General features: G+C 40.4%; 1 protein-coding gene across 3 annotated transcripts; it reads left to right on the top strand.

Annotated features, from left to right (window-relative positions):
- The first annotated feature begins 124,060 nt into the window (after positions 1 to 124,060).
- LOC124619191 (glutathione synthetase-like) lies at positions 124,061 to 275,404 on the top strand. Of its 3 annotated transcripts, none has more exons than XM_047145410.1 (11): positions 124,061 to 124,265; positions 142,608 to 142,723; positions 146,156 to 146,339; positions 157,373 to 157,448; positions 223,889 to 224,022; positions 245,177 to 245,219; positions 246,685 to 246,758; positions 246,853 to 247,017; positions 251,914 to 252,175; positions 262,429 to 262,706; positions 274,906 to 275,404. In XM_047145410.1, exons 2-11 carry the CDS (start codon positions 142,624 to 142,626, stop codon positions 275,033 to 275,035), a joined length of 1,446 nt encoding a protein of 481 aa, XP_047001366.1. In that variant the 5' UTR covers positions 124,061 to 124,265; positions 142,608 to 142,623; the 3' UTR covers positions 275,036 to 275,404. The 3 variants fall into 3 exon arrangements, with proteins under 3 accessions (XP_047001366.1, XP_047001365.1, XP_047001364.1); XM_047145409.1 differs by having other exon boundaries at positions 223,886 to 224,022; XM_047145408.1 differs by lacking the exon at positions 223,889 to 224,022 and adding an exon at positions 181,909 to 182,084.
- Positions 275,405 to 288,358: the final 12,954 nt, after the last annotated feature.

Genomic DNA, 288,358 nt, shown 5'->3' with positions numbered 1-288,358 from the left:
CGCAGAACATTCCCGCACAGACATGTAATGATTGAAGGACTAGACGACTTAAGGCGGGCAGATCTTGTGGATATGGGTCTCTCCTCCCGTGAGAATAAAGGTTTCAAGTATATTTTCATGGTAATTGATACATACTCTAAATTCGCACGGGCATTACCTGTGAAAACTAAAACGGGTAGAGATGTTGCTGCGGTGTTTGACCATTTGCTTCAGACAGGAATGAATCGATGCACGGACAATCTTCAAACCGATCATGGTGGCGAGTTTTACAATGAACATTTCAAGACTATGATGGAGCGGTATGGGATACATTACTCCATGTTTATCCACCTGAAAGCTAGCATCGTGGAGCGTTTGAACAGAATGGTCAAAGCTCAAATGTGGATGCGGTTTAATCTTCGCGGTTTGTACAAGTGGACAGATATCCTCTCACTGATAATTGCACGGTATAATCGAAGCAAACATAGTACAATAAAAATGAGACCGATCGATATTCGCGATAATTCACTCATGGACACAGCATATTTACGCATTAAAATGCTGGACCCACGCAAACAGAAGTTCAATGTAGGCGACTTAGTACGTATTACAAAACACAAGACTGTGTTCGAGAAATCGTACTTATCAAACTGGTCACAGTGGAGATATTCACAGTATACAAAGTGCAGAAACGAACCCTAGGATATATATCTTAAAGGATGGCAAGGGTGAAGAAATTGAAGGATGCTTATACACAGAGGAATTGCAGAACAGTTCTGGTTCTGAACCAGATGTATTTCTCACTGAATGCGTGATAAGACGTCGCGGGAATAGAGTGCTAGTTAAATAGTTGGGATTTCATCATCAGATAACAGTTGGATTGACGCTGACGAGTTAGTATATAACAGTATATAACAGTAGCGTACCATGCATGATAGGAAGCACACCATAATAAGAGGTGGAGGTGATATTCTCGACAAATTGCCTATTGAATTGCACATTCCGGGATATAACTTCTGTGGACCTGGAACAAAGCTTCAGAAACGCCTGACACGTGGTGATAAAGGTATTAACCTACTAGACGAAGCCTGCCTTGAGCACGGCCTCGCATACGCTGCAAATAAGGATCTTTCAGCACGCCACGTCGCCGACCGAATATTAGCGGACAAAGCCAAGGAAATAAGACGAAGGAAAGATCTCAGAATAAGTCAGCGTGTTGCTGCATTGGTAGTTGATAAAACCATGCGTGGAAAAATTAAGTTAGGCTTGGGGTGATGAATTTCAAACGAATTATGAATGCAGCGTGAACAGCATTGGGGCTAAGAACAAGAAACCAGGTTGTTTGAAAACCTGTATTCTAACTTCGATGTGTGCAGCTAAACGTGTGTTGAAGGGTGAGAAAGAGAAGAAGAAGTAGACTGCAATTAAACCACCTAGGGTCCTACCACTACTTTCGTTCCTCGTTCCAGCCCTTGCAGCTCTGTCGGCGGTAGGTTCACTTAACAGGCGGGGCTGCAGCTGTTGCCAAAACGGTCAAAACCGCACAGAATGCACAAGCGCAACTAGAGGAAGCTAGAAGACATAATCGGGCTACGGAAGCAGCAGCTATTGGAAAGGGTCTCTACTTGAAACCATACAGGAAAGGACTAGGTCTCTTCATAAATAAAAAAAAGTCGTTCAGCTATCCTACCTGATCGAGCGCTCACGAATAAAGATCTGGTTAAGATTGTTAAAGAAAAACTTCACATTCCTGGATTCCGCAGCGTGTTTATGCGGGATACATTACCGACGACCATGTGGCGGACTAAGGGGTGAAGAATTGTATATTTAGATGTTGCTGAGGACTCACGGACCCACTGGGTGGCATATGTTAAGAAAAGTGCAAATACAGTCCAGTATTTCGATTCATTTGGAGATTTACAGCCGCCTGAAGAATTACAACGCTACTTCACCAGCAAAAGACGTGTCTTCTACAATTTGCGATATCAGCACTTTAACGCATACCTGGGTGGGCATCTCTGCGTTATGTTTCTCATCACAGCCATGACAAATTAGCGTGCGCCCGCATCAGCGAACCTCTGGAATGCACGCTATATTTCGACCGAGTGGTGGTATCTCTGGAATGCGCGCTTTCTCCTCGTCAGAGCAGGTGTGCAAACATCCACACATATAAAACAGCCATCATAGAAAGCACGCCCATCATTTGAGGTTTAGATGCAATGTCATACACTCTGACTTTAAAAGAGCGAGGATCAGTATTACGTGCAAATTACTATCCACTGATTGATTTAAGTGCAGAGGACTGGAGTATTGCGCTGATTGGTCTGGAGATGTATAACAGCATTCCAAATATCACAAAGAGCAACAATAAACTGCATCTGGAAATTGACGCTCAGAAGGAGATTCTACAAATACAACCTGGTGCCTATGATATTGGTAATTTAAACGAAGTCTTAAAACACTGTGGAAAAGATATTGAACTACGGGCAAACATTAATATGCACAAATCTGAAATATGGACAGAGAGTGCTACGATCGACTTTAGGCATAGAGATTCAATAGATCCACTGCTAGGTTTTGCAAAGGATCACGTTTTGGTGAAGGAGCCCAGTAAATTTTACGCATCAGATCAGGCTGTGGATATACTTCCGGTCAGCACAATCCACTTTGAGTGCAATATTGCTACAAACTCATACCTCAACGATAAGTTGATTCACTCAATTTACAGATTCTTCCGTACAGTCAGTACTGGGTACAAAATAGTTCAAGCCCCCACAATCGCTATATATCTCCCGGTGACAGTTCAGACATTGGACTACGTAGAACTGCATATTGTGGAGCAGAATAATCAACTTGTTAACTTTTGAGGAGAAGAAATCACTGTATGCTTGCATCTAAGGCGAGATGGGAGTAAGGTGTAAAGCTAGCACTGCTAGCTCACAACCTGTCAGTGCATCGCAGAAGCGCAAAGTGATAACACGCCTTAATTACGAATTCCTTATTTCAGCAGGTTTCAAACCGCAAAATGACGTCGCTCAAAGTAACTCAGTCAGCAGAGTATGATGATCGAATTATACATCATGAATACCATTCACACAAACCATATGCTTCAAGCAAATTTAACAAAAATGATGAAATTAGAATTGTTATTCAGCATCAGAACGCCGTAACACCACCTTACAAGAGTTTCCTGTATCTGGACTGCACATTTAAGAATGCTGACGTCACTGAAGTAACGCTCTCGATGCTGACGCGTAATGCTCTAGCATTCCTGTTCCAGGAGATACGATATGAACTTATCTGTATCGAAATCGACCGTACACGCAATTTCCGCATAACGTCAAGCCTTAGGATGTACGTTTCAGCCTCACCCTCAGATTCAAACAGCTTCGAAAATGCGGGATGGTTCATAGATGTGCCAGATGGTGAAAGGGGATACGACCGATTTACCGCGTGCGTGTCACTAAAAATGCTTATGGAGTACTTTGAGGACATGCAGCGAATAATTATGAACGCTAAACAGGAACTTATTTTGGTGCGGAGTGCAAGTGATGCGAATTCATTCTTTCAAACAGTTGCAGAGAATGTTCAAATCAAGATTAATAGTATAGTATGGAAAATGCCTCACATAAGTGTTGCTGATGAGGAACGCTTGAAGCTCTTAAAAGTTCTGAATGCCGGCACCTACCTACCACTAACCTTCTGCTCATGGGAGCTTTTTGAATAACTGGCCCTACGTACAGCATCCACACATATGTGGGCTATTGAAACATCAGTGCAGTTGGAAGCACCTCGATTCATCATAGTCGCATTTCAAACTCAACAGTGTGGGAATGTATAAAAGGCCTCAACTGAATTTGACCCTGCAAGTTAACTAACGCCAGAGTATACTTGAATTCTGAATACTACCTATACGAGAATCTACATCTACAGTGGGACAGCAATGTATACAGTCTGGCAGTTGACATACATGCGAGATTCCGAGCATCTTACTACGAAGGCACTGAAAATGAAGGATGCCTACTCAGTCCACAGAATTTCAAGAAGCTAGCACCAATAATCGTGATTGACTGTTCAAAACAGAATGAGATAATTAAATCAGGGTCTTTAGATGTGCGGATTGAATTTGAATCTTCAACAAATTTCCCAGATCACACTGCAGCGTATGCTCTAGTTCTGCATGATCATGTTGTTAACTACTGCTCGCTCACTGGTGTAGTGCAACGAGTTGTATAAATTAGTGGGCGCTCTGCTAGCTCTAAGGCAGATCACAATGTTACCCTAAGGTGTGAGGATCATAGCTGACGTTCAAGGATTTTACTATGATGAACACAGGTGATTCATAATTAAAGACTGTGCATTAATGGCATTCACACAAAGTGATGGAATAATAGGAACATTTGCATCAAGCATTGCATTGCCGAAAGCATTCAAGGATGTGAAGGGCATTAAAACATGTAGAAGTGCACTTGTCTATGTCTTGTCTTGCGGATGTAACTGCCCATTGTGGTTAACACACTTCTATCACGGAATTCACTGGGATGACCCTGGCGTCTCTTATAAAGATTTACATACTGACTTTTTTTCTTGACAGTTTCTTACAGACTTTTTTCCTTGACAGTTTCTTAGTTTTCAAATTTTTTATTTTTATCATTTTTTCATTCTCATATTCATTTCTACTAAAGAAGATATATATTTACACAGACGTACACTTATTTCCTACACACAGGCTCCCACGCTCATTTGCACACTCACACACACATCGAAGAACACTGATACACACCACACAACACACTCACCCACTATTCACACTATGATAAAAGAGCCATCCTATTCGATACATAAACCCTCTCACCCTATCCACACACTCATTCTCTCTCTCTATCTCTCAATCAGAGTCCCCCACCCCTACTTTTGCTTCAAGTAAATAGTGTGAGTATGGGAGGGTTTCCACCTCATCCTCACAAATGAATCTTTTATCGTCATGAGGAGACAATCCGTCTTTAGATTGCAGTACAGTGTACAGATCGTGACCTCACGATCGAATACTAGTTTTCTGAATGATGTGTGCAGGAGCGCCGAGAACGCTGCGACCATACAGACACTGCAAACAGTCTTCAACCATAAGAGCTCGAGATGCCACACGTCTAACACCCTTTGCCCTCTGGCTGCCCCCGTCTGTTATACGATATGCATACATTTCCACAAACTCTACAATCGGTAAACCATTCGCCTCGTCTTTCGTGAGACCGATAACCTTCTTGTTCTTAGAAACAATACCATAAGGATTATCGACCTCATAAGAAGACGTGTCGAACTCTTTACCATTGCACCTAATTACTTCATATGGATTGCAGTTCTTGATCCAGTAGATAAAGCTGTCTGTATCCATATAAAGCAACTTTGGTTCTATGAAATGAGGTTTCGCAAAGTCGTAGTGGAAGCGGCACATGTAGAATTTGGAGATATCCAGTATGCACATCCCCATATAAATAGGCTTCATAAACTCTACTGCAGTCTTTGACATCTCCAAAGCAACAAAGTTTTCATTGAATATGGTGGCACTCTTAAAATTTGACCTGACGAATGACTTTCTCATGCCCTTCCCATGCGGTTCTAATCAAAATATCGCGTTCATTTCTTACATTCTGCATAGTTTTCTCGAAAATGAGTTCTTCATTAATTTATAAAAATCTTTTTTAAAATCATTACTCACGAGTGCCCTCCTTTTGGTATTTAGTTCAATATACTCCTTCAACCAGGGGGATTGCTTGAAGGAGATGGCTCAGGTGATTCTAACAAGCTTCAGCCCTAATCTAAGGCACTGCTTGAGGTTACGATAATGAATAATATACCTCTGCTTATCTCCAACAGTAACTAACAGTTTAGGGATGGTGCTTCCTAGCGGAATTTGTTGCTCTGGACATAATGGCGAGTCGCTTGTCTCTCCGTGCAAATTATTAGGATATGTGATATCTGCCTCAAGCAAATACCCTACATCAGAATCGGCTGCAAGACCCATTATTTTTCCACCTAATCCCTTCAATTCGTTGTTGGGCACCCATCGAAACCCACCAAGCAGCAGTGGCTCCATCATGGCGTGCCCTTGCAAGTTGTTCACATCTAGGTACGTAATGTAACATGAATCAAGGGATGGGTTCAACATGACACCCATCTGCGGCTTATTTGCCTTGGCATGACTGTGAAAGCATTGACAAAGTCCCCCACGGATCCCGCGCTCAAAAAATAGAAGCATTGCAGCATCAGTCAAACATTCGATGCTGCGCCCCGTTTTCTTTAACGTAGTGTCCCAGGACAACCCATGTGCTGTGTAATAAAAGGCGGGGTCCAGAATGTACGTGGCCATAGATACACTCTGGAACTTTTCGAAAACATCTGCATGCAAACGCATGTCTGTGCCCATTTATGGTCTTGCATATTCTCCCAAATCGGAGATGTTGAATTCCCACCAGACATTCACAGCATGTTCATAATCTGCTGTAGTTACGGCATCGCCTGTGAGAGTACTGGTAAATGCAAATATCTTGGGAAGCCTGATTTCATTGAGTTTTGCCATACTATCAACATACTCGTATGGGAAAACTCCTTTCCTAGTCGCAAGTTGGAACTTTTCCTCATCAAGAAATGCAGATCGAGTGATATGCGTATCATACGGAAGTAAAGTTTCAACGAGTTTCTGGAGTGAAGTCTGCAGAAAGCGTAAGGAGTCAAGGAAGTGGAGTGTAATTTTTGGTGTTATTCGTTTTGAGAAAGAAATGTACTTCTCAACACTTTCAGGGAGGACACTCACCTGATCTTTCTTTATACCGAAATTAGCCAAGTGTTCAACGAGAAAATGCGTCATACCCACTCAAATTATGAGAAAAGACAGATACGTTTCGTGGTAACTTATAATTCAAATTGTATGCGTTATGAGCTGCACCGCAGAACTTTCCCGTAAGATTGCAATGATCTCTACAGGAAGGGTGGTGGGGGGGGGGGGGGGGGGGCAGGGGCTGCTGCCGCCTCTTGTGAAGCTGTGATGATCGGAGCTATACATGGCGCAGAGTGTCCCTGTGGTGGTATGGGGCCGATTCCCGCTGCCACAACCACCGCTCTAGGTACACGGTGTACTTCGTGTGATATGCCTGTAACATGAATAAGATAAAAAAAACGAGTTTAACGATCTAGATTTAAAAGAATAAATAATAAGACTCAATAATGGTAATTATTTGCTGTAATGATAAAGTTCAAAAATATTCACCTTCTCCACTCTGGCTCCATGGCTTGAGCAACTCATCGGCACATTCACTGAGGTCTTCCCACGATTTTCTTAGCTCAGTAGAGATAACCATGGTGTGGTGAATTATCCTGTCAGAATTTGAACTTCCGGCCATTTTTCTGGGGGTGAGGGGGTTAGGTTAGTGGAGGTAGCCCAGTTGACCTTCTTCCATCAAAATTCAAACTTCCCACCAAAAGCCGCCATCTTGAATAACTTCATGGCAGCCATCTTGGATGACGTCATGCGCTGTTGCCAAGTCTACACGCCGCCTCTTGGATGATGTCATCACCGCCATCTTGGATAACTCTGGCAACAATGCAGAGTTGGGCAGTATTGCTTTGTCCCAATACTTATGACGATGACACTGACATCTGCTAAGAGTTATTTAATAAGGTGGATGGTAACATTGAAGGTCCCTCAGAGAATGTGCAAGTTGCTGTTCAAGCAGTTGTGTAAGGTATTCCCACGACATTGATATTAGATACCAGTGCAAGTGTAAACGTGATAGAATCTAATTTCATTAAGAAAATAGCGCAATCTGTAAAGATTCCGGCTTTGCCAGTTTAAAACTGCACTGTATCTGGTGGTATTGGTGCCAGAGGTCAGACTGTTACGTTGCAGGCATGGATAGGTATAGAATTCGAGAACAGAGTGGGACGTAAAGATCCACCTCCCGTATGGGAAATGCCATATAAGGTTAGGAGGTGAGGAATTTGTTTTGAACCTGATAAAGACAAAAGCGAAACACGGCAGAGTGTGCCAAGGATAACAAGTTAAGATTATTAAGAATAGAGTGCTGTGGGTGCAATACCATTCACAGTATACAAAGCAAGCACCTGAACTAAAGATTAGTGGGGAAACGAAATAGATTCTTCGCTCATACAATGCAAATTCGATGAAGCAAAAACCTTATCCGATGAACAGAAAATGGAATTATGTATGTTACTCGGGAAAGAGGCCGAGGTATTTTCATTAAAGCCTGGCGTGATTAAGGATTATGTTTACCAGATGGAAGTCATACTGCATAAAACACTGCCACGCAGCCTACTCTGTCCCATGGTCCAAAAGGGAGGCTGTCAAACAGGAGCTCCAGAAGATGATACAGCGCCGCCTTATAGAGCCTTCCATTTCACCATACAGCAGCCCATTATTAGCTGTGGGCCATACAGGAGGAGGGGTGCGCCCTGTTCTTGATGCACGATCTGTCAACAAAATAATTGTTCCGGTAAGAGCCAGGCCGGAAGTTTTAGAGGAGCAGCTACAGAAATTTCATGGAGTTCGGTGTGTCATCGACAGACCTCCACTATTCCTTTTGGCGTGTCTGATTTAGCTTTCTGGCAGATTTTACTTGACGCTAAAACTCGTCGAATACGTTTCTCCATGTTGCCAAAATAACAGTTCTATCTCAGTATAAGAAAACATTTTCTGGCTCCATAATGTGCGTAACCTAAATGAGTATACCAAATTAATTTGTTAACAAGTTCGTCAGGAATGCATAATAACCAATTGTTGCTGTCAGGGTGAGAGGAGCGAAACAGAATGTTCTTGCGTACAGTATGATGGTTTCTAATGGTAACGTTATTCCTATCTTGCCAAACGTGTTTAGTTTCTTTCCATACGTTGTCTTTGCTCTGCTCTTGAGCTATGTCTCGTAATGAAGACGAAATGAAATTTTCAAACGCAACTCGTTGAATATTCATGACGCGAGAATTTGCTTGGCAGGCGTTGGTTGTGATGTCTTGCTGATTGTTGCTGAGAGAACGGGATAGTGCGTCTGCTACAATACTTTGTGTACGGATATTCGGAATAGGATAATGTTTGGCTGTAAGTGTGTCATGCTGTTTAACTTGAAATTCACACATAAAACCGGACATAGTACCAGGGACGTTGTCAAAAACTGGAGCTGGCGGTAAAAGAATATTGCTTAGTTGAGGACGTTCATCATCTGTATTTGCACTGCTTTGTTTTACTTTATCACAAATAATCTGCATAACGTTATAGGCAGCTTCGTCTGGTGTATTATAATTGTGTACGTACGTATTTGTGAACAATGTGGAATGACAGCCTATGTTACGTGATGTAGAAATGACCTCTGTTCGATTAATTGCCTGTACATCTGCAGATAAAGCGTGCTGAAATTCTAATGCCAGTTGTACATTCTCATCCTTTAACATTAAATAGGAATTTTGAAAGTCAATAATTGCGTCGTGTTGTACCAAAAAACTCGTACCTAAAATAACGTCTGTTGTCAATAGGGGAACAATCCAAAAATTTGAGTGGAATATATGACCTGCAATACAAAATGATAAGTGTGTCTGTAATTTTATATCTACTCCCTTACCAGATACAGCTCCTTTTACTTTAGTTTTGCCTAATGGTAACGTAGGAAAGGTGTTCTCTTTGTTACATTCGTTGAATGTTTCTTCATTTATAACTGACATAGGTGATCCAGAATCGATTAGTGCTGAAAATGTGCATGATCCAATCTTTACTTCAATGACAGGGTGCGAAACGGTTTTTTGTACAACTGGTTTTTCATGTAAAAGCGTGTCTCGGATGCCGTCAAAAGTAATAACATTTTCGTTAACAAGATTCTGTGTGTCAAAAATATGGCTTACGTTGCTGGAAGGTGCAACCTGTACTGTACCTAGTCAAATTCTTTCTGACGTGCTGTTATTTGCAGGAGGATGCTGTTGCATTTCAACTATTTGTACTGTTCTGTTATTTCTTCCTGACGTATTATGTTCGGGATGATACCGACTGTCTGGTTCATTCATGATAATCTGTTGTTGCGGATGATTCTGCTGCTGGTAAGACCGACTGTTACGCTGAAAACTGTCTTCATTACTATTACGTCTGTCATAATAATCATTGCTATACGGCGCGTTGCGATACGAGTTGAAATATTGTGTCTTCTGTACGTAATTTCCTTGTTGCTGTGCGTTACTATTTGGTGTGGCCGACGCTATACGTGTAGGCGGCGAAACATTAAAGCTTGGTTGACCTTGCAAACCACATTGTTGGTTAGGTATGCTAACTGGCTGGTTTTGTTGCTGTTGTGGGGAAAAGCCTCTATTGTTACCAAAATGCGTTTGCTGTTCGTGATAATTTTGACGGTACTGATAATTAAAATTTTGTCTGTTATTAAAATTCTGGTGGTTGTCGTTCCTAGATCGTCTATAATCTTTGCTATTAAAATAGCGTGGCTGGTCGTAATTACTGTATACTTGTTGGCCTTGGTTATAACGTGAAAAATTTTTGTTTATGAAAGAATAGTCTGATTGCTGAACTTCCAAAATCTGTAGCAGATCTCTAAATGCCGAAATATTTTCTTTTCGCTGTCCTGTTAAAAGTGATACTCTTAACGATCGTGGTAATTTAGAAATACATAATTGGATAAGTTCTGATTCACTGTATGGCTCACTTAAGCATTGGTTTTGTTGGACCATGTGTTCAAAAAATTGCGAGACAGTGGAAAAATTTGAGTTCTCATAATTTGGTAAGCTAATTAATTGATCCTTGATTCCGCGCTGTGTCGTCTTCGACCAATACGCTGACAGAAAAGCATTCTGAAATTCTTCTACCGAATAGCATTGTCTCGCGATCGGTCTCATACGAGTTGCCGGTTCGCCTTCCAAAAAACTGCAAATAAATTTCAGTTTCTGTGTTACGGGCCAAGTTGGTGGAAAAGCATAGCTAAATTGTTGTTTCCAGTCCAAGGGGTGAATCTGTATTCTGTCATTCTTAAATACCTTAAATTTTCTCACGGATAGAAAGTGCTTATAATCAAAATTATCGTCTCTGTATGTCTGAGCAAGTTCAGGATTGTATGATAATCTGTTTGTCTGTGACTGTTCGGAATCTAACTCACGTACACTCTGTAAAATACTTAAATTACACTGGCTGTGTGAATGTGATAAATGTTCACAATGCGGCGTTGCTGTGACGTGTTAGAGGCTGAAACATTTCTCATTTCTGTCACTTCTTGCTGTAAAGACGACACTTTTCTACGCAATGTATTATTGGACGAACTTATCTCACTGATTGTCTGCTGTAAATTTTGGAATTCGGGTGTTTGATTGAATGAAATTGGTGACGTATCGTCTGATTTGGTATCATTGTTATTTCCGATAACGTCAATACGACTGGCCAATTCATCAATTTTTTCAGGCATTTTTAATGCCACAAACATTAATTTGTTTTTTTGGATTTAACGGGTGGTTTTGTTCAATTTCTTAACGTCTGCTTTAATGGCATCGGGATCCTGTATTAATTCCAATTGTTCAAATCTGCTGGTCACTGTCTGAAAGTCTACTGTGTGTGTGTCTGTTTTTGTTTTAAGATCAGAGATTTCATCATGCAATTCGGTGTTCAACTGTTTGATAGTATTGATTTCGTCTGATACTGCAACAATGTTGTTGTCTACGTATGTTTTTGCTTTCGTAAACAATTTACGCTTATCCTCCCGTCGCTGTGCAGTAATTGTTTCCATGACTTGTTTCTTTACTTTGTTCTGTTCCTGTATGAATTTACGGTAACACGTTTCACTGTTTTGTAAGTAGTAATTAAAACGTTCGTCAATTTGGCTGTTTTGTTGTTCAAATTTCATATCTACTTTCGCATCCAGTGTGCGTGAAAGTTCTGATAACATTAATTTAAACTCGTCGCGTAACTGTGTTGCGTTTTCAGAACATTGTTTAGCGACTGCACTAATTTCATCTCTAAGTAATTTCGTTGTGGCTGCATGTGTATTACTTAATTCTTGTGCAACAGATGTAATTTCTTCACTACTGTTCCTAGCACAAGCCTTAATTTCCTCACGTAATTGTTCTTTAGTATCATGACGTTGCACGGTAACGGCTGTAATCTGTTCACTAAGTTGTTTGTTCTGTTCATTAAGGTTGTCGTGTTTTTCATTCGACTGTTTGAAACTTTTATTAAGTTGTTTGCACGATTCAGTAAGTTGTTTGAAATGATTGTTGTAATTTTCGCAATAATGCCATAACTTGATCCATGCCAAAATTAGCTGCTGTATTCTCTGTGCTGTGTGATGGTGTATCTGCGTTTGTCACGTTTTGTGTAACCGTTTGGTCATTCTCTGATTCTTGAAAAGGTTTGCCAATTGGATATGCACTATTGGTCACTACACCGCAATCAAATAAATCTAACGTACTTTGCGTACATTGTTCACCTTCATCAGAAATATTTATATGTTCCCTATGTAAATTTTGGAAATCAGGCGTGTCAAACTGGACAGTGTTGACTGTAACGGAACGTGTCGCGTCATCAATTGTTAAATTTACTGTGGGTATAATCGAATCTGTTTGCTCATCATTAGGATTAAAATCATTACTAGTGATCAGCACGCACTGATTATCTGCAATTAGAGGATTATCACTATTACACTGAGTGTCGCTTGTATTATCGGTCAAATTATTCGATTCGGCTTTTTCACTCATTGCACATCGCGATGTACTGTTAGCAGTTTTTTGCGGCATTTTCACAAATCAAAGTTAAGCACAAAATCAAACAAAGACGAAGCAAAAATGGAACAAATACAATAACAACAAAGAGCAATAAATTGCCAATGACCTGTGAAAGAAAGAGTGACAAATTAGTAAATGATTTGCGCCAGATGCTAATTACATTTAACATTAAGTAAATAAGACCAGATATATAACTGATTACTTCTCAGAAATTCACAAAATACGATCCTGGCCGGTTGTTGACAAGTGTAACCTCCCCACAATAAAATTATATAAATAATATTCACATTTAGCGTAACCTACCAATAATACAATGTGACTAACCTCTCAATAAAAAATTGTGGCTCACTTATAACCTTTCAATAATTGACTGAATTTAAACTGGTAAATATTGACTACAGCATTGCTGCGTCATGGCCCTGAAAGATCATACTGAATAAATTGAAAATTCTTACCTCAATGAAGTCGCCAGATAACGCATATATATCTGCTCTTATAATAATTTTTTCTGGCACAGCCCAATGCAATGCTAGCCGATAGATTTGTCATGTGTAAAAGGAAACAAACTGATTTTTCTTTACAATAATCAGGATGACCATGGATTGGAGAAATTAGTAAATTCTTTAAATTGAGATGAATGATTGTCAAAAGTTAATTTTTATAAAAAGATTACTATTGTGAGATTTTTTAAACATTTACATGGGACTTGATATAACAGTACTACATATGCGCGAGGCTGCTTTTACCTTATACTACAGCGCTCAGGATCCGCCATCGCTCCCCATGACCTGCCCAGCCAACTCGATACACATGACTGCTAGCAACTACTTACTTCTACTGCTACACAGTTCCTACTGCAGTCAACACTGCTCTCTGGTCTGAGATTCTCTTATAGCTTACATATCGCAGGCAGTGCATGAGCAATCCATCGAAATTACATCTGCTCAAGTGCGCTAGCAACAAATTCTTTAATCATGGACCTCTTACAATTCAAACTTGGAGATAAAATCTTGTTGAGAACACACCCCAAATCTTCTCTTTTATTAAGGAAAAACAAGAAATGGCAACTAATGTATACTGGTCCGCATAAGATTATCTATCTACCTCGTGAAGGAAGTTACCTATTGGCCTATCCTGAATCGTTGGAAGTTAAAAGACTTCATAACCAAAAGGATCTGAAGAAATATGTTCAGTAAATATGTTTGCACAGATGCCAAAGTATTTTTTCTTTTATATTTTATCTACCGCTCTGTATGGTGAATATATACACTCCTTGAAGTTTTATGCTGAACCTGTTGTTGGAATTTAGAATTGATGCCTTTGCCGCAGTTGCTACGGATGCTTTCTTAGACGTTCCTATTAACATGGTTGTGTTTTGCCTACCCTTATGTTACATTCGTTCTGTGCGTGTTAATAAAAGCATTTATGTTCACTTTCAAACCGTAACCGCGTGTTTATTTTAAGTTCAGTAAGAACAGGTTATGGGCCCAGGCACAGTCACCTAGTGGGTTATTTGAAGAGTATAAAAACTATGTTTTTTCGTCACATCGAGACGCAGATACAGAACGCCGATGTCATGAGTTCAGTCAATGCTAATTCGTTGCCGTTAATTGAAAAACTGAAAGGAAGAGAAAATTGCAATACATGGCAATTTGCAATGAAAACTTATTTACAGCACGAACAATTGTGACAGTGTATAACGTGCGAGATAAAAAATGAAGTTAACATATGCACTGCAAGGACCAAAGTAATCTTATCAGTTGATCCAGCTATTTATGTGCATCTGCAGAGCACGTCATCTGAAAAAGAAGCATGGGATACATTAAAACAAACTTACAAGGATTCACGACTTTATCAAAGAATAGGCTTGTTGAGAACGCTTCTAACAACACAATTAGAGAAGTTTTTCTGTGGAACAATATGTGTCGATAATAATGTCAATGACAAATAAATTGAATGATTTTAACTTTGAAGTGAAAGACGAGTGGGTAGGAAGTATCTTGTTAGCTGGGCTGCCTACTGAGTACAAACCAGTGATAAAGGTTTTAAGAGAACTCCAACACGCCAATAAGGGGCGATAGAAAAGACAAGCGAATCAGCTCACACAACAATCCCAGAGGTCCGAGATGTTACAACTGCAACGAATATGGACACACAGCGAAAAACTGTTGCAGTAAAAACAAGGCAAGCGAAAAATCAGTAATTAAAAAACCAGTTACAAGACATTCTTCATGATGCCACCGCCAACTAAAGCTATACACAAAGACTGGTTTGTGGATTCTGGTGCGTCAGCTCACATGTCAAACCATCCATGTGATTTAAATTTCGTAGCGTCAGTTCCCAGTTCACAAGTGGTCGTGGCCAACAACGAAAATTTACCCATTAAAGGGACAGGTTGCACGCATATTAAAGCTTTGACAGGCCGAGAGAAAATAAATATTAAGGTGATGGATGTACTTTATGTTCCTCAGCTCAGTACAAATTTACTTTACGCAAGCAAAATAGTGCAACAGGGTCACACAGCCATTTTTTACAATAGAGGCTGTCACGTTCAAGATGCAGAGAAGAAATTGATAGCTACAGCATCGTTAATCAACGGAATGTATAGGCTGGACCAACCAAGTGATCGCAGTGCAGAAACAAAGTATGCATCCTTTTCTATTGATGCGAATCTATGGCACAGAAGATTAGGCCACCTACACTCAGATGCGACGGAAGAATTACAAAACGGTTTGGCTGATGGCATCATATATAAAGGGGCCGACGACACTCCATGCGATACGTGCCTAGAAGGTAAGCAAACTAGATTTTCCTTTCCTCACTCCACTTCTAGACCTAAAAGAATTTTGGAGTTAGTGCATTCAGATTTGTATGGTCCAAATCGATTGGTGAAGTTAAATCTTTTCTAACTCTGATTGATGATTTTTCTAGAAAGATTTTTTTGTATACCGTCAGCAATAAATACCGAGTACCTGACATTCTACGCAATTTTTAACAAGTTCATAGAGAATCAGACAGGCGAAAGGCTTTGTATGTTGCTAACTGATGATGGAAAAGAATATGTAAACGAAAGACTGAAGAAATTTTTAAGGTAAAAGGAGTTAAACATGAAACCATTGTTCCCTACACTCCAGAACAAAAAGCTGTTGCAGAAAGATACAATAGAAAAATCGTGGAAAAGGCAAGTGTATGTTATTTGAAGCGAAATTACCTACGAATTTTTGAGGAGAAGCAGTCTCCACCACAGTTAACCTCATTAACAGATCACTGACAAAAGCTTTGAACAACATAAGGCCAGAGAAAGCTTTCTCAGGAAAGAAACCCGACCTCCGACATCTCAGATTACTCTGCAGCAAGGCATATGTCCACATACCAAAAACCATTAGGTGCAAATGGGACAAGAAATGTGTTCAGTGCATACTCATCGGATACTGCGAAGAGAGCAAGGCATATCGTTTGTTCCATCTGGTTCAACAAAGAATCATTAAATCCAGAGATGTGATATTTAAAGAAGAAATAATTCAAGAGAATAATAACAAGCCAGGAACATGTGATCATTTGCTGGAACCAAATCATATATCTATTCCATTCGCCAATAAGGAGGACAACATTACGATTCAAGATGACTCAAGGGACAACAGATCATATAACACTATTTCAGGAGAAACAGGCTCAGTCGAAATAGAGGAAGAATCAGAACCACCTCAACAAGTGCTCAGAAGATCTTCCAGAATACCCATACCGAAAAAGATGGATGATTATGTGACCTGTTGTACTAAAGAAGATTCACAAGAATCAGAGCCATCAACTTTAAAAGAAACTTTGCAATCCAAGGATTCAGAGCAATGGTTTCAAACAGTAGAAGAAGAATTGAAGTCACATGCGGAAAATTCAGCTTAGGAATTAGCTATCCTGCCTCAAGGCAAAAAAGCGATTGATGGTTGGTGTGTTTTTAAGATAAAAATATACTTACAAGAACAGATAATTCGCCATAAAGCTCGACTTGAAGTTAAGGGGTGTTCACAAGTTAAAGGTTTAGACTATGTAGAAACATACTCACCAGTGATATGATACAATTCACTCAGATATTTGTTTAGTCTAGCTGCTTAAAACGACTTGGACATTGATCATTGTGATGTGGTGACAGCTTTTTGCAAGGTGATTTGAAAGAAGAAATTTATGTTAAAATTCCCACAGTTGACTACATGACAGAAAAAGTCAGATATGAAAGTGTGAACAGACTCAAGAAAGCAGAGTATGGATTTAAATCGGGAAGTCGCTGTTGGAATATCAAACTGGACAAACTTCTACTAAGTTTAAATTTCTGCAGCTCCACTGCTGATCCATGTGTTTATCGCAGAAACCAAGGAAGTGATATTTTAATTGTAGCTCTTTACCTAGATGACACGCTGATATTTTGTAAAAATATGCAACAGAAAATTGCATTTAAAGAACAACTAAAGGAACAACTTAAATTAAAGGACCTTGGAGAAGTATCCAGTTGTGTAGGGACCCAAGTGAGAAGAGATCGAAAGCTGGGACTTTTATGGTTGGATCAGACCCATTATATAAATCGGATTTTACGAAAGTATAACATGGAAGACTGTAATCCACTATCCACTCCACTTGACAGTAACCAAGTACTAACTCATGAAATGAGCCCAAAAACAGAGAGAGAAAGAGATGCCATGAAGAAAGTCCCATATAAAGAAGCCATAGGTAGGTTAATGCACAACTAGGTACTAGACCAGATCTAGCTTATCCAACTGGAGTTGTGTGTCAGTTTAATAATAAACCTGGAATAACCCACTGGCAAACTGTAAAGCGAATCATTAGGTATATAAAGGGAACTAAAGACTTCAAGCTACAATTTTTCAATGAAGATGATCATGACATCACAGGTTACACTAATGCTGACTGGGCTGGGGACATAAGAGATAGAAAATCAACCACTGGTTTTTTTATTTGCGTTACAAGGTGCAGTAATTTCTTGGAATAGTAAAAAAACAACCAACAGTAGCTCTCTCGACGACAGAAGCAGAATATATGGCTTTAAGTTCAGCACGCAGGAAGCACTTTGGATGCAACGTTTGCTAAGAGAGATATCCCCTTTACCAAAAGAGGGCCCAATAAGATTGTTTTGTGACAACAAAGGTACAATTGATCTGTCAAAGACCAGTGCATACAAAGGTCGCACTAAACGCATTGACACCATGCATCATTTCATTAGGGAAAAATATATAAGGAGAAATCACAGTGGAGCAAATTTCCACAAATGGAATGCTTCCAGATGTGTTGACAAAGCCACTGCCAAGAACCAGGCATCAGCAACTAAGACAAGAATTTGGACACCGAGAATGAGGTACTGAGAGACATCACTTCTAGTGGGGGTGTTGAAATTTAGAATTGATGCCTCTGCCACATATTTATCTTTGCTGCAGTTGCTATGGACGTTATCTTTGCTGCAGTTGCAATGGATGTTATCTTTGCTGCAGTTGCTATGGACGCTTTTATAGACATTCACATTAACAGGGTTGTGTTTTGCCTACCCTTGTGTTACATTTGTTCAGTGCGTGTTAATAAAAGCATTTATGTTCACTTTCAAACCGTAACCACATGTTTATTTCAAGTTCAATAAAAACATCTGTCATACTATTAAAATCTATTGCACAAGGAAGAAACTAATGGACACAAATATCACCAATGATATATATATACTAAGCTGATCATTCATTAAAAGAAAGACGTACAGGCCATGTAATTACTACACTCAAACTGTAGATATTAGTATGTAAGCAGCATGAATGATAGCATTTCTAGTCTGTAAGTCAAGCAGAAGCTAGTACAAGGTGCTACTGGACTGATATTTTATTTTGTATGTGAATATTTATATGCATGCTATATCTTGCTTGTATTTTTCATGTGACGTGACATGAAAACTATTTTGAGTTACAGAATTGCTATGCAAAGGTGTACTGTCACAATTTCATCAGCATGATCCGTTATGTAATAAATGATGTGAGACAATGAGTTATGTGAGTTTATGTGGAACAGGAGTTTAGATTTTTGCCACATATGCATTTTGGAGCATGTGTTAATTTCGTGATTGTGCTCTCTGTTGTTTGGATTTGGTTTGTGCTCTGCTCATTGCTGATCATTATCTAGAATGGAATTATTTCATGGGTACACGGTAACTTGACAATAACCTAGGTAAGGATACTCAATCTACCAAATATAAAAAGAGGGAAGTAAAGAATTTTGTGAACATCAGACTGTGAGCAATGCATTGCACCAAACATGTCTAACATAAACAAAACACACGAGTGACATGTTATTCACGTAAATCATGTCACTTGTAAGAAAGAGAAATGTAAAAACTGTGTCACTTAATTTCTACAAGAAGTAAATGCAATCAAGGGAACGAACAGACTGGCGTAGATGAGAAAAAGGGACTCATTTATATGTGATTGTTTTTATAAATGAAGATTGCGATGTGAACTGGTGGACAATGGTCGCAGTAGGACACTCAAGCAAGCGACTTTGGGAATCCAAGATGTATAAAGTAAATAAAAGTTACATGAAGTGAACAATTTATATGCCAAACTCACCATTGTGAACTGTGCACCAGCCAGCGCAGTGAGAAGTTCTGTGCACATGATGTGTCTTCGGTGTGTACACACACATTGACACATGTATCCGCACACAAAAGTGACTTAGTGAACTTATAGAAGATATTATTGCATTGACTAGGTAATGGACAAGTTAAAAACCACTTGGATCGTAAGCAGTGACTCTGCAGAAACGTTCTTGAATTGCCTGTTTGTTAAATCAGCAGCCAAGGACTCGACCCACTTAATTTGAAAATACACCATGATCTGTAGACAGTGGTGCCAACTACAAACTAGTCATAAATAAAGTTCCCTAAAGATAGATATGGATTGCAAGAACAATACATTCAGAAGACAATAATGAAAGTGAAATCTATTGTACTAATCAAATTTTGCTCTAGGGCAGCTCTGAGATATTGAACTAATTTTTGTTGATCTGATATTGCTTTGCTTTGATTTTCATGTATCAACGGCCACAGCCGGTAGTCACGTGTATTGAGCAAGCAAGAGTGGGGGCGTTCACACGTGTTCCAGCTACATTGAGTATCTACCTGGGCAGCAAGTTTTCCTGGGCTTGCCGTCAGAGGTCACCAAACGAGCCGACGGTTCCGTCTACTCAACAGAGCGCGCCAAATCGAGAAAGTGTTGAGATGTGTCAATCGGATGAGCAGCACATGTTTCGTAGTTACAGACAATTGCGTCAAGATTCTTATTTAAAAAAAGAGTAAAAAAGAAAAAAGAAATGACAGACTCAGAAAGAGCATGTCTGTAGCACTGTATTCATATATATTTGCTAACAGTTTATGAACATTTTCTAAAAGACAAATGTATTTTAACAAACTTTAAAAAACAGGTATACAAAGGCAGTAAAGTATTTGCACCTAACATTTTCTCTAAAAGAACTGTCAAATGGACATTCTATTTTGTTAGAGATTCTGTTGGAATATCATATTTAATTAATCCTCTGTAATACAATGCATACTAAGCGTACCACAGTTGAACCCTTGTTTTGTATTTCTAGAGGCAAAATAAGACACAAGTGTTCGAGGGGGCAATGAAATGTTAATTTTTTGAATAATAAATAGAATAAGCTCCAATCGTTTACTTACGGCTAAAATACATAAGAATAAATTTTCTCTGTGTAAATAAATCTGTAAAGTAAAGAGAAAATGTCATAATTTAATGTAAGGAATGCATTTTTGTTTGCTGTTCCGGTAAAGAATGCTCCAGAGAAATGTTTATGTATCGAAATTGTAAAGCAAGTTGAAAGCAGTCGCCATAATTTGTTTTTGGGTTATATAAAAGCAGAAGCTGTCAGCTCTCTCTCTCTCTCTCTCTCTATCTCTCTCTCTCTCTCCCGTTTGTTTCACGAAATGTAAAAGTCGCTCTCGTATTTATAACTTTTGATTAAAAAATTACGCTAATATAATTACAAGAGCTGTGTTTAAATTAAGATTCTGTTTTCCTTTTTCATTAATTCCACATATCAAATTATTATGCTGCATTTTAGAACTTTTCAGGCTGCAGCAAAGGAGAGTTGCCAACGAATTGTTTGGTGTCCACATCTGAACGCTACTAGTGTTCAATTGGCTATTATACCACCAAACATTTATTTCAGTGTACCTGAGACCCCTCTCACCAGTCTTTTCTGTCAGTACCCGGGCAATGTAATTATGCAAACTGCGTAAATTTGAGATCGGTCACTGGCCTCTAAATAATGCTGTCAGTCAACGTCCTTGTCAGTCTGAGTGGAATCTAATGGTGATTGGCGGAATATATAATTTCATTATTCACATTTAAAAATTTTCTAGGAACCATTTTATCAGATCAGAAACTTTGCCACCAGCAAAAGTGATAAATATAATATTACATTATTTTTTAAATGTTATATATATTAGTAACAATGGCTAGTGAAAGTGAGAATAGTGATATAATAATTAATGAAGAGGGCAGTTTTAATCAGGACAGTGTTGCTGTGGATCTCATTAATGAATCTAAACTAATTAACAGAATTAAAAGTGTACATGTAGCACAAAATGAAGATACAAATTTGAACAAAAATGCTGAATCAAGTGAGTAAGTGAGGGATAAAAATAAAGTTGATTAATCCAGATGAATGCAGATTTATTCAAAAACAAAAGAAATGAACACATATTTATACAAAAAACTTGACAATCATTATCAAAGACTGAGTGAAGATATCAGTAAAAGAGTTGATGACACAAACAAAAAACTTGATGATCATGAGCAAGCTTTGAACAAACAATTCAATGAACATAGTGAAAAATGTGTTGTATCAAAAGGCAGCAGATATTTGTAATGACCTGCAGAAATTGTTTACAGATTCGAAAAACATGATTGTAGGGCCAAAGAATACTGAGCCTTCTGATTACACTATGTAGTATGATGTAGAGAACGAAATTGAAGTGGGTGAAGGACAGTGTCGGTTAATCTTAAAGCAGCAAGACTTACAACAGACTATCGAACCGAGTGCAGTAGTTTATGCTAATGTTGGCATGAGAAGGCCATGGAACTGAAGTAATACAGAAGCTAAGTCAATTTCTCAAGTAAGACATTTTCTGATTTAGAAATTAATCTTAATGAGCGGGATACATTCGTGAAGGCCTAATCTGACAGCAAAGGAGAAAGTGGCCGAAAACTGTCACGAGAAGATGCTGATATGTCACCGCAACGAAGCGACAATGGGGCCTGTTGTGTATTTCAAGGTAATGAACTATTATTACGCTGCTGGCGGAAAATTTAAAGTTTCTGCTGACGACATCGGAATGAGACAGATAAGGTTGTTATTTGTGCACTGCTAATTTATTTTGGGGGCGACATAGCGGGAAAGTTCAGCGTGAAAAATGTTACAGCATCCTCAAAATTCAAAGCATCATGACGTGTACGACAAAAATCATGGTCGAAGCTTCATTACAGGTGTTGTTGTTGTGGTCTTCAGTTCTGAGACTGGTTTGATGCAGCTCTCCATGCTACTCTATCCTGTGCAAGCTGCTTCATCTCCCAGTACTTACTGCAACCTACATCCTTCTGAATCTGCTTAGTATACTCATCTCTTGGTCTCCCTCTACGATTTTTACCCTCCACGGTGCCCTCCAGTGATAAATTTGTGATCCCTTGATGCCTCAGGACATGTCCTACCAACCGATCCCTTCTTCTAGTCAAGTTGTGCCACAAACTCCTCTTCTCCCCAATTCTCTTCAATACCTCCTCATTAGTTATGTGATCTACCCATCTAATCTTCAGCATTCTTCTGTAGCACCACATTTCGAAAGCTTCTTTCTCATCTTGTCTAAACTATTTATCGTCCATATTTCACTACCATAAATGGCTACACTCCATACAAATACTTTCAGAAACGACTTCCTGACACTTAAATCTATACTTGATATTAACAAATTTCTCTTCTTCAAAAACGCTTTCCTTGCCATTGCCAGTCTACATTTTATATTCTCTCTACTTCGACCATCATCAGTTGTTTTGCTCCCCAAATAGCAAAACTCCTTTACTACTTTAACCGTCTTATTTCCTAATCTTATGCCCTCAGCATCACCCGACTGAATTCGAGTACATTCCATTATCCTCGTTTTGCTTTTGTTGATGTTCATCTTATATCCTCCTTTCAAGACACTGTCCATTCCATTCAACTGCTCTTCCAAGTCCTTTGCTGTCTCTGACAGAATTACAATGTCATCGGCGAACCTCAAAGTTTTTATTTCTTCTCCATGGCTTTTAATACCTACTCCGAATTTTTCTTTTGTTTCCTTTACTGCTGGCTCAATATACAGATTGAATAACATCGGGGAGAGGCTACAACCCTGTCTCACTCCCTTCCCAACCACTGCTTCTCTTTCATGTCCCTCAACTCTTACAACTGCCATCTGGTTTCTATACAAATTGTAAATAGCCTTTCGCTCCCTGTATTTTACTCCTGCCACCTTTAGAATTTGAAAGACAATATTCCAGTCAACATTGTCAAAAGCTTTTTCTAAGTCTACAAATGCTGGAAACGTAAGTTTGCCTTTCCTTGATCTTTCTTCTAAGATAAGTCGTAAGGTCAGTATTTCCTCACATGTTCCAACATGTCGGTGTTGTGTTGTCCTAATCATCATCATTTCATCCCCATCGACGCGCAGGTCGCCGAAGTGGCGTCAAATCGAAAGACCTGCACCAGGCGAACGGTCTACCCGACGGGAGGCGTTAGCCACACGACATTTCATTTCTTTTTCTATGGAATCCAAACTGATCTTCCCCGAGTTCGGCTTCTATCAGTTTTTCCATTCGTCTACAAAGAAGTATTTTGCAGCTGTGACTTATTAAACTGATAGTTCGGTAATTTTCACATCTGTCAACACCTGCTTTCTTTGGGATTGGAATTATTATATTCTTCTTGAAGTCTGCGGGTATTTCGCCTGGGTCATACATCTTGCTCACCAGATGGTAGAGGTATGTCATGACAGGGTCTCCCAAGGCCGTCAGTAGTTCTACTGGAATGTTTTCTACTCCCTGGGCCTTGATTCGACTCAGGTCTTTCAGTGCTCTGTCAAACTCTTCACGCAGTATCGTATCTCCCATTTCATCTTCACCTACATCCTCTTCCATTTCCATAATATTGTCCTCAAGTACATCGCCCTTGTATAGACCCTCTATATACTCCATCCATCTTTCTGCTTTCCCTTCTTTGCTTACAACTGGGTTTCCATCAAATCTCTTGATATTCATACAAGTGGCTCTCTTTTCTCCAAAGGTCTCTTTAATTTTCCTGTAGGCAGTATCTATCTTACCCCTAGTGGGATAAGCCTCTACATCCTTACATTTGTGCTCTAGCCATCCCTGCTTAGCCATTCTGCACTTTGTGTCGATCTCATTTTTGAGACGTTTGTATTCCTTTCTGCCTGCTTCATTTATTGCATTTTTATATTTTCTCCTTTCATCAATTAAATTCAATATTTCTTCTGTTACCCAAGGATTTTTGCTAGCCCTCGTTTTTTTACCTACTTGATCCTCTGCTGCCTTCACTATTTCATCCCTCAGAGCTACCCATTCGTCTTCTACTGTATTTCTTTCCCCCATTCCTGTTAATTGTTCCCTTATGCTCTTCCTGAAACTCTGTACAATCTCTGGTTTAGTCAGTTTATCCAGATCCCATCTCCTTAAATTCCCACCTTTTTGCAGTTTCTTCAGTTTTAATCTACAGTTCATAACCAATAGATTGTGGTCAGAGTCCACATCTACCCCAGGAAATGTCTTACAATTTAAAACCTGGTGCCTAAATCTCTGTCTTACCATTATATAATCTATCTGATACCTTCTAGTATCTCCAGGATTCTTCCATTTATACAACCTTCTCTTATGATTCTTGAACCAAGTGTTAGCTATGATTAAGTTATGCTCTGTGCAAAATTCCGCCAGGCAGCTTGCTCTCTTATTTCTTAGCCCCAATTCATATTCACATACTATGTTTCCTTCTCTCCCTTTTCCTACTCTCGAGTTCCAGTCACCCATGACTATTAAATTTTCGTCTCCTTTCACTACCTGAATAATTTCTTTTATCTCACCATACATTTCATAAATGTCTTCATCATCTGCAGAGGTAGTTGGCATATAAACTTGTACTACTGTAATAGGCATGGGCTTCGTGTCTATTTTGGCCGCAATAATGCGTTCACTATGCTGTTTGTAGTAGCTTACCCACACACCTATTTTTTATTCATTATTAAACCTACTCCTGCATTACCCCTATTTGATTTTGTATTTATAACCCTGTATTCACCTGATCAAAAGTGTTGTTCCTCCTGCCACCGAACGTCACTAATTCCCACTATTCTAACTTTAACCTATCCATTTCCCTTTTTAAATTTTCTAACCTACCTGCCCGTTTAAGGGATCTGACATTGGAAGTAATTTCGTGTTTACTTTCAGTGGTAATTAACTAATGATAACTTTCAAAACTTTGACCTGTGTGGTGATTTATTTGTGTTTTCGTACATTCAAGTGTACTTAACATCGTTGCACTGGTTTAAACGAATTTTTTGCACATCACAGTTATTTTTACAAATGGAATACACTGGCATTAGTTTTGTTTTGAAGTGGTGCTGCTGTATGTTCTATCTCTGTATTTACCACTCAGCATGCTAAGCATCTTCACCATGACATCATGAGTGCAGACAACTGATTATCGGAGGAATATTGTGTGACAAAACACAAGACTAACAGTTGGCCTGTCATCCACCGAGTGGCGCTCTAGTCTACAGTGCTTGAACCAGGCAACAGAAGACCATGCTGTGCAAATCATATCCCCACAGCAGACACCATGGGATCTGTGTGTTTTTCAACAGTCACATAGAGCATGATAACGATACGAGTCTCAAATTTTGTGTGACTTGTTTAACATTCTTTACAAATAAGAATACCTACAATTATAATACACTACCTGCTACTGCATTGAGCAACTACGACAAAATAGTGCAGTGCAAAATGTGTATATCTGGATATTTCAGATTTTAAGGTATGTAATTAGATGAGTAAACTGCATGCTACAAACCTAGTTCACACCCTTCTATTTTCTTTTTTTCATCTCTTAATCTATTACTTATTAACATTTGTGTATTTAACTCAGAAAATTAATATATATATTAATTACTGTTAATGTAATAATATTAATTAATTAATATTAGTTATTATTAACAATACTATTATGATAAACAGCACAAAAGTAATCACATTGTAAATTTTATATATATATATATATATATATATATATATATATATATAGGGTGTTACAAAAAGGTACGGCCAAACTTTCAGGAAACATTCCTCACACACAAAGAAGGAAAATATGTTATGTGGGCATGTGTCCGGAAACGCTTACTTTCCATGTTAGAGTTCATTTTATTACTTCTCTTCAAATCACATTAATCATGGAATGGAAACACACAGCAACAGAACATACCAGCATGACTTCAAACACTTTGTTACAGGAAATGTTCAAAATGTCCTCTGTTAGCGAGGATACATGCATCCACCCTCCGTCGCATGGAATCCCTGATGTGCTGATGCAGCCCTAGACAATGGCGTATTGTATCACAGCCGTCCAAAATACGAGCACAAAGAGTCTCTACATTTGGTACTGGGTTTGCGTAGACAAGAGCTTTCAAATGCCCCCATAAATGAAAGTCACGAGAGTTGAGGTCAGGAGAGCGTGGAGGAGATGGAATTGGTCCACCTCTACCAATCCATCGGTTACTGAATCTGTTGTTGAGAAGTGTACGAACACTTCAACTGAGATTGTAGGAGCTCCATCGCGCATGAACCACATGTTGTGTCGTACTTGTCAAGGCACATCTTCTAGCAGCACAGGTAGAGTATCCCGTATGAAATCATGATAACGTGCTCCACTGAGCGTAGGTGGACGAAACTAAAATGAGCTCTAACATGGAAATTAAGCGTTTCCGGACACATGTCCACATAATATCTTTTCTTTATTTGTGTGTGAGGAATGTTTCCTGAAAGTTTGGCCATACCTTTTTGTAACACCCTATATATACATACATACACACACACACACACACACACACACACACACACACACACACACATATATATATATATATATATATATATATATATATATATATATATATATATAAACAAAGATGATGTGACTTACCAAATGAAAGCGCTGGCATGTGAATAGACACACAAACAATCACAAACATACACACAAAATTCAAGCTTTCAAAACCAACGGTTGCTTCGTCAGGAAAGAGGGAAGGAGAGAAAAAGACGAAAGGATGTGGGTTTTAAGGAAGAGGGTAAGGAGTCATTCCAATCTCGGGAGTGGAAAGACTTACCTCAGGGGGAAAAAAGGACAGGTATACACTCGCACACACACACACACACACACACACACACACACACACATATCCATCTGCACATACACAGACACAAGCAGACATTTGTAAAGGCAAAGAGTTTGGACAGAGATGTCAGTCAAGACAGAAGTACAGAGGCAAAGATGTTATTGAATGACAGGTGAGGTATGAGTGGCGGCAACTTGAAATTGGTGGAGCTCTCCATTCGAGTAGGGCAGAATTCAAATGATGTGACAACATTCCTTAGTTGTATTTGCAAATTTGCTTTTGATCTGTTTATTCTCACCATGTTCTGTTTGTTCTAAGATGCGAACCATCGCATGGTGACATGTGGGATATTGCTAAATTGAGTGTCTTTAAAAGTGTTTGGAATGAGTAACATTTATAGTAATAAATTGAACAGTTCATTAACAGTTAACAATCATTATTCTTAATCAAGCTTGCTATTATCTACTTCCTCAAACCATCAGTAATTGAAATGAAAATCTCATAGATTCCAGGAGTGAAGAGAGGCAGCATCATCATAATGCAGCACACCAGGTGATCATGCTATACGTTCTTCCTGCTCTATGGTCATGAGACCAAAATGACATTGGATACCATGAGATGAGGTAATATTTGACAGAATTTTAATATTCTGCAAGGCAGCTTCACAAAAATATTAAATTCATTCAACAAAAAATGTCAAATATTTTGGATGACATTGGAGAATAAAATGATTAAATAATGTGTACGAAAAAAATTATTTAAGCAACCAGATCCTTACAAACTAAACTGTCTCATGTTACCTCAAATGATGGTCCTTATTGAATTGCCATTCAAAGTTCCGTATGTCCTTATAATGTGGTAATTATTGACGCAAACTACCTTCTCAAAAACACACATACTTAGATATTCATTTTACATATATAAAAATATTTTACACATGCTTAAAAAATAATTTAGATGTGTTCAGAAAACATCTGACATAAGTTTAGAAAAACATTACCACACATCTTCAGAAAATATTGATGAATAATGACAATCTACTTATAGCATACACCATAAATCTGCAATATGTTCTCAGTGAATGAAAACTTTCTCTTTCCTTCTCTGTGAGCTGGCAACACTCTGACAATTTGGTGTTCATCTACAGTTCATCATATGGAATCTCAGGAACAATAGATTTGCTGCCTTGATATGGGTGCAGAAATCCTATTTCCACTTCTTCTGCATCCATTTCTGATACAATTCCAACAAATTGTCTGTTTAGCTGTTTCCTTCTGATGATGTGTTTATTCTCATTTGTTCAACATGGTATGTTAAATCTGCTTGGTACCTTTCTATATAACAGTTTTCCTGATTTTACAGCTGCAACAACGTTTTCAAGATTTTGGGGGCTATAATCGTACCTTGGAAGAGCACCAAACCTCCTTCTATAAGTCTGCAGCACTGTCTAATATTCCTCAATGTAAGTAAATATCTGTAAATAGTTTCTAGACATTAATGCAAGCGAGATATGAGGACGAACTACATTCACAGTTCCTTCTTAAAATTCAAATAAGAAAATTATAAGAAAATATGAAAATATTTGCATTAAGATAATTAATAATAATTGTAAACTAATAATAAATGTAGCTTCCAATTGTAACAATGTATGTTCGAATCTTCTTGACAATGTGGAAAGCATAAACATCAAAATGCATGCACAAAATAATAGCTTCACATTCAGAGATACCAATATATGAGGAGAAATATGTTCCTGACTGAATTTATCCTAGCACCTGATATTTCCCCATCTCACAGTACTCTGTACTGACTTGATCTGGATGATACTAATGGTGAATATGTGGTACATCTCAGAACTAGAAACTGAAAACAAGACAGCTGGCTCACATACTTTCCCTGGATGCTCAGGAGCACAACTGAGTGTGCTATAATGCCAAGCAGTGGATGGTGAGATACAACCTGGGAGGCAAGTATGGAATTCAACACCTGCGTAGAAAGTGGAGTTATTGGAAAAGTAACTTAAATACTACTTTGGGAAATAGCATATCCTTTGTCGTTAACTGGATGTCACATAGGAAGCTGAAAGTTATAACCATTCAACAAGAAGGTGAAAATGTTGAGATGCTGTCCATGCCCTTCAATATTAAAACCAATTACAGACCTTAGGCGCAGATCGACGATAGGGACTTCTTGTTATGGGAACTGACGTCCTCCTCAAATTATGATGTAGCTTCAGTATAGAGAAGATGATGTACAGTACAATCCATACTCAAAGGTGCTCCAGCACTGCCATACAGACGACCATTGACAAGTTCTAGAGCTAGCATTCTGTAGTTGACTACAATGACAACTTCTGAAACAGCAGGTCACAGTTTCTTCAGGAGAGGAAGCAACACCATGAGCTGTTGTGCATGCAAAGTGGAATAGCGATTAGCATTGCTGGCTGGCATGCCTGCTGGTCGCCATTTTAAACCCAATCACCAGCAAATATTTATTATTTAGTATTTATCATCTCTCAGACTTTCTTTAAATTTATTATGTTTGTAATCTTTGCACATTCTGGAATATTAGAATTTGTATAAATAGCAGCACTCTTTGTCAGGGAAGTATTCTGTTCTCTCTGTATGTTTCTGTCTGTAATAAATATGCTTCCATTGCTAAGAGTTGAACTTTATTGATGACTTTGCTTTTGGATTTGGACTCGATTTCAGTTATTACTGCATAACAATTTAGACAGTTGAGTCGGACCAGTTGCCAGACAGACTAAAGTGTCGTGTAAGTCCGCCAGTTGTCTTCATCATCGACCAGCTGACACTATCGACGTCATCATCTGTAGAGGAGAGGGGTGTGGGTAAGAGGAGAGGAAAAAATCTAAAAAACTTGTAATGACAAACCTACCCCAATTGTGCTAAGTATAAAATCCTAGACAGCATCTAAATTGAGCGAACTTAGGACAGCTTTGAGACCATCTACATCAGTGTCACTTAAACTCAAGTTGTTTCAGGCCTTAGATGGCCCAAACAAAGATGGTGAGGCAAGATGGCGACCTGGGCATACTAAGACAGTCCAAGATGAGGCATTGTCCTACCGTTGTGCAATTTAAGAACTCAAGATGGCTGTCTCAGAATACTAGGACAGCCTCCATGACATCAGAATCCAACATGGAGGACCCTGTGATACAGGTGCATTTGTTCTAAGTTTAGAATCCAGTTCTAAGTGGAAACTAGTGGGAAACAAAACCTAAGATTAAAAGTCACAAGTTTACATGTTTAAGCAATTTACCCTCTCCTGTTGCACATACCACCTAAATTTGAAGCTGATGTGTTCAAACTTTTGAAATAGTGGGATATTAAAAAATCATACTGTTTTAAGTTTAGAGTGGTTAGAAAATCAAAAATTCACTTATCCCAGTTTTGAAATGGTGACCAATTTAAGACCCCCATTAAACCTAAGGTTAACAATTCAGAAGCTCTCTAACTGTTATAACTAGAACACTTGTCCTAACTTTAAAGCTGTATACCCACTGGTGCAACCTCTATGGTTGTCGAGCACTTGTCACTTTCATATGTAAGAATGGGTGAGGTATGCAGCTGCTTTTTATTCATTTAAACACACTCTGCCAGTCTGCTCACAGATTCATGCTACTGCCGCAGAGTCCCGTGAAATTTCTCAATCAACAGTGGTCCATTCACAGCTGTGACTGTAGACTGCCATTTCCAACTGGTTTGAACCTTGTCTGAAGCTGTAGCAGCAACCTTGCCCAATCCCCACAGACTACATGATGTCAGACAGCATGCCCCTCAGGATTTGTGCACCCTATCAGATGCATTATCCCAGTGTGTGTCGATGACCACAAGATGTTTGTGTCGCCACTCCACGTCACACAGTTTGGAATGCAGGTAGATGCAGGGCGACTATTGTTCAGTACAGGCTGGACACCCCACGACAGCTGACTACATGGATTTACACTTAGCCATACCCTAATTTTAGAACTTGATGGCTTCTGGGCTTTCAGTCGTTTGGAATGCGACTCTATTAACATTGAAAATGTGGGAAATCTATTTCCAACAACTGATATACACTCACATAACAAGGTTTTTTTGTGTATATAGCTCCTCATACAATAAACACAGACTTAAAGTATGAAACTCATTTATAGTTATCGCACAGAAACTGCAACAGTTACTCATTTCTCGATACATCAGAGTGTTACATTTTCAATAGCATCAGTTTTTCTTGTAGTAAACCAAAAGCAAAGATTCGCTTAATGGAGCATTGGTTCACCTTTTACACCTATTACAGGGTCAGTTCTGCATGACACAAACTCTTGACAGGTTTCTGAAGTTATATGGCGTCAAATGTTTAGGAAAATCACGTCCATTTATGGTTAGCAGTTGCGGTTTTCCATCGTTCCAAAAGAATGCATGCTAACCTCGAAGAGATTGATTCTGAGTCAGATGATATGCGAGGTAAGAAACCGTTTGCTAATGGAAATGAACCCATGTAAGAACTCGTTATGTGAATGAAACGATGACTTAACGCAATCCTACAGTCCTTAGGTACATTTTTAAAATAAACTGAACTGGATAGTGCTACACTGATCTATTAGAGATGCACATTTAAGAGGTGCATGTACACCAGACGTTTTCCTCACAATATGGACGTATCTACTTGGTCAGTAACACTTAATGTAACTCCACTGCGTTCTGCAGTATAAAGATTCAGGAAGTTGTGGCTGTAACAAGTTGTCAGCAATATCAGGTTCGCTTCATATTCCAAGTACAGAGTTCTCTCTAGATACCACAGTGAACCGCCATCATCAGAATAGTTACCTGTGAGAGTCAGTGAAATTATGTCCTTTCGTGTGGAAATAATCCCACTCAGAGTGTAAACTTAATGCTGTTACAACTTACACTGCACTCCATATGGTAACATAGGATTTTCAGCAGATCAAGCATGTTACAGTAAACTCTTGCAGGTTTCTACAGTTTATTGACAGTGTATGTTTTATGCAAAGTCTAACATCAGAACGCAATCAGACGATGACTGTGCTAGGAGGGATGAGGTCTAAGACTATCGGTCAGAGCACTTTACCATTTGTACTGAAATCTGGACACATATGACATTTACTGCCACGAACATACATATTATGTAAGATCAAATACCAACACTCTGTGGAGGTGGTGTTGGTAAGAACCACGAAGAAAGGCGAAATTGAAGCTCATATGGATGCACATAATCGTTGAGTATGTAGATGCGATTTGAAATGAGATGTAGTAGAAACCTGTAGTGAGACTAGGACAACACACGTAAAACCACTTTGATGCTTACAAAGACCACACAGCATTTGGAAAATTCATGCTTGATGTAACAAAGAGTGAGGTCCAAAGATCTGGGCTGAAGGTATACACTCATGAAGATGAAGATGAACTGAAACAGATAGAAACTACTATCCAAAACAACAGAATAGGTAACGGAAATAGACACTATAATATATACATACATAAAACAAATGAGTCGATTCTGCATCGAAATCAGTGAATTTCATGTCAAATTCAGCTCTTAGCTGTAAGTAAGTGCAAGGGAGAAGTGCTCCGATAAAAAGGGGTAGTTGCTTTGGTCTGCAAGATATGCATCTGTAAGTGCAGAATAAACATTTGATGTTTCCACAGGATCTTTAAATGATTTCAGCAGAATATAGGTGTATTTCCTTCAACAAGGGTGTTCATGCAGTAAGTCTATCGCTGACCAGAGCTGCTATGGTTGTCATAGTGAGGGTTGGCTATTACGACTTACACTGCACTCCACATGACGTCTTAGTATTGTTGGCAGATCACACATGCAGCATCTTCAAGCAGTCCTTTGGAGACTTCCCATATCTATACCAAGATTATAGATATATATCATACAGACCACTTCAACTATCCCATTCTATCTGAACACTTATCTCTTGGAATCATTTACAGTGAAATGACTCTGTAGAGTCGCTTCATAAGACTGTTCCTTCATTTTATTCTGTTAAGGCTCATGTGGTTCACCGCATATGGTGGTTGGCTTGTTCACCTTCCCAGGAGGAGTGAGCAATGGAATTCTAGGCCAATGCGACGTAAAATGCATGGATTTTGTGGCATTGCATTAATATTTTAATATATTACCTTCAGTTTCATATTTCTTGATGCACATGTATCATATTTCTCCCTCACTTTAACTTGTGTGTGAGTGAATGTGAATGAATGAATGTTTTTTCATATCGTTTTGGGATTATTTTGTGGTGGGAGCGGCGTTGGTTGTTGTCTGCTGAGAGCAGATGTGTGCTTTTCGTTAGGAGGGGAACACAGGATGACCAACGTAGAATCCCAGTACCTGGACAGAGAAGTTTCTCTTTTTGGTGCGAGTTTTGTTTGTCTGCCAGGTTAGTAGAGGAAGCAAACCGCTCTGGCAGCTTACATTTCACTGGGAGTTACGAGAAGCTTGGTGGAGAACGGACACTCTTCGTCTGGTTCCCGGTAAGTATGGATGTAGTCCCTAATTTAGGGCAGAGATAGAATGTACATAGAGTTGCGTTTTGCCTATGTTAAGTTTCGTTGAAATATTTAAGTTCTTCAGCTTAACTAAAGCGTCATGATTTCACAGTCAGTTTGTGCTACTAGTTTTCATTATCAGATAATGAATGTGTTCGATAATAATATTGGTCATATCTTGCTTTGTTCCTTTGGTACCACGTGGTGGGCAGGATCCACCACAGACATGATAGGACTGATCTAGTGCACCTATCTCTAGTGTGAATATGAGTGTATTTGAATCTTCGTATGTGTGTGATTTTATTTTTCTGTTCTTCCATGACTTTTCGAATCTATCATTCGTGTACGTTTATTTTCAGATTGTAACCTGTACTTGCTATTCAAGAGCCTCCTCTTCTGGCCTTGCACTGTAATGCATCTTATCTCTTGCTGATTTACTTTGTTTTGTGTGTGTTATATTTGTAGAATTATCTGATCTTCGTGGTTTAAAGGGCACCTTTTGTAATGGTTTAGTTTGGTGGGTACCACATGTGCTTTGGATGGTTGAAGGCCCTCAGCCTGGGTGGTCTTATTCTAAAGTGTTGTGTTTAATTTCATACTGCGGTTTTGACTAGGAATTTCACCTACTTTGTCAGTTGAGAAATCTTTCTATTCTTTCACTGGACTCATGTGTGAGCGATTTCACTATGTGGTCACTCAGTTTGTTTGCATGTTGGGTGCATGATTGGCCATTGTGGGTATTTACTGCTCAGAATTCCGTAAACGGCATAAATCTTTCTGAGTAGTAGTCCTTGTCAGGAATGGTAGTGTTTTGTTCTTCTCATCCTTTATTTTTCTGTGATATGAATCCAGTGTGTACGCTTTCCCCGTTCCTTCGTAATTTTCTTTTTTGGTCATTCTATATTAAGTGGTCTTACGTGAGCTCACTGGCGCAAGATGCAGTAATTTAATATGTTGATCAGGCACTATGTACTTGTAGTCAAATGATTTCCTCCATTAATATAATGTTGTTCAGCAAGTAAAAATTGCTTCATAAATTGTAACATTGTGCATCTTGTACATTATTTATCACATGCTAAATTATTACCTTGCTCTTTGTATTTGTAAATAAAGTAATATTTGACGCCCTGGTCCATTAAAAAGTTACCTGGTTCTGAGATTCTCCTTAATGGCAGTGAAGTCGCTAACTTATGCATTCATAAATAATTGGCCGGCCGAAGTGGCCGCGCGGTTCTGGCGCTGCAGTCTGGAGCCGCGAGACCGCTACGGTCGCAGGTTCGAATCCTGCCTCGGGCATGGATGTGTGTGATGTCCTTAGGTTAGTTAGGTTTAACTAGTTCTAAGTTCTAGGGGACTAATGACCTCAGCAGTTGAGTCCCATAGTGCTCAGAGCCATTTGAACCATTTTGAACCATAAATAATTATTTTTCCTAAACTGGACATATCATTTATTCTTAAAAAAACTTAATTTCCAAAATTTCCCAGTTCAATTTTCTTAAACTTTAAGAAGGACTTGGGCTGATGGCGACCATGAAATTAATATCAATATTGGCTCCAGAAGCTTTCCAGCTCTCAGTTAGGACATCTTACAATAGCAACAAGCTGAATTTAACATGAAATTCACTGGTTTCGATGCAGAATCAACTGATTTGTTGCATGTATATGCTATACTGTCTACTTCTATTTCCTTTCCTGTTGTCTTGGACAGTTGTTTTCCCTAATTTTGGTTGATCTCCATCTGGATGCTTAATTTTTTTGACCTCACTTCTCCTGTGCTAAGCATGCCTTTTCTGAATACTGTACAGTCGATGTAAGCACCAAGGTTGTCTTAGGTGTACTTATCTTAGTTTCACCATAAGTTTCTGTTCCAGTCCATTTCATATCATATCTGAACACATATGACACTTACTGCCATGACTGTACATATCACGTAAGAACACAAATGTATCGTTATGCATGGTGTAAGGTTCAAATCCTGCTACTTTGGTTTGGAGGCACTCACATGTCTTAGGTATCAAATTCGTCTAACGTGAACGCATCTGGGAAGTCAGCTCTGTGCAGCAATTTAATGGAATTGTATTAACAAGTGGTTTCAGATACTTCTGGAAACCTGGAAGCCGGCCGAAGTGGCCATGCGGTTAAAGGCGCTGCAGTCTGGAACCGCAAGACCGCTACGGTCGCAGGTTCGAATCCTGCCTCGGGCATGGATGTTTTTTATGTCCTTAGGTTAGTTAGGTTTAACTAGTTCTAAGTTCTAGGGGACTAATGACCTCAGCAGTTGAGTCCCATAGTGCGCAGAGTCATTTGAACCATTTTTTTAAAACCTGGAATGTTTTGATACAAATGGTAAAATCTTCTGACCAATGGTCTTAGGGCTCACTCCTCCCAGCACATTCATTATCTGACGCCATTATGCCATTAGACTTCGCAAATTCAGTAAAGCGGTATTACTAGTAGATTCATGTAATAGATTCTCAACCATCTATACCACAACGACCACACGTTTTTCACAAATAACAGCATCATTCATTAATTAACATTGATTTTCATTCTAGATAGGCCTTGGTGGGATAGAAATTTGATGTCCTGTAGATGGTACATTAAACTATTAAACTCCAATCATGCTTCCTATAAACAGAAAGGCATCGATTATTCAGGCACGTATTGTATTTTAAAGAGTTCTTGACAGATTCCTCAAATAAATTTTAAGTATTTTATGTTGTACATAGGGCATCCAACATTTCCAATGGATTTTTAAATGGTGATAGTTGAGGAATCTAATGGTGTAAGCTATATGTGAAGGGTATTGTTGTCATAATCGATTGGGGTAGTGGGACATGTAGTTGAGAATTAACACATGTACATAGATTTTCTTAACCATTTCGGACAAATGCTGGTTTGGTTCGGATGCTTGAGTGGGAAGTTTTCTGATGGTCTAGGTTGCATGTGTCAAGAGCAGAGCAGCGAAACAACCATATGTGCGAACTTATGGACTGTCAGCTGGTTTGTGGCACACTGAAATATATTAAACTGCAGATAAATATTTCGGACAATCGTCAAACTCAAGTTATTCAAGGTCCTGGAGAGTTTGTTTATGAAGACTACTCTCAAATATTTTGGATGAAATTCAGACTTATTAGATTTCACATGAGCGGGAATATCACAGGATATTAAGCAATTTGTGCATTGATTAGTGGAGACTACAGGACACTTCACTCTGTACATCAACATGCTACAGTGAAATTTTAATAAAGTGCCCCATGTTGCAGTAAAACTTATAACAAAATCCTTCATATTAAAATGGAATCTTAGCAAAAGTCTCCATGCTACATTGAAATTGTGACAAAATGCCCCATGTTACTGTAAAACTATAACAAATTACACAATACACAACTGTGTTAGTGTAAGATTCATTAAGTGCCTGCAAGCTGTAGAGTTCCTTGAGAGCTTTAAGGCCGACTAGAGGCCCAGCATACAAGTTTGGTACAAGTTCTGCGTCATCCACATACCTACTGTGCTGATGTGGGTTGTTAATAGTTGCAGTGTCATAGATTTTGCAAGTGTTTGGTGCTATTACTAAGGATCTTTTATCTCTAACACAGTCATATCCTGCTGGGTTTTTCCATGTTGTTGCAGGGAAAATGGTTATTTTTGCACAGTTTAAAATCCAAGATATCAATTCGAGATGATGGACCTGTGACATCACAGCCTAAGATTGTAATCCAAGATAACTGATTGGGAGATACATGTTGCAGCCTGCAACATTAACAATCCAAACTAGTTGTTCCAATTTCTGTGTCACTGCAGTCATCTACCACCACTGCTCGTCCTTGGTGTCCCAGTTTACAACCCATCAAGTGGACTCACCAAACCTGTACATCATAGTGAACGGCTGATCACTGCCATGAAGCGTTATCAGAGCTCTACCACATACAGACAGAAAAAATGTAAGTAATAATCCATTCCTCTCTCTCTCAGTGTTTATTGCTAATATCTGTTATGTGTGTACATGGATGTGCGTTTTCATGGTTTTATTTTATTTCTCTTTCAGCATAGCAGCTTCTCAACATAGATGATGAAGCGACTGATACATCTGAATAGCAGCAGAAACCAAGTCAGTGTGCAGACAAGCTCCATGTGGCAGCTCCTGATGCATTGGGGTGTAAATCAATTCAGCATGCGCAACTGTTTCTAGACTTTGAGTTTGCACTACATCCATCATCTGCACCACTAATTCGGCATCCAGAAAAGCTCTCTGATGTAGCATCTGATGTACCAGAGAAGCACATAAAATTGTCTCCAGGTTGAATTTCCATTACAATCAACACTTGCACTTGCACCAGGCCAAATATCTCACAAAATAAGCGTCAAACGAAAAAACTACAAAGAACGAAACTTGTCTAGCTTGAAGGGGGAAACCAGATGGCGCTATGGTTCTACATCTGTATCTACGTGATTACTCTGCTATTCACAATTAAGTGCCTGGCAGAGGATTCAATGAACCACCTTCATGCTGTCTCTCTAACGTTCCACTCTCGAACGGTACGCGGGAAAAACGAGCACTTAAATTTTTCTGTGCGAGCCCTGATATCTCTTATTTTATCATGATGATCATTTCTCCCTATGTAGGTGGGTGCCAACAGAATGTGTTCACAGTCGGAAGAGAAAACTGGTGATTGAAATTTCATGAGAAGATCCCGTCGCAACGAAAAACGCCTTTGTTTTAATGATTGCCACTCCAGTTCACGTATCATGTCTGTGACATTATCTCTCCTATTTCGCGATAACACAAAACGAGCTGCCCTTCTTTGTACTTTTTCGGAGTCATCTGTCAGTCCCACCTGATGCGGATCCCACACTGCACAGCAGTACTCCAGAATAGGACGGACAAGTGCAGTGTAAGCAGTCTCTTTGGTAGACCTGTTGCACCTTCTAAGTCTTCTGCCAATGAATCGAGGTCTTTGGTTTGCTCAGCCCACAATATTATCTATGTGATCGTTCAATTTAGGTTATTTGTAATTGTAATCCCTAAGTATTTAGTTGAATTTACAGCCTTCAGATTTGTGACTTATCACGTAATCGAAATTTAGCTGGTTTCTTTTAATAGTCATGTGAATAACTTCGCAGTTTTCTTCATTCAGGGTCAATTGCTACTTTTCGCACCATACAGATATCTTATCTAAATCATTTTGCAAGTAGTTTTGATCATCTGATGACGGTTAATGACAGCATCATCTGCAAACCATCTAAGGCGGCTACTCAGATTGTCTCCCATGTCGTTAATATAGATCAGGAACAATAGAGGGCCTATAACACTTACTTGGGGAACGCCGGATATTACTTCTGTTTTGCTCGATGACTCTCCGTCTATTACTACGAACTGTGACCTTTCTGACAGGAAATCACAAATACAGTCGCACAACTGAGGCGAAACTCCATAGGCACACAGTTTGATTAGAAGACGATTGTGCGGAACGGTGTCGAAAGCCTTCTGGAAATCCAAAATTATGGAATCAATTTGACATCCCCTGTCGATAGCACTTATTACTTCATGAGTATAAAGAGCTAGTCGTGTTTCACAAGAACGATATTTTCTGAGTACGTGCTGACTACATGTCAATAAATCGTTTTATTGGCCCGCTCGATGGCGCTGCCATAGGTCAAACGGATATCAACTGCGTTTTTTAAACAGGAACCCCCATTTTTTATTACATATTCGTATAGTACGTAAAGAAATATGAATGTTTTAGCTGGACCACTTTTTTCACTTTGTGATAGATGGCGCTGTAATAGTCACAAACGTATGGCACACAATTTTAGACGAACAGTTGGTAACAGGTAGGTTTTTTAAATTAAAGTACAGAACGTAGGTACGTTTGAACATTATATTTCGGTTGTTCCAATGTGATACATGTTCCTTTGTGAACTTATCATTTCTGAGAATGCATGCTGTTAATTAATGCAATAAATGCTCAAAATGATATCCATCAACCTCAATGCATTTGGCAATACGTGCAACAACATTCCTCTCAACAGCGAGTAGTTCGCCTTCCGTAATGTTCGCACATGCATTGACAATGCGCTGACGCATGTTGTCAGGCGTTGTCGGTGGATCACGATGGCAAATATCCGTCAACCTTCCCCACAGAAAGAAACCCAGGGACGTCAGATACGGTGAAAGTGCGGGCCATGGTATAGTGCTTCGAAGACCAATGCACCTGTCATGAAATATGCTATTCAATACCGCTTCAACCGCACGCGAGCTATGTACCAGACATCCATCATTTTGGAAGTACATCGCCATTCTGTCATGCAGTGAAACATCTTGTATTAACATCGGTAGAACGTTACGTAGGAAATCAGCATACATTGCACCATTTAGATTGCCATGGATAAAGTGGGGGCAATTTATCCTTCCTCCCATAGTGCCGCACCATACATTAACACACCAAGGTCGCCGATGTTCCACCTGTCGCAGCCATCGTGGATTTTCCGTTGCCCAATAGTGCACATTATGCCGGTTTACGTTACCGCTGTTGGTGAATGACGCTTCGTCGCTAAATAGAACGCGTGCAAAAAATCTGTCATTGTCACGTAATTTCTCTTGTGCCCAGTGGCAGAACTGTACACGACATTCAAAGTCGTCTCCTTGCAATTCCTGGTGCATAGGAATATGGTACGGGTGCAATCGATGTTGATGTAGCATTCTCAACACCGACGTTTTTGAGATTCCCGATTCTCGCGCAATTTGTCTGCTACTGATGTACAGATTAGCCACGACAGCAGTTAAAACACCTACTTGGGCATCATCATTTGTTGGAGGTCGTGGTTGACGTTTCACATGTGGCTGAACACTTCCTGTTTCCTTAAATAACACCAAGATTTGAACTGATTCGGTGAATTTGGAGGAATCATTGGGGTTTCTGGAGTATAGGGTAGAGAAGAGGAAAGTAGTGACATCAGCATACTGAAGCAGGTGGACTGGTAGAGATGATTTGAGCATACATCAATGTAGAGAAGATAAAAGAGAGGACAGAGCCTTGGAGCACTCCTGCAGTGAGATGGGAGGTACAAGAATTTGTACTGTTAATTGGGGCAAATGATGGGTGATTATATAGGAAGGATGCAATAAGATGTACATAGTTGACTGGAAGTGCATAGTCTGGAGTTTTAAAAGAAGATCATAATTCGATACCCAGTCGCATGCTTTCTCTGTGTGGGAGGGAGAAAAATAATAGTGGATTTATGGGAGTTCAGCTGTTGTGGTAGGTTATCAGTGAGGTGTAGGACCTGGTCATCATAGGAGTAATTCGACCAGATGCCACACTGATTAACAGGAAGTTTGTTTCATTGGTTCAAGTGTTCATGGATGCATCGAGAGAAGGTGGATTCGAAGACCTTGCTGAACACAGGTGAGGTAGATGGGGCAGCAGGGAAAGTTATCAATAGGAAGTTTGTGCAGTTTGAGAAAAGTAGGTTTTGGAGGTTTTACATAGCTGTGGTTAGTAACTTGTGTAGAGGATAGTGGTGTACAGGGCTACGAGGTTGACTAAAAAGGAGAGAGGAAAATCTTTGAGGTGTCTATAGGTAATACAGTTGTGACCTGGAAAGTGTTGCATTTATTGTGGAGTACTTGTTTTATGTCATGTGCTATGAATCATGTATTTCATTATGTTTGTGTTAAGTTTTCTAAGTATTGGAAGCTGGGAGCAAGTGGTGGAACAGTGGAGCTTGTGCATTCATGAATAATGGTAAACAGGGAATAATAAAAATGTTGGTCTTCAGGGATGGAGAGGATGTTGGAGAGATAGGATGCAAAGTGGTCATTTTTGTTCAGGTTGTAAGGTAAGGGACGGTTGTTCTGGAGGAGTGGGTAATGAGGAATGGTTTTATTGCCAGTGAGTCAATGGAATGCTTTCTGATACTTGTAAGAGTTAATGGGGTATGTAGTGTTGAGTCTGGTACATGTCTGGCTCCAGTCCTGACTTTTTGCATTTAATAAATTTCTGGTATGTCCCTGAAGTGCTGTTTGGCATCTGAGTGCATCCCACTCTGAAGTCACCAACAAGGAGTGGCGCAAGCGATGGGATTCTTGGAGAAGGAATAAGGCTTGTGGAGAGGAGGTGCGTCAATGAGGATATATGGTGTTGTTGGGAACATGGTCAGATATAGTGTCTGAAAAGGTCTGCTGCAGGAAGGAGGTGGTATGAGAATACCGTCTCATTGCTGGAAGATCAGGGAGTGGCATTCAATCTGGGCTTCTATGGCATCCTGGTAGGCTTTCCAATTGACAGGAGCGGTCTTGGAGATCTCTTGGAGGAGATTGGGATGGGGTGCATGGGGATGCAGTAGTATGTAGGGGGTAGTGAGGAGAACAGGTATGTGGTCAATTCCAGATGGAACAAAGACTTCTACAGTGAGTTGTCCAAGGAGATTGAGAGATGCTAGGACTACATCTGGTGTAGTGTTGCTTTCAGGATTTATGTGGTGTGTGATGGATGCCATGTCACCTTCTAGGGAGTCTGTAAACTGATAATACTGCTGGATTTCTGTGTGGAATCTACTATGGATGTTGAGGCCAGCAGCAATAATACAGATCGAAATGGTGCAGTCGAAGTAAGTAAGGATGTCATAGCTGATGACACAATTAGGTCAGATGTAGACAGTGGCACAGATGACAGTTAGGGTGCTGAAGAATAGGGTTAGGCTAAGGTGTTCAGCAGGAGTTTTGTATAAGGGTTGTAGCTAAATAAGAATGCTCCTGTGGTGGCCAATTCCAGCTCCATCTCTGGCCTGGACAATGGGGTTATCTGTATGGCAGAGGATATAGGGAGAGGTTTGAACGGTGTGGTAGGGTTGGAGAGACGTTTTATTGAGATATGGAAGTATGGACGTTGTGTTGGGACAGGTATTCATTAAAAGATTCTTGTTGGTGGGTGGGGAGCACATGCCATCACACAGGACATTGCAGTGCTATCGCATCATTATGAGGAATAAGAATATTGGGGGTGGTGAGGACTAGAAGGGCTTTAGACTAGAGTTGAAGAGGCGGTGGACCTAGTTGTGGGAGTAAATGGTTTGGGTGTTGAGCTGGAAGATGGAATGGGTACAAGTAAGATTTGTTAGAAGGTGTGTGGATGTTGGACTGGATGAATATTTGGGAGGACTATTGTAATGAATTTTATGATGTCCTCAGCAGTAGGGTTGGTAGAGGGAACTTTTGGGATGAATGAGGGTATCAGTGGTACAGATTGTGACAGTGAGTTCAGGGTTGGGTGGTTGAAGCTTGGCTTTGCATTTGGCATAACAGGTAGGCTGGGAGTCATTGCGGGTGCAGGGGAAACAAGGTTAGGGCATTGTAAGAAAATCACAGTCTTCGCAGCAGGAATAAGAGGATGGGTTTTTACAATCTGTCATCAGATAATCATTCTTTGAACACACTTTTGACAGCAGTAGGACTCAGGTTGAGATTTGGATGGTTTGACCATGTGACAATGGTTGTATATCAGGGCCCCCATATTAGGGGAGAGATCTATGGTGGAGGAGGATTCAGTAAAAACACAGATGAGGCGAGTGAGACCTGGATCATTGATAATCTGATGGGTTTTGAGAACTTCTAAGTCCTGGGTGTTCAGTTCAGATTCCGCTTCCTCGTCTGTGATCTCAGGGTCGAGTTTGGTGATCACTGTGGTGAGGGTGGGTGGGTGTTGGGGAAGTTGGGGTTGTGTAGCATAGAATATTGTGGTAATAGGTGTGAAGGAGGCTTTTGGACCAAACACAACACAAATAATTTTGGAGAGGAGATCAATGTGAATATTGGGATTCGGAGACTTTAGTAATATGGAGTGTTTTCTTCGGAAGATTTGTTGGATGTGAAGGCCTGGTAGGTATTTTTGACTTTGAGGATGAGGGATTTGGGTTTTAGGAAATTTGGGTCTGCATTGGAGAGGGTCAGGTGTGGTTGGTAAGGCAAGATGTTGGAGGAGGAGGAGTTGTGTCTGTATGCAGAGTGTTGTTGGTTTCAGTTTGCAGTTATTTTGGTGTGGGAGTCAGACAGATGTCAATGTCTTGACTTTTTTAACAGCTATTGGAGGGAAGGATGGTTGTGCTGTGAGGGTAGTGGGATGTGACATTGTTGAGGGTTACCTGGGAACTGTGCAAGTCTTTCAGCACAGTATACATTGGTTGGTGCGTTGATACTTGAGAAAGTGATGCTTGTGATGTTATCTGTGGCAACTGATGCTCCACAGGCTCTTCTGCATGTGACTTAGGTGTCTGTGGTGGTTGGTGAGTCGCAGATGAATGTGGAAAGGTAGGGGAAGTTGGAGATACACAGAAATACTTGTATTACTGCTGTGGTGGGAGATGATACTATAGGTTAGGGGGGATAGATGTATGAGTGTAGATGAGAAAATACAATCCATGTGGTCACAGAGGGAGTAAACGAAGGAGAGCTATAGATGATAGACGCTTTGTGGGATGATTCCTGGTGGTGAGCAGCGATGATGGGATTGACTGGAATAAGTGGCCATGGAAGCGGCGCTGGGACAACAGTGACGAGCTGTGGTGAAACTGTGGAAGCTGATAATGTTTCTGATGTGTCACTGATGGAAGGGTGATTCCATGGCGGCGAAAAACAGATGGAGGTGGTGGCAGAGATGACAGAGGAGGCTAGACTGAGACGGCGGCAGCGACAATGACCCACAAAATATGGCGACCACAAACAAACACACACACACACACACACACACACACACACACACACACACACACACACACAGCGGAAAACTGGACGACACAAAGAATACACAGAAGACAGGCTCGTGACGCACATAACACACAGATGAAAGTCTCGACAACATAAAAAAACTACACAGACGAACAGATACACACTCATAGCATAGGAGATCACCCCTGCCAGTCTATGCAACAAAGAGAGCAGTAACATGCGAACTATGCAGCACAACAGAATCACAGAATCATTTTTTCGAAACCTCGACATTGTGTCCCATTCCAACGCATCAGTTTGAAATTTTGCTCAAAGCTGCCTACAAACTTCCTCTGTAATGGTACAAGAGAATGGCGTTCTGCGACGTCACCCTTGGTCTCGGCGCGGTTCAAACAGCAAAAAGGCCACAACTGAGATCTTCATGTGACGTGTGAAGTGGGTTACTGATGTCACATTGGCACCAAATTTCACCACAGTTCCGCTCAACAGCACTGTTCATGTTTCACCCTATAGGAAGGGCGTCACAGCCCCTTTTATCCACATTTCACCCCTTCTTTTGACACCTTTGCTATGGAGGCCAGAACCACGACGCCCAGCGTTGAAATCGCTCGATTTTCTTATGACTGGCCCGGGGAAAACATCTCAGATACACCTCTGCTCAGAATCGAAATGAAAAGGCCCCAAGAGACGGCATAAAGGGCGTAATAAAAACCATCCCCTTCCTCGGGAAGCTGATTCCCACACATTTCACGGCCGAAAACGACAGTTCGCAGTGCGATGAGCAAAAGGACGACGTTCTGGACAGCCTTTGGCACTGTTGACACCTCTTTTGCGATTCAACACTTCTCGACGGACATCATGGGGTTGTGACGCCGTTGAACGTTATTCGCCTCTTTTGGGTCCAGTGTGAGAGCAATTTTTGCTCTGGTGTATATGGAGGAATCACTATCGACCGTTCAAACCGTTCGACAAAATTTGAATGTTATCTGAAGTAGCAAAAGCCCTTAAACTTTTTCAATGCACCTTTTTCACACCCTCCTGTGACATGATCACGGAGGGATGCGACATTGTCTCAAGTGTGAATAAAACGACAAAGGGTGCCTTGAAGACCCTCAGTCTGGCAAAAGCCCTAGGTGGCACCTGCCCACATTTATTATATTCAAAATTTGCCTGTACTGAGAAAACCTGCGAAATACTCCTAGGCGGGTGATGGCAGATAACTGGCCTCAGTGATGTGTCAAGTGCTAGGCTATCTGCTGGTACCTCGTGCTAGTCTGTATATTTTCTCTGTGAAGGTGCATTTTTCAAATTTTCACCAAATTTGGGCGTGTGTCACCGAGGGTTTTCCCGAACTGGGTGTCTTAAAGGGACCCTTTGCCATTTTATTTGCGCATGTGTCAATGTCGCACCCTCCATGATTACGCCACAGGAGATCGTGAAGCAAGTGCACTGAAAAAGCATAAGGACCCTTTGCTGCTTAGGAGCACGTTCTACTTTAGTCGAATAGTTTTGATCGGTCCCTAGCGGTTCCACCATGGACAGCAGAGCAAAAATTGCGATCGTACAGCACTCCAAAGGGGTGTGATAATGTTCAGTGGAGATATAGCCCCACAACATCGATAGCGAAGGATTGAAACGCCCAAGGTTGTCAAGGAGGTCTTCCCGTTGCTCAGCGCACTGCGAACTGTCGTTTTCGGCCATGAAACGTATGGGAATCGACGTCCCAACGATGGAGCTAGCTTCATTGAAGCCCTTTACGCCACCCTGTAAAGCCTTCTCATTTTGATTCTGAACGGCCTTGTGTCTGGGATGTTTCATTGGCCAGCCATAAAAAACTGCCTGATTTCAGTTTTGGCCGTCGCGGTTCTGACCTCTATCGCAAAAGAAGGGGTGTAACGTAGACAAGAGGCTGTGTGACGACCTTTCTCTCACGTGAAATGTCCGCGATGGTGTTAGGTAAAACTGCAGTGAAATTTGGTGCCAATGTGACATCATTAACCCAATTTACACGTCAGAAGAAACTCTAAACTCTGGCCTTTTATTCCGCATGTTTCGACACCTCGTTGTTTGAAGCCCATCGAGCCTGAGGATATCGTCACAGTACGCCACACCTTTGCACCATTACAGAGGAAGTTTGTAGGTAGCTTTGAGCCAAATTTCAAATTTATGCTTCGGAATGGGAGACAATTACACCGTTTCGAAAAAGTGGACCAGTGTGTCTAGCACATAGACAGGTTCCCTGCAAGTCCTCAACAGGCCTACGACACAGCCATCACTGGCACTGAGCCAGAACCAGCTTTCATCAGAAAGCACAACCGACCTTCATCCTGCCCTCCAATCAGGTCCACTGAAGTCGCAAATGACAGTGTTTTGGCACCAGTGGAATACACGCTACATGGTGTCTGGATCGGAGCTGTCCTTAACTAACAGATTTGTAACAGGTCGTTGTGTCACTGTGGAGCCAACTATTGTACAAATTCCTTCTGCAAATACAGTATGATGCTCCAGAGCCATATGCTGATCCCGATGGTCTTCCCTTTCGGTAGTGGCATGTGGCCATCCGGAGCCCAGTCTTCTTGCGACTGTACGTTCTCGTGACCAACGCTGACAGCAAGCATATACAGTGACTACATTCCTGCCAAGTCTTTCTGCATTATAGCAGAAGGTATATCCAGCTTCTCGTAGCTCTATTACACGACCTCGTTCAAACTCAGTGCCTCTTTGTTGCCTAAAGACATTGTTGACTAATATCGTCCAACCAAGTCCAATCTCAAAGGTAGCTAACGCTGACGACCGTTACAGCGTGTACTTAAAGCAAACCTGATTTGTGTCCTCCAAGTGTTGCTATTAGCACCACTCTTATGAGGCTGGCTCGAAATTCGAACAGAGATTACCTTTCACATGCAGAAACATGCCCACCAACTTTCGTTTATGTCACTGAACTCCTTTATGGTATTCAGATTTTTTCTGGCAGTGTATGTATATCATGAAGAAAGCATTACTTTTCATGATAGCAGTGGTCTGTACCCCAGCTGTACGAGATGTTTGACGACGAAAAATATCAGCTATTATTACTAAGAGAGCACATCAGTAGGGGGACAAGGGGGGCGTCAACCCACCCTCCATTGTTGGCAAATTTTTTCAAGATGGCGGCGATGACGTCATCCAAGATGGCGGCATGTAGACTTGGCAACAGCACATGATGTCATCCAAGATGGGGGCTTTTGGTGGAAGAATAGTCCAATTGTGCTACATCCACTAACCTAACCTCAAGAAAAAATGGCGGGAAGTTTGAATTTTGGCGGGAAAATAGTCCAATTGTGCTACGTCCACTAACCCAACCCTCCAGAAGAATAAGAATGGCGGGAAGCTTGAATTCTAACACAATAATGCATGCAAAAACCGTACTTGTCTTTATTATTATTGATTACCATTAATTAACATTCATTATCATTTATTATTATTTATTATCATTTATTATTATTATTGACCTGCCTTCACTAGAAAATTCCATCCAAATTCAAATTCCAACACGATAATGGCTGCAAAACCTTACTTTTGTTTATTATTATTCATTATTATTTATTAACATTCATTGTCATTTATTATCATTCATTATCATTTATTATCATTCATTATCATTTATTATTATAGGCCTACCTCCTCTAGAAAATTGCGCCAAATTCAAATTCCAACACGATAATATCTCGAAAACTGCACTTCTATGTATTATTATAATTTATTATTTATTCACGATGTCCAATTTTCTTGGTGAGAAAGCCATTTTCCTTACATCCATAACTAAAATCTATCACAAGTTCAAATCCCCAACACCATAATTGATCACATATACGAGCTTTCTCCGTCACTTATCTTTTTTTTCACTGGTAGCCTATCATAATCGCGTCAAATAATAAACTGCACTTATAGTAACATAATTCATGTCCTTTGATTTTGCAGGGGGGAAGGGACTGAAGACTTTATTTCAAGCAGTACGGTCATCACTTGTTCTCCAACACAGTCAGCACACAAATCTTTGATATTGCAGTGCAGTCACCACGACGTCCGCGCTCCAACTGAATTAGTTCAAATCCTCGCCACCCCCTGGCCAGCACGCGGTGACACTGCCTACACCTGTCACGTGAGCGGCCGGCCACTAGCGCGGGGGGCGAGTCCAGCGATCGCTCCCACATCATAAACATGTTTTCGCTGGACATGCTGGAACTTGTCGAGTTTGACGTCACAGCGGCCCCTTGTCCGCTCACCATGTGTATTCGTCGCCTCCGCACATTTCCCGCCAAAATTGTCTGCCTCAGAGCTGAATCACACAACGGTCGGCCGTTTCCATGGAACACTTTCGGCACCACGTTCAAACCTGTCGATGCCGACGGCACAGCACCCCCACGGCCAGCGCGCCAGGTAGGCGGCGAGCGGCGCATCAGGGTCCCACCACAAACGGTCCCGCTACGTAAACATCCTCACCCGCCCGCGAGAACTTAACGCTGGACAGGATGGAACCTGTCGACGACATGCTGGACAAAGGACACGTTCCACCCCAATTTCTTTTTTTTTCTGAACAGGTTCCAACCTGCCGATACCTCCTAAAGTTCGCAAATTCCCAGCACCGATGGACAGTAACCGACACGCTTGGTTTGTCCAAACCACCCTCACGCCACATGCCCGTGACTCCACGGCGCCACCAGCACGTGTGATGATCGAGCACAAACTACGCTCTCGCCCCATAAACTCTGCAATTCTCTCACTGATAGACAGGAACCGACATGCTCGAACTAGAATGTTTGCTACCGAGTTGGAAACTTCCTTGACGTCACAACGGGCGATCGACCATGTGGCTCTGTGGGACAAAGAACGCTCTCACTAATTTAACTGATCACCCGATTTTCATTATTCACCCCACATACCCCGATTACCTAATCCAGGATCCTCGCGAAAACACACACATATGCGTGAACCGTCGCTCCTGTCAAGATACGTACCTCTGCAAGTCAATTTAACACGAAGCTCTCAGCTTAAATAAAAAAAATTAACAAGTCAATACCACGCGCAAGTGCGGGAGCCGTCGCACGCTCCTAGCAAACTTCTCAACTCACATACCTATCAACTCACTCAAATTCTATATGGTCCCAAAATACTTAACCTCCCCTTTATTCATTCAAAATATATTCGCTCCCTACCATAAACTCCCCCCCAATAAAATAATAGCTAACAATATTCATCTCCAAACACATTACCTTCAACGCCATTCTTAATACCAACAACCTCCAATTACGCCTATATAACATACTTTTAAATAATATTAATAATAATAATAACAATAATAATAATAATCATTCATCCTAATACACACATAATGATCTCACTATCATCCTCTCTCTAATCACTGTTACTATGAATTATTTGTGTATAATTTTATAAATTATAAAATGCTCAGCCCTCCACCATGTCCAGAAACCATCTGACTAGTTCATCTTTCAGCTACTAGGGGCGCTAGTGAACTCATTCACCACCCCCACAGAATTCTCAACAGCCATTCGTTCATCCTAAGATCGTGTGATACTACGTCATCACACTTATATAAGGAGCCACCCCCTGGTCATCTTTCTCACTCTTCAGTTGTCCGCCGCATCGTGTGTTTGTTCTCGTGTGTGTGTGTGCTGTATCTGTTTTATTAAGATGAAGCGAATTAACAACACCCAGGAGTCTGCTGCGAAGAGACTTAGACTCCACGATTCGCCATTATCGAGTAAGTAAATAATTTTTATTTTTAATTATCATTTTTCCTTAATATCTTATATATTCTCCTTATTAATTATATATCTCATTGTTATAGCTGAACTTGCGGACTTTATCATCGAGTCTGAGGAGCCAGCAGGTGGCGTCAATCAGCCTTGTCCTGAACAAGTTCCATTACCTGGTAAGTACATTTTTTCAATGTTTTGATATCTCTACCCTTTAACTCCGTGTACGAGCGCTACATCTGTTTTGGGTAGCTCTATATAACGATCCGCTTTTCAGTTGGTGTGTGTGTGTGTGTGTGTGTGTGTGTGTGTGTGTCTGTTATACTCGATCTCTATAAAGATTTCATTTTTTTTTATATATATCTGCCTTCGTCCTCTCATTTCTATATCACCAAACTTCTTCTACAAACATCTTTTACTTTATATTATACTCATTGTATTCCATCTTTCTAGATTACATCGGCCCAGCGCTAGAAGAGCTTGATCGCCAACTCGAAATGGAGAGAGCTCGTCGTGAATGTAAGTACAGGGCTATTACAAATGATTGAAGCGATTTCATAAATTGACTGTAGCTCCATTCATTGACATATGGTCACGACACACTACAGATACGTAGAAAAACTCATATAGTTTTGTTCGGCTGAAGCCGCACTTCAGGTTTCTGCCGCCAGAGCGCTCGAGAGCGCAGTGAGACAAAATGGCGACAGGAGCCGAGAAAGCGTATGTCGTGCTTGAAATGCACTCACATCAGTCAGTCATAACAGTGCAACGACACTTCAGGACGAAGTTCAACAAAGATCCACCAACTGCTAACTCCATTCGGCGATGGTATGCGCAGTTTAAAGCTTCTGGATGCCTCTGTAAGGGGAAATCAACGGGCCGGCCTGCAGTGAGCGAAGAAACGGTTGAACGCGTGCGGGCGTCTCACGCGTAGCCCGCGGAAGTCGACGAATAAAGCAAGCAGGGAGCTAAACGTACCACAGCCGACGGTTTGGAAAATCTTACGGAAAAGGCTAAAGCAGAAGCCTTACCGTTTACAATTGCTACAAGCCCTGACACCCGATGACAAAGTCAAACGCTTTGAATTTTCGGCGCAGTTGCAACAGCTAATGGAAGACGATGCGTTCAGTGCGAAACTTGTTTTCAGTGATGAAGCAACATTTTTTCTTAATGGTGAAGTGAACAGACACAATGTGCGAATCTGGGCGGTAGAGAATCCTCACGCATTCGTGCAGCAAATTCGCAATTCACCAAAAGTTAACGTGTTTTGTGCAATCTCACGGTTTAAAGTCTACGGCCCCTTTTTCTTCTGCGAAAAAAACGTTACAGGACACGTGTATCTGGACATGCTGGAAAATTGGCTCATGCCACAACTGGAGACCGACAGCGCCGTCTTCATCTTTCAACAGGATGGTGCTCCACCACACTTCCATCATGATGTTCGGGATTTCTTAAACAGGAGATTGGAAAACCGATGGATCGGTCGTGGTGGAGATCATGATCAGCAATTCATGTCATGGCCTCCACGCTCTCCCGACTTAACCCCATGCGATTTCTTTCTGTGGGGTTATGTGAAAGATTCAGTGTTTAAACCTCCTCTACCAAGAAACGTGCCAGAACTGCGAGCTCGCATGAACGATGCTTTCGAACTCATTGATGGGGACATGCTGCGCCGAGTGTGGGAGGAACTTGATTATCGGCTTGATGTCTGCCGAATCACTAAAGGGGCACATATCGAACATTTGTGAATGCCTAAAAAGCTTTTTGAGTTTTTGTATGTGTGTGCAAAGCATTGTGAAAATATCTCAAATAATAAAGTTATTGTAGAGCTGTGAAATCGCTTCAATCATTTGTAATAACCCTGTACATCTCAAATAATAATAATAAAAATCATACTCGCTAAAAAATTAAATATTTTTTTCTTCTTGTTCTATTAATATATACCCTTCTTCCTGGTGTATTGATCTAGCCTTAACATAGATTTTGTTTCTAGATCATCCTAATTCCACGCAGAGCGAGGGAGCCGAACACAGTAATAACTTTTTAGATGAGGACGAACTGGACATGCCTGACTGGCTTGAGGGGCTTGTGGAATGCAGCAATGAACTGCTGAAGCCGTGGAATGAGATCGGAGAAGGTGAATAGTTTTCATCATTGGTCCAAAATAATTACCATTATTTACTGTTATAATAATAATAATTATTATTTATCCCTCTTTTAAATCCAGATCATTAAACTTATATTTATGGTATATCACACGGCATTGCCCGTGTTCCGCGAGCGGCGGTTGCAGGCGCGGGGCTCGAGGGTGGGCGAGGACATGCCCCACCTTGCATCGCACCGATCACCGCAGCTGGACAGGCCGGGGCCGCGGCGGCGGCGGCGGTCCAATCTATCTGGCGTCCACGGGCGTCCCAACAAGAGGGTAGCAGCACTGCCAGGGGTCCCTCGCAGCGACCAGCATGTGTGTGCGAAGCTGCAGCTGGCAAGATCGCCGAATCTCTGCCTGGCTGCACGCACTGGCCGCCTACAGCCGCCGCAAGGGGAGGGGAGCGGTCGCCACCGCCGCTACCCCTCCCGAAACTGACTGCCCACGACAGGGTTCGTGTACCAACACGCATACCCCTCCCATTAAATGATGATGACGCACCATCGCCAACACCGTCATCCACCGGCTGGACCCCCACTATCATTAGCAGTAATAGTATTAGTGATCATCCTGTGGCCAGTGGCAGTTCTCTAATCCGCCCTTTTAGTGAAGTAGATCAGGTCGGTGACACCATATCTCAGTTGGAGTACTCGGCGATTGCCGACGCCTTGAGGAGCGAATCTCGGGCACTCGCATCGGAAACCCGGCAGGGGGGTAACGCGATCCTGTTGGATTTTTAAACGCATGCCTCCCTGTCCTGGAAACCGAGCTCCTCAGGGTAGTCGATAATCCACGTTATCCCGCCGTTAAGTGCAGTGCAGTGCTCTGCATTGAGTTATCACAACCCCCCAAAGTTCAGTCTGGTCAGGAAGAGACCAGCATTCATTATCTTTGGGGGGATAATGGCGTGATAACGCGGAGCACATCAATCGCCGGGTGGTTTCGTAAATCCACCTCGAGTTTCATATTGGGCCGCTTTTGCGAAATGGAGGTCAACGGCTCAGCTAAGGCACTCAGCAGAATTCTACACCTGGACATCCATATACATGTTCACGATCCATTAAACGGAGGGTCTAGCTATATCAAGTTCCCTAAGGATATGGCTAACAAGAGGGCATGCATTAATGTCGAAAATACAAAAGATCACGCTTGTTTTGCATGGTCAATCCTGGAAATTACAATTATAGAGCTCATCCTGAACATCCCAGTACATACAATGTAGGTGATAATATTTATTCATCTTATAACTTTGATGGTATTGACTTCCCCATCAAAATCCAGGACATACCTAAATTTGAGGCGCAGAATACCGGAATATCGGTACACGTTTATGGCCTGGAAAAGAAGAAAAGAAAGTCAGACGAGCAAGACAAGCATGTCGTAGTCGGCCCCCTCCATTTCTCAAAACTTGCCGGTGAGCGTGAGCTGCATGTAAATATGCTTCTATTTTCTGAGGGTGACAATTATCACTATGTCTGGATCAAGGAAATGTCGCGCCTCCTTTATTCCCAACTATCAGCTCATCATAATGTAAAACATTTGTTTACGGTGTCTCAATTATTTCTCCTCTGAACAGTTATTAGCTACGCATCTAGTAGACTGTACTTCCAGGGATGCGGAACGTGTTATTATGCGCACGGAGGAAAACAAATTCATAAAGTTTAGGAATGCTCACCACCAGGAGCGGTGTCCGATTGTTGTGTACGCCGACTTTGAGTGCCTCCTCGCTCCTGTGACCCGCTGTGAAAAGGCGATTCTACGAGCTCCCACACCACCTTTACAGAAAAACACGTACCTTATGCCGCAGCGTCCCAAATTGTATCGTCATATGACACCAACCTTATCCGGTACAAATCTTACGTCGGCGATAATCCATCGATTTGGTTGCTCTCTGAGCTTGAAACATTTTCACTGCAAGTTGATAAGCTGTACAGCGGCAACGTTCCAATGACCAAATCGAAGGAGAATGAAGATTTGTATAATAAATCCACCAAGTGTCATATTTGTGGGCTGCCGTTGGACAGAAAAGCGGAAACTCCTCGTAGGAACCACTGTCATCTTACAGGGAAATTCCGTGGTGTTGCTCACAATGCGTGCAATTTGAAGTACCAATTACCTAGGCACATACCAGTTTTCTTTCATAATTTAAGTGGGTATGACGCTCATTTTCTAGTTGAGCACTTGGCCGATTTCGGTTTGGAGAAAGATCAGGTGAGTGTCCTACCTGAGAGCGTCGAGAAGTATATTTCATTCTCCAAACGAATGACGTCAAGAATTACGCTGCGCTTCTTCGATACACTACGTTTTATGCAGGCACCACTATAGAAACTTGTTGAAACTCTACCTACAGCGGATATGCATATCACTCGAGCTGCATTTTCCGACGAGGAAAAGTTTCAACTTGTGACTAGGAAAGGGATTTTTCCATACGAATATGTGAATAGTATGGCCAAACTCGACGAAACCAGGCTACCCGACATAACTGCATTCTCCAGCAACCTCACAGGCGACACGATAACGAATGCAGAGTATGAACATGCCGTGAATGTCTGGCGGGAATTCGACATTTCTAATTTAGGATAGTACGCAGTCTTCACATGGACACAAACGTGCGTTTGCTTGCGGACGTTTTCGAGAAGTTCCGGAGTCTATATATGACCACATATTCTCTGGTCCCTGCCTTTTGTTACACGGCACCTGGGTTGTCTTGGGACGCGATGCTCAAGAAAACGAAGTGCAGTATCGAATTATTGACCGATCCTGACACGCTTCTTTTCTTTGAGCGGGGTATCCTTGGGGGGCTCTGCCAGTGTATTCATAGACACGCGAAAGCAAATAACCCACGGATGGGTGACAGGTTTAACGCATCCCTTGATTCAAGTTATATAATGTATGTAGATGCGAATAATTTATACGGGCATGCCATGCAGAAATCACTGCCGATTGGGGGGTTTCGCTGGCTGTCCGAAGACAGGGATGGAGGTTTCTGTTTAAACTGTTTGGAATCCGGCTCTCTCCCTTGTCAAAAAACAGACGGACAGAGTCAATGCTACCTCACCTGCGAATTCATAGTCTCATTATCGAGAGCTCTGACTTTGGTCATCTTTGGTGGCACTAATGTTCAGTGTGTGTGTTATCTTTCCTGCTTATGTCCGAGAACCGAGGTATTAAATTTGCATGTACGCCGCCTGTCCGTTGCAGTTTGCCTTGAAAATGGCGGGGTGTTCTCCCGCCGAAATATCGGCGGTCGCTGAAAGTGTTACCTGGCTGAATTCCCGGAAGTTATTTGAAAGTTGTATACGCCAGGAGAAACTCAGGTCTCACATTGTTTACCTCTACGGGGAGGAAATGTATCGGTGTTTACGTAAGTTGGACAAACTTCGTAGTTGTCGAGTTAGACTGCAATGTGCTTTGTCGTTTTTATTGAGGTGTCGTGATGAAAATCATGTCCCAACATTTGCTAAGGTTGTGCACCATATTAATTCTCCTGCCGCCAATCGTATCAAGCAACGTGCTGGCTTGGCTCTTGTTCGCGAAAGGATTCGTTTTACTCGTCGACGTTTGGATTCTGTTTCCAAAGAATTGTATCCTTTTCATTTAATGGTTGCATCTGAAGTGTCTGATTTCACTTGGGATTGGTTGGACGGTGCCTCATGGACCCAAGCTGACTGGGAATACAACTCCGTCATTGCCCGGCATTTGGCTAAGTTTGAACGTTTTCATCGCGCGCAGTCGGATGTTATATCCCGTCGTTCTGTGATAAGTCTCACAGAGAAATCTTTTGACGACGCAACCTTATCCGTGCTAGGGAAGGGTTTAAATTTTGCACCCACTCCGAAGAATTTGCCGGTAGTTGATTTTATTAGTTCAACTGAACAGGCAGTTTGCAAACTACCTCCTGACGCTGCAGAGGAGGTTAGGGGGAGGCATGCCGTGTTTTGACTAGGGCTCGTCCACCCAAGAGTAATGTAACAGCAGCAGAGAGGGCTGCGTTACGCTCTCTCAAAGTTAATCCTAGTATTGTTATTTTACCTGCTGACAAGGGCAGTGCCACCGTTATTTTAAATAAATATGATTATGTACAAAAGATGCAACGTTTACTATCTGATTCAGCGTATCGCAGAATCGATGCTGACCCCACAAAAAGTGTTGAGAGAAAGACCAACAGCCTCCTGAAGAAAAGTGGTTTGTCGCAGGACACTATCAAGAGTCTTAACACCTATAGTGCGGTTCCCTCTAGGTTATATGGCCTTCCAAAGGTTCACAAGGAAGGGGTTCCTTTCCGTCCTATAGTGAGTAACATCGGCGCTCCGATATATCGTGTATCCAAGCATCTGCTTCTCTGTTGAGTCCATAAGTAGGTCGGTGTGAACATCATATCAGGAACTCAGCTGATTTTTTACGTCGTTTGGAGGGACTGAGGTTGAATGACTCTGATATTTTAGTGAGTTTCGATGTGGTCTCTCTCTTCACTCGTGTTCCTCTGTCTGATTCGTTGCGGTTAATTGAGGCCAGGTTTGGTGCTGAATTAACTAATCTCTTTAGGCATGTGTTGACATCTACTTACTTTCTATTTAATGACCAGTATTACGAGCAGACAGATGGAGTTGCGATGGGTAGTCCGTTGTCTCCTGTGATCTCAAATTTTTTCATGGAAGACTTCGAGGAACGTGCATTGGAGTCGGCGCCTTTGAAACCCGCCTGTTTCTTTAGATACGTTGACGACACCTTCGTTGTTTGGCCTCATGGTAGGGAGAATTTGAATGTCTTTTTAGAACATCTGAACTCGATCCACCCGAACATTCGTTTTACGATGGAGGTGGAAGAGGATGGTTGCCTTCCCTTTCTTGACGTGTTGGTTAGGAGGAAGGATGATGGACCATTGGGACATGCAGTCTACAGGAAACGTACTCACACCGACTCGTACTTACAGGCTAATAGTTGTCACCATCCGGCTCAGCGTGAAGGGGTACTTCGTACCTTGGTACACAGGGCACATGTCGTTTCTGACGCTGAGACTTTGGCAACTGAGCTGTCCCATCTTGAAGTTACATTTCGTCAAAATGTTTGTAGAGATAGACAGATTGAACGTGTGTTGCGCTATTGACCTACTGTACATCGGTTAATTGATGATAATTCTGAGTCAACACCTAAGTCTACTGCCTTTTTGCCTTACGTAGGAAACACGTCCAACAAGATTGGTCGTATTTTACGGAAATACGATGTGAAATGTGTTTTCCGACCTCCATCTAAAATTAGAGCACTTTTGCGTTCCGTTAAGGATGATCTTGGACTGCGTAAGGCGGGTGTATATCGTATTCCTTGTAGCTGCGGCATGGCATATATTGGTCAAACTATCAGGACTGTGGAGGACCGATGTAATGAGCATAAACGGCACACACGATTACAGCAGCCAAATAGATCTGCTATTGCCGAACATTGCTTGGACACTGGTCACCCCATGTTATATAATAACACCGAGATATTGGCATGCACGTCCAGCTATTGGAATAGTGTTATTAGGGAGGCAGTTGAGATTAAATTAGCGAGCAACCTCGTTAACAGGGATGGAGGTTTCTGTTTAAACTCTGTTTGGAATCCGGCTCTCTCCCTTGTCAAAAAACAGAGGGACAGTCAATGCTGCCTCACCTGCGAATTCATAGTCTCACTATCGAGAGCTCTGACTTTGGTCATCTTTGGTGGCACTAGTGTTCAGTGTGTGCTTCTGTCCGAGAACCGAGGTATTAAATTTGTATGTACGCCGCCTGTCCGTTGCAATTTGCCTTGAAAATGGCGGGGTGTTCTCCCGCCGAAATATCGGCGGTCGCTGAAAGTGTTACCTGGCTGAATTCCCGGAAGTTATTTGAAAAATGATCCATATACGTTGCACTGGCACAGAGAGAGACCTAAAAGATTTTTACTGATTTAAAGACAGAGATGAAATCTGAATGACGCGAGCTGGACTTCGTCCGCCGGTCACAAACAAACCCCGCCACTCTCTTTGTGGTCCCGTCACTTTAAACGGCGGGCATCTGGCGAAGCCGACCCTAGCGCTCTCTCTTTCAGGTCCTGTCACTTTCAACGGTTGACTCATCGCCGCGCCGGCGAGGTGGAAGCAGGTAAACTGTCTCAGACAGCTCCAGTGGAATGCGCTTCACGAACAGTATCACCAATAAACTTACTTCTATGGAAGTAGGTGTCACAGAAAGAAAACAACAAGAATTCTTACGGAGAAAAAAATTATTTATTTATTTGTGAGCCATTTTAAAAGTAATTTTACATTTTCAGATGCTGACACAAAACTATTTTTTTCTTCTTCACACGTTCGCTGTGTAAGTTGATGGATAGGTGGACAATCGTAGTATTCCAGGTTCTGGATAGCTGCATATTTGAAGATTCGACGCAGCCAGCTACTCTTCTCATCGCCTTTAACGTAGATTACTGTCTCCTTGTGATCAAATACTCTCAGCAGTTGCAGCAAATGTTTATAAGAGATGCCAGGGACGTCCCACTTAGTCCCATGATAGAATCTTGTTAGCCACATCGCGCTTCTGACTGTCTTATTGCACATGAGGTCTTTAAATGCTTTCGGCGATTCAACTCTTGACACAAATGTTGCTATTACTCCATCACTTTGCGTGAATGCTATTAATGCACAGTCTTTAATTATGAAACGCCTGCACTCATCATACTAAAATCCTTGAACGTCAGCTACGATCCTCACACCTTCAGGTATCATCGTGATCTACGCTAGAGCTAGCAGAGTGCGTATCAATTTATACAACTCGTTGCACTACACCAGTGAGCGAACAGTAGTTAACAAGACGATCATGCAAAACGAGAGCACATGCCGAAGTCTGATCAGGGAAGTTTGATGAAGATTCAAATTCAATCCGTACATCTATAGGTCCTGATTTAATTATCTCATTCTGTTTTGAACAGTCAATCACGATTATTGGCGCTAGCTTCTTGAAACTCTGTGGGCTGAGTAGGCATTCTTCATTTTCAACACCTTCGTAGTAAGATGCTCGGAATCTCACATACATGTCAAATGCCAGACTGTATACATTGCTGTCCCACTGTAGATGTAGATTCTCATATGGGTAGTATTCTGAATTCAAGTAGACTCTGGCGTTAGTTAACTTGCAGTGGTCAAATTCAGTTGAGTCCTTTGATACATTAGCAAGGAGGAGGAGGAGGAGATTAGTGTTTAACGTCCCGTCGACAACGGGGTCATTAGAGACGGAGCGCAAGCTCGGGTAAGGGAAGGATGAGGAAGGAAATCGGCCGTGCCCTTTCAAAGGAACCATCCCGGCATTTGCCTGAAGTGATTTTAGGGAAATCACGGAAAACCTAAATCAGGATGGCCGGAGACGGGATTGAACCGTCGTCCTCCCGAATGCGAGTCCAGTGTGCTAACCACTGCGCCACCTCGCTCGGTCATTAGCAAGCCTTTGAGTTTGAAATGCTAGTATGATGAATCGAGGTGCTTCCAACTGCACTGATGTTTTAATAGCCCAAGTATGTGTGGACGCCGTAGGTAGGACTGGGTATTCAAAAAGCTTCCATGATCGGAAAGTTAGTGGTAGGTAGGTGCCAGCATTCAGAACTTTTAAGAGCTTCAAGTGCTCCTCATCGGCAATGGTGATGTGAGGCATTTTCCCTGATATGCTATTAATCTTGATTTGAACATTCTCTGCAGCTGTTTGAGAGAATGAATTCGCGTCACTTGCACTTCTCACCAAAATAAGTTCCTGTTTAGCGTTGATAATTATTCGTTGCATATCCTCAAAATAACCCATAAGCATTTTTAGTGGCACGCACGCGGTAAATCGGCTTTGCCCACCCTCCCCATCCGCTGCATCTATGAACCATCCAGCATTTTCCCAACTGTTTGAATCAGAGAGTGAGGCTGAAACGTACGTCTTAAGGGCTGATGTAATGCCAACATTTCTAGTTTGGTCTATTTCAATTCCGTTGAGTTCATAGTGTATCTCTTGAAACAGGAATGCTATGGCATTTCGAGTGAGCTTCGAGAGCGCTACGGCAGCCCCGTCAGCTTTCTTAAACGTGTAGTCCAGATAGAGGAAGCTCTTGCTAGGCAGTGTACCGCGTCCTGATGCTGGATAACAATCCTAATTTCATCATATTTGTTAAATGTACTTGAAGCGTAGGGTTTGTGTGAGTGGTATTCATGACGAATAATTCGGTCATCATACTCTGCTGACTGAGTTACGTTGAGCGACGTCATTCTGCGGCTTTAAACCTGCTGAAATGAGGAATTCGTAATTAAGGCGTGTTATCACCTTGCCCTTCTGCGTTGCACTAATGGGTTGTGTGCCTGGTGTGCTAGCTTTATACCTTATTCCCATCTCGCCTTAGACGCAGGCGTACAATGATCTCTTCTTCTCTAAAGTTAACAAGCTGATTATTCTGATCCACAATACGCAGTTCAAGGTAGTCCAGTGTCTGAACAGTCACCGGGAGATATATAGCGTTTGTGGGGGCTTGAACTATTTTATACGCTGTGCCGACTGTAGGAAAGAATCCGTAAATTGAATGAATCAATTTATCGTTCGGGTATGAGTTTGTCGTAATATTACACTCAACGTGGATTGTACTCACTGGGAGTATATCTACAGCATGATCTGATGCGTAAAATTTACTTCCGTCCTTCACCAAAACACGATCCTTCGCAAAACCTAGCAGTGGACCAATTGAATGTCTCTGCGTAAAGTCGATCGTAGCACTCTCTGTCCGTATTTCAGATTGAAGGGTATTAATGTTTGCCCGTAGTTCAATACCTTTTTCTGACTGTTTTAAGAGTTCGTTTATATCATCAATATCATAGGCACCATGTTGTGTTTGTAGAATCTCCTTCCGGCCGTCAGTTTCAAGATGTATTTTATTGTTGCTCTGTGTAATATTTGGAATGCTGTTTTACGTCTCTAGACCAATCAGTGCAATACTCCAGTCCCCTGCACTTAAATCAATCGTTGGAAAGCAATTTGCGCGTAATACTGATCCTCGCTCTTTTAAAGTCAGAGTGTACGACATTGCATCTAAACATCAAATGATGGTCATGTGTTCAATGATAGCTCTTTTATATATCGCGCACATGATCTGACGATGACGCATTCTAGAGGGGGTTCGCCGTCGCTGTGATGAGGAACATAGCGCAGAGATGACCACAGAGATATGTGTTAAAGTCCTGATATCGCCGGACATTGTAGAAGACGCGTCTTTTGCTGGTGAAGTAGCGTTGTAATTCTTCAGGCGGCTGTAAATCTCCGAATGAATTGAAATATTGAACTGTTTTTGGACTTTTCTTAACATACGCAACCCAATGGGTCCCTGGACCCCCAGCAACATCTAAATTTACAAGTCCGCACTCATTAGTCCGCCACATGGTCTTCGGTAATGTATTCCGCATAAAGACGCCGCGGAATCCACGAATGTGAAGTTTTTGTTTAATAATTTTAACTAGATCTTTATTCGTGAGCGCTCGGTCAGGTAGGATAAATAACGGACTTTTTTTTATTTATGAAGAGACCTAGCCCTTTCCTGTATGGTTTCAAGTAGAGACCTTTTCCGATAGCTGCTGCCTCCAGAGAGCGATAATGTCTTCTGGCTTCCTCTAGTTGTGCTTGTGCATTCTGTGCGTTTTTGACCGTTTTGGCTACATCTGCGGCACCGCCTGTGAGTGAACCTATAGCGGACAGGGCTGCAAGGGCTGGGACGAGGAACGGGATAATTCTGCCCGAAGTCTTTGGTAGCGGTAGGACCCTAGGTGGTTTAATTGAAGTCGTGTTTTTCTTCTTGTTCCCACCATTGAACACACATTTAGCTGCAGACATCGAGGTGAGAATACAGTTTTTCAAACAACCGGGTTTGTTGTTCTTCTTCCTGTTCTTCGCTCGCAAAGCTGTTTTCATAATTCGTTTGAAATTCATCACACCCAAGTCCAACTTAATTTTCCCACGCATGGTTTTATCATCCACGAATGTAGCAATGCGCTGAGGTATTCCGAGATCTTTTCTTCGCCTTATTTGCTTGGCTTTATATGATAATATCCGGTCGGCGACGTGGCGTGCTGGGAGATCCTTATTTGCTGCGTATGCGAGGTCGTGCTCAAGGCAGGCTTCGTCTAGTAGGTTAATACCTTTATAACCTCGTGCCAGGCGCTTCTGAAGCTTTGTTCCAGGCCCACAGAAGTTATATCCGGGAATGCACAATTCAATAGGCAACTTGTCGAGAACACCACCTCCACCTCTTATTATGATGTGCCTCCTATCGTGCATGGTACGCTACTGAGGAGATAGAGGTCTACTCTCCCCGTTATATACTAACATGTCAGCTTCGATCCAACTGTTTTCTGATGATGGAAATCCTAGCCATTTAACCAGTGCTCTATTCCCACGACGTCTTATCACGCGCTCGATGAGAAATACATCTGGTTCAGAACTCTTCTGCAATTCCTCCGTGTAAAAGCATCCTGCAATTTCTTCGCCCTTGCCGTCTTTTAAGATATATGTCATAGGGTTGGTTCGCTGCACTTTGGACACTGTGAATATCTCAGCCGACCAATTTGGTTAAGTACGATTTCTCGAACGCTGTCTTATGTTTTGAAATACGCACTAAGTCACCTATATTGAACCTCTGTTTGCGAGGGTCGAGCATTTTAATCCCGAAATATACTGTGTCCATGAGTGAATTATCACGTACATCGATCGATCTCATTTTTATTGTACTATGTTTGGTTCGATTATATCTTGCAATTATCTGTGAGAGGATATCTACCCACTTGTACGAACCGCGAAGATTAAACTGCATCCACATTTGAGCTTTGATTGTTCTGTTCAACCGCTCGACGATACTAGCTTTAAGGTGGGTAAACGTGGAGTAGTGGTGTATGCCATACCGCGCCATCACAGTCTTGAAATGGTCATTGTAAAACTCGGTTTGAAGATTGGTCGGTCATCGATTCGTTCCTGTCTGCAACAGACGCTCAAACACCACAGCAATATCTCTACCGGTTTTCGTTTTCACAGGTAATGCCCAGGCGAATTTAGAGTATGTATCAATAACCATTAAAATGTATTTCAATCCATTATTATGAGGTGAATATCGATTCATATCTACAAGATCAGCTTGCCAGAGGTCATCCAGCCCTTTAATCATGACATGTCTACGAGGGTATGTTTTGCGTGCTGGCTTGTGCAGTTCTCGAACCACGGTTTCCATACTTATTCGATGATACCTCTCTCTCGAAGCTCTGAGATTATGGATACAACCTCATTTGAATGAGCTTTATTGCCCGCAGCAGCCAAAGCCATCAACAGTCGAAGTCTGTCTATTAGTTCATCTGGGTCATCGTAATATATATACTGCGGGACTTGATTGCTCACTCTTTTATGCTGAAAGTCTACACCCTCACCGACACTTTTAGTTTGCTCATTGAGTGAAGGTTGTATAATGGTAGTGTATTTAGAGTTTCTAGGCTTTTTCAGTGTTCCGTCGGGATTTTTTTACAGATCAGTCAACTTAATTATTTCCCGATAGTCTTTGCGATCATCGGTTGAGTATTTTAAGTTTTTTGATGGCCTTAGGAAGATTAGGTTCATTAAGCCAGGTGTTCTTTTAAACTCTGTATCCCCGATGCGTATTGTGCTATCGGATAAAGTTATAGTTTGAGAGCCCAGCATGTACGGTCTCGCCCTGCTGAAACCAAATGTTCTATCTATAACGGTCGGATACTGGTTGGTGAATTCTGCGATTGGGTCATTATTATGCAAAGCTATTTTGGTGATAGATTCGGTAACAGGTTTAAAAGTTTCATTTAGTGTTTGCTCGCGATCTATATGCCCCAACTTCAGCAAACGTAATTTCTCTCACCTACAGCTGCTATGCGCGCCTGAATGACTTTATGCTTTGTCGACATCTCGAAGGATACTAATCAGAGCTCCGAATATCACGCGGTTTTATATATGCTTTGTTGTACTTCTTCTTCTCCTTTTTTCCTACACCACTTTCTTCAATAATAACGGCCTCGGCTTCTATCACGCCCTCAATTGCACTAATTCTGTTCTCTGTCCGGTTTTGGTTAATGACAACAAGTTTCTGGGTGTCCTTCAATTCCCTTGCAACTAAACTAGTCTGGACTCAAGATTTTTAAATTTGATATCGGTGTACGTTCGGGCACTCTGTCTTTGCACACCTAATCTCTCAGACAGAGCGTCCGCCATGCGTACGAATTTGTCCATGGTGAAGTGTTAACTGATGGGATAAGGTATTTTCGTACGTTTATATATGGAGAAAGTCTTGGAAGTTCCGGCTATACCTACCGTCATTTAGTTTACGGACTTTATCAATAACGAGAAAGCCGTATTGTGAGTGGTTCCAGCAATCAGCACATATCTTTACAAATTCATTGTACGACATGTCGATCCCTACGTGAGCATGGTAAATGTGCTTTAAATTGAGATTGTCTTGTTTGAATGCTATAATGAGATTTGCGTTGTCCCTCACCAGCTGTTTTGGGATCCTGGAATACGTTTGACTCAGGTAAAATACATCAACACCCATATGACGGCCAAAGCAGAAATATTTACGGATTTGATCTTGCTTTTCAACTGCGACATCGTCAAACATGAAGGCAGTGTTAGGCTTTACCTCTTCAGGTAGGGGGACGTCGTCGCTTTCACTGAAGGCTCTGTACGTTACACTGTCTACTCCATCTAATATTTTCTTCAGTAACTGGTACTTGGGCTGAAAGAGTGTTTTGGAGAAGACGAAAAGGTGCTCGAAGCGGACTCCGTCTATGTGCGTTAACAGAGCCATGAGGACATTTGCCTTACCACAGCTAGGTGGACCTACAATTATAGCTCGTATGCTGTCGGGAATGAGTGGTCCATTCTTGTTGGTCTTCTGATCTTGGTCATCATCACAGGACCAGTCACCTACAACAGAGCCCTTGAGGCGTGGGTGTTTCACCCAGCCCGCCATGATACCTACTGTGGCAGGTCAAAGTGTGGAATACGCTTTTATATGATTAAAAATATGTGTTTGTGTGTAGTCACTATAGCGCAGTCACCTTACCAACTGAGCTACAGCCGCTACACAATAGAATGAACTCGAGGTGGTATATTTAAAGAGAAGGCATTCATATAGATTAACGTAGGTGACATTTTGAGTTGACAAATAAAAAAAACACGCAATGACAAATTTAATACTATAAAATAATATATTTATTTATTAAAATATTTACAAATATGATCAGCAAGAGAAAAAATTAATTTTTAGTGTAGCATCATCATACATTGATAGAATACTCACAGTTAGACTGCCACAGTACATATCCTGGTAGGAGTGGGATGGAAATATTCGGTAGTCATATGACTCTTGATTTGTGTTTTTAAACGACACAGTTCATCCCACTCATAGTCAGAAAATTTCACTTTAATATTTTTGAGCACTTTTCCAGCACTAACACAGTTGAGAGGCTACCGTATTGTGAAACTTCAAGTCCTACATGGATACATTTTGAACCACTAACTGTTAACACATAGCTTGAGGCGAATAGTAAAGGATGAGGTGAAGCGGCGGTCGGTATCTTCTCATCCACGACATCCACACTAGCGCTGTTAGCCTGCTGTTCTTGCACTGATGGCGGGATGTCCCTTGTGAGATTATGATCAGTGGACAGCGCGTATGAAGGAGCCCAGTACTGTGAAGCCCCGTCAAGCACAGCCTCTGGTACCGACATTAACACCTGGCTATCCTGCTCCAGCATGCTGAGAAGCTGAGCTACAGGATCCTGCGTGGACGAGTCCGATGCCTTCACGTGCGTGGACCGGGACATGCTGGGACCTGCTTATGCTGGCGTCACGGGTGGAGCTGCTAGAGGACCAAGACGAATATCCATAAGAAATGATGTGATGTTCGTAGAGAAATAATAATAATAGCAATAATAATAATAATAATAATAATAATAATAATTTGAGGACTTACTTTTCTGGTGCTGCTTGCTCCTCCTCCTATTCTGCTGTGGTTGTGACTGACACTTCATCTTGACCGACTGGAACAGAGATGGAGGAGCTGCTGAGTCCTCCTTATATAGAAGCCAACTACGTCATCATGATGCTGTGCTGCTATTGGTTGAATAAGGAGAACACGTGACCTATCGAATTGCCCTCTAGCGGAGAACTCGTGAACTAGATCAGTTTGTCGCTCTGCTGGATCAGAGGCAGTCGTCTCTTGTGAGCTGGGAGCTTATATGTGGGCTTTAGAAAAGGTAGACAGTTCCAATAGTAGCAGATGTTTCCATGAGATGGGTAATGCATTTTTAAAGCATTTCGTTGGAGGGAATTTATTTGGAGGACTGTGTTCTTGTTCTTCTTCATATGTTCAAGGATTAATGCACGTTTCCATTCAGCATGTAGGAGGTTATGGGGGCAATCCTTGGCTGTATGCTTGCAAGCTGCACTGCTGTTAAACTCATCGCGGTCGAACACCAATAACTCATCGATTGAACACATTCTGCAGCATGGGCTTCAATGGTATATACGTTGTATACGAATATGCTTACGCTGAAGCGAATTGGCGTCAACTGAATGTCTCTTGCGTTTTGGAAGAGTGAATGTTTAATGGTAAGTAAGCCTGCAGTTTGTGCATGCACATGAGCATATGCTGGTTACGGGATGCATCCTGGCTCCATCCCTCTGCATTGCCGAAATCTGCTGAACAGAATTCTTGTACTTATTGCTCCGACACTCCTCCATTATCATACGCTTCCACACCTCATCTAGTGAACTGTGGCTACAGTCGTCCCTCGAATGTCTACATGAAATGCAGTTATTGAAGGCTGCTCTATCACCCACATCCATCTCTATGATCGAACACATGGCAACGACAGCTCGGCAAAGACTGAATGTGCAGAAGAACGGTAATGGTAGTTCAGTGGAGGTAGCGCAATTGGCTTTCTTCCCACCAAAATCAACCATCTTTAATGATGTCACGGTGGCGCTCTCTGGTGGCAAGGGTATGAACTAACACAGTTGGATTACATACACATTTGCCTGATATAAATAATAATAAATGATAATGAATGTTAATAAATGGTAATCAATAATAATAAAGACATGTACGGTTTTTGCATGCATTATCGTGTTGGAATTCAAACTTTCCGCCATTTCTTCTTCTGGAGGGTTGGGTTAGTGGACATAGCACAATTGGACTATTTTCCCGCCAAAATTCAAACTTACCGCCATTTTTTCTTGAGGTTAGGTTAGTGGACATAGCACAATTGGACTATTCTCCCTCCAAAAACAGCCATCTTGGATGATGTCATGCTCTGTTGCCAAGTCTACATTCCGCCATCTTGGATGACATCATAGCCACCATCTTGAATAAATTTGGCAACAATGGAGAGTGGGATGACGCCCCCCTTGTCCCACCACTCACATCACCATCTAGTGAAGAGACGTTGAACATAGTGCCACCACAACAGAGCAAGGTCCATTCCATTGCCAGCGCTCCTGGTGAGAGTAACGGCACCCTTCATAAACTGAATTTAATGAATACTGTACCGAAATCAATGAAATTTGTACATAAATCAATGAATTTTGCTTCAAACCTGCTTCCAGCTATTGTATTTTTACGGTATATTGATAATTTGTTGAAGGTATTGTATTTTTGTCTACACTATATGTCCCTTTTATGATCCCAGCACGACGCTTGTTATAATAACTGGTGTCATGCTTACGTCTTAAGCACTACAAAAAATCTCAGGAAATTCAACAGACAGTCCATAACAAATGGAACACTACTCCTGGCCGTGACTGTCTAACCTACAGACACCTGAAAGAACGCCCTCTCTGTTTCCTGGAGTTCCTGGCCATCCTTTACAATTTATTCCAACACACAAGTTTCTGTCGTGAGCTGTGGCAATCCTCTCGAATCCTCCTCTTCCTCAAACTTAATAAACGTGCCACTGACACTTCCTCCTTCCATTCATCAGCCTCACCTCAGTGTTTAGTGAGGTATTTGAGTACAGCCTATCCCAGCAAGACCATAAACACTACGATACCTACCCTTTCCTCTTCGTCAGTGTGACTTCTGTTCCAATTTCTCCTGCAACGACCGACTCCTATGCATTACTCATCTCCTGTCTCACAAAATCAACAATCGCAACTCCACCATTTTTGTCTACCTTGATCTCGAAAAAGCATATGATGATATGTGGCATTCCAGCCGCCTCTGTAAGCTGCTGACCCATCCGAATCCCATAAATTATGTCCACCTTGTAAGAGGTCCATGATTAAAGAATTTGTTGCTAGCGCACTCGAGCAGATGCAATTTCGATGGATTGCTCACGCGCTGCCTGCGATATGTAAGCTATAAGAGAACCTCAGAACAGAGAGCAGTATTGTGAGCAGTAGGAACTGTGTGTCAGTTGGAGTAAGTAGTTGCTAGCAGTCATGTGTATCGAGTTGGCTGGGTCGGTCGTGGGGAGCGATGGCGGAGCCTGAGCGTTGTAGTATAAGGTAAAAGCAGCCTCACGCATATGTAGTAATGTTATATCAAGTCACATTTAGATTCTTTTATAAAGAAATCTCTTAATAATAATCTTTCTTATAAAAAGTAACTTCGACAATCATTCATCTCAATTTAAAGAATTTACTAATTTCTCCAATCGACGGTCATTCCGATTGTTGTAAAGAAAAATCAGTTTTTTTCATTTATACATGACAAATCTATCGGCCAGCATTGCACTGGGCTGTGCCAGAAAAATTTGTTATAGGAGCAGATATATATATATATATATATATATATATATATATATGCGTTATCCGGCGACCTTATTGAGGTAAGAATTTTTAATTTATTCAGTCTGATCTTTCAGGGCCATGACGCAGCATTGCTGACGCGCAAAATATACCAGTTTAAATGCACAGTCAATTATTGAAAGGTTATAGGTGAGCCACAATTTAATTAGGAGGTTTGTCACATTTTTATTATTGGTAGATTACGGAATTTATCTGTTGGGTAGTTACACTGAACGTGAATTATATAATCATATTTTTTTTACTGTTGGGAGGTTACACTTGGCGACGAGCGACCAGGATCGTATTTCTTTGTGAATTTCTGAGTAGAAGTCAGTTATATATCTGCTCTTATTTACCTAACGCTAAATGTAGCTTGCATTTGGCGCAACGCATTTACTAATTTGTCACTTCTTCTTTCACATATCATCGGCAATTTATTACTCTTTGTTGATATTGTGTTTGTTCCATTTTTGCTTTGTCTTTGTTTGATTTTGTGCTTAACTTTGATTTATGAAAATGCCGCGAGAAACTGCTAACAGTACATCGCGATGTGCAATGAGTGAAAAAGCCAACTCGAATAATTTGACTGATAATACTAGCGACACTCAGTGTAATAGTGATAATCCTCTAATTACAGATAATCAGTGCGTGCCGATCACTAGTATTGATTTAAATCCTAATGATGAGCAAACAAATTCAATTATGTCCACAGTAAATTTAACAACTGATGACGCGGCACGTTCCGATACAACGAACGCTGCCCAGTTTGACACACTTGATTTGCAAAATTTGCATAGTGAACAGATAAATTTTTCTCACGAAGATGAACAACGTACTCAAAATACGTCAGATTTATTTGATTCCGATGTAGTGACCCATAGCGCACATCCAATTAGCAAACCTTTTCGTGAATTAGACAATGACCAAATGGTTTCACAAAATGTGACAAATGCAGATACACTATCACACGGTACAGGGAATAGAGTCGGTAATTTTGGCATGGATCAAGTTGTAACATTATTTCTACAATTCAGTGAAAACCACAACAATTACAAACAACTTTGTGAAAAACTAGACAACAATCTCAAACAGTCGAATGAAAAACAAGACAACAATTTCAAACAACTTAATGAAAAGAACAAACAACTTAGTGAACAGATTACAGCCGTTGCCGTGCAATGTCATGATACTAAAGAACAATTACGTGGGGAAATTAAGGCTTGTGCTAGGAACAGTAGTGAAGAAATTAGATCTGTTGCACAAGAATTAAGTAAAACACATGCAGCCACAACGAAATTACTTAGAGATGGAATTAGTGCAGTCGCTAAACAATGTTCTGAAAACGCAGCACAGTTACGCGACGAGTTTAAATTAATGTCAGCAGAACTTTCACGCACACTGGATGCGAAAGTCGACAAGAAATTTGAACAACAAAACAGCCAAATTGACGAACGTTTCAATCATCACCTAAAAAACAGTGAAACGCATTACCGTAAATTTATACAGGAACAGAATAAAGTAAAGAAACAAGTCATGGAAACAATTACTGCACAGAGACAGGAAGATAAGCGAAAGTTGTTTATGAAAGCAAAAACATATGTAGACAACAACATTGCTACAGTATCAGACGAAATCAAACAGTTGAACACCGAACTGCATGATGAAATCTCCGATCTTAAAACAAAAACAGACACACACACACACAGTAGACTTTCAGACAGTGACCAGCAGACTTGAACAATTAGAATTAATACAGGATCCCGATGCCATTAAAGCAGACGTTAAGAAATTGAACAAAACCACACGTAAAATGTAAAAACAAGTTAATGCTTGTGACACTAAAATTGGCGATCAGGTTAAAGCACTGATTGAAAAATTTGATGAATTGGCCAGTCGTATTGACGTTATCGAAAATAACAATGACACTAAATCAGACGATACATCACAAATTTCGTTCAATCAAACACCCGAATTCCAAAGCTTACAGCAGACAATCAGTGAGATAGGTTCGTCCAGTAATACATTACGTAGAAAATTGTCATCTTTACAGCAAGAAGTGACAGAGATGAAAAATGTTTCAGCCTCTAACACGATATAGCATACGCCACATTCTGAACATTTCTCACACTCACACAGCCAGTATGATTTAGGTAATTTACAGAGAGTACGTGACTTAGATTCCGAACAGTCACAGACAAACAGATTATCGTACAATCCTGATCCTGTTCAGACATACAGAGACGATAATTTTGATTATAAGCATTTTCTACCCGTGAGAAAATTTAAGGTATTTAAGAATGACAGAACACAGATTCACCCCTTGGATTGAATACAACAATTTAGCTTTGCTTTTCCACCAACTTGGCCCGTAACACACAAACTTGAATTTATTTTCAGTATTTTGGAAGGCGAACCGGCAACTCGTGTGAGACCGATTGCGATACAATGCTACTCGGTAGAAGAATTTCAGAATGCTTTTCTGTCAGCGTATTGGTCGAAAACGACACAGCGCGGAATCAAGGATCAATTAATTAGCTTACCGAACTATGAGAACTCAAATTTTCCTACTGTCACGCAATTTTTTGAGCACATCGTCCAACTAAACCAGTACAGTGAATCAGCACTTATCCAACTACGTATTTCTAAATTACCATGATGGTTAAGAGTATCACTTTTAGCAGGACAGCAGAAAGAAAATATTTCGTCATTTAGAGATCTGTTACAGCTTTTGGAAGTTCAGCAATCAGACTATTCCTTCATAAACAAAAATTTTTCACATCATAACCAAGGCCAACAAGCATACGGCAATTTCGATCAGCGACGCTATTTTAATAGCAAAGGTGATAGACGGTCCAGGAATGGCAACCACCAGAACTTTAATAACAGACAAAATTTTAAATACCAGTATCCTCATAATTATCAGCAACAGCAAAGACAGTTTGGCAACAATAGAGGCTTTTCCCCACACCATCAACAAAACCAGTCGGTTAACATACCTAACCAACAATGCAATGTGCAAGGTCAACCAAGCTTTAATGTTTCGCTGCCTACACATGTAGCGTCGGCTCCGCCAAATAGTTATTTATTTATTATTTAGCGCATGGCAAGTACAAATCACGTATGAAAAATCTAAAAGTACATAACACACAAAACAGTTACAATATCACAAACAAACATCTAGGTTAGAAATATAATCGATTGCACTGTTAGTCGCATCCATGAAGTCCCTTGTTGGCCCAGGGTAGGCCCTCAGAGGGCATTCTACCACGATATGGTGAATTGTCTGCCTGTCAGCGCCGCAGTCGCACTGTGGTGATGGCACATAGTAACGCACAGCAACAAGGAAATCACCACGTACAGAAGACACATCATTTCAATTCCTATCGCAACGCGCCGTGTAGCAATGATTATCATGACAGACGTAAAAGTAATTAGTACAGTTTTCAGCGTAACAGTCGGTCTTACCAGCAGCAGAATCATCCGCAACAACAGATTATCATGAATGAACCAGACAGTCGGTATCATCCCGAACCTAATACGTCAGGAAGAAATAACAGAACAGTATAAATAGTGGAAATGACGCAGCATCCTCCTGCAAATAACAGTACGTCAGTAAGAATTTGACTAGATACAGTACAGATTGCATCTTCTAGCAACGTAAGCAATATCTTTGACACACAGAATGTTGTTCACGAAAATGTTATTACTTTTGACGACATCCGAGACACACTTTTGCATGAAAAACGAGTCATTCAAAAAACCATTTCCCATCCTGTTATTGAAGTAAAGATTGGATCATCCACATTTTCAGCACTAATCGATTCTGGATCACCTATGTCAGTTATAAATGAAGAAACTTTAAACGAATGTGACAAAGAGAACACCTATCCTACGTTACCATTAGGCAAAACTAGAGTAAAAGGAGCAGTATCTTGTAAAGGAGTAGATGTAAAATTACAGGCACACTTATCATTTTGCATTGCAGGTCATACGTTCCACTCAAATTTTTGGATTGTTCCCATATTGACAACAGACGTTATTTTAGGTACGAATTTTTTGGTACAACACGACGCAATTATTGACTGTGAAAATTCCTATTTAATGTTAAAGAATGAAAATGTACAACTGGCATTAGAATTTCAGCACGCTTTATCTGCAGACGAACAGGCAATTAATCGAACAGAGGTCATTTCTACATCGCACGTACGTAGGGGCATGAGGTGGGTTCTGGCCCACTTTCGATATCAAATTAATAAACAAATTAATTAAATTGATCAATAACATCATCAAACCCCTCCCCCACCCCTCCGCGAAATCCTCAGCCCCTGTCCTCCTGAGAAATTCCCATCCATCCCCACCCATCCACTCCTTCCTCCTCCAGACGAAGCTGACTATGACGTTATGCAGATGATTTGTGATAAAGTAAAACAAAGCAGTGCAAGTACAGACGTCGAACGTACTCAACTACGCAATATTCTTTTACAGCAAGCTCCAGTTTTTGACAACATCCCTGGTACTATATCCGGTTTTATGTATGAATTTCAAGTTAAACAGCACGACACGTTTTAAGTTAAAATTATCCAATTCCTTATATCCATAGAGAACAGGTTAAGAAAGAATTGCAAGCCATGCTTGACCAAGGAATTATTGAACCTGCAGTTAGTCCTTACATAAACCCACTCCATATTGTTAAGAAAAAGGATGGTTCACTTCAGCCCGTGCTTGATTCGCGTCATGTCAACCACATTACTATTAATGAAACAGATCGCCCACAGACACTAGAAGAACTTCTACAGAAATTTCATGCTACTACTATTTATTCCACAATAGATTTGAAATCGGGATTTTGACAAATTCAGCTCCATCCGAACTGCAGAAAATACACAGCATTTCTCTGTTTTGGTGGCTGTTACCAGTTATGCAAATTACCGTTCGGTTTAACAGTTTCTTCAGCAGCATTTATTCGCGGTTTGAATAGAATACTTGCGACAGAACTTAAAGACAGAATCACAACGTATGTAGACGACATCCTTATTGCAGAAGCTAATTGGCCTGAACACAATTTGATTCTTGAACAACTTTTCGTGCACAAGGGCTCACAGTTAATCTTGGCAAATCACATTTTGGCAAGACTTCTATAAAATTTCTTGGACATGTAATTTCAGCAGAAAGCATTACTCCTGATCCGGAAAGACTTCAAGCTTTACATGACATTACTGCTCCAACGATGAAGAAACAATTACGCAGCTTTCTGGGATTAATTAACTTTCTCCGTAAATTTCTTCATTACTCTGCTTTAGACACCCCTAGATTATGCCAATTGACGGGTAAAAACACTATTTGGTCCTGGGATAGCCAAGCACAGTCTGAATTTGTCAATCTGAAACAAGCTTTGTTAAATGCACCACTTTTATGACACCCAGATCCTACTAGAAATTTTTCCATTGCCACCGACAGTTCTAACACCGCTTTGGGCGTAAACATTTTTCAGGAAATTGAAGAAGACGGTAATACAGTAATTAAAAACATCGCCTTTGCAAGTCGCATTCTGTCACCTGCTGAACGCAATTATTCTGTTATAGAGCTTGAAACATTATGTGTTGTGTGGGCATTTACGAGATTTAGGCATTTTCTTTATGGAAGACATAGTACTGTTTACACAGACCATAGAGCTATACAGTTTTTACTTTCCTCTAAATTTACACATGACAGATTAAGCAGATGAAAACTTTATTTACAGGAATTTAATTTTACAATTGTTCACATTCCCGATACGCAAAATAGTGTAACAGATGCACTATCCCGTTCTCTCAGCAACAATCAGCAAGACATCGCAACCAACTTCTGCCAAGCAAATTTTAGCGTCATGTATATTCAACAAGTTGTATTTGAAAATTTCATTTCGTCGTCATTACGAGACACAGCACAAGAGCAGAACAAAGACAACGTATGGAAAGAAATGAAACACCTTTAGCAAGATAGGAATAACGTTACCATTAGAAACCGTTATACTGTACGCAAGAACATTCTGTTTCGCCGCTCTCACCCTAACAGCAACAACTGGTTATTATGTATTCCTGACGAACTTGTTAACAAATTTATTTGGTGTACTCATTTAAGTTACGCACATCACGGAGCCAGAAAATGTTTTCTTACACTGGGACAGAACTGTTATTTTGTCACCATGGAGAAACGTAGTCGACGAGTTTTAGCGTCATGTAAAATCTGCCAGAAAGCTAAATCAGACACGACTTCACATATTCCTCCGTTACATCCCATTGTACCGATTAAATTGAGACATACGGCCGCTGTAGATATTTTTGGTCCGATTCCCAGATCTAATGGAGGTTTTTGTTACATCTTTGTCGCTGTTGAACTCACTTCGAAATTTGTTACCTTCACTCCGTCACGCAAAGCTACAGCTAAATCTATTTCGAATGCATTTGTAAAACATTTTTTATTTCATGTAGGGCATGTATTGAAAGTAATTTCTGACAATGGACCGCAATTTTGATCTGCGATATGGACACGTATGTTACGAGCTAGAAACATTTCTCCGATCTATATATCCAGGTATCACACTTCTTCGAACCCTTCTGAAAGACTGATGAAAGAAATTCGTTAACTATGTAGAATATACTGCCATAAAAAACGTATTGATTGGGATACACACATACTCTCATTCCAGGATGTAATTAACTCCATACCAAATGAATCTACTATGCTATCTCCAACTGTTTTATTGAAAAATGTTGAACCACCTAACAAAATTAAAGAATTAGTATCTTTTCCTACATCTCGTCGACTACGCCACCATGAAATAATTGACATTGCGCTCAACAACATCATATGTGCCGCAGAGCGCCGGAGAAGACAGCAAAAACAGGTTTGTACACGCCGTGACTTTCACATTGGACAGAAGATATTAGTATGCACACATTATTTATCCAACAGAGGAAAGAGTAGATGCAGTAAATTTGAGCTTCTATACGCAGATCCATATAGAATTCGCGGCGTTCCTGACCCCAATGTAGTACATATCGAAACTTTGAGAACCAGAAAAACCAAAGGCAATCACCATATTTCCATTATTAAACCCTTTATTAAATGAATATACTTTATGATTTATCACACTGTAATGCCATTTCCAGATATTTACATGACCACTTACTGATGATGATTATATTTTTCCTTGGTAAGTGCCCAGTAAGGTAAGGTTAGCAGGTCGTTTTCTTGTCGTTGTATATCAGACCGTGCACATTTTCCATTTTTTTTTGGTGTATGTATGATTGTTTTCCTATCGAAAGTAGAATTTTTGTCTGTGTGCACTATGAAATCTTTAAGATATAACAAACACCAGTTGACTCTGACATTTTACCTCATGATATCTCGATATCTTGACTATTCTACATTTTTTGCTACTACATAATGATACTGTGTGTGCATTTTTTGCACTTGAAAACTGTCTATGTTTTTGACATAATACGTTTTCAGTCATGCTATGCTGTATGCTTAGTTATATCGCTAGAAACAAGTTTTTAGTTAATGGGTATATGATTTAAATGCAAGATATTAATCCATATTCATCATTTTCAGAAAGCAATAACGTGTAAAAGAAATAAATTAAACAAATCACAGTGGTTTACTATGAAATGGAAATTTCACCATCGGAATGAACGAAAGAAAATGCAATACCTTGTCATGAAGAGTAAATGGATCAGAATTAACAAGCATTAACAAGAATATACTACACACATCGTATAATAGGAGTCTTAACTAATTAATTTTCTTTCAGAATACGAGGTGATTGATGCAAGCTGTCAGACAGAACTACACATCTTAATTTTAGTGATGAAATACGCTAGAAGTAAGAAACTCTATACTATGAATAGTTGTATGATGTAAATGGTGATACGAATAACAAATAATGAAGTGTTTACTTTTGCAGATGATAATAAATGATAATGAATAGTTGTATGAGGAATATGGTAATATGAATAATCAAGTTTTTCTTTGCAGATGATGATAATGATGAAGCGATGGTAATATGAATAATGAAGTTTTTCTTTGCAGATAATGATAATGATGAAGTTTATATATTTTCTGTTAGTTAATAAATGCTATGTAGTTATAAGTATTTGTTGCAGTTCCTTTTAACAGTATGTCATATGTCGCATAGTATAATGTCTGACTGTTTCGGGAAAGACAGCTAGAGTAGATACATATTGAGTACATGTTTCATTACCTGTTAATTCGAAGTTTACTACTTTTCAGCATAATATACATTTTTTTCTTTCAGCTCAATAATCCACTTTGTATTTTTTCCAGGAGAAGTTTTTCATGATATTAATATGCTATAAGCACTTACTTATTAAACCTGTTCTAATACTTGCATTTTTTATCCAGTTATGTATCATTTATGAATGTGATCACATATACTCTACTTATTTCATAACCTTGCTACAGCTGACTCATGACGAATCACATTATTAATCCTTATTTTCATCAATAAGTCAAAAGCAAATATTTTCATGCCCCAGCAGTTAATTATCGATCCCAACGCAATGCATTGCTAGCAAAAAAAAAACTTTTTATTACCAGTCCCAACTATTAGCAGTATACAACTAAATAATGCTACCAGTTTAAGATATATTTCTAGTCCTAAAAATAATGCAAATTTTTCTGATGTATTGATTCCATTATGTCTATGTATTATTGGACTAAACACCTTGAGTAATATTCACAGTGTCTTACATTTTAAATATGTCTTATGGCACTTACATAATATCATATATAAACACTAGCAGTTTGATGCTACACCCAATAACTCCTGTTTTGGAATGATGACTTCTGAATAATGCATAATAAATGTCTTGTAACTGGCCAATGAATGCCAATGATTAATGTAATGAGATGACTTATACATAAATGAATGCCAATGATTACTGTTATAAGATGATTTATGCATAAATGCAATGCCAATGATTACTATAATGAGATGACTTATGCATAAATGCTATGCCAAAAATTAGTGTAATGAGATGACTTATGCATAAATGCTATGCCAATAATTATTGCAATGACATGACTTCTTAATAATGTTTTGTTATGCTCTATAAATGCTATGACAATAATTAATGTAATGGGATGACTTATGACATGAGTTCTTAATAATATTTTGTTATACTCTATAAATGAATAGTAATAATTACTGGAACTAGATGACTTATGAATAGTGTTTTGTAATACTCAATACTTACTACATGTTTAGTAAGTGGCCAATGAGTGCCAATAATTATTCAAATCGGCTGATACACTAGTGTAATTCTGAATGATGATACATTAGATTTAATGTCCTTCACCTTCTGACCTAATTACCAGCAATTACTGCAATATTCGTATGTCCTATCCATCCTCATGATCTTGGAGCACTATATTTGTTTTTTGCACTAATTCTACGTTGGTGAAAGAGTATGCATTCTACAAGAATGTGATGTCGACATGTCAAGCTGTCCACCACCTTGAACGATGGAGATGTTATTATGGTCCTACTGTTTGGTGTACCTAATGTACTACCAAAATGCTAACATACAATATTAATACAACATTTCAGTGTCTTGGCTACAATGATAAATACTTCAGGGAAGAGCACTTCAGATTGTCTCACTTGGTGTTGTGCTTCTGTAGAAAGATATGGACTTTCAGTGCAGCTATGTGCAACCCACTGTGATACAATCATGATGCTATCCTTCCCAACTCTTTCCTAGTTCTTGTGTGTGCACTTCATTTCATTTAGTGATGTGTCCAGTTCTTGTAAAAAAATTCTAAAGACTTAAACAGTGCGTGTGCACTCCATTTCATTTGTTAATATGATCAGTTGTCCTAAATATGCTAAAGACTTTTACAGTGCGTGTGCACTTTATTTCATTTCTTAATGTATTCAGTTCTTGTAAAACGCAAAAGACTTTTACAGTGCATGTGCACTTTATTTCATTTCTTAATGTACTCAGATCTTGTAAAACGCTAAAGACTATTTCAGTGCGTGTGCACTTTATTTCATTTCTTAATGCATTCAGTTCTTGTAAAATGCTAAAGACTTTTACAGCATGTGTGGACTTTATTTCATTTCTTAATGTATTCAGTTCTTGTAAAATAATGCTAAAGACTTATACAGTGCTTGTGCACTCCATTTCATTCGTTAATATGATCAGTTGTCCTAAATATGCTAAAGACTTTTACAGTGCGTGTGCACTTTATTTCATTTCTTAATGTACTCAGTTCTTGTAAAATGATAAAGACTTTAACAGTGCGTGTGCACTTTATTTCATTTCTTAATGTATTCAGTCCTTGTAAAAAAATGCTAAAGACTTATACAGTGCATGTGCACTCCATTTCATTTGTTAATATGATCAGTTCTCCTAAATATGCTAAATACTTTTACAGTGTATGTGCACTATTATCTCATTTCTCAGTATGTTTAAATTCTTATAAAATAGTAAAGACTTATACACTGTGTATGCACTTTCTGTCATTTCTTAATATGTGCTGTACTCATTGCGTATGCACTTTATGTCATCTCTTAATATATTTTGTACTCATTGCGTATACACTTTGTCATTTCTTAATATGTTCTGTACTTATATTATTTATCAATAATGTTGTATATATGTATATACCCTGTGACTGTAGCCTTACTAATAGAAAAATTTGTTGCTCATGGCAAGTGCAATTGACTCACCATCGCTGCCAAATTTCCCCCCCCCCCCCCAGTGGAGGGTTATGTAAGAAGTCCATGATTAAAGAATTTGTTGCTAGCGCACTCGAGCAGATGTAATTTCAATGGATTGCTCATTCGGTACCTGCAATATGTAATCTATAAGAGAATCTCAGACCAGAGAGCAGTATTGTCAGCAGTAGGAACTTTGTGTCAGTTGGAGTAAGTAGTTGCTAGCAGTCATGTGTATCAAGTTGGCTGGGCCGGTCGTGGGGAGCGATGGCGGAGCCTGAGCGTTGTAGTGTAAGGTAAAAGCAGCCTCACGCATATGTAGTATTGTTATATCAAGTCCTATGTAAATGCTTTTATAAAGAAATCTCTTAATAATAATCTTTCTTATAAAAAGTAACTTCGACAATCATTCATCTCAATTTAAAGAATTTACTAATTTCTCCAATCGGTCATCCCAATTGTTGTAAAGAAAAATCAGTTTTTTCCTTTTATACATGACAAATCTATCGGCAAGCATTGCACTTGGCTGTTCCAGAAAAATTTGTTATAGGAACAGATATATATGCGTTATCCGGCGACCTTATTGAGGTAAGAATTTTTAATTTATTCAGTATGATCTTTCAGGCCTATGACGCAGCATTGCTGACGTCCAAAATTTACCAGTTTAAATTCACAGTCAATTATTGATAGGTTATAGGTGAGCCACAATTTAATTAGGAGGTTTGTCACATTTTTATAATTGGTAGGTTACGGAATTTACCTGTTGGGTAGTTACACTGAATGTGAATTATATAATTATATTTTAATACTGTTGGGAGGTTACAACTTTATTGCATTCTTTCTCTCTAACTGCCCATCTTGTGTCACCATCACCAACACCAACTCCTGAACCTTCCATCCCACTGCAGGCATTCCCCTAAGGATCCATCCTCTTTCCTCTCCTGGATTTCCCTTTAGACTGCCGACATGCCAGACCATCTTCTCTTGTTCATCTCCTTCAGTGTGCTGATGATATTGCCTGTCTCGCCCTTTATCCTTCCCTCCAGAAACCCCAAAGATCCCTCCAGCTCCATCTCAATCAGATCACATCCTGGCGCAAACTGTGGCTTCTCAAAATTGAGCTTATTAAAACTTAGCTAATACTTATATGATGAACCACCCACATCTTCTGCCCGCACAACTTTTACCTTAGCATTTACACCCATCTTGTCCAGCTAACTAACACACTAAAATACCTTGGACTAATATTTGATCAACGACTAACATGGAAACCCCATCCTCTAACCATTCAACAGAAAGCCCAAAATAGACTAAAAACACTAAAACTATTAACTGGGCGAATGAGGGGATTGCAACCTTCCAAGATCCTTCACATCTATAAATCCCTGGTCTGAGCCATCCTCTGCAATGAAAATGTGGCTTGGACTTCAGCTCCTCCCTCCTTTTATCACACCCTCCATATGCCAAGCACTCCACCTAGTCTTTCAGATCCCTTGCCCTCCTCTTCCTGAATCCTCCACCAACTTATAAAATTCTGCAGCCTATTCTTCCATCTTGGACCACCTCTGAGTCTCCTATACTGCCACATTTCTACCACCACATTCCCCCGACACTGGACCTCCACATTCTTCACATTCTGTCCCAGTGAAACTATTATTGCTGTCCTCTGCCCGACCATGAAATCTGCCCTGATATATACCTGTCTCACCAGATCTAAAAGAATTCATCCCTCTTTCCCTGCTCAAGACTTCCTTCCTCTCCACTCTTCTCCACCCACATATTAAGGCTTGGTCTGGAACATCAGCCCTCTTCAATCTCCCAGACCCCTCTTTCAAACATCTGCCTGTACAAACACCTTCTTACAGACTACCCCGACGGCTATGTTCCCATGATACCCATATCCCTCACAGTCTTCGTTAACTCATCGCTTCAGTTAGCAATGTTTCTATCTGAATCAGTCAACACAACTGCTTTTTACCTTTTAACTTATACAACTTTGCATGTATCTTTTATATTTTGTGAAACATTCATTTGCCGTTTCATTTGTGTTAGCGTTTTAATTACTCAATAAATGGCCCAAATGGCTCTGAACACTATGGGACTTAACATCAGAGGTCATCAGTCCCCTAGACTTAGAACTACTTAAACCTAACTAACCTAAGGACGTCACACACATCCATCCCCGAGGCAGGATTCGAACCTGCGACCATAGCGGTCCCGCGGTTCCAGGCTGAAGCGCCTACAACCCCTCAGCCACACTGGCTGGCTACTCAGTAAATCTGCCTTTCACGTTTGCATTTAGGCAACTGACAATTTGTTCTTTTATTGTGTCAAACAATCATTTTTGTAAGCTTCCATATCCAATTTTATAACATTTTTTAAAATTTTTACTGTTATATTGCTGAAGAGCAGCGACTTGTATCAGCTGACAGCAAAACATCCCAACCCCCCACCCTGCCCATATAGGGTGAGGGAATGAAATAACAATAAACGGAAGAAAACAACCATGGAACTGACCACAGTTGCGTGTTTATGCTTTTTCCTTTATGGTAGAGAACTTCTTTCAGTATAGCGTTCCAATTCTGTGTTACATTGTTTATATAAGCACCTAATAGGTCGAAATGGAGTAAAGCATATAATTTTTGAAGTGATAGATCATTCTTCGCCTTTTTTCAGTGAAATATGTTCAGATGCAAACGTACCCTGTTGATGATAATTTAACACCATCCTACAGTCCTTAACTCAATGTTGTTGTTGTGATCTTCAGTTCAGAGACTGGTTTGATGCAGCTCTCCATGCTACTCTATACTGCACAAGCCTCATCATCTCCGAATAACTGCTGCAACCTACATCCCTCTCAATCTGCTTACTATATTCATTTCTGGTCTCCCTCTACGATTTCTACTCTCCACACTTCCCTCCAGTACTAAATTGGTGATTCCTTGACGTCTCATAATGTGTCCTATCAACTGATCCCTTTTATCAGTCAGGTTGTGCAACATATTTCTTTTTTTCCCCAGTTCTGTTGAGTATCTCCTCATTAGTTATATGATCTACCCTCTAATCTTCAGCATTCTTCTGTAACACCACATTACCAAAGTTCTATTCTATTCTTTTCTTTTCTAAACTGTCTGTTGTCCATATTTCACTTTCCTACATGGCTACACTCGAAACAAACACCTTCAGAAAAGATTTCCTAACACCTAAGTCTGTATTTGATGTCAACAAATTTATCTTCTGCAGTTGTCAGTCTACATTTTATATCCTCTCTATTTTGGCCATCATCAGTTATTTTGCTACCAAAACAGAAAAAATAATCTACCACTTTAAGTATCTCATTTTCTAATCTAATCTCCTCACCATAAACTGATTTATTTCGATTACAATCGGTTGTTCTCGTTTCGCTTTCGGTGATGTTCATCTGATCTCCTCCTTTCCAGACACTATCCATTCCATTCAACTTCTCTTCCAAGTCCTTAGCTGTCCCTGACAGAATTACAGTGTCACCTTAAGTCCATATAATAAAATAATATAACCAGGGTATTAGTTTACTAGTCCACCGTATAGTTAAGAGGTCAATAATATGGTGATTGTGTGTTAGTTTGGGCAGAGTAATTTGAACCTGTTTTTTGTGTAATGAAGATATAATGTCTCACAGCAGTATAGGGTATAGAGATTTTGCTTGTCAAGATCAGGGAAAGGTTTTAGGGTTTCCTTTAGACTTCCTTCTTAAGCATGATCAATAGTCATTGAAAGACATAATAACGTAGCTACCTAGATGCAGCTAAGCTATTCCAAAAGGCTGTACACCACTGAGCCATCCTACTCCCTGAAAAAAGCCTGGAGCATTGTATAAAAAACGACATTTGTGGCAGTAATCAAACGAACACAGTAACGAAAATTGTTTATTGGCAATTAAATATGTATCACTTTTGCATATGAAACTAACATGTTTAACGTTTAAATTATTGTTTAGAAATGATAAATACTACTACTGCAAAAGAATAATTTTACTATCCAAAAACTAACAATTTTGATAACAGATGATATAGGGGAGATACCGAAACTGTGAATGTTGAAAACAATTTATTGCAACACTCTCAGATGTGAACATTCACAATAAATATTTTCCCAGGAAGTAGCATTTTGAATTAATTATAATGGCTGAAATAAATAAATCTCAATCAAAGAGTTAAACGAAATGGAGCAGGTTGGTGAAATATTGTGGTTAATAAATTACTAGTTATCAAGGGACAATGGAATCTCTCTTCAGTGTAAAGTGGAGCCTGTACAGTCTTGTATATTGCCGCAAGAGGGCAGTTCGGGTAACAAAAAGCTCAAATACTCTGAAATTTTGTGACTAGTTACTTCCTGTTCCATCTTTATCATTAAAACCACAGCTTCCTCAGACAAAAGCATTCAGGATTTCATGGCAGATTTTCCCTCAGGTTCTTTCCTTAGAAATAGGCTACTGACCACTGTTTTCTAGCATTTTGCTGACATCTATTGAAAGTAATGTCAAAATTTGTGAAGGGAAATATTATTGGAACTGTCGACACTGTCAAAAGTGTGAAAGAAAATACTAGACAGTGCAGTGCACGTATGTTCATAACAAGTCAGGAAGAAACTGTGTTGTCGACCGTGGCCAATATGACAGAATACCCAACTTGTGGGGGTATTGCACTTCTTCATTCAACAAAACCCAGTCAGATTCATATTTTCTAACCTCTTAATACAGGGCAATACTTTTTGAACTGCAGTGTACGTTTTAAAATTTATTGCAAAAAAACCAATGTAAGCATAAAAGTATGATTTAAGGTAAATATTACAATGTTTAACTTAATTATACAAAATATGAAGTTATGCACATGGTACAAAAAGGAACCCTCCATTGTCGTATGCAACAGATTCCCACACATGTAGGGGACTGAACAGCTTCTGGAACAATATGTATTGCTGTCAGATTTGGCCCTTCTCTTCCCCCTATGACGTCATTGATGAGTCATTTATTGTTGTTACATTTCTCCATCCGTTCACTTCTTGATGTCACAAGCCAACTGCACTATGTATTAAATGGTGGGAAAATAAAAAGATTGTTGGAAGTTCAAATTACTGCAATTATGTTAAGTGTAAGAATGTGGGAAATTAAAAAATTCAAGATTACCCAGTTTAGTTATTCTATGTAAAACATTCAAAATGGCTGACCTTAGGATAGCCTCTGTGACATCACAATCCAAGATGGCAGACCTGAAGGTACCAGGACAGCCTGCATGGTTGTCAGATTGCTTGCTTTTTCCCCTTACCCTTTGTCATTAGAAACCAAAATGACAGAAATGGATCACTTGTAAAAATCCACGATAACAAAAATGTGGGAGGATCATTTGCACACTGCTGTCATCATACCACTTCCACCTTTGCACCACTGCCCTTTTGCTGCTGTAGATGCACTAGCAGCCATTACATCACTGTGGAGCCATTGGCTGGCTCCACGTAACCAAAGACAGCAGCCACTGAGTTCAAAGTTAGAATTGGGCAGCTTATGTATCCTAAGTCGAAAATGATGGGAAAATAAAAATCCAAGATGGCAGAATTAGCACAGCTGCTTTTTTCCTCTGCACTGCCTCCTGCGCTGCCTCTATCTCCCTGTGTACCACTGGCACCAGGTCTTAAGTTTTGAACCTAACAGCCCACTCATCCTAAGTAAAAAATCGTGGGAAGTTAAAAAATCGAAGACAGTTGTGGGTTATATGTGGTGTAGAACTGTAATAACACACTTTTAGAGTCAGAATGAACATTTACTTCAGCACTGAACAGAGCGAATACAGAAATGGATGTTGAACATGGCACAGGAGCACAATGACAGAACGCAAAGCCAAAGACACTGATCAAAGAAGTGTCAGTTCGCGTCAGAGACGTCACAGACGCGGGATGTGGCGCCTAAATGTGCCCACCGAAGTCATTTGGGTATGCACAAGGCTTGTGGCAGTTGCAAGTGGCGTACTTGTAGGCTGCATGGTGCCAGCAAGTCGGCCGATTCGGCCGACTGGTTCTAGGCGCTTCAGTCTGGAACCGTGCGCCCGCTACGGTCGCAGCTTCGAATCCTGCCTTGGGCATGGATGTGTGTGATGTCCTTAGATTAGTTAGGTTTAAGTAGTTCTAAGTTCTAGGGGACTGATGACCTCAGATGTTAAGTCCCATAGTGCTCAGAGCCATTTGAACCATTTTGGTACCAGCAAAGCAGGTAAGTTTGGAGGCGAGGCATTGTGGGGCGAGCAGGGGACACAGCTGGCTGCAATGTAGCTCGGCAACGCTCGGGCTGCTGCTCGGGTGAGGTCGGCTGCTATTGGGATTGCGCAGGTAGTACCTCCTGCAGGCCACCAGCTAGCAGCTCCTAGCAGGTTGCCGAGCTGCTGAGGCTCGCATGCTGACCTCATCCCACGGCATGTGGAACCAGCGAAGCAGGGGTGCCAACGTAAGGCGAAGGCAATGTCGTCCTTGACAGGCGGTGTCAGTGATGAATGATTGCCTAGGTCCGCTCGGCCATACGTAGGCTACTCTTGAGAGGGTCAGTGACATATGATAGCAGGTGAAGCTGCAGGTCTGACAGTAGTTTGATCATCCACAGAGTCCACAGCACAGCATCGGGTAAGGCTTGATCATCAATCAATGTACAAAGGCGCCGCCAAAGCTGCGAAGGCGTGCAGTCGTCAAGATGCTCGGCATGGATGAAATGGAAGGCCTTGGCTGGAAGGCGAGAAAGGCTTTGAATAAGCAAAGTTTTTGCCATCGCGTACTTGGGCGAGGCGGGCGGTGAGGGCGGCAGATCACTGATTAGGTCAGGGTGATCGTGGCGGTGGCTCACCAGGCAGATAAAACGTGATTTGTCACCCAAGATCCCATGGTCCAATCTTAGGGTTGTCCTTATGCAACACAGGGAGCTTAGGAAACCTGTTGGGTACCATCTGTTGATGTAGCACAGGTAGGCGCAGGTCTGTGTCGGTGGTTGAGGGAGCCCCCGACGCCAGGAGCGCAGTAGTGGTGGGTGATATGTCGCCCAAGGTGTTCGTGGGGGTGTGGCCGCAAGCAGCAAGAGGCATAGGCCGGCGCATCTGACAGCACAATGTGTCCCAGCTTCAAGCCCGGGGGCAGGTGCAGCGTGGTCATAAGGGCCGGTGCCGGTATAACAGCAGGCAGAAGACGGTTGCGAAACAGCCAAGGGGGGGGGGGGGGGGTTGATCCTGAAACCGGCGCAGAAAAAACGGCTGATGCCGTTATGGGAGTGGGCGGAAAGCGATCTTGATGTGAACAGGTAGTGATGGTCGCAGCAACCGGAGCAGCTGAGGCGACCGGTGTCGCTGAGATACAATGACGTCAGGCAAGTAAGAATGTGCGACCCCACACATATGAGGTTTCGGAGTACAGCTCTCGAACTGCATCTGCACATCGAACCAGCTGGAAGGCGACTGCTTAACTGAAAGGTGAATCACAACATTCTTCACATGATTATCGTTCACTTTGTTGGTGAGCGGTGTGCACCGACCTGGCGGTAGGCCCTGCTACGTAGTAGCATTTGACGGTGGTGGCAATGCTCAAGTGGCTTCTGGGGTGGCAGGGGCCAGAAAATTGTTCACTTTTAACCAACTGTACATTAGGGACACTATTAAAAACAGAAGCACAATTACTAGGGTGCGACGCACTTGCACAAAACGACACTGGTAGAGCCATTGTTTTCAAAACAATGTGGGCTATACACGGAGTCTGTTACTGAAGAAGGTACACACAAAATGAGTTCCGAACGCACGACGTTGAAGTCGGGGTCACCACTGTGGGTTATACATGGCATAGAACCGTAATAACACACTTTTAGAGTCAGAATGAACATTTATTTTGGCACTGAACAGAACTAATACAGAAATGGATGTCGCGCATGGCGCAAGAGCCCAAAGACAGAAGGCAAAGCCTAAGTCACTTCACGTCAGAGACGCCACACAGTTGTTCCGATTTCCACCACTGGTATGTTATTTCTGATGATGCTACAATCACCCCCAAACCTCTCTTTCATCTCAATTCATGTGACCTAAGTTAAAATGGTGTGGAAATTTAAAAATGCAAGAAGCACACATGTACTTTCGCTCCTATTGAAAAAAAAGACGGTAAATTCCAACTTGTCCTACGTTTAAAAGGTTGTCAGCTGTGCAACAGCCCACACAAAAGCACAGCAATACCGTATTATGTCAAGTGTTGTGGAGTGTAATTAAAAATATCACAGACACTCATTTGTGCTATGGTAAGAACTTGTGCAATTGCTCAGGAGCCGAATGGTTCTGGTTATGGGTTTTAAAATTCACCACCAAAATATTAATGCGTAGGCGGAGTGTCAGCTATTAACTAGACAAGTCTCGTCAGTAACCAACTCCCATTTCCATCAGAAAAACGTGTTAAGTAATATGCATCAGGTATGTATCAACCGCACCTGAGAGCTAAATACGTTTACAGAAAGTGACGCGCTGAATCAAAATCGTCAAAAATAGTGTTTATACAGTTGCTGAAATAGACCGAAATTCTACGAGAGTGGCGCTTGATAGCCTACTTGGATCCAGCATCTCGAGACTAAAAAATGCCATCAGTGGTAGACGCCAGACGTTCACTGAAGTGTTGGCAGAAGAGCCAACACCGTGTTGCTAGAGGGGGGCGAAATGCACGCTTTTAGCTCACGCAGATTGGCGTGAGGTCTGGAACAGTTAAGGGAATTAATAGTAGCAAATAAAGTACGTAGTTGATGTAATACTTAACTTTAATCCATAATTGGTGAACATTGGTCTGACGGTACAGGCATCACAAGTTAAATATCTATTGATAATGGCGCCTTGCTAGGTCATAGCAAATGACGTAGCTGAAGGCTATGCTAACCATCGTCTCGGCAAATGAGAGCGTATTTGTCAGTGAACCTTTCCTAGCAAAGTCGGCTGTACAACTGGGGCGAGTGCTAGTACGTCTCTCTAGACCTGCCGTGTGGCGGCGCTCGGTCTGTAATCACTGACAGTGGCGACACGCGGGTCCGACGTATACTAACGGACCGCGGCCGATTTAAAGGCTACCACCTAGCAAGTGTGGTGTCTGGCGGTGACACCACACCCACTGTCCACACTTAAACAAACAGTAAATGCATGTGTCACTAAGACTCGGCTAGACCCAGTGCGGGACTCTTCATACCAACAGCAATGCGAATCATGGTCTCAAGAGACACACACCACGTGTTATTACCAACGCAAATGTATCCATCACTTCAGACACTTCGACATGCTACAGCTCTTTATAGCTATCTAAGAAAGTGTAGTAGCTATGATTATGGTAAAATGCGAAAAGGAGTTCAGTGATAGAACGGCTAGTTAATATTTTCGCAATGAAAGCTCTCGGAAGAAAAGACGAAAAATGTATCTACTATCATTTAAATATAGCACAATGTTTACTTTACTACCTCAACAGGTTGAGTCAATAAATGTAACACATTTCTGTTTATTTTCGTGAAAAATAATGGGTACAAAATGTTTGATAAACACATGATAAACACTGTATGGTTCAAATGGCTCTAGCACTATGGGACTCAACTGCTGAGGTCATAAGTCCCCTAGAACTTAGAACTACTTAAACCTAACTAACCTAAGGACAACACACACATCCATGCCCGAGGCAGGATTCGAACCTGCGACCGTAGCGGTCGCGCGGTTCCAGACTGTAGCGCCAGAACCGCTCGGCCACCAGCGGCCGGCCATAAACACTGTATGAACTAACAAGGTAATGACTTCCAAGTCTGCACGACACTTGCTGGCAAACCTTACTTAGCACCCCACTCGTGTGACTTTCGAGGCAGTTGAGAATCCAAATATGTGGCTGTTTTGCCAAACGTTTTCATGGCCATAATCGAAATGTGTGAATCAGATTTCTGTTTGTTGGCAAGTATATAAAATGGCAAGTATATAATTCTGTAAAACACGTTCGACTGCTGATACATCATATTTATCACAATATATAGAATCCATCCTGTAATGTACAGTATTTTACAATAACAGCTGTGCTTTGTCAAAGACCAATTCCATGGAAGTACACACAGCCTTCGGAAAATGCTCAGCTAACACAATGAAAAGTCATGCAGAAGGATTTAGGATTAAGGGTGTGATCATCAGAATGGAGATGCCAAAACGACAAAACGGAAATGCAACACATACACATCAAAAAAAGTTTTCCATCACCTCGGTTCCGAGAGTTCCGGAATCTGTACAGAAAATTGGAATAGAGATCAAAATAAACATTATTTCCGCCCTTTTTATTGCTCATGAAAATCACGTATTGCATGTTGTACCACCATACAGCGAGATCTTCAGAGGTGGTGGTCAGATTGCTGTACACACCGGTACCTCTAATACCCAGTAGAACGTCCTCTTGCATTGATGCATTCCTGTATTCGTCGTGGCATACTATCCACAAGTTCATCAAGACACTATTGGTCCAGATTGTCCTACTCCTCAATGGCGATTCTGCGTAGATCCCTCAGAGTGGTTGGTGGATCACATCGTTCATAAACAGCCCTTTTCAATATAACCCTGGCATGGCCGATAGGGTTCATGTCTGGAGACATGCTGGCCACTCTAGTCGAGCATTGTCATTATCCTGAAGGAAGTCATTCACAAGATGTGCATGATAGGGGCGCAAGCTGTCATCCATGAAGACAAATGCCACGCCAATATGCTGCCAATATGGTTGCACTATCGGTCGGAGGATGGCATTCACGTATCGTACAGCCGTTATGGCGCCTTCCATGACCACCAACGGCGTACGTCGGCCCCACATAATGCCACCCCAAAATAGAAGGGAACCTTCACCTCGCTGCACTTGTTGGGCAATGTGTCTAATGCGCTCAGCTTGACCGGGTTGCCTCCAAACACGTCTCCGACGATTATCTGGTTGAAGGCAAATGTGACACTTATCAGTGAAGAGAGTGTGATGCCAATCCTGAGTGGTCCATTCGGCATGTGTTTTGCCCATCTGTACCGCACTGCATGGTGTCGTGGTTGCAAAGATGGAGCTCACAATGGACGTCAGGAATGAAGTTGCACATCATGCAGCCTATTGTACACAGTTTGAGTCGCAACACGACGTCCTGTGGCTACACGAAAAGCATTATCCAACATGGTGGTGTTGCTGCCGCCAGGGTTCCTCCGAGCCATAATTCGTAGGTAGCGGTCATCGACTGCAGTAGTAGCCCTTGGGCGGCCTGAGCGAGGCATGTCATCGACAGTTCCTGTCTCTCTGTATCTTCTCCATGTCCGAACACCATCACTTCAGTTCACTCCGAGATGCCTGGACACTTCCCTTGTTGAGAGCCCTTCCTGGCGCAAAGTGACAATGCGGACGTGATCGAACTGCGGTAATAACCGTCTAGGCATGATTGAACTACAGACAACACGAGCCATGTACCTCGTTCCTGGCGCAATGACTGGAACTGATCGGCTGTCAGAGCCCCTCCGTCTAATAGGCGCTGCTCATGCATGCTTGTTTACATCTTTGGGCTGATTCAGTGACATCTCTGAACCGTCACAGTGACTGTGTCTGTGATACAATATCCACAGTCAACGTCTGTCTTCAGTAGTTTCTAGAACTGGGGTGATGCAAATTTTTTTTTTTGATGTGTCTAGTATATACGAGGCCTGTTCAGAAAGTAAGCTCCGATTGATTGCCAAATTGAAACCACAGTGAACATCAGAAATGTTTTACTTGTAACAATTAGCTACACCTTTCAGCTACTTCTCTACGTAGTCGCCGTTCTGACTTAGACTTTTGTCATAGCGTTGTACCAACTTTTCAATAGCCTCATCATAGAAGGCAGCCGCCAGTGCTTTCCGCCAATTCTCCACGCTGGGTTACACCTCGTTGTCTGTGTCAAAATGTTGTCTTCAAAGACAGCAGTTCATGTGACCAGAGATGAAACTCAGGGGGAGACAATTGCGAACTGTATTGTGGGTAATCTAACATTTCCATTTGAAAACGATGCAGGAGCATCTTCATTGCCCCTGCAGAATGCGGCTGAGAATTGTCTTGAAGAAGAAACAGCACGACAGTTATGTAATGTTAGCTGCATAGCTTCAGGCGAAATTTCTCACCAGGCCCTCGTACTTGGCGGCAGACACTATTTTCTAGACATCTTTACACACTCACTGCGAGCTCAGAAATGATAAGAGCGACGTGATGCTAACTGGGGTTATACTAGAGACACTACCCAACACATCTGTGCAAAGCTTTATCGGATTTTCATAGTCGTTTCCATTTCGCGATCGATCGGAGCTTACTTTCTGAACGCCCCTCGTACATACAGAACATTAGTCAATTTTGCTTCGAAATTAACGAATTTCGTGTCAAAATGGCGAAATAAGACATTTCAAGGGAGAAATGCTCTGACTGAAAAAGGCTAGTTGCATTGGTCTAAAGGATACGCTTGTGTAAGCTCAATATAGACATTAGATACTTCCACACGATTTCGAAGTCATTTCTGATGCATACTGGCGTCATTCCTTCAAAGAGGTCACTATTGAGAGGTGCATCTCATTGAAAGGCTACTGCGACCAGCAACGTATGGTATTAGAAGGCAAAGTTTCATTTCTTGTGGGTGAAAACGGTTGATGGAGATGTCATCTGTCTCTGGAAGGACACAGCTAGTTAGCAGGTAATGGTAATCATATGTTATCGTTATAGACGTTATAGCGATTTTTGTAAATGTCAGTAGAATGAAAATTTGAGCGTTTAAACCTTAGAAAAGTCTGAAAACACTTACGAAGTCGTCTGAAATACGCAAATACTACTGTCCTTTTGTACGCAGCATACAGAATTAGACTGAGGGCAATCGAGGTATATTTCACTAATACAACACAGTATGTTACACTGGACTGTGAATGTCACACATTTCAGACTAGCTTATCCAAGGCAACGTCGAAACAATGTGCCAACTTTGAGCGCCTGGATCACGGAAGAACTTTTGTGAAACCCCATAAGGTCCATAGAACGGTTGTTAATCTTTCTAACCAAGAACTGGACGACAGCTCTATATCAGCGGTGAATAAAGGCCTCAACATTTTTCCAGCTCTACGACGTTTGCAGTATTAGATATAATTAGTGGAATGGAGCAGTTCGTTAGGAATATTTCGCACGATGCAGCCGAGGACGTCAGGCTAACTACCAGCCATATACTGGAGAAAGCTAACCCACCGAAATCTAATATTAGCCAGGAGGAACGACGTTGCTTACGGTTATTACGTGAGAATTAAGACTTGGTTGTCTTGCCAGCCGACAAAGGGAATACCACAGTGGTTCTGAATTCTGCAGACTGCAAGTCTGAAGATGCTACATTTATTAGAAGACCCCCCGTACCACAAGCTTAGTCGTGATCCCACACAGGCCATTGTCAGAAAGACAGGGAAGTTATTGAAGGATTCTGGCTTGCCAGATGAAGTGATGAAGAAATTATCGCCTCGTGCCGCCAGACCTCCAAGGCTTTATGGATTACCAAAGATACACAAGGAAAGTGTTCCCCTGAGGCCCATTGTTAGTGCAATCAGTTTGCCCACCTACATGCTTGCTAAACATCTGGCAGGATTATTAGCACCAAAATTGGGACATTGCGAACACCATGTTGTCAACTCGCAGAAATTTGTTGAGACACTCAAGAGAATGAAGGTAGGCCCAAACGACGTACTGGTTAGCCTGGATGTTGTGTCACTTTTTACTAGGGTGCCAATACAAGATACGCTGGATCTTTTGGCCCAACATTTTCCATCTAGAATCGTTGAGTTGTTCCGTCACGTCCTAACGACATTGTACTCGTACTTTTTGTACTGTGATGAATGAGATGACTGACGGCACAGCCATGGGATCACCACTGTCTCCAGCAGTCGGAAATTTCTTCATGGAGCACTTTGAGGAGTAGGCTTTGCAAACTGTGACATTACAGCCATCTTGCTTTCTACAATACGTTGATGACACCTTCCTGATATGGCCTCATGGTGAAGATGCACTGCAGCAGTTCGTCGATCATATGAATGGTGTCCATCCCAACATTAAATTTACTGTTGAGATGGAGAAACACGGCAAGCTACCATTCTTGGAAGTTTTGGTTGAGCGGAATGCAGGAGGCCAGCTTGGTCATTCAGTGTACCAGAAACCAACACACACTGATCGGTACTTGAACGCGAATAGTTTCCACCACACTGTACACAAGAAAGCTGTCCTGAACACGTTGGTTCATAGAGCCAAGATTATATCTGACGACGACCACCTACAGTTTGAATTGCAGAACTTAAAACGTGTTTTCGGGGAAAATGGATACAGCAAAAGAGACATCGCAAACGCTTTCAAGGGCCGCCGACGAAAGACCCCTGGTGAATCAGTAGAAGAGGCCAAACGGACTGTATTCCTGCCATACTGTGGAGCAACAAGCAGTAAGTTAGGACGTCTGCTGCAGAAACATGGGCTAAGACCAGTGTTCCGGCCCGCCCCCAAGATACGAGATATGTTGCGCCCTGTTAAAGACGACATTGCTCTTCGAGTGTCCGGTATGTATGGTGTACCCTGTGAATGTGGCAGCATGTACATTGGACAGACAATTCGCACGGTTGCGGAGCGTTGTACTGAGCACAAGCGCCATATAAAACAAAGGGAGCTTGACAAGTCGGCCACAGCGGAGCATTGCCTCGAAAACGGACATAAAATACAGTTCGAAAATACAAAAGTGTTGGCTCATGCGTCTACATATTGGGACTCCGTTATAAAGGAAGTGGCCGAGATTCGCTTAAACAACAATAATTTCAACAGAGACCAGGGATACACACTCAGCAGGGCACGGGGACGGGCGTTGGACATCGAAAGAAAGCAGAGACAGATGCGCGACGCGGGAGCGGCAGTTTCAAACGTGGTGCCCGCCCCTGGCGCCACCTGACGTCACCGGTGCTGCCACGTACAATAGATCCGCTAGCTGCCCGGGTCGACTTACCCGCGCGCTCCACATTGGGTCGATCTGATTGGCTGCTGTTGATGTCATCATCCCTATATAAGCGAGAGACTGTGACAACCTCGGCTCCACCCTCACCGCCCTACGCTTCCTCCACAGGCCGTCCTTCTTCTGCGTGAATCCCGCAGGCTCTACCGCTCCTTCCTCCGCACTCGTGACCGGGATACTCTCACCCGCCACCGGGAATTACAGCGACATATCCGGAACCTCCTTACAGCAAAGAAACGCCGGGACTGGCGTCAGACATGCACACGCCTCAACTCCACCCTCCCTGTCAACTCCTCCAAGTACTGGTCAGCCTTCCACCGCCTTACTGGTAGCCATCCCACCCCGCATTACCCCATCCTCCATGACGATCGACCCTTTCCTGACAACCTCAGTAAGGCTAATCATTTTGCTTCCCACCTGTCCGAGGTCTTCTCCATTCCTGACCGCTCCCCATTTTGATTACTCCCTCTTCCCCACTGTCCTTGACCGCACTGACACCTCTGTCCCCCCGCTCGCCCCTAGCTTCCAGTACTTGGATCGGGTACCCCCCTCCGACATCAACACTCCCATCACCATGCAAGACATCACACTCGTCCTCCGCTCCAAACGCAACACCGCCCCTGGTCATGATGGCGTCACCTACCGTCACCTCAAGGAATCCCTTCCATCCTTCCTGTCTGTCCTTGTTACCCTGTACAATGTCCTCCTCTCCACTGGATTTTACCCTGACCTGTGGAAGACTTCCCGTGTCCTGCTGTTCCCTAAGCCTAACAAACCAACCTCTGCTACCTCTTCCTATCGTCCCATCTGCCTCACGTCCGTGTTCAGTAAGGTCTTTGAGGCCATCCTCTCTCGCCGTATCCACCGCCACCTTAACCAGCACCGCCTCCTTCCTCTTACCCAATGTGGCTTCCGGCCTTCCTTCTCTGCTGACGACCAGCTCCTTAACCTTACCCATCTTCTTTCCCTCCAACTTAACTCCTGTCGCTCTGCTATCTTTGTTTCCCTTGATCTCCAGAACGCCTATGACCGTGTCTGGCATCCCAGGCTCCTTTTCAAACTCCAGACCTATGCTCTCCCCATCAACTTCGTCCGTCTCGTTGCTTCCTTCCTCTCCCATCGTCCCTCCTATGTGACTATCCACAATTCCAACTCCCGTACTTTCTACCCCTCTGCCGGCGTGCCCCAAGGTTCTGTCCTTTCCCCTCTCCTCTATCTCCTGTACACTGCTGATATGCCCAAACCTCCCCCTCCTGTTCATCTTCTCCAGTTCGCTGATGACACCGCCTTCCTAGCCCTTTATGCTACCCTTCAACGGTCCCAACGTACCCTCCAAACCCACCTTGACCAATTCACCACTTGGTGCAACCAGTGGTTCCTCCGTGTTAATCCCTCCAAGACCCAGGCGATCATCATAGGCCGCACCACCTGCTCCTTCCGCCTCCATGATTTCTACCTCACCATTTACGGCCGTCCTATCCACCTCACTCCTACCCTCAAATACCTTGGCCTCACACTCGACCGCCACCTCACCTGGACTCCCCATCTCCTTACCATCCACAACAAAGCTCACAACCGCCTCCGCCTCCTGAAACTCCTGTCCAGCCGGACATGGGGTCTGCATCCTTCCACCATCCTTCACACCTACAAATCCATGATCCGCCCCATCCTTTGTTATGCCAGCATCGCTTGGATTTCCGCCCCTCCCCGGTTCTATAAAGCCCTCCAAATCCTCGAACGCCATGCACTCCGCCTCGCCTTCCGCATCCGCCTTCCGTCCCCCACGCGCATCCTCTATGACCTCATCCCCTTCCCCCACCTTCTCCTTTTTCTTGAACACATCTGCACACTATATATTGTCCTCCGCCTTGATCCCCCTCACCCCCTGGTGTCTCCCTTCCTCTCCACTCCCAACCAGTTGCCGTGCCTTTACCGTTGTGTCCCTCCCTCTCTCCATCTCCACACCCTCCATCTCCTTTCCCAACACAACTTCCACCGTCTACCACTCCCGGATGATGAGCTTCGCCCTGACATCTACCCTTCCTACCAACTCTAACCCCCTCTTCTTGCCTCCTCCTCAGGGCTCCCTCTCCTCCCCCTCCCTCCTACTGAGCGGATTTCCCCTCCTACTCCCCGTCCATCTCTTGTGCCTTCTTTCAGTGTCTCTGTGCTCCCTCCTGCCCTGTCTTCCCTTTTCCTCTCCCACCCCATGTGTCTCCTGCCTCTTCGTGAACCCACGGTTGCCCCTCCTCTCTTCATCCTGCCGCTTCCCCATCTGCCCCATGCTCTCCCCTCCTTTTCCATCCTCTCTGACCTTTCCCTCGGCAGGTCCCGCCTGGTAGTTTTATTCTTCATAGTGTGTGCTCCAAGTGGGTTTTAAGTGTGTTGTTTCGGAGTGTTTTTAATACTGTGGCCAACTTTTAACCTGTGCATGCGCATCCAGTGTCTTCTCTGTGTTTTACGAATCGCCAACTGTGTTTTTTTTAACTTTCTGGTGACTTTTTTAACTGTCCCCAATGAACGTCTACATGTCAGTGTATTTTTACCTCCATTTTCTCCCCTTACTCTGTTTTGTGTTCCCCTTTTTTTCCTCTTTATGTATGTATTATTTTATTCTTGTTTTAGTTGTCATGTCACTCTGCTGAAGAGCGGCGGATTGTGCTGCTGACAGCCCTCCCCTGCCCATATGGGGCAGGGGCATGAAATCACAATAAAGAAAAAAAAAAAAAAACAACCTCGGCAGTCAGTGAACTCCTGACGACGATGGCGGAGATGGCCATCGAAAGCTCGAGGATTTTATTCGGATTGACGCGGCTGGAAAACCGAAAACGTTTTATTCATATAATGAAAGATGCTAACTTTAAATTTCTGATAATGGCTAAGGGTCTCACGGTTTTTGTCACACACTAAACATCCCCACAACCAGGAAGCTGAAAGTTCCAAGAATAAAGTGAATAATATCTCTTCTCTGCTGTGTGCTGTGTAATTTCTGATTACCTGGTATGCACAGTCGTGTTCATGAAGCTGTCAGTCCATCTGGTACCTTTATATTAGATCTAACAGACTCTGAACATGGGCAAATAGAGGGCAATCATATATCTGGTAGAGGCGTACAGAGATACTCTATCTAGTGTTACATCTGAATACGTAGTTCATGGGTAAACTTCATCTGGTAAATGTAGATTAAAACTGTGTGCCCGACCGAGACTCGAACTCGGGACCTTTGCCTTTCGTGGGCAGTGCTCTACCATCTGAGCTACCGAAGCACGACTCACGCCCGGTCCTCACAGCTTTACTTCTGCCAGTATCTCGTCTCCTACCTTCCAAACTTTACAGAAGTTCTCCTGCGAACCTTGCGGAACTAGCACTCCTGAAAGAAAGGATACTGCGGAAACATGGCTTAGCCACAGCCTGGGGGATGTTTCCAGAATGAGATTTTCACTCTGCAGCGGAGTGTGCGCTGATATGAAACTTCCTGGCAGATTAAAACTGTGTGCCCGCGAAAGGCAAAGGTCCCGAGTTCGAGTCTCAACCACAGGCGTCACTGAATGCAGATATGGAGGGGCATGTGGTCAGCACACTGCTCTTATAGCTGTATGTCAGTTTACGAGACCATCTGCTTTTTCATTGTGTTTATTATTTCTTCTTAGAAACAATGGGTCTCTGATATAGATGATGCAGTGACTGATACATTTGAGCAGCAGCAGAAATCAAGTCACCACACAGAACGCTCCCTGTGGCAGCTCCCGACACACGGGAATAGAAGTCAAGCCTGCAGGCAGTGTTGTTTCCAGACTTTGAGTTTTCATTATCTCCAACATATGTACCACTCATCAGACCTCATCTGAGACATTTCTGAATGTGCAGTTCACCACTATTTATCAACTGACTGTCACTGGACCAAAACATGTTAATGTAGGTATAGCACCTGACATAGACTTTGAAGTTATAGTACATGTACAGAATGTCTGGTAGAGTGTAACAGTGCAGTTCACTGTTATGTAGTGGAATCAGCTGTGTAGAAAGCTGAAATATATCGAGGATTACAGGACAACAACTACGACCCATTCTATAGAGATATCGATGTTCTCAGCAATAGCAGCAGTGCTTCCACCACCAATATTTTTAAATGTGCTATGTTAAAGTTAACATCTGATAATCCATCACAGTGCATATGTGTTAAATGTCTGACTGTCATGAAAATGTGTGACTTATACAAAGCGTGAATCACCATGGACAGACTCAGTCTATGGGGAACACATGGAAGAGCACATTTCGAGAATTTTATCTGTTACGTGTTGGAACATTAAGTTCACGCGGAGGAGAAGTTAGACAAGTGTATAAGACGAGCATGTGTGTGTGTATGTGTTACAACTACACCTGCTAGTATTACTCCTATAAACAGAAATTAAAAAACAGTAAAGTATCATGGGGAGATGGAGCCACACAAGAAATCCTAAAATAAACAAACTAAAACAACATAAAAGAAATCACTAAAATAATGCAATGCATTTGATAAACAGAACAAATTCCAAAGAATTGGAAAACTTTATTCATCCATTAAACAAGAAGAAAGACAGAACAAACGTTAATAACTACAGGAGAATCTTACTAATATCAGTTGCATATAAAAGTACAACCCAGTATCTTCTTGATAGAACACAGAAACAGCTTAAAACAAAAATTTGAGAATATCGGGCATAGTTCAAGTCATCTGTGTCCAGAATTAACCCTGAACCTAAAGCTAATCCAAAGAGATCATAGCATTTGTATCAAATTTAGTGTACACATTGGATGCTTTGAAAAAAAGGCTATGACTGAGTTGACTGTGAATTACTAAATATTAAAAGAACAAAGTCTGTGTCTGAGAGCACTTGCGACCATAAAATAGACACTGACAGACACAAATTGCAAGGTTAAATCTATGGGGAAAACCTAGATCACTTTAAAATCAAAATAGGAGTAAGACAAGCTGATGGGCTGCCACCATTACTTTTCAATTATGCCCCTGGGAAAGTGATACAACAATCGTAAAGTCAATTCTCAAAATTAAACACCCAAGCCCTTCAAGCAGAGGGAAATTATCTAGACTGTCTAGTATTTGCAGGTGATTTAGCCACATTTCACTAGCTCAGAATCAGACTGAAGCCTTGAAAGAAACTGCAGAACAAGTTGGTCTCCAGATATCTTTTGAAAAGACAGAATATGTGGCCTGAAACAAACGCCAAAGTTCATGGAGACAAAGTATGACAAATTTAAAAGTGTTCTTCGAATTAAATGTTTCTATGAAACCATACAGGAAAGCTGAATCGAAAGAAAAGCAAAGGAATGCAAATGTTAAAAGATGGAAAATGCATACCGACTTGCTCAAAATATATACAACAAGAAATGTATCTCCAAACACAAAAACTAAGGATTTATAAATTTAATAATTAAACCAAGATGTCACTATGGATAAGAAACACTAATTTTAAACAGGAAAAAGACATTAAAAAGTGAGAAAAAATGCAAAATCTTGAGAAAAATTCTAGGCCAAAGACTTGTAGATGAACAACATCAATTCAGAAGCAATCAGAAAATCAAGCAATAAACAAATATCCATAGTGACTTTAGTAAATACGGATTAAGGTGCTATGGACATATTAGTAGAATGAATTCACACAAATTTACAACGTATATAGTCGATATCTTTGACAACAGGAGTAATGTGAAAATAGACTTGACTAAATAGATTGTCGAGTTCGAAAATGATCTGTAAATGGCTGGAATTATAACAGAACATCTCCAAAATTTCAGGTCCAAACTTCACAAATGAAAAGTTTACCAGAATGAAAAATCAAAGGAGACGACTGGAGCAACAGGTTCTGAAGAAAGAAAGGAAGCCCACAGGAAGAGAACGAAAGAAATATGAGCACAGAGGAAGGAAAATCGTCATCTCTAAGTATTTAAACGTAAATAATAATAATAATAATAATAATAATAATAATAATAATAATAATAAGTTAATGTTTATTTAACTGAAGTTTATACATATGAGAATCTTGCACTCACATGGATGGCAGATTCAAATAAAAACAATTAATCAATAATTAATTATTTAGAGCAATACATGTTTTATGTATGTGGTGTCAGGATATTATTGAATCCACACACACAAATGTATATATTTGTGTGTGTGAGCAAAGTTCAATTAATTGCACTGTAACTCGCAAAAAATCAACATGACCATCAGAGTCCAAATGTGCATTTCTCACTTTCAGATTCACCATAAAGTTCGTTATTCTGAATAACCACTGCAATAAACATGAAATAAATTAATGACACACAAATATAAATAACAACTGGTGCAAATAATAGAATTTCACAGCCACCTCCACTCATATAAACAGAATAACATTTCACAGCCACCCCAACTCACATAAACAGAATAAAGGTTGGGTAATCACACAAAATCATTCACTCGAAAACACAGTCAAATATTCTAAGTCTCTTAAAAAGCTTGAGTGCATAACTCATGCTCATAAAGTTACTCGGTCTCTCAAATAAACGCCTATATCGACCACTGAAGAAAGATACTGCAAACAAACAGTCATTCAAGCAAAAAGATCACGTGCACCTTTCTGGTCATGCTTAAATGCTCTATGACATAATGCACTACAGAATTCATGGTGTGGACTTAAACAACGACCACCATTCAAATTCGCAGGCACATGATACTGGAAGATATGGAACGTTATTACAGGCACTTTTATGATCTCTCATTAAAATATCACCACAGTATTTATCAAGTTATTAACAAAGTTCATGAATGCATACCTACAGCTTATCTTTACAGTATGACAAAGCCTACCAAACATTACAAGTGTATATGAAATAATAAATTGTGGTTACTCATCTCCTAGGAATATTAAGTATTGATCTGGCAAACTCATTCTGCCTTCATATTATGTGTGACTGTGTAGTATTACTTCATAAATTATTTGTAATTCTTTATATAATTGCCTGATTTGAGGTGTTGTTGATGTGGTGATTACTGACATTGTCAGCTTTCATATGATGCATCATATGAACATACTACTTGGGTGGCTCATTTTTTATTACTTTTATGCACGATTGTACTCAAAAACAAGTATAACTTTCATAATTTTACATCTAGAATCATGTTTAAAGCTGCAATAAGCACATCTCATTGTCAGAGCTTCATGTCTGAACCAGGAAAATCGACCAGGTTTAACTGTAGGCTGGATGATGCATCATTCAATTGTTTCTGGAGTTCCTGATCAGATTCTTGTGCCTTTGCATGTTGGACAAACTCAGTAACGCTTTTTTACATTGCTAATGTTCTCAATACCTGAAATATGGCGGATGTCGGTCTGAACTGGACAGTGAACTCCAAATGGTTATAATGTCATGATGAACAATTGCTTGTATCCTCTCTGAAGAGGGATAAGTAGCTCATGATCTGTAAATATTCAGAGCTCTATGGCTTCCAACTACAGCGAAAGTACTCGAATGATTCGTAAACAGCAAGAAGCTTATGATCATAAGCGCTAAATATTTGTTGCGAAGGGGAGAGCTTGTGTGAGACGGAAGCGAGTGGTTGCCACGCATCATCGACTTGGTGTTGTCATGCTGCACCAATAGTAGTCTGGCTAGCATCAACCACCAATACAATGCTTAATTTGCTATGATCTGCTTTGCTACCTCAAAAGCAGAGATCTTTTTATATCCATTGGTTTGGGGAGTTCCCCTTAGTTTTTGGTCCAAAAAATGGTGCAGTAAGCAGTTCTTACAACTCAGTTGTGTGGTGGAGATGACACTGGTAATATTTCTGCATTTACACAGTATAGTTCTTTGATGGTTTCTGGGCATGGGCTCTTCACAATAGCTTCTACTTCCTTTGATAGCTTCAAGGACCCTGCTGACGAATTTACGCGACCTAAAAAGGTAACCTGTGGTTTACAGAAACACACTTGGCAATATTTAACAAAATGCCATACTGTTCTAAGCATTTGAAAACTTCCACCAAGTGTTGCTGGTGTTGTTCTTCAGCGGTGAAAAAGACATGGATGTCATCTAGGTATGCAAAACAGAATGATAACCTTTGCAACATGGAGTCAATGGACGAGTGCCAAGATTGGGCAGTGTTGCATAAACCAGATATTATGAAGACATCTCAAACAAGCCAAATGGCATGATTATGGCTTTTTTTATGTCTTCTTCTGCTACAGAAATCTGTGCACACTAAACACAGCCCTGCCACGCAGAGCTGCTCAGGGATATTGGGTTTCTGTCTGGAAATGTTCTTGAATTAAGAGCATGATAATCACTACATGGGCAGCACATGCCAAACTTCTTGGGTGTTGGATGTAGAGGTGATGAGCACAGATTATTATAAGGTCTTCCCTGAGCATTGAGTGAAATTCTATTTTTGCGATGTCTTGGGTACTGTGACGGCTTCCCGTCTCTAATATCTTCCTGTTTTAGAACTTGATGCATACGATCTTCTTCAGACGCAGAATCAATCTTGAGTTTGTGATAGGAATCTTGTGCAGGAGGAGCAGTAATTGTGCCTTCTATTTCAGCTGCATAATGCTGGTCGAACTGATTGACCACCTGAACAAATTTGGCGGATTGGTAGTTATAACTGCATAATGGAAGCTTGCTTCTATGTGTGCAAACCAGAGCGCTAGATTGTGAGGTCAGAATGGAGGTACTCTCATGGCAATTTGCGGTACTGACGATCTTTCAGCATGCGCTTAGTCTTGCATTTTCGTGAAGAATTGAAAGTTCGTACTGCTTCTTCTGGTCTTTGTAGGTTCTTCACGTAGAGTTAAATCATGCCAGCTGAAAGCACGCTGGGAGAAATCGCGTCGGAGTCATCAACGTAGGAGCGGATAAGTGTTAACCGTCCGAACTAATTACGTTTTCGTGTTCGAGCAACTCAAAGTAGTATAGGGAATACGAAAACTCGTGTACCAGGAATAATATCGTTTATTAACGTAAGCAGAAGACAGAAAAATACATTATGTAAGAACTTAAGACTTGTTTGCTGCATTACATTAGCGCTAGTCGAAACCTGTCTCTATTTGCAAGTAAGTTCTCACACGATGTGTTTTCACAGAGCATTGCAAAGAATACTAACAATAAATTAACTACCGATGCCAAACAACAGCACGTCTCTTTGACACCTGTGACGAACACTGTAGTCGACGATCTTGATCGCTACTAGAGCAGCAATAACAGGCTGAATCATCCGCGAAGTTTTCCCCAACTACGAGTATTCAACAAGGTTTGTCTTGTGGGTGATTAACCTAGTCACGAAATTTTTGCAATATTTCGTATAAAACATTTGATATTGTACGTATGACGTGCACGGAACAGTAATTAATGTTTGTAGAGATATTCAGAATGCCATTTTCTTATAATAGAAAAATTGAAATGTAATATTACTCGGTTATAGAAACATAGGCACGGAACTCGGGTGATGTTTGTAAATATTAAATGTAATGAGTTAAGAACTCGGTAACAGTGCCTTCAAGTAGGGGTGTTATGCAGTAACAAGCTATCGCTATTCATTAGCTTTTACTGGTACGTACACACTTGTGTAGCTGGTGTTTATTTTTTAATCGTAGGTAGGTACTTTAAGAATGCGACATTTTTATTGTACAGAGGGTGGGGAGAATATAGTTTCATTTTACAGGGAAAAGAATTTTTATTAATGGTTTTATCTATCATTTAATCAGTACTCATTTTGTGTACTTCGTGATAACTTTGTTGCTTTTGAGGTATAGTGAAAACTTTATGTTACTTGTACAGGATCTCTCAGAATGATCGATCCACTATAAAAGTATCTTCATTATCACTCGTCCTAGTGTACCTATTTAAGAAATGGTTTTCAGTTTGTGTAGGTTTATTTATGATAAAGACATATGAACACATCACAAATATTCTACTCCACTTTGCCAAATACGAAAATGTCTCAGGAACTGATAAATTTTGAGAAGAACTGCTTCAATACAGTTTCCGACTTTGGGAAGATACACAGTTCCATATAGTAGTTCATGTTTATAACTAGTTTTGCTAATGTATAGTCGACCGTTGTGGCCGAGCGGTTCTAGGCGCTTCAGCCTGGAACCGCGCTGCTGCTATGGTCGCAGGTTCGAATCCTACCTCGGGCACTGATGTGTGTGATGTCCTTAGGTTAACTAGCGAAATTCAGTGATGCTATTGCGCATGTGCAAAGACTACGTGCTGCCAGAGATGCATTGGGAAACCAACACTGGAAGCACACAATATTAACTGCGCTGGCGAGCAGCTTGCTCAAACAAACTTTATGTAAATATATTTATATTAATTTTGTAAAAAGGATCAAAACTGTAACAATTGTATTTAGCATATGAACCATGGACCTTGCCGTTGGTGGGGAGGCTTGCATGCCTCAACGATACAGATGGCCGTACCGTGGGTGCAACCACAACGGAGGGGTATCTGTTGAGAGACCAGACAAACGTGTGGTTCCTGAGGAGAAACAGCAGCCTTTTCAGTAGTTGCAGGGGCAACAGTCTGGATGATTGACTGATCCGGCCTTGTAACACTAATCAAAATGGCCTTGCTGTGCTGGTACTGCGAACGGCTGAAAGCAAGGGGAAATTACAGCCGTAATTTTTCCCGAGGGCATGCACCTTTACTGTATGGTTAAATGATGATGGCGTCCTCTTGGGTAAAATATTCTGTAGGTAAAACAGTCCCCCATTCGGATCTCCAAGCGGGGACTACTCAAGAGGACGTCGTTAGCAGGAGAAAGAAAACTGGCGTTCTACGGATTGGAGCGTGGAATGTCAGATCCCTTAATCAGGCAGTTAGGTTAGAATATTTAAAAAGGGAAATGGATAGGTTAAAGTTAGATACAGTGGGAATTAGTGAAGTTCGGTGGCAGGAGGAACAAGACTTTTGGTCAGGTGAATACAGGGTTATAAATACAAAATCAAATAGGGGTAACGCAGGAGTAGGTTTAATAATGAATAAAAAAATAGGAATGCGGGTAAGCTACTACAAACAGCATAGTGAACGCATTAGTGTGGCCCAAGATAGACACGAAGCCCATGCCTACGACAGTAGGCCAACTAGCTCTGCAGATGATAAAGAAATTGATGAAATGTATGATGAGATAAAAGAAAGTATTCAGGTAGTGAAAGGAGACGAAAATTTAATAGTCATGGGTGACTGGAATTACAGAGTAGGAAAAGGGAGAGAAGGAAACATATTAGGTGAATATGGATTGGGGCTAAGAAATCAAAGAGGAAGCCGTCTGGTAGAATTTTGCACAGACCATAACTTAATCATAGCTAACACTTGGTTCAAGAATCATAAAAGAATGTTGTATACATGGAAGAATCCTGGAGATACTAAAAGGTATCAGATAGATTATATAATGGTAAGACAGAGATTTAGGAACGAGGTTTTAAATTGTAAGACATTTCCAGGGGCAGATGTGGACTCTGACCACAATCTATTGGTTATGAACTGTAGATTAAAACTCAAGAAACTGCAAAATGTTGGGAATTTAAGGAGATGGGATCTGGATAAACTGACTAATCCAGAGGTTGTACAGAGTTTCAGGGAGAGCATAAGGGAACAATTGCCAGGAATGGGGAATGAAATACAGTGGAAGAGGAATGAGTAGCTCTGAGGGCTGAAGTAGTGAAGGCAGCAGAGGATCAAGTAGGTAAAAAGACGAGGGCTTGTAGAAATCCTTGGGTAACAGAAGAAATATTGAATTTAATTGATGAAAGGAAAAAGGAAAAAATATAAAAATGCAGTAAATGAAGCAGGCAAAAAGGAATACAAACGCCTCAAAAATGAGATCGACAGGAAGTGCAAAATGGCTAAGCAGGGATGGCTAGAGGACGAATGTAAGGATATAGAGGCTTATCTCACTAGGGTTAAGATAGATACAGCTTACAGGAAAATTAATGAGACCTTTCGAGAAAAGAGAGCCGCTTGTATGAATATCAAGAGCTCAGATTGAAACCCAGTTCTAGGCAAAGAAGGGAAAGCAGAAAGGTGGAAGGAGTATACAGAGGGTCTATACAAGGGCGATGAACTTGAGGACAAAATTATGGAAATGGAAGAGGATGTAGATGAAGATGAAATGGGAGATACGATACTGCGTGAAGAGTTTGACAGAGCACTGAAAGACCTGAGTCGAAACAAGGCCCCGGGAGTAGACAACAGTCCATTAGAATTACTGATGGCCATGAGAGACCCAGTCATAACAAAACTCTACCATCTGGTGAGCAAGATGTATGAGACAGGCGAAATACCCTCAGACTTCAAGAAGAATATAATAATTCCAATCCCAAAGAAAGCAGGTGTTGACAGATGTGAAAATTACCGAACTATCAGTTTAATAAGTCACAGCTGCAAAATACTAACACGAATTCTTTACAGACGAATGGAAAAACTGGTAGAAGCAATGGACTTGGAAGAGCAGTTGAACGAAATATGCAGTGTCTTGAAAGGAGGATATAAGATGAACATCAACAAAAGCAGAACGAGGATAATGGAATGTAGTCGAATTAATTCAGGTGATACTGAGGGAATTAAATTAGGAAATGAGACATTTAAAGTAGTAAAGGAGTTTTGCTATTTGGGGAGCAAAATAACTGATGATGGTCGAAGTAGAGAGGATATAAAATGTAGACTGGCAATGGCAAGGAAATTGTTTCTGAAGAAGAGAAATTTGTTAACATCGAGTATAGATTTAAGTGTCAGGAAGTCATTTCTGAAAGTATTTGTATGGAGTGTAGCCATGTGTGGAAGTGAAACATGGACGATAAATAGTTTGGACAAGAAGAGAATAGAAGCTTTCGAAATCTGGTGCTACAGAAGAATGCTGAAGATTAGATGGTTAGATCATATAACTAATGAGGAGGTATTGAATAGAATTGGGGAGAAGAGGAGTTTGTGGCACAAGTTGATAAGAAGAAGGGACTGGTTGGTAGGACATGTTCTGAGGCATCAAAGGATCACCAATTTACCATTGGAGGGCAGTGTGGAGGGTAAAAATCATAGAGGGAGGCCATGGGATGAATACACTAAGCAGATTCAGAAGGATGTAGGTTGCAGTAAGTTCTGGGAGATGAAGAAACTGGCACAGGATAGGGTAGCATGGAGAGCTGTATCAAACCAGTCTCAGGACTGAACATCACAACAACAACAACAAGTCTAGGGGACTGATGACCTCAGATGTTAACCCCATAGTACTTAGAGCCATTTGAACTAATGTATATTTACAGTACACAACTGAGCATCAGATCCAGATTTCCAGTTGTCCGTCTGGCCATTTATGGGTCATCTTTTTCTTTGTTCGGGTGACTCGGAAATCTAGACATGCAAAAACCGTTTTTGCAATAGTTAGTGCAGTGCACAGCTGTGTCATCACCCCAAGGACGTAGCTGAAGGGGGTAGGCTATCCATGGGGTGCAGACCCTCTGTCATCTACGCGAGATTACACACGACCTGGCTGTCGTGTAGTGAAATGAAAGGATATATTAATTTCAATCATATGACGAAAACGGGATACACACTGTCGATAGTCAAGAAAGCCATCGAATACATTTAAATTATAGATATAACGATAGCACCACCAACTGTGGCCTATCCATGCTTCAGCGAAGACCAACTACTGTACATTGTTGGCCTTACTTGAGCTCAGTTGTTGTTTTGTTAATCTGTTCACTTTTAGTTGCAGTTGAATGTAATGTAAGTACTCCCATTCATTATTTTTGTTCTGTGTGCTATTGTGATAATTTCTAATCACAGGCAAGACTGTAACAAGAAAGAAGAGGAAAACTAACTATTATTTGTCCACTGGCGTTAGGGTAAGTTAAAAAAGTATGTGCTACTATAATAACCTAATTTCTTATCTACAGCAGTCTGATATTGGGATTGATGTTGTTATTTGAAGACTGCTAGAACTTTGAAGTTGCAATATTTCAGTATTTCCCAAGTCAGTGGAGAAGTCAATATACCTATAAATAACATTAAATAAAAATCAATGCTTAAAAATACCCTTGGATTTGTCTCTGTTGCCGAAAAATCCCGTTGATAAAAAAATCCCCAAACGGCGATGGTTGCATTTATTTATAAAATTTTCTCAAAATTCTAACATTAGTAGCCCAAATGGCAAAATATCGCCCAGTTCTGGTCACGTGTGTGGTACTCAGTTATGAAAACCAGTTCCAACATGGAACAACAGAGACGGGTGTGTGGAGAGCAGAAAGACTATGTGATAACAGCACCCTCTAAATGATTTTTTTCAGCAGACCGCTTGAATTCGCCCAAGCCGACTGCGCCCTACATCCCCACCACCACCACCCCTCCCCTTTCGTAGATAATCTAGTTACACTCTTGTAACACTATAATAACTGAAGTGTTTTCACATGTTCTGTTATTATCTTTAAAATGTAATGTTTTATAAGTTATAGAAACAATTGTATAAAAATACTTATTTCATTATCTTGGTAACAGTATTTCTCTTGATTTGGGAAATGTTATTTATATCATGGGTGTACAGTATTTAAAAGTACTGACAGTTTGAAGAAGAGTTGAACAATATGTGTAGTTCAGCGAAATTTACATTGGAAGGCAGCAGCAATCGTCGTATTTTACTACGTATCTGTGCATAAAGATATCTCACTTTTGGAATGGCGATATATGATGTCGCTTTACTGCAAGAAAGATGTTCTAATGTCTTGTTTGTAATGTTGTTCAAACAGTGAATCAAACTGTCACAGTTCTAACATATTTGTAAGTAAACATCTTATAAGCGATAACGTATGTTGTTCATCACAGAACAACTTATTAGCTTCGGAGACCGTATAACCATAGTCTACCATAACAGTCGCGACACCTCACCTCAACTTTGTTGCCTATTGCGCCAGCAGCACGCCAAGCGGCTGGTAAGTAAAACTGTTGAGGTCGGGCCATCGTGAAAGCGAAAGTGAAATGTAGTTGTTTAGTTTGGTTTGTACAATTGCTTTTACAAACTGGAGCGTCTGTAACACAATAAATTGTGGAAGCAACAAGAAGAAGATACCACATCTGTAATTTTTTAGGTTTCCTATGGACCCTGAGAGGTATATACCATCATGTTTCTAAACTGTATCGCCAGGATTCGCTTGTAAACTACATGCGTATGAATGATTAATATTTTGTTTTAGGAGCAAAATACAACTAGTGAATAGCAGACAAGAGAATCTTATGAAAAAAAGACCCTGTTTACCTTTATAATAACGTTATGTTTTGTTCGCTACACTACCAGCCAAACCAGTTCATGAATGCAGACAATAAAAAACTCGTGTGGTATGCTTAACCCACACTGTTTGACAATCTGAATAAGCCACCTCAGCTGACTATGAAGAGAAAACTTCCATAGAGTTTCGATAATCTATATAAAGCAGTAAAACAGTCCTGTGACACAGAAGCAGAAAGTTCAACTCTCCATATCTCAGCCCCAGATTCATCTGAATCGTCAACACGGACTTGCTTTGATGATGAGGTGGTTAGATTAAGTGCAGTTATTCGTGTCTTGGAATAGCGTGTGAAATGTCAGAATGTGCACATCCTACACTTTGTGCAAAACTGTTACAGGAAAAGGAAAGTACCTATTATTTTTAAGTAGAGACAGCAACAGAAACTGTATCAGAAGGATCAAGTGAAGAAGGCCAAAAAAAAATTAGAAGACTGTACAATCCGATATTCAAAAAACGGTGCCCCTGACATGTTGTTAATACAGATTAGAATGCCTTTGAAGAAGAAATGTGATGAAAGATGGAAAGATGAAAATAAGCTGCTCTAAATTTATTATATTATGGCACTCAGACATTCAGGTTTTGTGAAATAAAATGTGGGGTAAGTGACAATGTATTCCACCTTTTGAAGCAGAAGGTATAGCATTTCTCTCACACTGATAAACTAGTCAATGTGTCATTGGATGAAACGTCACTAATAGCTAATTTAACAAATGACAGCAATTCTGACAGTTTTATTGGGTTTGAGAACTTGGGGTTTACACACACGCAATATTTCTCCCACTATTTGGCAGCTGCTTGTCCCACTTAGAATAATATAATGTGGCAACAAGCGACAATGAGTAAAACACAGTAGGCCTACAGAAGTGTGTCTATTCCTTTTGCAAATAGAGGTACATGTCTGTGCTTCTTATGTGTGAACCTGTGTGTTTGTATTCTTCTGATATCAATGTGGTAAGCTGCAGTTCTGTCCAAAGTCACAAGTGTTTCTTCACGAATTTGTTGTATATTGCCACTGGATTCATGATTTTTCATCGCTACTTGCACTTAGTTTACAACTATTTTTAGAGACATCTATGTTTTCTTTTATTACACAAACTCTTGGAGACAAAAAGTACTTCAAATATTCTGTAATTCATCTAAGAAAGGGACGATATTGGAACAAAGCTAGATCTACCCCAAAGTACCGTTATCCAAGGTGGCGATGATGATGTCATCCAAGATGGCGGCGATGACGCCAATCAAGATAGCGGATTTTGGAGGGAAGTTTGAATTTTGGCGGGAAAGTACAATGATTCCCTCCTTCCCATAAAAATGAGGTAAAGTTCAAATTCCAACAGGATAATGCACGACACCCCGGTTATCTCTACTAAGCAAAGATAATGGCGGGAAAAAAGCACTTGTCTTTATTATTTAACTAATACAAGCAGGTGTGTTCTCCACTGGGTCTGGACTCCAACTGGTTTAGTTCATATCCTCGCCACCAGAGAACGCCAACGTGACGTCAGGTGATGACACAAGTGACATTATTCAAGATGGCGGTACCCAATGTGTTCACCACGAGCTCCAGAGTCCAACTGGCTTAGTTCATATCGGTGACACCAGAGGGCGCTGTTCTGATGTCAGATCATGATGCAAGTATCGGTATTCAAGATGGCGGCACCACAAGCTCCTGAGCCCAACTGACTTAGTTCATATCAAGGCCACCAGAAGTCGGGTGATGACACAAGATCATCTGCTCTCTCTCTCACGTGCTTTATAACCGGACATGGGACATGCGCCGTGTCAGCAACCCACGAGTGAGTGACTACTTACGTGACAGCCTCACGCCCGCACCTTTATACTCGCGCTGGACATAGTCTTCTATAAATATGCTAACAGATTTAACTGAACACAAGAGGCACCAACATCGCTCATCTAACCTATCAATTACCTAAGTACTTAATTCCATTTCAATTTTAATCGTATTCAATAAGTCAATTTACAGTTTCAATATTCAATGATCTAATGAGAAGTTCCACATTTTCCCACTATCAGCAAGGTGCTCATTCACGTCCTAGCACCCCAACCCCTAGAACGCTGCACTCCTATTGGCTACTGCATTAGTCACATGATTAGACTTCATAGAACCCAGGACTTGGAATCAATTTTCACCAATGCCACACCCACCTGGACGTGGAATCAAATAGTTAAAGTCTCCACCACGAACCTCAACCCAGCACCATGCCCCCTTACTGACTCATGTTGGCGGGCTAACGTGTACTAACGTGCACTAAAATGTACTAACGTGGACAGCACATGATGTCATCCAAGATGGTGGGGCGAAATGGTGTGAAAACAGATCTGAACACAAGTCTTTATTTTGCAGGCGGTGTCTCCACCACAAGATTTACTGTCCAACTGACCTAGTACACATTACTGCCACCAGATCATACTGTCAACTCTCTTATGACCTAATCCCAGATGGTAGTCTGTAGGGGCGAGAATTATGTCAAAATTACTCAGGCTCCGCTAGGCTGCTGGGGAGAGTAAGGAAGGAGAACACTCTATTTACTTTCGAACATTTTATTTAGAGATCGAATGTATTTATCACACTGAGGCAAAACACTTGCCATCTTATGCTTTGGCTCACAATACACAGTCTGCAGACATACAGACAACTCCTAATTTATGCAAATAATTTAAGTACAGACATCCACACTCCTACTAAATAATTCAGCACACTTATGTCTAGACACGCTCAGTACTCGTAAACTGTCCAAATAACTCATAGTACACCCTACATACCTGCTCGCAAAATAATTCAATCAATACGCGCAACCACCCTCCGCCAACCCCTCCCCAGTAGAGCGCACAAACAACCCCAACGATGTGGCATGGCTGTCAGCTGTCAAACCACGGACAGGCCCCGCCCGGGTCCCTCAAACATGAGGCGGCTACACCTCATTCATACTTCATTTCTGAGAAATTCCTATCCAAATACGTGTTCACCTAGACACACATGCTGACGTGATCGGGCGGGAGCGCAGCCACGAGCTAACCACAAACGCAAGCGAAAGTTGCGTCTATACAGTTTCCCTTATACCGACGTCACAGAACTCCAAGGCACAGCCCCATACTTGAGACACCTCAGGTCAGCATTGTCTTTACCGCTGATGGCAGAATATCACAGGCTGCTTCCATCTAACGGAACATACATGACGTGTTCAGTTGTGCGTACCCGCCCCAGAATGGCTTAGGCCGCGTCTCCTGGCGAAACGAATGCTTGGCGGCTCGCCATCTAACAACGTTCCCAATGTTATTCTTACGTCACATGGCTTTGTAAAAAAAAGTAATAGGCAACTCGACCTCGCTGGAATTGTATATTGTCCCAGAAGTAGTTAACGCTAGCTTTCTAGATGTGTCAGCTTGTATGCACGGAAATTCCTACTCTAACAGAACCTCCTTACGAAAATAACTTCGAATGCACTCATCCCAGCGCTCCTAACGTCTTTCCCCATCCAGATTTGAACATACGCAAACGTTCCCTCCACTATGTACAGACCCCTATATCCCAGCACAAACGATGTCAATGAATCGAGCATTCTGATCGGCTCTTATCGAATTTACACGCAGAATTACTTATGCCGCCGGTATCAAAGCACCATCCACCTGTTCTTTTTGGTGCTTTCAACCGTTATATTACACATATCGCTAAATTGCATTCACAGTTAAACCAACAAAATTGTCTCCGCATTATCAAATACATACCAGATTTACAAGAATATTGCAAGCCAGGAAGATATTTACCTCTGTAACTACAATCAAATATTACTATTGTTGCTACAGTCGCCAGCCGGGGTGGCCGAGCGGTTCTAGGCGCTACAGTCTGGAACTGCGCACCGCTACGGTCGCAGGTTCGAATCCTGCCTCGGGCATGGATGTGTGTGATGTCCTTAGGTTAGTTAGGTTTAAGTAGTTCTAAGTTCTAGGGGACTGATGACCTCAGAAGTTAAGTCCCATAGTGCTCAGAGCCATTTTTTTGCTACAGTCTGACACCAATCAATGCACAGGTAATCTCACTGCTTGACAACTGTGCTTCAGTATTTATAGCGCATATAATTTTCCACTTAAAAACTCTCACTCATACCCTCGTCGATATCAGTCTGCTCAATCTATATGTCGCAATGTGGTACGTCCCCAAACTAGATACAAGTACTACAGATCCCTCTCAGTTCAAATCATTGAGCCCAACATGTTACCATCGTTATTCTCTACCCTCCCAACATAGAAAAAGTATCCACTATAAAAGCTCATACGATTTACAACTCACCTAGGCATCAATGCGGGTGCAATGACGCATAACTGTTGCAGACCTCCAGTTCGGAGAAACAGATTTATGCCAACATGGTGTTTACTTATGGAAAGGCAAATGGCAACGAGCAGCAGGCAGCAAGATTGTATCAAGAGAGCTGTCCTTGCTGACAACAACCACAGCATTCAATGTTTGCAACACTGTTTCGCTGTTCGTCTGAGATAGGGTCGTTTCAGGAAGCAGGAAATCATGAAGGACGTACCTGAAATGTATGGACACCAGACTGGGAGGAAAATGTGGATAACACTGTGGAAGGCAACCCCCATGTCAGTAACAGGCAGTTGGCCCTCCAGTACAGAGTAAGCCTGACGTCCGTGTGGAAAATTCTCCATGACAATTGTTACTACCCTTATAACTTACAGCTTACTAGCGACAGACTTTCCACATCAGGAGCAGTTTTGTCACTGGTTTCTTCACCAGGCAACCATTATTCTGGGATTCATGACTTCCATCCTATTCACAGATAAGGCCAACTTTATGCAGAGTGGTATCTTCAACTTTAATAACCGTCATCTGTGGAATAGTATACAGAACCCCTATGGTATGGTGAAAGCGAATCAACAGCACTAGTGCAGCTGGAATATGTTGGCCGGGATAATTGATGACCGTATTTTGGGAGCAGTCTTCTTTCTATGTTGCCTAACAGGCTGGAACTATCGGTGTTTCTTGTAGGCGACTTTGCCTCCCGTGCTAGAAGACGTTTCATCGATTATTCTAAGGGTTATTTGGCTGCTACATGATGGTGATCCAGCCCACTTCGCCATTAATGTCTGGACGCATTTGAATCGTGTCTTCCCTGGTCGATGGATCGAATGAGGGCATCCAGTTGCATGGCCTGCGTGTTCACTGGATCTCAATCCTTGTGATTTCTGGGTATGAGGCCATCTCAAAAGTATCGTGTATGCAGAGCCCATTTCAGATGTGGAGACACTGGAGCAGTCTATCTGTGCTGCCTTTGACACTGTTTGGATGCGACCTGGGGGATGTGAACGCGTTAGAGAGAATATGCTACAGTACATACACGCATGCATTGAGGCACATGGAAACCATTTTCAGCACATACTGTAACTGTGGCTGCATGGTACAGTGTGTATTAGACTGCAGACTCTGTAAAAATGTATGATTGATGAATGGCCTCTAGCATGGAAAACATACATTTCCAGACAAGATTTCATTGGACCTCTTTTGTTCTGTACCCCTCATCAGTCGATCCCTAGAGTTTGTACAAGGTGGAAAGAGTCTGAGAGGTTGCATGAGCACCCTCTCATATTTCTATCTTACTCTGAGTAATTCGATTTGGGGAAGTATACCCGAGTATGGTCATTACAAGGCTAGTATTGAGAACTCAGAAGATATGAATATTTTCCTCTCTAATTGCAAGCGGTGAAAAGTTACTATTCCTTCACATGCAGACTTCCCACGCAGCGTCTCTCGTAACCCAGGTGGTCCGATGACAGGCGGATCCTGCTGATCTTGAAAGGGTTATGCTGACGGGTGTGAGGGAGTCGAGTGGATGCTGTACAGACGCCGACATTGTCATAAGAGCCGGGGCAACACGCCCACAGGGGCCTGAAGGAGCGGCTGGGGCTAGTGATTCCGTTATTTCACAGAAACACTTTATGACGGGCTACCAGCGAGGCGTGGGAACGACTTGTGTTCCCAGGCAGTCTTGGCGGGCAAATTCCCGCGTTTTCTGCAAAATCATAACTGTGATTGGCTTGCTCAGGGGATAGCTCCGTGACGTAGCAAAATCGGCGCAGAAATTGGCGGCAAGTATCTCCATTGGTGGAATAGTAGTGCTTCGGCAATGGAGTGGAAATTTCCGCCGGTTTTCGATTTGCTGATTGGTGCGTTTAACCACGGCCACTGTCGTGGGGGCAGAAATGTTCTGTGTTCAGTTTGTACGGCGGCTCTTGAAGGGTTCGGCTCTCGCCTTTCGGTCGGAGTAGGTTACAAGATTGAGCTCTCACTGTTCCGGACAGCCTACCTTCCGTTGGCTGTCTAATATACTTACGTTTAGTTGTAACTGTTTGACGAAGTTGCTGAAGTTTCGACTTCAACGTAACTTTACGAGTACAGTTGGCAATTGAGCGTTCTGCGTACAAGCGGCCTATGTCATCTGTCTTGGGCAGTTTCGGCTAAAGTTGACTGTATCGGAGTTACTGGGTGACTTCGCTTGTTAAAATCAATCACTGTACCGTCAGTGATTGTGTAGCGAGCCTTCTTCATCTCCCTCAGAGGCGCATTTGTGTTGCTAGGAAGTCTTTAGTCTGGAACAACCAGACCAGGATAATTTGTTTTGGGCTATACTCGCGACATTATCATCACGACGATGGGACGTCGAAGCAACCAGCCATCGCCTCGGGTGTGCCAGATCATGTCCTTGCAGTTAAGAAGACAGCTTGGTAATGTATGTCTGCAGCACCGGCAGATTAGGGAATTTTGCTATGTGACAATCAGAGCTCATCAGAGCTCGCCTGTTCCCGTCTTTCTTAACGTGGTTCTGTCTTGGGTGTTCACTGTCTGAGTTCTCACTACTGCAGCAGCAATTAATGATGGGTTGGCTGGGTGTTTCTCTTAAGATTTGAGTTGCAAGGAATTGGCTCCACATACCACTTGGTCATAAATGTCACAATCTAGTTTATGGACAACTTCACTTTCACAGCATTTATTTGAGTGTCCAATGTGATGTATTGTAAATGTTTCATGTGTTTTGTTTATTATTTTGAGTTTAGTCATGTTGTTGTTGTGGTCTTCAGTCCTGAGACTGGTTTGATGCAGCTCTCCATGCTACTCTATCCTGTGCAAGCTTCTTTATCTCCCAGTACTTACTGCAACCTACATCCTTCTGAATCTGCTTAGTGAATTCATCTCTTGATCTCCTTCTACAATTTTTACCCTCCACACTGCCCTCCAATGCTAAATTTGTGATCCCTTGATGCCTCAGAACATGTCCTACCAACCGGTCCCTTCTTCTTGTCAAGTTGTGCCACAAACTCCTCTTCTCACTAATTCTATTTAATACCTCCTCATTTTGGACTGAACTCTCATTCTGTTGATCAGTAGAGAAACACTTTCATTTCTCACTATGTTAATGAAACTTTCCTTCATCAAATTAATTTCTATCAAATTAAATTATTGCAGGTGCCAAACTCTTTTTCTACTCCACTTGCAGGGTCGATTACAGTCAGTTCACGTTTCATCTTAATCCACGTGCACCAGCAAAAGTCGGGGTTAGAAAAGGGGGGCTTAGAGCATCATTTCCATATGAAGATTCTAGAAGAATTTAGTGTTAAATACACTGCTAGCCCCTGCATCTCGCAAGTCATCATATATATATATATATATATATATATATATATATATATATATATATATATATATATATGTGTGTGTGTGTGTGTGTGTGTGTGTGGGGGGGGGGGGGGGGGGACCCTGTTTTTCCTTGTGTTGTATATATATAAAACACCCTGTTTTTCCTTTATACATACATATATACATATACATATATATATATATATATATATATATATATATATATATATATATATGCAGGGTGAGTCACCTAACATTACCACTGGATATATTTCGTAAACCACATCAAATACTGACGAATCGATTCCACAGACCGAACGTGAGGAGAGGGGCTAGTGTAATTGGTTAATAACCTACCTGCACATTCCGTAATTAACTCTAGGCTGACCCTTGACTGGATGTTCGGCGGGCGTTTCATTGGACGTGGAGGACGCATAAATTGGCCAGCCCGTTCTCCTGATCTTACACCTCTGGACTTCTTTCTGTGGGGTACATTAAAGGAGAATGTGTACCGTGATGTGCCACCACCCCAGAGAATATGAAACAACGTATTGTGGCAGCCTGCGGCGACATTACACCAGATGTACTGCGGCATGTACGACATTCATTACGCCAGAGATTGCAATTGTGTGCAGCAAATGATGGCCACCACATTGAACATCTATTGGCCTGACATGTCAGGACACACTCTATTCCACTCCGTAATTGAAAACGGAAACCACGTGTGTACGTGTACCTCACCCCTCATGGTAATGTACATGTGCGTCAGTGAAAAAGACCAATAAAAAGGTGTTAGCATGTGGACGTAATGTGCTGTTCCAGTCTCTTCCGTACCTAAGGTCCATCATCGTTCCCTTTGGATCCCTACGTAATTCGGTGCTCTCTGATACACACGATCGAACAGCGGAGGAGTGGTACTCAAGTGTCAACTTTAGGTTGCAATATCTCCGGATGTAATTAACATTTTACAATGCAACAAACGGCACTGATTACGTATTTGTTTATATGTTCAGATGTGATAACAAAATTAACGAGGTTCCATTTTAAAAAACGTAGGTTTGTGTTAAAAAACATACTTCCGTGCATTTTTTTATGGTTTGTATTAACCAATTACACTAGCCCCTCTCCTCACGTTCGGTCTGTGGAATAGATTCGTCAGTATTTGATGTGGTTTACGAAATATATCCAGCGATAACATTAGGTGACTCACCCTGTATATATAACACAAGGAAAAACAGGGTCGCCACAATATCAAATACACTTGAGATAGAGAGATAGATTCAACTTTCTAGTGTAACAAATTACACAGCATCAGTAGTGAATAAGATTTAACCCAACATCCGTGGAGGAAAAATAGAGGCAGGTATGGTTAAGGAACTGGGTGCAATTATCTTTTTCATGGCTCAGCGACATGTATTCCATCGAGTTTAACTATTAATATGAGTGATCAGTTAGCTCAACCAAAACAAAAGGAAAAGCCAAACGATCATTTTTGGTTAACGTAAACTCATTTTACTGCTGATCTACACATACATTGTCTTACCTGAAATATAATGATCCAGCCCTTTGTGTGGGCCCATAACCTTGCATTGCACGCTGCTATCACCTCAGCTGGCTCGAATATTACGGCTGCAGACGACACAATATTGCTGCAAGTCGCACTCTTGCTTCAGATGCAAGTAGCATATGCAGATGGGCTGATACCCCATGTGCCTCCACAAACCACTGGTGCTGATATCCGAAGTCCACTTCACTGCCCAGTGCAGGATGCTACACTGCATTTATAAACCAAAAGGAACTACTTCCCTCCACAGAAACCAGGATCAGAATGACACTGTTGCACTGTGCATTGAAGTAATAATCCCAAAAACGAATGATTCTTGTTACAGAGTCCCGAATCAGAATGATTATCCTCACTCTCTGTGGCTCATCATCTGACCTTGGAGGAGTGGAAGACCCAATAGAACACTTTCCTGCCTGAAGCATATGTGTGCTCAAAACTCCTTCCTCCAGCTTATTACACAAGCGTTGAGTCCTTCTCCCACAGGAATGCAAGTCAATGTAACTCTAAGTGCCCTACGCTTTGACAAGGCTTTGGATAAGATTTTATCTGTCCTTAGTGGCTCTGCTGCCGCGTTCCTAAGGATTTTTATCCTGCAGAGTTTTCTGGCATCCCTTCGGTTGGTTGATTGTCACTAACGGCTCGGTTATATTAACCAGAGTGTCACTGAGCATTGTTCACTGCCTTAAGCCCGGTCCACACGCAACGATCTGTCTGCGCAGACATCGGCGCAGATGTCTGTACATGCAAAAGATCGCTGCAAATGTGGTGTGTTCACACGACACAAACCCCAATCTACTACTCGCCCGCCATCTGTCGGTGTAGAAAAGAAATATCAGTGGCAAGCGACTACGCTCCCCGAAAACGTCAAAATTTAATTCAGTTATTTTGAAAAATAGAAATGGAGGAAGTTCTGTTGTGGTCTGTGTTCGCAACTTGTGTTGCAAAAAACATTCAGACCAACCGCAGGAAACAGAGAAAGCGGTCAAAATGGTGCAGACAGTGGCTGCTAAAGCGAAAGCAGTTTTGTCACGTAAATTTACTGCGAGAGTTGCAGGGCGAACCTGTTTTGTTTTACATAACCTCGTGTTCCATTCCCTCGCACATTGGCACTCCAATTTCATCTTCAATTGTACTCCTGCTTGGTCTTGGCGTTTCTTGATCACTAAGAAAGCCAAGTAGATCAAAATACCATAACGTTGGCTGGTATACTTGATCTACTCCTACACCAGATCTTCTAGATTTCTGAACTTTGGATAACTCTTTTCGGTAAACAGTTCGCTGACAGACTAATTTACTTGACTTGCCTTCATGAACTCATCTATCAGGAAAGCGTAAATAGCTTCACATGTGTTGGGTATTATTTCACTCAATGCTTGTTTCGATATTGCAGATGAAAATTCCAAATCATTGTAGCTCCTTCCTGTTGCTAGGAATCTTAATATTACTGCCAGGCGTTCATGAGGAGAAATTTCCCTTCTCATACAAGCATTTTTCTCATAATATGAGGGGTTACATGCCTTAAGAGATAATTATAAGTTTCGACATCCATCCGCAAATAATTTCGCCAGTTCGCAACGAAATTATTTTTTTATTACCGTTTCTCTGTTTGCCGAGGCGCCAACTGCCCGCAATTTTTCAATTAGAACATTGTATGCTGCTGTCTTTTTGTCTCGGTCACTATATTCTTTACTTCTAATCTTCCACAAACATGGGTGGTTTCTGTATATTTCAATGAATTCACTTACAAACTCTCGAGAACACTGACGAGTATCAGCCATTTTAATGCCCTGTGCACACAAATACAAACACTAGACTGAGCAAACAGCTGTTTCGTGCCAGATTTGCGACGATCTCCTGTCCACACGCTCCAACTTGTCTGCGCAGATGTGGTTTGAACCGACAGATTTGAGAGGTTTCGCTCAAACCTCCAACTCCAACTTCCAGGTTTGCACACACCTCAGGTTGGTGCAAATCTTCTGTTCACACGCAACGATCTGTCTGCGCAGATGTGATGTGCGCAGACATTTGCGCAGACAGATCGTTGCGTGTGGACCGGCCTTTAGCTTTACAGTGTACAATAATTTCGAAAGTAATGATACAATGTGTTACTGGTTTGACGAAATGCAAGGTGAATTGGTTGCATCCAGTTTTCCACCGTGTATCATGGACTCACAGTCCAAAACGATCAAGGAAAAATCCTGCCCCAGTCATTTTGTATTAATACGGCCGCACATATCGGAATAGAAACGTGATGTTAACAAACTCTCTTTTAAGTTTAGTAATTACTTCAGGAGTACTGATTACACAAAAGGTTTTGGAGAAAGGTCATACTCAGATCGAACTTGACTCAGTTCACAGTTCCATTGAGTGTAGCCAATATGTCTTGATATCTAAACAGTAGAGAAGAAAGTCACAACGCTATGAAGTCCTTTACCTAGATTACTCCTTTTTCACTAACCATGCAGAGAAAAGCTTGTGGCTGTGTGAATCAATTAGACCTGGAAGTGCTACAAAGAATGAGCCAACAGTTACGGACCTGAGGACGATACAGTACCGTCCAAATGGTATTATTTACTACCTGTGCACTTCCAAAGAAGTGTGGGAAGAAATACCAAGTATTCCAAGAAGAATTTCTGGAAAAGTTTACTTCTCGAAACTATACAAAGAAAGACTGAAAATCAAGAAATCAGATGCTATCATTTACAACAACTTAAAGCCGTTCTTCATAAGAATAGTAACTGCTATTATGCCAGCATTTCTTATGAATGATCGTCATCTTCGACGTTACTGTCTTAGGAGCGACAGTGTCGTGTAGTTCTTTGTTCGACAGTTCTTTCTTGAAGAAAACTACAGAATAATATCACATTCATCTGAACTGTGTATGTATTAAATTGTTTCTGTGAAGTCTTTCAATAAAGTCTTTTCAAAACCATGTTGTTACTGTTTTTCAGCACCAAAAACAACGTAAAAGCGATATTTCATACAGGAGACTGACAAACAAATACCACATAAATAACATTTCTCTCCCAAAAATACCGCGCCAATTAAGCGTATCAAACCTACGTTTATCCAGGAGAATATTGAGACTCATGCAGTCAAATGGGTGAGATAGGTAACAGAATGTATCAGTTGGTGCTATTTTGCTATGTAATGCTTGTGAAATTTGATGAGTGAATGAATAAATGGCGTTATCATTTGAGCTATTGTTCTGAAATCCAAACTGTGATTTGCTTAGGATATTATTGTTGCTCAGGTGGGATACTGTTCTAGAATACATGACCTTCCCAAAAATTTTGGAAAATGATGTCAGTAGGCAAACAGGTCGCAATTTTTTGACATATGTCTCATCATTTATCTTAAGGACGTGTTTGACTATGGCGTATTTCAGTCTCTTGGAAAAATGCCCTTAGTGATGCATTACATAGCTCCAAAACGACAGTGCTTATTATGAGGGAATAACTCTTTAGTAGCCTGTTGAAATCGCTATCAAATCCCGATGAGCTTTTAGTTTTGAGAGATTATATAATTTCCTTAACTTCGGAAGGAAAAGTGGGTGAGACATGCATATGGTAGCATTTTATGTATGTTGCTTGTTCACTATACTCTTTTGATTTTTTCCTTGAGCTGTTTGCCCTTATATTTCCTACTACATTTGAGAAATGATTATTAAACGTATATGGTAGGGAAATTACCGTTTCGCGATCATTACCGACTGAGAAAGAAGAAAATATGTCATTTCGTCATAGAGGCGTGACCATCATTTGGCAATGTATTAAATTTTGTTTGCATTCAGAAGAGATCGCTTATTCTAAAACTATGTATTTGTAAAAAATGGGAGCATTTTCTTTTCTTTTCTTTTTGGGAATAGAACACTGAGGGATCTCACCAAACGACATATATATTTAATCTGATTTTTATTTGGTCTTATAAAATTATATTTTTTACTATAATGTAGGATAAGTCAATGAATACAGCATTATGTCGGCAAAAAGAGAAGGAAAATCAAACAACACTGTAAACAATATGGTTACAAGTATATATTACATTCAAGGTTTAGAAAGGTACTGCAAACTGTATACATACAAGTTATAGAAGATTACATACACTGGCATACAAATTACATCATTTATAATACAACGTATACTAATCTTGATTACAAACATCATCAACGAGTAGATTTACTGACTTGTGAGTGTCAGTATCCCAAGTGTCTTGAATAGGTGGCTACAGGATGTTCTATTTGAAACTCCACAGACCAACGTTATAGTTCGCGTTTGTATTTTGAAAACTTTTTCTTCTTTTGCAGTATGTTGCTATACTGCACGATATCGGAAAGTGAGTATTACTATCACCATTATTTTTTAATGCAGAAAACAGGAATGTTTCATTTCTAACGTTGCATTACCTCTACCTCTTAAATCGTCTTTCACGTCCAGCTGGTCGCCAATGTGCAACACTTTCTAAAAGGGGGATGTCAGTCTCATCATTACTTCGCAACTTGCATAATCTTTGCATCGTCATAGGTACAAGCTGTTTTTTGTTTACATTTATGCTTAGTGTCAGCCTGTCAGGGAAGTGTGCTGGCAAGTTGCTTCGGAAGCGAGGCTTGATAAGCAATTAAATCTGTAATCCGAAATTGATAACACAGATCTCTCGTTGATATAATAGCTGTACTGCAGTTAAAACTGTATATGCGGTTTGCAGACGACACTGGCGGGTCAACATCTGTGAGTGTAACATTAATTTGGCTGTAACATTAGTGTTAAGTGATGCGTAGTACTTTATACACTTACAGAAACACAGACGAATGCCCGCTGTGTTTAGTATGTAGTGCCTCGCCTTGATGTTAAGTAACTTTGCTATCTCTTGCTTAAACAAGTTAGGTGTCGGTGTTCAAATCAGCTATCACACGCTGAGCAGATCCAGAATGATGCGGAGTGGCTAGCAAACAAAAGTGATAATCTGTTGGTTATAAACACTTTTAGCAGATCTATGTAACTGATACACCGAGAGTTGTCAAATACTTCAGCGAAGTTTTTTTAAATATGTAATAACACGAAACAAATGATTATTCATGCTGGTCTTTGGGACTGAATACATGAAATATAAAATTTTTCTCTTTTTTTTTTTTTGACTTGATGTCATTTAGGAGAATGTCTTGTGAACGGCGTACATTGGATTTGAAAACAATAAAAGATGCAATACAGGAAAAAGAGCGTTTCTACGATCTGCCTTGCTATGGGGAAATGGGGGGGGGTGGGGGGTGGCTAGTTATAGTTTCACAATGAATGAAATATATAATTTTTCAGATTTCGAGACGTATGTACACTTACTTTCATTCAATATACGTTGTTTTTTCTGACATTCTTCGAACTTATTTTCATATTCCGTTGATCATTTGCACGATAATATGGAACGAATCATTTTACTTTCACATTGCAATTCAGTTTGTAAATATGGCTGCATTATGAACATTTGCGTTGTTTTACAACCACAAGTTTAGTAGCTTGTTTATCATCTTTGGAATGACATACATCACTGATACAACAGTGTGTTGGTAGGTTTGTGGAGGTATGTGGCTTTAGATGTCTACACGTACGTAATGGGCTGCTGATTTGCGTAGGTGGTGATCTGATAGTGACCCAGGTTGGTTCCATAGGATTATGTCAGACAAATTTCATTGTTGAAACATCGACATGAGTTCACTATAATGCTCCTCAAACCACTGTAGCACGGTTCTTGCTCTGAGACATGGACAGTTATACTGCTGAAACATGACAGCCCTCTGGGAAGACATCACGCATGAAGGGATGCAGGTGGTTCACAGCTGTCAACTTGTCTCCGATTACTATCACAGGTCCCATGTGGGCATAGGAGAATGTCTCCGATAGCATAATACTGCTCCCACCAGCATGAGTCTGGTGTGCTGCATGCTATGAACTGCCATTCACTTTGATAACAGTGTTTGTGGAGACAGCCATTGACCTACCGTAGCAAAAATGTTTCACATGAAAAGCTGTCACATTTACATTGATCAATGGTTGAATCCCAATAGTCGCACGCCTACTGCAATCATAATTGAAGATGATGTTGGGTCAACATGAGAATACGTAGGGGTGGTTCGCTGCGGAGCTCCATGTTCAACAATGCATGTTGAACGGAATGCTTCGAAGCACTTGTGTGTGCACCAGTATTGTACTCTTTTTGCAGAGATGCCACAGATTACCGCCTATCCTACTTTACAGAGTAGACAGGCCTCCAAACCCCATATTCTGTGATTTCTCATGCACGTCCGACTATTTAGTGCATAGTGGGGGTTTCATTGTCCTTCTACCTCTCTTCCTAGGTGCTCATGGCACTAGTATGTGAACATTACACCAGTTTTGCCATTTTCAAGATGCTTGTTCCCAGGCTCCGCATAATAATAACCTGTCCTTTGTCAAAGTCACTTATCTCAGTGGATTTCTCCATTTGCACTCCATATCTTCTGTAAGGTGACCCCCCCCCCCTCCACCCCCCCTCTTTGTCTGCTCCACTTACATACTTCCGTCGCCGTGTCGTGTGCCTGCAACACTACGAGGCAACACCCAATGTCGTGGTGGGCGGTTATTGTATTATTTGGCTTATCAGTGTATGTTGTGTTTTGTGTATGAAGAGGTATGTTATATCCTTCCTAGAAAGAAATGTGAAGAAGAGAAAAGTATTGTTATTTTTTTGAAGCCCCACCTTCCATGTAGCCTTCTTAGTTTATTTGTTAGCTGTAAGGTCAATTGACGCAGAACAGAAGCTCAGCTGTTGAAGTCATCAATAGTTGTAGTTGTGTTAACAAGGGCTGTCCATGCATTTGTCCAGTCTTATGTAGGAGAACTACAGGACAGCTGAATATTAATGGCAGAATTGTAACTTGAAGCTAATTCTTCTCAAATAAGTGTGTTGCCTACTGTGCTGCATCAGTCACAAAAAGGTGGAGCCGAATAGACAGAATGAAAATGTGTTACAGTTTTCAGTCATCAGCCACTGCTGCATCACTGGACTAAAATGTAAAATTCATGTTGACTGTTGTATAGCATTGGCCACAAGTGTGAAGAACAAAATGGTTGTGGTGCCCTGTGATTGAGAACAAAAGCATCACATTTAGTGTGTTATTAACATGGTTGAAACATCGTTTTAGCAGTTTTGTCAATACCATTTTTGTGTAAAAAGCCGGCACTCTCGGTAAGTTTCTTTCTACGCACCATTAATATGCAACTTGAAATGCACTTGGCATGTCTAATCTCTGTAGATTGGTGGCTTTATATGACAGTTCAAGCAATAATTTGGTCCATAACTAAACTTCATGCCTTAGCAAGGGATTTAGTGTGTATGTTCTCAAGGCAGAGTTCTTTTTACATTTGTTAAGTGCTAGGATCTCTATTATGGTTGATTTTTTTTTTTTCCCCCCCTGGTCTACTATATTTAAACCTTTTGATTATGGCCAATAGTTGAGGAGAGGAAGCTTGTTCACAAATCACATGCACTTAGAGTGCTATGGTAGAAACAATGTAGGGAGCACAAGTTCTGCCTTCCTTATTCAATATAGCCACTCCACTTATTCTTAAGTACTTAAATGTTGAGTATCGTTGTAATTTAAAAGCGCCATGTTTATATATATGATAATGCTACATGTTGGAATAAACAGTGACCATGTCTTCATTAATTATGAGTACTACTCTTTCGCTAATGCAAAAAGTATTGTTTGATTGGTATTTCTTAGGCACTGAATCAGACTGCTCACTTTGGTTTCTATTACCCTTAATCTAATCACCACTTTCTGGTTTGACTCAATTTTTCTTTTTTCAATATTTTTACGGTAGTGCTTGTCATTTGGGAAAGGAGAAACGTACCTTAGATGGCACCCTGTCTTTGGCATGTGACAGCCATCTATGCATCCTCAGTACATGGGCAATTGCAGCTGCTGGAGAGCCAATCCGGTAGCCAATCCGATGTTGTGGGGTCATCACATACACCTTCAACTGTAGCCCCTTACAATGCAGGGCTTGCATGCATTGTATGAGGGTTGACTGAAAAGTAATACCGCCACCTTTGTAACTCTTCAACAGTTAGCAGTATTTGTATGTGCTAGGTACTGACTTGTTCCATAGCCTCTTCTCTACAGCTCCAGTTGATGGAACGGTTGTGTTGTTACAGTGGAACCCTCCACAGATGGTCGATCAGTGCAATGTAAGCAATGTACAGTCATTGAATTATTGACAACAGAAGGTGTCACCACAAAGGAGATTCATCAGAGAATGAGAGCAGTTAATGGTGATTGTGTTGATGTGATACTATACATCGTTGGGCAAGTAAGTTTAAAGATGCTGAGGCAGGAACATCTGACCTGCGGGACAAGCAGGGTTGGACGGCATGTGACAGGAACCACCAAGTTTCACAAGCAAAATGTTGACACATTGATTCAGGACGATCTTTGTACCACTCAGAGAGAAATTGCAAGCACAATTGGCATTTTACAAGAACATATGGGTCACATTATTGCTTTGTTTGACTATCGGGAAATCTGTGCACAATGGGTACCCCGGATGCTGACTCCTGAAATGAAAGTGCACAGACTTGAAATTTGCCAGGAACTCCTCTTGCGTTACGAGAATGAAAGTGACGCCTTTCTCCATTCCATTGTGACAGGAGATGAAACATGGGTACACCATTATGACCTGAGATGAAGCATCAGTCTGTGGAATATCAACACAAAGACTCACCCCAGAAAAAGAAATTCAAGATGCAACCCTCAGCTGGAAAAATCATGACTACAGTGTTCTGGGAATGCAGATGGTGTAATCCATGTTGATTTCCTTGATCGTGGAACAACAATGGATTCAGAGTGTTACATCCCAATGCTGAAAACTCTGAAACAATGGCTAACAAGGGTCCGAAAACAAAAGGGAAATGTTTTCCTGCAGCATGACAATGCCAAACCACACACTTCACATGCCACCACAGCAGAACTTCAGAGACTGAATCTCACCACCATACGGCATCCTCCATACAGTCTAGATTTAGCACCGTCTGACTTCCGTCTGTCCTCAATAATGAAAGAAGATCTGCGGGGACATCATTATGCTTTTGATGAAGACGTTGAGAGAACTGTGAGACTGTGGTTGCAGAAACAGTGTTGACTTCTTCCGTGACAGCTTCAGAAAACTTGTTCATCGTTGGCAGGAATGTATCCAATTGGCTGGTGATTATGTGGAAAAGTGAATGTTTGTAATTAAACATTACATTCTAAGGATTATTTCTGTGTTTGATTTATTAAAATATTCCTATCCAAACCCAATTAACGAAGGTGGAAGCAATACTTTTCACTCAACCCTCGTATCTGAGCTGTTACCTCCCTACTTAAGACAAAGATTAAATTTCAATCCTTTAGGGGTACCGAGACATTGAGCAATGCCTGTTCAGCCAGGTGGACATTGCTGTAGGTTGATGACATCCGTGGACACTTTGACAGGAGTAAGCAACATCACAGTGGGCACTTCGCAGATGAAAGAATCAAAGTTAGACCAGTGGCTGTGAAGAATTGGTTGTTTGACAAGAAGAAGAAAAAAATTAATGTAGAAACTTGTAATTATTCAGTCTTCCTGCCATAGTCACTTCTTGGCCTGCGGAACAAGGAAGCAAACAATTTGCTCAATATTTAATCTGCGTTGGGACAGATGGTGATTACTACACAAAAATAAAATCCAGGTTTTTTTTTGTGGAGAATTTTGAAGATGAGTTCGGTGAAATAGCTACCCTGGAAAAATGTGGACTGGATCCTTATTCATTAAAACAGCTACTGAAATGCTATCTCAAACACATTGAGCCTACCTAGCTAAGAAATGGCCTGCCACTATTACTCCACACAAGAGTCTTAAGATGACCTGGGACATTATCTTTCATAGAGATCTAATGCTTCAACCTGATGAAGAACTCTAAATAACTGGGAAGTTGCAGGACTGATTTTGTATGATGGATACAGAGAATGCCAAAGGAAAACAGAGTTGACATAAGCAGCTTCATTTCGGAGTTTGAAGGACATGTCTTATTGGGAACAGTATGTCCTGGTATGTAGATGTATTGTTAAATGGCATGTCCTACCAACCATGAGGTGCCTCCAATGTTTCCATTTTGCTCACATATCTCAAATTATGTACTATAGAATCCATCTGTGAAAACTGGAGTAATATCTCACGATGACCACTCTTGTGAACAGCCTCCACTAGGAACAAATTTCCCAGACTATCACTCTCCCTGGTCACAGGGTTGCCAAGATTTTATAAGGGAAAAGAAAATGCAGGAATATAATACATTCAGTCACCTGTAATACTTCGAAGATAAGGAAATATGAATGAATTCATCCACTGGATTTGCACTTAAATTTTACAGAAGTTACAGCTAGCGTTTCAACCATTCAGAGTTGTGAACAACTTCCTAAATCAGGAAAATGTCCAAGGATGTCCGCCACCTGTACCACATCAGTGGGTATTCCTTTGCTGTCACAGCTGGAGGAGTTCCATCCTTCTATGTTGTCGCTGTCCGTGGACATTGTCGTGATATATTTTAACTGACCCACACACAGATAACAACCATTGGGAGAAAGGACCAATGAACAGTTATATCATCCTCTTATTGGGATGTACAACCCAAAAAACCATCACAAGAATTAAAAACATAGAAAGAAAAGGAAAAGAAAAGATGTGTATCAAAATCCGCTTTGATTGTACCCTGACCTTGAATCCTTCTCTACAGAAATGTTACCTTTAGGTCTGGATATTATACTAATTGTACAGGATTTTTGGAAAGGAACAGCAACTTACACAACCTGCTGTTCACTTTATTTGTCCCTACACTGCCTTTTTTAACAATGGTACCATTGAACTGTAATGGCTATTACTGCCACATGCCTGAACATCTGTCCCTCTTCTCCACCACGTGTGTTGCTCTGCAGGTATCACAGTTATTAGAAGACTACATGCCTACGCACAGAAACTGCAGTATTGTTAGTAATAATTGACTTTACTTGATAAGGCCTTCAGGAGGCATTTGAACATTGGTACAGTTTTTTACTTTTTATCAAGCAGATACTACTGAATACAACACTCAAGGCTACAGCCATTAGGCTACAACTGTCTACCATGGTAATGATATGCAACTTTAATTTCCTGACAAGTCAAGGCATATGCTGTCAAGAGACAGAACTATTGCATCCATTACCCCTCCCGTTTTTCCTGTCCTGGGCATTGAGAATAAAAACAATAGAGGGCAATGGATTTTAATCTGTGTATAATGAATACTGGTAATCCAATACGTTTTATTGTCACTCTGGAGCTTTTCGTGCAATTATCAATCTACAGTCCGAGTCTCACATCTGTGACACAATGTCATGCCCAAAGCAATGTGTGTAACAGTGATGATTATCCTATCATTTTATTATCGATCCCACAGTCAGGATCCACTGACGAACTACCAAGGCAGTATCCCATGAAAATCTGTTAGGGAAGCATGCTTCCCTGAAGTGTTTGTTGCAACATCCCAAGAGAAAGACACCCAAAAGATAGTACAAGATTACCCATGTAGCGCAGTATACAATATTATACTCTTCCACATCATCTTGATGCAAATCTGTACCATGGGGATCTTAAGAAATAGCAAAAGCCATCAGAAACAAAGGGCATTAAAATGACAGAGGAGCCTTTCATCCCCTAATTGTTTAATTTTCTATAAACAACTACAAGATAAAGCACATCATTTAATCAAATGACAGAAGTGGGAATGATGGGAACAAAGTGTTGCATCAGTGAATACCCAAAAAACCAAGGCCCAGGTGTGAGCAAAACTATAACATATCAATGGGATTTCTTTACCATCTGAAATATGTGGAGTTGGATTGAGGAGTACTTCATAACAACCAGATACCTAAATTTCTAGTGACATACTACACTAAAGTGATAGCTTCAGAAAAAAAATTCACTCATATTTTAATAGAACATAATACAGTGGAACCTCGCTTAACAAGCACCTCCCATAACATGCAGTTTCCATAACAGGCAAAACAAATTGTAAAAAAATGACTTGCGTAACGAGTGACGACGTTTTAGTGTGATGTCACTAGCTGTTTGCGCACGGTGGTGGGAAATGTTCAATGATATGAACACTTTTCATTGTCGGTAGTGGCATATGAACAGTGTCTTTAGTATGTGCTTGCTGCAGTCTGGGTTTAGCAGTCTTCCTGCTACCATCTTAGTGCAGCTTGTGAACACACATTTTTCTAAACTTGTGTTCACACAGTGTTTTTTGTGTGCAAATTTTAATAACCTTCATCAAAATGTCCCCAAAGATAAAGCCTCAAGATGATGACCATAAGAGAAAGATAATGACCTAAGAAATGAAACGTAAAATAAGTGAAAAAATCGAATGTGGTGTGAGCATTGCTGATTTAGCATGCGCAAGCAGTCAGCCTACATCAACTATTTGCACTATCTTCAAGAGGAAGGTCAAGATTAAGGAGATAGATGCTTCAAAGGGAGTCTCAAGAGTATCGAAACAACAGTTTTGTATTCTGAACAATGTTGAAAGGTAGCTCCTTATATGTATAAATGAAAACCAATTGCAGAGTGACTCTATTAACAAGACCTTCATTTATGTGAAGTCAAGAACGATTTTCGCCAACCTCGTTAAGACAACACCAGGATCATCAGCAGCCGAAGAAGTGTTTAAGGGAAGGTTCGAGAAGTTTAAGAGAAGAACCAGACTCCACAGCATTGTGAGGCACAGTGAAGCAGCCAGCTCCGACACAAAGGCAGCAGAGAACTTCATCAGCAACTTTAAGATGGCCGTAGATTCTGAGGTTTAGCTGCCACAAAAGGTTTTTAATTGTAATGAGACTGGTCTCTTCTGGAAAAAGATGCCAAAGGGTACCTTTATAATGGCAGATGAGATTGCATTGCCTGGTCACAAGCCAATGAAGAACTGTCTCGCACTGCTATTCTGTGCCAATGCAAACTGTGATTTGTAAATGAAACCACTGCTTGTTTACCATTCATAAACTCCATGAGCCTTCAAGAAGTATAAAGCCCAGAAGAGCAGGTTAAATATGATGTGGAGGTCCAACAACAAGGCTTGGGTGACTTGATCTTTTTGTGATTGGGTCAATGCAATGTTTGGCCCTTCGGTGAAAAAATATTTGCTTGAGATGAATCAATTAATCAAGATCCAATTTCTGCCTCCAACACCACTCCTTTACTTCAGCCTAAGGACCAGCAGATTATTTCTATCTTTAGGAAACTCTACACTAAAGCACTCTTCAAGCATTGCTTTAAGTCGACTGAAGCTATCAATCTCACTCTCAGAGAGTTTTGAAAATATTGCTTCCACATCTTTACCTGTGTCAAGGTGATCAAAAAAGCATGGGAAGAGGAATGAGATTGTGTCTTTTGCCGAGAGGATAGTACTAGAGGTGGATAAGAATGATATCGATGAGCTTGTGGAAGATCTCAGCCAAGAAATAAACACTGAAGAGTTTTTGGAGTTGTAGTGTGTTTCACAGCAGTTCGTTGAGGAGGAGGAGGCACTTACAGTAAAGTGCAATCTTCTGGTGCAATAAGAGGACTGCTGAAAGCATGGGAATTGGTTGCATCGTATATTGAAAATAATCACCCCAATAAAGCAGTGACTACAGAGGCTACAAATTTATTTGTCTATAATGCTGTGTCTCATTTTTGCCAGGTGTTGAAGTATCGGCAGAAACAAATGACTTCCTAGTAAAAAAGAATTAGTTATGTAGCATGAATAATAAAGTACATAATAGTGTATGTATAATTTTCTTTAAATAAATGGCATGAATAAGATAAAACTTCTAGTACTTTCTCTGCAGGGAATGCATGGTCATATTTTAATTAATTTATACGGGATAAATACTTTTACTTAGCAAGTGTTTCACACCACGAGTCAGATTCTGGAATAAATTATGCTTGTTATTCGAGGTTCCACGGTTTTTTTTTTTTTTTAACACCCCTGTTACAGACTGGGAATTCACTAGCACAATGCAAGAATACCGCTTCAGGCTTAAATACCATATGCAATCAAATACATAACCACTTTAGTGACTATAAAAAAAGTAACCAAATACTGGATAAAGTTTGGCAAGGAGGAGTTTTTCTCACCCAGTGGATAGGAAGCATCATTTTTTCAGTATTGAAACCTCATAAACAAATACAGACAACTACAGACTAATCAGTTTAACAGTGATCCTATCGAACTCAAGGAAGGGATGGTAAGCCAGACTTTGCTATTGCGTGGAAACAAAATCACTGTCATAATTTCAGTATGGATTTTGTGAAGATTCAGATCCAGAACTGACCACCTTTTACGAATGTCATCTCCCGTCGGCAAGACCTTCATACTTCGATGACACTTGATAGTGGTCTTCCTTGACTACTAAAGGCTTATGATACAATTTGGCAACAAAACATCAAAGCAACATTACTTGGATGGGGATTCAGAGGCAGCCTACCAAGTTTTATTAAAAAAATTATTATCCATTTGAGTTAGTTGGTACAACCCTTAGTAATCAACCTGTACAGGAAGATGGGGTTCTACATGGGTTGGTCTTCAGGACTACCTTCTTCACAGTTGCCATACCCCCCAGGGGATCCACAACTCTTTTGTGGATACGTGCGTAGCGAGCACGGGACCCCAAGCTAATGTGGCCTTCCTTCCTTCCCGGGCTGCATACCTTCCCTTTCCGCATCCTTCCCCATCCGCCATCTTTGCCCCCCCCCCCCCCCCCCCTCACCTCTGGCTCTTTCCTTCCCTTTCTCCCCCTCTGGGAGTATGGTTTGTGCCTTCCTTGCTTGTATGTCTTCATCCTTCCTTTGTCCTTCTCTTTTCCTTACCTCTTCTCTTTACCCTTACCTCTTCTCTTTACCCTTTTCTCCACTGTGGCGTTTGAGACCTCTCTTCTTTCCTTTCCCTTTCTCTTTCTTCCTCCCTGTGCATGTCTGATGGCCGACCCACGCACTTCCATGCGTAGCCGGTGACGGGGTAACGCGTAATTCCCCACCTCGGGTAGACAGGTAGGACACGTACGTACCCCCTGGTAACGGCCAGGCCCAGGGAGGGGTGATTACCCGAGCTGATACCTTCCGAAAGTGCCGATTGGTCCCTCCGTCCGTTTGTCAGGAGGTGTGACCTGAGGTGTGAACAATCACCTAAGGCGGGAGTGCCCTCAGAGAGGGCCCCCACAAGGGAGGAGCACGCCATCGGAGACGCCGGTAATCATGGGGGATTCTTCCGCAATGGTTTCCTCACCTTCCACTATGTCTGCTCACAAACGTAAGTTCACTGAGTCTCAGCCACAGTCAGTTCTTCCATCGTTGCCACAGTTCCTTGTTGTTTCTCGGTCTGACGAAGGTCACGACTTCTCCACGGTCAACCCTTTCATTATTCAGAAAGGTGTCGACGCAATTGCAGGTCCTGTAAAGTCTTGTTCCAGATTACGGAATGGCACCCTGTTGTTAGAAACAGTCAGTGCCCTCCAGGCACAAAAATTGCTGCGTACCTCACTACTACACACCTTCCCTGTCCGGGTGGAACCGCACCGTACTTTAAATTCCTCGCGTGGAGTCGTTTATACACGCTCCCTCGATGGATTGTCTGACGAAGAAATTCAGCACTACCTGTCTGACCAGGGTGAAACGGCTGTTCATAGGGTTATGAAAAGTGTTGACACGAACATCATTCCAACCCACACTGTCTTCTTGACATTTGACAAAGTTCAACTCCCATTGAAAATCAAAGCAGGCTATGAGATAATTTCCGTTCGCCCTTACGTCCCAAACCCAACGCTTTGCTATCGGTGTCAGCGGTTCAATCACACCAGCCAGTCCTGTTCCAATCCGGCCAAATGTGTTACGTGTGGCAAGGATGCCCATGAGGGTGCTTGTCCACCTCCATCCTCTCGCTGCATCAACTGTATGGGTGACCACGCTGCTTCCTCTCGAGATTGTCCCGTTTTTAAGGATGAAAAGCTCATCCAGGAAATTAGAGTAAAGGAAAAGGTGTCGACCTTTGCTGCTCAAAAATTATTCGCCAGTCGACAGCCCACCGTGCCTCAGAAAGGAGAATACAGCACTGTCCTTGCTTCTCCTCGGCCAACAAAGGAGGCGGCCATGCAGACTTGCGACCTCACCTTTAGTGACACGGTCGTCAGATCGGCCAGCGCAAAGATCGCCCGTTCAACCTCACCACTTTCGCCTGCCCACTCTCTGGCTCACCCTTCATCGAGTTCTGCTAAATCTCGAGCCCAAAAGTCAGACACCAAGACTTCTAAAAAAGAGCTTACTCGTGAAGAGTTTTTACGTACGGCAACTTCCCAACCATCGGTTCCTCCTTCCTCTAAACATCATACTTCCAAGAAGGCTACAAAGAAACCCAGTTCCTCTCCTTCTCCGCCAAGGCGTGTCCCATCTACAGCACCACCTGGCGGAAATCGCCCTCGGCCGTCTTCTGTGTCGCCGAGGCACACTGCTGGTGGCCGGTCAACCGGCCGATCGCTGGTGGCAGGAGCTGCTCCTGACCAACCTATGGATCAGGATCTTCTGCCTTCGGCTGAATGCCATTCCATGCTGTCGGTCGCAAGCTCAGAGCAGTCGTTGAGTTGACAGCGACCTTGGTCACATTCCTCCATTTTCTGTTCACCCTATGGCCATTATCCACTGGAATATTCGCGGTGTTCGAGCCAATCGGGATGAATTGTCGATCCTCTTACGATCCTACTCACCGGTCATCTTCTGTCTTCAGGAAACAAAGCTGCGTCCCCATGACCGCTTTGTTCTCCCTCATTTTCAGTCCGTCCGATATGATCTCCCCTCTGTTGAAGGCACTCCAGCACATGGAGGACTCATGATTCTTCTCCATGAAACTCTCCATTATCACCCAATCCATTTAAACACTTCCTCCCAAGCTGTCGCCGTCCGTCTTTCCCTTTCCGGATACACGTTCTCTCTTTGTACTGTATACATTCCATCGTCCACGCTAATGGCACGAGCTGATCTCCTTCATCTTCTTGGTCAGCTTCCACCCCCATATTTGCTGGTTGGGGACTTCAATGCCCACCACCCACTTTGGGGATCTCCACATCCTTGTCCACGTGGCTCACTATTGCTCGACGTCTTTCACCAAGCAGATCTAGTTTGCCTCAACACTGGGGTCCCTACATTTTTGTCTGCCTCCACGACAAATTTATCTCATTTGGACCTTGCGGTCGGTACTGTTCCGCTACCTCAACGCTTCGAATGGTTCGCACCTCCGAATTGCCCCGGCGCCCCCCAGTTCCTTGGTGGAACGAGGCATGCCGTACTGCAATACGTGAGCGGCGACGTGCTCTCCGCGTTTTCCGCCACCATCCTACTTTGGCCAACTGTATCCGCTATAAGCAGTTCCGAGCGCGATGCCGTCGTGTCATCCGCGATAGCAGGAAGGCAAGCTGGAAATTCTTTATTAGCTCATTTAACACCTTCACTCCCTCCTCGGAAGTTTGGAGTCGGCTTCGACGGTTCTCAGGCGCGCCTAGTTTCTCCCCGGTCTCTGGGCTCACTGTCGCGCATGGCACATTAGTGGACCCCGTCGCAATTTCTAACTCGTTGGGTCAGCACTTTGCTGAGATTTCGAGCTCTTCAAATTACCCGCCAGCGTTTCTCCCGAAGAAACGTGCAGCGGAAGTGCGACCTCTTGCTTTCTCCTCTCAATACCGCGAAAGCTACAATACTGTTTTCTCCTTGCGGGAACTTCAACATGCACTCTCTTCTTGTCGCTCCTCCGCCCCAGGACCAGATGGTATCCATGTCCAAATGTTGCTGCATTTATCAACCCATAGTCTGCGTTACCTCCTTCACCTTTATAATCGAATTTGGACCGACAGTAATTTTCCCAGACAATGGCAGGAAGCTATCATCGTTCCTGTTCCGAAACCTGGAAACGACAAACATCTCCCCTCTGGCTATCGCCCCATTTCTCTCATGAGTAGTGTCTGTAAGGTTTTGGAGCATATGGTGAATTACCGTTTAGCGTGGTGGCTGGAATCCCGCAGTCTTTTAACACCTGCCCAATGCGGATTCCGAAAGCATCGTTCTGCAGTTGACCATCTTGTTGCTCTCTCCACTTATATCATGAACAATTTTCTCCGGAAACGCCAAACAGTAGCAATATTTTTTGATCTGGAGAGAGCATACGATACCTGTTGGAGGACAGGCATCCTCCGCACACTGTTCTCTTGGGGCTTTCGAGGTCGGCTGCCCCTTTTTCTTCGGGAATTTATGGCAGAGCGCACATTTAGGGTGCGGGTGAACACTACTCTCTCCCGTACTTTCTCCCAAGAAAACGGGGTACCCCAGGGCTCCGTGCTGAGTGTTGTACTGTTTGCCATTGCCATAAATCCAATTATGGATTGTCTCCTTCCTGATGTCTCGGGCTCCCTCTTTGTGGACGATTTTGCGATCTACTACAGCTCTCAACGGAGCAGCTTTCTTGAACGACGTCTTCAAGGATGTCTTGATCGCCTCCACTCTTGGAGCATCGAAACCGGCTTCCGTTTTTCTCCCAGTAAGACCGTTTGTGTTAATTTTTGGCGACGTAAGGAGTTTCTTCCGCCCTCCTTACATCTAGGTCCTGTCAGCCTTCCGTTTTCAAATGTCGCTAAATTCTTGGGTCTTATGTTTGACAGAAAACTGTGCTGGTCCTCCCACCTTTCCTATCTTTCGGCTCGCTGTCTGCGATCCCTTGACACCCTCCGTGTCCTGAATGGTACCTCCTGGGGAGCGGACCGAGTGGTCCTTCTCCGCCTCTATCGCGCCTTAGTGCGCTCGAAATTGGACTATGGAAGCATAGTCTACTGCTCTGCTCGGCCGTCTATTCTTCGGCGTCTCGACTCTATCCACCACCGTGGATTATGTTTAGTGTCTGGAGCTTTTTACACCAGCCCTGTGGAAAGCCTTTATGCTGCGACTGCTGAACCTCCGCTGTCCAATCGGCGAGCAGTCCTTCTGAGTCGTTATGCTAGCCATCTGTCTTCCATGCCTGCTAATCCAGCCCATGACCTTTTTTTCGACGCCTCCTTTGATGTAGGGTATGCAGGCCGCCCCTCCTCCCTACTACCACAGGGAGTCCACTTCCGTCAACTGCTCCATTCTCTTTCCTTCTGCTTTCCTAAAACCTTCTTGACAACTTAAGGTACAGCACCGCCTTGGCTCCGTCCCCGGATCTGCCTGCTCCGTGACCTTTGTCGATTTCCCAAGGATGGTACCACTTCACTTGTTTATCGTCGGGCATTTGCTGCTCTATGTGCACAAATGACGGACGCCACATTTATTTACACCGACAGCTCGAAAACATCGTTAGGTGTAGGGAGTGCCTATATTGTTGGAGACACCCCAAATCACTTTCGGCTTCCCGACCAGTGTTCGGTTTATACTGCGGAGCTTTATGCTGTTCTCCAGGCTGTCCACTACATCCGCCGCCATCAGCGAATACAGTACATTATCTGCTCAGATTCTCCCAGCTCTCTCCTCAGTCTCCACGCTCTTTATCCTGTGCACCCTCTGGTCCACCGGATTCAGGACTGTCTGCGCTTGCTCCACCGGGGGGGCGTCTCGGTGGCGTTCCTCTGGCTCCCGGGACACGGTGGTATCTGTGGAAATGAGGCGGCCGATATTGCAGCCAAGGCTGCAGTCTCTCTTCCTCGGCCAGCTATTCAATCGATTCCCTTCGCCGATCTACGGAGCATTCTATGTCAACGTGTTGTTCATTTATGGCACACGCATTGGTCGACACTTACCCATAATAAATTGCGGGACGTGAAAGCTCTTCCTTGTGCTTGGACCTCTTCCTTCCAAACGCGTCGTCGGGAGGAGGTAATTTTAACTAGACTCCGGATAGGGCACTGTCTTTTTAGCCATCAACATCTTTTAAGCGGCGATCCTCCCCCACTCTGTCCCCACTGCTCTCAGCTGTGGACGGTAAGACACCTTTTAATTGAGTGCCCCTATTTTAATCCGTTACGCTCCCATCTACAGCTATCGCCTGATATATCATCGATTTTAGCAGATGACACGCGCTCAGCCGACCGCGTTCTCAAGTTCATTAGTGCCAGTGAAATGACGTCAGTCATTTGAAACTTTTTTTTGGGACAACCAACCCCTTTATGTAGTGGATTTTTAAGCCTTCCTTCTGCTTTTAGTTTCTCCAATTTTATGACTTTCGTTCTCATTGCTGCTGGTTTTCAATTTCGATTTTTTACTGTTTCCTAAGTCACGGACCGGGCACTAATGACCATAGAAGTTTTGCGCCCTAAAAAAAAAAAAAAAAAAACCAGTTGCCATAAATGTTGGTTTTGTAAGTCAACAACTTCTGTTTGTACCACAGTTCTGATCCATTATGCTCAGCAGAACCCCATCTTATAAAAGCCCTTCATAAGACATGAATATGGGACCAAAGTCATGGTTGTATTTCTCACATACAGAATCATGGGTCATTCACGTCAACAGAATTCATCATGCACTTCTTCAGAATTTGATGCTCCCACTTACGCCCTAAATTGTGTTTGGATGAATAACAGATGGAAATTGTAGACTTTCACTTTAAAGGAATGCTGTTCACCCACAAATTCACATCATTACCCCACTTAAAGCAGCACAAGACAACTTGTATGCGGAAGTTAAATTCCCTGTGCTTCCTTGGAAAGACTGTGTTGGGAGCAGATCGGGAGACTCTAGTCAAGTTTTACTTATCATTGATTTTTACACGAGTAGGCTATGAATGTGTTGCTTACAGGTCAGTAGCACCTTCTGTTCTGATTCTTATAGACCCCATACACTACAGTGGAGTCTGCCCTGCAGCTTTCTGCATGAGCCCTGTCAGTAGTCCCCTTGTTGAAGCAGGTACTCCACCTTTAAAGGTACACGGGCAGTAACACTTAATTATCATGCTCCACCCACATTTCAGATACAAAACTCAAATCTTGTCTTCCCGTACTTGAAATATAAGCTGTATTAATTTTCCTTGGCACCCGTAACACATTGAATGACCTTAACTTTTACTTGGAGGACCTTTGTCTGCAAACTCCCTTCTGTTGCTCAACTTTCATTGGTGTGTGTACTACATTGTCTTTTATCGATACTATCTGTTCACATTTCTTGTGACAGTGTCACAGCTCTTGATCCGACTCTATCCATATTACCCACAAAGTTCTTCTATTGGCTCATTAATTATGATAATAAAGGGAGTAATAACCACACCATTGAGTCCCTCATAATCCTATCATCATCATCATCATCGTCGTCACAATCGTACCACCACAACCACCACCTCCATAGCGTAGCAGTAGTATTACTGCCTACCACACAGGAGGCCCGGCTTTGATTCCCGTCAGGAGACTGGGTGTTGTGTGTTCTTCATCATAATTTTTATCATCATTGACACGCAAGTCGCCGAAGCGGCGTCAACTAAAAAGGACTTGCAATATGGCGGCCAAACTCCCCCGAACGCCATACGATCATTTCCATTTTACCACCACCACTACCATTAATGTTTATGAATAGCATGTATGTTACCAATGTGGTATTATTCTTTCCTTATAACTATTGCTGTAGGCCAGGTTTTTTATCTTTCTGTCTCTCTACTATTGTATAATTGTGTTGTTCCATGGTGCTGTCTTTATAAAGTGTTGTATCTAGTATAAAGAATTTTTAATTGATGGCTATTCTATGTTACTCATTCATGACCATGTATATACTAACAACACTGTGACTATTTTTAACCAATGAACAATTAATCAAACTAGTCATTGTCAGCTATTTAACATCCACTGCTGGATAAAGGCTTCCTCCAGACTTCTCTATGGATTACAGTGTATGCGTAGCTTTTGCTGGTTTTCTGATTTAGTGTACTGAGTAGTTTGGCACCTGTCTTTTCTTACATCTTGAAACCTAGCAAAGAACTTCCATCTATTTGTCTGCATCCTTGCTGTGCCCACCCTTCATTTCTTTTTCATTACAACCATAATTACATCTTCTACTCCAGTGTCTCTCTCTCTCTCTCTCTCTCTCTCTCTCTCTCTCTCTCTCTCTCTCTCTCTCTCTCTCTCTCTCTGCATCTCTCCATTGCTATTTGAGTTCCTGCCCATGTACACAGTACATCATCTACATATCAGAACCAGTATGTAATGTTTGCACTCAAAGGTTCTTTATTAAAAATATGTTGTTCTGTTTTTGTTTCCTGTGAGGACTGGGTTATGGCCATTGGTTGAGGTAACAAAATTTTATTATGTATAACATTTACATCAGTACACACACACACACACACACACACACACACACACACACACACACACACACACACACACACAGAGAGAGAGAGAGAGAGAGAGAGAGAGAGAGAGAGAGAGAGAGAGAGAGAGATAGTTTCAAAATTATAACCCTCCTCTGTGTTCCATCCATCTACTATTCCTTTGTGTTTGCAGGAAGTGGTGTACAATACCATACCTAGGACAGATACCACAGAGTGTAGCCAAAACACTGAAATCCTGCAATAATGGATTTCTTACTGTGTGAGGAATATCACTGTCTGCCATGTTTTCAGTAGTAAGATAAGACCAAATTATTAGCCAATAGTGGGGTATACAGAATTACTTGCCTTGATGGCAGAGACATAGCAACTACATTTGCTGAGCGTGTATTGAAGGAAGGCCACAGCTGCCAGCCACAGTCTTTGTATTTATTTACTGCTTAGCTTTGATATTTTTAATTGCATTACCATTGCACTGTCAAGGTGAAATTTACTCTGTATTCATAACTCACTCTTGACAGTAACATTTTTGCAATGTTGTTCACAATACTGCACCTTCTTTGATTACAATACTCAGTCTGATGATGGCCTTGTAAGCTGAAAACCACCTAAGTAAAATAACACTATAGAACACACACAATATGTGCTTTTCACTTAGATCATTTCATTAGTTAACATACTAAGACATAAATTTTTAGTTTCAGAGGCTGAACAATGGCTGTCAGAAGATTGGAACCCTGTGTGCAGTTGCCTCTTGATGAGAAGACTTTAAAAGAAGTAGTGACATCTGCACGGGACTGGGCTCTGATGCATGGTAAAACAGAATACAAGATAGAACAAAATCTACCTCTGTGCAGAACATAGAATAAGCAATCCTATGATCCTTTTTGTGCTCCCATTTGCAATTCCTCTTAGATCCCACGTAGGGAGATTCAGGTACTAATTGCTGTATGCCGTTCGTATGTTGGCTGTGTACAGATTTAACACACCTAAGTGGAAGGAGGTGATGAATAATAGCATTGGCTACTTTCTTGCTTTGCAGTTTATTATTCCCTGATAGTTCTAAGTAGTCATGGACAGAAAAAAGGGGCTTGTTCATAAAAATGGCAAGAAATTCCTCTCTGGTTAGAAACACACACAATTAAGTGCTCCACAAGGTTCAGTATTATTGCCACTACTATTGAATATTATATTGTATTAATGATGTGCCAGGAAAGGTGCAGTCTAAAACCATTCTCAATGCAGATGACTCAACAATAATTTTCTGCCCTAAAGTTGAGCAAACTGTTACTCTACCATACTGAGCAGAAACTTGGGGAATTAGACATGGATGAAAAATAGTAGTTTGAAACTAAACTGTGCAAAAACATAAATTGGTTTTTGCCACAAAACAATCATCAGCACAATGTAGAAGTGAAATAAATTATATGAGCAAAAAACTGGACACCAGAAACAGTGTCAAACCAATAAACCTCCAATTCCTTAAAAAATTGAACTTGCATAGGGCAAATGAAAATGGCCTGAATGAGTGGATACAATTTGTGGGAGCATTATTGGAGGATGAAAAGACTTCGGCTACTTCCAACAGAATGGAGCAACTGCCCATACAGCAGGCTGAATCTCGGAGCACATTTACACAATCTTCAATCCTGACAGAGGTGTTAGCAGAGATCAGTCTTGTTGCGGTCCTAGCTGGCCATCCAAGTCACCTGATCTGTCAGTGTGTGATTACTTTATGGTGGGGGAGCCTCAACTCTAAGGTGTATCACAACAACCCTAATAGTCTTCAAGAATGGCAATGGAACATTTCAGATGAAATTACAGCAATTCCAGCAGTCCAGCCTCGATCTGCCTTCAGCAGCTTCCTGACCAGAGTCCAAAAGTGCCAGGAGATGAATGGTGGTAACTTTCAACATCTGCTATAGCCAGGTTAGCACTATATTTCCTACCCTTTGCTGTGTTTCTTTGTACCCTGGAACTGTGTTCTCCGGGTCACTTTTATTTGCCCCACTCTGGATAAAGCAGCTTCAAAACTATGATTACTTTATAAATGAGTCAGTGTGTGAAGTGTTTGATGTTAAGCATGCAAGTGAGGAAAGTTTAGAAAAGGTTTGAAATTATGTATTAAGTTTGTTGGAAGCCACTAATTGTTCTCATTTTCAAATATCAAAAGAATATAGTTTGGGTAGTTGCTCATGATGAGTTACAGTGCCTCAAGGTGTGCGCAGTCGGTTTCTAACAGTAGTAATTGTCTTACTATCTTAAACCTTGAACATAATACCCACTTAGAGTAATCATGAGGGGATTGTAAATGTTTATTTTCAGTCAGTAGGGTCAAGAGAAATGTTCGATATCTGCTGTTGGCCTTGGTCAGTGATGTAATGTTAGTGGCTACTGTCATTATGCCTTTTGGTGCATATATTCAGTTACATTGTTTGTTGGCAAAGCCAATGAATTTGAAAGCAATTAGGTTGGAATGTGACAATTTGGTTGTGGAGAAGCCAGCAACTCTGATACTAAAAAAAAAAAGAAGAAGAAGACCTAGCTGTTGTGACAGACTGATCTGTACATTAGCCCATATGAAAAAGTCGGCAGTGCCATATTGTTTACAGCATTTGTCTCATGTTTCCTATGTCAGTGGTCAAAGCCGATGAGTTGTATTGAACATTTCTCTACACCTGAAGTCAGTAATTATATAAAATATTGAAAACGATATTTTTCCCACTGGAAGCTGTTAGAGAGGCAACCAGCAACTGGTATGATGCACCATGAACTATGAACTGTGTTTACCATTTAGTAATAGAGGTTTCTTGGTGTATTAGTAAATAGCAAATATCACATGATGTTATCCTAAACTTGTCAGACTTTGCCATTACATGTTGCTTGATGATATTGAAATGCAGCATACAGTGTCCTTTGAAAACTGTATTACCTTCTCTTTTCTTTGCCACATAGTCCAGCACTCTTTTATTGTTCAGTTTAGGGTATCTTTTCAAGAGCTTGTCATATGTGTTGAAATCTCTGATGTGATAATCATAATAAACATTGTCTGGTGTGTTGCCATCATACATTGTGATGACGCTTTAGGTTTTAGAATTCGCTTTCACTGCTTCTGACGCCTCTTCTCGAACTTACAGGGTGGTGTTCCTCATTAACATCATAATTATGTGGTAGTGTTACAGCCGTGTCTGTTTCTAACTGGTGATAATATTTTTGATCTACATATTCTACACCAGGACCATCTTCATGAAGAAGAGTTTGTTGTAACTTCATGTCAACTAGTTGCAATACATTTGCAAAGTTGATTACCAATTGCCGACCCATCTGACGCTTCACTACACAAATAACTTCACAACATGCAACATCGCACAAACACTTCACTGTCTCTATTGGTATTGACTGGCATATTGCCGGGCAAAGGCCAAATTCAGTATGGAATACTCAGCGGCCACTGTTGGACGACTGCAGGGGTTTTCAGATAAACGAATATCAGTTGTGCAATAAGAGACCTTTAAAGTGTCCCGCACAGGAATTTGTTGTAAGTGTGTTTGTTTGTTCGAGCCCAAATACTTTCCTTGCGAGTGATAAATGGCTAATTTATGAATTGTGGATATTAGAAGTCCCAGGAAAGATTTTTATAACTGTGATCACTTGTAGTTTTCACATCATCTTCAGTTGTCTACCAAACTAAAGTCTGTGACAATATTATGAAAAGGATGGGTTGCTACTCACTATGTTGTGGAAAAGGTGAGTTGCAGACATGCACAACAAAAAGACTACTAAACAAGTAAGCTTTTGTTGTCTACTTTCAGAGGTGGTCATTTGGCCGAAAGCTTACTTGTTCAGTTGTCTTTCTGTTGTGTCTATCTGCGTCTCAGTTTCTCCACTATATGGTGAGTATCAATCTATCCTTTCTATAATATTGTCATTATTCCATCCTGGATTTTTCATTATTTGTTTTAAACTAATGTCTGTTTTTTATAGTGTGTTAACAGTAATCAGTATGGGATACCATAACATCTCTGGATGCAATACTGCAAGCACAATATGTAATAACAATTAGTTTTTAGTCATGCTACAAGAAAATGATAAATTTAATTGCTAAATTTGTGCCCATCAGTGAACATTTCAGATATTTCGTAAAAACCTCCATAGCCAAATATGTATTTTCAGTTGAATGTTTGGCTGGTTTATTAATGCACTTTCTTTTAATTCGTGTTTGCACATGAAATTATTGTGTTTACAGGTGCATGTATGCGTTCAAAGACAAACTATAATGAGGATATTTTACAATTTGCTCCATTTGCTCTCCTACCGTCAGTGTTTCCTAGAAAAGAATTTGAGAGAGCTGTCAATATTCAGCCAATTCTGAATGAATTAATGCATAAAGTAGCTCATGATCATGAGTTCCTTACATCAAGTCTAAAAAGGTGAGCTTTAAATTGTATCCAAACTGTGATTGTGTGATAAACCATATATTTGATGATCTTTAATATTTCAGCACATGAAAGTGACTCTCATATTCTAAATGAAGGAAATCATAAAATGAGTGGGAAGATTAATGCTACAATCATAGAAATGAAGTACAATGAATATGCATTGTAATGAGTGCTTAAAATGAACATCAGTAAAAGCATATGATAAACGTAGTCGTAGTCATGTTAAAGTTTGGAATGAGAGTAGTAAGCAAACTGATGGACATATATTTCAGTTTTTGAGCTACTATAAGTTTACAGAAGAGCAGTAAAACAAGTAAAAAATGTATATTTATTAAGAGAATCATGGAAGACTTATAAATATTGTGTTGGTGTAGATTAGTCAACTGCACTTCTAGTCATAGTATTGGTCTGATAACCTGTAGAATATTATTTACTTTTCAGCGAGAATTAGATGCATAAATATTTGAGTCAGGCTTAACAAGCAAATAAAAATGAGATTTAAATGAGCAGTGTTCTATGATTTGGCAAGGCCAACTGGTTACCTGGGTGTAGCAGGAACTAATTTGGTCATGTAGCTAGTTACAGTCACTTTCCAATTCAGAGTGGTGTGCACTGTCACCTGCAGTGTGAGCGTGAAAGGTGATTGTGGAAAAATACTTTTGCAAGGCAGCCACATCAACTTGCAGTTAACATAATTAATTTACAGACAATTAGAACAAAAAAGGTGATTAGTGCTTATGAAGGTGATTGAGCATGCAGGCAACCATTGACAAGCGAAATTTACGTCTATTTGTGCACATTATGGAAGGAGGGTCACAGTGCCTCAAGATGCTAAGAATGAATATTTTATTGATGATACAGATAACTGCATTATTGGACAGAAATTTATGTGACATTAGGAACAATACAAAGGAATTCTAAATTTGAAAACACTTCTCAGTTCTTGTAGCAAAAAACTGGACTTTCAGGCTAGCAAAATAATTCTGGGAAAAACTGGCTTATTTAGACAAACTGCGGATTTATACAAACTACGCTGTGAATGAAGTTTGCAAAGTAACAGTTTACAAAGAGTATAGTCAGGCAATGTTTCATTGTCGGAGTGCAGAGTTTCAGTTCGTGACTTCTCTGTTACTGTAAGAGGAAAGCTTTGGACTAACATGTAGAACTGGGCAGAAAAAAAATAAAAGTACAGAGAGACAAAGAAAGCCAAACTTTCAGCATTAATTAAGGAGCACTAATCTTTTCCTCTATAGTCCATTGACAAAATTTTGCTAGAAAATGGTAAATCCTAAAGAACTGGACTGAAATCTTGCAAAGAATAAGATTTGTAGTCATGATATATCAAACTGTGTCGCTGATGGTTTTGTTGGTATTAATGTATGTCATGTCTCGCATAGCCTTGGTACAAGCCTTTTTTGCATAGTGGCAACTTAAGTATCAGTGTCACACCTTTTATATTCAAGAAGCTTTTTACTCATCCTCACAAGGCTGAACGTACCTCCTGCAGACCTTGCTATTGGAGAAAAAAATTGATGGGGTCACAGGGAATTGATTTACCAGTAGACCATGCAATCAGTTTGCTTACACTGTTGTGGTATTAGTGTGCACCGTTGTAACATTGAAGTCCTTAAAGTTTGTGTATCAGGCCCAAAAAAAGTGAATGTAAACTACTGGAGGAGAGAAGTTTTGACAGATAAAGAAACTGAAAATCAGTAGGCATAAATCTGAATGAAGGTTTGGGATTATCGTCCAGAACTGAAACGTGTACTACAGACCACCAGAGACAGCCGTGGAAAATATCATCACCCAGGAAAGTAGTTTAACATTTACTGCCAGCTGAGTGTCCTGAGTAGAAAAAGTGAGATGTACTGTAGCCCAGTTTCTGTTACTGTTATTGACAGGCACTTCACTCAGTGATGCGTACAGACTTACAATGCACAATACAGTTCCACTTGTAAGAATAGTAGAATGTATGCTGTTGCTGCCTCCTCTCCCTGCTTTTCAGGCTTAAACGTGGTGGTGTTGTCACCCTGGTCAGGTAACCAGTTCGCCTTGCTGAACAATAACTGTTAATACTGTATTTACATTTGTTTAATAACATGCTAGAACAGTTACCAAGAACCATGATCATGTGCACATTTGAGATGACCCTACCCTCCTCCTCCTCCTCCTCCTCCTCCTCTTCCTCATAACAACAGATAATAATAATAATAATAATAATAATAACAAAATAATGTGCAATCAGAAGAAGAAGAAAATACAGTAATGGACTCAAACATCCCAGAGCAAACAAACAAAGAACAACACGCATCAATTAAACAGTCAGAGGAAAACAAAGTCTTAAGACAGCCACCAGAACAAGCACAAATAGAACACGAAGTGACACACATGTTAGATATAGAAGAAAAATTTCAGCTGACATATATAGAATACAAAGACACAAATACAGACATTAGACCATTCTTGCATAGACCGCCAAATAACCCACAAGTCGAAACAACAATAAAAACTATCAACACAATCATACACAACAAAATAAATGAAAACACAACTATGGAAGAGTTACAACTACTGGTTTATATCGGAGCACTCACTACACTAATTATACACACTACGCAGAGATGAGAACCAACCAACACACAGAAGAAATCCACAAAACCAGCATGGAAGCACAGGCTACAGATCAGAATAGAAAAACTGAGAAAAGACATCGGACAGCTAACACAATTTATAAGAAATGAAATGTCAGAAAATAAACGAAAAAGGTTAGGTAAAATCTCACAACAAGAAGTGATAGAGCAATTAGATGAAATGAAGCAGAAGGAGATACAAAAAAAGTGAAAATACAAGGAAACAAAACCAAACATTCAACACAAACCAAAAGAAATTTTACCAAACAATATATAACACACACATTAAAATAGACAATCCACCAAACATAACAGACATGGAACACTTCTGGAGCAACATATGGTCAAACCCGGTACAACATAACAGGCATGCACGGTGGATACAAGCAGAAACAGATACGTACAAGATGATACCACAAATGCCTGAAGTGATAATTTTGCAACATGAAGTCACCCAAGCAATTAATTCTACTCACAATTGGAAAGGCCCTGGAAAAGATAAAATAGCAAATTTCTGGCTAAAGAAATTCACCTCAACACATTCACATCTAACTAAATTATTTAACAGTTACATTGCAGACCCATACACATTCCCTGATACACTTACACATAGAATAACTTATCTGAAACCTAAAGATCAAGCAGACACAGCAAACCCAGCTAAATATCGCCCCATAACATGCCTACCAACAATATACAAAATATTAACTTCAGTCATTACACAGAAATTAATGACACATACAACACAGAACAAATTATAAATGAAGAACAAAAAGGCTGTTGCAAAGGAGCACGAGGATGTAAAGAGCAACTGATAATAGATGCAGAGGTAACATATCAAGCTAAAACTAAACAAAGGTCGCTACACTATGCATACATTGATTACCAAAAAGCCTTTGATAGTGTACCCCACTCATGGTTACTACAAATATTGGAAATATACAAAGTAGATCCTAAATTGATACAGTTCCTAAACATAGTAATGAAAAATTGGAGAACCACACTTAATATCCAAACAAATTCAAACAATATCACATCACAGCCAATTCAGATTAAGCGTGGAATATACCAAGGAGACCCATTAAGTCCTTTCTGGTTCTGCCTTGCTCTGAACCCACTATCCAACATGCTAAATAATACAAATTATGGATACAATATTACTGGAACATACCCACACAAAATCACACATCTGCTATACATGGATGATCTAAAACTACTGGCAGCAACAAATCAACAACTCAACCAATTACTAAAGATAACAGAAGTATTCAGCAGTGGTATAAATATGGCTTTTGGAACATACAAATGTAAGAAAAATAGCAGAGTCAAGGGAAAACACACTAAACAAGAAGATTACATATTGGATAACCACAGCGACTGCATAGAAGCGATGGAAAAAACAGATGCCTATAAATATCTAGGATACAGACAAAAAATAGGAATAGATAATACAAATATTAAAGAAGAACTAAAAGAAAAATATAGACAAAGACTAACAAAAATACTGAAAACAGAATTGACAGCAAGAAACAAGACAAAAGCTATAAATACCTATGCTATACCAATATTGACCTACTCATTTGGAGTAGTGAAATGGAGTAACACAGACCTAGAAGCACTCAATACACTTACATGATCACAATGCCACAAATATAGAATACATCACATACATTCAGCAACAGAAAGATTCACATTAAGCAGAAAGGAAGGAGGAAGGGGATTTATCAACATAAAAAACCTACATTATGGACAGGTAGACAATTTAAGAAAATTCTTTCTAGAACGAGCAGAAACTAGCAAAATACACAAAGCAATCACTCATATAAATACATCGGCTACACCACTGCAATTTCATAACCACTTCTACAACCCTTTAGATCACATAACATCAACAGATACGAAGAAAGTAAATTGGAAAAAGAAAACACTACATGGCAAGCACCCGTATCATCTAACACAGCCACACATCGATCAAGACGCATCCAACACATGGCTAAGAAAAGGCAATATATACAGTGAGACGGAAGGATTCATGATTGCAATACAGGATCAAACAATAAACACCAGATATTACAGCAAGCATATTATTAAAGATCCCAATACCACAACAGATAAATGCAGATTTGCAAACAACAAATAGAAACAGTAGATCACATCACAAGTGGATGTACAATACTAGCAAATACAGAATACCCCAGAAGACATGACAATGTAGCAAAAATAATACATCAACAACTTGCCATACAACATAAACTAATAAAACAAAACGTTCCCACATACAAGTATGCACCACAAAATGTACTGGAGAATGATGAATACAAATTATACAGGAACAGAACCATTGTAACAGATAAAACACCACCACATATAAAACCTGACATCATACTCACTAATAAAAAGAAGAAATTAACACAACTAATCAAAATATCCATACCCAATACAACAAATATACAGAAGAAAACAGGAGAAAAAATTGAAAAATACATCCAACTGGCTGAGGAAGTCATAGACATGTGGCATCAGGATAAAGTTGACATCATACCAATTATACTATCAACTACAGGAGTCATACCACACAGTATCCACCAGTACATCAACGCAATAAAGCTACATCCAAACGTATACATACAATTACAGAAATCTGTAATTATTGATACATGTTCAATTACCCGAAAGTTCCTAAATGCAATGTAACATATACCGTACAGTTAAAAGGAAGTCACGCTTGATCAAGGTCCGTGTCACTTTCCATTTTTAACCAGACATAACGTGTGAGACAGGAAAGAGAAATAATAATAATGTTCATGCTCCTGCTCTGTTTATTTCTGCTGCTTGTTTTCTCCTCTATCAGGTGTCTCCCCAAGTATTATGTAATGGAATGCCTCCTAGATATGGGTGGTTCTGAGAAAATGAAATATTCAGGCAGGCCTTAAATAAATTAGCCCACCAGTAGACAACAGCACTTTCAGTATCGAATACATATGGGGATAAACCCGATACAGTTACAAGCAGACACAGGTAAAGATGGCAATCATTGATTTGGCTATCTCACAGCATTGTGGAAAGCAAGGAAAAGTTAGCACATAAATCATCTCACTACAGCAAACTATTTGCATCAATGATGTATCCTCCTGGAACTAAATTTTCCAGAGTTAAAATAATCCCCCATTCTGATCACCAGGTGAGACATCGCAGATGTGTTTGATAATAGAAACCAAGCAAAAATAAAGTTACAGCAAAAAAAAAAAAAAAAAAAAAAAAAAACCACACTATAAAAGGTGGTAACATGAGATGTTAGATCATTGAGTTTTTGGTAAATTGGAGAACACAAAATAGGAGGTGACAAGACTACAAATAGGTTAGAAATGAATGGAATTGATGGGAAGATAAAGGGGATTTCTGGGGTGGCAATTTCTGTGCATCAGGCAGTTAAAACAAAAGAACTGAAATTGGTATAGTATTGTCCAAGTACTTGGGTAAGAGTCAAAAGTGACTTACTATATAGTGGCAGGGTAATGCTAATTAAATTCAAAGCAGAACAGTAGATTTAGCTGCCATCAAAGTATATATGCCAATATCTGAACATAGTGGCAACGAAATGAGAGTTTATGAACAACTTCAAGAGGTTCAGCAATATTTGCACGATGGAGATAATATTATTATGGACTACTGAAACGCTGTGGTAGGACATGCACAAGAAACTGGAGTAATGGGTTATGGATTAAGAATTAGAAATCAGAGGACAGACTTTTTGAATTTGCATAAAAAATACTTTATGATCATTAATGTGTTATTTCAGAACCACCCAAGATGATATACATTTAAAAAAAAAAAAAAAAAAAAAAAAAAAAAAGAAGGTACAGGATGCTATCAATTTGACTACATTATTGTTAGAAATGAATTACAGAAACCAAATCGGACGAAGAAAGATTATAGAAATTCTGTGAAGTTCAAACCCAAGACAACGTTTGTTAAACAACAAACCACTATTCGGAAAATCAAATGGCAATAATAACTCCATCAAAGGACACAATTTGCTTCACAAAATGAATCCATGAAGCTATGGGAAATGATCACTTAATAATGTTAACAGCACAAAGAAGAAAGTGCAAAGAAAAAGTGAACTGGAACACAGGAGACTGAGAAACAAAGTTAAGAGAGAAGGCAAAAAAAAAAAAACTAAAAATGGTTGGAAATGGTGTGTGATAATTAGTGAAAACTACAAAGCAGGAAAGGCGCACACGCCCATATAAAAAAAGCATTATGTAAAACAAAAACACAATAATTAGTCCATTCCAACAAGCGAAGGATTCCTACAGAACATGAGCATATAGCTTAAAAATGCAAAAAGTGTATTGAAGAATTGTTTTACAAGCTAGAATAGTTCAGTGGATTAAAATAAGAAGAAAAAGTAAAACAAATGGAATGATACTGGAAATTACAGAAAATTAATTTTTTAAAAAGCGTTAAATTACTGGAAAGAAAAAGCTAGTGATATTGATAACATCCCTCCAGAAGACTTAAGAAAAGTATCATGATTATGGTTTTTAAGCACAACAGAGCAGCTACATGTGAAGATCACAAGACTTTGAATATACCCATTGATAATATTAAGAAGAATAATATGGTCAACAGAAAACTTTACATAGCTTTTGTAGACCTAAGTAAAGCATTAAACACTACAACTGGAGCAGAATTGTGGAAATTCTAATAATGACTAAAGTAGACTACAGGGACAGAAAAATAATTAAAGAACTATACAAAGAATAAGAAACAGTTGTGGGAAATTCACAAAAAGAAACTAGAATTCTTAAAGGTGTCAGGCAGGGATGCGGTCTGTCTCCATCCCTATTCAACATCAACATAGAACATGCAATAAATGAGCATGCAATAAGAGTGCAACAAATACTGTATAGGTATCAAAACAAATTGAGATAGAAAACAAATAACTATGTTTATGAGTGGCATAGTTTGATAGCTCCAGATGAAGGAATTCTCCACAGAATCTGGTTTTGGTTACAGTACTGAGGGATGAGTACAAAATGGAAATAAATAAAAGAAATAGTACTGTTGTATGTATTGTGTAGTGTCTGTTCTTTTGGAAATGTCCAAAAGAACAGACCACACACATTCTTGATTCTATGGCTGTGTATGTGAAGATGAAAATGAATTACTGGTGTCAGTCACATGAGGGCATTGACATAATTCAATTATAAATGAAAATATGTGCTGGACAGGGACTCAAACCCAGATTTCCTGGTTGATGATATTGGCTATCTGAGCACAACTCCCATGCTACCTAAATTCTCAACATGTCGCACACTACTTCCATAGTGCCTGCTTCTCCACCACACCCATCACTCACAGCATTTTAGCTGGATTCCCACAAGAGGGCAACCATAGGTTGCATCCACACTGAAAATTTATCGTGAATTGCCATCATAACATAGATAGTAGATCAATTTCACTTTTATTTTGTATGTAGATGGTGTAGGCAAAAGGTAACGGGGAATTTTTTTTAATTTCGTGGGCTTTATAATTCAGTTTTCAATTTTTTTTTTTATCTTGTTGGTACATGTGTTCCTGAGGTATGATTGCATTTTCACCTTGTTTTGCATATTTGTTTATTGCTGACAGTTGAAAATTTTATATATGTTTTTGAGTGCTTGCCAAATTTTTACTTTCAAAAAAGGATCAAAGAATTTGCATTAAATTTTGCTTGAAAAATGGAATAAATTGTGGCATCACATTTGAAATGGTTACTGGCTTTTGGCAAAACTGCTATGATTAAGACAAGAGTGTGAGTGGTGTAAATGTTTCAAAGGGGGTCAAGAAGACGTTGAAGGTGACAACCCTGGACACCCGCAATGATCACAGTGTGGAAGAAGTAAAGAAAATAGTTCTGGAAAATTGCCAAATCCCCATCAGAGATTCTGCTGATAATGTCGGCATATCTTTTGGCTCATGCCAAGAAATTTTCTGGATGTTTTGGGCATGAAACCTGTAGCAGCAAAGTTTGTTCTGAAATTGTTGAATTTTGTCCAAAAATGTCATTGCATAGGCGCCACTCAGAAATTGCTGAATGAAGTGTACAATCATCCAGACCTTTGAAAGAAAGTTATAACAGGTATTGAAACATGGATAAATGGGTATGACATCGAAACCAAGACCCAGTCACGCCTTTGAAAACTGCCTGATGAGCAAAAATGGAAAAAAATTCAACAAGTTCGATTACATGTGAAGATTACAATGGGTTAGTGCATCTTGAGTTCTTGCCTTATGGTCATGTAAGGAATATGTGAAGCAATCCGAAGAAAACAACAAATGTTGTGGAAAAAACCACTCATGGAAATTGCATCACAATAGTCCTTTTGCTCACACCTCATTGCTTCTTGGTAATTTTTTTTTTTTTTTTTTTCGGGGTGGGGGGGGGGGGGGGGAAGGGGGTGGCTGTTTGTTTCACCAGCCACTGTATTCAATGGACATGGCCCCACTGTGGCTTCTTTCCATTCCTAGGGCTGAAGAGAACCATGAAAGGATTTTGTTTTGGCATCATTGCTGAGATAAAAACAGAATTGTTAGAGAAGGTGAACACCATAACGAAAAGTGTATTCTAGAAGTGCTTCCAAGATTAGAAAAAGTGCTGGCACAACTGTATTATACCTGAGGGGAATTACGTTAAGGGACAAAGTTGATGTTGATGAATAAATAAAGATTATTTAAGAAAAACAAAAATTCCTGTTACTTTTTGAACACACCTCTTAATCCGCATGGGATTGTGTACGTGTGGGGTCTGTTCTTTCAGACAAGTCCAAAAGAACAGACACCACATATATAATAGTAGTATCTCCCCTATGCCAGATGATTCATGATAAATCTTCATTGTGGATGCACCCCAAATCCATCCTCTTGTGGGAGTTCAGCTAAAATTCGTTGACCTTTGGGAATGATGAACGGGGGGCACTACGGAAGTAGTGTGTGCAAGTTGAGAATTCAAATCGGATGGGAATTGTGCTTGGATAGCTGAGGCCATCAAGGCATCTGATCGCATCAGGCAGGAAATCAGAGTTCAGGTCCCAGTCTGGCACAAACTTTCACTCGTCGCCCTTCAATTATTTCAATGCGCTCATGCAGCTGAGGTTGGTAATTCACTTTCATAAATATTAGTGTCCTCAAAGAAATCAAAGCAACTTAATGCTAGAGGAAATAAATAAAACAAATAAGATACATGAGTATTTAAGAAGTGAGATAACTGAAGATTGAAGAAACAGACAAGACATAAAACAAAAAATTAGAGAAGAAAAATCAAAGTTTATGAATGAAACAAAAATGCTTTGTTTCAACAACAATATTGAAGTTAGGTAAATGATAGTAAAATTCCTGTTAAAGATAAAGTGTACAGTTAATCAAGATGTCTTGCAAAGATTTGGCCATTTACGAGAACAATAATGGAAAGATTGTGTGGGTGTATATTGGTCACACAATACGAGGTAACCAGTTCCTTGTAAAAGTCCAAGAAGGAACATTACAAGGAAATGTAGCCTGAGGAAGACTACAACTGGCAGTATAAAAGGAAGCTACATAAACTTCTGTAGACTCCAGTTATGCAGAAATGAAGAAGTTAGCTTCTATTAGATCCAGATGGAGAATCCCAAACAATTAAAAGATAGAAGAAGAAGAAGAAAAAAAAGCCAAAAGTTTAATACATTTGTGTTTTGTCATTTCTTTTGTTGTTCAACTTCCACTCCCTTTTCTCTCCAAACCAACTTTTTTTTATTTATATTGTCTTTATAAGATTACACTCTTTTGATAATATCACTGTTCCATTTATACAGTTATTTACTTATGACTACATGAGCTATTTAGATCCTCCCACTCTACTATTTTCCCTGAACTCTGAAGGTGGGAGCTTGGACTCCAAACACATCATTGCACCTCTGTACCCTCCTAGACTCAATCTCTGTTAACATATCTTCCTACAGTTATAGTTTTATTTAGTTGGATAGGTAAAAAATCTACTCACCAAGCGGCAGCAGAACACACACATAAGACTGTTGTGACTGGCAAGCTTTTGGAGCCAGTTGCTCCTCCTTCAGGCAGAAGGGTTGAAGGGGAAGGAAGAAGGATGAAGGAAGAAGGATGAAGGAAAAGGACTGGAGAAGTCTAGGAAAAGGGGTAGATTTCACAAAGTCACCCCAGAACCGCAGGTCACGGGAGATGTACCGTACAGGATGAGAAGGAAGAAGGAGCCACTGGCTCCAAAAGATTGCTAATCACAACAGTCTTTTATGTGTGTGTTCTGCCGACTATCCAATTAAATAATTTTATCGATAATTGATTGTTTTCACAGTTATAGTGTATAGCTCTTCATTACAATCTTCTTCTCACTTACAGCACTATAGAAGTAGATGAATTCACAGGAAATATGTTCAAGATTTATGAAACTGTTTATAATGAAGGTTTTGCTCAGGTATGTTACACCCTTGTATGACATCAGCTTTTATAAGAAATTGCATTTGTATATATACTTTTTATAAATTGCTTTATTGTGCACATTTTATTTGAATGGCACTTATAATATGCCCTGGAAGCAAGTGGACTTTACCTTTTGTAAAATATTTTAGTCTTGTGGTGCTGTTCAGTAAGTAGTAACTAATCATGTAAGTGGCATTCTTCCCATGTAATGGTCTGTATTTGCTGGTGACTGATGAAGTTTGCTTCCTTTCTCTTCAATTCTATGGTTTGTGTGTTTTGCATTACCTTGTCTTACTTTGTACGGTGACTTTATTGTGGATATGATCAGTGTTTTTGTAATCACTTTATTACAGTAACTTACTACACTGAGACTAACGCAGACAGATGATATGTGCACAATGGGGTTTATTTTTCTTTTTAAAGTAAAATGTGTTTGCTATACCAATGGGTAATGGCTTTGCACATACACAGGGATGAAATGACACATTAATTGCACACCTGGGGGAGCTAGTGCTTATGACAGCTAAGTTTGGGTATGTAGCATATTGCAGTTTGGCATCATTGATGATACTTTGTAAATATGTTATATACCTTTGTTGAAATCCAAGGTAGTAATATTTTGACAGAAGAAAACATTATATGGAAGGTAGACTATATGTATAACTTATAACTATATGTATAATTGTATTATGTATAAAAACAGAGATGAGGTGACTTACCGAACAAAAGCGCTGGCAGGTCAATAGACACACAAACAAACACATCATTAATTTGAATCCAACAATTACGTATAATTGTATTTATTGACATCAGGAGGAGTCAGATTTTTGAAAAATCTAAATATTTACTTGTGTGTGGATCTGATACCCTGATAAGGCCCAATAGGCAATAGTAACAGATGAGGTGAAAGTAAAGTAAACTTTTAAATATCAAGTAGAAAATGCTATACATAAATAATGTATATGTTGGCATAAACACATGCATGTTAGTCAAGAAGTTCAGACAGGTTGTTTAGCAACAAATATTTGAGATCTTTACCTAAGAATGTGTTATTGGGATCCTACACTTCTGAGTAGTAATCGTTCTAAACATTTTATTGTTCCTTGCAATTAGTGACTGTTCCTCCACATAGAAATTATTGCAACTGACTTATTCCTTGAGAGACAGCTTGCGTTCATGTTTCCACAACTTCTCAGAGTGAAAGAGTGAACATATGACTATTCAGTTGTGTAATACTTGCACTGAAAAATTCATTTGTCCTTAAACTGCAGTAGCAGATATATTAATGACACTATAGTAACTGGCATGATTGGATTCCGATGCTTCACTCCTATCATATCTTCTTTCATTAAAACCACACAGGTCTGGCATTCAGTTTTCAGGCAGTCCAAAGATTTTTTTTTCCTGTCACATCACTTTTTTTTACTTCTGCCAGTGATTTTTTAATGTGAAATGTGTGAATCTGCACTATGGTTCAGTGTGTAATAAACACAAACCCACTTGACAGTTTAAAGATTGGTGAAAGATAACTCAAAGACGACCATGCCTAGTAAATTTATGTGGTGTTCAAATGTGCATTCAAGTTGAGGATAGATTTACTTTAAAATTCTTAACTTCATTTCCAGTTTCAAATATACAATAAAATTTAGATTTTTTACAGCTTTGCTCGTCTTAAATTATTTCATTAAATCTATCTTTGCTTGTGGTTGATCATTTGTAATTTGAAGCCAGTTCTGCTGCCTGGAAAAGATATTTAACTGCAGTAGCATTCTTTCTGTTTACAGTTGTTTGTGAATTATTATTTTAAGTTCATTTCCAAGCAGCAGGTTCATTTTGACTATAAATTGCTCCACTGCCACATAAAAATTTTCTTTTGCACCTTCTTTCCCAGACATTCGCCTGTAACAAGGGTACGCATTATTGCATAGCTTCCATTGCCCTATTCCAGATACAGAACATTTCTTGGCCTAATATGTGATAATTACTCTCCCCTTCTTTTTGTTAAAAAGAAATTGAATACAAGGCATTTGCTCCATTATAAAATTGACGGATACATACATAGTCTTTTGCACAATTGGACACTTCAGAAAAAAATAAAATTAAAAAAAAAAACACCCCTCCATGACTGTGCCCATAGGTACTAGGAATAGTATGCGCATACTGAAGGATTGCAGTATTAGTGATTCCTTTGTAGTGGTCATTGGTGGTCACATGGTGCTCAGGAGGCCTGTTTTGACTCTACATGCAATAAATATGCTGGTTTAGTGGTGAACAATGTTTGAAACAGTCACTCTAGGATACAAGCATGCCCCACTGCCCAGTAAGTACTATTGTCAAACACATTCAGACATTTGAAAGGGATAACGTTGTGGGCCTACGGGAAAAATACTTGCTGTGTTTCCATTTCCCAAAAAAGATAAGTTTCATGGAAAATCACTGCAAACACATAGCGAGACACTGTTCGCAGCTGTTGAGACTGTTAAAAATTGTTGGGAAACAGGTACACTAAGGGCACACTATAGGGGATTTAAAACAGCTGCCAGAGCCATGTGCCCTGAACACACAAAAGAGAGCAAAGAAAAAGGAGAGAGTGGGGATATGATGATAGTGGGATGTTGCTTTTGAAGGGCAGTTGAAACACAAATAGTCGGAAATGTATCATTTACAGTAGTTACTGTTTAAATGTACTAATTAATGAAATTTAAGTAAACATAACTAAATTGAATATATTACTTTCACACTTATGAATTCAACTGATAAATATATATAAATATTATAATTAATAGTTTAACTTGGTGAAGAATAAAGAAAGAAGGAAATTATGGTAGAGCAAAAATCGAACTCAAGACAGCAAATTGATACTCAGTGCAGTAGACTACTGCGCTATGCCACTTACTTGATCCTTGTTGCTCAGAAATACTTCACATTGTACTTGAAAATCTTTAGAGTGTGGTTTTTCTTCCTCCTATGGCCCACTCAGATGAGAAATTCCAGGTATTTGAAAGGGCTCTCTGCTTCTACTCAAGCAGTTTGAACAAAATTGACGAGCAACGCTACAATCCAGTCCCACTGTAAACAATGTTCTTGAACGTGAGATGAAGTGCACAAAGCTAGGATGCCAGTGTTCTTTAGCCATATAAATTTGTGAATATCTTCCATGCTTCTAATGAATTGAATCACCATTCAGATCCTGGCCATCAGGTCAGCCTTTTGGTAGTAGCAGTTGTGGAATTGGTGACAGTGTGTGCAGTAAGCAACCTAATATACTAGGATGAGAGCTTCCATTCTAATAATCCAGGGAGACCTAAAAAAATTGTCTCCGAGGACAATGTTTGATGGATTGCAAAAAAACATAGTAAAGTGAAGTGTGCATAAATAAAGATGATACAACAGTAGAGATCACATTTGAGATATTATTCTACTGTAATATTACACAGAGGAATGATTAAAAAACCTACTACAGTAACTCAGAACAATATGTGGCCTGGTACGAAAGTGAGGGGTTTGTTGCTAGACACAGATTACTCACAGACGATATTATTACTAAGTAGTGACGCTGAAATTGCCTTATATAACACCAGTTTGTGGGGGCAGAGTATTCCAAGTGCGAATTGAATATAATCTACCTAAACATTATATACCATGGTACTAGTAGCACGACAGGATGGCCTCATTGGGAGATACTTTGCAAAAATGGGTTACCTTGATACTGTTGTTGGTGTGGTCTTTAATCCAGAGACTGGTTTGATGCAGCTCTCCGTACTACTCTATCCTGTGCAAGCCTCTTCATCTTTGAATAACTCCTGCGACCTTCTGAATCTGCTTAGTGTATTCATCTCTTGGTCTCCATGTACAATTTTTATCCACCACACTTCCCTCCAATACTAAACTGGTGAGCCCTTGACTCCTCAGAATGTGTCCTACCAGCTGATCTCTTCTTTCAGTCAAGTTGTGCCACAAATTCCTCTTCTCCCCAGTTCTATTCAGTATCTCCTCATTAGTTACATGATCTACCCATCTAATATTCAGCATTCTTCGGTAGCATTTTGAAAGCTTCTATTCTCTTCTTGTCTAAACTATTTATCGTTCGTGTTTCACCTCCATACATGGCTACACTCCATACAAATACTTTCAGAAACATCTTCCTGACATTTAAATCTATACTCGATGTTAACAAATTTCTCTTCTTCAGAAACGCTTTACTTGCCATAGCCAGTCTACATTTTATATCCTCCCTACTTAGACCATCATCAGTTATTTTGCTTTCCAAATAGCAAAACTCATTTACTACTTTAAGTGTCTCATTCCTAATCTGGTTCCCTCAACATCACCTGATTTAATTCAACTACATTCCATTATCCTTGTTTTGCTCTTGTTGATGTTCGTCTTATGTCCTCCTTTCAAGACACTGCCCATTCTGTTCAGCTGCTCTTCCAGGTCCTTTGCTGTTTCTGACAAAATTACAATGTCACCAGCAAACCTCAAAGTTTTTATTTCTTCTCCATGGATTTTAATTCCTACTCTGAATTTTTCTTTTGTTTCCTTTACTGCTTGATCGATATACAGATTGAAGAACTTAGGAGATAGGCTACAACGGTGTCTCATTCCCTTCTCAATCACTGCTTCCCTTTTCATGCCCTCCAACTCTTATAACTGCCATCTAGTTTCTGTACAAATTGTAAATAGCCTTTTGCCCCCTGTATTTTACCCCTGCCACCTTCAGAATTTGAAAGAGAGTATTCCAGTCAACATTGTCAAAAGCTCTCTCTAAGTCTACAAATGCTAGAAACATAGGTTTGCCTTTCCTTAACCTATTGTGTAAGATAAGTTGTAGGGTCAGTACTGCCTTGCATGTTCCAACATTTCTACAGACTCCAAACTGATCTTCTCTGAGGTCGGCTTCTACCAGTTTTTACATTCTTCTGCAAAGATTTTGTGTTAGTATTTTGCAGCCATGACTTTAAACTGATAGTTCAGTAATTTTCACACCTGTCAACACCTGCTTTCTTTGGGATTGGAATTATTATATTCTTCTTGAAGTATGAGGGTATTTTGCCTGTCTCGTACATCTTGCTCATGAGATGGAAGAGTTTTGTCATGGCAGGCTCTCCCAAAGCAATCAGTAGTTCTATTGAAATGTTGTCTACTCCCCGGGGCCTTGTTTCAATGTAGGTCTTTCAGTGCTCTGTCAGATTCTTCATGCAGTATCATATCTCCCATTTCATCTTCATCTACGTCCTTTTCCATTTCCATAATATTGCCTCAAGTACATCGCCCACGTCTGGATGCTCTATATTCTCCTTCCACCTTTCTGCTTTCCCTTGTTTGCTTAGGACTGGTTTTCCATCTGCGCTCTTGATATTCGTACAGGTGGTTCTCTTTTCTGTAAAGGTCTCTTTAATTTTCGTATAGGCAGTATTTCTTAGCCATGCTTCTACATCCATACATTTGTCCTCTAGCCATCCCTGCTTAGCCATTTTGCACTTCCGGTTGATCTCATTTTTGAGACGTTTGTGTTCCTTTTTGCCTGCTTCATTTACTGCATTTTTATACTTCCTCCTTTCATCAGTTACATTCAGTATCTCTTCTGTTACCCAAGGATTTCTACTAGCCCTCATCTTTTTATCTACTTAACCCTCTGTTTCCTTCACTATTTCATCTCTCAAAGCTACCCATTCTTCTTCTACTATATTTCTTTCCCCTGTTCTTGTCAGTTGTTCTCTAACGCGCTCTCTGAAACTCTCTATAGCCTCTGGTTCTTTCAGTTTATCCAGGTCTCATCTCCTTAAATTCCTACCTTTTTGCAGTTTCTTCATTTTTAGTCTATAGTTCGTAACCAAGAAATTGTGGTCAGAGTTCACAGCTGCCCCTGGAAATGTCTTAAAATTATAACCTGGTTCCTAAATCTGTCTTACTGTGGGGGGTGGGATGGGATGGGATGGGGTGGTGTGGTTTGGTGTTACCTTAATAACTGACTGTAAACAAAGGGTATCTAATACAATACATAAGATTTGGTTGAGGCACCCAATAGTTTCCCTGTGCTGTTAGGTTGCAGTAAATAAGTATTGTAATTGTAAACAACAATGGAAATTGGTGGAAAGAATAATACATAAAATAAGGGAAAGGCACCCAAGCATGTATAACAAAAAGGACACCTACCCATATACACAACCACACAGACACCCAAATGCACACTCCCGCTCTGAGACAGACTATTGATTATCAATTATGGAAAGCAGTACATGGGCAGATGAGGTTGTGGGGGGGGGGGGGGGGTAAGAGAATTATGTACGAAGCAAGGAATGGGTAGCAGGATAGTGTGAGGTAGGTATTTTGGCAGGTGATTTGCGGGTACAAAACAAGAAGAAAGGAGTTTAGGGGGTAGAACATGAGAGAGAGACAGAGAGAGAGAGAGAGAGAGAGAGAGAGAGAGAGAGAGAGAGAGAGAGAGAGAGAGAGAGAGAGAGAGAGAGCATCCACATGCAGGGGGGATGGAAGGAAGAGTGGTGGGAGAAGGCAGTGCACAGTCTGGATGGAGGAGGAATGGTGTGGGCAGAAGAGAGAAGACAAAGGTAAGGCAGTGAAAAATAGGTTAGCAGAGGTTTAGGCCAAGGGATTACGAGAGTGGTGTAGCGGAGAGAGACTTCCCACCTGCATAGCTCAGAGAAACTAGTGTTGGAAGGGAGTATCCAAATGAATCACATTGCGAAGCAGCTGTAGAAGTCGTTTTTGTGTCAAATAATCTCTTCCTTACAACCTTGCCACTCATGAATACTGCATTACAATGGAAAAGAGGAATTGTTGAAATGTCGTTATTAATAGACAGTGTCATATCCATGCACAGGTCAGCAATGCCATGCCAATGCCTCTAACACTAGTAAACCTGTCAACCAACAACTGTCCAGCACTTCTCTGATCGTCTAGTATCACCCTGGCCTAAAAAAACTCAACTACGCCTTTCTTTAGGGCTCGTCATGCCCTGAGATGAGGTATATTCTACCCAAAATCCTACTATAACCCAATAACCCAAACTAGTGTTCCACCAACCAAACCAACCTACAGAATATCATTTTTCATCCCTATTTCAATTTTGCACCGCATGGGTAATGTCCTTGTGGCAAAGCCAGGTGCAAGGCATGTTTCACATCCCACCTGCCACCTCCTACCACCACAAACCAGTGACAGGCATTTCTTACCCAATAAAAGGCTATACCCAGGCCGGTGGAACATGTCACTTGACAGCTTGCGTGTTGTTGGCTACACTGCGATTGCAAGGTTGCAATAGCTGCCACCGCACACGCCCACAACTCCGAAGTATGTTTTGTACATGTAAGCTACAATCGACATTTATACGTAAGTGCAACAAAGTACGTTTTTCTAACAATGGAGAGGACGATGACGGAGACTAAGCGTTTGATAGTATATTAAACCGGAAAAAAAAAACACCCGAAGTTAATGACAATATCTACGAAAAGTAATTCATTCCAAATTGTTACAGTAATAGCTGCATGTAAAAGGTTGTATAATAATGTAATCTAAGCATACCAAATAACACACTATCCACACTCATAGAAAGAAATAAAGCAAAGCATGCATAGCTTACCTGATTGCAGAGAGAAAAAGAATTAATTCTGTATACATTTACACTCACCAATTTACGATATCAGTGGCGCAATTCCATCCAGTTCTCCTTCACTGTCATCGGAATTGGCGCCAAAACTGTTGTCTTAGTCATCATAATCATTAAGAGAAATCATTAATTGTTCATTTTCATTTATAATGCCATCTATAGTCTGTGCTTCTCTTATTAGTTTAGCAGCATGGTCTACTTTTTTCCTCCATGAGGTAGCATCTACAGTAGCAAGATCTTCAAGTAGCAGTCTTTCCACTTCTGTTATAGTAAAAGTATTGTTATTACTTCTAATGTATGCCTTAACTTCACTCCAAACCAATGCAATTGGATTAAAATGACAGTGATAAGGTGGTAGCCTAGTTACCAAGTGACCCTGTTTGCTTGCAATTTCGTCTACAATCTATTTAGGCGTCACAGACGTATTTTGTTATACGAGCAAGTATAATAGCAGCTTTGTCATGCTCATGTCCGCAGCAATGTCTCTCGCCTGCAACCACTGCACCATAATTTCTTTATGGTCACTAGTGGTTGGAGTTTTATCTAAAATCATGGAGTGGTACGGTGCATTGTCCATCACAAAAAATGTCGGAACACTATACTGGAGCAACAAATTCTTAAACCACTGTAAGAACCGTGGGTGGTCCATATCCTCATGATAGTCACCGGTTTTTTTCGATCGAAAATCTAGAAGTCCTTCAGGCACAAAGCCGTTTGAAGATCCTGTGTGGGCCGCAATTAATCGGGATCCTCTTCCTGTTGGCTGATGACCGCTGCTATTCGGAATATCGTCTGTCCAGCATTTCTCCAGCGTTGACCCAGGTTTCATCTAACCATATGACTGAGTGTATGTCCTTTCCTACAATTTTGTGTAAGAAAATGGTACGAGCTGCAACAACATGAGCTTTTTCTAGTAACAGTTTTCATCCATCTAACTTTTTAAAACAGAAGCCCATACTTTTTAATATCATCTTAAGTGACGTTTTCTGCCCTGAGAAAAGTTCACTTTCTTTTAAAGAAATTAGCAACTTCGCTATTGTGGGGTAATCTTTCCTTTTATTGTATCTGTATATGTGCCGACGAATTGCATCGGATTGGAAAGAATCAATATCTGTAACAGGATGAGGCTGCTTTTTTTCCTTGCCTGGAGTACTTAAAAACACACTGTTTCTTCCACAGGGGCTTTCTTCCACACTGTTTACTTCACTGCCTTGTAAGTCTTGAAGTAGCACCCCTTTCCTTATAACTGTTCTTTCACTGAGTCCTAGAGTTTTCGAGATATGCTCTAAAACTTTATTGGCAGGAATCGACGCATGCCCATGAACAGAAACAAATTCTTTTTCTTGCTCGTAAAACTCATACGCCCTCCATAGCAATTCCAAAGCCTGACTATTTAATGGCACTCCACGGCGCAACGTATTGTCGTTTGGTGAACGACATCATTTTGGTGACATTGTTTAACAAACAAAAACTGTAGAGTCGAGGCGGTAACAAAACGCAACAACAGGCGTTCGGGCACTAACATACAATGTTTACATGGAAGCCGGCAACGTGGTAGCATCAACGCCGGAACCGGCTTTTGTTCGGTGCTGTTATTGGTTCAGAAGACGCGGTGCCTTCCATTCCTCACTTGTTTGTTAGTTATACTACAAACTGTACGGTGCTTGGGGAATGGCCTTGAAGTGACATATTTCAGCAGCCCGTGTATAGGCCACATGGAAAAGCGGCCATCTGATATATCAGCTATGCTGCAATTACTGTACAGAATTCTGTGTGGGCTTGACTATTAACCAACTGTGCACTTGCATGAATGGCCACCGCTGAACTGTGGAAAACCACAAACTTGACCATCCAGTTGCCAGACATGCTGCACACCACTATACAGATGACTTCAACAGCTGCCTCGCTATGGCAGCCACTTGGATACTCCTTTCCAGTACTAATATCTCTGAAATATGCAGGTGGGAATTGTCTCTCCGGCATTATACCCTGACTCTCACAATTCCGCTGGCCTAAACCTCCACTAACCTGTCTCCCATTGCCTCACCTTAACTTTTCCCTTCGCTCTTCTGTCCACACCACTCCTTCATCTAAATATATACCACAAGTCCTCTGTCAAGACCTATCTCAGGCTACCCTGGTACCTTTTCCTTGACCTGTGCATTCTTCGCTGCCCCCTTCCCACCTCATCTGCCCAAGCAACTGCTCTTAATCATTGACAATTAGTTGAAAGTCTTGCCGCAGCCATGGGGTTTGCATTCGGTTGTCTGTGTGGTTGTGCCTGCGTGTGTACTTTTGCTAGAAAAAGAGAAAGAGCTAGAAAATTAGTATGAATAGGCCTACTGTTTTGTGTTGTATGTTTCTCTGCACCATTATCGGTCCACTAAATGTTAGACGTTGCCTTTCCCTTATTTTACATACTGTAACATTAGTAGACAAACCAATTTATTGGAGGAAACCTTGTACAGGAGTTCTTAATTTTACTAAAGTTGATGTCTTTTTTATTGTGATAGCTGTTGTTGAATTTTGTCATAAAAATGGTGGATTAGCTGCTGGCTTTTTCTCTTATTATAAGGAGTTGGGACAGAATGTACCTTGTGTTTTCTATTAGTTTTTCCAGTAACTGCTAATTAGCAAAGGATATCCAGGATGTATCTGTACTGTCATTAATGTATAGCCAGTGGTTGTGTGAATAACAAAGATTTTGCAGATCATTCATCGTAAAATAATATAAATACCTAGCTTTACAGTTTCTGATGATTTGTTGCCGGAGGAGATCTAGCATTGGGAAGAAATTTTTACCAAAGACCCAAAAATGGTATGTTATCAAGGAAAAAGGTGATGTGATAGCCAGTTCTCACAGCAGACAACTTTGTTTGAAAAATAAGTTTTAGTGTTGTTTTAAATCTAGTTGTTGTCATTCGAAGTTTCTCATCCAGCATATTGCTTTATTGTAGAAACCAGTGTAAATAACTTGTACAAGGTCTAGAATGTTTGTGACCGATGCAACACTTGCCTTCAAAATATTGTAATAGGCTCTTTAGTGGCATTTAATGAAACTGAGCAATTTTATGAGGTGGGATGACGCCACTTGTCTGCATTTTTATCTTGGTGTGTTTCGTGTTGGACACCGTATGTAGCTGTATTCTGAAGGCAGGAGTCACAAAATCAGTAAAAAAGCTATACTGTTTCTGTTCAAATACAGAAACTGAAATTGATATTTTTATTGTACTGGCTTCCATGGAATGCTGTCATTGTTTTTCCAAGTGTGTTATAGTTGTAAACCCACAGTTTGTTCCTGTAGCAATATAGATAGGAACTGGAGTGCCTGCATGTACACAAATATGTGAGCAAGTTGTGTGTGAAATATGATTCTTTCTGTTTGTATTATTTACACATATTTTACCAGACCCACATGCACATGGCCCTTACATTTCAGTTATAGATGCATCAGTTGTTATTTTAAACAAGTGTGAGATGAAAATATACAGTTCACAAGGTGGATTGCATATATGGAAATTACTCTGTTGTTTACAGAAACACTCCTCTGAATTACTTGACCACCTCATAGGTTGCTAGTAATTCACAGTTGAAGGCAGATGGCTTTGACTGTGAAGCCATGAGCTTTTTTCAAAAAGTTGCATAGTGGCTGAGTCTCACTTCCCACAACTTGTTGCTGTGCCGCACCGATTGTGTTGTCACTGGCATCTGTGGTGATAGTGACCTGCACATCCAGTGTAGGATGACCTGATGTAATTGCGTGTCCTGGACAGCCCTTAGCAATTCATATGTGTCCTTCATTTTACTAGTCCAAACTCTCGTCTTTCCCTGAGTTGTTTCCACCTGGTGAAGGCATTGGTTAGGGGTGTTTGTATCACCACTGCTTGCAGTAGGTGATGCAGGTAGAAGTTCTTGGACCCTAAGAAGTGTCAAAGCTCACGGTAATTCAGAGGAAGAAGGGGTTGTTTGGTGAGATCAGTTGGGTCGGTTGCAGGTTTGATTCGTGCAGTATTTACTTTTTACACTCGGTCACACTGAAGATAGTGGCACTTGTGAGTGAGTGAGTGCATGAAGTGCATATTTGGTATTGGGTAGCTATCGGACACTGTTCGGGAGTTGAGAGCGTTTTAGTTCACACAGTGTGTGATGTTCTAATCTTTCTTTTGCACGAGTTTTATCAGTGATGCCCGTGAGCTGCCCAAAGCGTGGGCTGTCCCTGCATTCAACAGTTTTTCAAATGCTGCCTTCATGGCGCTCATGTTTGCTGGGTCTAGATGACGCACTTTGTGTCAAATTGGTGAGCCAGCAGTCTTTAGAATGCAGTGCACTGTGCCATTTTGGACTGTGCACAGCTGCATCTTGGACTGCGGGAAATTTGCTATGGAAGGGTGCCTTCTTGGACATGTTGCTTGGAGGGGCGGAGTGCGCCATACTAATCAGTGTTGCATGACGCCATCCAGGACGATTGACCACATGGGTGTCGGGAGTGCTGACAGTGTAGCGGGGTTGGGCGGGGTGAGAGTGGCTGCACTCACTCCCTCTATCCTTAGCTAGTGGCAGGGACATACAAGGTTCTGATACTGCTCACACACCAGTGCAAGAGCAGTGCGTGTGTTGTTTATGCACTATCAGTGTGTCGTATTTTCGGTGCAGATTGCATCCGAAGTTGGGCAGCTATGGGTTTTCTGCCATCTTCAGTTCCTTCTCTAAATCCTCGCACAAACGAAAAAATGGCTGACATCGAAATAAGTGTCCAAGGAATAGAAAAGCAACTGGAATCACTCAATAGAGGGAAGTCCACTGGACCTGACGGGATACCAATTCGATTCTACACAGAGTACGCGAAAGAATTTGCCCCCCTTCTAACAGCCGTGTACCGCAAGTCTCTAGAGGAACGGAGGGTTCCAAATGATTGGAAAAGAGCACAGGTAGTCCCAGTCTTCAAGAAGGGTCGTCGAGCAGATGCGCAAAACTATAGACCTATATCTGTGACGTCGATCTGTTGTAGAATTTTAGAACATGTTTTTTGCTCGAGTATCATGTCGTTTTTGGAAACCCAGAATCTACTATGTAGGAATCAACATGGATTCCGGAAACAGCGATCGTGTGAGACCCAACTGGCTTTATTTGTTCATGAGACCCAGAAAATATTAGATACAGGCTCCCAGGTAGATGCTATTTTTCTTGACTTCCGGAAGGTGTTCGATACAGTTCCGCACTGTCGCCTGATAAACAAAGTAAGAGCCTACGGAATATCAGACCAGCTGTGTGGCTGGATTGAAGAGTTTTTAGCAAACAGAACACAGCATATTGTTATCAATGGAGAGACGTCTACAGACGTTAAAGTAACCTCTGGCCTGCCACAGGGGAGTGTTATGGGACCATTGCTTTTCACAATATATATAAATGACCTAGTAGATAGTGTCAGAAGTTCCATGCGGCTTTTCGCGGATGATGCTGTAGTATACAGAGAAGTTGCAGCATTAGAAAATTGTACCGAAATGCAGGAAGATCTGCAGCGGATAGGCACTTGGTGCAGGAAGTGGCAACTATCCCTTAACATAGACAAATGTAATGTATTGCGAATACATAGAAAGAAGGATCCTTTATTGTATGATTATATGATAGCGGAACAAACACTGGTAGCAGTTACTTCTGTAAAATATCTGGGAGTATGCGTGCGGAACGATTTGAAGTGGAATGATCATATAAAATTAATTGTTGGTAAGGTGGGTACCAGGTTGAGATTCATTGGGAGAGTGCTTAGAAAATGTAGTCCATCAACAAAGGAGGTGGCTTACAAAACACTCGTTCGACCTATACTTGAGTATTGCTCATCAGTGTGGGATCCGTACCAGATCGGTTTGACGAAGGAGATAGAGAAGATCCAAAGAAGAGCGGCGCGTTTCGTCACAGGGTTATTTGGTAACCGTGATAGCGCTACGGAGATGTTTAATAAACTCAAGCGGCAGACTCTGCAAGAGAGGCGCTCTGCATCGCGGTGTAGCTTGCTCGCCAGGTTTCGAGAGGGTGCGTTTCTGGATGAGGTATCGAATATATTGCTTCCCCCTACTTATACCTCCCAAGGAGATCACGAATGTAAAATTAGAGAGATTAGAGCGCGCACGGAGGCTTTCAGACAGTCGTTCTTCCCGTGAACCATACGCGACTGGAACAGGAAAGGGAGGTAATGACAGTGGCACGCAAAGTGCCCTCCGCCACACACCGTTGGGTGGCTTGCGGGGTATAAATGTAGATGTAGATGTAGATCTTGACACACTGCTTGAATATGCTGGAGTACATTACTTTGTTGACCTCGGGCACAGTGTGGCATGGAGTTGTTCCACGGATAAAGATGTCATCGAGGTGAAGAGTCCCATGATGCGGTGGTTGGTGTCTTAGTGCACATTCTGTAGGTCAGGTGGGAGATGGTAATGTGGCAGAAATAGATCACCACTACGGGTTCCTTGACTTTGGTCATGTAAAAAATCGCTGTGAAGCAATGCTTTGCGGATGGATACAGGGTTCGCTCGGTAGTTCGATGAACTATACTCTGATTCATTAGCATTGTGGAGTTGCAGCACTGTCATAATGGTGAATGATGAAGTAGTTTCTTTCAGTATCATGCTGATGTCCCGACTTGCGTCCACTAGGTTTGTGACTGTAGTCTAGCCGCCTGAGGCTGGGGCAGTGAAGAGTGTGTTTCACATACTCCTGGCAGTTTATTGATTTGGTGTGGGTGGATGTATCTAATGCAATACGCATATGGAGTTTGGGAAGTCACAGAGCTGATGGTAGTTTCTTGTGACATCGCCAAACTGACAATGATATCAACAGAACAACAGCCTTGAAGTGGTGGCAGCACTTGACCCATTGTTGCTAGCTAGTGTTGCTAGCTAGTGCTTGTGTGTCAGTGGTTTGCCAGGTTTCCTTCTGAGGGCAGGCGGTATCTCGTGCTTGTGTGTTGTCACAGCAGGTTGTGGCGAGTCGGTGATCTCAGCGTTCAGCTGTGGCTGCTTGTTGTGTGGTGTGAAATTTCCTCTAGTGTTTGTTCATTGATGTTGTTGCTACATGGTAAACATCCTATCAGCCAGAACACCTCCCCCCCCCCCTTTTTTATATTTTTATCGCTATGCTTCATGGGTGATCATTGCCATTTCCATTTGTAAGTGCAGTGGCAGTTTCCCTATCCACAGCATCCATAGAATTGCATCTGACAAGAGTCTTGGATCATGTGTTGTCTGCGGCCAGTGCTAAAGCTGGAAGGGCATCTTGACAGCACATTGCTTCTTGTATATTGCTTGTTTTAACAGCTGTTCCGGTGTGTGTGACTGGCACTGCAGAAGGCTCAATTTTACCATATCATACTTGTTTTGAGTGGGCAGTGCGAGTTTTACATCACTGATGAGGTCATTTTGTTCTGCCAGATGGCAAATTAAATTCACAAATCGGGTGTCATCATTCAGAATGCCAAGGGTATTTAGGAGACAATCCACAGTTGCAAACCGATGGGCAGATTGTTGTATATGAAATGGCGAGAGGCCAGGTGGTGCACATCATGATGTGTGTATGGTAACAGCATAATTGAGGCTGAGTAACCTGCTTCACTTGTGGCACAGTTGTGAACCTGGTTGTGGAGACACATGCAAAGCAATTGTATGGCCAACCAATGTTCGCATGAAAATCATCACAGTTTGAAAGTAGTTCTGTTAGCCGCACTGGTTCCCACACTGGTGCAGTTGGAAGGAGTTAGTGGCTGAAGTCTAGCAGAAGATTTTTCAGCTGTTGCCATTGTTGAGAGGGCAGTTTGGGTTGGGCACAGTATGTAACCAAGAACCAGTAGCCATCGTGTACCCATATTTTACTACTGGTTGGTGACTGTCAGACTGATAGCCCTCAGGGGCTGGTGAGGAGGTATGTCCAACAAAGATGGCCACATGGTTAATGTGCATTAACTGAAACAAAATGAGCACTTCCTTGTCATGGTATGTCTTTGACACAGAGTCACCAAGATGGAAGATTTCCTTAACAGGTGTAAGGAAAGTTTCCAATAACGGAGACAAGACAGCTGTGAGCGAACAATACATTATTGCAATCTAACAGCACAAAAGTGTGACTGCCCTGTTGCATATCTCACAGCACACTGAAGTCTTTGTTTATTGTACAGGTATTCCTGTTGGGCATCCCTACTTTCACCGCCCAGCGATGCTTACACCTCTGAGTAGCACTTTCGATGTTTCTATCCTCACAAGTCCTTAATGACCTTGTCTTTACATTTGGTAGGAATCGTAATTGGAACAGCAAGTGTATCCTAGCCACATCAGTCAGTGCAGCATTGCTAATGGCTACAAGAGGAAAGGAGTGTGAAGGCCAACCTTAGTGTTGGCTGTTTATGCATTACAAACTTTGATGTTGGTAGTGTATGCACTTGGACATTGCTTTTTTCACCTGCTTGTAAGGTATATTTACTTTGCAGCCAATGTCAGTATTGGATAAGTCCAAGTCATAATGTGATTTAATGAATAGCTATTTTCACGCACGTTATTCCAGATTGCTGCCTGACTACAACATTATTAATTGTGTAAAGCTTAGAAATTCACAAAATATAATGTTGTCATTGTCTTGTGAGATTTACTTGATAAGATAAGTTCAAAGTGTAAGAAGTGTCTTCTGATTTTTCTCTTCTCCACACACTACAGTCAACATAATCCCCAAGTTATGAATAGTATTAGTTGTTGACACAATCTTTCACAAACCATTCGTCTGCATAGACTTCCAAGGTTTGCTTATGTGACAACTTGGGAGCCTTTCTTTTTCTCCCTTCTGAACTCTTTCTTTTTATCTTAAATTGTCCATATGTATTGTACTTCTTTGTATCTGGTTCACTTTATTCTTCATTGAATGATAAGTCTTCTTTTGCCTCCCAATCTATTTTCAGTGCATCAACCCCTGTCCCTCCCCACCTCCATTTTCCGTTCTCTCAAATTTATTTTCCTTTGCACTCAGCTGCTTAAAATCCAGTTCTCATCTTTGACTTACCAACACCAAAAACTCAGTATTAATATTACTTTGGGGCTGCAAACTGAGATAGACCGGTGTTACATGTCAATCCATTTTTGTACCCTGTCTCTTTGCAGGTACATATGGTGACCCATACCTCTTCACATTTCTCTCTCTCTCTCTCTCTCTCTCTCTCTCTCTCTTTCTCTTTCTCTTTCTCTTTCTCTTTCTCTTTTTCCCGATCCTTTCCCTCCTAATCTACATAGATATACCTGTAACAGCGATAGTTACAGTTGTAAAAAATGTTATTGTGCTTTCTTGTATCATAAATTTCATGGCTTTGGCAGTTGAGTAGTATGGCTTGTGGTGGAGCACATGTATGTATGTAACACTGAGTAGATTGAGAAAAGGGAGTGTTAACTAAGAAATAGATGGTTGCAATATGTGAAATATAAAATTGGTAAATCACTGTTTTGATTAGCTGTAACTTTCTCGATCCTTTTCCTCACGTATTGCATATAATAATTTTTGGAAGTTGGGTCTGAAAACCTCTTATCACTGCTAGTTTATTACCTGTGAGTATTTTTTATATTAATTCTGAAATTGATACTCAAATTTGTTGGTACTATTGCACACTGTTTTTACTTTTAGACAGTTTTCTAATTGTTCGTGTCATTGTCACAATCTTAAGTTATATAGATTCATAGTGTGTTCACCATGCCATACAGTATGTAATAGTATTAAGAAATATTGACATTTTCAGAATAAATAATAAAAATAACCGTTAACAGTGCCAGGGTCATTCCATGTTAAATCAACACACCTATTTTACCTCACCATTTTAGATTTTTCTAAAGTTTAGTATGCTTATAGTGGGTGCTGAGACTAAGAAAAATTCCAAATTTCAATTTTTTTTATCTCAAACCATTCCTGAAATATGGCTATGTAAACGTTTCAAAAACCAGCCAAAAACGTGTGAATGGACTTTTTTAAAATTTCCCTAGGAGCTGCTCTAATTGAGCTAGAGAGCTGGGAAAGGTGTCATTTTGCATGCTCTTTCCAGAGATATACAACAAAACATAGCTTCTAATTAATAACCTTTTTCAAAATACTATTTAATATTTTGATTTAATGTTTTTTACAAAAAGTAAATAATTGAAAATTTTCAAAATATTTCCACAACTACTTCATACTGTTGTAAATCACATGGCAAAATATAAATGTGGGATAATAATGGGTTTATTGTTAAAAAAAATTATTCCGGACTCTTGTTTTTCACTAACAGCCGTGGTTTGACCACACTGACCTTTAACAAACAGGAATTTCATTAAAATATACTGAAAGTTAAGTAAAAAAAGTATTGGAAGTATCAAAACTAATCAGCATATTTTATAATTGATTGCTTATTTTAATTTCATACAGCTTAACTAACAGTATATTAACTGATAAAACAAAAAAGTTTGAGCATTTAACTACAAACTGAAATAAAGTATGAAAAAGTACAAGTATTTACATAATAGTTCTGGTCCATGATGTTTGGAATTAAACTATTAAAAAAATTAAATACATAATGCTTGTTTTTGAGTAACAGGTATCTATACATAGCTAAATTTAACACAATAGATACTAACAGTAATTTTGAAACAACTTTCTATCAAATATACATTAACACTAACCTGAGACAAAAATTAAGTTTTGAGTTGAAAGCAGTTTCCCAATAAATTGTCTGGGAACTTCACAGATTACATTTTAATAAAGCCGACTGGGTTTAGTTTACATCACTTTCATTAAGAATGTATGTTCTCCCTGTTGGAGCAAATGGATTTGCTTTTGTAAGAACATCCACTATTGACACCCACAGGACATCTCCATGTGCAGGATACGAGAATGACTTAGCTGGTCTACATGGATGAAGAAAAGTTATTTTCACTTCATCAAGTTCTTTGTTTTTTCTAAAATGTACCCAAGCCACCATTTTCTGCCATATACAGTGGTGACATAGCCTGATACATATTGTAACTTCAGTTTGTCTGGTGAGGTAATTACTTCCCTCTCCTAACTCTGCACATAACCTGAAAAGTATTTGACTGTTACTTTTGATGTTGTGTTGGGAATGAAAGAATGAAATTGCTGTGTTCCTTTGATTGTCAATGCCTCTCCAAGCTGGCTTTTTAATAATATTTCTGAAGCAGCATAGTCTTCTTGAGTGGAATACGCAAAATCAATGTTTGTGATATTATCTACTGCTCACTCACATAGATCTCGTGGGGTTTGGATCTGATTTTGGTATGGCCTTGGCAAACTTACTCGAGCTGCCAGTCTGTTAACTGAACCCCCTACTCCATCACAAGGCCCTTTCCCATGTGCTGTGGCTGAAAAGTGCCACTCAGCTTTTATGTTGAAGTCTTCCTCATGAAGGCAAAGGTTCAGGAAGTTTTTCTTATTTTTGTACTGAGCAGCAGAACAATCAGAATAATAGTACTGGTATACATGGAAGAAGCCTGGAGATACTGACAGATTTCAGGTAGATTATATAATGGTAAGACAGAGGTTTAGGAACCAGGTTTTAAATTGTAAGACATTTCCAGCGGCAGATGCGGACTCTGACCGCAATCTATTGGTTGTGAACTATAGATTAAAACTGAAGAAACTGAAAAAAGGTGGGAATTTAAGGAGATGGGATCTGGATAAACTGACTAAACCAGGGGTTGTACAGAGTTTCAGGGAGAGCATAAGGGAACAATTGACAGAAATGGGGGAAAGAAGTACAGTAGAAGAAGAATGGGTAGCTCTGAGGGATGAAATAGTGAAGGCAGCAGAGGATCAAGTAGGTAAAAAGACAAGGGCTAGTAGAAATCCTTGGGTAACTGAAGAAATATTGAATTTAATTGATGAAAGGAGAAAATGTAAAAATGCAATAAATGAAGCAGGCAAAAAGGAATACAAACGTCTCAAAAATGAGATCAACAGCAAGTGCAAAATGGCTAAGCAGAGATGGCTAGAGGACAAATGTAAGTATGTAGAGGCTTATCTCACTAGGGGTAAGATAGATACTGTCTACAGGAAAATTAAAGAGACCTTTGGAGAAAGGAGAACCACTTGCATGAATATCAAGAGCTCAGATGGAAACCTAGTTCTAAGCAAAGAAGGGAAGCAGAAAGGTGGAAGGAGCATATATAGGGTCTATACAAGGGCGATATTCCTGAGGGCAATATTATGGAAATGGAAGAGGATGTAGATGAAGATGAAATGGGAGATATGATACTGCATGAAGAGATTGACAGAGCACTGAAAGACCTGAGTCGAAACAAGGCCCCGGGAGTAGACATCATTCCATTAGAACTACTGATGGCCTTGGGAGAGCCAGTCCTGACAAAACTCTACCATCTGGTGAGCAAGATGTATGAGACAGGCGAAATACCCTCAGACTTCAAGAAGAATATAATAATTCCAATCCCAAAGAAAGCAGGTGTTGACAGATGTGAAAATTACCGAACTATCAGTTTAATAAGTCACGGATGCAAAATACTAATGCAAATTATTTACAGACGAATGGAAAAAGTAGTAGAAGCCGACCTTGGGGAAGATCAGTTTGGATTCGGTAGAAATGTTGGAACACGTGAGGCAATACTGACCCTACGACTTCTCTTAGAAGATAGATTAAGGAAAGGCAAACCTACATTTCTAGCATTTGTAGACTTAGAGAAAGCTTTTGAAAGTGTTGACTGGAATACTCTCCTTGAAATTCTGAAGGTGGCAGGGGTAAAATATAGGGAGTGAAAGGCTATTTACAATTTGTATAGAAACCAAATGGCAGTTATAGGAGTTGAGGGGCATGAAAGGGAAGCAGTGGTTGGGAAGGGAGTGAGACAGGGTTGTAGCCTCTCCCCGATGTTATTCAATCTGTATATTGAGCAAGCAGTGAAGGAAACAAAAGAAAAATTTGGAGTAGGTATTAAAATCCATGGAGAAGAAATAAAAACTTTGAGGTTCGCCGATGACATTGTAATTCTGTCAGAGACAGCAAAGGACTTGGAAGAGCAGTTGAACGGAATGGATAGTATCTCGAAGGGAGGATATAAGATGAACATCAACAAAAGCAAAACAAGGATAATGGAATGTAGTCGAATTAGGTCAGGTGATGCTGAGGGTATTAGATTAGGAAATGAGACACTTAAAGTAGTAAAGGAGTTTTGCTATTTGGGGAGCAAAATAACTGATGACGGTCGAAGTAGAGAGGATATAAAATGTAGACTGGCAATGGCAAGGAAAGTGTTTCTGAAGGAGAGAAATTTGTTAACCTGAGTATAGATTTAATTGTCAGGAAGTCGTTTCTGAAAGTATTTGCATAGAGTGTAGCCATGTATGGAAGTGAAACATGGACGATAAATAGTTTAGACAAGAAGACAATAGAAGCTTTTGGAATGTGGTGCTACAGAAGTATGCTGAAGATTAGATGGGCAGATCACATAACTAATGAGGAGGTATTGAATAGAATTGGGGAGAAGAGGAGTTTGTGGCACAACTTGACTAGAAGAAGGGATCGGTTGGTAGGACATGTGCTGAGGCTTCAAGGGATCACCAATTTAGTATTGGAGGGCAGCGGGGAGGGTAAAAATCGTAGAGGGAGACCAAGAGATGAATACACCAAGCAGATTCAGAAGGATGTAGGTTGCAGTAGGTACTGGGAGATGAAGAAGCTTGCACAGGATAGAGTAGCATGAAGAGCTGGATCAAACCAGTCTCAGGACTGAAGACCACATCATCAACAACAACAACAACAATAACAATATCTTTTTTTGAAGCTTTTGAAATTTATTTGTTCGATAAGAAATAAGCTTCTTTTGAAAGGCATAAACTGCAACTGTATTGTGCTGCGGGCAATTGGAAACAATGACAAAGCTCGGATGCTCAATTTTGTCTTCCTGTTTGTAATATATAACCAAAGGATGAATGGTAATCTGTTGACTTGTCCAGTGGCAACTCTAAGCTTCATCCTGTAGAACTATACTATAATTTTCCAAAAAATCACATATGACAACAATTTCAGATTCCATAGGGTTTTCTCTTGTGGAGTTGAGGAATGTTCTTTGTTGCTTGGCAATGAAGTCATGCTGAATCAAAGTAGACATCTTGCTACAAAATAAATCTATGAATTCTTCAGAAGTTTTCTGAACAATTTCCAGATTACAGCGGTCAACTGACATCCACTGTCGGAACTGAAATTGTTCAGTTAAGTTTTCATCAAAAGAGTCTTGTAAAATTTTACGTATGACAGTTTCTCCTGGACAATATTCACAGTTTCCCATGTTGCAATCAACTGTTGATGGGTTACAACGCATTTTTGCAATGCACTGCTTTATAATTGTTTAAGCTGCTGTTTGTTACTGTATTTAGTTTGGCATTACCTATCATTAATTGAATGTATTGGTGAGTTGTGCACACACAGTGTGTGTGCCACTCCAGCCGGCAAATACACAATGTTTCAGTCTGAACCCAGCAAATTTAGAGAAACCCATTTTTATGTTAGGAAACTTGTCTTCAAAATGTTTGTAAGCTTCTTTAAGGTTGCACAAAAAAGTCTTTTTGATATTTTTGTTTTACTTCCACTTGTTTCTGTAGTTGTCACACAATCTTTAATACATGGCATTGCCCGGCTAACTTCATCATTTTCATAAAAAGAATGTACAGTTTTGACAGTTTCTGTTGGTAAACACTTCCCTGGTTTTGGGTTTGGGCCTTCCATGAATCCTTTCTCTTTCAAAATTTTTTTGGACTGCCGAACAATGTAATTAGGAGCATTAAATTCTCTCATTATTTTCCTGACCCTCCACTTTTCAGGTATACTTGTAAGAATCATTAGTTTTTTTGCTCTACTTATAGAATTATTAAAGTTTGTTTTGAGATTTTGAAGGACAGATGTATCAGTATCTGAAGAAGTAGTTTCAGCAGCAACAAAAAGTTTAAGTGTCACTGGTGAGCTTTTTTTCACTTTTGATTTGGCGTAACACCTAGATGTTACTTTTTTCTTATCAATTGGGGACTCGCCTAGTTGTTGAAGTGATGTGTTAAGTGTTTTAACAACCACTGAAGTTGCAGTGAAGTCAGGGTCTTGGTCTGGGATGATTATCCCTGATCCAGAAGAATCTTCTTCAACACTTTTATCAATGATGGACTCTGGTGTGTTTTTCAATGTGGTTACATCTTTCCTACATTTATCACAAATCTTGCCATCACTAGGTATTTGTGAAAATAATTTGGGCATCCCTGCTGTGACATTTCTCAATTTTTTTCTGTCTGTAATAAAATTATTTGAATTCTTCAGTGGATTACAACACTGCACTTTTACAGCACTGCACTTTTTACTTGGTTCCATATTGCTACAAAAACCACTTATCTCCTTCAATTTATAGATTTACTTGTAAATGAACTATTAAATATACTAGATACAAACTGGTCAACACAGAGGTAACAATTGATTTGCTCTAAAACCCCAATGCACAATAACGCTGTAGGCACACTAAGCCATAGAAGGTGACAGTTTTATATCCTCTCAACAATGGCTCCAGTCACTGATTGATTGTACAGACATCAAGTGCTGTGCTTGTTTCAACTTGTTCACAGCATGCTGCATACATAGACAGGAATACAAGCAAGCTCAGCCTTCATACATGGCTAAAGTCTGTGCTAATGAAATGTGCAGTTTTGGGCCAGAAGTTTTTCACACCTTATTTAAATCTTAGCTGTAGGTCCCACACTCAACATTTCGTTTTGCCAGTAAATAGACTAATAGTTTAAACTGTAGGAAACTAAAGAAATAAGCATCAATTATAGAGAATATTGTTTAATTTTGTTTCAAGAAGGTGATATTTTGATATTTGTAGTACTTTTTTACTTACCTTTCAGTATATTTTAATGAAATTCGTGTTTGTTAAAGGTCAGTTTGGTCAAACTATGGCTGTTAGTGAAAAACAAGAGTCCGGAATAATTTTTTTAAACAATGAACCCATCATCATCCCACATTTATATTTTGCCATGTGATTTATATCAGTATGAAGTAGTTATAGAAATATTTTAAATTTTGAATTATGTACTTTTTGGAAAAAAATTAAATCAAAATATTAATTAGTATTTTGAAAAAACATCGTTAATTAGAAGCTATGTTTTGTTGTATATCACTGGAAAGAGCATGAAAAATGCTGTAAAATGACACCTTTACCAGCTCTCTAGCTCAATTAGGGAAGATCGTAGGGCACTTTAACAAAAGTCCATTCACACATTTTTGGCCACTTTTTGAGAAGTTTACATGACCATATTTCTGGTATGGTTTGAGGTAAAAAAATTGAAATTTGGTATTTTCCTTAGTTTCAGCATCCACTATAAGTATACCAACTTTCAGCAAAATCTAAGAGGGTGAGCTCAAATTTTTATTTAAAGTGTGTTGTTTGTCATGGAATGACCCGCCACAACTGTGGTAAAACATCTTAGAATAAACATAAGCAGAATTGTTTGTACATAAAGTGTACATCACCTTCTAAAAATTTAGTAAATTGTGGTGTGCTACTAAAAGATAATTCACATTTTAATTAAAAGTCCTGATACAGTACAAATAATGAAAGGAGCAAAGGTAACAACTCAATATTTAGTTGAGGCATTAAAAAGTCTACCTTTACACCTTCCATTATTTAAAATATAATCCAGATGGACTAATATCCATAATACGTAATTATAATGCAAAAATAGTTGTTACATATCCACAGCAAGTTTTCTGTGAAAAAGAATTGTAATTATAAATAGTGACCACAGTTCCCATTGTGGGGTGCAGCGATTGTCGCTGGGACTCCTCAGGTCTGACGTAATGCTGGAGAGTTGCTGCTGTCTGGACGAAGGCCATGGTGACGATATCAAATTGGCGCCTTATTGCTGCTGGAAACAGGTCGAAATCAACACCATCGCTTCTGGATTTGGCTGGCTGGGGCCTGCCTCTTCTCATATCCAAAGGTGTGATCCCAGAGGCGTGGCACAATGTTAAACGTATCGGTAGTAGTCGCAACATTTCTCTCGGCTGTGTGATTGGTAGATCTTTTGACTATCTGAAAGTTTAGTAGACACACTGTAGTTAATACAGGTTGATTGGTATAAAACTGAATCATTTTTGGTGGTATGAGTACTAAAAAAAGAAGATTCTACCATAATTTTTGTTTAATTGGACTTACAAAAGTTGTACCAACTCAGAAAGTACCCGCTTTTGTGTTGAGTGCAGCCATGAGATTGGGACTTCCTTGATGTGTGAAATGGTGTTCTGCTAGCTTTCATATACATAATTACTGGAGGTGTTCTGCATGCTTATTCGTCTGTTAACTGATATGTGCCTAATATGCTCATCTGGTACTACTATCTAGCATGGTAATTCACATTAATTTTCTGCCCTATCACCTTCACTCAATATTTTTATTGCATAGAAAAATTGAAAGTGCATGGTATGATGTTTTATACGAATCATCCTGTGATTCTTTATGTTTTAAATACAAAGACAGTGTGAAATACTACCAGTCATCTAACAGAAGTAGTTTTGTATTTGGTATAATTTTTTGCTGTAAAAAGTACAGTATTTATATATTGTAAGCATTGTATTTGTGAGAAATTTTGCTAGTTAGCAAGACTGTAATCTAGTGATATGAAATTGTGTATTATGCTCATCTGAGGGGAATATCAGATGACTGGAAGAGTACCGCATTGTCTCACTGCTACGCTGAATGTTGGTGTTGGGTCATTTTCTTATGCGTATGTCAATTAATTTGCTTTACTGTTTCCTGTGTTAGCTTATATCTGTTTATTGTGACTGAGTATTGCCTTAAAACCTCATCTCAAAACAATAACAATGGCATTTAGCAAAGACTCTTATTACAAACATGAATTAAGTGCTTGCTTATCACCAGTGTGATGTGTAGTGCAGATAGCAGACAGGCTGAAACATATAAAAGTTACAAATACTTCATTTAACAGCAATAGATGGGAGAAACATATCTGCTCTGCTGATTTGGGATACTACCAAAAGACAGAAATTTGAAATTCTATGTGGCATTAGTTTGTAAAGTGCAGTAGGTGCATTGATGGCATGAATGTTTCTGCATGTTGAAAGTTCAAGTTCTCACTTTACTTATCACTCAAGTTAACAGTGAAATTAAGTCATATACAAGTGCTTTGCCGAAAGTTTTTAGCAGCCCGTAAACCGTAAGGCGGAGGACAATGGGGCTGTTTTCATTCGAAAGAGCAATGTTTTTCGATCTTGGGACGTGCGCACGCAGCCCCTGGCTAGCAGTGATCCCCCCATAGCGCGGTAAGAAAGCACAGGCAGTGCTGAGTCAGAGACGGTGCAGGATAGAGCTGTCGCACCGCGACTTTCGCACCATGATGTTTTACGATTATAAAAAGGGTTTAAGTGGCAAAGAATGCCATTCTTCTTTGCTGCATGTTTTTGGCGTAGCTTCCCCTTTTAGGGCCACAGTTGGAAATTGGTTTCGCGAGTTTTCGAGGGGTCGGCAGTCAATTGAAGATGAACCTGTGCCCATTGGTTGCCACATTCCCTGACAGAAAGCCAAAAGGAGGTGAGAGTGGACTGGTGTCGTTTCATGCTCAAAAAATTCAATGGAGGGAAGTCCTAAGACACCTAAAATATTGTCACAGGTGATGAAACGTGGGTCTACCATTATGACCCTGAAACGAAGAGACAGTCTTCTGTGTGGTGCTTTCCAGGGTAGGAACCACCCACAAAAGTTCGACAAAGTCGGAGCTCTGTAAAAAAGATGGTGGCAACTTTTTTCACAAAGATCGGGCATCTCACCTCTGTGAGCTTTGGCACATGTCGTACAGTCAATGCTGAATGGTACGTGAACGATTGTCTTCCAAAAGTCATCACCACATGGAAGTCACAGCATCCAAAGTCCAAGAGTGGGCACCATCCACTGCATCACGACAATGCATCTGCGCACAGGGCTGCCAGAATGATGGACTTTCTGGAGAAGGAAAAAGTGCAAGTGTTACCCCCATCCCCCCTATTCGCCTGACCTGGCCCCCTGTGACTTCTTTCTGTTCCCGAAGACCAAGGAAAAACTTCGAGGGCAGCGGTTTTCATTAGATGAAGAGGCCATTGCAGCGTACAAGAGTGCACTAAGTGAAATCCGAAAAGAAGCTTGGGCTGACACATTATCTAAATGGTTTCAGAGAATGGAAAAATGTATACATGCTAATGGAGAGTATTTTGAAAAGTTGTAAACCTTTTTTTTTGCAAATAAATTTTTTTCACATGTTCTGCTAAAAACTTTCAGCATAGCCCTCGTACCCTGCCTAATAGAGATATGAAGCACCAGAAAGGGACAATGAAATGAAACTTAATGGGTTGAGAGGGTATGTGACGTTGTTGTAGGGAGTGCAAAATTGCACCAATTTTACAAAGAAATGGGCAGTACTTGCTAGCAAGATGTTGTAGTCTGTCTGGCTTGGATGCGTGCACTAATTTGGTGGGGAAGGGTGTCATAAAGCCATTCTACCCTCTCGTAATACAAGCTGGCCCACAACTGTTCTACCAGGTCATAGGTATCCTGGATATTGGCACAGGGACAGTTTTGACATTCGAGCTGGTCCAACACTTTCTATTGAGGAGAGACCTGGGGATCTTGCTGTCCACTGAAGCACCTAAGCATCACGCAGAAAGTTCATAGAGACATGGGCCGTGTGTCGACGAGCAGTGTCTTGGTGAAAAAGGATGCCCCAACACTGTCGTATGTGAGATAGCACTTGAGGACACAGGATGTGCAGGACATACCATTGTGCCATCAGAATTCCGTCAGTCAATACCATCTATGTCCTGAAGCCATACCTGATGCCTCCCCACATTGTCACACCAGGAGTAACACTGCTTTACCTCTTCAAAACATTGGAAGAATGAGACCTCCCACAAGGTCGCCACCGTATTTATCAGTCATGGTCATCTGGATTAGTGCAGAACCAGGATTCATCACTGAACACAATCTGACACCATTCATCAGCTGTCCATGCTTTCTGGTCCCAGCAGCACTCCAAGCACAGCTGTTTCTCTTGTGTTAACTGCAGCCTTTGTATGGGATGATAATTCCCATGTCCTGCTGCTGTTAGTCTCCAACCAATAGTGTGGGATGACACAGAATGTTGCAGGGAGTTCATTACTTGTTCTCAGATATGAAGAAGTTATGATGAGCTTGATGCACAATACAGTGTTGCTCCATTATCATGCTCAGAGGTGATTGGCCAGGACATGGACAACGATTATGCCTGCACTCACATTCCCATGCCATCAAACACTGAGTCACTGTCATATCCAAGTACCTCACAAATACAGACATTCCATAATTTGACCAGCCAACTACATGAATACCCAGAATGAGGCCCCTTTCAATCTCATTAGGTGCTGACATCACTGTTTCACTTGAGTATGCAGCATCTGTGTCCTTCAGTGATCACTCAGCATCTCACATGGTTGACACCCCTCATATACTCTACCGGTCCTGCTAACAACACTAAACATGAACAGCACTAAAATACTGTTGTGACCTTTCTGCCTGTCAGAGAATTGTGACTTTAATCATTTACATTTGTGACTTTGGTGGATGTGTGCACTAAGCTTCATTAACATCTGGCCATTTCTTCTGGGTGCTTCATTCTGTTGTCAGGCAAGATAGTTGAATATCTATCACCAGTGGTTATCTTGAAAACACAAGTTCATGGTGTACTTAAAATAACATTACAGTCAAAATGTTAACTGCAAATACTTCACAATATTCAGTGAGTAATTTTTTTAAGTAATTGTACAGGGCATATGTCACTGGCAAACAGACATGTTTTCTACCAAGAAATGTTTATGACCTCACAGTCTAAGTAAGGTAGCAATCGTGTATGCAATAACAGTATAAATTTCAGTCCTTGGATGGTGTAATTGACTGAAATGCTTTCACTTTTATTGTTTTCAAGTTGTGTGAACTATTATCATTGGAAGCATCTGTTCTGGCTTTGGCTCTTGGTTTTGGCCATTTACATCTTCCTCTTTGGACTTTGTTGGGTGCAAAAAAAAAAAAAAAAAAAAAAAAAAAAAAAAAAAAAAAAAAAAAAAAAAAAAAACTACCTCTTAGCCTTTTTTATTGCTGTTTCTGTGTGTCATTAGTTTCAAATCTTGTGAGTCAGTGTTCTGGTATATACAAAAACAGGACGTTTCCTTAACAAGAACTCGGTGCCAATAACTTTTGTGCTACAACTGTTGAAGTCTCTAAGAAAATGGGAAAAATGCTGGTGACAGCATTCCTGTAAATTATTATTTTATTTTAATTTACTTATACAGTTTTTAAAAATTGCACTATACTAAGTAGACATTTGCTGTAACTTTTGCATACATTTTTCTTTAATGTATGCATAAGTATTTAAAATATGAATAAGCTGTACCTACCTTGTTTGGACACTTCAGTTAACCACCCTGAAAAAGGATAGATGAGAAGAGAGTCAAGTGACTTTGGTAAACAACAGTGCCACACTTGATCCAACACCTAGGGGTAGATTTCATTGACATAATGCATTATTGCCAAGGATCCATCCTGTCCAAAAAATATTCCACTCCTTATTACCAAAGGCACATTCTGCAAATAAATTCGACAATTCAGTAGGTCCTACATTAAATACATACACTTTGATCTCATAAGTCACTTGTTTATAATAACTGTACTAATAAACTGATTAACAATTATAGTAGACCAAAGCAGTGTTGAAATTTTGAGCTATCAATGTGTGCAAGTTGCAACTGTTGTTATTTCTGCCACAGGTAAATTCACCAGTGACTGGAACTTGTGAAATAAATTTATCGTTGCCCATTCAAAATATTTTTAATGCTTGGCATATATCCTTCGTCAAGGTAGTCTGCATGCTTATGGATAGGAGTAAAAGCCCTGATCATGTAGTATGATGAGGCTAAGAAAGCCTTAAAGGTAATACAACCTCCAGTATGGTGCACATTCTTTGCAAATAACTCTTCAAAAACCGATCGCCAAGAGTTTTTAAACACTAACACTGATATCAGTCGGATGTAAACACATGTACTTGCAGCTACACCTGCAAAGGGACAACTTCCCCTGAATCCCAAAATGCTCTGAAACCAATGTGTCTTACAGATGAAAATATTCATCATCAAGAAGGAAAAAGGTCAGCATCCTTGACCATACAAACACCATCACCTCTAAATAAAGAACAAGTTTTACCAAAACTGAAGAAAATAAGATTGAAACCATTGGATGACAGACCAGAGACACTATTCAGCCGCGAAGATAGTGCCACAGATGTTGATGTCCTCATATAGGAACCCAATAGCCCAACTAATTTTCTCCTCCTGACATTTGCACAACTCCATGGCAAATAGGGAAAGAATGGGGGTGGGGTAGGGAGGGGGGAGAACCTTCACTGAAAGATGGCTGCCATAATTCCATTCTAACCTACTGACTACAGACAGGCAAATCTATGTATTCATTGCAGCTGGTACTGGCAGCCAGTCTTGTGAAGCACTTTTAAACAAAGTTTTCTGAAAACTGTCTTGAGCAGCTTAGTTCAACTGCCCACATGCAATGGAAATATTTAAGACCTTGTAGCTACAAACAGGCCCGATATTATCATCACACTCATTGTAGGGACAGGGATCAGAGATCATGATGTCATCATAGTGACAATGGTTATTAAAGTCAATAAATCCATCAAGATGGCTAGGAGAGTATTTTTGCTAGTTTAAACAGGTTGTAATTCACACTCTGGGATAATATGTGCTGAGTAAGTGGGTTAGGGTTAGAAAAAATTCACCATGCTTTTATATCAAAATTCGGAAAATGCTGAGGAAACAGAGACTCTTGCACTCTCGGTTCAAGAAAGAAAGCAGAAATGACAGGCAAAAGTTGTTAGGAATTTGTGCATCTGTAAAAGATTGATGCACATAAAATACATTATCTATCACCGTCATACCGTCACTAAAGATCTGGCTGATAACTGGAGAAAATTCTGCTCCTCCATAAATTCGCTAAGTAGGTCGAAGGTTTCTATCCAGTCTGGTGTGACAATAGAAGACAGTAAAAGGAAAGCTGATGTATTAAATTTCACATTAAAGAAATCATTCACATAGGAAGATTGTACAAATATAATGTCACTTGACTGTTGCGCAGACGCCTGTATGGAGGACATAATAATAGCTCTTTGGTGTAGAGAAGGAACTGAAAGAATTGAAAACAAATAAGTCACCATGTCTGAATGGAATCCCACTTCAGTTTTACAGAGAGTACTCTACGGCACTGGTCCCTTAATTAGCTTGTTTTTATTGTGAATCTTTCACCCAGTGCAAAGTCATAAGCAGCTGGGAAAAAGCACCTTGACTAACATATATACGAAGGGTAAAAGAACGTACCTGCAAACTTAGACTAGTATCCTTAATGTTGACTTACTGCAGAATCCTTGAACATATTTTGAGTTGAAATGTAATTAATTTCCTTGAGACAGAAGAGCTGCTGTCCAAAAATTGACATGGATTTGGAAAGTGTTGCTCATGGGAAACACGGCTTGCTCTTTTCTCACATGATATCCTACTACATGTGGATGAAGGGCACAGGCAAATTCCATATTGGGAGATTTCTGGAAAGAGATTGAAATAGTATACCACTGCAGACTGTTAATGAAGGTACAAGCATAAAGAATAGGTTTCCAGATATACGAGTGGCTCAAAACATTACTTAGTAATAGAGCCCAGTACATTGTCCTTGGTGGTGAGTGCTCATCAGAGACAAGGGTATCGTAAGGACTGCCAATGGAATTGTCGAATAAAGCATGTAGTCTGCTGCTTGACAATCATGTCGGTTAGATACTTAGGCATAACATTGCAAAACAGTTTGAAATGGAATGAGCATGTAAGGGAAGGCAATGGTAGACTTTGCTTTCTTGGGAGAATTTTAGGAAAAGTAGATTCATCTGTATAGGAGACCCCGTGTAGAACATTAATGGGAGCCATTCTTGAGTACTGTTAGTCTTTGTGATCCCTATCAGCTTGGGTTAAAGGAAGATGTTGAAGCAATTCAGAGGTGGGCAGCTAGATCTGTTAATGGGGGAATCACTAGAAGGAAGACGATGTTCTTTGCTCAGAGCACTATTGAGAAAATGTAGAGAAAAATGCATGTGAAGCTGATTGCAGAATGATTCTACTGCTGCCAGTGTATAATTTGCATAAGGACCACAAAGTAAGAGAAATTGGGACCAAGCGAGGTGGCGCATTGGTTAGCACACTGGACTTGCTTTTGGAACAATGGTTCAAACCCGTGTCTGGCATCCCTTCTTCTTTCTCTCTCTCTCTCTCTCTCTCTCTCTCTCTCTCTCTCTCTCTCTCCAAGATTTCCCCTGAATCGCATCAGGCAAATGCCAGGATGGCTCCTTTGAAATGGCGTGGCCGACTTCCTTTTCCATCCTTCCCTAATCCAATGGGACTGATGTCCATGCTGTTTGGAACCCTCTCCCAAATCAGTTAACCAACCTAAGAGGAATTGGGGCTAGTACAGAGGCATATAGTTACTGGTTTTCTCATGCTATACTTGCAAGTGCAGCGAGAAAGGGAATGACTAGTAGTGGTACATGGTACTCTGTTATGTGGTGGCTTGGGGAGTATGTACACATATATTTACAATTCAATGGACTGATAACTCATATAAAGCAACTTAAACTCCAGCACAGTGCCTGTTTCTGAACTAGGTTCCTGCAGAACTCACTTAAAAACCACTGTTCTGTTACGTAGTCTCTACCCAGGACAGGTGACCTTAGTTGCAACAGAGTTAAGGGTGGGCTGACATTATTCGTTTGTAACATGTCCCACTCACCCCTTGCTTGCAGTTTATAAGATCCTGAAAAATCACTATTTGCTCAAAATACTTTTCACATTGTAATGAGCCTCTTTATTTTGTCCTGTTTTATTGTAGTAATAAGTTAAATGGAAATATATTAAACTAATCTTTCAAAGTTCTCTCTCCCCACAGCCATGTTATCCTGATTTTAATTTATATTACTGTTGCCAAAAATATGATACACACAGACACTTATGTATAGTGTCTGCACACAGTTTCATGTATTGTTGTCGGTTAATAATCACTTAATAATCCACTAGCCATGTAAAATGAGACAGTAGTTAACATTCGATGACAGCCTTATGTAATATAAAGTTAGAAGAATATTACATGTACATTTGCCAAATATGGCAATACATTAAGTCCCCCATTTAGGATCAAAGAAATGTAGCTCCAAAAACATTTTTTTTGAGATAATTTGATTTAAGGGTTTTGTCCCAAAAACTGAGTACTTTCTAATAGTTTTTCACAAACCTTTGTACAGTAAATAAAAAGCATACTTAGTTGACTGTTGTTTTCTACTAAGTGTTACATATTCTAGTCACTTGGTGGACACTAATTAAATATTTAATGAAATTATGCACGTAGTTACATTTGTCCAATCCTTAACTTAATGGCTGCTGCTGTATAACATCTACATCTATATGATTACTCCGCAATTCATATTTAAGTACTTGGCAGAGGGTTCATCAAACCACAATTGTACTATCTCTCTACCATTCCACTCACGAACAGCGCGCGGGAAAAACGAACACCTAAACCTTTCTGTTCGAGCTCTGATTTCTCTTATTTTATTTTGATGATCATTCCTACCTATGTAGGTTGGGCTCAACAAAATATTTTCGCATTCGGAAGAGAAAGTTGGTGACTGAAATTTCGTAAATAGATCTCGCCGCGACGAAAAACGTCTTTGCTTTAATGACTTCTATCCCAACTCACGTATCATATCTGCCACACACTTCCCCTATTACGTGATAATACAAAAAGAGCTGCCCTTTTTTTGCACCCTTTTGATGTCCTCCGTTAATACCACCTGGTAAGGATCCCACACCGCGCAGCAATAGTCTAACAGAGGATGAACAAGTGTAGTGTAATCTGTCTCTTTAGTGGACTCTTTCATCTTCTAAGTGTCCTGCCAATGAAACGCAACATTTGGCTCGCCTTGCCCACAACATTATCTATATGGTCTTTCCAACTGAAGTTGTTCGTAATTTTAACACCCAGGTACTTAGTTGAATTGACAGCCTTGAGAATTGTACTATTTATCGAGTAATCGAATTCCAACGGATTTATTTTGGAACTCATGTGGATCACCTCACACTTTTCATTATTTAGCGTCAACTGCCACCTGCCACACCATACAGCAATCTTTTCTAAATTGCTTTGCAACTGATACTGGTCTTCGGATGACCTTACTAGATGGTAAATTACAGCATCATCTGCGAACAACCTAAGAGAACTGCTCAGATTGTCACCCAGGTCATTTATATAGATCAGGAACAGCAGAGGTCCCAGGACACTTCCCTGGGGAACATCTGATATCAATTCAGTTTTACTTGATGATTTGCCGTCTATTACTACGAACTGCGACCTTCCTGACAGGAAATCACGAATCCAGTCGCACATGAACATCAAACAAATAATATGCAGCTTTAAGTGGTAGCATATTAAGGATTGCTGCAGTTGTGTTAATAATGTCTTTATAAATACAGATTACATGAAACAAGCTATGGGAATGTGTGTCAGTGCTTTCAGTGAGTACTATAAGCAAGAGAACTGTTTTTCAGGAAGTTTATCATCAGTCTGTGATGGAGAATTCATAAAAGCCATTATTATTTTCACTTTGCATTATTTGTCTGCAGTAACATTGAATAAACAATTTACAGGTAACAGAAATAATGTTCTCGTTTTTTATTCTTCATGTAACAAACATAAAAAAAATCATTTTAATGAAACACAGCCAAAATTAGTGGTTTACATGAAATAGCTGAAGTGATGAACTAGCAACAATAATAATGGAGACAAAAACAGAGACTAAACATGAAATCTATTCCTGTGATTCTTCCATGTTTTCCACATTTTCTAAATCATTAGCAGCATTGAGTCCTTCATATAATGTGTGATACCTGGGAGGTATAATACCCTTATTACATAAATCTATAACATCTTTTTTTCTTTTCTTTGATTATGCAGAGAGGACTGTCATATGCTGGGCACAGAGTATTGTCTTCAGGTCCTGAATTCAAAGAATTTCCTAGGCCAAGTATTTTCATGGTGTGCAAAACTTGAAAGTCGCAATCATCGTAGGAATACTTGATAAGCATCATGTCAGTCTGATCTTTCCTATATTGCATCCAAACAATCTTAAGCCATTTCACAGTTACCCCAGTCGCAGCAGTTTTCCTAGTCTGAATTATTTTCTTCTGAAGCCGGTTAAAATCTAAAATTTTAGTGTTATCCATTTCTGTCACTCTGTACTTGTTGGAGGTCATTCTTAAAATTGTATACCAGCCAATGGGATCAGAAACATTCACATGTTTACTTTTTCTTTTGATGATCGCATGCGCTGAGTCTACTTCCATTTGTGATTGTCCAGGCTCAAAAAAGCATTGGTCAATAGTTTGAATGTCCAGTGTATTCACTGTATGCAAATGCATAGTGCTCATGTTGGACATTATCTGCTGTTGTGGCCCCCACGTGTATCAGAAAACGAGGTTCTTGGTTTTCCTTGTGCATGATTTTTCAAAAAAATCCCTCAGACATGAAGCCACCCCTGTGGACCCTCTTTCTGCTGTTGTCTCGTCCTACATGTAGCAATCGGTTTTGTTTTCTCCTAAACTAAGAACTGTGAGATTGTACATGGAGAGCCTTCTTTTATAGAATACTGCCTTTGCAGTCACTTTAGGGCAGTAAAACACAGCTTGTAAGTCAAATTCAGCTAACGAAGTTTCGCCTTTTCTTGCACTTTCTTTCTTAATGTTCTTAAATTCTTTTGCCATTTCTTTCCTTTTCAAATGCTCTTCCTGTTCCATTTAAAATCTTTGTCTTCCTTTTCCCCAACCAAAAGGTGTGAAGACTTTAAAAATTTATCACACACATCTTTTCGTGACATGTGGAATTTCAGATTAAATTCCTTTGTGAATATCTACCTATACAGTCACAATTTCTTGACTGTCTTTCCTTCCTCATAGTGCTGTTCCCAATATAACTCATACATTATCTTAATACTCATATCAGCAGTAAATAATCTGCTGGACATTCTTTCCTCTTGTAATGAGAAGGAAGGGTAGGAAAACTATTAATGTCTTTCCTTATAGCCTCTTTACTTTCTTCGGCTCTCTTTATATCTGGCTCATGACGTAATCTTCGCTCTTTCTCAATTACATGATGTTCTTCTTTCTTTCTTTCTCTTTTTTTTTTATTTTTTTTATTTTTATTTTTATTTTTTTAATTGTATTCCTTACATAGGTTTCAGAAATGTCAAATGTCTTGTGAAAAACTGCATACACACTTGAATCTCATCAGATCCCTTTATTACGTAAAATTTCTTGATCCTCTTCCTTCGTGAGTTATCCAATTTTGACCCCACACTCCGTTTCTCTCCTCCTTCCACTATCTTATTTAGGTACTCCCTTTGTGGCTCAACTGATCCAAGATCCCAGTAGGCTCTATGGATATTTTGTCTGTCTTGCTCAGTAAACTTACTGGTGCACTGTCATGGACATTAGAGAAAGCTTTTGGCTTCACATTTCTTGCAGGAATTTCAGAATTCTTCGTAGAAATATATGCCGTACCATGCTATCGATTGATTTTTCTTTGATTTCTTTTCCATTCCTCTTTAACTGCTACCCTTTTTCGTTTTCTTGTTTTGTTACTATTGTCATACCAGCATTGCCATGTGCAATTTCTGTGTCCTGATTGTGATGATTTACTTATGCACTAGTTGTATCCTCAGCAGTTTTTGTGACATTCTGTACAAGGGACGTTCCATGTTCAACACTGCTGTCTGTAACAGTAACATGACAGGTATTCAAAGGAAGGGAAAATAAAATTAACTGCAACTACTATAGTGTCTAGTAAATGTTTGGCTACTCAACAGAATCTGTAGTGTTGCCCGGTTCATAGGAAGGATCATCTGTATCTGAACCAATGAATGTCCTGTGCATCTCCACATCACCTTCTTCCTCAACTATGAATATAAATAATAATAATAATAATAATAATAATAATACAAGTATACACCACAAAATGTACTGGAGAATGATGAATACAAATTATACTGGAACAGAACCATTATAACAGATAAAACAACGCCACATAACAAACCTGACATCATACTCACCAATAAAAAGAAGAAATTAACGCAACTAATTGAAATATCCATACCCAATACAGCAAATATACAGAAGAAAACAGGAGAAAAAATTGAAAAATACATCCAACTGGCTGAGGAAGTCAAGGACATGTGGCATCAGGATAAAGTTGACATTATACCAATTATACTTTCAACTACAGGAGTCATACCACGCAATATCCACCAGTACATCAATGCAATACAGCTACATCCAAACTTATATATACAACTTCAGAAATCCGTAATTATTGATACATGTTCAATTACCCGAAAGTTCCTAAACGCAATGTAACATATACCGTACAGTTAAAAGGAAGTGACGCTTGATCAAGGTCCGCGTCACTTTCATTCCGAACCAGACCTAAGGTCTGAGAAAGGAAAGATAATAATGATTATTATTATTATTATTATTATTATTATTATTATCATCATCATCATCATCATCATTATTATAGTACTTACTACTGAAATATATACACTAAGAAACAGGTTCTAATACAAGTTACCATTAAATTCTGTTCCTTCTGCAGGCACATTTTCACCATCCTTCTTCCCCTGGACTCCATAGCACTCCTACTTGCTCGTAAACCCATTCATAACTGAAACAGTATTTATCTTCCTTGCCAGGAAGTTGCATTTCATTGTTGTCACAGAGCGATGGTGACAACGCTTCTAAAGAGAAGTAGTGGGAAAAGCAACTTCTAACAGTTCTGCTAGGATCAGAGAAACCTAAGAGCTGTTCCATTTCATAAATTAACACTGTGTCCAATAGTCTAAAAACTGATCAGCTCTTCTGTCTGTCTGATCCTTACTATTTTTCGTAAAATGTAGGTATGTTGACAACTAAAAAGGAAACCACATAAGATAGATTTACGCTTGTTTGATTGTAATGTAGGTCTTGATTCTGTGTACCTTACGGTACTAACAACTCAAAAGTGGCAAAAATGTAGTTACATCTGTCTGATTCTAAATGGGCGAAGTATTCTCTAGATATGGTTTAAGCTGACACTAATACATTTACAAACCGTTTTGTGCTTCCTGTTGTGAAGTGTCAATATGCCCTAATCATGTTCTATCAGAAACTAATACGCATGAATGGAAGGACTACCATTTTCTGAAGGAATACTACTCATTGCTTTATTGAGTGTTATTGAAGTCCTTTCACTTCACTTCTCAATTGCATGCTCATTTAGCCATACATTCTACATTTACATCCATACTCTATAGCCACCTGACGGTGTGTGGCGGAGGGTACCTTGAGTACCTCTATCGGTTCTCCTTTCTATTCCAGTCTCGTATTGTTCATGGAAAGAAGGATTGTCGGTATGCTTCTGTGTGGGCTCTAATCTCTCTGATTTTATCCTCATGGTCTCTTCGTGAGATATACGTAGGAGGGAGCAATATACTGCTTGACTCCTCGGTGAAGGTATGTTCTCGAAACTTCAACAAAAGCCCGTACAGAGCGTCTCACCTGCAGAGTCTTCCACTGCAGTTTATCTATCATCTCCGCTGCTCTCCGTTGGATCTTCTCTATCAACCCTATCTGGTACGGATCTCACACTGCTGAGCAGTATTCAAGCGGGCGAACAAGTGTACTGTAACCTACTTCCTTTGTTTACGGATTGCATTTCCTTAGGATTCTTCCAATGAATCTCAGTCTGGCATCTGCTTTACCAACGATTAACTTTATATGATCATTCCATTTTAAATCACTCCTAATGCATACTCCCAGATAATTTATGGAATTAACTGCTTCCAGTTGCTGACGAGCTATTTTGTAGCTAAATGATAAGGGATCTTTCTTTCTATGTATTCGCAGCACATTACACTTGTCTACATTGAGATTCAATTGCCATTCCCTGCACCATGCGTCAATTCGCTGCAGATCCTCTGGCATTTCAGTGCAATTTTCCATTGTTACAACCTCTCGATATACCACAGCATCATCCGCAAAAAGCCTCAGTGAACTTCCGATGTCATCCACAAGGTCATTTATGTATATTGTGAATAGCAACGGTCCTACGACACTCCCCTGCGGCACACCTGAAATCACTCTTACTTCGGAAGACTTCTCTCCATTGAGGATGACATGCTGCATTCTGTTATCTAGGAACTCTTCAATCCAATCACACAATTGGTCTGATAGTCCATATGCTCTTACTTTGTTCATTAAAAGACTGTGGGGAACTGTATCGAACGCCTTGCGGAAGTCAAGAAACATGGGATCTACCTGTGAACCCATGTCTATGGCCCTCTGAGTCTCATGGACGAATAGCGCGAGGTGGGTTTCACACGACCGTCTTTTTCGAAACCCATGCTGATTCCTACAGAGTAGATTTCTATTCTCCAGAAAAGTCATTATACTTGAACATAATACGTGTTCCAAAATTCTACAACTGATCGACGTTAGAGATATAGGTCTATAGTTCTGCACATCTGTTCGACGTCCCTTCTTGAAAATGGGGATGACGTGTGCCCTTTTTCAATCCTTTGGAACGCTACGCTCTAGAAGAGCGTACCTATGGTACACCGCTGCAAGAAGGGGGGCAAGTTGCTTCGCGTACTCTGTGTAAAATCAGACTGGTATCTCATCAGGTCCAGTGGCCTTTCCTCTTTCGAGTGATTTTAATTGTTTCTCTATCCCTCTGTCATCTATTTCGATATCTACCATTTTGTCATCTGTGCGACAATCTAGAGAAGGAACTACAGTGCAATCTTCCTCTGTGAAACAGCTTTGGAAAAAGACATTTAGTATTTCAGCCTTTAGTCTGTCATCCTCTGTTTCAGTACCATTTTGGTCACAGAGTGTCTGGACATTTTGTTTTGATCCACCTACCGCTTTGACATAAGACTAAAATTTCTTAGGATTTTCTGCTAAGTCAGTACATAGAACTTTACTTTCGAATTCATTGAACGCCTCTTGCATAGCCCTCCTCACACTACATTTCGCTTCGCATAATTTTTGTTTGTCTGCAAGGCTTTGGCTATGTTTATGTTTGCTGTGAAGTTCCCTTTGCTTCCGCAGCAGTTTTTTAACTCGGTTGTTGTACCACGGTGGCTCTTTTCCATCTCTTATGATCTTGCTTGGCACATACTCATCTAACCCATGTTGTACGATGGTTTTGAACTTTGCCCACTGATCCTCAACACTATTTGTACTTGAGACAAAACTTTCATGTTGAGCCATCAGGTACTCTGTAATCTGCTTTTTGTCACTTTTGCTAAACAGAAAAATCTTCCTACCTTTTTTAATATTTCTAATTACGGCTGAAATCATCGATGCAGTAACCGCTTTATGATCGCTGATTCCCTGCTCTGCATTAACTGTTTCAAATAGTTCGGGTCTGTTTGTCACCAGAAGGTCTAATATGTTATCGCCACGAGTCGGTTCTCTGTTTAACTGCTAGAGTTAGTTTTCAGATAAAGCAGTTTAAAAAATTTCACTGGATTCTTCGTCCCTGCCACCCATTATGAACGTTTGAGTATCCCAGTCTATATCCGGCAAATTAAAATCTCCACCCAGAACTATAACATGGTGTGGAAATCTACTCGAAATATTTTCCAAATTATCCCTCAGGTGCTCAGCCACAACAGCTGCTGAGCCAGGGGGCCTATAGAGACATCCAATTACCATGTCTGAGCCTGCTTTAACCATGACCTTCACCCAAATTATTTCACATTTTGGATCTCCGTCAATTTCCTTCGATATTATTGCACTTCTTATCACTATAAACACGCCTCCCCCTTCACTGTCCAGCCTGTCTCTGCGGTATACATTCCAATCTGAGTTTAGGATTTCATTACTGTTTACGTCTGGTTTCAGCCAACTTTCTGTCCCTAGTACTATATGGCCATTGTGACCATTTATTAATGAGAGCAGTTCTGGGACATTTCTATGGACACTCCTGCAGTTTATTATTAGCGCATTAATATTGTTACTCCCTGTTGCATTTTGCCTACTCCTACCTTGCCACGTCTCAGGAGGCATTTTGTCGGGCCTAGGGAGGGAATTCTCTAACCTAAAAAAACCCACATGTGCACTCCACACGTACTCCTCTACCCTTGTAGCCGCTTCCGGCGTGTAGTGCACACCTGACTTATTCAGGGGGACCCTACATTTCTCCACCCGATAGCAGAGGTCGAGAAATTTGCACCCCAGATCTCCGCAGAATCGTCTGAGCCTCTGGTTTAAGCCTTCTACTCGGCTCCAAACCAGAGGACCGCGTTCGGTTCTGGGAACGATACTACAAATAGTTAGCTCAGATTCCACCCTGCGAGCGAGGCTTTCCGCCTTCACCAATTCCGCCAACCGCCTGTACGAACTGAGGATGACCTCTGAACCCAGACAGCAGGAGTCATTGGTGCCGACATGAGCAACAATTTGCAGTCGGGTGCACCCAGTGCTCTCTGTCGCCGCTGGCAGGGCCTCCTCCACATCTCGGATGAAACCCCCCGGCAAGCAGACAGAGTGAACACTGGCCTTCTTCCCCGACCTTTCCGCTATTTCCCTAAGGGGCTCCATCACCCGCCTAACATTGGAGCTCCCAGTAACTAATAATCCCCTCCCCCCGTGTGCCTGCTCGGACCTGACCTTGCTGAAGGAGCGGCCACATGTCCACTCACAGGCAGAGCGAGTGATGCCACACAGCCAGCTTCCACATTGACCCTCCGCCTCATGCGCCGCGAACGCCGCCTAACCCGCCACTCCCCTTGGGGAGAGGGTGGCCCAACCGCATCCGGTATCCGCGAAGATGTCTCGACAGCAGGCACAGTGGGTGAAGCATGTAACACCTGGGGCGTACTATGCGACGCACCAGACTCCCCACTGCCGCTACCCTCCAAGGCAGCAGCCTGAAGACAGCTGACCACGGTCATCAACACGTTCAGCTGTTCGCGAACAGTGACCAGCTCCTCCTGCGTCCGTACACGGCAGTCACACATTATACGGTTTCACTGTAGTGCAGCACACATACTGAGATCAAAGCATGTACATATTGTCAGAATTTCCCATTGTAATACCTACCTTTGCAAACTAGTATTTGAAAACTTTCAATTTGGAGATTCCTTTGTTTTTAGAAAATAACTGCATTTACTGTAGTATAATGGATACTAGGTTACAACTTTCATGAAGCAGAAGCACTGCAGATGAGCCTTGATAGGGCTTTGCAAATATTAAATATGCACACTGAAGTAAAATTACTCTTAAAGAGCAGACTTTTAGCATTTCGAAAGACCAGATATAACAGGTGGCCTTAAACACGTTAAAGTAATTGCAAAACAATTAAATGAATTGAGTTTATAATCATTTTGTATTTATTTACTTGACATCTGAAACATTCTTGTTAAAGACATACAAACAATGTTGGAGAAGTCATAGCATGATGTGATGATTGACTGATGTGATGAGAATTTACAAACATGATTTCTCATATTAGTTATTAAATGTTATTTAGTTTCTTGCCGCACTTACACATACCGTGTCACTTTTTACAAACATACACATTTATACAATGTAGATTTTTCCAAGAGGTAAAATGAGTCATTTTTGGAAGAGAGGCTGTTTCTGTCAGTTGGCTTTGCACTATTCGTCACTCTTGCACCTCTCTCCTGAGCAAGGAGAATGTCTGAGGTATGTGCAAAATCTCACTGTAATATGATGCCATACTGTTTTACACTATGAAACTGTGTGTGAACAGTCTCTGGGCCTGTGCAGTGTGAAAGAGTGTGGAAGGCATAGCAAATTTTATTCAGATTATTATTAGTTTCATGAATGCATGTTCACCATTTAAATAAGTTGTCCTCGATCCACGTGCTTAAAAATCTTGTATTTGATAGAGCGGATGCTTCAGAGCCTTGTATTTTAGTCTGGGGCATACATTTTTGGGGTCTCAAATGAAATTTCAGGAAGGTGGTTTTCTTTGTGTTGCTATTTTCAAATCAATCACCAAACTCACCTGTACCTTCAGTTATGACCTCATGGTCATTTCTCCAAAGAGTGTACTTGGTAGTGGCACAGATGTTCAACAGTAAGTCTTTTATGTAAAGGAGGACAGAATTAATCCAAGTAACAAAGACTGGGACACGGCTTGTGCAATATCTCTGTAATCAGAGTAGTAAGTTTCATTATGTCCATCAGTGTGTTTTGTTGCTACTTTGTTCACTGTGAGCTGAAACAAAGTGATGCATCTGATACCAGGACTGCAGTTTGCCTAGTGGAATTTTGTGATCTATGACAACAATAGCTTTAGACAAATCTAAGATCACAACTGCTTTTCATTTTTTGTGCAGAGCATCTTGAGTGGAGTGTACACATTCATATATGGCAGTTGTTGAGGATTTATTCTTTCTGAAGTGTTGCTGAGCACCAGATGGTTTTGGTTCCTTCACAGAAAATTTCTTAGGTATAACTCTCTCCGGAAAGTACCAAAACACAGGTAACATTGGTATGGGTCTGTAATTTTTCAAATTATTTTTCTCTTCTTTCTTAAAGATTGAGACAACTTTTGCTACTTCCACACAATCATCAGAGAAGGTCAACAATTCCTGATGATAGGTTATTTTTAAGGCTCTTTGTGCCTAATGTAATTTCATCAATATTAGTTTCCCAGGAGAATGTAGAGGCTGCTGGAGTTTTTATTTTATTTTGTGTGTTGGGCAAGGGTTTATTAATTCTCTCTAGTAGTTGCTTTACAGTATTTCCTCAGTAGTTGCTAAATATATTCACTAGTTGTAATGGATTAACGACTCTGGAGTTGTGCTTCAGAATTGTGTTTTCAAGTTCAGGCAGGCAGTTTTATTTCGTATCATACTCCACATTGCTTTTGCTTTGTTTGAGGTGGTTGTCACATAGTTGTCATTAGCCATTCCAGTGTTACAATGGGGAATTGGTTAATGTTGGTTAATGTCTGTCACTTCACGTACAATTTTTCACCCTTGTGCACATCTGTCAACTTTTTGTGGCATTTAATTTATGTTCTCTACATCTACATCTACATAATTACTCTGCAATTCACATTTAAGTGCTTGGCAGAGGGTTCATCGAACTACAATCATACTATCGTTCTACCATCCCACTCCCGAACAGCGCGCGGGAAAAACGAGCACCTAAACCTTTCTGTTCGAGCTCTGATTTCTCTTATTTTATTTTGATGATCATTCCTACCTATGTAGGTTGGGCTCAACAAAATATTTTCGTATTCGGAAGAGAAAGTTGGTGACTGAAATTTCGTAAATAGATCTCGCTGCGACGAAAAACGTCTTTGCTTTAATGACTTCCATCCCAACTTGCGTATCATATCTGCCACACTCTTCCCCTATTACGTGATAATACAAAACGAGCTGCCCTTTTTTGCACCCTTTCGATGTCCTCTGTCAATCCCACCTGGTAAGGATCCCACACCGTGCAGCAATATTCTAACAGAGGACGAACGAGTGTAGTGTAAGCTGTCTCTTTAGTGGACTTGTTGCATCTTCTAAGTGTCCTGCCAATGAAACGCAACCTTTGGCTCGCCTTCCCCACAATATTATCTATGTGGTCTTTCCAACTGAAGTTGTTTGTAATTTTCAACACCCAGGTACTTAGTTGAATTGACAACCTTGAGAATTGTACTATTTATCGAGTAATCGAATTCCAACGGATTTCTTTTGGAACTCATGTGGATCACCTCACACTTTTTGTTATTTAGCGTCAACTGCTACCTGCCACACCATACATCAATCTTTTTCTAAATCGCTTTGCAACTGATAGTGGTCTTCGGATGACCTTACTAGACGGTAAATTGCAGCGTCATCTGTGAACAACCTAAGAGAACTGCTCAGATTGTCACCCAGGATATTTATATAGATCAGGAACAGCAGAGGTCCCAGGACGCTTCCCTGGGGAACACCTGATATCACTTCAGTTTTACTCGATGATTTGCCATCTATTACTATGATCTGTGACCTTCCTGACAGGAAATCACGAATCCTGTCGCTCAACTGAGACGATACCCTATAGGCCCGCAGCTTGATTAGAAGTCGCTTGTGAGGAATGGTGTCAAAAGCTTTCCGAAAATCTAGAAATACAGAATCAACTTGAGATCCCCTGTCGATAGCGGCCATTCTTGAAGTTAATTCCTTTTGTGGTCCTTGCTGTGCAGTGGCATGGAACCGTACGGTCTGAGTTCTTCACCTTCCACGTGCTGGAAAAGAGCTCCAAACTTTCCAAGCTACTAAATGATGTACATAGTTTTGCATCAACTCTTCTGTATTTTACGTACAATGTATCTCTTGTACAGCTTCAGTTAGAATAACTGATGAACAGATCTATCTTATTTCATAGCTCATGACAGATTACAGCTTGCAAGTGTATTGATTTGACATTAGCAATTGAGAGAATGACAGTTCTTATAATGATTATTTATTTATTTAAGATTGTTTTCATTCTTGCATGCTCCCTCTTTGTTCGTTGGTCTCAAAGGCACCACCAAGCTGCGATACCCAAAGAGCAAGCACTCTTGTCACAGCAGATGGAGAGGTTTATTCGCAGTCATGCCTTGCCAATGTCCTGAGAAAACATGACTTCCGCTTCACCTACACGTATATAAAACAAGAGCACACACTGCACTTAACCGTTATACCACAGATCCCCCCCGCTTAGATGAAAGATGTCTTGTAACTCAACTTACTTAACTAATTGCAACATCACTTAAAATTAATAAAAAAAACCTACTTTAAATAACTAGTTAATTCACTTTTATTTAGTTATCTGTACCATTTTCATCACTTAGTCTCTGAAGACAAAATCCAATTTTTAGTTTTCAAAAAATTGTCTCTATTTAAGTGATCCAACTTGCCTATACGAAGGTTCAAGTGATATGTGGCATAGTTTGCCCATAATATTTGCGTAGATCCAACCGATCATTCTTTTCTGTTGAGAAAAGTACTGGCAACATCTAAACTGTTTGATTTGGGCTCTATTTTCTGTACTCATACGCAACGTCATTTTCTTTACTTTATCCCATGAACAAAGTTTCTCAAATTTATTGAGATATCAAAATGATTAATTTCATCTTTACCTGAAGGAGCTACGTGCTTACATTTTGAACTACAACCCTTTTTACAACTTCAAATCTCAGATTTGTGGTAAGTCAACATGTGCGGAAACGTGAATACAAAAAATCGTCAGAGCCTAGGAACACCTATTATACTTTAACTATTTTGGAGAACACTTTGATAGCGTGACTAACCATCACCGTACAGCTTCCTCCCTCTGTAAGAGCCGCACTCTCACTGTTATCTTATGGACAGATACTGTGTAAGCACTTTTTTATCTCTTTGATGTGAGTGTCCCTCTCCTCACCCTTCTACGTAAAAAAAGTGGTACAGGTCAATCATTCCATGGATTCATCTGACTTAGGCATATGTCATCCCTTCTCTGGGTCCACCTACCTTTACTTTCCACTACCCGAATAAAATCGAGCATATTCCATCTCAAATGTTTAACTGCATGCACAGTCTCTTAACCTTATTTTTATGTTTCCCAAAGGTGAACAAAAAGACTCCGATCAGTTAATACAACATATTTTTTTGTGGCTGATTCTTTTATAACTTTTACCTAGGCTTCTTGCACTGTTATACAATAACTTCCCATAAGTTCTGCTTGTTACTTACTATTTGCCAGGGATTTACTCACTACTACCTGATTACATAATTTTTTACTTTATTTTCAAAGCAGTCACATTCTACCCACACTTAAATAATGCGAAGTGCAATTTTCGATGCCAGATAATGTAGTCTATTCTTCACTTCTTGAGACACATACACACATTAGACCTTAAAAGCCTCTTCTCAGATTCTGTTAAGAATAATTCTAAATTTGCTCTTTAGTTTTATTTACTCTTCTCTGTAATTATAAGGTATGACACATCTTGTTAATATCTCATCAGTTCCTCAATTCTGTGTTAAGAATCATAATATATAAATAACTGTAGCCTTTTTTTTTTTTTTTTTTTTTTTTTTTTTTTTTTTTCTTTTTTTTTTTTTTTTTTTTTTTTTTTTTTGTTGGATTTTCAAATCATTTATCCACTAGCACTCTCTCCTCAGAGATAACCCTTCTCCTGTATTACTTTTGCTGCTCATTTGTTAATCAGTTTGTTAGTGCTCTTTCTCCAGAGATTATTACATGCTCAGATATGACCACCAGACAATTTTCTGTCTGGACTACAGCTTTATCTTTTTTTATATGTAGGGATCGGAAAATATAACATCTATTTTTGGCAAAATTTGCGTCTATTTTATGCAAACTTAGTGCATATTTTTGTTGATATTTCCATAAATTTTCTGTGTTTGTAAATTATTAGATGCACACATTTGAAAGGTTGTCATGCTACATGAGTGAAGACAAACAAATTAATAGTTCTTTGAAATTGACTGTTGAAAAAGTGCTAATTGTGAATTTTTTGGCTAGAATGTTTGCTTTTGCAAATAGGCTTTTGTTTTCTTCATTTGGTTGTATTTAAGCTTTCAAAAATGATTGTTCTGTTGAAAAGCAGCAGTGTTTTCCCATCAGTTAAATGAATGCATCTACAATATAAAATGTTTCTGGACATTATTTTCTTTTCCCATCCAATTTGAAGAAGAAGGAAAAAATCTGCAGAGTACTGATTTGACCTTTTGAGGGCGTTCATAGCCCCGCGACCCATGCTTGACAATGCGACAGGCCCTTAGCATAGAAGTAGAACTGAACACATGGCAACTCGATTTTAACTGTATGGGAAGAATTTCAGTGCTGTCGATTTTGTTTTCCAGTTGTTGTAGCGCAGAAGTCAAGTATTATAAGCTGTAATTACAGATGGCCACAAGCATAAACAGACTATAATTTTGACCACCGCAGGGGAAGGAACAGCATGGGAAAACAAACCCCACCTCCATTTCGCTGGGCAACAGCCTACAGCAGAAATGACACATTGTCACAGGGATCGCCGATGTCTTCTGGTGTTGTAATGGTTGTAATTGAAATCTGTGATGGACCAAGATTAGTTGCTTCACTTATTTCAGAATAAGAAAACAATGAGCAATGCACAATATGAAGCATTCGGGGACAGCTATTGGGCCATTGCATGTTGAAGTTACCACAGTATTGTTAACGACATAGTTCAGGCCCGACCTCTAGCATTATTCAATGCAACTCCAGTTCAAAACATCTGCCACCTAATTTTCCACGTTAAAACTGTCAACATTATACTATATCGTGAGCTTTAGCTAACAAACAAATGTATGCATTTCTTTCTTGTAAAATGTAAGGTTCCTTAACTGAGTACTACATTGCATTACGCGATGTGTGTCTTAAATGGACCATTTGACTGTCCACAATTGGCATCATACCAGATCGTCGAGTGCATTGATACAACATTGCTTTTGTACGCTTTATTTTGCAAGAGGGTTCTTGCACACATTATCTTTCCAAATTGGGCTTCGCCAGATGAGCCACATTGCCAGCAACTGCATAAATTTTTGTTAGTGTATGCAGAAAATAAAGCTATTTCAAACTAGCTGTGATAAATAGCTCATCTGGATACAAACAATGGAAAATCCAGGATGGAATGTCACAATGTAATGAAAAGGATAGTTGCTACTCACCATATAGTGGAGATTCTGAGCTGCAGAAAGGCACAACAAAAAGACTATTTGAAAGTTAGCTGTCGGCCAACGAGGCCTTTGTCAAAAATAGACCACACACACACACACACACACACACACACACACACACACACACCTACCTACCTACCTGCACGTTCGCACACACACACACACACACACACACACACACACACACACACACACACACACAAACACGACAACAGTCTCTGGTAGCTGGAGCAGTACTGGCTCCAGATGCCAGAAGCTGTCGATGGCAGTAGCTGAGTGTGTGTGAGGTGTGCTTGCCTCTCTCTCTCTCTCTCTCTCTCTCTCTCTCTGTCTCTCCATTGTGCCTGTCTGCAGCTCAGCAGGTCGTCCTTAATTGTTGTTATTCCATCCTGAAGTTTCCATTGATTATGTTGTAGATGGCTGTTATCATCTTTAACTTTCTGGCATACTTCACAGGAGCACAGTAGCTTTACTATTTTGCTACTTAAATTCTGAAGGTTATAACATCTACTAATGTTGCTAATGCGCTTATGAATACCGCTATGTCCATATCGCTAATGGATCAACCATGTTAAATCTTCTCATGCATTTTGAAGAATGCATAATTTCCAACTAAATGCGGTGGTGTTTAATTTCCAGGACAAAATACCATTAATAATCACCCACAATTCGTCTTCAGCTGGTAATAATATTGCCTGTATGTGTTGCTGAAATTGAATGCTATAATACTCATCTGCCTGATTCTCTGCTTTATCTTTAAGGCTTGGGTCCTTACCTCATTATTGGGATGACAAGGTTAAAAAGCTAATCACAAAAATGACACCTTTTGTGTAGATAATTATTTCTGATCCCGATATTAATGTCTGGAATTTTTGTATACTCCAAACAAAAGCTAACACCTCTTTCTCTGTAGCTGTGTGATTAAATTCATGCTTCTTAAAGTTTCTACTTTCAAAACCGATAGTCATGTTCACCAATTGCAGGAATCCATGCTCCCTGAAGTAACTCTGAGGCGATAGAGTTCTCCAACACTTTGGTTTATAACTTAAAACTGCTCATATGTCACAGGGTGAGTCAGTATAGGCACATTCAGTAGTGCTTCTTTAATATTCTAAAAAGCTTCTGATGCCCCTTCATCTCATATCCATCTAGATCTTTGTTTTAATAATGATAACAGTCACAGATCATCAAGTACCTGACCCTGCATGTACTGATGATAAAATCGGACTCTTCCAAGGAATGAGTGTTATTGTTTTATGTTCCGGAGTTCTGGACAATGTTTTATAGCTCTCATCCTTTCAGGATTTGGTTTGATACCATGTACCCCTACCTCCATTCCTCCTTGAAAAAATGAGATTTTGAATTTTAAAGGTACAATGCTCTTACCTTGTTATGGATACTAATAAGATGTGATCTACATAAGCAATCAGTTCTTGCAATAGTTCTTTCCCCAAGGCTTCATTTAAGGCATGAATAGATACTGCAACTGAAATATTGAGGCCAAGATGTAACACTTTGAATTGATATGATTTTCCATCAAACCAGAAAGTCATATTGTGTTTTGAATTTTCGTGTAACTTTTCTTGCCAATATCCAGATGTCAGATGCATTCAACTGAAATATTTGGTTTGTTTAAACCTAGCAAGCAATTCATTGTTGCACATATCTCTTTTGGTTTCTATATGCTTATTTATAGTAAGTGCATCTAGGACTAGGTGCACCGCACCTGTGGCTTCCTTAACAGCTAACAATGGATTGTTGTTCAACAACTTGGTTTTCTATCATTTTATTTATTTCTATGTTTATCACATATTGTAAGCTGAAAGGTACAAGATAAGATCTACAAAAGAAATGTCTTTGATCTTTTATTCTAAACTGACAAATGTAATCACCTGTTACTCCCGGTTTATCAGAGCATACTGATATATACTTCCATAGACTATTCTATCCTGTACAAGGATAGATTCATAAGCTTTACTATGTATTTGATTGTTATCAATCTTCAATTAATTGTAAGTTTTCCCTTGCTTACCAATTTCTCATTGCAATTAAACATATATTGTTCACCAATATGTCTTGTTGACCTGTAGTTGGAGGCACCTTAAAAGATACTACTGTCAGACAGTCATCATTTTTACAAAACTATAATTCTGCATCAAAATCGGAAGTCATTTAATACTTCAATAATCAATCTACAACATATAATATTTGTAAATTAGCTGTAAATTAGCATTTGATATTATTAATAAACTTTGCATAAATTGAAAATTTCCTATTCTTACAGATGCCTAGATTAGATTAGTTTTTCGTTCCATAGATCCGTGCTAAGGAGATCCTCGTGGATGTGGAACATGTCAATTTTTTTTTAATCTGAAATATACTAATAGTATGAATATATACAATACATCATTTGTCTCTCTTAAAAAATTCGTGAATGGAGTAGGCTCCTTTTAAACTGATCTTTATTTGTAACTAAATTGTTTATGTTTACTGGCAAATTATTGAAGATGAGTGTTCCTCAGTAGTGGACCCCTTTTTGAACTAAAGTAAGTGCTTTTAAGTCCTTGTGCAGATCATTTTTGTTCCTGGTATTGTATGTATGAACTGAGCTGTTTGTTGGAAAAAGAGATATATTATTTAGGACAAATTTCATTAATGAGTAAATATACTGAGAGGCAGTAGTTAGTATACCCAGTTCTTTGAAGAGGTTTCTACAGGACGTCCGCGAATTTACTCCACAAATAATACGTTTTACACGCTTTTGGACTCTGAAAACTTTTGTTTGACTTGAAGAGTTACCGCAAAATATTATACCATATGACATTATGGAATGAAAGTAGGCAAAGTAGGCAAGCTTTTTCATTTTTATGTCGCCTATGTCTGCTAACACTCGAATTGCAAATACAGATTTGTTAAGGCGTTTCTGCAGTTCTGTGGTGTGCTCTTCCCAACTGAATTTATTATCAAGTTGTAATCCCAGGAATTTAAGACTGTCAACCTCTTCTATCTGCTCTTCTTCGTATTTTATGCATATGCTGGGTGGAAACCTCATACAGGTTCTGAATTGCATATAGTGAGTCTTATCGAAGTTTAATGTCAGTGAGTTGGCTTTAAACCATTTATTAATATCCATGAAAATATCATTAGCAGATCTTTCTAGAACTACACTTGACATACTATTTATTGCAATACTTGTGTCATCTGCAAACAAAACGAGCTCTGCTTCTGGCTGTGTAGCTGATGAGAGATCATAAATGTACACAAGAAAAAGCAATGGCCCTAAGATGGATCCTTGTGGGACACCACATGTAATTTCTTCCCATTCTGATGATGACTGATGACTTAATTCACTAGTCCCTTGCACTGACACCCTTTGTTTCCTATTAGTGAGGTATGACTTGAACCATTTTGCAGCACTGCCCGTGACACCATAGAATTCTAATTTACTTAAAAGGATGTTGTGGTTCACACAATCAAATGCCTTTGACAAATCACAGAAAATACCTGCTGCTTGTAATTTGTTATTTAATGAATTAAGTTCATTTTCACTATAGGTGTAAATAGCCTTCTCGATATCAGAACCCTTCAGAAATCCAAACTGTGTTCTTGATAATATGTTATTTGTGGTCAGATGGTTGAGCAGCTGCCTGTACATTACTTTTTCTAAAATTTTTGAGAATGCTGGCAAAAGTTAAATCGGTCTGTAGTTTGATGGTATCTCTTTATCCCCTTTCTTGAATGGAGGCTTAACATCTGCATATTTTAGCCAGTCAGGAAATGTCCCAGTTATAATTGACTGGTTACACAAGTAACTTAGAATTGTACTAAACTCACAAGAACATGCCTTAATTAACTTTGTTGATATTTCATCATACCCACTAGAATGCTTTGTTTTTAAAGATTTTATTATGGAAGTTATTTCTTTTGGTGAAGTGAGTGATATATTCATGTACTTGAAGCTATTTGTGAAGGCTAGTTTAAGTAACTTACATTTACTTTCAGTAATCCCTATGATACACTGATAGCAAATAATATATGTACACACACACACACACACACACACACACACACACACACACCCTATCATTATGTTGTTACATCCTGGATACTGGCAACGGTTCCATTCTCCGTTCTCATGAATGACTTTGTTACCTCTGCCTCTTTATTGCTTTATTGCAGAGTTGTTGGGAAAACATTTATCTTCCATGTTGGTATTGCTCTGATTCTATCCTTGGACATCTTCATTACATTTTTTATTTAATGTGTGTGACACATCAATACAAGTCATCAAATCACTAACTGTTGTCCATCCTCTACATCAAATTTCCTTTCTTGCATAATGAGGTCATCTGTGTGCCTATATATTCGCAAGGCGTGTTTCTTCTGTGGGATTATTTAAGAACTGAGGTTGTTAAATGCCATTCAGTGTACTTCTTATAACTACCCCAAGAAATATTGTAGTATTTTGGCTCTAATAATTCTGAAGTCAGTTTCTCCTGTGTTCTGGGTGACCAATATTTTCTTTTGGTTTTTATCCTGGAAATTGCCCTAAGATTTGATTTCTTCTGCATGGGCAGGTTCCCATTTTGTGGTATCAACCACCAGGTAACTGACTGTAAAATCTATTTTCTTTATGTCCTCCCATTTCTCAGATAAAGGAGAATACTCTCAAAAAAAAAGGGGGGGGGGGGGGGTTGGGATGTACTTTGCCATTGGGTTTGAATTTAGGAAATTGTTTTGATAAATTCACTCCTGTTTGGAGCTGGGAGGGGGGAATATGACTTTGGCGCGAATTGTGCCCTCCGCCACACACCACTTGGTGGCTGGCGGAGTATATATGTAGGTGTGGAATTTTGTAGGTCATTGCAGTTTACAGCACATATGTGTAGTGCTTTGACATTAATAATCGAGAGAATGACAGTTCTTGTAATGATTCTTCAGTTGTTTAAGATCGTTTACATTCTTGCATGCACTCATTTTGCTCCTTGATATCCAAGGCACCGCCAAGCCATGAAACCCAAAGAACAAATGCTCCACCACAACAGGCAGAGAGGTTTATTTGTAGTTGCAGCTTGCTGATGTCTGTGAAAAACGTGACTTACTTCATCTGCACATATATATGAAATGAAAATGAGCACAGTGGAATGTTCTACACTGAACAAATATATAAACTACGTTCTCAGTTCTCACGAACATATTTCATCGGTGTAAGAGGATAAAGGTGCAACATGTTATTCTGGAGAATCCCGTGTAACATCATCACACCATGCACTTGACTTGAGCTATAACTGTCTTTAGGATTTTGACATATTGCATACTGTATCTCTCTTGAGAGGGGATGAGATTCTTATTTTGTAAGTACATCAACAGATCTCTCTTCCTTTTGCAGGAAATATCTAAGAAAGTTATTCCTGGCTTCCTTTCAGTCTTTTGATTTAATATGGTTCATTTTGAGAGGAAAAGCAATATTGAACAAGTGAAGAAACACATTTAAGGAAGATTCAAGTTTTTTGTTTGTTGTCATCTGCTCATATATTTCATTACATTTATCTGGTGCTAGGAAATCGTTTAAGGTTTTCATTTTTTCGTGCTATAAACTCTTTTTTTAGTTGTGTATTTGTTGTGCCAGCTTGAGGGGAGGACATTTATAAGCTAGAGGACTTGGGCATACTGGTCACCATAGCCTGTATCCACAGGTTCTACAGACGTGTAGAGATAATTTGTAAATATCTGGTCTAGAGTTCTTTTGGTATGCTTTTTGTATCATGTGGGTAAACTTACAGTAGCTTTCAGAATGAAAAACCTTGAGTCAATAGAGATTCTTTCATCTGTCCTGGAGTTTGAAAATCAACATTAAAGTCACCACAGAAAACTAGTACTATTTGTTTTGATGAAGTTGGTTTTGGAGTAATTAGAGTTTTAAGAAACATATTTACTTTACCTGTAAGGAACTATAAAAACATACAATAATTATTTGTTTCTAAAATTTTGATAGCAGCTTGTCAAGAATCGTAATCTTAATTCCTTTCTGACTTTCTGCAGCAATGCGATGCTAATATCAAACCAGGTATGCTAACTGAGCCGATTTGGTCCAACTTCAGCCAGTGTTCTGTAATGCATAGAACATTCACATATTTCAATCCTGTTGTGAATAAGAAATCAGTATCTGCAAACTTATTAGTGACTGACTGCACATTCTTGTGGTGTGATGATGATGATGATGATGATGTTGATGACGACACAACAACACCCAGTCATCTCGAGACAGGAAAAATCCCTGACTCCGCTGGGAATTGAACCTGGGACCCCCGTGCTTGGGAAGCGAGAACGCTACCGCGAGACCGTCTCGTGGTATAATCAAAAGTTATTCCTCTTATGTTTTTGTCAGGAGGGGCAGACTATTGTTGCAAAGGGTACCTGGTATACTGGTTGCTTGTGCGATCTTGCTCTTTCTCCTGAGATGGGCCTGTCAATAAAATATTGTCGGATTTGGAAACTAGGGATTGCTTTCTTATTATGGAGTATCAAATCGTCATCTGGTGCAGGCCTGCTTGTATTTGCCAGTGTGTTTTATTCTACATTGTACTACACTGTGCTGGTTGTAAATGCTGATATTCTTCTTATATTTTGTCTAAGCTGTTTGTTGGTTGATGAGGATACTGGTTGTCAGAAATACTTTATGGTTTTGTGAGCTGTGGTTGCCACTGGTACTGATCTGTCACACATGTTGGTTTCCCTTTTTCTTTTGTTAAAGCAGTTATAGCATTTATTATGTATCTTGCCATTTATACTGTTCAGTGCATTCTGCATTCTTCTCTTCTAACAGTCTATAGGTATGAAATTCGGTTTCTGAAAGTTATGCTTTTTTTTTCCTAGCTCTGTGTGTGTTGTTATTTCTGCATTAATGTGTGATGACTCCATGAGGTCTCATTGTTTTGGGATCCTGGTTACACATAGTTGACATCTTGTTTCATTTCCACCCCTTCTCTTAATTTTTGTGTTGCATTCATCACTTCATTGTGGTGGACATTGTTTGTTCCACCACTGTTAAGCTGTTGCGATCAGGAGATAAATTACAATCACTCAGAACATCACGAAGACAAGTGTTCACTTTCACAACTGGTAAAGTATTGTTTATTCATGTGTGATATTACTTGCAAGCCCTCTTCTGTCATTATCAGCAAGACTACATAGTCTTCATAACCTTTTATGCGAGTTGTTGCACTTCAGATTTTGCTGATTTGGATTTCTGATCATTTGTTTACTGTGTTCCATGTAATTCCAGATTCAGTTAACCTTCAGAATCAATAACTGAAATTGGGCATAAGGAGTTTTTGGGCACAAAATTTACATCACGTTCAATGTTTGTATGCTCATGCACTTTCTGCACATTGCACTTGTACACAACTTTTGTCCACTTTTCAGAAACAGATGAATGTTTTGCGGAACTTCTAGCAAATTCAGCTCACTTTTCTCAATCTGAAGTTTAGATATATCCATTTTCTGTGCACTGATTATAAATTGTAAACTTGTTACCCAATCATGTAGCTTTGATTGTGTATTACCCGTTGCCTGCGATGTGGAAGTCATAGGATACTCTTAGCAGTGCCAGTTGTGTTGATAGTTGTAAAGGCGCGGTCTATTGCCTGACGAATTTGTTGCAGTTCTGAAGCGAATACTGTGAAGTGTTTCCTTCAGTTTCGAAATCGAGTTGAACTTACGAGGACTTAAGTCAGGGGAGTGCAGTAGGTGGTATAGCACTTAGCAGCCCCATCAGTCAAACAAATCAGTAACAGCTTGCACTGTACGTGCTTGAGCATTGTCCTGCAAAATGATGGTCAGGTCGTGCAGAAAGTGTCATCACTTCTCTCTCTAAGCTGTTCGTTGGTTGTGTTCCAAAAATGAACAGCGTAGAGACAGAAGTGATGACACTTCTGCAGGACCTGACCATCATTTTGCAGGATGCCCAGTCCAGCACAAATTTTCATTGTCGTCATTCCATTATACAGCTGATGGTTGTCAACATTCACAACTGTTAATACATTTCACATACACATTTTTCATAAGATCAACTTGTCCAGGACACTCTCTGTGTTCAGATCTCACCAACTGGCTGTATGTTGTCCAATTTGCTCTGGTAGCACCATTCTAGCAGCTTCCTTTCAAGATAGGTTCTATCTGAAGTGTGTCCTGATAGGGAAGTTGTCACTTGTGTGAAGATCAGTGCTCACTACCCACTCTCCAGTATCTGTGATGGCAGGCAAAGTGAAGAAAACTTCATATTGAAGAACAACCCCAACATTTGTTGTATGACCAAAACCACTGATACAGTGAGGCTTTAAAGAACATGACTATTGAGCCAGATGATTCAGCAGTCTCAAACCACACGATGTCCATTAAAGTACTCAATAATAGGGAGTTGCCTAATGAGGTCCAGAAGAGCCTCTTCATTAAGTAGGTCATGCAGTTTTAATTTAACACCCCCCTCCCTGCCGCTGCCCCCCCCCCCCCCCCCCCCCACCCACACACACACACACACACACACACACACACAGCAGAGAGAGAGAGAGAGAGAGAGAGAGAGAGAGAGAGAGAGAGAGAGAGAGAGAGAGAATATTTATATTTGTAAAGTGTCATCTACGTATTTGATCATATAATACATCTTCTGACTACATTTGAGGTGGTTTACGTTTACTCTGCTATTGTTTATCGTATTTCAATGTGTAAATCTGAAAGTGTGAGAGTCTAAAATATTTAACAAAGATTGTAAAGTTTGTAAGATTTATGACCTTATCTTATTTATGCAGATGTCTTGTGAATGTTGAACCAAATTGGTGAACGCATTCTCAAAAAGCTGCACTAATGTTGGCACATGCTTGTAGCAGGTAATTCAGAACAAGCAGTGCATTGTACTTTTGAACAATATAGGCAGTGCAGTGTCATACTTAGCCACTTGTGACTCTACATAGAGATAAAACATTTACTACCAGCTCCTCAACTGAGACTTTTGTGGAAGGTTGTCAATTATATTGAAATCTTTTCTTGCAGAATGATCATTCTGTTACTAAATTATGGGTGACGCAGTCAAGTGATTTTTTATGAGAGATTTCTTTCTCTGTTGGAAGGATGACTTCTTTCCCAGTACTATAAACAGCTTAAACAACAGACTCAATAGTATAGTGAACACTTCCTTGTTTGTAGATGATTTTATGATTTCTCCTCCTCCTCCTCTGTTCAGACTCACTTAGTGCCTTTTAAAGTCTATGTATGTGTGCCGTATGCAGCCCATCCCTTAGTGCAACGAGCCCAGGAAAACTGTCACTTGCTCACTCTTGGTGGAGCCACTGTGATGTTTATGTGGGTTCCTGGTCATGTCTCTCTGCCAGTAAACAAGGCTGCTGACAAGGCTGCAGTCCTCATACCTCAGTCCACTAGTTCCTATATTCCCTCCAGTGATCTCTGTGTTGCCATCTGTTACGAGGTGGTGCCCCTTTGGCATCGCCATTGCTTCTCCCTTCATGGGAATAAGCTCCGGCTCATTAAGCCTCTCGCAGCAGCTTGGATGACCTCCTCTCGGCCCTCCCGCCGGGAGGAGGTCATTTTAACAAAGTTACACATTGGGCACTGCCTTTTTAGCCGTTGTCATTTGATAAGTGGCACTTCCACACCACTTTGTACACATTGCACCCAAGTTTTAACTATCCACCACTTCCTGACAGAATGCCCATCTTTTAACCATTTACATTCCAAGTTGGGTTTGCTGTCTGAGTTTTAGCAATGACGCGCAGGCTATTGACTGCGTTTTACTTTTTATCTGTCAAAGCAATGTGGTGGAGGCCATTTAATTTTTGGTTTTGGACCTCCGTTTCTGTATGATGTCTTTTGCAGCCCTTTCTCCACGTCCCTGTTTTTATCTGTCTTCTCTTATGTCAATTGGAATTGACGTCTTGTCGTTTTTTAACTCCTCCTTGTCTTCGTGTTCTATAGTTTTGACTTGGGTGTGTAAGTCCCCAGTTATTTTTGCGCCCTAAAACAAAACAAAAGCAAAATCCTCCCCCTCCCCCTCCCCCTCCCTGTCTTCCACCGAAAACTCATCATTTACAGTTGACGCTCCAGAGACTGGAGGATTCAGTTCAAAAGACAGGTTGTGAGTTTTCAACGGCTAAACTACTGAGAGTTCAATTTAATTGTATCAGCCACATTTTAATGAGCCAGAGCTACATTTTAATGGCACCATTCTAATCAAGCAGTTACATTCCTGAGTTGATCACATGGCTGTCACACTTGCGGGACTATGAAGTAAAACAAATACTAACAAAGAGATAGAGGGGCTGGCCAGTACTTACCTCAGCTCAGTACAGCCGATAGATCTGAAAATTTACATTCCTAGCTTTCGGAACTTTGTTCCTTCATCAGGGAGGAGAGAGGGGAAAAAAGGGAAGAAGGGAAAGTGGATTCAGTTACTCACAACCCAGGTTATGAAGCCATTCACGCATCTTTTCATCCTACATAGTGGTGTTTATCTTTATACTATATACCTCTTTACTTCTGTATGCATCCTCTTTGGTTTGAAGCTGGCACAGTACTTACAGTAGAATATCTTTGGCTTCCCTCTTGACAACCATGCCTCCATCCTTGCTACCCTCCCTGTACCTTTCCCTGTTGCTTCATAACCTGGGTTGTGAGTAACTGAATCCACTTTCCCTTCTTCCCTTTTTTCCCCTCTCTCCTCCCTGATGAAGGAACAAAGTTCCGAAAGCTAGGAATGTAAATTTTCAGTTCTGTTTTATGTGATCTATCGGCTGTACTGAGCTGAGGTAAGTACTGGCCAGCCCCTCTATCTCTTTGTTAGTATTTGTTTCACATCTTATATGAGATTTTCCATAATCATTTGGACTATGAAGTAAGTGCACTTAGCGTTAGGCATTTTAAAGTATTTCTCTGTAAATGTCAGGAGTGCAGAGAGAGCAAATCTACAATAATTTTATAAAGCATTCCTCCAGCCCCATTTAGACTGGTTGTATATAATTCAGCCTGAACTTCATATCTAAAAATGCTGAATGCAGTGCACTATACCAGTATCAGACTCACATCAGGAGCTTACAGCCAGCTTCCTAGCCTCTGTGTTGTAGCTAGTGAGCCATCTCTTTCTACCCAGTGGCAACTTCTGAGTGTGTACCATGCTTTTAAAGCTAAGTTTGTCAAAGAGACTCTGGTGTCCACAGGTGTTTCTGACCCTGCAGCAGAATGACTATTCCTGAACCACCCATGGGCCACAAAGCCATTAGGGGTCTGGAAGAAACAGGTTGTAATGTAGGACAACAAGGCAGATATCAAGGCCCTTTCAGTGTGCTGGTGCTGTCAGTCACCTTGGCTCATAGAGACCAAGGATAGATTTTAAAGTCTTATGTACAGGGAGTTGGATACACTAGATTATATCCATCAGCATACATATCTTTGTGTTTCCGATGAGCACTATAGTGATATGGTGGTTTACATGGACAGTTTCAAGCAAAGGACCCTAGTTGACTAGTCTTTAGTTGAAACTTCCTGGCAGATTAAAACTGTGTGCCCGACCGAGACTCGAACTCGGGACCTTTGCCTTTCGCGGGCAAGTGCTCTACCAACTGAGCTACCGAAGCACGACTCACGCCCGGTACTCACAGCTTTACTTCTGCCAGTATCTCGTCTCCTACCTTCCAAACTTTACAGAAGCTCTTCTGCGAACCTTGCAGAACTAACACTCCTGAAAGAAAGGATATAGCGGAGACATGGCTTAGCCACAGCCTGGGGGATGTTTCCAGAATGAGATTTTCACTCTGCAGCAGTTTCATATCAGCGCACACTCCGCTGCAGAGTGAAAATCTCATTCTGGAAACATCCCCCAGGCTGTGGCTAAGCCATGTCTCCGCTATATCCTTTCTTTCAGGAGTGCTAGTTCTGCAAGGTTCGCAGAAGAGCTTCTGTAAATTTTGGAAGGTAGGAGACGAGATACTGGCAGAAGTAAAGCTGTGAGTACCGGGCGTGAGTCGTGCTTCGGTAGCTCAGTTGGTAGAGCACTTGCCCGCGAAAGGCAAAGGTCCCGAGTTCGAGTCTCGGTCGGGCACACAGTTTTAATCTGCCAGGAAGTTTCATATCAGTGCACACTCCGCTGCAGAGTGAAAATCTCATTCTGGTAGTCTTTAGTTTTTACAAACAACAGCCTAAGTATTCTGCCACTAGCAGAAATCAGCATCTGTGATGCTGAGTTGTATGTGATTCATATAGTTGTTAAGTAGGTGGGATGTTCCCATATGAGGACCTGACTTCTTTGTTCAGACTGAATGCTCTGCAAACCATTTAAAAATGCATCTAGCAGAGAATCTTGATCAGAAAGTTTAGCTTTGCTTTGTACGGCACACAAAGCAAACATTGAATTTATTTATGATTATGTGTTAATGATATTTTACACTCCCTTCCTCTCTCGAGCAAATCTTTGAAAAATAGGTTAGTAACAGATAATCTTTGTTGAAATTTTAATAAAAATCACCACAGTGCTATGTCGGGTACCTTTAGTATGCCACAACTGATTTTGTTTTAAATGAACGTTTTCAAGTGACACTGAAAGTTCAGCAAAAGTTTTGATAACTAATTCTCACAAAGTGGCAGAAATGGCTGGTGTTATGACCCAACTGTCTTATCTCTCCATATACAGTGTATTTCAAAATTACTTTTACAAACTTTTGAGAGGCAGGTTCTTTACTCCAAAAGAAGACACAAATTCATTTACTTTTCCATCTCTTTCACACTGCCACTGTCATAAATTTTTGGGAAAATTTTTAAAGATGCAGAGAAAGTTAGAAAGATGAACCTGGTACCCCACCTTTCCATCTTTTAAAAAGGAGCATGTTCACCATTTTTGTACTCATACAGAAGCATCTCCTGCTGGTTCCCACTTTTTTCTTGCTACAGCAGGCATGTCACTCGTGTGTGTGTGTGTGTGTGTGTGTGTGTGTGTGTGTGTGTGTGTGTGTGTGTGGGGGGGGGGGGGGGGGGGGGGGATGACTTTTTATGAGGCAGTAAAATTTTGATAGTTTACTTATGTGAAGTATTTCAGATGCAAAAATAATTTTACACTGCAGACTGTATTTTGTGTGCACAAAAATTTTGCATGTGCTTCAATACAACATTGGATTCACAGAACCCTTCTCATGATAATGGTGAGACTTCTTGCTGCGCATAGCGTCTTGGAATCTGCAGCTTTGTTTTGTTACCCAAAAATGATGTTTTTGGGGTTTTCTCAATAATGGATAAAGATGTCTGAAAACAGGAAGCTGGCACTTCCAGATAAATGTGTAGAGAATATACTGTTAAAATGTGAGCAATTTGCAGTGGTTAGTTATTCAGGTATCCTCTGCTGACGGCGAAATATGCTTTTTTTGGGTTTTCTCACGAACTGCCCATGAACTAAATGGTTCCTCCATAAGCCCCTTAAGACACATCACAGACTACATCTGATGCTAAAGAACCAAACGATTTCCTCCATCTAAGCTGAAGGAAGTGTGTAATACTCAAACTTTCAACCTGTACTGTAGGATAGTTACAGTAAGATGATCATTATGTTGAGTATACGACACTAGCCCAAGGGCTATCCAAAACACTTGATTCTACCTTTCTACCACCAATAGAAGGTATGAGCCCCAGAAAAGTCCCATTTTTATGCGTGGCATTTTGGAACATATCAGTAGCACACACTGTCTCATGTGTACCTATACTGAAACACTTAACTGACTGCGTAGCACAAGCATGGCCATCACTTAATGCAGAAAATATAAACACTATGTTGTGTTCCACGTGTGTACTGATGGCTGTGCTTGTATCAGGCAATTGACGAAGTGTTTCAGTGTGCTTGCTATGTAACCGAATGTGCTTTTTAGCATTGTGTGTGGCAGTTTGACATTTTTGAGCCATGACATCGGCATATTTATGTCACTTTGTGAAAATTAGATACAAAGATTGGCTTAAGAAACAGACCAGGAATACAGTTTTGTTAAGCAATAATTAATCTCTCTCTCTGACTAATTCAGCGCAGCCCTTTTCAACACCCTGTTTTTTTATTTATGGTATTATTTTTGTTGTTACAATACACAATTAACATGTTTAAGGTTACAATGAAGGAAATGTCTTTTGCATGTATACATCATGTTAATTGAAACCTCTAGTGCATACATTTTAAGATATCCTGGGGCAGTTCTCAGAATATGACCTTTAGTTATTTTTATTAATTATATAAAATTATGTAAAATAACTTCATTAATTATTTATTATCTTAAAGTATAGCCCATGATGTTAGTATCATGAGATCACTCCACATGTTGGTGAGTTCTATATATTTAATTCAGAGACTCCACATGAGCTGTGATAAGTAAAACAGCCTGGTTAATGATGCTGTTATACATCATTTCACTCCTGTCGTACATCATTCATCACTGACTTGCAATGTCTTCTGCATTATTTCCTTGTAATTTGTTTCTCAAAATTAATGTGGCACTTCTCTGAAGTTGCATTAAGTGTATTATAATTTTGTTACAAAGGGCGTATTGTGTGCAATTTATAAGAATTATTAATAGATGCTCTTTTTTAAGATTACACAAAATTATGTATAACTAGGCAGACAGTTTCTCCATTGACAAATTTGTTGCATTGTAAAGAAATAAATGACTATTTTCATGCCAGGTTCTTGTGCTTTGATGCCATTTTTATTGTAGTAATGACATTGTTGTGGATGTAGTAAAGCTTCAATGTCTGTTACACATTCTTAATGTATGTTTCTCTTGTAAATATATGTTTTTACTGGAAGTTGTATTTGTGATACAATGATGTGCATAAGGCATGTTTTTGCTGTTCATATGTACACATACTTTTTAAATCAGAATAATTTGGTGTCAGTTGCATTTAACTTTCAGTTTGCTTTATTTCTTACATATTATTTAGCCAGCAGTCAAATGCTTATGAAGTAATGTCAATTCTTGAAGAAGAAAGGTTGCAAACAAGTCAGATCACAGTCCACTCAGTCACCGTTGTTTTATAATGAACAGTTCAGAATGAAGACATGATTTAATTCTTTTTTCCCTTTGCAGTTATAGTTCAACAAAGCTGTTTAAAGTGTCATTAATAATGTAGTTAGAAGTTTTTCCTTCCGTATAATAGTTATTAATTGCACACAACATTGTAACTAGGTTTTTTTGTCTGCCTTCTTCGACTAAAGTGTACAGACATTGTGATATTAACACACTGTGATAGTTATCTCATGAGAAAAATGACTATTTCCTTGACAAATTCCGAGTTAGTTAACACTGGTTACCAAATTAGGAAATAAACCATTACTATAAAAATATTTCTTGGTGATGGGAAAATGACAATCTTATAATTTTCTACATTGTCTTTTGCAATAGTTTAAGTGTACAAAGTTAAGTACAGTTCTCATTCTAAGTCTCATTTGCCTTTAATCAGTTAATGTAGTTGCTTGCTGTGGGTAATTATATTGGAAAGATTATACACTGCCATCCATGCAGTGAGCAAATACACCAGTGACGCATAGGAAAAACTAAATGTAAAGGGGGGAGGTGTGGGAGGGGGATATCTATTGTGTAGTTTCCTTCTGAGAGAAAGGGTTTTATCTTGCATTTAACTGGAGATCTTCTGGAGCAGCAATACTTATGACTGGTGACATACACAGTGCACATGTAATCTTCTTGGACTGCATTCTTTACATTATAATTAAAAACACTGTTGTATAGTTCAGTACCTTTATCATTATGGTCCGAAGTACCTGTGGTAAAGATCCAGTGCCTCAGAACTCAACTTGTGCATGTTGCCTGTATTACTGTGATGACAGACATGGGGAAAGATTAAATTGTAATGATTAAATTTTGTTGTGAATGAATTGATAAACCTGATAAATTTCTAAGAAATAGCAGGAAAATGTGATTATCTGGAATGATTGTTGTTGTGATTCTTGTATTTTTATTCAGACTTTCAAAGAGATAAAGTTCATTTGTTTATTGGAAGCAGTCTCAAGTGACGGGCATCACACATTCCACAGAAATGATTAAATATCTTAAAAAGAGAGCTAAACACTGTGTCAGAGCCAGAGGATCATTTGATGCTGACTAGCCACGGAGTCATCCTCTGCCAATGATGTCAGTGGATGCAGTGTGGAAGGACATGTTGTCATATACCAGTGTCCCAGCTGTTTTCAGTTTTACAAACCTCAGACTCACTGCTTCTAATTCAGATAGCCACTCAGTTGGTCTAATGAGGCTGAATGCACAATGTTTGTTTTCCTCCTAAGGAAAATTCCCTGTCTGCATAAGGAATTGAACGTGGAACCTCTGCATGGCTGTCGGCTATAATTGATCTCTCTGCTGTGAAGGTGCTGCAATACAACATGTTTGTTTAAAAAAATGATCCAAATACAATCTAATTTGGAGAAGTTCATGGGGCCTCTTTACCTACACTCTAGACCAACTGTTTCTGGTAAATAAATTTAAACTGCATACTGATTCAGTTGTCTTAAGCAGAAGACAATCAAAAATTTAGTTAAAATTGTTGGTTGATGGTGTGTGAATGTGCACATATGCTGTGCATTTGTGTGTGTGCAAAAAATATTCTGTTTTTGTCAATGGGGAAAGCTACAGTGTCTTTTTTATAGGATGGCAGAGTATCATTGTTTGGGATACGTGTGTGGACCATTTACGAATTTGAAGCAGTTGCTACTAGGCAAATACAGGACAGTATGGCGGTTCATATATCCCATGGCAAGGCAAAAATCCATGAGGTGTTGCTTTGAAATATCCCCCCCCAAATAAAAAAAAAAAACTATTCCACAGATGTGGCAACACTGCTAACTTAGTTCTGTTTCCTAACTTCGATAATTCTTTTGTGCATCCCAAATTGGTAAACACACACTCGTAGTACCTCGGCAACAATGTTTTATGTACGTTAAGAGAATATTTGGAAAATTAAACAGTGTATGCTTGTTTCCTTGCATGGACTCTAGGCCATTGCGACTATCTAGTCTCATGTAACAACAAATGAGTGTTGTGATAAGCTTTTTTAAGAATGATAAAGAACAGTATGAATGTTTTCTTTCCTGTGATCTATTTAAAAATGTCAGATCAGAATGGATAAGTGTGGGATCTCCATGTCAGGAAATATTAGGTCATTCTGAAAATAAAAACTGAAGACTATGTTCAGGTTTCGTGGCATTTGTGCGGGTTTTTCACATGCTACTTCGTAAGGAATTTTATGATCCATGAAAAAATCAGCTGTCAACTAAACTGTAAATTGTCTATGCCAGGAAAATGTACTCTAACTAAAAAGTGTAATAAAGATTTTTTGGAATGCTTACTTACTTAAGTTTACTTCATGGTTTACTGCTCTTGTATTACTTTTCCTTCCTACATGATGACAGTGTTGCATTATTTTCATGCCTTTCTTTTGATGTTCGCTTCTGTTGTATTTCATCTTCTGAAAAGCACTTGCAGGGTAGTTTTGTACATCCAAAAAGAGTTCAGAAACATTAATCAGCATACTGTGTCTGATCTATCTTTTTTATTTATTTCAAACTCTGTTGTAGCAGTCTAGGAACTTATTGTGTGCACTGTGTATTTATTACTTAGAGAATTGTATGCAAGGCTCGGTGTCTGACATAATAATGCACAGCATCTCGCTTTTAACACTGAATGTCCCACAGTCAGGTGGGCAGCATTTATTTGGCATTATTTTTGAGAAATATCATCTCATATTAGAAAAAGATTACTTTTAGAGCTTATATTTTACTACACATTGCATTAATAATGAGTTTTGATCATTTGTAAAATTTTTGTTTCTTGTTCCAGCAGGAGGTGTCTCTGGGCCTCTTGCGTTCCGACTACATGGTTCATAGTTACAGTGACAGTGTTGTAAAACAAGTTGAAATAAACACTATAGCTTCTAGCTTTGGTGCAATAAGTTCAAAATTGACAGCTTTTAATAGGTATGACTTGAACTACAGACACAACTCTCAACTATTATTTTATGTTTTCATATACTTTCACAAGTCAGATTTTATCTCCCATAATTTTTATATATGTATAAAAATAGAACAAAAGTGCATGCAGATTCACTCTGTTACATCTCTGGACATGTCAGTTTTTCAGTCATTTGAAGGCATTTTCTCTCAATTAGATGGTCAGAAACTCTCAAAATTGCATTCCAATTGTTTTGGTAATTCTGCTTTTTTCTTGTTCCCATTTCATAGGCACAAGCTAATATTTTGAAACTGTACCTATATTCTTCACACATCTTGCTACAGCAGTCACTTAGTGGCATATGCATACATAAAAGCATTAGGTTTTGACTATTTACATCATTTTCACTGTATTTCCACGTAAAAACGTTGTTTTTACTAGCTTTTTTTCCCCTTTTAAGAATTACCGTTGAATCGTTGATTAAATTTTATGCATATAACATTAGAGTTTACTGTCTTTGATTGCATGTTCTACAGACCTAATTGCAAATTAATACTTTGTGTTATATGTATCACAATACTGACTTGCTTGCTTGAGGCTAGTGATTCTAATAAATATGTTGTGATTTATTTTGTGTTGTCACCATTGTCATTTAGGCATTCAGTAAATAACAGTACTGTTATTTCTGAGATCACTCATTGGTATCCAAGAATCTTTGAACGAAGTTACTATCTTGTGGAAATAAAACATATTGCACTGCGGGCAATGGCAAGCATTAAATTACACTGATGAAAGCAACTGAAAGACTGAGTCCATAATGACAAATAGAATGTTCAAAAAGAACCAGAAGTAACACCGGAGTGTAATTTAAAGATAGAGATTTCAAATCTCAGAATACTTAATAATGTTCTGAAAACAGTCTATTGGCCAAATATACTTGTTATTATCAATATGCAATAGGTTATAACCTGTTGACTGAAAAGTGGGTACAACTGCAGTCTCACATGAAGAGTGTGAATTTAGCTTTCAGTACCAGATTTTTCTCCTTAAGAATGGTGAGATAATGACAAAGAAAACATAAATGAAAGATTTTAAGGGGTTAAATTGGTTATATGTATAGGTAGACATAGGGGTGGTGCTTTGGGGGGGAGGGGGGGAGGGAGAGGGAAAGAAGTAACAGGACTGGAGTACTCAAACAAAATATGTTGTCACATATTTAGCAAACACTGTCTGACAGAAATGTCCAAAATAGATAACAATAAAAATAGTAAGGGGAGAGATGATGATCCTTGACTTGTCATGATCTTCTGGAAAAGGTAATCATAAAAAGTGAAACAATTACACCTACTGCAAGGTATTTTTTTGTTTTGTTTTTTCTACTAAAAATTGTTTCATTAGTATGCAGGATATTTTTGTGGTACTCACGTTCAGGAATGAATGTGTGTATCAAGTAGTTGCACGCATGGTGGGGAGGGGAGTCATCAAATACCTGCATGGTGGCAGCCCCGTGACAATGAGCTGGAAAGTTCGCAGACAAGCCAAGGAGTATGTGCCCATCATGGTTGGGGCACGGAAACTCCAAGGAATGGTTTACTGGTCAGGTGACTGGATGGTGCCTATGGGGAGAGCCCCTGTTTGGAGTGGGTGGTACCATTGCAGAAAATTCGTACATGAAGTGACCTAACTTTCTTCTGGTGATGGCCATACAGCTCTTCTGAAGCTAAGACACATTGCAGTGTAGAGAGGAATGATGCCAAAATTTTACCTTCCCCAACTATGCAATAGGAGGATATAGGGCTTAAAGAGAATGTGAAGCATACTGCCCCCACTACTTGCTTTGTTGTAGGGTGAACAGGGATTCCTTTTTGCCTGCAAAGCCATTGTTCTTCATTGACCACCTCAAGGACAGGCTTGATGAAACAAAGCAATTTCAAAAATGAAAAGCGGTTCCATTCTGCTTAAAACAGCCCTCCCCCATGCTCAGTCACAGGCACTGCTTACCTGCGACAAGCTGAGTGACATTCCTGATGATATAATCCCCCATAAAAAGTCCGAAAATGGTACAAGGTATAATTTTCACCCGAGATCTCCTTTTTCAGACTAATGACGAGATGTGTGCTAATTTGGAGCATTGAGCTGTGTATTTTGTCCATTGTGTCCAGCATGGACCAAAAGACAAGAAAGTGGATACTGGAGCCCTCATTTTGCCCTTTAAAGGTGACTCATTGCCTAAGAAGGCCCAGGTGAGGATGTCAAGCCATATATTCCTCCTTCCATGCTGTGCTACAAATGCTTGTGATTTGGACTGACATCTTTGTGATGCAATGCCAACACCATCTGTAGTGATTGTGCCTGTCAATTGCAGGCGAACGCTCCTTGTGCTCCCCCCCCCCCCTCCTCCCTCCCCCTTCCCCCTTCCAATCTCTGTCCACTGCGGTGAGTGTCTTTTCTCCTTTTCACCAAAGTGTAGCATTTTCAAATGAGAAAAGAAAATCCGGGAATATAAGACCCCTTGCTGCCTTCAAGAGATGAAGAAGGAATATGATCACCTACATCCTATACATATGACGATGATGTGTGCTACTGCTGTAATGATGTCGTCACCTTTAGTGACTGTGCCATCACCGTCCATGTCTCATCAGCTGCACCTGCTCCCCTATTGGTTGGGCTCTCCCAGCAACTGCTTCCCCCACATCCCCTTTGGGAGCGTTGACTCCCTAAATAGTAGAGATGTCAGTCCCCAAACCCCCAGCCAGAGAAGCAGTACTCTCCTCTGGCACCTTTTACAAGGAAGGGATCATTCGGGATGCTCTCTTCCCAGGACTCTGCTGACCTGCAACTGGATGCCTGTCAGTGGCTGAAGGAGCCACAGGTTGCAGATTGTATGACTTCGTGTTCCTCCTCTGTCTCAGAATCTGGGACAGACAAGTCCTTGCAGAAGGACAAGTAATAGTCCTCCAAATAGAAAGAAATTGTGGTGGCCACCAGACCTTGCACGTTATGCCTCTGTATCCAAGGCAGCATATGTGGTGGCCCCCTATGCACCCTGGTCTGGAACAAATGCGTCTTGATGATATCTCAGTACTATAAGTGACAGCAGATGGCACAACCTGCATCCTTGGGCCCTTCATATCTCCACAGGATACCGATAGTGTGATCCTCCTGGGAAATGTAGCAGATTTTTCTGTCACTTGACTGACAACATCTTTTGTGCATTACCCTTATTTTTTGCATTGCCCTCAAGTAGTGCAGACCGCTACCCTTCACAGCTTTTGGGGCTATTTTAAGAATTGTGAAGAATTATGAAAGAGTCAAGTGATGTTTGCAGGTACCTTCTGGACTCTGTATACAGCAAACACTTGCCACTCAGTATGACTTTGGAGGCTGTAGCTGTTTGTGTGATGACATCTCTGGAATTTACCATCTGTATTCTGTATCTCCTCCCCGATGTTAAAGCGTCCCAGAATGCATAGTCTGCATTGTTTTCTCAGCTTGCCCCTTCCTTCATAATAATGTGTGACTCCAATGCATGCAACACTTGGTGAGGTGTAATTATGACCACTGGCTGTGATAAAGCCGTTGGAAACTTGCTCGCAGAGCTTGATCTTTGCCTCTTGAATACTTGTGTTCCCACACACTTTAGTGTGACTTATGGATCTTATTCAGCCATTGATCGTTTCATTTGTAGCCCAGGTCGTCCTCCAAAAATCCATTGGCAAGTCCATGATGAACTGTGTAACAGTGATCATTTTCCAGTCGTTTTGACCCTCCGTCGAAGCCATTCGCCATGGCATTCATTGCCCTTCACACCCCACCACATGGAGGTACTGACACTGTTTTCCAGAACACAATTGCAGCCATTCTGTTGGCAGCTGACGCAGCAATCCCTTCTTCCTCAGGATCCACCCTCATCGGTAAACAGTACCTTGATGGAAACCCAAAATCGCCACGGCCATTACAGATTGCAAGCAAGCTCTCCAATGCCTTAAGGGACACCCATGGATAGACCACCTCTTTGCCTTTAAATGGCTTCATGTCCAGCTCCATCACCTCACAAAATGACAAACAAGAACGCTGAGGGTGATACATTGCTATCATTGGAACATGTACCCCTCCTTCACAGATATAGATAAGATTCAGCACCTCCGTGGACACCAATACTCCCTGAGTGTACCTGGCATCTCTGTGAATGGTTTCATCTGTACACTGATCCAGTCCCTGTTGCTGAATGTTTTGCTTTTAATTTTGCTTGAGCTTCTGTGTCTGAGAATGATCAGTTTGCATTTCGTGTCCTCAGATAGCAGCTAGAGTGACTTCCTTTACCATTTACTACAAGTCGCCTGGAACCTTATAATTCTCCATTCAGTGAGTGGGAATGCCTGAGCTCTCTAGCCTTTTGCCCTGACAGCTCCAGGCCCAGACCGCATCCACAGCCAAATGCCCACTTATCAGTGGAATGCCAATATCACTTCCTTGCCATTTTCAACCATATCTGTAGTAAGCGTGAGTTCCCGTGTCAGTGGTGAGAAAGCGTGATTGTCCCAGTACTGAAACCAGGTAAACACCACCTTGTGAGGGACAGCTATCCTGCCCAATAAGCCTCGCTAATGTTCTCTGCAAGTTGCTCAGCTATATGGTGAGCTGACTATGGTGTTGGTAGCGTGAGTCTTGGAGTCTTTTGGCTAAATCCCAAGGCGGTTTCTTTCAAGGCTGTTCTACCGCTAACAATTTGATCTGCCTGGAGTCTGCTGTTCGGTCAGCTATTGCCCAGCATCAACGTCTTATGACTGTATGCTTCGACTTGTGTAGGGCAAGGCATCACCATATCCTCATTACCCTCCATGTGTGGGGACTCTGTGGTGTAAACTCCCCCCGCCTTCTTGATTCCATCTATTGTCCACTTAAACAATGCCCAGTCCAAGTAATTAATAAACAAAGTCTTTTATGAAGATTTGAGACAAGCAAAGATTACAACTTTCTAGTTTACTGTTTGTCATGTTGAGATGGCTCCAGTTCTTGTCTAGGGGCCTGATTCTTGAAGCTGGAAAATCGTACATCAGGTCCTCACAGTTATTTTGAAATAATAAATCTGAAGATTGTTGTTGCAGCTTTTTTCTTTTTTTACATAAATGTATTTTCTTACATTTCAGTATATCATACAGTATTTTGATTTTTCACATTAACAAAGACGAAATTACATTGTTCGCACAAAAATACGTCCGGTCACATCAGAGGCAAGCTTACCACTCCCACACTATGTGGAAATAACGATATTCCAAAGGGTTTACAATTTTTCTTAACAAATGAATTTCTACTAATTTCTGTTACATTATTAATTTCGATTATTATTTCATAAATGAATCCAGAAATAAACATAGTAAATAGTAGAGGATTGCACAATTAATAATAGAAATTTTAAGTGTGAATATCATTCGTAATTTCATGTTTCTTGAAAACAAATAATTAAAATAATTAACTGTGCATTCAGAACTATTACTTATCAATTATAACATTGAAACTAAAATATTTTATAAAGTAATTCCTTTTTAAAATTTTAGCTTGAAATATAACATACTGGCTATAAAATTATATGAAAGTTTTCAGAACAGAAACTGAGATAATATTGACCTGTCCAAAATTCAAAAAATAATACTGGTATTGATAACTACCATTGAGCAAAAGTAGTGCTAGAGGAGGATGTCTCACTACAGGGGCCAACTGCCGAATATTGCCCCCCCCTCCCCGGAACCTTGTCATCATGCCATGTTTTCCATGTGAAGTTGGTGCTTCCCACAGTGCTCCCTATATACGAGATGTGTTCAAAAAATTCCAGAACTTGTGTTACACTTATTGTGCATGGTGTCCTTCAAAATACTCTCCTCCCCTGCTGTTTCCACTTCCGGAAGCAGCCTCTAGCTGGATTGTGTGTAGCACTGTCTGCGAATTTCCTTTCATCTCGTCTATCTTTGCAAATCTTCATCTTTCCAACAGGGTTTTCAACTTTGGAAATAAAAACAAAGTCCTCAGGGGCAAGGTCTGGAGAGTACGGAGGATGAGGCAGCACAGTGATTTCATTTTTTGTGCAATAGTCATGCACCAACAGGTATGAATGTGCAGGTTCATTATCGTGATGCAAGAGCTGTGAATTGTCTCACCACATTTCAGGCCGTTTCCTTTTCACATTTTCTCTCAGGCGTCGCAACATGTCCCGATAGTGCTGTCGATTATAAGTTTGTCCCTGTGGCACAAAATCATGATGTACTAATCCTTCACATCAAAGATAACTATCAACATGGCTTTGACATTGGAGCTTTTTTTTTTTTTTGCTCTTGGAGAACCTTGAAACTTGGCCTCTACTTCATAACCATAGACCCATATCTCATCACCAGTTATAATTCTTTTGAGGAAAATCTCTTTTCTGAGAGTTTATCTTGTCCATGTAGCTAGTTTTTTGTGGTAATGGAGAGTGTGGAAGCACCAGTCAGATGCAGAGTGTGTGTCTCCAGTTGCATAACGTGTCCCGGGGCCTCCAGCTGATTTCTGGGAGGGGCAGCTCTCCCATCTTCACCCATTTAACCCTCTGTCACTTCCACTTACTTCCATCTATTCGTTTTCATCATCCTCATACACATTTGAGTGTATTGTGATTTGTATTTTGTGTCCTTCCTCTCTGCAGAATATTCCCAGCTTGTCACATGAAGGATTAAGGGACTGATGACCTTGTAGTTTGGTCCTTTTAAACCCATCAGTCTATCCATCCATCCATCCATCCATCCACCCATCACACCAACCATCCATCACTTCTAGCCTCCATTTTTCTTATTCTGTAAAGGTAATATAAATTCACTCCATTACCAGTGTGCAGGGACGAGGTTGGGGAGAGAGAGAGAGAGAGAGAGAGAGAGAGAGAGGAGAGTGTGTGTGTGTGTGTGTGTGTGTGTGTGTGTGTGTGTGTGTGTGTCGTCTATTTCTGACAAAGGCCTTGCTAGCCAAAAGCTTAGAGCTTATTTGTGACAGTCTTTTTGTTGTGCCTATCTGCGGCTCAGCATCTCCACTATATGGTGCGTGCACACTTTCCTTTTCGTGATATTGTTACATTCCATTCTGGATTTTCCATTGTTTAATAATCTGATAAGTGTAATGAAAACAATTTTACATAGTAACATCTGCAGTCTGTTTTCCATTTGCATTGAGCTTCTTCCACAAACAAATTGAATAAAGTAGGTGACAGACTGCTGTCTTTTGCTGTGGTTAACAAGGGTTGATAATTTTGAACGTCTTTTAAACTGTGCAGTACTGTGTCCAGATACTTCCATAATCATCTGCAATAAATAATAGTCCATATCTAGATTTTCCAGAGCTTCCCACAGTTTTGTTCTAGGAATTATATGATAAGCATTTGCCTGGTCTACAAAAGTGATGTATAATTCATTAGCTCCTTTTGTTTTTTGTCTTCAGTCTGAAAACTGATACAGCTCTCCACACTACTGTATCCTGTGCAAACCCCTTCATCTCTGCAATCCAAATCCATTTGAACCTGTTTACTGCATTCATGCTGTGGTCTCTCTCTATAATTCACAGCGCCTGCACCTCGCTCCGTTACCAAACTGATGATTCCTTGATGAATCAGAATGTGTCCTATCAACCATTCCCTTTCTTAGTCAAGTGGAGCATTTCCTTTTTTAAAATTAGTTACGCAGTCTACTCATCTAATCTCCAGCATTCTTCTGTAGCACTACATTTCAAAAGTTTTTATTCTCTTCTTGCCTAAACTACTTATTGTCCACATTTCACTGATATACAAGGCTCTAACACAAATACTTTCAGAAAATACTTCCTAACACCTGAGTTTGTGATCTGTGTGAACAAATAATTCTTCTTTTCAGAATGCTTTACTTGGTATTTCCAGACTGCAAATTATATCTTCTCTACTCTGGCCATTGTCATTTGCTGTGTTGGCCAAACTGAAAAATTCATTTACTATTAGGGTCTCATTTCATAATCTAATTCCCTCAGCATTGCTTGATTTTACTACATTCCATTACCCTTCTTTCACTCTTGTTGATGTTAATCTAACAACCTCTTTTGTACCCATTCTGTTCAATGGCTCTTCCAACTCCTTTGCTGTAACTTTTAGGTTTCCTTTACTGCTTGCTCAAAATATAGATTAAACAAGATCTGGAATACACTACAACCCTGTTCCACATTCTTCTCCATTACTGCTTGTTGAACATGTTCATTGACTGTTACAGCTGCAATCTAATTTCTTTACAAGTTGTAAAAAACCTTTCATTCCCTGTGTTTTATCCATGCTATCTTCAGAATTTTGAAGAGAATATTCCAGTCAGCATTGTCAAAAGCTTTTTGTAAATCTACAATTACTTTAAACGTAGATTTGTTTGTCTTATAAAAAGAGTCATAGGGTCATTATTGCATTATGTGTTCCTACATTTCTCTGGAATCCAAACTGATCTTCCCTGATATTGGCTTAAGAAAAGTCATATGGTCGTTATTACTTTGTGTGTTCCTATTTTCAATTTCTTGCCAAATTCTTTGTAACATCTCCTCTGTTATTGTTGCAAGCGCATTAGGATATGATGTCGCAATGTAGGAATATTGTCCAGTTTGGTTGCATACAAGCCATCCTTCACAAGTCCCCACATGAAGTAATCCCCCCAGGGGGCTCACAGTCCTTTCGTGCATATGTGCGTGGCAAGCACGGGGCCCCGAGCTATTGCAGCCATGAGGAGAATTCCTGTGTTCCCCCTCCTGTGTTTGTTAACTGTCATGGCAGTCATTCTCCAAGTTCACCAGATTGCCCGGGTTACAAGAAGGAAAAGAAGATACAGGAGTCCCTTGATCGTCTAACCTACACTGAGGGTTGTAAGAAGTAAGCATGTCTTCATCCTGTGTCAATGACATCTAGCTATGCTTTGTTACATCTTCACCCCTTCCTTACCCCAGTCCTGAACACCTCTCTCCCCCCCCCCCCCCCCCCCCTGATGTTCCCACAGCCTCCCGTCCAGGTGCCGCTCCCCCTCCCCAGCCGGAGAAATGTCCCACTTCTTTGGTGTCTGCCAGTCAAGGGCACCCCTCCCTGGACCCCCCTTCCCAGCACCTTCCAGGCCAACCAGGCCAAAGGTCTGCTGCCACATGACGACCATGAGGATCATGGTCTGTGGGCCCCCAGGTCGCCCGCTCTATTTCTGTTCCAGATCTTGCTACAGCTGGCTCCTTTTTGCAGCACAGCCCTCCTCGATCTCAAACAGAAAAGAAGAAGAAACATAATTCCCAGGACAAGAAGCTTCTGGTGTCGCCAGGGTCCTGTCCCCACCTTTGCAACCTGACTCTGACCTGCTGTTCTTGGAAGTTGCCCCCCTCCTTGTCGGTGACCCGGCAGCATGACTGGCATTAGCCTGTTCACCCCCCATTTGAATCATCGTTCTGTGGTTATCCAATGGAATTGTAATGGATATTACCATCACCTTCTGGAGTTGAAATCCCTTATCTTGTTTTTTTCTGCAGCTTGTGTGGTTCTACAGGAATCTCATTTTGCTGATGATCACTCACCAACCCTTGGTGGTTTTTGTGGAAATTGGGTCAGCCCCCTGCAGGCCTCTGGTGGTGTTTGTATGTTGGTCTGTACGGACATTGCTAGCATGTGGATTCCTCTCCAAACTGCATTGGAAGTGGTTGCTGTTAGGATCCACCTGGACTCTGGGGTCACAGTTTGCAATCTTTATCTCCCTCCTGACAGGACACTTACACCTCCTGCCTTAAGTGCCCTTCTTCAGCAACTTCCTCCTCCCTTCCTCCTTCTCGGGGATTTTAATGCTCATCATCCCTTGTGGGGCAGTGCATTTCCATCTAGTTAGGGTCTTCTCATAGACCAGTTTCTTGCAGACGATGACTTGTGCCTTCTTAATGATGGCTCCCATACCCATTTCATTGCCAGTCATGGTACCTTTTCTGTCATTGATCTTTCTCTTTCTTCTCCCTCCCTCCTCCCTTCACTACACTGGTCGCCACACGATGATCTTTGCGATAGTGACCACTTCCCGTTGATTCTCTCGCTCCCTTCCCCCTCCCCAATGAACAGGTTACCTCATTGGTCTTTCCAACATGCCGATTGGCCTCTATATACTGCACAGGTTGTTTTTTCTCCCTCTTTGTCGGATTGTATTGATGGCGCCCTACGTGACGTGTCTGATGTGATTGTTCGTGCTGCTAGCTTGCTATCCCACGCTCATCTGGACCATTTCACCGCCGGCAAGTTCTGTGGTGGAGTATGGCCATTGCCATTGCCATCCGTGATCGCCGTCAAGCTTTCCAACACCTTAAGAGGCACCCATCCGCTGCCAATCTTATTACCTTTAAACGCCTTCACACCAAAACTCGTTACTTAATCAAACAGAGCAAACAGGTATGTTTGGAATGCTTTGTTTCTTTCCTCATTGTACTGTCCCTCTGCCACGGGTATGGGCTACACTTCACTCTCTCCAAGGTTGCCATCGGCAGTCTAACCTCCTGAGACTTGCCCTTTCGGATGGCCTTTGCACGGACCCATTGATTCTCACGGAACATCTTGCGACCCATTTTGCTACAGCATCAGCATCAACATCAACCTTCTATCCAGCTGCTTTCCTTCACCATAAACAATGGGCCTAAGCTTCCGCCTTATGTTTTACCCCTTGTCAGTGAGAATCTTACAATGAACCTTTTACTGAATAGGAACTTCTTTCCGAACTTTCTTCTTCTCATGATACGGCCCTGGCCCAGACCCCATTCATAACCAATTGCTTCAACATCTCAGTGCTCCACAACAACGACAATGACAGCTCCGGGGTCTTAACCGTATTTGGTTTCAGGGTGACTTCCCTTCTCAATGGAGGGATAGCATCGTGGTTTCTGCCTTAAGCCTGGTAAGAACCCCCTGTGTGTCGAAAGCTGTCGGCCAATTAGTCTCACAAACATTGTTTGCAAGTTACTTGAACGGATGGTAGCCCATCGGCTCAATTGGGTCCTCGAATCTCGGGATCTATTGTCCCCTTACCAGTGTGACTTCCGAGAGGGACGGTCTCCACTCAATCATTTACTTCAATTGGAATCCACAGTTCGACAGGCTTTTCCCCAGCGCCGCCATTTGGTTACAGTATTTTTTGACCTTCGCAAGGCCTATGATACGGCTTGGCGCCATCATATCTTTCTTACACTTCATGAGTGGGGTCTTTGGGGCCCACTCCCAATTTTTATCTGCCATTTGCTGTTCCATAGGTCTTTCAGGGTTCAGGTTGGTACTGTTTTTAGTTCTCCATGGACCCAGGAGAATGGCATCTCACAGGGTTCCAAATTGAGTGTACTTCTTTTCCTCATTGCTATAGATGGTCTTATGGCCTCCGTCGGTCCTTTGGTCACCCCTGCTTTGTATGTGGATGATTTCTGCATTTGGGTTAGTTCCTCTTCAGTGGACTCTGCAGAGCGGCAGCTCCAGGGTGCTATACGGCGTGCCTCTGCATGGACCCTCTCACATGGGTTTCAATTCTCTTCTTTAAAATAGTGGGTGGTCCACCTCGATGCACAGCGCTTACCTGTGGTCCCACGGTTTTGTTTCCTGGGTCTTCTTTTCGACAACAAGATCTCTTGGCTGCCTCATATCAGACTTCTGAAGATAGGATGTTTCTGTAAACTCTATATCCTTCGCTTTCTTGCCCACACTTCTTGGGGTGCAGATCGTCCCACTCTTCTCCACCTTTATCGGGGCTTAGTGCTGTCTTGCGTGGACTATGGTTGTCAAGTTTATGGTTCGGCTGCTCCTTCCACACTGCGCCTCCTGGATCTGGTCCACCATCGTGGTATCTGTTTGGCCCCTGGTGCCTTCCCTACTAGCCCTGTTGATAGTCTCCTGATTGAAGCTGCAATCTCCCCCCCCCCCCCCCCCTTTCTGCTCGGCGGTCCCAGCTTCTGGTTTCTACGCAATCATTGTCCGTTCCTCTCCCACTCATCTTTCCTATTCTATCCTGATTCCAGCCCTTGGGAGGGTTTACTGGTTGGGCTCCGCCTTGCGTCTCTTCACTGTGATTTTCAGCTTCCTTCTTTGTCCTGTCTCCCACGTTCCCTCCTCAACCGCCCTGTCTCCCCCCCCTTGGTTAGTTCCTCGGCCCCGGATTCGGATGGATCTCCGCCGAGGTCTGAAAGATTCCATTCCCCCGATGGAGTTCCATTGTTTTTTCTGCCAAATTTTATGGGAGTTTCGGGATGCTGTTACATTTTACACCAATAGCTCTAAATCTGCTGATCATGTGGGATATGCCTTCATGTCCTCTGTTGGCCTGGAAAATCATCTTCTGCCAACTGCATGTGGGGTGTTTACTGCGGAATTGATGGCAATTTTCGAGGCCCTTACCTTTATTCAACAGTCCCAACTCAACCGCATTTTGTTATGTAGGGACTCAATGAGTGGCCTTCAGGCTATTGACCAGTGTTTTTCCCACCATCCCTTGATCTTGGCCATCCATGACCATCTCACTGATCTTCATCATCCTGCTTGTTCCATTGGCTTCCTTCGGGTCCCTGGCCATCTGGGTATCCCAGGTAATGAGCTTGCTGATTGTTTGGCTGGGGGAGCAATCACTTACCCCTCTTCTCTGTACCCCTCCTGCGGCAGATTTACGGCTTCATATCAAATACCACTTCGCACAATCATGGACCAACTCTTGGGAGGCTACCTCCCTCTCTAATACACTTCGTGTGATTAAGGTGACACCTGTCCCACGGCATTCTTCCTTCCGCCTCTTCCGAATGGACTTGACCACCCTGGGTCGCCTCCACATCAGCCATACCAGGCTGACCCACGGTTTTCGTTTCCCTAATGAGCCACCCCCACTTTGTGGTTGTCGAGCCCTCTAGTCAGTACCCCACATTTTGGTGGAATGCCCCCTTCTTTTGGCTCCACGTACTAAGTACAGACTTCCCCACCCTTTACCTTTAATATTGGCAGATGAGTCCCAGATGGCTTACCTGGTCCTCAGTTTCCTCCGTGAAAGTGGTTTTTATTTTCAGTTCTAAGGTTTTTAATCTCCCTCTGGAGTAGGGGCGGGGCAGTGAGGGTTGGGGTGTCTCCCGCTGTAAGCTGTGTTTGGAAATTCCTGACTCCCTTCCCTGACCAGTATCCTCTTTTGTCTCTCTTTTACTCTGTTTTTATCGCATTTTAGATTTGGTTAGTCTCCTTTTACAATAAGCACCTTTACATTCTAGCGGTTGAACACTTTCAAAAAGCAGGTGGTCTTGCCTGTACTGCGTCAGAGGTGGGATATTTTCTGCCTCTAGCATAGCCTTGGGGTTGCCCACTTGCTGACTTCCCTCCTTTTGTTTTCACCATTGACAACACCACTGCACTTTTACATTTTTTAGCCTTTTTCTTTTATCATTATGACTCTTCTGAGATGTAAATCCGTCCAAATGGACCACCTTTGACACAAGGGACTGATGACCTCACTGTTTGGTCCCTTAAACCCCAATCAACCACATGAAGAAATCAGGCGGCATAATGTTGGGTGAATGTGGTGGCCAGGCAGTGGGTCCTCCACGTCCAATCCAACGATTGGGATATTTCCTATCCAGTGACTTCCAAACAGCTGTTGACCATTGCGGTGGAGCTCCATCTTGTTGAAATATGGTGTTGGGTTGCAAGTCTTGTATGTGAGGGTACACAAACTGCTCCAACATGTCCAGATACAGTGACCCATTCACTAAACAGTCCAACAATCCTGTCATGCATTAGCCCACACCAGACATTTAGTTTAGGGCTATCACGAACATGTTCAGTGACAAAGTGCATATTTTGCGAACCCCAAATCTGAACATTATGTCTATTAACTCTTCCTGATAGATGAAAGGTTGCCTCATCTGAGAATAAACATCTTTCCAGGAAGCTGGCATCCTTATCAATATACTGCAGCATATCCTAAGCAAATTGTTGTCGGCATGGTTTTTCGTTCGGTACCAGATGTTGCAGAATTTGCATTTTGTAAGCACACATATGAAGACGCTGGTGAACTACACACTGCAATGTTGATTGAGATACATCAAGTTGCCTAGATGCTTGACAAATTGACTTATGTGGGCTTCTGAGAAACATTTGTCTGATGTCCTCCACTGTCTCCACTGAAACTCCATAACGAGCACCTCCAGAATATTTCAGAACACTTCCTGTTGCCAGAAACTTCCTATACCATTCCTTAATTGTTTTCATATCAGGTGGATCACATTCATACACACAACAATAATTTCTTTGCACAGTAATCAGCGATTTTGTTTCTGCAAACCACACTACTGCTTGCGCTCGCTGCTGTGGAGTTGCCATTTTCACTTCATGCGACCATGCCGCACTCTGGTGATGATACTTGGCACTTCTGATGCGGTACCATAAATTCTCTGAGATGCTCTACAATGTGGTGCATTTTTCATTGTCATATCTACTGTGGTTTTTCTCTCCTGGATCCTTGAAATCATGGAGGTTTGAGTGGGACATCCTGTATCTTTCATGAAAACTGATCACATAGTTGACTTTGCCATTAGATTGTCAATATTTGGTGTTGCTTGCAGTAGCAGTCACCAAGTTTACACAAGATTTTGTGTGAGGGAGCTTCCAGATTGGCAGTTCAGGGAAAATCTATTTAATACCTCCTGTGTCACCTATGGTTAGCTTAGTGTCTTCATGAATAGGTCCATGCATCTCAAAAGTGAGTGACCGAGTGAGGTGGTGCAGTGCTTAGCATGTTGGACTCACATTCAGCCATTCAGATTTAGATTTATGAGGGTGGTTTGAAAAGTTCTCAGAACAGAATAGAAAAAAGTACTTACATCACTGAAACTTTTTTTATTTTTCAATGTAGTCTCCTTGTAGATTAATGCACTTGGTCCAGCGATGTTCCAGTGCCTTGATCCCATCTCGAAATTGAGTTTCCTCCAGGCCTGCAAAATAGTTGTCAACTCTAGCTATCAGTTCTTCGTTTGAAGTGAATCTTCATTCACCAAGAAAAATTTTCAGTTTTGGGAAGAGATGGAAGTCTGACAGAGCCATATAAGATGAATAATGTGGGTGTGGCAACAATTCACACCTTCACTCATGTTATTTTGCTATGGTGATGGCACATGTGTGCAGGCGTGCATTGTCTTGTTGGAAGATGACTTTCTTCCTTGCTAAACCTGGCCTTTTTTTTTGCATATCTTTTGTTGCAATTTGTCCAGGAGGTTAGCATAATATTCTCCAGTAATTGTTTGCCTGGTGTGGAGATGATCTACAAACAGAATCCCTTTCGCATCCCAGAACACTGGTGCCATGACCTTTCCTGCCAAAGGAATTGTCTTTGCTTTCTTTGGTGGTGGAGAATCAGCATGTTTCCAGTGTTTTGACTGTTTATTTGTCTCTGGGATATAGTAGTGCACCCAAGTTTCATCTCTGGTCACAAACAAGTGCAAAAAATCTTGTTTGTTTTGCCTAAAATGGGCCAAACATTGTTCCTATATGTCCATTCTCATATTGTTATTTTTCTAAATTGCTGCAGACAAAATGACTGGATGGTTCCTTTGAAAGGCCATAGCTGATTTCCTTCTACATCCTTGAAACATTCTGAACTTGTGCTCTGTCTCTAATAACCATGACGTCGACAGGACAATAAACCCTAATTTTCCTTACTCTTTTTCAATAGTGAAGGGTGTGTTCTTGTTTTTATCAAGCATGCTCTGCTTGGGCTTCACTCTGTTTATGGTAGGCATTGTCATGAAAAAGCCCAGTAATAAATCACTTTAACCACACCAGACTGATGAGCAGAGGCAGCTGCTTCGGATAGGACGTTGTTGCTGCAAAGTGAAGAGAACATGCACATCACTTGAGGTCCCATAGAGATTTGGTAAATGATGTTTTCAAGGGCATCCAGCCACGTAAGACCTCCGTTGTTTGCATGTTTTTGAATGGAACTGTCTTTACTAGTGTGTCAAAGTGAAATAAATTATGAATGTACTTTGATCGAGCACATACCTTCAGCCAACATATGAAAAATGTTATGAAAACATCACACCAGACAAAAAAATTGTGGCCCCCTTCCCCCAGGAGACAGGCTAATAAATGTAACACTGGGTCAAGTCTTGATAATGACCTCTATCCAGTAAGGAAGAGGGTCCACACATTCCTTAAAGTACACCACATCCAGCTAATGATTAGATTCTGTACACTTACCAAGTTGCAGATATTTTGATTACTATGTTTCACTTTCTGTTCCAAGTAGTCCTATACATTTTCTGTGGAAGTAAGGTTGAGTGATTTGGTGGGCTAGTCAAGGTGGAAGATGGTGCCCAAGTGCGTACCAGGATGTGTGCATGCACCTCTGTGAACATTGCTGTTATCATCTTGGAATGGGAGCGCCCACAGTGTACCCATCATAAAGATGTAGAAGAAAGGGTAAAACATGGTCATCAAGAATACTGTGTTGTGAGTAACTAAATCCACTTCCCCTTTTTTCCCCTCTCTCCTCCCTGACGAAGGAACAAAGTTCCGAAAGCTAGGATACGTAAATTTTCTGTTGTTTTGTGTATCTATCGGCTGTACTGAGCTGAGGTAAGTACTGACCAGCCCCTCTATCTCTTTGTTAGTATTTGTTTCACATCTTTATATGAGATTTTCCATTAATCATTTAGATCTCTGGACAAAATATTAGTCACCCCCCCCCCCCCCTTAAAAATGACACTGGTCATTTTCGAGAGATGTCGATAGTGTAACAAATGCTGTTAGTCTCATTTACAATTTCAAGGTTAGTAGAGATATTATCAGCTTACACTCCACTGCGGAGTGAAAATTTCATTCTGGAAACAGAAATAGTATTTTTTAACTGACAGAAATCTTGCTTTCAATTGCGGAGATGGTCAAGTTTTTCAGAAAGTTGTGTATAAATTAGTGTCCCAAATATTTTTTAGAAACAGACATTGGTCTCTAATTCTGGGGTAGATGGTTCTCACCCTTTGAGCACAGGTACAACCTCTGAAATTTTGAGTCGATTTAGAAAAATTCCAAATTCTAAGCATTTGTTAATAACGAAAGCAAGTGGTGCGCAAAAACAGTATGTATTGTTCTTTCTGTTAATTAGCCAGCCAGTAGTGGCAGGAATGGTAAAACTGATAACTTGGAAACTGTGGTGACATTTTCTTCTTTGAGGTCAGTGATATGGGACAGCTCAGATTTAGTTCTAAAAGCATTTGAAAAATATAGGAAAAATAAATGATTGAAGATATTGATTACAACACTGTAGTGCAAAAGACTCATTGTCAGACTACTACCTTCAAAAATTGCGAAAGAGGTCTGTGGACAAATGCAGACGCACAAATGTGCTAAGATTCCTTACTGGGGCACCTCACCCGAACTGTGAAATTGTTCTCAATGGCATTCTTGTGGAGTAATATGGCATGGGAAAATAAATCTTGCATGTGCTGGCCATATTCTGTCAGTCTTATGAAGTAAATCACATATGTCTAAGGTTATCATATGTTCTTTAGTAGCCATTGAAAGTATGGCATTCAAAGTCTTATTCACGAACTGTTTTGTTCTGAGTCCAGCCACTTTATTCATGAGCTACACCTCATTGTTAACAGGCTATTAGTGGCTGTTGTTGTGAAGGAAGGAAATTTATCAGTTGGATGCCAGGGCATGCTATGGTAAAGTGTATATAGTGGATAAAATGGTATCAGAAAACTGTAGAATCTAATAAGTGTACAGGAACTGGACTTTGGCATGTTTCAACATCACCCGATATAGTTTACCAGTGAACACATCATGACTTTTTTTCCTAATGCAGTTAACTTGAAATGGATACTGTTTCCTTGTCATGATATATCTGTCCCAGCAACAGCTGTGAGAGGCCAGGCAAAGAAAATGTAATGCAGTCAGTGAACTCGACCTTAGTAGCTAGTATTTGCTGAGGAAAATGTCAGTCATAACTGGTGAAAGATTAAACTCAGTCATAGTGTACATGCCACAACCTGTTCTTTTCGGTCCTCAATATACTCTCAAGTCATCTTGATGTGCATGTGTGTGCATGAACAAGCTCTTATGTGTGCATGGCAGTGGTGTTTGCGATAGTGTGTTGAGCGGGGAGGGGGGGGTGGGGGGAGATTTGCAGTGGCGTTTGTGATAGTGTGTGGGGCTGGAGCTTTCTCCATGGACTGGGAATGCTTCGCATGGTAGATGGTTGGCTTATTGTGCCCATTACATTCTGTATTACAAGCGATATTATGTTCCCTGTCAGTGTGACAATTACGTCCTGAGAGAGTAATGTTATCAGAAAGGCCAGTTTCTGTGCACAAAATAGCGGAGAAGTTTTGTCAAATAGGTAGATTGTTCTTCTCAGCTGACCACCTGCAACCCTGTTGAAAACATATTGGTGGAAATAAAATAGCCAATGTGAAAAAAAGTGACATGATTCTTTGCTAAGAATCCATGATGACCATCAGAATATCAACCTAGCTTCCTGGGAGGAGGTGACAAAAACTGCAAAACATCATGAACTCAGTTTCACGGACTGTAGACTGTCTTTGGAGATGAAGATCTTTCACACAAAGTTTGAATGATGATGACATCACATGGTCTACACTATCCATGGCTCAAAATATCTGAATAAGATTGACAACCTCTTCAGCCTGTTAATTTCATGTTCTTTGCCAAAGATGGCAGCTTGTGCTGTTGTAGTTAGCATGGCTGCCTCCAGATCAATGTCCCAGGTATGATTCCTGGCTGGGGTGGAGATGTTTTTCACTCCGGGACTGGGTGTGTTTTTTTTTTTTTTTTTTTTTTTGTTGTCCTAATCATTTCATCCCACCTTTATCACAGAGATGCAAAAGGTGCTAAAGTGGCATGAAATAGAGAGGTGTGTATGATGCATCTCAACATCTTGTCTTGTAATCAATAATGCCACACAACTATTTTTTTTAATCAAAACACGATATTAAAACAGTACCAAATTAAACAATGGAAAATCCAGGATGGAATGTAACAACAAAAATTTTCACTTGGGGAAGTGGAAGATTCAAAGCAGATACAGCAGCACACATGTAGAAAAACTTTCAAGTTACTTAATCCTTGTTGGTGTCACCATAATTGATGTGTATTGCTTGCCACTGTTCAGTCACTGACTTCATCTCACCAGAGTAATTGCTTTTTGTGGGTCTGTAAACTGGAAATTAGTGCCCAAAGGATTTCTTGTGTGTGTGTGTGTGTGTGTGTGTGTGTGTGTGTGTGTGTGTGTGTGTGTGTGTGTGTGTGTGTGTGTGTGTTTCTGCTGATTGTCACAAATGTGTGTAACTCTTTCGGTCAGATTCTGAGTTACAACTGTTCTGTAATTTAATGAACACTACAGGTATCTTATTACATGGCTTTTCTCCTGCTTTATTTGCCAAGAAGATCACATTTCAGCTCTGGACATTTGCTGCACTGCCAAGTGTATGTGTCATGAAATATTTGCAATGTTTGAAGCAAACAAATATTGTTGAGCAAGTTAGCATTAAGGGTAATGTCTTCATAGCTACTTGTTTGCAGAATCAAAATATTGTTCATTATTGGTGTAGAAAGTATACTCCTAAATATTTATTCAAGTTAGTTGGCAAAGTTTTTCCGTTTGCAATTGTGGGAATCGACCAAATGATATTTGACATTCACAAGCTAGCTCCAGCAGCACAGTTGAATGAGCTCTGTATTATTAGTATTTGGATAAGGATGTCACAATACATTGCTAGAATGTGCAAACGTTTTGCGAATGAAAGGCTATGCTGCATTGAGGTGTTGTATAAAGAAGAGAGAGATGGGGAAAAATAAAATTGGAGATATAGGGATTGTCAAATTTGAAACAATAGTGCTCATTGTTAAATGAAAACAGGTTTGTAGAATAGTGTTAATGTGAAACTGGATGCTGCAGGTTTTAAATGAAGAATACTACACACAGTAATCCAGAGGGGGAAAAACAAAAGTAAGCTCTCAAAAGAACGTAAGTAGTTTAAAATCCCAGAAGCCCAGATGTGCTACAGAATTGTTTATTGGAGTAGAACATCTACTTATTTCTGAAATTGGAGCCATAGACACACATTACAGAACAATTAAGTTTTTTTTATTCAGTCCCTCCTCCCATTAAACATTTTTCTAGTTGGCTGATGACTTAAATTGTAAGTACATGTTCCTTCACTTTTGTGCCTCTTGGCAGTTTGTTGTTCAGAGATTTGTATCTGGTATAGCTTTACTACACATAGTAACTAGGATAGTTGTCACCCTGGTGGCTAGGGAACATAATGCTTGTAGAATTTGATATAACCTCTTTCCAGTATCTAGTACAATATGTAGGTGCATGCTGTTTGTAAAGTTATTCTAAGTGCTTTTTGAAGTCGATATTTTGGTATTGCTCTTCCAGAAACTGTGGAAAGGCTTAAGTTGATTGTACTGATTTTGTATATTTTTGTGATACATATTCAGCAGAGCAAAATGCACACCTTCATTCTGTGTAGAAATGAGTAGAATGTGAGATTTAATATTGCAAATTATCCACTTTTGTCTAGAGCTGACTGAATAAATTAATCCAACAACAGATTTGATGCTGTAATGAATTTGTAAAAATGAAAATAGTAAATCATTTTATTGCATTTCTTGAATGTTTAAATTTTACACTGTAAAATTTTGAGACAGAACTGCTGCCCAGTATTTATCTTCACAAGGAAGAATTGTTAGTACTGGTGACAAAATAGTACATGAAATTATTGTAGCTCTTGGAGCTGTTAGTTCCATTCTTGGGAAAGATTAAGAAGCCTGGACAGGTCACTCAGACTCCAGTATTAGAGGGACCCAACAGTTGTGAAAACAGAAGGCTCCCTCTCATCCTGGGGTTTGAGTGACCTGCTCTTTTTTTAAAAAAAAAATCCTCACCAACCAGTCCTTATCTCCTCTTCCTGTGAAGAAGGAACTCACAGATAGTTCCAAAAGCTAGTATAGTTTCGAAAGTTTTGCCTACAGAATGTAAATACTGGTCTGCAAAATAAAATCTCATAAATGTAAGGACTCCATCCTTTCTTTATTGAGAGACACTACATAATATATTAAAGCCACTGTCTTGTTTATTGAATTTTGCATTGAATTTTGCATTGAATTTTCAGATATGTTTTGCGTGAATTGGGCCATGAAGAGAAGCTAGAAAATGTAAGTGTTGTATTTTTTTATGATCTGTATATTTTTATTTTATGTTTCATTCATTAAATCTAATGGTAATAAGCAACTGCAGTTGTATAACAAGGTCATAACAGTTTACTATTAATAACAACAATATGAAATGGAAAGATTGCTATTTACTACAGAGATGAGGTGTTCAGTAGTAGGCAAGCACACTGAAAAAGCCTGCTAGGTGTTATCAGTCAAGCTGTTCCAACTTGTGGGGCAGGAGTACATTTGAGCAGGGGTGCACAACTGGCTGATACGTAGCAGTCTTACAGCCAAGTTGTAGCATACCTGAACATATTCTACAGGCCAATCTCAAGCTGCCAGGATTGGCCAGGCAGGCTGCACATGCACGGGACACATGAAACTGGGCCACTTGCCTACTCTTTCCACCTGCCCACAGGTGAGCCGAGTAACACACACAGGTGCCCATTCCCAATGGACCAACACTGGAACTGCCTGTATTATATTAGATATCAGAATAAGCCCTTTTTCAAGTGTACAAAATACACAGACACGAACACACACTGTCATCTTCAGATGATAGGACCTGTGAATAACAGACATATTTCTGTTTGTCAGCTTCTATTCTTCAGACCTGCCCAAAGACCACTTTTTTCCCATCTCTCTAGGGGTACCAAAGTACAGCTACTGCCTTTACAAAATTTAAGTTGTCATAATTGCAACTTCACCATTTACCTGATGGCAAAGGTGAGAACTTCAGAATTAAGGTTTATATAGGTGTCTTTTGATTGATAGTTACAGAAACGAAGCTGCTAACCACATAACATTAATGCTGCATAGGACAAGGAATATGAATGAGGCAGTAAATTGTCACAATCATGAGGGAAGGTATACACCTTCATCATAACAGTGTTGTGTGCCTTAATGTGGGAGTAGTAGTTGTCACCATCCAGATCAAGATTCTTCTTTGATCACTCTAATTTAATTAAGGTGAGTGTTTAGATGGTTCCTTTGCAAGGATAGAGCTGATTATCTCCTGGTCCTTTGCCAATCCATGCTTATGTTCCATCTTTAATTAACCCACAGTGGATGGGCCTCATTTCCTTAGATTTTCCCCATTTTGCTATGCATTGTTGAAATCATCTAATTGCAGTCAAGAGCTTGTGAAGCAAGGAAACTGTATCTAAATCTTTTACATTTGCCTCCATCATAACTCTGATATTAAGTAAGGTTAATATATATAAAAGAGATGTATATAGGTTTTTTGCACTGTGGCACAGTAGGTCATGCTTATCACGTTTATTTATCAGTTCATTATATATTTATGTACCACATTTGCTGGTACAGTCATAAATTTGCTGTTGAGGTACTACTTGGTAACTACTCAGAAAATAGAAAAGACGTAAGGTACTGTCCAGCTGACATATTGACCCCGTATTCCTCACAATGTTTGTAAATTTTTCTGAAATAACTTTTATTGTTCTAGCTTCCACCTAATTCAGCTCTTGCTGGGCTGTGTGGAGGAATGATAAAAGCATGGAAAATTTATGATAATCCAAAGTAAGTATAAATAATTATTTTCTTACATCAGTTGCTATGTATATAATTGGCATTCTATAGTTTAAATCTATATATGTGATACATAATGTTTCAGAGCTGTTATAATGATAGTGGTTGAAGATGTCACATATAATATTTGTGACCAGCGCTTTCATGAATTTTACATTCGAGAAAATCATCCTGATGTCGGTGTTCTACGTCGAAGATTCAGTGAACTTAAAGAACAAGCAAAACTGACTGACAACAAGGCTCTTTTTGTGTGAGTAGCTTTCTTACATATAATTTTATTAATATGCTTTTATTTGGGTATTGAAGTCCGATCCATCTCTAGTCATATTATGTACTTCACACCACTGTACGTTTTAGAGAGAGGACACCAGACACTGTTTTAATTTGGGTGCCACTATACAATTAACAAATAAATTGTGCTGTGTACGTACCCTGTAAGTTTCATCATATTCTGTGAAATGCTGTTGAAATCAGCTGAAAATTGGTGGAAGCGACATGGCAACCAGATCATGAAAATTTAAGTATAATTTTTCCATCTGCAACATGACCAGACCTTCTTCCTTATACATATTTTGATCTTAAAATATTCACTCGTCCTTTTCCTCCTCCTCCCTCCTGCTCATTAAACATTTCTGTTTATGCATGTTGTTCACAAACCGTCTTCCGGTCTCCTCATTTCTCCCACATCTGTCATTCAGCAATTGTCTTAGGGATTTGGCAACCCAATCAGCCAATGTGCAAGCACTGCTATCGGCCTTTTTAAATAGTGGTGGATAAATCATAAACCTTACTGACATGAGGAAATGTGTGTCAAGCACTGACCACGTAGTGCACAACAAAATATTAATGCAAGGAACTATGATAGGCATAGCAAGTCAGTGGTAATATATCATCATTGCTTTCAACAATCAAACAAAGCCTCAGTCAAAACCAGTACCGAAAGCAATAGAGCTTTCGAGCAGACCTTCCAGATATGATGGTCAACATGCCTCTGACGAAAGATGGATTTGTGTAAAGAAAAATATAAGAATGAGTACTTGTACATTACTAGAAAAAAACTGTTTCAAGTTTTCAAGTGGTCTTTGGATGTTCTGAAGTCTTCTGTCTTGCCTAGCTAGGATCCCACAGTGCCAAATTACACTTCAGATAATTTGCAGAAAAATCACTATCTAACATTTATAGTAAGGAAAGTTCAGGTAGAATGTAAGTAATTTAGGAGTAAAGGAGGCCACTCACTGAATAGCAGAAGCAATTGAGTCTTTGATGTACACACAGAAAAGACAAGTTTTCTTTCTCTTTTGTGTGCATCTGTCGACGACTCAATGCCTCTGCTGTCTCCCTTACAATCACATCTTTGTTACGTGCCATGTGTTTCAGTTAAAAATCGCCATTCTCTTGTAATGTCGACTCTGAACCAGAAAAGATCTATGACTGGTTTCAATAGTTTACTTGGTTAGATTTTTCAAATCACATAAATAATTATGCTAAAAAGATGTATTAAATGAAACAGTTGATTTCTTCATTTGTGTGGCCATATTGTCCTTAGTTGCTTTAATATTCCTAAGGGAATTTTCATTCTGTCCTTGCAACTATCAAAAATAGTCCCCCCCCCCCCCCCCCCCCCCCCCCCCACCAGATGCATTTAGCTTTATTAAGGTTTAGCATTGTCAGTGGTCTGTAGTTAAGTTATTTACATTTTAATTTGCTCTAAGATCATAAAAGTTTGTTAACCGTATGTTGGTTTTTACTCTCAGTTATTTCCGCTTGATTTCTTGTCTACATTGGAAAATGCCATCTGCTAGCACATCATTGATGTTTTTCTTCTTAAGACACTGATATTTGTGGCCTTTAGTTGCTCTACAGATCCATGCAGTTTTTATGTTTTACATTGCACACCACTGTTTTCTGTTTGTTTTTATACTTCTAAGTATGTATTGTGGTTTGTGTTTTATAGTCCTGCCAACATAACACTGCCACTACTTTGTTTTTGACCTATACTCTTTTTTTGTATGTGTGTAATTTATTTAATTTTTTTGTTGTGTATTTATATACTGTATCAGAATAGTGATGGAGATTTTTTTTTTTTAGGGTGGGGGAGGGAGAAACCTTGATGAGCGAACATAAGTGTATAATAGTGTAACGGAATGTGAGTTGGACAGTAGGTGAGGAGCTAGAAGTGAATTGAAATTGGGTGGGAGAGGACGAAGGATGGAAAAAGCTCTTTTCTCTTTCATATGATTTCATTGGTTATTTTGTATGTCTTGTTTCCAGTATTTATTTGGAAATTGAGCATATGTTTATTTTGTGTTAATGACTTGGAAAGAGAGGAGGTGTGTCTGTAGTGATTCTTATGATGATCATATCGTTATAAAACAAACAGCATTAAAAATGGACACAAAGAAACAATGCTAGACAAACTAAACAGAAAAATAATGAAAAATACTAATCAAACCACACTAAACATACAAGTTGCACCACTACAAAAAAATGTCATACAATAACCTACCACAACAAATTCACACATAAAATAGGTAACATATTCAAAAAACAAGACATAAACATTGCTTATGAAACAAGCAGCTCTATACGAAAGCACATCCCAAAACTAAAATTAAAACCAGACTGATATTAATGATCTGGTATCTATCAGCCCAGTTGTAGAAATTGTGAAAGGATATAAGGAAATAGGATACAAACCCTTCAACATTTGAAAATAAATAGTTGCTCAATGACCAAGTAAGTATTGGAAACCAGACTCTATTTAAAATAATTGATGACATTACATGAAAGAGAAAAGAGCCTTTTCTATCCTTTACCCTCTCCTACCCACCCCTCCCTCCCTCCCGTCACTACTCTTACACAGTATTCAAATACACAACAACATAATTACATAGAATTACACACATACAATAAACTAAAAATAAAGACAAAGTAGTGGCAGTGTTATGTTGGCAGCACTACAAAACACAAACCACAATACATACTTAAAGTATAAAAACAAACAGAAAACAGTGGTGTGCGAGGGGTGTGCTGTGTAAAACATAAACAAAAGAGTGATTCTGCAGAGCAACTAAAGACCACAACTTTAAAAGCATACTCATGTGCCAGCAGACAGCATTTCCAAATGTAGGTGATAAGTCAAATGTATCCAGAATGAGATTTTCACTCTGCAGCGGAGTGTGTGATGTTATGAAACTTCCTGGCAGATTAAAACTGTGTGCTGGGCCGAGACTTGAACTCGGGACCTTTGCCTTTCGCGAGCAAGTACTCTAACCAACTGAGCTACCCAAGCACGACTCACGCCCCGTCCTCACAGCCTTACTTCTGTCAGTACCTCGTCTCCTACCTTCCAAACTTTACAGAAGCTCTCCGGCGAACCTTGCAGAACTAGCACTCCTGAAAGAAAGGATATTGCGGAGACATGGCTTAGCCAAAGCCTGGGGGATGTTTCCAGAATGAGATTTTCACTCTGCTTCTGTAAAGTTTGGAAGGTAGGAGACGAGGTACTGGCAGAAGTAAGGCTGTGAGGATGGGGCGTGAGTCGTGCTTGGCTAGCTCAGTTGGTTAGAGCACTTGCCCGCGAAAGGTAACGGTCCCGAGTTAGAGTCTCGGCCCGGCACACAGTTTTAATCTGCCAGGAAGTTTTAAATCAAATGTAAATCACCATAAATGAAAACCAACATATTGTTAATGAACTGTTTTCTGAAAGTAAAGCCACTCAAAATTTAAATAACTTAATTACAGTCCAGTTTACCTCAATAAAGCTAAACTCATCTGATGAAAAAACACACATTTTTTGTAGTTGCAATGACAGAATGAAAATACTCTCAAGGGACAGTTGATGCATATTGTACCTATTTTAGACAGTTATCACATTAAAGTTATTTGCAAAAACTTTATTCACAACATAAGCAGTGCCCTGTTATATGCCAAAGAATGTTAGACTTCCCAATTGAAATTATTTGCATTGTATATGAGCATTTTTACATCAAATATTTTGTGTAAGACAGTTAATTCCCATCATATTCCTAATTTGTCTGATGGCTTGTTAAATCAGAGATCAAATCAATGATGTATGGGCTTGGATTTGCCATTTTTAAATTTGTTCTTTGTCAAAAGGAATCATACTTTGTCGCAGTTGTGTAATGCTGAACATTATAAAACTTATTTGCTTTAGTTTCCTGGCCCATATAATCAGGTTAAACAAATATACTGAAAATGTTAAGTTTTATGTTGCATAAATACTTCACAACAAGGTTATCTATGGACTACCCCAGCAGATGAGGACATAGAGATTTGGCAGAGTGCTGCCTTTCTACTTCTCCATGATGAGCTTTATTGTGTTCTGTTTATGCCTCCAGAGAATGTACTTACAAATTTCTTGGCCACAAATCCAGTCAGTGACTCGTTGACCTGAATAAACAAATTGACATATTTGCTCTGGCTGACACTGATAAAGCATTTTACCAACTAGAGCAATCTGGATCTAATTATCATCAAATATATAGAGACAAATGCAGTCACAGCAGATTCGCAAACCTGCAAAAGCATGTTGTTAATTATCACTGTTGCTGTAGCAGTCGTCTTCGTATATTATTCAGTATGTGAATTTTTGCTCTGAACATAGTAGAATATATGGAGTATACGAAACGTTAAATTTGGGTAAAAGGGCAAAAATATGTACTGAAAAGTGCCATGCATTCCTGCCTTTTGTTGAACTCACGTATACAATATGCTATTTTTGTACATAGATTAAATTCCGGGATATTTGGAGTATCATTCTATTGCATTATTGTAGAAGTGTATAGTTTCTCTTGACCTTATGTGATAAACTGTGGTAGTACAAACAGAAGTTGAAATTTTCAGAGATTACTGTTATAGCAACAGAAGAAGAAATTGGTTGTTCCTGCATTTCATACTGCTTCTAAACTATTGAAATTAATATATGTTATTTATTGCACAGGAAAGAGATACATTTCAGAAGTTTAATGCACAACCTTTCATTGGTGTCTCCTTTGACCAGATCACCATTTTATGCACTTGTAGGTACCTGTTGTACTTTATTTGAAGCTTTGATTATAATTGTTCTTATGGTTAATCATTGTTGTTGCAGTTTTTTCTCATACAGTATTATTTATGCCCTTAGCGATGGTCATGAGGTGGCTGTTGTGTATTACCGTACTGCATATGAACCAGCTCAGTACGGAGGAGCTGAAGGCTGGAAGACTCGTTTGCTGATAGAGCGCTCAAAAGCCATCAAATGTCCAAGTATTCATTATCATCTTGCAGGAACTAAGAAAGTTCAGCAGGCACTAGCACATCCTGGATGCTTGGAACGTTTTATCACTGACTCGGCAAAAGTGGAGGCCATCAGAGAGATCTTCACAGGTCTCTATTCCCTTGATTTTGTGAGTGCCTGCCATGTGGCAATGAGAAATATTTGTTTTTTTTTTTTATATTCCTCTATTTTTTGTTTTCAAACTGCGCATTTTAAATTTATGCTATTACTAGAACAGTAGGAGTTTCATTTTGTTTTGATGTTTGTCTTTCTAGTAAAAATGAGGACATTTAAAATACTATGCGTTGTTTAATTATTTATTAAACATACTCACAGCTAACATGAAGAGCAGTTAAAAGAGGCTTCAGTCACTTCTTCCATTCCTATTTTAACAAAGAATAATCATTCGAACTTAGCTGTTGTTAAAGTCTCTTTTAAAACACAACAAGGATTTTTACAGTTAAGTACTGTTTATCTCAACAGTAATAATCATTTGATTTGTAAAATAAAAAATAAAAACCAAATGCACAAAAGATCAACTTTTATCATCAGCCATTTGATTTCCATTACTGGACCATGGCCATCCTACTAATGACTACTAATGTACAATAATAAACATATTAAAATCACATCCTTTTCATAGCATCAGTTAAAAATTCAAGAACTTCATAAGGATTTAGTTCTAATTGAAACTCTTCAATTTTTGTTTTGAATTGTTAATCTGGTAGCTTCCTAATTGTCTCTGGTGCAACACTGAAGGGTTTGATTTGTTTACAAAACACTTTAAGTTACAGTGGAATGATAACAAGTCATGTTTACTCTTGCTACTGCATTTAGTACTTAGCAGCTCCATCAGTCAAACAAATCAGTAACAGCTTGCACTGTAAGTGCTTGAGCATTGTCCTGCAAAATGATGGTCAGGTCCTGCAGAAAGTGTCATCACTCCTGTCTCTAAGCTGGTCGTAGGTTGTGTTCCACAAATACATGTATATCTTCTTCATTATACCTGCATAATCCCTGTCTTGTTTTTCAAGGACTCTCATACATATTTTGTTTTTGCATCGAAAGTTCAGATCTCAATGCCGCAAGTCAAAACGCGTAAAGGTAACTGATTGTAAATCTTTTTCTTTTCAGAAATGTTGGACTCTTAGTTCTGAAAAAGTTATGTAGTTTGTCTATTGCAGTCCTCCCAACTAACTTCACTTGTCCTAAATGTAGAACCTGCGAGCTAACATCGCAAAGATGTTTGGGCTCACATGCGATTCCTCTTCGTCGAAATGTCTTGGCTCAAACTCGTCTAGGGATTGAACCTCACATGTCGCCTTACACACCCTAAATTGGACACTTGTAACCCTTTGGTTAAATTGTCTGGCTGATGGCAAGTTTGTGAAATACGAAGTTAACGTAAAATCTAACAACACTAATAATATCGAGAACTAAATTAACGACCCATAAATGATGTAGGCTACACAGTTTCAATTTGATTAGAATAATGTTTATTCAGAAAACAAACTAATAACGAAAGTGGTCGTATTTGGAGTTACTGTTACACTCGAGCGCATATCCATTTGACACAGTTCGATCATTCACAATCTCATCGCGAAATACAAGTCTAATATTCCACCTCATTATCTTTGCGAAAAGTTAAGAGTTCACCCCAGGCGCCCTGCTGCTCAGCGCTCAGAGACTTAAGTCCCATGATATCACACAACGTGAAATTTTCTAAGTCATTTCACTTCCTAGCTGCCTAAAGACCGACCGTCCGCTTTCGCGTCTGCATCCGAACCGTCCCTTTGGTGTCTCCAGACTTTCCTGAAGCCGTCCATCTGATTGGCTACAGCTTATCCTACATTATTTTACATTTTAACATCTTTAAATAATCAAACCTTGACCACTTTCACGGTCTAAATAAAGTAACAATAATATCCATTACATATTAAACGTTAAATTCTTTTACATAAAACCAATACAATTTCCTTCTTAGCTTTGAATGCCACAGCTAGTAGCCTTGCACCAATGTGCTTTCTGATAAATAAAGAACAAAGTAACTATTATGCACTGAACTTTACTACAAATATTCTATTACCTACTGATTCAGTAAGGTGTCATGCTGTCATTGTTCAGTTTATTTTGTGTGGAGGAAATGATGATCTGTTTAACTGTAAATTCTGCTAATTTAAGTTTACTCATATCTACAGTAGTTCTCCTTGTCGTGCTTACACGTTGCAAGGTGTATAATGATGACACAGTCATCATATTTAGTTTTCTGAAGCTAGGTCTACAGTCAATTCTGAGAGTGCCATGCTGCATTTTATCAGCACTGCCTTCTCTTATAACTGGAATATTTCATTTGCTTTCTTTTTGTGGCTCCACAGAATGGTACCACATGCTATATAACTCTGTATTAGGGCATAAAGGCAACTTTCAGCACTGGAAAACTAAAACAAATTTGTAGTTTCCTCAGGGCAAAATATACCTTTACTGATTTTACATACCAAGTTTTATGCAATCATTTGTAGACAGTTTGGAGCAAATTGTCGTCACAAAGAAATTAACAGCGTTTATTCCCTGCTCCAATTGTGTTTTGGGGTTCCATCTAATATTTAGGTTCTGTGCTTTATCTTCATTGATACATAGGGAGTTGACATTATACCAGGCTTTAACATTATCAGTGGTCTGATCTATTTCACATTTCAACATTTCTGGTCTCCCTAATGTTGTAAGGACAATTTGATCAACAGCAAATAAATAATTGCATGTGGATTGTCGCATTATGTTACACGACAAGTCACTAATAAAAACAAGAAGTAAGACTGGAGCTTTTATTGCATCTTGAGAAACACCCACATACTCTGGCAAGTACCCAGGCTCAATGTAAAACCATAGAGTTGCTCTTAGTTTAATATCTCATGGGGCACAGTGGCAAAAGCTGTTGACAAATAAAAAAAATCTACTATCTGCTTTCCAAGTGCTTCATGCACTTGATCAGAAATGACACAGCAGCTTTAATAGTACACATATCTGATATGAGACCAAACTCTCTTTGAAGATCTTATTTTCTTCAAAATAATTTGGAATTTGTTTATTTCATAGAGCTTGAATTACCTTCATGATGTGTCACTGTTTTCAACATACAAAAACTACTTGACCTCTGTCAGTATAAAAATATATAAAATCGAATGCACTTACTTGTTTTAGATTGTGATCTCTTTTTTTCTTTTATCTTGGCATCCAGCGCAAAACTTACTGCATTCATTCATGAAGCATTTACATGGCTATGTTTCTGTCCATCTTCATTTCTTTTCGTAAAAATCATAGTCATTTTTTCAACCCTTGACAATTCCCTGATCCATGTGTTTGATGGAATAATTGTTGTAGTATGTTCTTTATTTAGGTTTTCTGTCCTCTTAAATCACTCTTAGGATATACTGTTATTTATTTACTCATTCTGAGTCACAGATAGGCGCCAAAAAAAAAAAAAATTGTTACAATATAAGCTTTCAGTCACCAAGGCCTTTGTCGAAAATAGATGACAGACACTGGCAGTGTGGCTTCAGCTGCCTGAGGCTGCAGTCATGTGTGTGAGTTGCATTTCTGTGTGTGTGTGTGTGTGTGTGTGTGTGTGTGTGTGTGTGTGTGTGAGAGAGAGAGAGAGAGAGAGAGAGAGAGAGAGAGAGAGAGAGCTGTTTTTGACTAAGGCCTTGTTGGCCGAAAGCATATATTGTGACGGTCTTTTTGTTGTGCATGTCTGCGAATTAGCATCTCCGCTATATGGTGAGTAGCTACTTTCCTTTTCATAACATTGTTACATCCCATCTGGATATTCCATTGTTTGATTAATTTCTCATCCATCATTTACAAAGACTTTCATCACATAATGTATGTATTCTAATAGCGCTATACTGAGTTACGATATTCTTTACATATGTTCTTATAATATCAAACAATATCACTAAAGTTCTTGAGCCACTCTGTGGCCAAGTCTGAGTGTCTGTGTATGTCCTTCAGACTACCTTCATGACCGTGCACTTCATACACAAGTAAATGGTCCATTTATTGGATTTCCCCATACTCACAATCAGGACTGTCCGATAGACAACTTTCATTCATCAATTGTTTACATCTACAAACACTCATCCTGACAAGGTTCAGAATTGTCAACAGTTTCCTCGGGAGGTTGGATCCATCAATCGTCTTGTTGGGATCATCCACCGAGTTTCAGTTCTTACGCTGACTTACACCCCATAGCTCTTTCCAAGCCGTCTTTGAGTCAAAGCCTTGCAGTTCTTTTCCGATTTTCCATAAAGGTGACCTGGATTTAAGACTGTTTAGAGATGCTACATCTTGGTGTGTAGGGAGTTCTGGGTTGTCTTGGATTTTTCTTCATGATCTTGTAGCTATCTGTGATCGCCTAATTGAGGTGGGAGGCTCTATGTTTGCTAGGATGGGGAGGCAGACATATGGAGTGGCCCAAAATTTCCAGAGATTATCTGCATTGTCTTCTTTTGTTGGGTGTCCACTTTAAATATGGGTGCATTTCTCATCCTGACTGGCGAACACTATACAGTCATGCTGCAGCCAAGGGCTAGCACTGAAGTCCTCAATGTGTTGTCTCCACAACTACCTTTCATTTCAGGTAGTTTCATCAGAATGGCATTATGGGATTTTCATTTGTTTTGTATCATCTGGATGTGAGCTATATGTTAGTGTGATCTATTTTCTCCCCAAGTATGTGGACTTATCCTAATGCCTGATGTTTTGGCCATTCATAGGGAGTTGTAGTTTACATTTTGAGTCTCTCTTGTGAAGGTGCATTACGTTGCTGATTGTTTTATTAGGGTTTGGATGAAGATGCGACTTGGAGTAGAAAGTGTTCGGTACTTCCAGATCTGCATTCCATATTTTTTTGAGGTTAAGATTTTTACTTAGATATGTCGTTATCAGGAGAAAGAAAACTGGCGTTCTATGGATCGGAGCGTGGAATGTCAGATCCCTTAATCGGGTAGGTAGGTTAGAAAATTTAAAAAGGGAAATGGATAGGTTGAAGTTAGATATAGTGGGAATTAGTGAAGTTCGGTGGCAGGAGGAACAAGACTTCTGGTCAGGTGACTACAGGGTTATAAACACAAAATCAAATAGGGGTAATGCAGGAGTAGGTTTAATAATGAATAGGAAAATAGGAATGCGGGTAAGCTACTACAAACAGCATAGTGAATGCATTATTGCGGCCAAGATAGATACGAAGCCCACACCTACTACAGTAGTAAAAGTTTATATGCCAACTAGGTCTGCAGATGACGAAGAAATTGAAGAAATGTATGATGAAATAAAAGAAATTATTCAGATAGTGAAGGGAGATGAAAATTTAATAGTCATGGGTGACTGGAATTCGAGTGTAGGAAAAGGGAGAGAAGGAAACATAGTCGGTGAATATGGATTGGGGCTAAGAAATGAAAGAGGAAGCCGCCTGGTAGAATTTTGCACAGAGCACAACTTAATCATAGCTAACACTTGGTTTAAGAATCCGGAAAGAAGGTTGTATACATGGAAGAACCCTGGAGATACTAAAAGGTATCAGATAGATTATATAATGGTAAGACAGAGATTTAGGAACCAGGTTTTAAATTGTAAGACATTTCCAGGGGCAGATGTGGACTCTGACCACAATCTATTGGTTATGACCTGTAGATTAAAACAAGAAACTGCAAAAAGGTGGGAATTTAAGGAGATGGGACCTGGATAAACTGAAAGAACCAGAGGTTGTACAGAGTTTCAGGGAGAGCATAAGAGAACAATTGACAGGAATGGGGGAAAGAAATACGGTAGAAGAAGAATGGGTAGCTTTGAGGGATGAAGTAGTGAAGGCAGCAGACGATCAAGTAGGTAAAAAGACGAGGGCTGGTAGAAATCCTTGGGTAACAGAAGAAATATTGAATTTAATTGATGAAAGGGGAAAATATAAAAATGCAGTAAATGAAGCAGGCAAAAAGGAATACAAACGTCTCAAAAATGAGATCGACAGGAAGTGCAAAATGGCTAAGCAGGGATGGCTAGAGGAAAGAAATAAGGATGTAGAGGCTTATCTCACTAGGGGTAAGATAGATACTGCCTACAGGAAAATTAAAGAAACCTTTGGAGATAAGAGAACGACTTGTATGAATATCAAGAGTTCAGATGGAAACCCAGTTCTAAGCAAAGAAGGGAAAGCAGAAAGGTGGAAGGAGTATATAGAGGGTCTATACAAGGGTGATGTGCTTGAGGACAATATTATGGAAATGGAAGAGGATGTAGATGAAGATGAAATGGGAGATACGATACTGCGTGAAGAGTTTGACAGAGCACTGAAAGACCTGAGTCGAAACAAGGGCCCTGGAGTAGACAACATTCCATTGGAACTACTGACGGCCTTGGGAGAGCCAGTCCTGACAAAACTCTACCATCTGGTGAGCAAGATGTATGAAACAGGCAAAATACCCTCAGACTTCAAGAAGAATATAATATTTCCAATCCCAAAGAAAGCAGGTGTTGACAGATGTGAAAATTACCGAACTATCAGTTTAATAAGTCACAGCTGAAAAATACTAACACAAATTCTTTACAGACGAATGGAAAAACTAGTAGAAGCCAACCTCGGGGAAGATCAGTTTGGATTCCGTAGAAACACTGGAACACGTGAGGCAATACTGACCTTACGACTTATCTTAGAAGAAAGATTAAGGAAAGGCAAACTACATTTCTAGCATTTGTAGACTTAGAGAAAGCTTTTGACAATGTTGGCTGGAATACTCTCTTTCAAATTCTAAAGGTGGCAGGGGTAAAATACAGGGAGCGAAAGGCTATTTACAATTTGTACAGAAACCAGATGGCAGTTATAAGAGTTGAGGGACATGAAAGGGAAGCAGTGGTTGGGAAGGGAGTAAGACAGGGTTGTAGCCTCTCCCCGATGTTGTTCAATCTGTATATTGAGGAAGCAGTAAAGGAAACAAAAGAAAAATTCAGAGTGGGTATTAAAATCCATGGAGAAGAAATAAAAACTTTGAGGTACGCCGATGACATTGTAATTCTGTCAGAGACGGCAAAGGACTTGGAAGAGCAGTTGAATGGAATGGACAGTGTCTTGAAAGGAGGATATAAGATGAACATCAACAAAAGCAAAACGAGGATAATGGAATGTAGTCGAATTAAGTTGGGTGATGCTGAGGGTATTAGATTAGGAAATGAGACACTTAAAGTAGTAAAGGAGTTTTGCTATTTGGGGAGCAAAATAACTGATGATGGTCGAAGTAGAGAGGATATTAAATGTAGACTGGCAATGGCAAGGAAAGCGTTTCTGAAGAAGAGAAATTTGTTAACATCAAGTATAGATTTAAGTGTCAGGAAATCATTTCTGAAAGTATTTGTATGGAGTGTAGCCATGTATGGAAGTGAAACATGGACGATAACTAGTTTGGACAAGAAGAGAATAGAAGCATTCGAAATGTGGTGCTACAGAAGAATGCTGAAGATTAGATGGGTAGATCACATAACTAATGAGGAAGTATTGAACAGGATTGGGGAGAAGAGAAGTTTGTGGCACAACTTGACCAGAAGACGGGATCGGTTGGTAGGACATGTTCTGAGGCATCAAGGGATCACCAATTTAGTATTGGAGGGCAGTGTGGAGGGTAAAAATCGTAGAGGGAGACCAAGAGATGAATACACTAAGCAGATTCAGAAGGATGTAGATTGCAGTAGGTACTGGGAGATGAAGCAGCTTGCACAGGATAGAGTAGCATGGAGAGCTGCATCAAACCAGTCTCAGGACTGAAGACCACAACAACAACATGTGATGAACAGGTCACCCACATATGCAAATGTATGTGATTTTGTGTCTGGCATGTCGCCAATGTATAGACTGAAAAGAATGGGTGTTAGTTCCGAACTCTCGCACACCATTATTCAGAATCATGCTCTTGCTGCTCATGCCATGAAGGGGAACCTTGACTTTCCTGTCTGTTAGCATGTTTTTGAGTGAGGCATAAGTCTGTTTACATTTAATGATTCTAGTTAGGTTAAACAGTAGACCCTCAGTCCATACTGTATCATAAGCTGATGTAACATTGGCAAGAACCAGGCCGGTTTTCCTCTTTTTTTTTTTGTGGAAGCCTTTCTCAATATTGTTGTGAGGGACAGCACTTGACTGCAACAATTTCTATCTTCTCAAAAACTTACTTGGTGTGTAGGAAGGTTGACTTCAATGTATGGAGTTAATACAGTCAGCAATTTTCTTGGGAATAGTTTATAGAAGGTACATAGCAGGGATATCAGTCAGAAATTCTTTGAGTTATCTCCAGAGTTTCCAGGTTTCAGCATCAGAGTGACTTTTGCTTCTTTCCAGATCTTAGGGACAGCACCCATTCTGATCTATACTGCATAGAGTTTGGCCTGCACACTCCTTCCTAAAATGCCTAATTTCTTTAAAATTTCTTGTAGTATCTCGTAAGTCCAGCCGCTTTGCCTGTCTTCATTTGCTTCAAGGCCTGGGTAATCTCCTCTATTTCCACTTCTTTGATGATGTCCATTTTGATTGGATTATTAATTAATATATTTTTCAGATTACAAGAAATCTGTTTCTTCTTGGCTGTATTCATTTGTATTTTGGGGGTCTGTTTCTGGACAGTGGAAATCTCAGATGGACCAGAACCAAGAGATGGCATGTGAGATTGTGTGGCACCACCTAATTTCCACAGCAGGCCGAAGCTCTTTCTGCTAGAATGAGTAAAATATAGATTTTTTCAGTGCTTCCTCCCATTACTCCTGCACTCCTCATTCATGGTATTTGCCAGTTGTTCCGCATCTCGTTGTCCCGGCTCTTCTGAAATTTCTCCATTAGTATTTCACATTCTTTCATCCAGCAGTGTGGTGTATTCCTTCATAACCCCATGAGGATTAGCATTTTGGGGCTATTTTATGTATTAGGTTTGTGAATCTTTTGGCGTTCACAGGTTTCGGCAGTATCTGATTTATTGCTTTCTCAATGTAGGACTGATATTTAATCCAGTAAGCTTTCCTCATGTTCCATTGTGGGATTTGGGGGGACTTTTTATAACTCTACAATTACCAGCATGTGCTGGCTCCGTGGGATCACCCCAAGGACCCTTCCTGTAGCTTGCACTGGTGTGCTGATTGCTCCGTGTGTGACGAAGGTGAGGTCAGGTGTCAACATTGCACCCCACGCCTTTGATTTGAAGGTTGCTTTATCCTTGGCCTAAAACAGATGTAAATCCTGATTGTCTGCCCAGTCATTTAATTCGATGCCTTCAGTTGTGGATTTCAAATAGCCCCATCTGGTATGTTGAGAGCTAAAATCACTGGCTTACACTGCTGGGTAATTAGCCTCGGGTAAAATATCTATGGAACATTTCTATGATGGAGGTGTATAGGCATTATAGATTGTCAGTTCCCCAATTGTAAGCCTATCAGACGTTCTACTGGTATTACTTTTGTGTCTAAATTTCCTAGGAGTTCATTTTTTGCTAGGGTGGCTTTACCGTGCTTGTCATGATCTCTGTAATCTACATTAGTAAATCTTCGTAATTTGAGTCACTTGATGGTTTCAGTAGTCATACGAGTTTCTTGTGAGAGTGTGATGCTTACACTTTCTGTCGTTAAAATTTTTTTTTAGGGTTTCTCCCTTTGTCCTCATATAGTCTTCTATGTTTAAATGACACACATTTGCACTCTTCATGTTAGAATCGCTAGTTTGCTCCGTTTGCCTTCTTATGGACCGGCAGCATTAATGCACCCAATCACCATAGCTGTGTAAACTTTTTGCCGCTGTGCCATGTTAACATCATTGTCCAGGGTACACCATCTAGGAGGTTGTCTAAATGTGATACTGTGACTGTTCTTGAAGGGCAAAAATGTAATAGTGCTTAAATAAATCACAGTTGCACAGTAGTGTTAACCATACTTATTTCAGAATTGTTATTTTTTGTTCTGCCTTTGTATATCTCTGTGTGCTATTTTCCTCTCTTTTGTTGTTTTCTATTTGCCCTTAAATTTTTTCGCAAAGCCAAGTAACATTTGATAGATGGAAATATTCTATGAACTGTCGTAAATCATTGTGGTCTCCTCGCCATGAATGATATGGAATAATAATATACCTATCTACATAATAGAACAAGATAGTGATCCAAAATAGCCACCATGAACAAGATAGTGACCCAATAAAGGTACCACAACACATTTTCAGATATGAAATCCATGAATTGTTAGATTGTTACTGTTTTCATATGAAGTGAAGTTTAACATAAGTATCCTGTTAACTTAAAACTAATGTGTCTGTTATAATAATGATAGTAATAAGAATAATCTCTCTCTTTTTTTAATGGATCTATTAAGGATGAACATGGTGACAGGGCTGTAGATATGGCTATTGCAAATCCAGAACGATATGTTTTAAAACCACAACGTGAAGGAGGAGGTAACAATGTATATGGACAAAAGATTCGAGAAATAGTAGAAAAAATGAAATCTTCCAAAGAGAGAACTGCTTGGATACTTATGGAACGAATAGCTCCTCCAGTACAGAAAAATTATATTGTAAGACCAGGGCAGAACAATTTACCTGAACCAACAGATGTTGTGTCAGAATTAGGGATCTTTGGTGTTGTGATTGGGTATGTATCTTTTTATTCATTACAGATAGTTTATGGCAGTGATTACTGTGATTTATTTTAAGTGATTTTCTTTTCATTTGAATTTCTCTATTTTCATTCATTACAGTAAAGAAGTCATTTTCTTTAGCATTAAAAAAGGTTATTTAAATTACCAGACCACCTAGATTTGAGGACACTTAACCCTAGCTAAGTGCTCATTGTTATGTATTTTCTAACTTTTATTGTTTGAAAATTCTCATGTAAATGAACTATATACTTTTTAAAAGGGCATCAGTCCATAATTTGGTGATTTCGAGATCGCCATTGCTTCAGATAGTACATATGTAACTGCACAAACTGACATTAAATGGGTCCAGTCCTTCGGTTAGTGTACGTTCTATAGGTTTCTGAAAAACAATGTCATTTTTATAGGAGCATCAGTTAATATTCATCCCCTTTAAAAGTGAATAGGCACTAGGTTTTTACCCTGTGACAGAGAGTTCGGCATTATAAAAAGGAAACTAAGGCAACAGGACAGATTGTTTGCTGTGCATGATGTCAAGATATATTTATTAACTTGCAAACAAGGTAAATTTCATTTTAAAGAGGTTGCTGCTACGGAAATACTAGACATCACGTCATTGTGGCAGGTGTATTACAGCAAGACAAGGATTGAAAGACAAGGGAAGGTTCTGTCAGTACTTTTCATAATTGTTTTTGATAACACAGGAAAGGGTTGTGTTACAGCTACTGTAATGATCATGGGACTGTTTAGTCACACTTTTCTTCTGGCCTTCCAACGTTGTCCACTGACTGCACCAGAAAAAGTAGCTTATCAATCTGGAAAGGTTCCAATTAAGTCCACTACGATCAAGGACTTGGAAAAACTTCTATTTTGTCTACCTGATAAACACATACCCTTCTATGAAGAAATTTTGAAGTGACCTATAAAGAATGACAACCAAGCAATTAGTGAATGGGCTGTCAAACACTGATTATTGTGTAGAATGATGCATTAGTATTGTGAATTGTAGAACTTATATAATAAGAGGGTGAGTCAAACTAAAACCATAAATTTGTAATAACAAATCGAAATTTCGCGCCGTTATCCTGTAAATTGGTAAGCATGCTACAAACAGTGTGCAGAATGGCCTGTAGGTGGTAGCATAGTGCAGATGCACACATACCGTCACAGTATCAGTATAAAGATGGCCGCCCCACTTGCGACTTGCACCAGGGAAGAACAGTGTTCTGTTATTCGGTTTTTTACGTAGTGAAGGTGTGAATCCTATTGAAATTCATCGACAAATGAAGGTTCAGTACGGTGATGCATGTTCGTCGCAGCAGCAAGTCTATGAATGGAGTAGGAAGTTCACTAATGGTGTGACTTAAGTGGAAGATGATGCTCGTTCAGGTCAGGCCCAACGAGTTGTGACTGCACAGAACGTTGCAGCAGTTGCAGCCATAGTGAAGGAAAACTGTCAAGTGACACTGAAAGACATTACAGCATGTTTACAGATTAGTCATGGGTCAGCACACCACATGGTGCATGATGTGCTCCAGTTTCACAAAGTGTCTGCAAGACGGGTGCCACGGCAGCTGACTCCTTAAATGAGAGAACGATGTGTTGATGCTTGTGAAGAACTTCTTCTGCGCTTTGAACGAGAAAGTGATGGCTTCCTTCCAAGATTCAATACTGGGGACAAAACCTGGGTTCACTTCCACCAACCAGAAACGAAGAGAGCGAGCAAGGAATGGCGCCATTCCGCATCACCAAATCCAAAGAAGTTTCGAACAGAACCATCAGAGGGAAGGTTATGCTGACTCTTTTGGGACGAAAAAGGCTTCATTTTGGAGCATTACATGCCTAGAGGGACCACTGTCCCCAGTAAATCATACACAGATCTAATAAAAAATCACCTGTGGCCTGCAATCAAATCAAAGTGATGTGGATTGTTGTCAGCAGGTGTCCTTTTGCAACATGGCAATACAAGACCCTACACTGCCCGTACAAGAGTTGCAACAATCAGACCTGCATTCTGAGTATCTTCCTCATCCCCCGTACTCACCTGCCCCAAGTGATTTCCATATGTTTGGACCAGTCAAAGATGCAATGGGAGGAAAGAAGTTCCATTCTGATGAAGAGGTACACCACGTGGTGCAAAAGTGGTTGCGCAGACTACTAAAAGAATTTTTTTTCTGAAGGAATGCACTTTGTAAGTGCTGGAGGACTTGCATTGAGCGTGGGGGAGATTATGTTGAAAAGAGATGTAGCTTTGTACCACTTATACACAATAAATAATATTTAAAAAAATATTTAAGGTTTTCATTTGACTCACCCTCGTATATTGTACACAGTCAAGATAATGTTAATTTAAAGATTATTTAAATAAAAAACTATTTTCATAAAACATACTTTAGAAACAGGCCAAAATGTATAAAATAAGTTCTCCTGGCTCCACGCAGATTCCTAAACCCATATGCATAATGCTGAAAATTTGTGCTCCTGATTTTTTAGTAGTTATGGCAAGATTGGTAAAATTTAAAATGAGAAATGTGGGGTGAATGCAGTAGACAGTAGTAAGGAGTGTAGAGACTGCCTGTCATTGAGAAATACACTACTGTTCATATCATTTGCAGAGCAATAAAATTTCAGTGACTTAGACGAGTTACTCATGCATCATTTATGTATTGCATGTGCCCAATATTTTTGTTTCAAATTTTATAAGTACTGTCATAGTTATTAAAAATTTGCAAGCACAATATTCAGAGCAATTTGTAAGGTGTTAGGAGTCTGTATGAGGCCAGGAGAAGTTATTTTATACTTTTAAGTCAATTTTTTGATTGTTTTGAAACATTTTTATGCAATTAGAACAGGTTTATGGTAAATTTCATGTTTAATTCAATTTCTCTTCATCTGAATCAGTCAGTATATTGCATCATCCTACTTATATCTCTCAAAAAGACTGTGAAAGCAAAAATTAGAGAAGTTCAAGCTCATGGGGATGATTAACAACAATTGTTCACCCCACAAAACTTTCATGGCTGGAGCAGGGAAAGGGGGAAATAAAAGTGGTATGCAAAGTACCCTCCACAACACATTATACAAGAAAGCAAGTTAATATTGCATTGTCATTGGTTTCTGTACTGTGTTGAAGGTTTCAAGTGTCTATCTCGTGGGAAGGTAGTTTAAAATCAATTGCAAAATTTGTACCACACAAACAAGAAAGCAAACTAATAAAAAGGAGCCTGCATTTTCAGCATCTTTTATGTGTATTTTTTTTTTTTTTTAAAAAAAAAAAAAGGCATCCGTTTCCAGGGTTGAATGATTAGTTACATTACCAAAATGTAGCATTAGCAATTCATCTTAATCCTTGGGCAAGCGATGTTAATAATTACACCGACTAAAACGTTGTTAAAAATAGTAGGAATATAATAGAGGAAACATTCCACGTGGGAAAAATATATCTATCTAAAAAAACAGATGATGTGACTTACCGAACGAAAGTGCTAGCAGGTCGATAGACACACAAACAAACACAAACATACACACGAAATTCAAGCTTTCACAACAAACTGTTTCCTCATCAGGAAAGAGGGAAGGAGAGGGAAAGACGAAAGACGACCCACATCCTTTCGTCTTTCCCTCTCCTTCCCTCTTTCCTGATGAGGCAACAGTTTGTTGTGAAAGCTTGAATTTCGTGTGTATGTTTGTGTTTGTTTGTGTGTCTATCGACTTGCCAGCACTTTCGTTCGGTAGGTCACACATCTGTGTTTTTAGATATATTAAAAATAGTAGGTCAGAGATAAAATAAAAAGTGGCAAAATGTGCAATGACACGGAGCATTGCAGGCAGGTGCTGGTGTCATGGGGTTCTGTGGCATGCCAGCGGTGGCCTGTCGAGGCTGCTGGTGCCTCCATGTAAGCTAGTGAATGTCTTTCTTTCTATGAAACGTGTTAGTCACTTCAAATTATTAAGAGAGACAAATTGGCATATTTCCTTTCCATTATTATTTGGAAAGATTGCTGCCCACCATAAAGATGACCCATTGAGTTGCAGACAGGTAAAATGAAAACACTGCTACATATTGCAGTGTTCGGTCAAAGCCTTTTTCAGCTAAGCACACACACACACACACACACACAGACACACACACACACACACACACACACACACACACACACACATACTCATACTTATATTGCCAGCAGCCTGGCAGGAATCATAATATTGTTGATAGTCCAATCTGGAGTTTCCATTGTCTCATAATTATTAAGAGTCTTTTTTTCCAAATAGTCCTATTATTTCTGGTATAGATAGTTTTCCAACTCCAGCAACTCCACCAGCAGTGGTAATGGTCTCTCTTGCTAATTTTGTTCACGTGTTTCGGAAGATACTCATAAAAAGCGCCAGTATAATTTTTCCTTCTCTCCCCTGGACCTTATATACCTACAACTTTTAGATGAGCTCCTAAAGAAGCCACAACATGAGTTGTTCAAAGCACGTCTCCTGTCAGAATGCAGTATTAGGTAACTTGATCAGTGCAGACTCTAAGAAGAGCTTGCTTCACTACCAGTCAGTAAAGACATTGATGTAGAATGGAATAATATTAAGCCTGCCTCATTAAAGGAGCCTCAGAAGCACTTGGCAAAAGGAAGAAAAACATGTGAAAAAGGACTCCGAAATTGGAACACAGAAATTAAAGAAACTATTGAAGAAAAACATGTAGCTTATTTGAAGTTTCTACAGACAAAAACATCAGAGAGCTGGAAAGTGTACAAAATAAAAAGTAATGATGTGGAACTTGTTCATATGCATCATAGGACATGATGTACATGGTGGACAGCAATTTGAATGCAAAGTCATAAAAGCCCTGAACCAGGAAGAAAAAGACACTGCCTCATTGAACATTATATCCAGTGGGCAATGGGAAAATCATTTTACAGACTTTCGGTGTACACAAAGGGCTGAAGATGATGCTGGAGAAAGTATGTACAATGAAATAGTAGATCCAGTTACTATTGAGGAGCTACAATAGCTTTGAAAAGTATGGAGGACAGAAAAGCAGCTGGAATAGCTAGAATAAATGCAGAACTAATTAAATGTGGATATCATTGGATAAAAGACTTTTACAATTAATAAATGGGTGTTGGACGAACAGCAAATTCCATATCCTTTGCTTACAACAGAAACGATCTCTCTTTTCAAGAAAAGGAAAGATAGTGACTGTAAAAACTATCCTGGCATCAGTCTTCTAAACAGGGCTACAAATTCTGCCCAAAGGTAATCATTGACCACATACAGAATATCCCAGAAATTATTATTTCTGAAGAACAAGGTGGATTTAGATCAGGTCATTCATGCATAGACAATGTGTTTGTAATTAAAAATATAAAGACACAGTTAAAAACACAGAATTTAATATAGAAACCCATATGATCTCTATTGACCTAGAGAAGGCTTTCAACTGTGTGAACTGTGAGAGCCTAGGGAAGATCATATCTGAATGTGGCTATCTCTATCACCTTATAGAGATAGTAAAAAGTCTTTACAAAAATACACACATATAATAAAACAGGTAGGAATCAATGACAAGAAATCATTGTTAATCAAGATGTGGACTATCACCTACCCTTTTTGATATTTACAGTGTAAAGAAAAGGATAGAATGCTACTCACCATAGAGATGGGAAGCATATAGACTTTTTCTTCGAAGGAATATGTCATTCACATTCGCTTGATTTGACGATACTAGTCTTACTATTACTATTAGCATTGTATTGCAAAACTGTCAAATGGTGTTTAGGTGTCAATGGCACGTAAGATGGATATGCCGTATTCAGCAAATATTTACTATTTGCGTGATATATGAGAGAGAATTGTCTGAGCATGTGCTTCGATAAGTGCCAAAGTGATAAGGTGTACCACTCAATCCATAAGAACAACACTGCAGCAGTGGATTGCTACCAATGGCCATCACTTTGAACATAATCTGTAGATGGATGTTCATGCCACATTTTTGACAGTCGTTGACCTTCAAAGACCTTATTGTTACACATCATTGGATTCGTCTCGATAGCTGCTATCAGAAAATAAGTACCAAACTATAGCATCCCTTTTAGAAAAACAAAGCTGACCTTCATATCTCTGATGCGACCCCACCTAGCAAGAAAAAACCAACGTCATATTGTGGCCCCCTTTATCCCATGCAACATTTGTCCCACAAACTTTTCAGCTACTATCATACTTTTGGAGTTATTCTAGGTGGCAATAGTTAGTGACTCACACTGTATAATGGGAATTGTGGCTGTACATCTAATAACCATTACGAAAAATAATAAGACCAGGCAATGGTGGCACAATCAAGTCACTACAAGTTATGCCCACGCTTGCCCCATCATTCATTCCATATCCTAATGTAGAATAGATAAAAACTACACCAGGGTAAAAGTTGCCAAGGATTCTTCCAATGTGTCCTGCTGTGACACAATGATCGTATGGGTGACATTATCATGTTGCAAACTCCCATGAGATAAACAGGTATAATAACCTCACCATAAGTGTATCAGGCACAGCAAGTTTCCATATGAAATGCAGTACATAATTTTACTATGTTGCAAAAAAAAAAAAAAAAAAAGAATCCCAAACACACTGTAGGGTCATGTAGGACTGACACACAACATAATGTTGATCCATTTGCCTGGTAACCCATTCTGTTACTAGAAGGCACGAACGTATTATAGAAACACAAGACACAAAATAGGATATACATAATGTACAATAACGGGCATTAGATGGCACCACTGTCTAGTTGTAAAGAAACTAGTCTCTAGTTGAAATATGAACACAAACCAAACTCTGGTATACAAACCAAAACATTGGTATACATTGTTTACAGCTTTAAAATTAGATATCAAAACATAGTCGAAAAGGTATGATAACAAAGAAACAAAGTTTCGTCTCAATACAGCATTATAACAACCAAAATATTGTTGTACATACATTACAAAATGTCAATCCCAGGCTTCCCATTAATAGGTTGTTTGTTACAGTCTTTCACACAGACAATTACAAAAACAAATTAAAATCCTGTTTACTAGATATCATTACTATGTATCATATCAAAACACTATATGTTACAATCATGAAGAGCTGGATGTGTTGAGTATTTGGGGGGGGGGGGGGGGGGGAAGAATGTTAGGGAAAGGGGTAGTTAGGAATCCCTACTTATTGTATGGAAAGGGAAGAGGGGGTTTTTGGTTGTATGAAAAACATGAGGGGGTAAGGGGAGAAGAGATACAGAAATCTGTATTTTTTTATAATTAATGTATATCCATCAAAAATTAATATTACGAAACTGAAAGATACACTTACGGTGAGGTATTTATACAAGTTTATCTCAAGGGAGTTTGTGCCATGATAATGATTAAATATACAAATATGTGTTCAGACTTGTGAATTTATATCACCCATATGATTGTTGAGTCACAGCAGGACACATTGCAAGAATCCTTGGCAACTTTTACTCTGGTGTAGTTTTTATCTATTCTGCATTAGGATGTGGATCGAATGGTTGGGCAAGCATGGGCATAACTTGTAGTGACTTGATTGTGCCTTCATTGCCTCGGTTGCCTGGTCTTATTATTTTTCGTAATTGTTGTTAGATGTATGGTCACAATTACCATTATATATTCTCCAACTGATGCTTCATATTTGAAAATGATGACGTAATTCATTGAAACTGGTACATCTTTTTTTAAAGAAAAATTTTATGTAATGTGACTATGGCTTCACTATTGTTGTCTCAAATACTTAACATTAGCAGAACTTTATGGCACAAAGTGAAGAGAGACCATCATGAAATTTTATAAATTGATGGTGGTTCCTTATCCTATGGAAGTGAAAGCAGAGTAACTACAATAAAATAAAATGAGCAGTGGAAAAATCCATTGCTCATATCCCTGCAATAGGCTTAGCTGCAAGACCTGTCCCTTGCATCCTCCCACCACCACCACCACCACCTGCTACAGTCCAGTCACAAGCATCACGTATCCCACCAAAGGCAGGGCTACCTGTGGAACCAGTCATGTTATCTACAAACTAAGCTGCAACCATTGTGCTTCATCCTAATTGGTCATTTCTGTCCGCGTGAATGGCCACCGACAAACTATTGCCAAGAAACAGCTGGATCGCCTAGATGCTGAGCATGCTGCCCAACACGACATTCTTCATTTTAATGACTGCTGCACAGCCTGTGCCACCTGCATCCTTCCTACCAACATCAGCTTCTCTGAATTTTGCAGTTGGGAACTCTACCTGCAACATATCCTAGCGAGGTGGCGCAGTGGTTAGCACACTGGACTCGCATTCGGGAGGACGACGGTTCAATCCCGTCTCCGGCCATCCTGATTTAGGTTTTCCGTGATTTCCCTAAATCGCTTCAGGCAAATGCCGGGATGGTTCCTTTGAAAGGGCACGGCCGATTTCCTTCCCCGTCCTTCCCTCACCCGAGCTTGCGCTCCGTCTCTAATGACCTCGTTGTCGACGGGACGTTAAACACTAATCTCCTCCTCCTCCTCCTTCTATGTTCCCATAGCCCTCCTGGCCTCAACATTTGTTGATCATTGTCCTTCACCCACCAGTTCCCTTCCCAGTTCCCACCCCACAGCCTTCTACTCCACAGATGCACCTGAGCCTTTTTACTTCTCTCCTTTCCGGTTTGCCCCCTCTCCTCCATGCACTCTGTCTAACCTTCTGACTGCACCTAACTGCCCTACCCTCTCTCCACCTTATCCCTGTATGCTCCCAAGAACAGCCATTATGCTTCCATAAACTGCATTTTACTGTCCCCCACCTGTACCCTGCTCTCCTTCTCCCTCCTCACCCCAGCCTTCTCCTTACCCCCACCACCCAGGTTGCTTCTCCCATCATGCACAGTTTCTTGCAGTCTTGCTTTGGCACCCAGATACAGTGGTCATTTTGTGTGTGTGTGTGTGTGTGTGTGTGTGTGTGTGTGTGTGTGTGTGTGTGTGTGTGTTTTGCCTATTTCAGCAGAAGGCCTTCTGGCTGAAAGCTACATGCTTCGTATTTAGTCTTTCTGTTGTGCTTTTCTGTGACTCAACATATATGCTATAAAATAACATACAAACAGCAGAAATGAGGTTCCTAAGGAAGACAAAAGGTTGCACAAGAAGAGACATGATTAGAAATGAAGATATTAGAATAGAATTAATTATTTTTAACATGAATGAAAAAATTCAAAAATATCTTGAAGGTTTTAGGCAATATTAGATGATAAAGCTGGGTCACAGAATTCCCCATAAGATCCTGAACAACAAGCAGAATGGGAAAGAGAGATACTAGAGTACCTTGAAAAAGATGAGGGTGATTTTGTTTGAGTTCAGAACAGGCAACAGCCTAATCCATGAAAGGGTGGTGGTGGTGATAGTAATTCCTTGTTTGGCAATTAAATTTGCATCATATAACATAACAATGCAAGTAAAGATGTCCATATACAATTGTTATATAATTTAAACAGTTTTTCTGAAATTGTCGTGTCGATAACCTATGTCAGTTGACTTAAGCCTCTCTAAAAACATAAAACTCAAACATTATGTTACCTGTGAAGACACTATCTTAATGTTGTGTAAGACATTTTTTTCTCCTTGAGGAGTGTCAGCCTTTTTTTCTAATTTGACTAAGCTATGCACCTGGATTTTGGTAAGCAGCTATTGACAATAAATAATGGAAACTCCAGATTGCGATATCAATAGTATTAGGGAAAAGATAGATGGACTGCTGGTAGTAGCAGTAGTGCGTGCTTTTTGTGTGTGTGTGTGTGTGTGTGTGTGTGTGTGTGTGTAAAAGCTTTGGCCTAAAGCTATAATGTGTAACTGTCTTTTCATTGTGCCTGTCTGCAACTCAACAGGTCATCTTTACAGTGAGTAGCTGTCTATCCTTTTCCTACTACAAGGTGTGGCACGTAAAACCTACCCATTGTACTCAATAATAATGTTCCAGTGCGTGCTTGTGTGTCATTGATAAAGGAAAACAAACACTGCCAAACAGTCATGCACGAAATAACCATTTCCTCTGATGTACTGACACTGCACGGAACTCTGTTGTTGTGTAAGTCAGCTGCAGCCATAGCCAGTGAAACTTGTCAAAACCAGTTAAGAAATAGGCCTCGTTGTGTGAAGTCAGGTTAGTGTGTGTGCGTGTGATAATACTGTATTCATTACCCAAGTGTGTTGCCGTTGTTGAAGCGTTCATTCAGATTTGATCTTTTGTGAAAACAAAGAATTTGTTTCACGAGAAATTTCCAGGACATTCGGTGCCAGTAAAAAGCACCATACAAGAATTGATTGAAAAATGGCAGCATACAATATTGGTTCAAAATGCTCCCAGGAACAGACCGCCAACTGTCTGCACACTTGAATTAAAGAGGCAAGTGCGGGAGATACGTCCTCATAAGTCAACCAGGAGATTGAGCTAACAGGTTTCTGTAAGTGAGAGAAGATGCAGACATGTTTTAAGGTGACTGTAGTTAAAACCATACCAGGTTGGTGTTATGCAAGAACTGAAACAGCGTGACCACTGGAAAAGAGTGCATTTCTGTTTATGACTGTTGAGAAATGTTGCCAGTTTTGGCTTGGACCAGCTAAAGTTCATCATGAGTGACAAGGTGTGGTTCCATCTGTATAAGTATGTAAATTACCAAAAAATAAAAGTATTGGTCGACAGAAAATACACACACAATCCACCAGGTACCCTTGCATGACAAGAAGATTGGTGTTTGGTGTGCCATTTCTGCCACATGCAATACGGAGCCCATATTCTTTGAGATGACGATGAACAGCAACATGTATTAGGGAATTGTCGAGGAGTTTTTTTTTTCAAATTTGCCAGAAGAGGAACATCAGTTATGTTATTTTCAACAGGATGTTGTAACATGCCACACATCAGCTGCATTATTGTGCCATGCACATGAGATGTTTGCACCAGAGAGGACAATCAGCAAAGGCTTGTGGTCTCTTCGGTCACCAGACTTGTGACTTATACTTATGAGTACTGTTAAAGGGAAGAGTATGTGAAACAAATCCGCACACAGTTGAAGAACTCGAGATTAGAGCCAGAATGTCATCAATAGCATCACAACACAAGAACTGACAAGAGTATATATATGAATATTCTCAAGCGTGCCCACATGTTCGTTGAATTGGACAGAGGACACTTTCAGCACCTACTGTGAGTAATAATATTTAGTACATTACATTTCATTTTATATTCATGTGTTGACTTTATGGGCAGGTTTTACGTGCCACATACGTATTATTAACAACAACAGAATGTCATTAACATACAAAAGAGGAGTGAGCACCAAAATGAGACTACACTTCAAAATAGATATGAAAAAAACTCATGCTTATCATATGGAAATGGAGTGTGATGCATTGTGAAAAAAAGTTAGCCACTTCCTTGAACATAGACCATCATGAAGAGAAAGGTAGAAAGTTCCTCACAGATGAATGAACACTATGTGGTAGACCAATAGCCAAATGAGAACTTTTTTTTGTTTTGTTTTGTGGCCAAATGCTGTACCTACTGAGTTATCCAGGCACAACTCTCACTCTGCCCTACAGCTTTACTTCCACCAGTATCTCTCTTCTAAAGCTTGGTCCAAGGAATTTGGTGAAGGTTGACAACAGCATATTTTCTGTGCCATGGAGGCTCGGTTAGACAAAAGAGTAATCTGTTATAAAAGTTTACTGTGGGATTTCCTAAAAATGGGTTCTGAATACATCCATTTATTTTGAGGACTTAAAACTTTAAACAATGTGGTCTGGAAGTTTGATTCTTAGTATCAAAAGTATGGTAAAGATATACTCAGAGCTAATAGATTTTACGGGAAACACATTCATAAATGAAAACAGATATTAAAGGCCACGACTATACTTTGATTAAAACAACTTTGTGATTGACATTAAATCAAGCTGAGTGGTATCAGTGAGTCGAGGAGCAGGGGCCAGTCCCTAGCTGGTTGTATTACTCTTCCGAACACCACATGATCGCTGCATTCTGGCAATACAACCACCACCACTGCAATCTGCCAATCACAAAATTATTTTATTTAGTTGATAAATTTGAATATCTCTTCTTACCCTGAGTAGTGTTGATTTACCTTTTTAAAAATCCATTTAATATTAATTCATATTTCAGAGATGCAGAGAAAATTCTTGTAAATGAACAAGTGGGCCATATGTTGCGGACAAAATTGAGCACTGTCGATGAAGGCGGTGTTGCAGCAGGACTAGGGGCACTTGACAGCCCCTATCTGGCAGATCTGTGATGTAGATTGCATACCATGAACAAGATGATATGAATTTCCAAGTGCTTTCATTGAAAATGTTATTTAATACTTGTATTTCTGTCACTTGTTTTACAGATTTATGAGTACATATGACATTTTTGGTTCATCACAGGCCTACAGAAAACTATGTATTGTTATTTGTAATTAATATTAGTGGGGAATGTGTAGAGTTGTGAATGTTGTTGATATCTTTTAAAGATATTTTTGGTGGGTCATTAAATATTTAATAAAAGAACAGTAAAGCCACTATTGTGGTCCTTCGAATGCTTTAAGAATCTTGGCAATCACAGAAGATCATTGTTTTATATTAAAATATGTACTTTGTAATAAAAATCACAGAGATTGAAATGGCTTTTACTTGGAAAATTTTGACAAACATTTGGACAGGTACAAACACAAGTTAACTGAAGCTATAGTTCCTTCATTTTTTTTTAAGCAACAAATTGGTTGGAGGAGACATAACTCTTTTTCGATACATGCTTGCGTTTAAGTACTGGCACCATTAGGAGGTGCGAAAATGTGGAATTTTTTTTTTTTAGGTGTGTGGCTGGCGGATAAGTTCACCAGCAGCAATTCATGTGTCGAAGTTCGCACCTCCGCAGTCTCTCACTGTGATGACCATTGTAATAGTCTTAAGTTGATTGATATATTAACTCTCCTTTGAACAAAGTGATATTTACCTCCTCTTTCTTGAAGAAAAAGCTGCACTGTCCATCTCCGTGATAAGGAATGGAGTATAATAGTACCATAAATACTATCACTATTATATCCAAACATTGCAGACTACAGTGTATCCAGGGAGCATTTTCAGGATGAGCAATTTAGAAATGAAAGGAACTGCCTCCCTTTACAGATGATATGCTGTAAACACTTCTACACTAATGTATATGTATTTTGTCATCTTGACATACACGCAACACATCCACTCAGAAACACAGTCTGGAAGAGACAGTATAGTTGAAGAGTGAAAAATTTAATACCGCCTTAAGGAAACATTAGAATACAGGTCAGTCTTCATCTTTCTTTTCACACATATCTCCTTTTACGTGCGCCTGGGACACAGCAAATCTATATGCCGAATGGGTGAGCCAATCGGCTGCGCTCGGCTGGCCTCAATTTTGCAGCTCTTTCCACTTTCTAGTGGCAGACAGTGAAAGTTTACAGTAGATACCTGCATACTGTTTTCGTGTTTTAGTTATGGTGTGTTTATTTATGTTACAATTACATTTTACAATTTGTTTATACCAAAATTTTCATAAAAATTAACAATACTTCCAAACTGTCCTCGTGATTGTAGGAGAGTGAAAATCATTTCGGAAGCTGTAAAACACGGGTTTCTCTTTTACCTGCTTGGCCTGACTACAGATTACATTTCAGTATCACTTTCACTGACTTGTAACCTTGAAAGTCTCAAACTGTGCTATCCCAGAAAATAATGGAAAGTATTATGTTGCCACAATGTTCTTTTTCTCACAGACCAAATATCAGGCTAATTTATACAAGATTTCACCTAATCAAAACTGATAAAATAAAAAAATATTTGTTTGAATAATCCGGTATAGAATGTTTCATTTGCCATACGTACAATTTAAGTAACTCTTTTCTGAGACATTTTATAAGTTTATAAATGGTGTCAAATAAACATACAGTCACCTATTTTATCGTATTTCTCACCACAAAAAAATGATATCAATATAATGGAAGGAAACATTCCACGTGGGAAAAATTATATATAAAAACAAAGATGAGGTGACTTACCGAACAAAAGCGCTGGCAGGTCGATAGACACACAAACAAACACAAACATACACACAAAATTCAAGCTTTCGCAACAAACTGTTGCCTCATCAGGAAAGAGGGAAGGAGAGGGGAAGACGAAAGGAAGTGGGTTTTAAGGGAGAGGGTAAGGAGTCATTCCAATCCCGGGAGCGGAAAGACTTACCTTAGGGGGAAAAAAGGGACAGGTATACACACGCACATATCCATCCACACATACAGACACAAGCAGACATATTTAAAGACAAAGAGTTTGGGCAGAGATGTCAGTCGAGGCAGAAGTGTAGAGGCAAAGAAGTTGTTGAAAGACAGGTGAGGTATGAGTGGCGGCAACTTGAAATTAGCGGAGATTGAGGCCTGGCGGATGACGAGAAGAGAGGATATACTGAAGGGCAAGTTCCCATCTCCGGAGTTCGGATAGGTTGGTGTTGGTGGGAAGTATGCAGATAACCCGGACGGTGTAACACTGTGCCAAGATGTGCTGGCTGTGCACCAAGGCATGTTTAGCCACAGGGTGATCCTCATTACCAACAAACACTGTCTGCCTGTGTCCATTCATGCGAATGGACAGTTTGTTGCTGGTCATTCCCACATAGAATGCATCACAGTGTAGGCAGGTCAGTTGGTAAATCACGTGGGTGCTTTCACACGTGGCTCTGCCTCTGATCGTGTACACCTTCCGGGTTACAGGACTGGAGTAGGTGGTGGTGGGAGGGTGCATGGGACAGGTTTTGCATCGGGGGCGGTTACAAGGATAGGAGCCAGAGGGTAGGGAAGGTGGTTTGGGGATTTCATAGGGATGAACTAACAGGTTACGAAGGTTAGGTGGACGGCGGAAAGACACTCTTGGCGGAGTGGGGAGGATTTCATGAAGGATGGATCTCATTTCAGGGCAGGATTTGAGGAAATCGTATCCCTGCTGGAGAGCCACATTCAGAGTCTGGTCCAGTCCCGGAAAGTATCCTGTCACAAGTGGGGCACTTTTGTGGTTCTTCTGTGGGGGATTCTGGGTTTGAGGGGACGAGGAAGTGGCTCTGGTTATTTGCTTCTGTACCAGATCGGGAGGGTAGTTGCGGGATGCGAAAGCTGTTTTCAGGTTGTTGGTGTAATGATTCAGGGATTCCGGACTGGAGCAGATTCGTTTGCCACGAAGACCTAGGCTGTAGGGAAGGGACCGTTTGATGTGGAATGGGTGGCAGCTGTCATAATGGAGGTACTGTTGCTTGTTGGTGGGTTTGATGTGGACGGACGTGTGAAGTTGGCCATTGGACAGGTGGAGGTCAACGTCAAGGAAAGTGGCATGGGATTTGGAGTAGGACCAGGTGAAACTGATGGAACCAAAGGAGTTGAGGTTGGAGAGGAAATTCTGGAGTTCTTCTTCACTGTGAGTCCAGATCATGAAGATGTCATCAATAAATCTGTACCAAACTTTGGGTTGGCAGACTTGGGTAACCAAGAAGGCTTCCTCTAAGCGACCCATGAATAGGTTGGCGTACGAGGGGGCCATCCTGGTGCCCATGGCTGTTCCCTTTAATTGTTGGTATGTCTGGCCCTCAAAAGTGAAGAAGTTGTGGGTCAGGATGAGGAAAGAGGTTTTAGGTAGGGTGGCAGGTGATCGGCGTGAAAGGAAATGCTCCATCGCAGCGAGGCCCTGGACGTGCGGAATATTTGTGTATAAGGACGTGGCATCAATGGTTACAAGGATGGTTTCCGGGGGTAACAGATTGGGTAAGGATTCCAGGCGTTCAAGGAAGTGGTTGGTGTCCTTGATGAAGGATGGGAGACTGCATGTAATGGGTTGAAGGTGTTGATCTACGAAGGCAGAGATACGTTCTGTGGGGGCTTGGTAACCAGCTACAATGGGGCGGCCGGGATGATTGGGTTTGTGGATTTTAGGAAGAAGGTAGAAGGTAGGGGTGCGGGGTGTCGGTGGGGTCAGGAGGTTGATGGAGTCGGGTGAAAGGTTTTGCAGGGGGCCTAAGGTTCTGAGGATTCCTTGAAGCTCCGCCTGGACATCGGGAATGGGGTTACCTTGGCAAACTTTGTATGTGGTGTTGTCTGAAAGCTGACGCAGTCCCTCAGCCACATACTCCCGACGATCAAGTACCACGGTCGTGGAACCCTTGTCCGCCGGAAGAATGACGATGGATCGGTCAGCTTTCAGATCACGGATAGCCTGGGCTTCAGCAGTGGTGATGTTGGGTGTAGGATTAAGGTTTTTTAAGAAGGATTGAGATGCAAGGCTGGAAGTCAGAAATTCCTGGAAGGTTTGGAGAGGGTGATTTTGAGGAAGAGGAGGTGGGTCCCGCTGTGACGGAGGACGGAACTGTTCCAGGCAGGGTTCAATTTGGATGGTGTCTTGAGGAGTCGGATCATTAGGATTAGGATCATTTTTCTTCGTGGCAAAGTGATACTTCCAGCAGAGAGTACGAGTGTAGGACAGTAAATCTTTGACGAGGGCTGTTTGGTTGAATCTGGGAGTGGGGCTGAAGGTGAGGCCTTTGGATAGGACAGAGGTTTCGGATTGGGAGAGAGGTTTGGAGGAAAGGTTAACTACTGAATTAGGGTGTTGTGGTTCCAGATTGTGTTGATAGGAATTTTGAGGTTTTGGGGGGAGTGGAGCTGGAAGTGGGAGATTGAGTAGATGGGAGAGACTGGGTTTGTGTGCAATGAGAGGAGGTTGAGGTTTGCTGGAAAGGTTGTGAAGGGTGAGTGAGTTGCCTTTCCGGAGGTGGGAAACCAGGAGATTGGATAGTTTTTTGAGGTGGAGGGTGGCATGCTGTTCTAATTTACGGTTTGTTCAGAGCATCCTCCTACAGGCCAACCGTAAGTCTCTCCCATCTACTCAATCTCCCACTTCCAGCTCCACTCCCCCCAAAACCTCAAAATTCCTATCAACACAATCTGGAACCACAACACCCTAATTCAGTAGTTAACCTTTCCTCCAAACCTCTCTCCCAATCCGAAACCTCTGTCCTATCCAAAGGCCTCACCTTCAGCCCCACTCCCAGATTCAACCAAACAGCCCTCGTCAAAGATTTACTGTCCTACACTCGTACTCTCTGCTGGAAGTATCACTTTGCCACGAAGAAAAATGATCCTAATCCTAATGATCCGACTCCTCAAGACACCATCCAAATTGAACCCTGCCTGGAACAGTTCCGTCCTCCGTCACAGCGGGACCCACCTCCTCTTCCTCAAAATCACCCTCTCCAAACCTTCCAGGAATTTCTGACTTCCAGCCTTGCATCTCAATCCTTCTTAAAAAACCTTAATCCTACACCCAACATCACCACTGCTGAAGCCCAGGCTATCCGTGATCTGAAAGCTGACCGATCCATCGTCATTCTTCCGGCGGACAAGGGTTCCACGACCGTGGTACTTGATCGTCGGGAGTATGTGGCTGAGGGACTGCGTCAGCTTTCAGACAACACCACATACAAAGTTTGCCAAGGTAACCCCATTCCCGATGTCCAGGCGGAGCTTCAAGGAATCCTCAGAACCTTAGGCCCCCTGCAAAACCTTTCACCTGACTCCATCAACCTCCTGACCCCACCGACACCCCGCACCCCTACCTTCTACCTTCTTCCTAAAATCCACAAACCCAATCATCCCGGCCGCCCCATTGTAGCTGGTTACCAAGCCCCCACAGAACGTATCTCTGCCTTCGTAGATCAACACCTTCAACCCATTACATGCAGTCTCCCATCCTTCATCAAGGACACCAACCACTTCCTTGAACGCCTGGAATCCTTACCCAATCTGTTACCCCCGGAAACCATCCTTGTAACCATTGATGCCACGTCCTTATACACAAATATTCCGCACGTCCAGGGCCTCGCTGCGATGGAGCATTTCCTTTCACGCCGATCACCTGCCACCCTACCTAAAACCTCTTTCCTCATCCTGACCCACAACTTCTTCACTTTTGAGGGCCAGACATACCAACAATTAAAGAGAACAGCCATGGGCACCAGGATGGCCCCCTCGTACGCCAACCTATTCATGGGTCGCTTAGAGGAAGCCTTCTTGGTTACCCAAGTCTGCCAACCCAAAGTTTGGTACAGATTTATTGATGACATCTTCATGATCTGGACTCACAGTGAAGAAGAACTCCAGAATTTCCTCTCCAACCTCAACTCCTTTGGTTCCATCAGTTTCACCTGGTCCTACTCCAAATCCCATGCCACTTTCCTTGACGTTGACCTCCACCTGTCCAATGGCCAACTTCACACGTCCGTCCACATCAAACCCACCAACAAGCAACAGTACCTCCATTATGACAGCTGCCACCCATTCCACATCAAACGGTCCCTTCCCTACAGCCTAGGTCTTCGTGGCAAACGAATCTGCTCCAGTCCGGAATCCCTGAATCATTACACCAACAACCTGAAAACAGCTTTCGCATCCCGCAACTACCCTCCCGATCTGGTACAGAAGCAAATAACCAGAGCCACTTCCTCGTCCCCTCAAACCCAGAATCCCCCACAGAAGAACCACAAAAGTGCCCCACTTGTGACAGGATACTTTCCGGGACTGGACCAGACTCTGAATGTGGCTCTCCAGCAGGGATACGATTTCCTCAAATCCTGCCCTGAAATGAGATCCATCCTTCATGAAATCCTCCCCACTCCGCCAAGAGTGTCTTTCCGCCGTCCACCTAACCTTCGTAACCTGTTAGTTCATCCCTATGAAATCCCCAAACCACCTTCCCTACCCTCTGGCTCCTATCCTTGTAACCGCCCCCGATGCAAAACCTGTCCCATGCACCCTCCCACCACCACCTACTCCAGTCCTGTAACCCGGAAGGTGTACACGATCAGAGGCAGAGCCACGTGTGAAAGCACCCACGTGATTTACCAACTGACCTGCCTACACTGTGATGCATTCTATGTGGGAATGACCAGCAACAAACTGTCCATTCGCATGAATGGACACAGGCAGACAGTGTTTGTTGGTAATGAGGATCACCCTGTGGCTAAACATGCCTTGGTGCACAGCCAGCACATCTTGGCACAGTGTTACACCGTCCGGGTTATCTGCATACTTCCCACCAACACCAACCTATCCGAACTCCGGAGATGGGAACTTGCCCTTCAGTATATCCTCTCTTCTCGTCATCCGCCAGGCCTCAATCTCCGCTAATTTCAAGTTGCCGCCACTCATACCTCACCTGTCTTTCAACAACTTCTTTGCCTCTACACTTCTGCCTCGACTGACATCTCTGCCCAAACTCTTTGTCTTTAAATATGTCTGCTTGTGTCTGTATGTGTGGATGGATATGTGCGTGTGTATACCTGTCCCTTTTTTCCCCCTAAGGTAAGTCTTTCCGCTCCCGGGATTGGAATGACTCCTTACCCTCTCCCTTAAAACCCACTTCCTTTCGTCTTCCCCTCTCCTTCCCTCTTTCCTGATGAGGCAACAGTTTGTTGCGAAAGCTTGAATTTTGTGTGTATGTTTGTGTTTGTTTGTGTGTCTATCGACCTGCCAGCGCTTTTGTTCGGTAAGTCACCTCATCTTTGTTTTTATATATAATTTTTCACCACAAAAAATTTTTCATTCACTGTTATTAGCAGTGACTTTTCATTTTCTTTTTATTTATCAGCAAAACACTAATGGCCATCAGACAGCACAGGTGGTTTTTATTCTAAACTCATGCATCTGAAAGTTTTAATATTAATAATTGTGAATTCCGGAAACACAATGTACCTTACAGGCTACTCCATCATGTGAAACATCTTTAACAAGAAAGTTTTCTACCTCATTACTACTGACACTATGGACTATAGAAACAGTTCGTCCAATTTTCAGAATATTTCAAACACTTGTAAGAAATACATAAACACAGTTGTGTGAGTTTTGTTCTAACAATCGACTCATTAAGCTAACTAGCTTATATCACAAAACCTGACAGCTGTTACTGATTCTCCATTTGAATCCAGTACATTAATAGATACTTCTCCATCTCCAGGATTATGAAATATAAGTACAACAGTCTTCGTGTTATTGACAGATTCAATCTGCTGAAAGGGCTGTTACATAAAAATATATAGCTACTCATAAACTGCTGTAGTTGGATATGAATTTCTAGAGAAGTACATAAAGCTCTGCTACTTAAAGATATAATTCAGCTCCAACTTAAGGAAGGAAACAAGTGGCCATGAGGTTTGTGTGAACATCAGCGATAAATACAGGCACAGACCAATCTATCTGTGCAGTCCTCTGCACTCAGAAATGTATAGAATTACTCATTTAAGATAATAAGAACTGGAATACTTTTCTCATGGAAAAATTACGTGTAGTTTATGGGGTACATTTTGGAGGGCTTTTGTGTAAACAAAACTATGGGTCCCAAAAAGTGCATAAGTAGCTTAGGCACTTGAACACATTGATGACGACTTACACAAGATTAAAAACTTCTGTAATCAACAATTTTGAATTTCACTTGGAATGAATCAAACGGTTCCTTGTGCTAAAGGCAAATGTAAGCTTTCGCTGTCTGCCGCCAGTAAGCGCTATGACCTGCAGACTGTTGGCCAGCCAAGTGCAGCCTATCAGCTCACACGAATGTCACCAAGATTTGCTGTCCATAGACACAAGGTCTCTTTTTTGGTGTGGACTTGTTTATATTGCATTTTTGCCCCGCACAGTGTTCTGATACTTATTAAATGACATATACTGTATAGCTAAACCAAAAAAGCTATCACAGTTATTCAACGATGTAGTTTCCTCCAGCCTTTCCTGCTCTTCTGCTGATTAACAGAATCCTAAAATACAATCGGTAGGACTTGCTGTTTATACCATTGTCTTCTTCCATTTGTTAAACTGTTTTTTCCCTCGCTGTAATTAAACAAACATCCTTCTCATTAACAATCTTTTTTCATTGCTAAGGTTCTACAGTGTACCCAGATATAAAACACAAAAACCCATTCACATTTTGCAAAACATGAAAACACAAATTATGAACCAAAATTTATAGACAGTACTCACTGTCAGGAGGTGAAACAGCGGTTACATATTAAAGTAAGTAATAATACTTGCAAGTTTTCAGCATTAATACTTCCTACCTGGGATTAGAGATGGATTAGTTGAAGGCTAAAAGGGAGGGTAGGTCATTTGGATCGCAGGAGGAAAGAGACCCACCTTTAACGAGTCACAAAAAAATTATACTGTGTTCATTAAGAACTGAATAAAATTTGTTCTTATATTATTTCTCACTAACCGCAAAACAAAAACTTTTCTATTGTTTTTTTTTTTATTATTTCACATATCAAAAATAGCTTTGCATCACCTCAGTTTGGAGAGTTCCGGAACCTGTACAGAAAATTGGAATAGAGATCAATAAACATCATTTCTGCCCTTTTTATTGCTCATGGAAACCACACATTTCATGTTGTACTATCATACAGCGAGACCTTCAGAGGTGGTGGTCCAGACTGCTGTACACACCAGTAACCCTAATACCCAGTAGCACATCCTTGTGCATTGATGCATGCCTCTATTTGTCATGGGATACTATCCAAAAGTTAATCATGGTCCACATTGTCCCACTTCTCAATGGCAATTCGGCGTGGATCCCTCAGAGTAGTTGGTGGGTCACGACATCCATAAGCAGCCCTTTTCAATCTATCCCAGGCATGTTCAATATGGTTCCTGTCTTGAGAACATGCTGGTTACTAGTTAAGCGATGTCGTTATCCTGAAGGAAGTCATTCACAAGATGTACATGATGGGGGCATGACTTGTCAACCATGAAGACGAATGCCACGCCAATATGCTGCCGATAAGGTTGTGCTGTCGGTCAGAGGATGGCGTTCACTTATCATACGGTGCCTTCCATTACTACCAGCGGCGTATGTCGCCCCCACATAATGCCACCCCACAACAGCAGGGAACTTCCACCTACTGCACTCGCTGGACAGTGTGTCTAAGGCATTCAGCGTGACCGGGTTGCCTCCAAACAAGTCTCCAACGATTGTCTGGTTGAAGGCATATGCGACACTCATTGGCGAAGAGAACATGATGGCAATCTGGAGGGGTCCATTCGGCATGTTGTTGGGCCCATCTGTACCACGCTGCATGGTGTCATGGTTGCAAAGGTGGACCATGTCATGGACGTCGGGAGTGAAGTTGCACATCATGCAGCCTATTGCGTACAGTTTGAGTCGTAACACGACGTCCTGTGGCTGCATGAAAAACATTATTCAACATGGTGGCGTTGCTGTCAAGGTCCCTCCAAGCCATTATCCATAGGTAGCAGTCATACACTGCAGTAGTAACCCTTGGGCGGCCTGAGCGAGGCATGTCATCGACAGTTCCTGTCTCTCTGTATCTCCTCCATATCCGAACAACATCGCTTTGGTTCAGTCCAAGATGCCTGAACACTTCCCTCATTGAGAGGTCTTCCTGGCATCAAGTAACAATGCGGACACGATCAAACTGTAGTATCGACCATATAGGAATGGTTGAACTACAAACAACATGAGCCGTGTACCTCCTTTCGGGTGGAACGACTGGAACTTATTGGCTGTCAGACCCCTTCCGCCTAATAGGTGCTGCTCGTGCATGGTTGTTTACATCTTTTGGTGGGTTTAGTGACATCTCTGAACAGTCAAAGGGACGGTGTCTGTGATACAATATCCACAGTCAACGTCTGTCTTCAGGAGTTCTGAGAACCGGCCTGATGCAAAACTTTTTTTGATGTGTGTGTTTTTTAATACAAAGTTTAGAAAAAAATCATAATATGATCAAAAAGAAGAGCAAATTCAACTCTGTTCAATGAATATTAATAAAATGTATTTGATTCTGAATAAAACTGAGTAGCATGAAACATATTCCTAATATATTTTATAAACTACATTTGCTGTTTGCTTTTGGTTGCAAAGGCGGATTAGTTCTGTGGTTTTCCAAAATACAAAAATGTTCCATACAGTTGTCTGTGCAAAGAATAAGTTTCTTCCAACTGCACTCTGCAGCAAAGGAAAGTTTGCCCCTTGATTTATTGATTGTTGTACTGCATACTAATCATACCAGAAATTGGAGCCGTTTAAAAGTTGAATGTTAGGTGAAATGGGTACAATTCATGGTGTGAATTACCTTTTTGTTCTCTGATTAATATTTCCACTTTGATATTGTTATTTAGAGCCTTTTTTGCGAAGACGTACTAGGAAAGTTGATTGACTTTGGGAATTCTGTTCATAAATATAATCTTTTGTCTTACTTTATAATTGTATTAATGCGCTGAAATATCTCTTCTTCCAGAAGTATCATGTTTAGTATTCATTTATTTGTTTGTTGAACTAAGTCTGTTTTGTTCCTAAAATTATTCACTTACACAACCGTTCTTAATGCAGTTTCTATCTTTTAACTGGATACACTTTTCCGATGCATTATTAATGTTACTTGACTAGCTCATAGGATAAGACAAAACTGCCAGTATGCTAATCACTGTGAATATGCTGTTTGCATGTTATGTTCTAGAACATACAAGGATATTTGAAAATGTTTGGGAATATTCATAACAGTTCGAGGGACAACCTCAGTTTTTTTCCCTTTTATTTTTTCCTCATCTTTTTTCCTTGCTAGCAGCTTGAAGGGAGGCAGCAGGTTTGCAGACTACGAATGCAGGAGAGAAGGTTAGCTGGTGCACGAGTTAGGCATGTGATACACAGGTACTGGAGTCAGTGATGTGTGGGGCATAATGAAGGTGACATGGTGTGGATTGGGAGGGACTGACAGGACAGAGGAAAGGGAAACAGTTGTGTAGAGGGTGTGGGGACAGAGGGTTAGCAGAGATTGACACCAGGAGGGTTACAGGAGCAACAGATGTGTTACAAGGATAACTCCCATCTTTGAAAATCTGGTGCTGGAGGGTAGGACCCAGATGGCACAAACTGTGAACCAGCCATTGAACACGAGCATTTTATATTCAGCTGCATATTGTGCCACTGGGTGGTCAACTTTTTTCTTGGCCATTGTTTGGCAGTGGCCATCAGTCTACTGAATACCTGACCGCTTTCTCCAGTGGCTCTGCCTCCGATGTAAAACTTCCTCAGGCAATAGCGTGTGCAAAAAGTAGGGACAGCGGGCTGAAATGGTGCTCCTATGAATACTCACAAAAGGCATCAACATATGCCACATTTTGCAGCAAAAACTCACGGTCGCTTGGGGAATCTTTTCGCTCTAGTTGATAGTCATCGACGCAGAATAGCCTCCCATGATTATGAGGTAAGAGCTGTGAAACCCACGATTTCTGTCAAGCCTCCACGTCCCTCTCAAGTGATAATCGAGCATGTTCACTCTCAAGAAATTAAAAGTTGTCTATAGCACAAAAAGAGGTACAAAGTGCTGAACCTAAAAATTTTACCCAGGCAGAGTAAAAAAATGTCTGACAGGCAGCAGAAAAAAAAAGCCCTTATCAACTCAATCGGGAAGAATTTCTGTTGTTGTAATTATACAAAGTGGTGGGAGGGAATTACTAATACAATTCTGTGTGCCCTTCATTTTATTTTTAAAGAAAATGAACACTTATAAATGATCAGAATGTAGGCATATTTACAAAAATGTTGTGATGTGAATATAAAACGACTCTTTCAATATCGTTATGATTTATCATGCAAATGATCCATGATAGATAGATAGAATGAATAAGCAGCAGCAACAGAAGAAGAAACTCCGACATCGACAGCAGCACCAATGACAATAGTTCCAATGAAAGAAGTGAAGAAGCTACCATACGAAGAATCATGTCAGCACCAAGGAGCAGCAGCACAACACTGCTTATGGAGGAACTAAGGGCCAAATATATCTGCTTCACATAATGAGGATCTTTATGGCTTCAAATGGAGGAAAGAAGAATGATTGTGACAAGTAAGCCTACTAGCATTCGGATATGTGACACCAACTGGGATGAAAGCAGAACAGCAGCACAATACCAGTTTATGACAAAAGTAAAAATACTTGCAAAATGTTAATAACAATGTGTCACAATATTCGGTGCATCCATAAAAATTTAGAAATTCCTTTAAATAATTTTTGTCACATCTCTTGATTTGTTTATCTGATCACGGGTGCAAGGTTGGTTTATTGAGACATATAAATATAAGCTATTTTGAATTGGCATCTCATTTCTGCTGAAATGTTTCAAAATGGTAGAGTATACATTTACTCAAGACTAGAATTACAAAGGAAAGCACAAATGAACCACCTAAACATGAAAAATCTGTGTAACAGATTTAAAACTGAGGAAAAGAGCAAAAGACTAATTGCTATATCAGTATATAAATCATCACTGAATGATAACATAAAAAATAGACAGTGTTAAACATTTTTTTTTTAAATAATGAAGTGGAATTTTTATGTGGAGATTTTAATATTAAGCTGTTAATTAAAAGTGAAGAAAAAACGGCGTATGAGTATTCTAAGCATTTTTCACATGAAATCACAATTTTTGGGATCCAATACAGTAACATAGTTGTCATCTACCCTATTAGATAATGTCTTCACAAATACCGAAAATGGTGTCACA

Source organism: Schistocerca americana, chromosome 6, assembly GCF_021461395.2.
Source record: "Schistocerca americana isolate TAMUIC-IGC-003095 chromosome 6, iqSchAmer2.1, whole genome shotgun sequence".
Classification (NCBI taxonomy): Eukaryota; Metazoa; Arthropoda; class Insecta; order Orthoptera; family Acrididae; genus Schistocerca; species Schistocerca americana.
This window is presented reverse-complemented; position numbering and strand designations above follow the sequence as displayed.

What these genes read in the sequence shown, in the direction of transcription:
- LOC124619191 (XM_047145408.1), top strand. Translation starts at nt 142,624, where the DNA reads ATGGCTGTCAGAAGATTGGAACCCTGTGTGCAGTTGCCTCTTGATGAG. An exon ending in ATGAAGAGAAGCTAGAAAAT is followed by an intron (nt 245,220 to 246,684) that starts GTAAGTGTTGTA and finishes TTATTGTTCTAG; the next exon opens with CTTCCACCTAATTCAGCTCT. An exon ending in GACAACAAGGCTCTTTTTGT is followed by an intron (nt 247,018 to 251,913) that starts GTGAGTAGCTTT and finishes TTATGCCCTTAG; the next exon opens with CGATGGTCATGAGGTGGCTG.